The 236,930-nt window shown below is 48.9% G+C and overlaps 7 protein-coding genes across 10 annotated transcripts; 3 read left to right on the top strand and 4 right to left on the bottom strand.

The window, feature by feature from the left end:
• The first annotated feature begins 6,351 nt into the window (after positions 1–6,351).
• HCN2 (hyperpolarization activated cyclic nucleotide gated potassium and sodium channel 2) lies at positions 6,352–75,695 on the top strand. Its single transcript, XM_053292170.1, has 8 exons — positions 6,352–7,340; positions 44,815–45,238; positions 55,381–55,542; positions 57,666–57,884; positions 62,279–62,425; positions 63,402–63,642; positions 64,621–64,785; positions 66,405–75,695. The coding sequence occupies exons 1-8, from the start codon at positions 6,823–6,825 to the stop codon at positions 67,484–67,486; spliced, it is 2,958 nt and encodes a 985-aa protein (XP_053148145.1). The 5' UTR covers positions 6,352–6,822; the 3' UTR covers positions 67,487–75,695.
• A 5,746-nt stretch (positions 75,696–81,441) lies between these two features.
• On the bottom strand, positions 81,442–114,816 carry BSG (basigin (Ok blood group)). The gene is made up of 12 exons (XM_053293202.1): positions 114,665–114,816; positions 108,504–108,602; positions 107,887–108,125; positions 94,385–94,886; positions 92,997–93,070; positions 92,248–92,407; positions 89,336–89,424; positions 87,160–87,296; positions 85,862–86,135; positions 84,412–84,436; positions 83,569–83,632; positions 81,442–82,429 (listed from the first exon to the last, which is right to left on the bottom strand). Exons 1-11 carry the CDS (start codon positions 114,814–114,816, stop codon positions 83,581–83,583), a joined length of 1,803 nt encoding a protein of 600 aa, XP_053149177.1. The 3' UTR covers positions 81,442–82,429; positions 83,569–83,580.
• A 5,355-nt stretch (positions 114,817–120,171) lies between these two features.
• On the bottom strand, positions 120,172–140,247 carry CDC34 (cell division cycle 34, ubiqiutin conjugating enzyme). The gene is made up of 5 exons (XM_053301919.1): positions 139,858–140,247; positions 125,729–125,815; positions 124,167–124,264; positions 121,985–122,119; positions 120,172–120,624 (listed from the first exon to the last, which is right to left on the bottom strand). The coding sequence occupies exons 1-5, from the start codon at positions 140,032–140,034 to the stop codon at positions 120,414–120,416; spliced, it is 708 nt and encodes a 235-aa protein (XP_053157894.1). The 5' UTR covers positions 140,035–140,247; the 3' UTR covers positions 120,172–120,413.
• Positions 140,248–146,403: 6,156 nt separating this feature from the next.
• TPGS1 (tubulin polyglutamylase complex subunit 1) lies at positions 146,404–148,638 on the bottom strand. Its single transcript, XM_053303532.1, has 2 exons — positions 148,288–148,638; positions 146,404–147,389 (listed from the first exon to the last, which is right to left on the bottom strand). The coding sequence occupies exons 1-2, from the start codon at positions 148,620–148,622 to the stop codon at positions 146,855–146,857; spliced, it is 870 nt and encodes a 289-aa protein (XP_053159507.1). The 5' UTR covers positions 148,623–148,638; the 3' UTR covers positions 146,404–146,854.
• A 5,018-nt stretch (positions 148,639–153,656) lies between these two features.
• Positions 153,657–161,877, top strand: LOC128348090 (zinc finger protein 70-like). The gene is made up of 3 exons (XM_053303634.1): positions 153,657–153,727; positions 155,887–156,136; positions 159,901–161,877. Exons 2-3 carry the CDS (start codon positions 156,111–156,113, stop codon positions 160,592–160,594), a joined length of 720 nt encoding a protein of 239 aa, XP_053159609.1. The 5' UTR covers positions 153,657–153,727; positions 155,887–156,110; the 3' UTR covers positions 160,595–161,877.
• Positions 161,878–164,685: 2,808 nt separating this feature from the next.
• Positions 164,686–195,464, bottom strand: MADCAM1 (mucosal vascular addressin cell adhesion molecule 1). Of its 4 annotated transcripts, none has more exons than XM_053303630.1 (5): positions 195,349–195,464; positions 177,673–177,942; positions 175,291–175,608; positions 172,935–173,621; positions 164,686–166,243 (listed from the first exon to the last, which is right to left on the bottom strand). In XM_053303630.1, the coding sequence occupies exons 1-5, from the start codon at positions 195,380–195,382 to the stop codon at positions 166,137–166,139; spliced, it is 1,416 nt and encodes a 471-aa protein (XP_053159605.1). In that variant the 5' UTR covers positions 195,383–195,464; the 3' UTR covers positions 164,686–166,136. The 4 variants fall into 4 exon arrangements, with proteins under 4 accessions (XP_053159605.1, XP_053159604.1, XP_053159606.1 ...); XM_053303629.1 differs by lacking the exon at positions 195,349–195,464 and adding an exon at positions 183,587–183,768; XM_053303631.1 differs by lacking the exon at positions 195,349–195,464 and adding an exon at positions 181,914–182,048.
• Positions 195,465–214,781: 19,317 nt separating this feature from the next.
• ODF3L2 (outer dense fiber of sperm tails 3 like 2) lies at positions 214,782–226,895 on the top strand. Its single transcript, XM_053293203.1, has 4 exons — positions 214,782–214,833; positions 217,793–217,903; positions 223,639–223,752; positions 226,411–226,895. Exons 1-4 carry the CDS (start codon positions 214,782–214,784, stop codon positions 226,893–226,895), a joined length of 762 nt encoding a protein of 253 aa, XP_053149178.1.
• The last annotated feature ends 10,035 nt before the right edge of the window (positions 226,896–236,930 follow it).

Raw genomic sequence — 236,930 nt, forward strand, 5'->3', positions numbered from 1 at the left:
TGGGGTGTGTGTCCATTTCTAGGAGCAAAATATTAAGCCACGGGTTAATAAGAACAGCCCTGCTGGATCAGGCCCAAAGAAACCCATCTAGTCCAGCATCCTGTTTCACACAATGGCCCACCAGATGCCACTGGAAGCCTACAGGCAGGAGTTGAGGGCATGCCCTCCCTCCTGCTGTTACACCCCTGCAACTGGTACTCAGAAGCATCCTGCCTTGGGGCTGGGGGTGGCCTCTAGTCCTCTGACTAGTAGCCGTTGATCGACCTCTCCTCCATGAAATGATCCAAACCCCTCTTCAAGCCATCCAAGTTGTTAGCTGTCACCATATCTTGTGGCAGAGAGTTTCACAAGTGGACTATGCATTATGTGAAAAACTACCTCCGTGAGTTGGGATCTCAAACTTGGGTCCCAGATGCTGTTGACTACAGATCCCATCATTCCTAGCCCCAATGGGGTTGGGGTTGTTGGGGGCTGTAGACCAATCATCTGTTGGTCTACAGTTTGACCACCCCTTCATTAAATTAAATGGACATCTACATGTTGAAGAAAGATAGTAGAGCATTAAACCAGGATTCCTGACTCGCATGTGTAGCCTGTAAAATATTTCCCCCCTGGAGAAACACAAAAATTATCCACCTGTTGGGAGATAAGGCTGCTGCGAGAGGCATAACCGTTCTACGCTTCAACAGCTGCTAAAATTAGAAGGTGGTCAGTTAGGGGAAATGCCAATTAGTTATCTGCTCAAGGGAGTATATTGTTTGTGCTATAATTAGGTGCTTTTAATGCAGTTTTATTTTCTCCTCTGCTTTTGGGTCTGCATTTTGCTCTCTCGCTAAAGCAGCGGCTTACAGGAAATTCATACAAAGATGTGAATCCTCGACTTGACTTCGGCTTCTGAAGCTCGAAGTCTATATATTTGTCAATGTTGGGGTCGCATTTCAGCATAGGCAAGAAACAGAAGCTGGAGGAAGGGAGAACAGAAGGGAGGAATGTATTTATTAACACATTTCTGTTCCACCTTCCTCTCCTAAAATAGGCCCCTTGGTGCAGCTAATAACCGCTGTAGAAATGATAATTAATCAAACCACTGGAGCCATAAAAGCAAAGCTGCGGCAGAGACTGATAAAAGTGCAGAGATTATTAAATTGTTCAAAGTGCCCTAAACAGAATTGTTCTGAGAGGAAAGCTTAAAAGATGAAGGGAGACAAATGAATATCTTGTGGTTGGGAGTTCCACAGCATTGATGCCTCTATTGAAAAGGCCATGTCCTGAGGGCCCACCAACCATGCCGTGGGCAGCAGTGGTACACAGAGCCTCTGAAGAGCGCCATGTGTGGGTAAACAAACAGTATTAATTGTTTAATAGTTTTAAATTTATTGTAAATGGACTTGCAATTATTTTAGAAACCTAGGAAGCTGCCTTATACAAAGTCAGAGCATTGGTCCATCTAGCTGTGTATTGTCTACACAGATTGGCAGCAGCTTCTCCAAGGTTGCAGGTAGCAGTCTTTCCCAGCCTTATCCTGGAGATGCCAGGGAGGGAGCCTTCTGCATGCAGGTGCTCTTCCCAGATCCACCCCATCCCTAAGGCGGATGTCTGACAGTGCACACATGTAGCCTCCCATTCAAATGCAAAGCAGTGTGGACCCTGCTTAGTAAAGGGGAAAATTCATGCTTGCTATCACAAGACCAAGCCACCTAATGGCACAGCAGGGAAGTAACCTGCCTAGGGAGCAAGAGGTTGCTGGTTCGGATCCCTGCTGGTATGTTTCCCAGACTATGAGAAACACCTATATTGGGCAGCAGCGATATAGGAAGATGCTGAAAGGCATCATCTCATACTGTGTGGGAGATGGCAACGGTAAACCCCTCCTGTATTCTGCCAAAGAAAAACCACAGGGCTCTGTGGTCACCAGGAGTTGACACCGACTCGACGGCACACTTTACATAAATCTAATGAAAGTCATAGTAAAAGGAAATCCATGTACCTGGGTTCTCAAACCCTTATGGATGTAACAGTCAAAAGCAGATAGCAACAGGCTTAATATGACAGCAAGGTTAGGGATATCCAGAAGCCTCCATCCCTTGAGTTAAAGGAGGGTGGATTTTGGTTGGTGGTTGTTAGGAGGAGGAGAAACTTCTGAACAGTCAGTGGAGTTTGACCATGGAAGTGTATAGCTGGAAAATATTCATTGGGGAAAGAAGGCCTACAGGCCATTCTGAACATCTGATGCTTGGGGTCAAATCAAGAACAGGATGTTGGAAGAAGAAAGATAGAGTACAAATTTGCTTGTTTCCCGTTGGCTGAAATCAGAATGACTTGGCGTGAAGTCCACCAGCAGAGGCCCTACGAACTAGCATCTCCTTGGGAGCCGGTGTTCCAGCACAGAACAAGTAAAAGGATGGGACACTTGGTTCCTTGGCGTATCCTGAAAGATCTTTCAACGTAACATCACACAAGTATTAAAAAGAGAACACCCGGACTACTTGAGAGATTTGTTATTAACACTTTAAAAATGGAAGGTTGAACCGGATCTGTTTAAAGGATCCTCCTCAGTTAAGCAGCTAAGGAAAACAATTGATGGAGAGATTCTAGAAGTGGGTTTCTTCAAACCTGATTTAGAACGTAAACGTTACAAACACCGCACTTCACAGTACTTGTCGCAACCCGATCACCCTATCGCTCTCTTTAAGGAGAAAAAGGTCCCTTTCCATTTATGGGAAATGAAGTGGTGTTTATACCACCAAGTACTGCCGCTTAATGTAGCTAAGCCATGGCTCCCAGAGGACCAGCAAGAGTGCCCTAAAATCACCTGCAAACAGAAAGCTAGTGAGCTAGGCAAAACATTCAGGGAAACCCACTCACATTTCTTAAAAGAGTGTGTGGTAGCCAAAAGAGTGTGGCAGGGAGTAAGCAAGCTGTTAATAATGGCCTGATTTGGAAAAACAGACTTGGGAAGAACTAACCTCGGGTTTGAGCGACAGAACCTCTTTTCGAGGTCCCAGAAAGAAACCTTCAGGAAACGGGACGGAACGGGTGCCCTTATACTAGGGAACTGGAACATTCCCCTCCTCGTAATCAGGTTAGTAAACCTGTAAATCTCTTCTGGAAGTAAATCTCTTCTGGAAAAGTTTGTATGGTTATGTGCAAAAAGACAAGAGGATCTCTTCTAAACAGCAATGGGACAAATTGTGGAAATGGACGTTGGACGTAGACCCCCCCCCCCGATTACCTGATGTGCCTTGTAATTCCCTCCACCCCGAGTTACAGTACTGCCTGCATATACTTTATAACCCTGTGGGTCTCCAAGTCCTTGTGTGTAAATCTTTGTACATATATGATGTACAAACAACCACTTTGTATATAATTGTGCTTTGGCAACGTACTGTATGCTTTGGTAGTTTGTTGGTCCAATAAAAAAATCTTGTCCTATTAAAAAATAAAATAAAAATCTTGTCCTATCTTGGAGATGCTGCCAGGGAGGGAACTTGGGACCTTCTGCTCTTCCCAGAGTAGCTCCATCCCCTGAGGGGAATATTCACACTTCTAATCTCCCTTCCATATGCAACCAGGGTGGACCCTGCTTAGCTAAGGGAACAAGTCTTGCTTGCTACCACAAGACCAGCTCTCCTCTTGCTGTTGGGGAATGCACACGCAGAGTGTGAAGATAAAAGACCTTCCCTGTCCCCACCGTGTGAAAATCTGAGCTAGGCTGCCCCTGTGCAGGCAGGTTCTGTCAAGCTACTGTGGCAATTCACTGCCAACAGTGTATTGGTATAACATCATGATTGGCACAGCCCTTTACAGGATATGAGAAGCCAGGTCCCTGCCCCAAGAGGCTTACAAATTAATGCAAGAAAGGCAGGAATGATTGCACGAGAACAGCCCAGCAGGATCAGGACCAAGGTGCATCCCGTCCAGCATTTGGTGCCCACCAGATGCCTCTGAGAAGCCCACAGGCAAGAGGTAAGGGCATGCCCTTGCTGCTGCTGCTGCTGCTGCTTTCCTTCAGCTGGGACTGAGAGGCATTTTGCCTCTGAGGCTGCTGGCAGTGGCCTGTAGATACCAGACTAGTAGCCATTGATAGACCTGTCCTCCATCAATTGGTCTAAGCCTCTTTAAAAGCCATCACCACATCCTGTGGGAGAGAATTTCAGATATTGTGTGCGGTGTGAAAAAGTAATTCCTCTTGTTGGTCCTAAATGTCCTGGCCTTCAGTTTCATGGGGTGACCCCTGGTTCTAGTGTTGTGAGAGAGGGAGAAAAAATTCTCTGTCCACTCCCTCTACTCTACACATAATTTTAGACACCTTGATCATGTCTCCCCATAGACACTTATTTCCCAAGGTGTAAAGCCCCAGTTGCTGCATCCTTGCCGCATAAGGAAGGTGCTCCAGGCCCCTGATCATCTTCGTTACTCCAAATGTGGCCACACCATAGTTTTCTACAACGGCATTATGATATTAGCATTTTTATTTCCAGTCTCCTTCCTAATGATCCCTAGCTTGGAATTGGCCTTTTCCACAGCTGCCTTCCCTGAGCCTTGTGTGTGGAGGGAGCCAATTCATCCTTATTTTTGTTTAGACCACTTGGAGAGCTTCTTGTTGAAAAGTAGTGTATAAATAAAAGTATTAGAAATAATAATAATAATAGGAAAGAGAGGTGGGGTAAACATATGAGGTCTGGTGAGTGGACATTTTTCATAATTGCGCCCCCTCCCCCATTGCCACAGAATGATAGCAGTCACCATTGCTTTTAGTTTTTTAAAAAAATCTTTTTGAAAACAAGAATTGCTGTGTGTTATTTATTCTTGTATGGTTAGACCTGTGTGCTTTAATTGCTTGTCTTATTTGAATAGACTATCGTTAACCTTATATTGCTATGAAAGCTCTCTTAATAGAACAATCTAGAGATTTAACAAAGGTGTTGAGCAGATAACAAGGGTAGTTACTTATTGTGTATTTATTCACGTCTTAGCTGACTTGAATGCCATCTGTCAGGCAAGATAGGGAGCGATGAGATCAAATAAAGAGAATAACATGCATTCATTTCTGTGAAGCGTATTTTATGTTTAGCTACAGTGTGGTAGTTAAGGCCTTTCCTTAATGGATCAGTCTAAACCTTTAAAACACCACCACACCACCACCACCGTATCATGTGGCAGTGAGTTCCGCGAGCTAACGGCGGTGCTTCCTTTTCATCGGCTCAGGACCGGCTGCCAATCACTCTTGTGGACGCACCAGTGCTTCTGGCCCTGGCAAACGTCCCTGTCTCTTTCTGTAGTTTGCTGGTTTACGAATTGATTCTCTCTCTCTCACACATACAGTGTGGAGAGGCCTGCCCTTCTTCTGTACAGACCCAGAGGCCCCGGCAGCAGCAACCTGCCGGCTTTCCCCTCTCGCCGCCCGACTCCCCACCAGACGCGGCCAGCTTCCAGAGTCCACCAGGGCTCCTGCCCGCCGCCGCCGCCGCCGCCAGCACTCTGGAGACAGACGTCGAGCGCAGCGCAGGCAGGCCGACGTGCCTCGCAAGGCCAAGCGCGGCTGGTTTGTGGAGCAGCAGCAGCAGCAACAGCAGCTCCAGGCCTGGCGGCTGCTGCTCCACAAACCCGCCGAGAAGGTGCAGCCGCAAAGGGAGAACGGCGGCCAGGGCCGGGACGGCGCTGCTGGCGCAAGCCTGGGAGAGACCACCATGCCCGGCTAGCTTCTGGAATTCACGGCCACAGCAGGGCCAGAAGCTCCGGCGGTGACTTTCTGTGAAACACAACAGGCCCCGAGAGACTCCTTTGCGCAGCAGGGCCCGCTGCTTCTCCTCCTCCTGCCATTGATGGGGACGCAGCAGGTGGCCCTCCTGTGGAGATGTGCCCCGAGGGCTGGCCCGAGGCGGCAGCCCTGCCTTGGCCCTTCTCTTGTGCCGCCGCCGCCGCCGCCACTCCCATGAACTGGAAGGGGGTCCCGCACTGGCGGAATCGACCCCCTGCCAGGGCTCTCTGGACGGCGCAGCGCTGCGGCGCCTGCCTTGGCCATCCGCCCTCGTCCCACTCCCCTTCATCTCCTTCCCTCCTCCTCCTCCTCGCTGGCTCCCCTCCCTCCCCTTCAGCCACTGTCCCTCCTGGCATCAAGGCCCCCCCCCGCCCTTATCTCCTTCCCAGCCATCTCGTCGCTTAGCCTTTGGCCCCCCTCTCGCTTCCTCCTCTTTCTTCCTCCCCGCCGCTGCTGCTGCTTTGTCCTTGCTTTTCCTCCCTCCGCACCCCTCTTGCTTTCCCTGCGTCGTCGTCGTCGTCCTCCCTCTCGCCCGGCTTGTCCTTCATGCTCCTTTCGCACCTCCCCAGCCCTCTGGCAGGCTTAGCCGTGACCTCTTCCTCCCCTTCCATCCATCCCTGCCTCTCCCCCGCTTTCTTTGCCCTTCACTCCCACCCTCCCTCTTTCCTCCCCCCACCCTGGGCTCCGGTTTGGCCTTCCTCTCCCTCCCCCCGTCCTTTTCCTCTCCCTCCTCCCTCCCTTTTCTGTTTCCTTCCCATTCGTCCTGCTTTGCCTTTGCCCTTCCTCCTTCCGCGCCTCTCCTTCCTCCCCCCGCACCTTGCCCTTCATTTCGCTTCCTCCCCACCCTCCTGCTTGGCCAGCCCTTCCTTCTTCCTTCCTCGACCCCCCCTCGCTCCAGCCTCAGCCCCTCCCCGGGGCCTCTGGGCTCCTCCTCCTCCTCCTGAGCTGCTGCCGCTGCCGCCGCCGCCGCAGCAGCTGAGCTAGGCTAGGCGCGCGGGGACTGGCGTCTGGGCTGCTGCTGCTGCTGCCGCCGCCGCTGCTGCTGCGCCCGGGCGTCCAGCATGCGTCCAGGCAGCGGCGACGGGGTGGCGGGCACTGCAGCAGGGGCGGGCGGCTCGCGGGGCTCGGAGGACGGGTCGTCGGAGGCTTCGGCGTCGGCGGGCTCGCTGCAGCCGGGGCTGCGTCGGGGCTGCAGCATGGGCGGCCGGGCCGGCAAAGGGGGCTCGCCCAACGGCGAGTGCCGGCGCGGGGACGCCGCAGGCCAGGAGCCGCAGTCTCAGCAGCAGCCGCCGCCGCCCAAGGTCTCCTTCTCCTGCAGCGCCGAGGATGGCAGCGGCGGCGGCGGCGGCGGCTCCCCGAAGGCGGCCGAGGAAGGCGAGGGGGCCCCGGGCGGCGGCGGCGGTGAGGAGGCGTGCGGCAGCCAGGCCAGCTTCATGCAGCGCCAGTTCAGCTCCATGCTCCAGCCGGGCGTCAACAAGTTCTCGCTGCGGATGTTCGGCTCGCAGAAGGCGGTGGAGCGCGAGCAGGAGCGCGTCAAGTCGGCCGGCGCCTGGATCATCCACCCCTACAGCGACTTCAGGCAAGCCGGCGCCGCGCGGGGGGGCCCGAGCGAGCCCAAGGGCCCGGGGCGGTTGCCCCGGGGGAGGGAGGGGCGAGTGTCGCCTTGGCAGCGCCTTCGGGCAAGCTGGGGGTGCCTGGCCGTAAAGAGCGCGAGAGGGCCTTCGGGGGCAACTCTCCCGGAGTAAGTCCCTTGGGTGGGCATGAGAGGGCGAGCGGCTGAGGAGGAGAAATCACCTTGGCAGTGGTGGAGAGAGATCGATCCGGGGTAATTACCCCGGGGTAGAGACTTGTGGGAAGGATGAGCCGAGGGAGGGAGAGGCCAGCACTGCCCCATAGTGATTTGAGACAAGGCAGGGAGGGAGTGTGGACAAACTGAGTTAGTCTCCTTTGGGTAGTGATGGAGAGGGTGACGGGCTGGCCTCTATCCTAGCAGCTATTTCAGGGGGAGGAAAGTATCCAGGACCTCGCTCAGAGAGAGAAAACTCACCCGGCCCGGAATTTCCGGAAAGGCAGGAAGAAAAAGAAAGAGAGAGGCGGCAATCCAAGGTAGCATAATTGAAGGTAATAATGGATGGCTGTTCACTGCCTTTGTAGTGATTTCAGGTAACCCAGGAGGTGGGGAGGGCGGGAGAAATTGTGATCCAGGGTAACTACCTTGGGGTCGGGATGCAAAGAGAGGGTGAGCTGAGGTAGTGTCCTCAGGGTAGCAGTGGAGAAGGCTACCCTCGTGATTTCAGGCAGGATGGAGGGTGGGAGGAGAGGCACTCTGGGGAAGTTACCTTGGATAGTGATATGAAGAGGGGGAAACCTGAGGTAGCTACCCTGGATAGTGATATGAAGAGGGGGCAGTCCAGGGTAGCTACCTTGGATAGTGACACAAAGAGGTGGCAATCTGCGGTCGCCCCCTTGGGGTGGTGATGGAGGAGGAGATGGGTCACCTGCCACCCTCGCAGTGATTTCAAGCAAGGTGGAGATAGAGATCTGAAGTAAGTACCCTGGAAAGTGACTTAAAGAGAAAATGAGCCAAGGTAGCTTCAGGGGTAGCCACAGAGAGGGTTTTATTTATTTTTAGGTTTTTTACACCCTTTTCTGTAAAGAGAAAAAAATGTTACAAGTGGTGTGTAATACAAGTGAAAAACAGTCTTGAATCGGAAGAATGGAGTCGGAGAATGCTGCAGCTGATAGGGACCTCGGAGGGCTTCTAGTCCACCCCTTTCAGTGCAGGGAGGTGTGACAAAGCGATGGATTTGAATTCCCTGTTCCTGCCCTTCCCCCAAATCCTCTGTTTGAAAGCCTCTAGCAAAGGAGAACCCACCCCCAGCATCCTTCCCTGCAGCAGTTTTAGGCAAGGCAGGTGCAGAGTGGGGAGGAAAAGTCAGCAACTTGAGGCCAACTACCTGGGCGATGCTTTGTCCAATCAGCCACCCCATGGCAACTTTGGTCAAGGGGTAAAAAGAGCCTCCAGACTGAGATAACTATCTTCTTCTACTACTACTACTACTACATCATCATCGTTTATATCCCGCTCTTCCTCCAAGGAGCCCAGAGCGGTGTACTACATACTTGAGTTTCTCTTCCACAACAACCCTGTGAAGTAGGTTAGGCTGAGAGAGAAGTGACTGGCCCAGAGTCACCCAGCTAGTTTCATGGCTGAATGGGGATTTGAACTCGGGTCTCCCCGGTCCTAGTCTAGCACTCTAGCCACTACACCATGCTGGCTCCTATCTTGGGTGGGGGTAGTGGTGATGGAGAGCGTTTTGCCCTATCAGTGTGCCCCTACAGGGGTTTTGGGCCAGAGGAGACCTCCAGCTCTTGGAGGGGAGGAGGATGTGGGGATGTGAGGTAATGATCTCCTGGGGTAGTGGGTGAAAAAGGTCACCCTGGAGTGATCATCCACTCCTCCAGTGCTGAGCAGAGGGGATGGACTAGATAACCTCCAGGGTGCCCTTCCAGCTCTAATACTCTTAAGTCTGTGAAGGTTACTCTGGAGTGCTGGAGGGGGAATAGCAATCCTGGAGGTAGGTAGTGCTAGAAGGTGCTCAGAATAGTGTGGTGGGGAGGGGGGGGCTCCATGGACCGGGGTGGGGGATAGATAGTTTTTCCTTCCCCTGCATTAGGAACACCCCCATTGGGGGACCCCCACTGTAACGATTTGGGTCTTGAGAATCCGACCTCTGGGTTGGTGTGCTTGTGACCACCTGAAGTAACCTTGGGCTGGTGCATCAGGCGTATTGGAGTCGACGTTCTGACCTGTAATAATTTCAGGCCAGGAAATGTTGTGGGGTGGGGGGTGGGGGCTTTTGAGGGGGACGCAAGGTGACCTTTGAAATGCAGGGGGATGGGCTTCCCACCAAGTCATTTCAGGTGATTCAGGGGCTTTGTTTGGGGTGTGTGTTTGTGTGCTCTTAAAATGACTTTGCAGAAATGGAGATGTCCCCAGGAGGAGCAGAGGCTAAAGACGGTGCTTGCAACTCTAGGTACGATAGGAGGATAATGTGGCAGGTTGCAGTAGTCCAGTAGAACAGCCGGGGAGAGTGACCTGAGGTCATCCATCCTTCTCTACTGCAGTCTCAAGCAAAGGAGTCCCAGAGTAATCCTGGGGTAACAGGGAGTGGGAGAAGCAGGCTCATCCTCGCCTTCCAGCAAGTCCTAGTTATCCCAGGGTAGCGTGTCTGTTTATCCACTCATGTCCAGACATAGGAGCATAGGCAGCTGCCATATACTGAGTCAGGCCATTGGTCCATCTTGCTCAGTATTGTCTACCCAGACTGGCAGCAGCTTCTCTCCAAGGTTGCAGGCAGGAGTCTCTCTCAGCCTTGTCTTGGAGATGCCAGGGAGGGAACCTGGAACCTTTTTCATGCAAGCAGGCAGATGCTGTTCCCCGGAGCTATGGCCCTGAGGGGAATAGCTTACAATACTCATACATGTTGTCTCCCATCCAAATGCAAACCAGGCCAGACCCTGCTTAGCAAAGGGGACAATTCATGCTTGCTGCCACCAGACCAGCTCTCTTTCTTCCCCTCTTCTCCAATGGTTTCTGGTACAGTCTCTTAGAGAGGGTGTGTGTGTGTGTGCGTGTGTGTGCCCGTGCGTGCAAGAATTTTGGGGAATCCCATAAGGTAGGGCTTCTCCTGCTGGGGTGCCCAGATGATGTTGAACTCTAGCTCCATTGATATCTGGGCACCTGAGCTGTAGGAACCCTGCCACAGATAGTGGGGGATGGAAGATAATTATTTCTAACTTTTCAATGATTTCAGGTAACCCAGGGTTTTCTTTGGGATGGCCATCAGGATCCTACCCCCAGGGGGGTCTAATACCTCAGGTCAAGGGTGGTGTGTGTGTGTGTGTGTGTGTGTGTATACACACTTGTTTGCAACAACTCCAACTATCTCACATATTGTGTTAGGCTGCATCATACCTTGGAGGTACCAAATCCTTTCCATGTAGCTGGTAAGAAGGTGATGTTTGCAGCAATTGTAAGTGGCCTATGATAGGAGACTAGGTGTAGGGGTCACCCCATGGGGAATTGTAGATTGCAGGCCTTTGGGGCAGGAAACTATCTTGTCATTCCTTTGCTCTATGAACTGCTTTGGGAGTTTGGGTTTGTTGGGGGGAAAGCCAGAATATAAACACTCATCATCATCATCTATAGGGGCCCCAATGAGGACGTGTTATGCTTTATTATACTTGTAAGCTGATTTGGCAGGCAATGGAAGGAAAAGTGGAATGTGAACTTAGCAATTAAAAAAAAAGGAGCATCTATAGCAACTCCAGGTAATCCCAGCGGCTGTGGGTGTTCTAAAAGGACTGCATCCATTTGGGGCATCCTGGGGTTGTACGTTTTTCAGGGTGGGGTGCTGAGTCACCCCACCAGAGCCCTTTGGGGTCCCTAACCGCTCCCAGTAGCAATTTCAGATATGTGGTAAGTGGGCATTCATGAGAGAAGGGTGGCGTGGTGTCCTTACTTGGGTTTTTGCATTGTCGGTGAACACAGAGTGGGATTCAACGCAGAACTCGTCTCTTTGGTTTTCCATCCATGGAGGAACTTTGGGTCCAAATAACGGGGGATCACTTCTCGTTTAATTCGTATGTTGCAGGGTGGGATATTTGCAGTGGCAGGAAAAGAAGGGTCTGTTCTCAGTGACCAGCTATTTTGGGAGCCAGGGATGCTCTCCCAGTGCCTCTGATTTACCTGGCCGTTTGTGGTTGATGACTGGAAGATGCTGGAGCTTCTTCCCACTTGCCTGTGCCCATGTGCGGCAGCAAGGCAAGAGTTCAGAGAGGGTGCTGTTGATCCAGCAAAAGGCTGGTGCCTACTAAAGGTGTGTTCTAGCCAGCAGTAGCCCCACCCCTTCCTAGATCACCACACCCACCAGCCCTGCCTAAGAAGAGGTGCTTGAGCTGACCTCCTCCTGAGTAGGCCTATCCAGAGAGAAGCCAGGTATCTAGGCAAGCTCCTGAGAGCTCAGAGGTGATGGAGGGGTTCCTAAGGATGGGGCTGGAGCCTTGCTGGGGGCAGGGAGCAACAGGTTCCCAGAGCTCCAGGAATCCTTCAAAGGGGTGACTGGAAACTGAGTGTTGTCACTGAAATTGGGTATCCAGGCTGCCCACCCCCCAACCGGCAAAATAGAGTTTCTAGGTCAGAGTCCCGTGAACCCTGCCATTTCTGCTGCATTAGAGAAAAGCCATCAGAGTTTGGGGGCTTTGGAGAGAATGTGGGGTACATTTTTAAAAATTTCCTTCAACTTTGTAAGCTGCTTTTCCAAGGCAGTGATGCTCAAAGTTGTGTGCTCTCCAAATCATAAAGCAATTTTTAAATAAGTGACTCAATTAAGCAAATTAACACCACCGTAAAAAACCAACCAACCAGGCACAGTAGAGCTACAGAATCACTCAGAGGGAGAACAAAACAAGAGCTTTGACCAAGCAGTGGGAAACTGGTAGTGAGGGGACCATGCAGATTTCTAGGGGGAGGGAGTTCCGCAGGCTAGATGCCATTCCCGAGAAGGCCCGGCCCTGCCTTGATAAGGGAGGATTGACCTGAGAGGGTGGAAAGGTGGAAGGCACAGTTTTTCTGGAAACATTAAGGAATTCAGAGTGATGATTTGTGGGGGGGTGTGTGTGAATTTTGGCCGAATGACCCCCACATTGAGGTCATTGGGACTGGATTGTTCTGTGCTGGAGGCAGATATTTAACAGCTGAAGGTTGGATTATGTGCTTTTTTACAAGGGGAAGCTGGGCTGCAAGGTTCCCCCCAAATTAGTGTGCCTTCTCTGTCTGATTGCCTCCTGTCTTCCGGTGATTTGGAGGAAACAAGATAAAGGAGGCCTGGTCCGGAGGGCACCTTGAAATATGTGTAGGGAAGGGGAGATGCTGCTGAGAAATCAAGTAGCCTTTCCCCCCATTTTTTGGTTGCTTTGTGTATGTGCTTGTGGGGGGGGACAGCAAGAGATTAACCCCCCCATTTCTTGATTGTAGAGAATCCCCCCCCACTAGGATGGATCGGGGAGGCATGTGAACCCCCCCTTGCTGGGAGAAGTGGGGGGAAAAATTCCCTGCTGAGTTGGCCTTGAAGCAAGGACGTTGCTGCCGGTTCCTTTGCTGGCACAGCAGCGGAGGCGGGATAGGAGACGAATTAAAAAATAGAACTCATTCGGTTGCAAGGCGAATCGGAGCTAGCGGGAAGGAGGAATGTGTGGGGTGCGTGGGGAGGGAGGGAGGGAGGGAGAGGCGTCCCCTTCAGATTGTGCAGAGGTGCCTGAGAGGACGCTCCCCTCTCCTCTTGCCCTGCACCCTTGAATTTTGCTAAACTCTGCTTGTTGGAGGAAGCAGCCCCCATCTCCCCGTTTCGAGCTGCGACCCGGTGCGTGCTTCCTGGGAGTCATCTCTGCCGAATGCAGCAGGGTTTGCTTTCAGGCTCAACGCGCATCGGTTTGGGCTTGCATCACAGTCCATTGCATGCAGATGGTTTCACTCCTTTATGATTGGTGCAGGCCTATCCCACCATGTAACTCGCGTCCGGAGAACGCGAATGCACATATGTAAGTCCATCACAATGCGAGGGATGATGCCGATGCCGAAGGCGCAGAATAAAACCGATTCCATAGCAAATGCATGGAAATGGACCTCTCAGCATCAGTTTCACATAGGAAGCTGCCATATGCTGAGTCAGACCATTGGTCCATCTCGCTCAGTATTGTCTTCACAGACTGGCAGCAGCTCCTCCAAGGTTGCAGGCAGGACTCAGCCCTATCTTGGAGATGCTGCCTGGGCGGGAACTTGGAACCTTCTGCATGCAAGCAGGCAGGTGCTCTTCCCAGAGTGGCCCCATCCCCTCAGGGGAATTATCTTACAGTACTCCCATTGAATGGGAGTGGTCTCCCATTCAATTGCAAACTAGGCCAGATCCTGCTAAGTAAAGGGGACAATTCATGCTTGCTAGCACTAGATGGTCCACCCCTCCTGTATTCTACCAAAGACAACCACAGGGCTCTGTGGGCACCAGGAGTCGAAATTGGCTTGATGGCAGACTTTACTTTTATCACTAGACCAGTTTATCACTTTGTCACTTCTTTTGAACCAGTTTCTCTCTAGTGGCCTTACAGTTTGGTGGAGGGGACACCTTGCTGTCTTCACCCCCTCCACCTCACCTTATGCAGGTATGTGTACAGACTGCATCTGCATGGCTTGAATTTGGAAGTGGCCACATTCCTAGCATTGTTGCTGGGTTTTAAGAGGGGGGGGGAGAGAGAATGTTTCTGCTTGCCTGCTTAGAAACCTCGGATGATTCAAGGGAGGGATGGGTCTGTTTACAAAGTCCTATGATCCCAGTGCAGTTTAGTGGTTGGGGTAATCAGACTAGGACCAGAGGAACCCAGGTTCAAATCCCCGATCGGCCGTGAGACTCGCCGGGTGACCTTGGACCAGTTATTCTGTATCTTGACCTACCGTGCAGGGTTGTCGCGAAGCTAAAAAGGACGGCGTGTGTATGTGTATCCGTGTGTGCAGATAATCTTCTATTATTGTTCTCAGTGTCTTCGGTTTTAGGGTTGAAGCTCTGCCTCTAACCTCAGATATGCAGGGAGGTGGCTTGCACTCTGTGCGGGCTCAGGAACCTCTGTTCTTTGTCATGATTTCATGCACTCTGACACTGAGAGGGGAGAGTGTGGTGTTGGTGCTGGCAGGCTGCTTTGATGGAGAGATGAGCTGTATCCTCCAGGTACAAATGTTAGTCCATAGAGGATCAGAATGTTAGAGTGGGAACAGGTGTTGGAGGATTTTGGTAGCTGAGAATGTTGTCTCCAATGACTCGAGGTCTATGCTCAGTTTTTAGAAGTTGTGTATTTTAATTACTGGAATGGCACCTCCTGAAATCAGTGTGTGATTGTGGGCTTGGCTTCCTCAAAGATGTCTCGAATCGGTCTGCATTAGAATATTGAATTGGTGCAACCCTGACGCCTTGCTTCGGAAATCAACTTCCAGGTATTGTGAGAATAAGAGACAGGGCTTCTCAGATGTGGGTCCCCACTCCCAGATGACATAGGACAACAACTGCCACCATCCCTAGACACAGTGGCTGAAAGGGATGATGGGAGTTGTAGTCCAAGAGCAAGGGGGATGATGGGAGCTGTAGTCCAACAGCAGCTGAGGACCCGAATTTGAGAACTCCTGTCATAAGAGTTTTCCTGCTTGGTCCAACCAAAAACTCGTCTACTTCAACATTTGACCAGTTTCTCCCACTAAGCCCATAAGCTGAGCACGGAGGTAATACCCTTTCCCTGCTGTCCCCTCCTCAGATAGACTACCTTTGAACATGGAAGGGAATATTGTTAGACCTCTCCCCTCTGTCAGTTTGTCTGATGCATTCTGGAAGCCTCTTAAACTACTGGCTGTTGCTCGTCTTGTGGCAGTGAGTTTCACAGGCTAATTGCACCTTGGGTGATGATGATGAAGTATTCCCCCTCATTCACATCCTGAACCTGCTGCTCATCATCTTCCTTGCTTGGCTCCCAAGCTGTCAATTCAAAGAGAAGGTGGAAGTTGTAACCAACAAGGCATGGGCTCTTTGGCTTTGATTGTGAAAAAAGCCATGTTTTTGGCTGTTAAAAGTTTATTAGTAATCTGCTAGTAATCTGCAGTGACAGATACACACATTCTGGACAAGCTGACAGCTTCCACAGCACTCATGCAAAATACAATCTCCACTTAATTCATTTCCCTCTAAAAGAAAATCACAACAATTTGTATTTTGTAACATCTACATGAGAAGCTTTTAAAAATTTCCGACTGATGATTTAGAGAAGAGAGCCTTACCTTAAATTTGGGAAGAGAATGGCTCTTCAGCTGCTGTTGAACTACAACTCCCATCACCCCCAGCTATTGTGGATGGGATGATATCACAGTCTCCTTAGCCTTTCTGAAACCTCTGATTCAGAAGCCCCTTTGCCTGTCTGTATTTAAGAAGATAAGAACAGCCCTGCTGGATCAGGCCCAAGAAGGCCCATCTAGTCCAGCATCCTGTTTCACACAGTGGCCCACCAGATGCCTCTGGGGAGCCCACAGGCAAGAGGTGCGTGCATGTTGCTCCCTGCAACTGGTATTTCTCCTGCTGTTTCTCCTGCTGTTTTCCTGCTGTTGCTCCCCTGCAACGTATTGAGAGGCATCATGCCTCTGAAGCTGGAGGTGGCCCACGGCCACCAGACTAGTAGCCATTGATGGACCTGTCCACCATGAATCTGTCTAAGCCCCTTTTAAAGCCATCCAAGCTGGTGGCCATCACCACATCCCATGGCAAAGAATTCCATAGAATAACTATGCACTGTGTGAAAAAGTACTTCCTCTTGTCGGTCCTAAATTTCCCATTCTTCAGTGTCATCCTTATGTCTCTCTCTCTCTCAATTTTTTCCCCAGTGGCAAGTTTTGTGATTTTTTTAAAAACTAAAGATAAACTTCCTTGCATGTGGTTTTTCTCTTCTGGAATGAAGCGTGGTTTTTGAAGTATGATTTTAAAGTAATATCTTCCGCAGCCAATGATATGCATGTTCCAAAGGCAGCCGAGTTCGTGGTGATAGCGTTGCTTTGAATTTTGCTTGCATTACTAAGCAACACCACTTTTAGGACTTGATGTCAGAAAAACCCTTTCAGATCTTGTAGTAGAGGACAGAATGTCTTGGTATCTGAAGCCAGGAGTGGCGTCTGGGAATCGGCCAATCCTATCACTCTTGCGACAGGAATCCTCTGTCTTGCTTTTGGAATCCTCCATCTTCTGCATCCACAGAAATAAATGGAACGATGTTTGAAAAATACTCACAGGCCATTAGGAAATAAAACATAAGCACCTGAAATCGCTGAGTGGCTTAGTTTTCTGAAGTCTGTGGAGCTCCAGGTGAGAATTTGGAACTGGAAACTATAAATCTTTCAGACACTGATTGGCAGAAAAGCTCAAATTGTCCTGGAGTATTATCAAGGACATATAGATTACTGGGGTATAGCAAACCAGGGGTTCTGGATAGCTGATTTTCTATACTATGAGTGTAGTACTCTGTGACCTGTTCTCATCCAATGCTTTCTTTCCCTAGAGCGTTAGCTGTCATCTGCTGAGTCAGATCATTGGTCCGTCTGGCTCAGTATTGCCTGCTCTGATGGGCAGCAACTCTCTGGGGTTTCAGATGGAAGTCTCTCTCTGATTGGACCTGGGGCCATTTGCATGCTAAGCAGATGCTCTTCTGCAGTCCTTCCTATAAAAACAAGTTGGAAGCTGCTTTATACGAAGTCAGACCATCAGTCTGCGTAACTCACTATCATCTAACCTGGCTGGCAGCAGCGCTCCAGAGTTTCAGGCACAGAAAGGGCAGAAGAGCATAAAAGAAGCCCTGCTGGATCAGGCCCAAGGAAGTCTATCTAGTCCAGCATCCTGTTTCACCCAGTGGCCCACCAGATGCCTCTGAGGAGCCCACAGGCAAGAGGTATGTGCATGCCCTCTCTCCTGCTGTTGCTCCCCTGCAACTGGTACTCAGAGGCATCCTGCCTCTGAGGCTGGAGGTGGCCTATAGCCACCAGACTAGTATCCATTGATAGACCTGTCCTCCGTGAATTGGTCTAAGCCCCCTTTGAAGCCACACGTGAACCTCCCCCCTTATCCCATGACTGCTTACTCAAGGGCCTTTGGTGGGGAACTCTGTCAAGAGCTTTTTGGAAGTCCAAGTATGCTATGCCAACCAGATCCCCTTTATCCACATGCCTCTTGTTGACACTCTCAGAGAACTCCAAAAGGTTAGTAAGGCAAGACTTGCCCTTGCAGAAGCCATGCTGGTCTTCCTTCAGCAAGGCTTGTTCTTCTATATGTTTAACGATGTTGGCTTTATGCTTTCCATCAATTTACCCGGCACAGATGTTAAGTTAACTCGTGTGTAGCTTCCTGTTTTTCCTAATCCTCCGTGGAGATGCCAGAAATGGAATCTGGGACCTTCTGCCACTGAATATTCACCCCATCTTCAGCCCTGCCAAGTTCCCCGGGGTGGGGGATGGGGTGGGGTGGTAAACTCCCCAGTTCTTGCAGTCATGCATTTTCAAGCAGTTCTTCCCCTCATGAGGACCAGAAGCATGATGCATGCTGTTTTTTTAAAGCATGAAAAGGTATATTCCAATTTCTGAGATGTGGAGGAGCCATAGTCTAGTGATGGAGCATCTACTTTGAACCTGGGACCTTCTGCATGCAAACCCTGGCAACATCTCTAGGTAGGGCTGGGAAAGACACCTGTCCGGAGTTGGGGAGGGATGTTGCTAGTCCGTGCAGGCAATACTGAACTAGGTGGTCCAAGGATTTGAATCGACATAATGTTTAGGGGAATCTATATAGTGGCTGCAAACAAATGGATCAAAGAACAAATCAATCCAGAATTTTCACTTGAGGCACAAATGACCAGGCTCAAACTATCATACTTTGGAGACATTCTGTGAAGACCCAGCTCCCTTGAGAAGTCCATCATGCTGGGAAAAGTTGAAGGAAAGAGAAGAAGAGGACGACCAGCAGCAAGGTGGATGGACAGCAATGAATGCATCACGGAGAGACCTTAAAGGCCAAGTGGAAGACAGATCATCCTGGAGAGAATCTATCTCTGTGGTCGCTAAGAGTCGACACTGACTTGACGGCACTTAATCAAGCAATCAATCAATATAGTGGTAGAGCTTTCCATGCAAAAGTTCCCAGGGTCATTCTCCTCATCTCCCGGTAGGGCTGGGAAATATCCTTGTCCAAAACCTTGAAGAGCTGCTGCCAGTCAGTGTAGACAGTATTGAAAAAGAGGGACCCAAGGTTAGACCCTGTAAGTGGCAGCTTTGTGTATTTAGGGGGAACTCCATGCATGCCGAAAGTCCCAGGTTCAGCCCTTGGCAGAATCTCCAGTTGGGGCTAGGAAAGACTCCTGTCTGCAGCCTGGGAGGGATGCTGCCAGTCAGAGGAGACAATACTGAGCTCTGTGGATAAGTGACTGGACTCAGTAGGAAGCAGATTCATCTGTTCCTAGATGGACAGAATGAAATGGTTTGCTTTTAGGATAATGAAAACACAAGAACAACCTTCCAAGAGGTCCATCCAAGGAAAGACCTTACCAGTAGCTAGGCAATTTTGCCCCCATGGGAAATCTACAAGCAGGCAATGAAGGCGAAAGCCCTTTCTTCTTCCAAAATCAAATCTCTGTTTCCCAGGATTCCCAGGGATGGAGGAGGGCAAAGCAATTATCAGAGGGTGGAAATGCTTTCCATGCAAGAAAAAACTATTTGATGTGTGGATTTTTAGCCTAGGTAAAGGTCTATAAAACAATTGCGGGGTGGGGGTGGGGGAACAGAAAATTGTCTCCCACCCTCATCAAACCAATACTAGGTCCCCCCACCCCATGAAGCTGATTAGTGTTACATTCAGGACTGGTAAAAGGAAGCGTGTCTTCACACTGTGCCCAATTAACCTGAGGAACTCACTGCCACAAGATAATGGTGGTGGCCACTTGTTTTAGGTGGGTTTTGACTAAAAGAAGGCATGAAGGTCTGTATTTAGATGCATGGGCTGAATTCCTAGACCAGTTTGCAACTTGAAGGCACATGGTTGTGCAGAAGTCCAATGCTCGTGGTTAGCATTATAAGAACAGCCTTGCTGGATCAGGCCCAAGGCCCATCTAGTCCAGCATCCTGTTCCACACAGAGGCCCATCAGATGCTGGTCTTGTAGTAGCGAGCATGAATTGTCCCCTTTGCTAAGCAGGTTCTGCCCTGGTTGCATTTGGATGGGAGACCACACGTAGCACTGTAAGATATTCCCTTTAGCGATGGGGCCGCTCTGGGAAGAGCACCTGCCTGCTTGCATGCAGAAGGTCCCAGATTCCTTCCCTGGTGACATCTCCAAGATAGGGCCAAGAGAGACTCCCGCCTGCAACCTTGGAGAAGCCGCTGCCAGTCTGTGTAGACAATACTACTGAGCTAGATGGACCAATAGTCTGACTCAGTATCTGGCAGCTTCCTCTCTTCTTACGTTCCTGTGTTCCTGTCCTCCATGAATTTGTTTAAGTCCCTTTTAAAGCCACCCAACCTGGTGGCCATCACCACATCCCGTGGCAAATAAGCTTGGATACCTTGTACTCCCCTGCCAGCACTGCAAATATATCACAAATGTTTTGTTTTTCGTTTTGCTTTGTTTTGCTCTTGGAGGGGGGAACGAACTGATAGGGAGGATTATATTTCGCACTATTTATGCAGGATATATCAACTTTTTCAGGACGTGTGTGTTTGTAGTTGCTTTAAAGCCAATAAATATTTAATCATAACAACAGCACAAAAGGATTAGACAAATCCACAGGGGAGAACAGCTCCATCAGTGGCTCTGAAGCCCTGCTAGCCCCAGTGGAGCCTCCCTGCTGAGCAGCTGTCTACCTTTTGAGTACCAGATCCTGGGGCCGAAACGCAGAGGGAGGGCTGTTATTTGCTTGTAAATTTCCAGTGGCAAGACCAGCTGGAGAGGGACCCTTGTTCAATGGAAGGGCATTTGCTTTTCATGCAGAAAATCCAGGCTACAGTCCCTGGCACCCTCTCCAGGGAGTGCTGGGAAAGATTCCTGCCTGAAACCGTGCAGAACCGCCGCTGCCAGTCAGTGTAGACGATGCTGAGCTAGCTGGACCAAGGGTCTGACTCGGTAGGTGGCAGCTTCCTGTATTCCTATGACTTCTGGCTTGGTCCAGCAATGCATGATGGGTTCGGTGCCCTTAAACATCCTTCCTCTGACGCTTGGCAGCTCAGCACCGATTCCTGTTGCTTCCCTGGTGGCAGGATGTTATGAAAACACAGAGAGGATCTCAGCGAATTGTGGTGCTGGGCGTGGGGAGGAGGAACGCTCCATGGTGTGTCCTTAATTGATCGTACTCTTGCTGCCTCTACAGGGAATCATCTCTCTTTGCAGCTTGGGCTGCAGGTGGCTTTATCACACTCCCCTGCCCATGGAAACTGTGCCAACCTGCAATTCCCTGGCATTCACTTGACCCGGGAAGGTGGCAGAGAATGAGTGTGTGGCTATACCTTTGAGGAGGGGCTGTTACAGTCAGTGAAAGAGCACCTCCATTGCCTGCAGAAGGTCCCGGGTTCCAGTCTTGGCTTCTGCATTGTAAAGGTCTTGGGTGGCTGGTGATGGGAGTGGAACGGCTGTCCTCTGTCCAGAGACAGGAGAAGGGGGTGTGTAAGCACTGGCATAGAAAATATGTGTCAGTTAAGATCTTGATCCAGGGAGCTGCAACAAGTCCCCCAAATAAACCAATATAATGACCATTCTGTAACTGCCTGATGGTTATAATATTGGCTCTGTCTCTATCTGTTTGCATTTATATACTGTCCTATATAAAAACTCAGAATGATTTACAATCTAAAGAAACTGCAGCTAAAACCCCCAAATCTTATAAAACAGATTATAATTACTGTAAATAAAACTTTAAAACTCTTTATTTATTCTTAATGCACATTTTTATAGGCCCCCAGTGAAGGTGTTTATCAAACACATTGGGCGGAATGGAACTTGTTGGACCTTTTTGAGGCTCTCCTTCTTGGATAGGGAGAAATGTCATAGCTGAACGGCAGAACAGCCTCTGCTTTGGATGCCGAAGGTCCCCGGTTCAACCTTGGCAGCATCTCTAGGGAAGCCTGGGACAGACCCTGTCCCGTCCTGAAACCCTGGAGAGCTGCTGCCAGTCAGAGTGGATAGCACTGAATTAGGTGAACCAAGGGATCTGACTCCTAAGTGATATATTTTGGGGAGGGTGCAGAGCTGAGTGGTAGTGCTGCTGTTTTTGCATAGAGAAGATCCTGGGTTCGATCCATGGCAGCATCTCCAGCTAGGGCAGAGAAAAACCCTCTCTGTCTGGAAGCTTGGAAAGCTGCTGCCGGTCAGTGTAGGCAGCACTGAGCCAGAGGGACTAATGTTCTGACTCACTAGAAGGCAGCCTTCAGTGTTCATCGAGAAGAGCATTCAGGGCTCAGTGGAAGAGCCCCTGCTTTTGCATGCAGAAGGCCCCACGCTTGGTCCTTGACAGCATCTCCAGGTAGGCCTGGGAAAGACCTCATTCAGGAGATATGCTGCCAGTCAGTGTAGACAGTGCAGAGCTAGAGGGACCGAGCGTCTGACTCAGTAGGCGGCAATTTCATATGGACCTAGCTGTCAGTTACTATATGCCAATTGCTTGCTGCAGAAAGGATTTTTTCCTGAACTTGTTGATCAACCGCATTTCTTGGTTTACAACCAAGAGGAACTTTTTCTCCATGGGATGCTGTAATTTGTTATTTAATCTTTGGGGGCGGGGGGTGGGGAAGCAGCAGAGTAATAAACCAAAGTGTGTGTGTGTTAAGTGGCTGATGATGTGTGGTCGTGTTTTATCTTTTTTTATGTCCGCCTTGAACATTCTGTTTAGAGTGGAAAGGCAGAGAAGTTACATCTCAAGTGAGGGTTGATGTCTGAAGTGAACATAATGCCTGCTAATGTGCCTCCTGGATGATCCCTATCCCCATCCCCAGGTCCCTCCTCTCTTGTAGGCAGCTTTGTATATTTAGGGGAGACCCCACAGGTGTGTCTCTCCTAAGTATACAAAGCTGCCTACAAGAGAAAGGTGGTGGTGGGGGAACCACCTCATGGCACAGCGGGGAAATGACTTGACAAGCAAGCCAGAGGTTGCCGGTTCGAATCCCCGCTGGTGTGTTTCCCAGACTATGGGAAACTCCTATATCGGGCAGCAGTGATATAAGAAGATGCTGAAAAGCATCATCTCATATTGCGCGGGAGATGGCAATGGTCAACCCCTCCTGTATTCTGTCAACGACAACCACAGGGCTCTGCGCTTGCCAGGAGTCGACACTGACTCGGCGGCACACTTTGCCACAGGTGAAATTGTGCAAACAGGTGATTGCTTTGTATGCAGAAGGTTCCGGGTTCAGTTCCTGGCAACATCTCCAAGTAGCGTTGGGAAAGACCCCCAGTAGACTGACAATACGAAGATGGACCAAAAGTCTGACTCTGTCTAAGGGAGCTTCCTGTTGAACTGAGGCATGCAGAAGGTCCCAGGTAACAGTTCAGTTCCTGACATCTCCAGCCAGAGCTGAGAAAGACCCGGGGAGGGCTGCTGCCAGCCAGAGTAGGCAATGCTGAGATAGATGGACTAAAGACAAGGGAATTGGCCATTTTGAATCCTAGTTGCACTGCCCTCTCGGGGCAGAAGGACTTTCCTGCCTCTGTGGAAACAACTTTATAGGGCTGTTGTATGGGCTGGAGGGAGAAGCCTACTGAAACGGGCATATGCAGTGGTGAAGCATTATCTTGTAGTCATAAAGGATTAATGTCTGGCCCACACACTCACACTCACCCCCACCCTCACCCCTCTGCTTGATCCTTTTCCAAATATGATCAGCATAATGGAATCTGTAGCTGGTGGTTTTCTGCTCCTAAGATGATAAACCACAGAGCATCTGCGTCCTTGCAGTCGCTTTTCCAAACCTGTTGAATGGACAGCCGTCTTTTCCCAGCTCTTGTGTGTGTGTATATATATACCTCTATCTATCTATCTATCTATCTATCTATCTATCTATCTATCTATCTATCTATCTGAGGATGAACGAGAGAGCAGGGGATTATAATTATTTGTGCATGGTGATGTGGCAGGGGGGGAGAAAATGCCATGCTGTGGAAATTAAACTTCCTATTTAATATAAAATATTGAATTATTAGGAAGCTATTGGGATAAGTAATTGCATCTTGTTAGAAACTGCAAATCCAATTGGAAACAGAGAGAGAACACCATTTATTTACTTATTTACTTATTTACTTATTTACTTATTTACTTATTTACTTATTTACTTATTTACTTATTTACTTATTTACTTATTTACTTATTTACTTATTTACTTATTTATTTAACCTGTTGACCGCCCAAACTTTCGTCTCTGGGCGGTTAACAATGGCATAAAGCAAATATAAAAGGTTAAAACAGTTTAACAATTTAAAAATGGCGTAAAATTAAAACCTACAAATTTAAAAAGCTGAAAAAGCTTGGGTGAAGAGTTGGGTCTTCAGAGGTTTTTTAAAAATCTTTGCAGACCGTCCTGGAAATATAGATATCCAGACTTACCTCACTGCTCTAGAAATGTTCCATCTGTCTTCTCCCAGCTTCTGAGGTTGAGAAAATCAGTTTTGCAAGTGTCTGAATTGGAAAAGATGAGTGCACTCTGCCCCACAGGACACCTCTCCTGTTTAGATGTGTGTGGGGCAGGGGACCCGCTTCTTTCCTTATCCAGACACTGGTGAAGCTGTCTCTTCTGAATGCCTCAATAGGGATGGAGGTAGCAGTAGAGTTTGTGGAATGGTGGGATCAGGTTAAAAGCACCATTGCCACTTCCAAGTATCTCTCTTCCTTGGTTGAATTCTGAGGGAAACAAAACAGTCTCTGTACGCCTGCAGCTAAAATTTGCTGTCACGAACCCCTAGAGCTGTTGTTTTAAAAGTGCTTTGAACAAGGGACAGGATGAACCTATAAAGAAAATGCATATTATTTTTATTTATTTATTTACACAATCAGACGAGTGTTATTGGTTTGTTTTATCCAGACATCGAGTCCTTCCCAAGGACCTGGGATGGCTGAATTTTATTATCAATGTTGTTGCTGTTATAATAGATATCGTCGCAGAATATAGGCTGTTCCCAGTAAAGCTGCTTTTTGAATTGGCTGATGGTGATTTCTGTGGCCCCTATGGTGTTAAGGTGCTCTTCAAGATGTTTTGGAATTGCACCTAGGGTGCCAGTTACCACTGGGATTACTTTGGTCTTTTTCTGCCACAGCCTTTCAATTTGTAGATCTTTGTTTGTTGTTGTTGTTGTTGTTGTTGTTATTATAGTGTTGTTATTATTATGATAGTGTTTATTTTTATAGTGTTATTATTATAGTGTTGTTATATAATATATTATTATTATTATTATTATTATTGTATAATTATTATAGTATTATAATATTATTATTTAGTTATTTATTTGCACAGTCAGACAGGTGTTATTGACTGGTTTGTTTTATCCAGACATCGAGTCCTTCCCGATGATGATGATGATGATGATGATGATGATTTTACAAGAGATGGTCAGCTCAGTAAATAAAACAGTTAACTTATCTTTGGTTCCAAATATGCTTGCTGTCCTAAAGGAGTGGCTCTTTGGGATCCAAATTTCCTTCTCTTTTGCATGATTTTAGCTGCTAGAGTGTGTGAAGCCCTGGAAGTCTACAGACATCCTGCCTCTAATGGTTAATTAAATTATGGGAAATGGCTGTCTTGGATAAGATTACTTGGTATGTCTGTGAGAAACTTGAAAAGGTGGGTGCGAATGGGTCTGAGAGAAAATGGAAATGTCTTAGAGACTTCTCAGATTCACAAAAACATCAGGTTAGAGTGTTGCACTAGAACGTAGGAAATTGAGTTCAAATCCCCACTCAGCTATGAAAGTCACTGGGTGACGATGGATCAACTGTGCGCACTCTCTCTCCCCTCACCAACTACCTTACATGGTTTTTGTGAAGATGAAATGGGGATAACTCACCATGAGTTCCTTGCAAGAAGGGTCAGGTAAACATGAAAAAATGAATTAAAAGTGAAAAGAAGGAGAGCTGGTCTTGTGGTAGCAAGCATGACTTGTCCCCTTAGCTTAGCAGGGTCTGCCCTGGTTGCATCTGAATGGGAGACTTGATGTGTGAACACTGCAAGATACTCCCCTTTGGGGATGGAGCTGCTCTGGGAAGAGCATCTAGGTCCCAAGTCCCCTCCCTGGCAGCATCTCCAAGATAGGGCTGAGCCAGATTCCTGCCTGCAACCTTGGAGGTGCCGCTGCCAGTCTGTGTAGATAGTACTGAGCTAGATGCACCAAGGGTCTGACTCAGTTTATGGCAGCTTCCTATGTTCCTGAGGCAGGGGATAGCATTTGGAGAAGGGCTGAAGCTCAGTGGAAGAGCACCTGCTTTGGATGCAGAAAATTCCAGACTCAAACCCCAGCAGCATCTCAGGATAGGGCTGAGAGAGACCCTTGTTTGAGAGAGAGAGCGAGAGAGAGAGAGCTGCTGCCAGTCAGTGTAGACAGTTCTGAGCCAGATGGGCCAATGGCCTGATTCAGTATAAGGCAGCTTCCTACCGGTATGTTCCTGTGTTTGTTCCAGCCTCTTCCCAAGATACCCTCATAACTGTTTCCATGCCTTACATTTTCTGTGTTCATCCTTTCTGGATTATTTTAGGAGTCCATTCAGTGGGTCTTTGCATTGTTTTTGGATTTTGTAGTTGTACATTGTTGGATAATAGGGCATGGATAGCTCAGACTGACCGTGAAACAGGCGTTTGATTTGTTGGCATGTATGCCTGCTGGACAGCTTGTGAAACGTGAAGGAACCTGGGCCACAGCAGTGGGTGATCAGCCTTCTGTGACTTCTCTTGAAATGTTTCCTCCATCTCCACCCTCTGCCTGATGGCTTGTATTTGTCCAGGGTGAGTTTTAGATCAGGGGGCAAGTGAAAGGCAGGGATTGGAAAACTATTCACCCCCACCCCAGTTGGCCTTCTTTGGTGAGCGGCAGCAAGAATTTTAGTTTGGAATGCATGGGAAGGAAGCCGCCTTCTACTGAGTAAACCATTGCTCTGTCTTGCTTGGTATTGTCTACACAGACTGGCAGCGGCTTCTCCAAGGTTGCAGGCAGGAGTCTCTCTCAGCCTTATCTTGGAGATGCCGCCAGGGAGGGAACTTGGAACCTTCTGCTTGCAAATGTGCAGGTGCTCTTCCTAGAGTGGCCCCATCCCCCGAGGGGGATATCTTCCAGTGCTCACACATGCAGTCTCCCATTCAAATGCAAACCAGAGTGGGCCCTGCTTAGCAAAGGGGACAGCTCATGCTTGCTACCACAAGACCAGCTCTCCTCTCCTAATCTCCACAAACAATTTCCCTAGAGTACACTTTGCAGAGAGTGACTCACAACAGATTCATCATTTGATGGGTGATTATTATTAATTGTATTTATTTTTCCCATGGCAATTGAACAGTTGTTTTGAAGCCCACTAGCGGCATGCAGTTTGGGAATTCCAGGCCTGACAGAATAGCAGATTTGAGCCCTGGGAAGAATCTTTCCCCTCCCCTCTGGTTCAAAGATTAGCTATTGACTCAGTGTCCTTGTAACCTCCACCCCGTGGTTATAGTCGAACATGTTACGTCTGTGGATTTCCTCTCAGATCTCGTCAGAGCTTAGGATTTTTCAAAATATGACTTGAAAACTTGTCTTCCGAGCCTAGAGATAACCACACTGCTAAAGAGGCGATTGCTGTTATCTCTGGCAGAATTGATATGGGATTACCGTTGGAGCTGCCTAGCTTGATGGATGGCGGGGGGGGGGAGAGCTCGTTTTCTCATTGGCCAAGAAAATCAGATTGTGGTGTTTGGCGTACGAGCACCATGTTCTTTTAGAAATCCCAGCATCCAGCTTTGAGTGGTTTGCTTTTTCAGTCTTGGCAAGTGAGTTCCTGGCAGCAGATGCAAGATTTGAACCGTGCAAGTCCTGATTCGGAGTGTGGGCTCCGAGCCGATAGGCTCCAGCCATCAATTGGGGTTTTGTTATAAATGGGATGATGATGTTATACAGTCAGTTGAGTTCAAGCATAATGACTTAAGAAGAGCCTTGCTGGATCAGGCCCAAGGCCCATCTAGCCCAGCATCCTGTTTCCCAAAGTGGCTCACCAGATGCTTCCAGGAAGCCCACAAGCAAGAGCTGAGGGCAGGCCCTCTCTCCGGCTGTTATCCCCCAGCAACGGATATTTAGAAGCATCTTGCCTCTGAGGCTGGGGGTGCCCTCAGACTAGTCGCCATTGTCCTTCATGAATTTGTCTAAGAATTAGCGTTATGTTTGGATGATTGCATTGTGTTCTACCTGGGGCTGCCCTTGAGATGGTACAGAATGCAGAGGCCAGGTTGATCTCTGGGACTGCTTGCAGAGCACATAGTACTCCAGTCTTGAAGGCACTGCACTGACTGCCAGGCTGTCTCCAGGTGCAATTCAAGGTGCCGGTCATTACTTTTAAAGCCCTAAATCAAAACAGTGGTACATCTGCTGGTAACCTCTCGGCTGGATTGCTGCAATGCACTCTATGTGGGGCTGCCTTTGTACGTAGTCCGGAAACTGCGGTTGGTCCAGAACACGGTGGCCAGGTTGGTCATCTGGGACTGACCATATTACTCCTGTGTTGAAGGAATTGCGCTGGCTGTGGATGAGTTTCCGGGCAAAATACAAGGTGCTGGTTATTACCTGTAAAGCCCTAAACAGCTTAGGGTATTTAAGAGAACGTCTTCTTTGCCGTGAGCTCCACCACTTGTTAAGATCATCTGGAGAGTTTCGTCTGCAGTTGCCGCCAGCTTGGACTTTGGAATGCGCTCCCTCTTGAAATAAGAGCCTCCCCATCTCTGGCAACTTTTAAAAAGGCACTGAAGGCACATTTATTCTTTTAATTAGATGTATCATTTCAAATTTTAATATTGGGTTTTTAATGTTTTTAATCTTTTAAATGATTAGTTGTTAATTGATAGAATGTTTTAAATGATTTTAATTGTAAACGCAAGTTTCGGGCGGTATAGAAATATTTGAAATAAATAAATAAAGGCTTGGGCCCATTTTATCCAGGCTTTTGGTCAATGAGCTGTCTCTGTTCTTTTTAAACCTTCAGCTGTGTTTTGTTCCGTTTTTTTAAAAAATTGAGTTCCATTGTTTTATCTGGTGTGGATGTTTGTTTTATTGAGTTTTATTGTTTCATCTTGTTGTTTACTGCCCTGGGGTCTTAGGACGAAGGGTGGTATACAGAAATACATAGAGATGTATAAGAACATAAGAACAGCCCTGCTGGATCAGGCCCAAGGCCCATCTAATCCAGCATCCTGTTTCGCACAGTAGCCCACCAGATGCTGCTGGAAGCCACAGGCAGGAGTTGAGGGCATGCCCTCCCTCCTGCTGTTACTCCCCTGCAACTGGTACTCAGAGGCATCCTGCCTTTGAGGCTGGAGGTGGCTTATAGCCCTCTGGCTAGTACCCGATGATAGACCTCTCCTCCATGAAGTGATCCAAGCCCCTCTTATGTATTGTCCCATAATTTCCCCCAGAATTGCACAGTTTCTTCTTTATTTGGTGTTTCTAGGTTTCTTGCAGTTTCTCCTTCTATGCTTTGGTAGAAACGTCTCTGATTCGACTGGAATTGGAGATTCTGCCTGTGTTGTGTAATTCTGGCTTCATATCTGCTAATCTTCTTTGACACTGCTGTTATTTGCTGCTTTATTATTTCCAGGACTTCTCTAATTTTCCTTGAATCTAGGTGGTATTTTTGGATCAGATAATGTTTGGTGTTTTCATTCTTCAGCTTCTTGTCTTTCATAGCTTTCAGTTTACTAGCATCTGATCTAAGCCTGGAGATTTTATTTCTAATCTGATCTTCCATTTAGGTGATGTACTACTTTCTTTTTTTACAGGTCCATTGATCTTATATCCGAGCTCTTGTGTTGTTATTGTTGCTGCACTGTACATTAGTTGGTTTGTTTCTTGCAAATTATTAGTTGTTATTTCTGCAAGTGCAGCATTGACATCTTTTAATACCCAAGCAAGTTGTTTTTTGGCAACTGTTTTTAGAGCTGGAAGTCGAACCCTGGTGGTTATTTGGTTCATGTGCTCAGATATTTTTTGCTTTAGTTCTTGTTGCTTTTCTGTTAAACGGCATTTGGGTTTTTGAGGTGAAGGCAAAGGGGAGGTTGCCTGGTTTTGATTTTGAAACAGTTCAGCAACAGTGGCATCCTCTATTTCCAACACCTCCTCCACCTGCGCCTGAGCAACTGCTTCAGTTGGTGGTAATTCATCTTCCGTGTCTTGAGCCTGTGTTGCTCTTTGCAGTTCTTCCAGCTCAACTCCTGTGAATACTTTATTTCTTATTATGAATCTTCTCTGGTCTTCTAGCCTTTGTTCTGTTATTTCTGTATCTGGATGCTTCTCTTTCCAAATTTGGTACATTCTTTTTAAATAACCTCTTCTAGTTGGACTAGACTTGTAATAGCAGATCATTATTTCCTTGTTGGCATTTTTCGTATATTTTTTTCGGTGGTGGTTGTTGTTGTTGTTGTTATTATTATTATTATTATTATTATTATTATTATTATTATTATTATTAATTTGATTTCTATACCGCCCTTACAAAAATGGCTCAGGGCGGTTTACAAAGAGAAACAACAAACAAATAAGATGGCTCCCTGTCCCCAAAGGGCTCACAATCTAAAAAGAAACATAAGACATAAGACACACACCAGCAACAGTCACTGGAAGTACTGTGCTGGGAGTGGATAGGGCCACTTTCTATCCACTTTCTCCACACCATGCATGATTTTATAGACCTCTATAAGCCCTGTATAAGCCCTGCTTAATCCAAGCAAGTGGTCGTCACCACAGCCCATGGTAGAGAATTCCATAGATTAATTATGCGCTGGGTGGAAAAGTGCGTCCTTTTGTCAGACCTAAATTTCCTGGTAATATGTTTCATGGGATGACTGCCTGGATCTAGTGTTGTGAGAGAAGGAGAAAACTTTCTCCCTTTTTTCACTCTCTCTAAACCATGCATAATTATAGAGACCTCTACCATGTCTCTCCATAGTCACCTCTTTTCTCAACTGCATGATGGCAGAAATGTGGGTATTTTGGGGAAATCTTTGAATTGGAAAATTTTCCAGAAAAAAGTTCTGGAAAACTTTTCTGGAAAAACTTTTTTTTGGTGGGGGGGGGGATCCCATGCAGATTATCCTCATTTGCATATTTTCTTAACAAATTGTATCATGCAAATGTTTCAGGTGCCCTGAATAGATGATCATCTGATTGACCTATATATTTCATAAGAGAACCCTACCCTATTAATTTCCCAGCATGTATTGTGCGCACTGTAGGGAGGCAGCCCTTAGTACAGCAGCAGCTTTCCTCCAGTTGGCCCCTCTACCCACATAACTCTATGATAAAGATGTCCACCAGCTGCCTGGGAACAGTTTTCAGCGGCAATCTCCACACACAAGTGGCAAACCAAGGCACAGGGGTTTTCTCTTTCCCTCCAGCCTTGGTAAAGACCTGGGCAGAGGCTCCCCAGATCTGGATGGGTTGGTTTGGAGGCAGTTCTTTGGGTTCTCATGATCAGAAATAGCTGGGTTTACTGCCTCCGACCTCCCTTTTGATGATTGTGTGTATGGCTTCCAAGTATCCCCATCTTCAGAGCTTTGGCAGATGGTGGCTGGGGACAGGGTCTTCCCGGTCATGGCCCGTTTCCAGAGAGGCTCATCTGGTGTCTCATGTGTTGAATTTTCTGTGCCAAATCGTTTCCTTTTTCTTAGATCTTGCAGGGGTTCAGCTCAATTGTATAGATCCTGCCATTTGAGTCACTTTGTCTTTCGATTGGGTTGTGCTTTAATGTCAACACTGCATTTTCTTGCTCTGTTGGATTTTCAGGGCCACCGTCTGCTGTACAAAACGGTCAGCTTGTTGATAATCAACAGACATTGTTCTGCTGTCTCCGGGGAACGGTTAGCAGAACAGAGTCTCCTCTGTAGTGGTGCCTAGGTTGTGGAACTCACCCCCACTTGGAGTCTCCCCTGTCCCCAGACTGTAGGCCTTTCATTGGGCTGCTAAGATCCATTTGTTTGGTCAGACCATTGGATTTGGTGGAGTCATTCGGGGAAGGACTGTTTCCTGGCAGCATCTCCAGGTAGGGCTGGGAGAGACTCCTGCCTGTATCCTTGGAGAGCTGCTACCATTCAGTGTACACAGTACTGAGCTAGATAGACCAATGGTCTGACTTAATATAAGGCAGCTTCCTTTCTTCCTGTGGACATTAGCTGAATGGATGAGCACCTGCGTTGCATGCAAAAGGTCCCAGGTTCAATCCCTGGCTGAATCTCCAGGTGAGGTTGCATAAGACTCCTCTATCTTAAACCTTGGAGAAATGCTTCCAGTCAGAGTAAATGGACAAAGGACCTGACTAGAGGTGTGCATGAACTGAGCCGCTTTGAGTGGTTCGAATGTGAACCAGTTTGAGCCGGTTTGTTGATCCGACTGGCCCAGCTGGTGGGTTTGACCGAACCGGTTCAGGGACCCATGGTTCGGTTTGTATTCAAACCGAATTTGGACCGAACTGCCTCAACCAGTCTGTGCGCAACCCTAGGCCTGACTCAGTTGAAGGACATTTTATATGGAGGTGCCATCACTCAGTGGCAAAGGATCTGCCTGGCCTACAGAAAGTCCCACCTTCAATCTCTTGCATCTCCAGGTGGGGCTGGGAAAGATCCCTGGAGGCCCTTTGCCGGCTAGATAGACTCCTGTTTTGGTGTAAGGCAGTTTCCTGTATAATTTGACTCTTTGCTCTTTCTCTGGTTGTTTTTGCTGGTGTGTGTGTGTGTGTGTGTGTGTGTGTGTGTGTGTGTTACAAAAAAGTTTTAAATTTTTTTTGCTAGTTGGTGAGTTTACATTGCAGGCTATTTTTTAAAAAAATGCCCTTGAAAGCTTTTGAATATGATTCAAAATACATGGAGGGCAAGCCAGGGCAATGGAAATGAACTGGTGAATAGCCTCCTCTCCAAAGAATGTCCCCCCCACCGCCCCAGTTGAAAGGGGGGAACTGTGTTTGGGTGCTTACGAAGCAGAGAATCCAAGTTGTTTCTTCTTAGTTTGTGGGAGAGGTGGAACGTATCCCTGGGAGCTGTCTATGGTGCTGAAATTTGACTTCACTCTGGAGCGTAACATCAGGCACCCCAGCTTAGCTGGACAAGGACCCGATGTGGCTTCTGGGTGTGTTTTGCATCTGATTGATTGTAGTGGCTGCGAACAGACCCCCCCCCGCATAAATCACAATATATTATATAGGAACCTTTGCTGAGATTTCCTTTTCTTGGGCACCGTTTCTCCGGTCATAGATGAATGTAGTGTTGTTTAAAACATTTCTGTACTGCTTTTCAGCACCACCACATTGACCATAAATAAGAACAGCTCTGCTGGATCCGGCCCAAGGCCCATCCAGTCCAGCATCCTGTTTCACACAGTGGCCTATCAGAAGCCTCTGGGAAGCCCACAAGCAAGAGGTATGTGCATGCCCTCTCTCCTGCTGTTGCTCCCCTGCAACTGGGATTCAGAGGCATCTTGCCTCTGAGGCTGGAGGTGGCCTATAGCCCTCGGACTAGTAGCCATTGATACCAGTGGCGACTGAGCAATTCCTCACACATTGGGCATTTATATGGTTTCCCCCCCTTTACGTTGTTTTGCTGTGGTATGGTTTTTTTTGTCTTTTCAGTTGGACTTCCAACTGAAGCTCTGCTCACAGTAAGAGCATTTATAGGGTTTTGCTCCTGCTTGGGTTGGTTCATGCAGAAACAGTTTCAGTTGAAGCTCAGCCCACAGGAAGATAGGCGTTCCCCCCCGCCCCCCGCTCGTGTGCACCACATGCTGCACACACTGGTTGAAGATTTTTGGACACACGGAGCATTTGTGCAAGCTCTCTCAAGACTCAGCCCCCGGTGCTAGTTTTGCCATGGGAAGCACAACTGTGTAAGGAACCGTTCTCTGCACGCATTTTCTGCTCTCTTGTTATTTGGTCTGTACCACTAGGCCTTTTGTCATTCTCGACACATTGATATGGGGTCTCCTGACTGCCTCTGGAACGAGGCCTCTTGGACTTGGACTTGGGTGCCGGCATTTCATTCCAGCCGTTGGGGGATTTCAAGGACGCTCTTCTGGTTCTCCATGCAGGGAACCATGTAAACTGCCTAGGGCTATTGGACGGGGTCCATATAAAAGTGTAATGAATACAATAAATAAGAAAAATGACAAACCCGTTCTCAAAGGGGTTTGCGTAGCAAAAGAGTTTCCTTTCTGAAGGCTCACGGAAGAAGAGCACCCAAGAGACCAGCCACCGGTGGTGAGATGCTACTCTGGGTTGAATAGGGGTAGTTGCTCCCCTCTGCTGAATGTGAGGGCCACTACCACCGTTCCCTCCAACAGGGATTCCCAGATGTTGTTGACTACAACTCCCAGCATCCCTAGCTGCGATAGCCTTTGCTTGGGGGTTATGGGAGTTATAGTCAACAACATCCGGGAATCCCTGTTAGAGGGAACACTGACCACTACTTTAGAAAGTTCCTCTTGGCACAGTTAGCATGACAGTGCAGAGTTTGACCCTTGCTCCATTTATCTCCCCTGCTAACTGAGCAAAGAGGCACCTTTTTACAAGTGGTGATTCTCTTTATCGAGCAGCGGAAGAGCAACTAGCCCTCTCCATCCCCAGCACAGCATCCCTCCAGTGGCTGTTGCTGATGTCTGTCTTATGTTTCTTTTTTAGATGGTGAGCCCTTTGGGGACAGGGAGCCATTTTAGCCATTAAAAAAAATAAAATAGAAATTATTTATTTATTTATTTCTATGTAAACCACTTTTGGAAACTTTGGTTGAAAAGCGATATATAAATAACTATCATATATTGCCCGTTCTGACTGGCAGTGGCTCTCCAAAGTTTTAGGCAGGAGCCTTTCCCAGCCCTGCCAGTGGATTGAACCTGGGACCTTCTGCGTGCAAAGCAGGGGCTCAGTCGGGGAGCTGCAGCCTGTCCGTATAAGTTGCTGAGTCAGACCCTCTGTCCACCTAGCTCAGCATTGTCTGCACTGACTGGCAGCAGCGCTCCAAGGTTTCAGGTAGGAGTTTCCCCCAGCTCTGCTAGAGAGGCCAGGGATTGAACCTGCGACCTTCTGCCTGCAAAGCAAGGACTCGGCAGCCCTTCCCTTTAAAAAAAGAAAAAAGGAAGCTGTCTTCTGAGTCATAGGAACATAGGAAGCTGCCATATACGGAGTCAGACCATTGGTCTATCTAGCTCAGTATTGTGTCTTCACAGACTGGCAGCGGCTTCTCCAAGGTTGCAGGCAGGAAACTCTCTCAGCCCGATCTTGGAGATGCTGCCAGGGAGGGAACTGGGAACCTTCTGCTCTTCCCTGAGCTGTGGCTCCATCCCCTGAGAGGAATCTCTTCCAGTGCTTACACTTCTAGTCTCCCATCCATATGCAACCAGGGTGGACCCTGCTTAGCTAAGGGGACAAGTCATGCTTGCGACCACCAGACCAGCTCTCCTCTCTGAGAGTCAGATCTTTGGTCCATCTAGTTCAGTATGGTCTGCACTCACTGGCAGCATTTTTGAAAGGTTTCAGACTGGGTTCTGTTACAGCCCCACCTGGAGATGCTGCCAAGGATTGAACCTGGGACCTTCTGCATGCAAAGCAGATGCTCTACCACTGAGCTGCAGCATTTCGGCATAAGCTTCCTTTTGCCGAGTCAGACCCTCTGTTCCTCCAGCTTAGTGTTGCCTACACTGATCAGCAGCAGCACTCCAGGATTTCAAGCCAGGTCTCCCCCCGCCCTGTATCTGGAGATGTTGCTGGGGATTGAACCCAGGGCCTTTTGCATGCCAAGGAGGCAAGACTCTACCCTCTCTCCAGCCCCTCTTCCTGGCCTGCTGCCCACCCCGGAGTGCTCTCTTGCTGGCCTCCCACTTGGGCGGCCTCCTCTAGGGAAGAGTCAGAAGTGATGGGAAGAGAGGCGAAGAGCCGCCATTGAGGGCTTTGCTATGAATCATTTATAGCGCTATGGAGTTCAGCGTGTTCCATGGTTCTCCCCCACCGCTCCAGATCGCCCCACGATACTTTGGAGGCGGGTTGTTCCTCTTTGTGGTTTTCATCCCGCAAAGATAGGAGCCCGGAGCTTAATTGACACGACAAGCCTTTAAAGAGAGAAAAACTCTGGGAGCTGTAGTTTTGGGGGAGGAGAATTCACAGTTAGGCCAGCATCGCAGAGACCAGATTGCGGGAGGGACATGATTCTGTGTCTGGAAAAGGCGGTGTGGAGCCTTAGGTGGTGCCGCAGAGAGGAATAGTTTGGGCCCTGGATATCTGAAGGGCCGCCTGCTCCCAGGGGTTTCTGCCCACCCAACAAGATTGTCAGAGGAGCCTTTGCTCCGTGTGCCGACCTTGAGAGAGGCTAAATTGCCGTGCACACAGGACAGGGCCTTCTCTGTCGTTGCCCCCAGGCTCTGGAATGCTCTCCCAGTGAATGTCTGCGAGGGGTGTGCACTTTTAGGGGCCTCCGAACAGGTTCGAATGCAGGCTAGTTCGAAGGCTCGATGGCAGGGTGTGTGGGTCTGCCTTTAAGGGCAGGGGAGGGTGCCCTCCCCCCCTCCCCAAACGCACACGTTTCCCCCGCCAGTGCTCGGTTTCCTCAAACTCTGTCGGGGCGGCAGCGTGCCTCCCTGCTGCCCACTTGCCCCCTTTACTGGAAGTAACCGGAAGTACTCGACGCCCCTGTGTGCATCGGGCGCGCACACTGTGCACACGTACCAAGGTACAGATTCGCGAGCATGATGTGCATGTGTGCCCAACGCACACAGGTGTGTCGAGTACTTCAGGTTACTTCTGGTAAAAGAGGCAACGGGAGGTATGCTGCCGCCCCGATGAACTCTGAGGAAACTAGGAGCCGGTGGGGGGTGGGTAAGTGCGCCATCTCCTGCCCTTTAATTTACCGCCTCCCCACCCGGTCGAACCGGCCCTCGCCAGTTCCATGTGCATCCATTGACAACTGTGGCTGTTTTTGAAAAACTACTAAAGACCCTTTTATTTGTTCAGGCTTTTACCCCTCCAGGACTGTCGGGTCTCTCAGCTTCCTGTTGGTCTTTTTAATGGTGGTTTTTTGATTTTTACTATTTCACTGATTTTAAGGTTTTAGTTTTTATGGGATCTTATTGTGTATTAACTCTTGTGAACCGCCTTGAGCTTCATTATGAAAGGCGGTATACAAATTGGACAATAAATAAATATAAACTAGTTCCTGGGTTCCCAAGTGTTCCCAAGGTCTTCTCAGCCATGGAAGATTGTAAGCCTGTGGGACAGAGTGGGGTGTAAATCAAGCCAACATAAGAAGACCCCTGTTGCCTCTGCCCAAAGGGCCCCCGAGGCCTTTGTAGCTGCCATTCAAGGGTAGACTGCCCTTAGGAGTGGAGGTTCTATTCATCCCTCCAGGTTCGTAGTGGTTGGTGGATCGGGTCCTGCAGGGTTGGTCCAAGGTCCTAGCATCTAGGCCGATGTCTTGTTCCCTGCAGTAGCCAGGCAGCTGCCTACTGATAAGATTTAACCCTTTGCACTTGCCCCAAGTCCTGCTCTGGATCGGGGCCCTGTGGCTGCTCTTTGGGAAGGGGGCTGCCAATGTGCAAGGGCCTGCGGGGTTTGACAGCCTGTGTGTCTTGGCCCCGGGAGCACTTCTGTAGGGCCTGCACTTTGATCCAACTTGGCTTCCGACCGGCGGCCTCTTGAAAGAGAGCCAGAATTATTCTGTTCCTCTTCCAGCCTCCTATTTTTGTTTTCCGAAATCTATATTTTGAAGCATCGTGCTCTGCAGCCATCCACCCCCTGCCAGCACTGCCGCTCTCCTCTCCTCCCCCAGGCCCTGACGCCTGCTGGTAAGAGCCCAAATTGCAGAACTGATTAGCTGGCACCGCTTGCAATTGAAGCATCATTTCCGTCATCCAGGCCACCTTGCCAGCCAGCACTCCCCGGGTTTGAGTTCTTCCGCCCCCGCCTTCAAAGAGATGTGTGTCTCCCCACCCCTAAAATGGTGCTGAGGCTTAAGATCCAGTGTGGAAGCTCTTCTCTCCTCCTGGCTGGCTGTGCATGACACAGTGGCCAAGGAGATGACACTCTGCCCATGCTCTGGTTTATTCTGGGTTATCAGGGCTGGCATTTAAAAATAGGGCTGGGATGAAGCTCCTGTGAGGGTCCAGTCTGAATCCAAGCAGAGGTTTTGCTGCTGTTCTTGAAACCTTCCTCCTTCCCTTCCTTTCTAGCATATCTGTTTGCCTGCCTGCCTGCCTTCCCTGGATGTCTGCCTTTCTTCTTTCTTTCATTGCATATTTGTCTGTTGGTCTCTGTCTCTCCCCTGCGCCACTTTATTCCTTTCTCTCTACTTCTTCATTCCTTCCCTTTAGGTTTGTCCGTCCTTTCCCTACTTTGTTTCTCTACCTTCCTCACCACAGCTCATAATTGATCTATGGAACTCTCTGCCACAGGATGTGGCGACGGCCACCAGCTTGGATGGCTTTAAAAGGGCTTGGACAAATTCATGGAGGATAGCTCTATCAATGGCTACTAGTCTGGTGACTAGAGGCCACCTCCTGCCTCAGAGGCAAGATGCCTCTGAATCCCAGTTGCAGGGGAGCAACAGCAGGAGAGAGGGCGTGCCTTCGCCTAAGAACATAAGAACAGCCCTGCTGGATCAGGCCCATCTAGTCCAGCATCCTGTTTCACATAGAGGCCCACCAGATGCCGCTGGAAGCCACAGACAGGAGTTGAGGGCGTGCCCTCTCTCCTGCCATTACTCCCCTGCAACTGGTTCTCAGAGGCATCCTGCCTTTGAGGCTGGAGATGGCCCACAGCCCTCCGACTAGTAGCCATTGATAGACCTCTCCTCCATGAAGTCATCCAAACCCCTCTTAAAGCCGTCCAGGTTGTTGGCTGTCACCACATCCTGTGGCAGAGAGTTCCACAAGTGGATCACGCGTTGTGTGAAAAAGTACTTCCGTTTGTTGGTCCTAGATTTCCCGGCAATCAATTTCATGGAGTGACCCCTGGTTCTAGTGTTGTGTGAGAAGGAAAAGAATTTCTCTCTCTCCACTTTCTCCACCCCATGCATGATTTTATAGACCTCTATCATGTCTCCCCGCAGTCGTCTTTTTTCTAAACTAAAAAGCCCCAGGTGTTGTAGCTTTGCCTCATGAGGAAGGTGCTCCAGGCCCCTGATCATCTGGGTTGCCCTCTTCTGCACCTTTTCCAGTTCTACAATGTCCTTGTTAAGATGTGGTGACCAGAAGGCCTCCTGCCTGTGGGCTTCTCGGAAGCATCTGGTGGGCCACTGTGGGAAACAGGCTGCTGGACTAGATCGGCTTCCTTGGGCCTGATCCAGCAAGACTGTTCTTACGTTCCTTGCTTTCTCCGTATCTTTTCTTCCTCTTTCTTTCATAGGTCACACTTTGCCCCTCTTTCATCTGTTCCTTCCTTGCTTCCCTGCATGTCTGCCTGTCCCTTCTTTCCTCAATCCCTGTCTTATCTTATACATTTTTCCTCTCATTTTTTATCCGCTGATAGAGAATCCTTCCCTTGTGTGTGTGTTTTGTGTGTGTGTGTGTGTGTGTGGTTTATTTTTTGCTTCCAGATGCCCACAAGGACTCGCAGCCATCAAATTGGGGTCAGTTTACAAAGGAGACGGGGGGGGAGGTGGGGGGGGAGAGTAGAGGCTTGGCTGCCGCACTCCAAGGACAAAGCGTAGCCATTATGGGTGACCCCGTCAAATGCTGGCTGCTATTTTTTGCTCTGCCCTGCTATTTTTTGCGTTGCAGTGGGAGCTTATATTAAATAATGATGTCCTCCTAGGGTGCGTGTGCATGCGCGCATGTGTGTGTGTGTGTACTTTTCATTTTCAGAGAGAGGTGCAGCTATGTCAGCTGGCTTGAAAACGTCAGAGCTACTTACGTCCTTCGCAGTGCTTGTGCTGCATGGAGTTTGAATTCTCTGTGTGCCTCAGTTTTCCTCGTCTGTGAAATGGGATTCAGACTTGTCTCCCAATGTTTGGCTGGTGGCACAACTGTGTAGATTGTGAGGTGAGCTGAAAGTGGCCCACTGGCTGCAAACTTTAAAAAAGAAAAGAAAAAAACAAGGTTTGAGAGCTGGTCTTATGGTAGCAAGTATGACTTGTCCCCTTTTCAAAGGAGGGTCTGTGCGTTAGCACTGTATGATCTTCCCCTTAAGGGATAGAGCCGCTCTGGGAAGAACATCTGCCCGCTTGCATGCAGACAATTCCTAGTTCCCTGCCTGGCTTCTCCAGATAGGACAAGTTTTTTTTTTTTAATAGGACAGGATTTTTTAATTGAACCAACAACCTACCAAAGCATAGAGTATGTTGCCAAAGCACAATTATATACAAAGTGGTTGTTTGTACATGATATATCTACAAAGATTTACACACAAAGATTTGGAAACCCACAAGGTTATGAAGTATATGCAGGTAGTACTGTAATTCGGGGGTGGGGGATTTCAAGGCACATCAGGTAATCGGGGGGGGGGTTACATCCAAGGTCACTCCATGAAATTGATTGCCAGGAGGTCTAGGACCAACAAACGGAAGTACTTTTTCACACAACACGTGATCCACTTGTGGAACTCTCTGCCACAGGATGTGGTGACGGCCAACAACCTGGATGGCTTTAAGAGGGGTTTGGATGACTTCATGGAGGAGAGGTCTATCAACGGCTACTAGTCAGAGGGCTCTAGGCCACCTCCAGCCCTCAAGGGCAGGATGCCTCTGAGTACCAGTTGCAGGGGAGTAACGTCAGGAGAGAGGGCACGCCCTCAACTCCTGTGTCTGTGGCTTCCAGCGGCATCTGGTGGGCCACTGTGTGAAACAGGATGCTGGACTAGATGGGCCTTGGGCCTGATCCAGCAGGGCTGTTCTTATGTTCTTATGTCCATTTCCACAATTTGTCTGGGAGAGACTCCTGCCTGTAACCCTGGAGAAGCTGCTGCCAGTTTGTGTAGACAATACTGAGTTAGATGAGCCAAGGGTCTGACTCGGTATATAGCGGATTCTATTGTTCCTCTGCTCCTATAAGTTCTTGAAAAACCTTTCCTAAAATCTCCCATTTCTTTCTAGACTGTGAGCCCTTTGGGAACAAGGAACCATCTTAATTAACCCCCCCCCCAAAGTAAACCACTTTGGAAACTTCTGTTGAAAAGCAGTATATTAGTAGTAGATTCTGTGTGTGACTCTGTATTCCCCTCCAGTGTTCTCTCTGGATTTCCAGAAGTTGTTGACTACAACTCCCATAATCCCCAAGCTAAGGCTGTTGCAGCTGGGGATGCTGGGAGTTGTAGTCAACAGCATCTGGGAATCCCTGCTAGAGGGAACATTGCTCCCCTTCCAACAATTAGCAGAAGCAACAAGACTATACTAAATTATTTTGTTTCTGTGATTTTTTTTTTTAGAATCTTTTTTGTTTCAAAAACAAAAACAAAAAACCCACTATGGAAACATGTTGTTATAAAATTATGCATGGTGTGGAGAGAAAGAAGCTTTCCTCCCTTTCTAATACTGGGATTCATAAAATCATAGGAGGTCAGAGTTGGAAGGGCCTTCGGAGGTCATCTAATCCAACCCCCTGCTCAGTGCTGGAATTTGCTATGTGCTGGAATTTACCCCTGACATATGGGGTCATTTATGACATCAATTGATGGGAGAATCAGGACAGACAGGGGAAAGTCCTTTTTCACCCAATGTCTTCATCACCCAATTATGAAGCTCAGGAATAAAATGAGCTAGAATAAAATGAACATTTTTCCCCCATTTTAAAAATGAAAGTTGGGATGGAAGCTGGAATACCTTGCCCAATCGCATATTGTGTGTGTATTTTTACTCCTCTTTATTCCTCTGTGAAATGTAACATAATACATATTCGTAGTAGTAGTAATAATGTAACAGACGTCTTCCACTTACATGCGGAACTCACTGCCACAAAATATGAAGCTGGCTGCTGACCTTGTATGACTTTAAAAAAGGAATAGTAGTTTTGCTTTTAACCTGAAAGTTGAGATATAAATTTGATAAATAAATCTGTGCAGATATAAGGAGTAGAAGCGTGATTCTCTCTTTCTCTCTAAAAAGGAGGTGTGCTTCACAACTCTGTGCGCTACCAGATTTGGTGTTTGCTTCTTCTTCCTCTGTTCTCCGAGAGTTGTGCAGCATATGCGCCGTCTTAGTGATCATGGGTGGTGGCATTGGAGAGCCTCATTCCTTAGGAGGCAAGGCTACAGCATCTGGAGCTCTTTATCTTGGAAAAGAGGCGACTAAGGGGAGACATGATCGAAGTGTATAAAATTATGCATGGAGTGGAGAGGGTGGACAGAGAAATTTCTCTCCCTCTCTCACAACACCAGGGGTCACCCCACGAAATTTTGGGTCTGGAAATGTAGGACCGACAAGAGGAAGTACTTTTTCACACAGTGCACAATTAATCTATGGAATTCTTTGCCATGGGATGTGGTGGCGACCACGAGCTTGGATGGCTTTAAAAAGGGCTTAGACAGATTCATGGAGGACAGGTCTATCAATGGCTACTAGTCTCATGGCTGTGGGCCACCTCCAGCCTCAGAGGCATGATGCCTCTCAATACCAGCTGCAGGGGAGCAACAGCAGGGGAGAGGGCATGCACTTACCTCTTGCCTGTTGGCTCCCTAGAAGCATCTGGTGGGCCACTGTGCGAAACAGGATGCTGGACTAGATGGGCCTTGGGCCTGATCCAGCAGGGCTGTTCTTAGGATCTCATGAGATGAAACTGGTTCACACGTTGCCATCTTGGCAGGGATCCACTGTTCTCTCTAACGTTTTTAATCCATGTGCAAAATGAGTTTTGTTCTGGGTGGCAGCATCAAGGCAGTGTGCATGCACATATAATCAGAGTGGGACTTTCCAGATTCAATCTGAGTGGGATCTAAAATTAACTGAGTGGACATCAAAAAACTTGTGTGCATGCGCGCATATGCGCATGCCTTGAAGGGAACGCTGCAGGGAATCTTTGTTTTTCACAGAGAGGGCATCAGCTTAAAAACAAAATTTAGAAAGGCTGAGCTGTCTGTCTTCTCCAGAGTCAGGCCTGCTGGGATGCCACCACACCGCCCTATATTTGAGCAGCTTTTAATCCTGTCGGGCAGAACGTTGGAGAGATGCCGGAGCAAGGGCTGCTGGCGGTAGCAGAGCTGAACTGCCATCTGCATTGACTTTGCAGTCTCCCTTTCCTCCCAGGAAGGTCGTTGCTGCCTCTGGCGGCGTGGGGAAGGGTGCAGAGGTGGAAGCTGGGACTAAGGGAAGCAAATTCCCTTTCCCACCTCTTGTCTGAGAAGGTTTTGGGGGTGGTTTTTTGCAAGGCGAAGGTGCTGTTCAGTTTCCACATGCCGTACAGGAGCAGCTGCCACCCACTTACCCACCATATGGCACGTGCACGCTAGGATTCTTCAAACCACTGCAGAGTTGAGAGGGGGTAAGGTCGCGATGGAGGTGGTGCTGTGTAGATCAGGGCCTCTCAGCCTTGGGTCCCCATTTGTTCTTGGACTTCAACTCCCGTAATCCCCAACCAAAGGCCACTGGGGCTGGGGATTATGGGAGTTGAAGTCCAATAACATCGGAGGACCCCACGTGGAGAACTGCTTGTGTAGATGCCTCTGCTTTCCAGAGAAGTTGAGAGGTCAGGTCCCTGCCCTGAGGTGCTTACAGTTTGGAGAACGGAAACTCAGGAGACAAGAGGAAGCAAAGGGAGATAGAGGCGAGGGGAGATGGGAGAAGAAGGTACATATAAGTATAAAAGGACAGGTACCTGCCCCAAGACGGGGTGTGTGTGTGTTACAGTCTAGAAAATGATACAAGAGAGACAGTGGAGGAAACAGAGGAAGGGGATAAACAGGTAAATAGCAGGCATTTATTTTAGTTGCATGGACTCTGGTTTCATTACCGTGACACATGGGGATGCAGGGGTTGAGTTGAAGGCTTCACGGGAAATGTGTGTTTCGAGGAAGGATCAGGGAGGTGTTCGGGGGGGGCAGTTGCAGTCCTAAGGGGCAGTAAGGGCAAAGGGTGGAGTCAGTTAAAGAAACAGATCTATGGGCATAATGGGCAGCAAGGGAGAAGGGGAGAATCGTTTACAGGAGCAGGGGATCTGTGGGGCCCTGGGAAGAGGAGCTAGGCATAAGGGGCAGCAAGGGAGAGTGAGTGGAGTCAATCAAACTTGGAGTAGTTTAAGGAAGCCGGAGATCTATGAGGCTCTAGGAAGGGGTTCCAGGCATAAGAGGCAGCAAGAGAGAAGGGGCAGAGTCATTTAAGGAGGAATGAGTTCTGTGGGGAACTGAGAGAGGGTTCCAGGCATAAGGGGCATCAGGGGAGAAAGTGAAGGAATTGTTAAAGGGAGCGGAAGCCCATTGGATGGCTGAGGATGGTGGAGCTAGACAAATGATGGTTGCCATTTGGGATATAACAGCTCTTCCTTAAAAGGGTCTCATTGTCTTAAGTTTTGAGTTCCAGTTTTGCTTCTGCTGAGCGCTGACTAGGTAGGTAGTTAACAGCAATTACAGCTTGTATTTGACAGAGTAACATGAGAAGGGAAGAGACAGCCCTCCCGCCTGAATTTTGACAGCATGAGAGTCAAGAAGGGATGGGAGAACCCGGGGAACCCAATTAGCTGATCTATGACACTTCCTTAGGTTTCGAGGTGAGTTTTGTGGAGAAATATGAAAGAGAGTGATGCACGAGGGATGCACTCAATTCCCCCTCAAATATTGCCTGTATATTTGTAGGATTGCCACATGGTTAGCCACAGAATGTGGGGCCCTGAACCACTCTCTCTCAAAACAAAAGCATAAGCCCAAGTTTCTGATCCTCGGGGTTCTAGAGGCGAGCTTGAGATCCTTTGTGCAGCAGCTGTGGGATTCTCGAAAGTAAGAGCAGGTGGGATAACCAAGGAAGCCCTCCTAGGTAGGGATGTTCCCTCAATGCTCCTTGTCTGAGTTTGTCCCTGGATTTTGGAATTCCAGATTTCCTGGTCTTGTTCCCTAAGTGGAATTCTCCATGGCTCCGTTTTTAAAATAAACACATCTGAATGGCATTCAGGGTGCTCTGTGTGGGGGCAATTATGGGGAGAGGGCTGTTGGCTTTCCACCCTGCTTGTGGGTTACCCAGAGGCCTCTGATTGGCCACTGTGGGAATGGAATGTTCAACTCTGTAGATCTTTCGGCCTGATCCCCCTCACCTCCAGGGCTCCCCTTAATGTTCTCCCCTCCCCTTTCCAGGTTCTACTGGGACTTCACCATGCTCCTCTTCATGGTAGGCAATCTGATCATCATTCCTGTCGGCATCACCTTCTTCAAAGACGAGACCACTGCGCCCTGGATCGTTTTCAACGTGGTGTCCGACACCTTCTTCCTCATGGATCTGGTGATGAACTTCCGGACGGGCATCATCATTGAGGACAACACGGACATCATCCTGGATCCCGAGCGGATCAAGAAGAAGTACCTCAAGACTTGGTTTGTGGTGGACTTTGTCTCTTCCATCCCTGTGGATTATATCTTCCTCATTGTGGAGAAAGGCATCGATTCGGAGGTCTACAAGACCGCCCGGGCTTTGCGCATCGTCCGATTCACCAAGATCCTGAGTCTCCTGCGGTTGCTTCGCCTCTCCCGACTCATCCGCTACATCCATCAGTGGGAGGAGGTAAGCGGACTCCCTTTTGGTTTCTTTCCTCTCTTTCCTCCAGCATTCCACCCTTTTGAGCCCAAAGGAAAGAAGGGTTATAAGACTGCCATGTCTTGGGCTGTATGTGTGTTTGCGCATGCCTGTGTGTGTGTGTGTGTGTGTGTGTGTGTGTGTGTGTGCCCCTCTCTAACATTTGCATGTACTTTAAGATGCAAATCAAATTCATAGCACAAGGGAAGGAGCCCTTGAGAACCCTGCCTAGGATATTTATTTTTGCTGATCCACCATTTTGTTTCAAGATGGTGGCCACTCAAAGTATAGGCAAATGCCCCTTTGCAACTCTTGTGTTGAGAGTTGGATACTGTGTTCCCTCTAACCGAAAATCCCAAATCTGTTCTTGACTACAACTCCCAGCATCCTCAGCCAAAGTCCACTGCTGCTAAGGATTCTGGGAGCTGTGGTCAACAACATCTGGGATTCCCTCTTACAGGGAACACTGACTGGATACAAATCAAATCAAATCAAATCAAATACTATGAAATCAACTTCATAGTACATGGGAGGGGATCCAAGGGGACCCTGATGGGAAAATTCCCAACCCCGATACACCATCTTGTTTCACAATAGTTGCCACTCAAAGTATAAAACCCCTGCCAACTTGTCAAAGAGGCACCTTTTAAGGTGGTGGTTCTCTTTATTTAGATGGGGGAGAGTAACTGGCCCTCTCCACCCGCAGCACAGGACCTCCAGTGACTGTTGCTGGTGTCTATCTTACGTTTCTTTTTAGTTCGTGAGCCCTTTGGGGACAGGGAACCATCTTATTTATTTGTTATTTCTCTGTGTAAACCGCCATTTTTGGAAGGGCGGTATAGAAATTGAATGAATGAATGAAGTATAGATAACAACCCTTGGTGCCATGGGTTGTTAGTTGGATACAAACCGTACACAGCACATGAGAGAGGTCCCAAGTTAAAAGTCACCATGTTAGAAGAAGCAGAAAGTAGGTGCCATTAGCTCTTTCTGCTTAGAACTACTTGTCATCTTCACAACAATCCTGTGAGGATGAGTGTGTGTGTTTGATTGGTCCAAGATCACCCAGCAAGCAGCATACCCAAGTGGGAATTTAATGCTTGGTCTCCCCAGACCTGGTCCAGTACTCTAACCACTATACCCCACTACCTCTCAGTGCCTGCTGAGTGTATATCAGGTCCCATGAGCATAGGAAAGGGCTACCATAGAGTTCACTTGTGAAAAGTTAGGGTTAGAATTTTTTTTTTCCTCTGCAGCTTTGCTAAAAAACGTACCATGGTGTCAATGAGAACTTGATCTCTTGCATAATCGTAGCTGCGGGATTGCTTGATGCTAAGTGCCAGAGACTCTCCTGTTATTGCTGAGTAGGAAGCAACATTGTGTGAATGCACCATTACGGCAGAGCTGATGGATTGCGTCAGGCTGAAAGGAGCAAGAAAGAAGAAGCAGGGCCGATGGAATTTCTGTATTGATTTTTGGCACTATCGGGGCACCCTTATTGAACGATGCGGCGAGTCGGTTCGATCTTTGGCGTCGCTGGAGCGGGTTTTTGGCAGAATACTGTCCCGTCGACATGTGTTGCTGTTTCTTAAAGGACGTGAAATGACATTTGTGACTTAAGGAAGTCCGAGAGGAGAAAGACGGCTGTGCATGGTGTAGAATTCGAAGCAGATCACACTTTTGAAGGTTGGGGCCATAGGTGGGCCCTGCATCTAAAAAGGCTGAGACTGATTGATCGATTGGGTCATTTGGTGGGGCTGGACTGTTTGATGCGGACTGAGAATTCTGTTGTTTTTGTGCCACGTAGGTAGCTGCCTCTTACAGAGTCAGGCCATTGGTCCATCTAGTTCAGTACTGTATACTCTGACTGGCAGCAGCTCTCCAGAGTTTCAGAGTTTTCTCAGCCCAAACTGGAAACGACAGAGATCGAACTTGGGACCTTCTGCCCTACCACTGAGCTGTGGATGGTCCTGGTGGACACATGAAGCTTCTCCTACTACTACTAAGTCAGACCCTTGGTCCATCCAGTTCAGTATCATCTACCAGGCCTGCTCAGATTCGGTCCTCCTGCAGATTTTGGCCTACAACTCCCATAATCCCTAGCTATTGGCTACTGTGGCTGGGGATTATGGGGGTTGTAGTCCAGAAACAGCTGGGGGGCCTAAGTTGAGCAGGCCTGATTCACTGACTGCAAAAGTTCCCAGGTTCAATCCCTGGCAAGTCCTCCAGACAGGGGCTTTTACTCAGGATTCCTCAGTGGGACCTCCGTGCAGAGGGGCAGTCTACCTGTGACTGCTAAATCCTGGGGACAAGGCCCATGAGAGGGCTGTTGCCTTCCCGCCTCGTTTGTGGGCTTCCTGGAGACATCTGATTGGCTGTCGTGGGAAACAGGATGCTGGACTTCCGAGGCCTTTGGTCTCCTTTTTTGTAAGCTTACCCAGTTCTGTCTTTGGGTGACATAGCGGGTGCTGCTTCTGCTTGAAGTGGCAAACGGCTTCGGCACAGCACACGGCACATCGTCTCCCCGGACGATGCTGTTTCGCCCTACACTCTCTCTGAGCAGGCACAGGGGGGAAGGATGAAGCAGGACCTTCCCTGGCTTCTTGGTCTCCTCCAGTCACTATGCCCCCTGAAAGAGACTCTGCTGGTGGAGGGAGGGGGAGAGAGAGACTCGCTCCTGTCTTGCGGTAACTTTGTGGTCCTCTTGCCAGCTAGGCTGGCATCAGTTCGTATCGCTCGAACAGCCTTCTGCAATGCAGAAAGAAGACTTCAGCTCTGGAGGTCAAAGAGACAGGAGTTAAGGCCTCCCCCTTGAAGCTCCCGGCTTTTGGACTTCACCCCAACCATCCACCCTCAGTGGTTAACAAGGAACTGTTAACCTTACATTGCTTACATTGATCCTTTGCTAATTTCCCTTGTTGTTTTCCTTGTTGCCAATTGCGTATTGTAAGCTCCTTGAGGGCAGGGACCCGTCATGGTTTGCTTGTGAAATGTGAAGGCCATGAAAACAGGTGACACAGCATTATTATTATTGTCGTTGCGGTCATTATTGGTGGTGGTCATATTTCATATTATAAAATACATAGCAAAATATGGCTATAATGCTTTTTTCCAAACGTTCAAGGTGGTTTGCACTACAGAAGGGGACATGGAGATAGATCTAGATATAGATATAGATACACACACACACACACACACACAAGCTGTCAATATACAGGTCATTTTACAAAGAGAGGGTGCATTATAAGATAAGAACACAAAAACGTGCTGGATCAGGCCTAAGGAAGCCCATCTAGTCCAGCACCCTGTTTCACACAGTGGCCCACCAGATGCCGCTTGGTACCCCAGGCAAGAGCTGAGGGTCTGCCGTCTCTCCTGTTGTTACTCCCTTGCAACTGATAAGTCCCTTGGGACTCTGCCCCAAGGGGTTCACAATCTAGAAAACAAGACACTGGCAGAAGGAGAGGGAAATTCAAGTAGGCATGAACATGGGATTATTGTTACTGCTGCAATGGTGATCGATTATTTTTGAGGCACTGTGAAAAGAATGAAGGGGCAAGTCCCTACCCCAAAGGGATAGTTCACCGAAAACAGTTCATATCTACAGTTCACCACAGGGGAGACAACAGAGGGGGGTGAGAATGGAGACAAGCATGAACATTGGATGATTCTTTTTCTTGCTATGATTGTGCTATTATTATTTAAGAGGGATGATGCAAAGAACTATAAGGTGGGCCCCTGCCCCAAGGTGCTTACAGGTTTACAGTTCACCACAGGGCAGGCAACGGAGGAAGGGGGCAGAGATGGAACCAAGAGTACACAGGGAAATATCATGCAATTATTTCAGTTACACTGATTTAGGCTTACAGTAGGGGATGGGAATGAGGAGATTATGCCAAAGGCTTCACGGAGAAGGTGGATTTTGAAGATAATTTATATTGACTTTAATACCATTTTAAAAACAAGCCAACTGCATTGCACTATATGTTGCAGCATGGGTGAAACAGTTAAAGAGACACAGAGCGGTATGTTCTTAGCCAGAAGCCTGACAGAAGAGGCATGTCTTATAAATCCTCTCAAAAAACAACAAAAACAAAAACCCACCCTAACCAAGGGCTGGCTTCCCTTGATAAGTCAGGGAGGAGGACCAGGAAAAAAGCTGGAGTGGATAGTAATACCTAGTGGTTAGACCTCTGTTACTAACTGGGCTCATGTGGGGAGAGATGGCCCTTAAAATATGAGTGCCCCAGGCCATATAAGTCAAAATTGGCACCTTGCATTGGGCCCTAGAGCAATTTGGCAGCTGCCACAGATCTGGTTGAACGTGAAAACAGTTGGCATCTTCTCCCTGTGTGTCACTGTCTGTCTCCCTCCCCACCCCACCCCACCCCACTTGACTTTTGTTCAGAAATGTTGCATAGATTGCCTGTTGAGCACCAAACATCTGTGTAGATCTTTCAATCAGTTTCCTCCTTGTATCTTTCTTTTGGTGTGATGGCCAGGGAGTGGGATTTCCTTCTTTCCCTGTTAATGGAGCATGAAGAATCTCCTGTTTTGGGACACAGGGAGGGGGGAGAGATGCGGGTTGAGGGTGGGGACTGTCAAGAAGGTCAAGGACTCCTACAAAATGCTTAGGGCTGCAACTTCAGCACCATGGACAGCGTTTAAATTGGCTTGATGGGTCTCTGGGCAATTCAACCTCTGTCCATGGTCCTGAAATTGTATCCCTATGCGTCTTTGCGTTAGCTAGCTCCTGAGTCATCCTGCCCTTTCCTTCTGGAGGAAAGATCCTGGACCCTTATGCCCATATGCCAGGGACTAAAAGATCCTGCAAATTGTCAGAGCAACTGTTTCTGGGGGATGCTGCATTTAAAATCGGCCAGCCCCTGATGCCATCTGCAGCTCCTTCCTCTGGAGGGAAGAGCTCAGATTCTGATCTCAGTTGCCAGACACCAAAAGCCTGCAGATCAGGCTCCTTCAGCCCCCTCTTTTCTCAAGGGAAGAGCCTTGACCTATATGGTCAATGGCCCTGGGCCCAAACAGACTGCCTTCAGCATCGTAATTTTATTGTACCTCGGTGTCTCTTCAAATTGCATGCTTCCCTCGGAGCCAGACTTGGCAGAAAAGTGCAATATAAATCAGCCCAGTTCTGGGCACCACAGCATAAGGAGGACGCTGAGAAACTGGAATGGGTTCAGAGGAGGACAGCCAAGATGGTGAAGGGTCTGGAAACCCCAAGTTCTGTGATGAGCGGTTGAAGGAATTTGGCGAGTTTAGCCTGGAGAAGAGAAGAGATAGGGGAGATAGGATAGCCATCTTCAAATATCTGAAGGGCTGCTGCATAGGAGGAGGAACGGGCGTGTTCTCTTTTGCTCCTGAGAGCAGGACTTGAAATGACAAGGAAGCAGATTTAGGTTAGACATTAGGATGAATTTCCTAACTGCAAGAGCTGTTGTGGAACAGTCTGTCTTGTGCGGTGGTAGGCTCTGCTTTGCCGGATATTTTTAATCAGAGGCAGGGCATTGGTCAGCTGTGAACAGTGGGTTGGACTAGATGACCTCTGATGTCCCTTCCAACTCTATTGTTCTATTATTATTATCCTATTATTATTATTCTATTATTCTATGGAATGGTGTCTCTTTGCCCAGTCAGCAGGGGTGATTCCCAAACTGTGTGCCACAAGGACATTAAAATGGTTCCCTATCCGCAAGGAGCTTCCAGTTAAAAAAGAAGTTCAAGGGGGCCACCAGAAACAGCTGCTAGATAGGGATGTGCAGGAGCTGGCTCAGCAGCCGCGGGCGGGGCGGGGGTCGGTTCCTTTAAAAAGGAGGAATGCAGGTCCTTGCCACTGTTCCCTCTAAGGCGTGCACACACTCGCAAGTTTTTGGATGTCTGCTCAGTTCATTTTCGATCCCGCTCAGGTTGAGTCAGGAAGGCCCCACTCTGAATGCACACGGAGCGCGCGCACACCGCCTTGATGCTGCCGCCCGGAACAAAACTCATTCCGCACAGAGATGAAAAAGATTAGAGGGACCACCGTTCATCTGGGGCCAACGCTGGTGTGGAAAAGACTGCGTGTGGCTGCTTCCTGTTCCCAGACGCCTGTGTGCATGGGTATGCCGACACCACATGCAGGCTGTCTAGAACTGGGAAGCAGCCACTCGTGGTCTGCTGCACGCCAGTGCCGGCCCTGGATGAGCGGTGGGGCGGCGGTGTCCCTCCTTTTTAAAGGAACCGATCCGCACCTCACCGTGACCGACCCGCCTCGGGTGCCCCCAACCAAACCAGTTGGGTGGTTCCATCCTGAGGCGCCGAACCAGTTCGTGCGTGCCCCTACGGCTTGAGAGACTGTGCCCCTAATGAGAAAATGACCTAGTGGACATCGCATCTTGTTTGGAATGGAAGACCTTTCAGGTCCCTCCCAACTCTTACGGTTCGATGACTAAGCAAGCAAGCATGGTTTGTGGTTGCTGAAAAACATCAAAAGGGACGACGGCTAAACGGCTTCCTTCTCGCTCTCAGTTTGGAAGACTGTTAGAGTGTTCCCTCTGACAGGGATTCCCAGAGGTTGCTGACTACAACTCTCATAATCCCCAAGCAAAAGCCATTGCAGCTGGGGATTCTGGGAGTTGTAGTCAACAACATCTGGGAATCCCTGTCAGAGGGAACAAGGCTGGTCAGATAAGTGTGTGCTGCCTTGAAGTCAGGGCCTGTGCAAACATAGCCTGAAACGTGGGCAGCTGCGCGTATCATAGGAACATAGGAAGCTGCCATATACTGAGTCAGACAATAGGTCCATCTAGCTCGGTATTGTCTACACAGACTGGCAGCGGCTTCGCCAAGGTTGCAGGCAGGAGTCTCTCTCAGCCCTCTCTTGGAGATGCCGCCAGGGAGGGAACCTGGAACCTTCGGCATGCAAGCAGGCAGGGGCTCTTCCCAAAGCGGCCCCATTCCCTAAGGGGAAGGTCTTGCAGTGCTCACACATGAAGTCTCCCATTCCAATGTTAACCAGGGCAGACCCTGTTTAGCAAATGAGACAATTCATGCTTGCTACCACAAGACCAGCTCTCTTCCCCCCCAGTGTTGGGCATTTTATGTATTGGCTTTTAAAGATCTCTGCCCCACCCTCCATTCAAAGTCACGAAGCCAGGGCGGGCCACAAAATATTAAAACCATAACAAATGCGCTTTGCTGGTAATTGAAAAAAAAAGTGATTAAAACAAGCAGTCGCAACCCCACAATTTGCAGAATTAAAATAAACCCTTGCAAATTAATAAATGCTTTGTGTTGCTGGATGCTGCCAAAGAGCCTGCCAGTTGATTTCTCCCTCTTTCCAAATTGGCCTGGAAGCATTCCCATCCTGCTCCATTTGGGGTCATCCCAGAGAAAGCAAAGCGGTAGGTGAAACCAGGACTTCATGCCACAGCCTGTGCCACCTGTGCGTTCGGTGTGGGCTCTCTTATGTGCACCCAGATCACCGGCCTCTCTCCCACCTCCCCTCCGTTCTTTCCACACACAAGCTGCCGCCAAGAGGCCCTGCCCTCTTCTGTCCTCCGGTTGCAATTACCCGGCAGATTGAGAGACGGAACAATGAATATGTCCCTTTTAAAGATGAGCGGGCTGCAATTATCTAAACGTCCCTCTGTTCTGCTGGCTCTGTGTGGTGGGCTGCTCTGGAGAGAGGCTTCGAATCTCCTTGAAAGTTTCTTCAGCGGGGCGTGGCGAGCTCTGATGCTGTGGCTGCCAGTTCAAATCCTGCTGTTGGACAGTGGAACTTGTGAAGTGGCGGGCTCTCCTTTGCTGGAGGTTTCCAACAGAGGCTGAACACCCATCTAACAGAGATGCTGTGTGTCGTTTCCTGCACTGAGCAGCGGGTTGGTCTAGAAGACCTCCAGGGTCACCTTCCAACTCTTATCATTCTGTTGATTCTTAGCTTTCTGTTGATTACAAGGGAGCAGATTCAGGCTAGACATTGGTGGCTTTTGATAGCATCGACCATGGTATCCTTCTGGATCACTTTAGGGATTTGGAGACAGGAGGCTATGCTTTCAGGTGCAGAGGCCCTGCTCCTACCTCTTGTGTAGATGGTGGTGCTTGGTGATGGTTGTTTTTTGAAAGGGGAGCTGTTGTATGCATTGTATGTTGTATGTATGACCATTGCAGAAGCACTGGTCACCAATGCTTTTCCACATATGCATGAAATCGCTGGGTGAGGTCAGGGGATTTGGTGCTGGGCATTTTCAGTAGGCTGACGACACCCAAATCTATCTCTCCATGCTGTCATTATCAAGCAGTGGCATTATTTCTCTAGATGCCTGCCTACAGGCTGTAATGGGCTGGATGAGGGATAATAAACTGAAGCTGAATCCAAACAAGACAGAAGTGCTCATTGTTGGGGGTCATAATCTGGAGGATAGGATTGAATCTCCTGTCCTGGAGGGGGTTACACTCTTACAGAAAGAATAGGTATGCTAGTTAGGGAGTGCTTCTGGATCCTGGTCACCCTGATGTTTATGTGTCTGCAATCTTGAATTGGGGTAGATGACATCACAAACTACACTGCTGTGGTGTCCCTATGTGTCCCTACAACTGTACCCGATTGGTTCATATTGGTCCAGGCATTGTGAAGTTGATACCGAGGGGATGGGCACATGGATGGACACATACACACACACACACACGGAATGCCAGGTGGTTTCCGAAGCCCACAGGAAAGTAGACTAGAAAAGCAATACGGGAGACATCAGTATTGAACACTAGAGAGACACTATCCCTAACTAGAAGATGACCTGGTGAACATCAAAACTAGTTTGTGGTGGAGAGGGCACAGTTCTAGCTAGCTTAGTGGCTAAACCCTGACCTGTAACCTTCCATGTGCTTGATTCAGAACTGGAATTTTATTTTAATTTATTTTAATTTATTTATGTATTGTATTGTATTGTATTGTATTGCTACATTTCTATGCCACCTTTCGTTAAAACAATCTCAAGGCAGTCGAGATTCTGGCACGTCCGTCCTAGGCGCAAGCCTTTTCAGGGGAAACGGGTGAATTAAACCCTCTTTGGAAGGCAGGTCAAGCTCAGAATCTGGGGATGAAATTCGACCACGCCAGAATCAGCAGCTGCTCTGTTTTGGCTGCAGACCCGCGCAGTTGGGCAGCGGCGGGGAGGCTGGATCTGTGCGGACGGGTTTCTGTCCCGAGGAAACGCGCCAGTCTGCACAGCATAGTGATCAGACAGATGAATAATGCTCAGTGCTGAGACGAGCGTAAAAGTCGCTCAAGCTTTTGATGTGCTCCAGATTTCTGGGAGCCGCAGGGCAGGTAGCGGTTGGTTGAAACGTGCTACAAAGCATCTGTGTGGTGTGCTGTGAGAAGGAAGGGCAGGAGGCCAACCTTCTGGTATAAATGAAGGCTCTGGCGGAGTCTGATTGCCACATCTCTGGGTGATTCACTAGTTGGGCCTTTCTACCTTCCAGTCAAAAAATCATAGACTTTTAGAGTAGGAGATTTTCTTGTCCAACCCCCCCGTCAGTGCAAGAATCTGCAGCAGCAGCAGCCCTGCAACATTCAGCCTCTGCTGGAAAATCTCTAGCAATTGAGAGCCTGCCACTGCATGAGGCAGGCTGTTCCACTGACCTTGACAGTCAGGAAACTGTGAGCCCCTTGGGGACAGGGTCCATCTTATTTATTTATTATTTCTCTGTGTAAACCACCCTGAGCCATTTTTGGAAGGGGCAGTATAGAAATCAGTCAAACAAACAAACAAATAATGTCTAGCCTGAATCTACATCTTTGCCATTTCGATCCACTGGTGCTAGTTCTGTCCAGTCGTCTGTTTCTCTGAGTAACAGAAACCATTCTGCAAACATTCAGGAGAACTGCTTGCCTTGCAAAGGAGGGTGCTTGTCGCTTCTCTCCATGAGTCCCTGGGATTTTTTTTCCCCAATTGAAAAGTTATAAGTGACTCCTGCAGAAGCACAGAAGCATTCCTAACACACAGGCTCCTCCCCCTTCTGTTCAGCTGCTTTTCCTGGAAATTGTCACCCTTCTTGGTCTTAATGCTCTTCTTTATTTCTATTCTCTCTCTCTCTCTCTCTCTCTCTCTCTCTCTCTCTCTCCCTCTCCCCAGATCTTCCACATGACCTACGACCTGGCGAGTGCCGTGATGCGGATCATTAACCTCATTGGCATGATGCTTCTCCTGTGTCACTGGGACGGCTGCCTCCAGTTCCTCGTGCCGATGCTCCAGGATTTCCCGAGCGACTGCTGGGTCTCCATAAATGGCATGGTGGTGAGTCGGAGGGTGGAGCCATCCCAGTCACCAGTGCATTTGGGGTGAATCAAAGAAGACCTCAATGAGGACTAGCTGCTTTCTTTACCTTCCTATCTCAAAATTCTCCTCCTTTTTGTTTCTCCAGGTCTGCTCAATCTCCCTTGCTCTGAGATTCCATTCTGTGATCTTTTCGTGGCATGCCCTTTCTGCAGCCTCCAAATTCTTCCTCCTCCATAAAGCTGATGGTCTAACTTGAGGGTTCTCAACCAGTGGTACTCCAGATGTTGCCAAACATAATCCTCAGCTACAATTTATTGTATCTGGGGATTATGGGAGTTGTGGTTTAGCAACATCTGGAGTACTATAGGAACCCCTGGTTAGTGGAACTACATATCTGTTTGGAAGAGGGTTTTGGTACCCAGTTCCTTTCATGCAGAATAATATCAAACTCTCTGTGAACTGTTTAATTGAAAGAAATGAAATACCGGTACATATTATTTGTTAAACAGTTTGCATTTTGAAATTGAAAGACGTTTTTATGAACAGATATTTTATTTATATTTTATGTTTTTATCTATCTATCTATCTATCTATCTATCTATCTATCTATCTATCTATCTATCTATCTATCATATTTTTATACTGCCTGATATTTAAATCTCTAGGCAGTGTACAAACTTTGATATTAAAAGCACAGGTTAAAATACATAAAGCACGCTAAAAACAATATAACACAAATTATTAAAATTCTAACTAAAAGCTTGCGAGAACAGGAAAGTCTTGAGGGTCTTCCTGAAAACAAACAGAGAAGGAGAAGCTCTGATTTCAGCAGGAAGCATATTCCAAAGCCTTGGGGCAGCCACAGAGAAAGCCCGGTCCTGAGTTGCCACCAGACGAGCTGGTGGCAACCGCAACCGGACCTCTCCAGAAGATCGCAAAAGGCGGGCGGGTGCATGACAGAGGAGGAGCTCTCTTAAATAGCCTGGTCCAAAGTTGCTCTCCTCCAAGGAGCCCAGAGCAGTTTATCCTCACAACCACCCTGATAGGTTAGACTGAGAGAGAAATGGCTGCCCAGAGATGTTCCTGACTAAACAGGGTTTTGAACTCGGGACTTGCCCATCCTAGCCCAACACTCTCACCCCTGCACTTTCCTAGCTGGTGCACCACAGGGTAAAAAAAACAAGTGGAAGGGAATAAAACATGAATCCTACAGGTGGGATACCTGAGTTTTACTTCTTTGAAATTGGTTTCCGCTTAGAGCCCCTGGTGGCGCAGTGGTAAAACTGCCGCCCTGTAACCAGAAGGTTACAAGTTCGATCCTGACCAGGGGCTCAAGGTTGACTCAGCCTTCCATCCTTCCGAGGTCGGTAAAATGAGTACCCAGAATGTTGGGGGCAATATGCTAAATCATTGTAAACCACTTAGAGAGCTCTGGCTATAAAGCGGTATATAAATGTAAGTGCTATTGCTATTGCTATTGTGTTTGGGTTCAAGTTAAACGAGGGAGTGGGCAGGATTCTGACTGAGCTGGTCACAACTAAAGTCAAGTGTGCTGTCAAGTCGGTCTTGACTCCTGGTGCCCACAGAGCCCTGTGGTTGTCTTTGGTGGAATACAGGAGGAGTTTACCATTGCCATCTCCTGCGCAGTATGAGATGATGACTTTTGACATCTTCCTATATCACTGCTGCCTGATATAGGTGTTTCCCATATTCTGGGAAACATACCAGCGGGGATTCGAACCGGCAGCCTCTGGCTTGCTAGTCAAGTCATTTCCCCGCTGTCCATGAGATGTGTTAGTCACATCAGACTGAGGACAGCGTCTAGTTCTTAACTCGTGTGCAGAGATGTGGGCTGAAAGCTTTTGCAAAGCGGAATTTCCCCTATTCCTTTTTCCATGAAAAAAAAGCTGCGTTTCTAAAAATGTATTGGCTGACTTCCAGACGCAGTTACTAAGCAGTGCTCCTCAGTAATTACTCTAGAGGCGCCTTAATTTCAATAGGGCTACTCAGAAGTAACTTCGTCTGGATGCCTGCCACTGTTTCATAAAATGCACTAGTCAGCAGTTTCAAAGTTGTAATTGATGTGTGTCGAGTGATTATCCCTAAGCCATTTTTAGCAGTGGTCTCTCTTGCTGTTCTAGAATGACTCCTGGAGTGAGCTCTATTCCTTCGCCCTCTTCAAGTCCATGAGTCACATGCTGTGCATCGGGTATGGGCGCCAGGCACCTGAGAGCATGACGGACATCTGGTTGACCATGCTGAGCATGATCGTAGGGGCCACCTGCTATGCCATGTTCATCGGGCACGCCACGGCCCTCATCCAGTCTCTGGATTCCTCCCGGCGCCAATATCAGGAGAAGGTATGGAGCGGGGAAGCACTAACATTTAAAAGTAAATAAATAATGGGTGCACATGGTTGAGGAGAGCCGGTCTTGTGGTAGCAAGCGTGACTTGTCCCCTTACCTAAGCAGGGTCCGCCCTGGTTGCATTTGAATGGGAGACTAGAAGTGTGAGCACTGGAAGATATTCCCCTCAGGGGATGAAGCAGAAGGTTCCCAGTTCCCTCCCTGGCAGCATCTCCAAGATAGGGCTGAGAGAGACTCCTGCCTGCAACCTTGGAGAAGAAGTCACTGCCAGTCTGTGAAGACAGTACTGAGCTAGGTAGACCAATGATCTGACTCAGTATATGGCAGCTTCCTATGTGCGCACACACAGTGTTGGAATTTTTCTATTGCTAATTTCCCCCAGTATCCAGATTGTAACTATGGGTTTAGTAGGTCCTGACCAACTAGGACAGGGTTTCTTAATCTTGGGCCCCCAGATGTTGTTAGACGACAACTCCCAGAATCCCCAGACATGGCCTTTGTAGCTGAGGATTCTGGGAACTGTAGTCCAACAACATCTGGGGGCCCAAAGTTAAGAAACCCTGAGCTAGGAGACCTGCTGTGGATGTGGGTGCTGGATATAGGTACTAGCTGGATTCAGTTCCTTCTTCCTCCTTAAGAATACAACGGATATTTATACACCACTTTTCAACAGAAGTTCCCAAAGCGGTTGACAAAGATCTAAGTGAAATGGCTCCCTGTCCCCAAAGGGCTCACCGTCTAAAACAGAAACATAAGACAGACACCAGCAACAGCCACTGGAGGGATGTTGTGCTGGGGATGGATAGGGCCGGGTGCTCTCCTCCCGCTAAATGAATAAAGAGAATCACCACTTTTAAAAGGTGCCTTTTTGCTCAGTTAGCAGGGAATGACTGCGGACTGTCATAACTAAGCTTCTTGCAATCTAAAACGAAACACAAGGAAGAAGCCAGTAACAGCCCCGGGGAGGCTGTAATTGGGATGAACTGGGCTATGTGGGGCTGAACGGGGAAAGATGCTCTCCCCCTGTGAAATAGAAGGGAGCCCCCACTTGAAAAGGGGACTCTTGACCCACTGGTTAGGAGAGGGGGTTCCCAAATGATCAGGGGCCTGAAGATAGTTCCCTGCCCCAAAGGGCTTACAATCTAGAAAGGTACACAAGGAAGACTCCAACAATAGCAATTGTGAGGGATGCTATCCTGGGCTGCACAGAGACAGTTGCTCTCCTCTAATGGAAGAGATGCCACTGGAAATGGTGCCTCTTGGCCCTCTTAGGAGAGGAGGTTCCCAGATGTAAGGGACCTGAAGATGGTTCCCCGCCCCAAAGGGCTTGCAGTCCAAAAAAGAAATGGAAAGGAGACCCCAGCAACGATGCTGGGCTGAAAGCGGACAGTGGCTCTCCTCCTGTTAAATAGAAGAAATCCACCCCCTTTAAAGGTGCCTCTTGGCCCAGTCGGCAGGGTTTTCTGTGAGTTGTTGGGAGGTGAAGACCTGTCGTGGAGGTTGATGGCTGGACCCCGCGGGCAGCTTCCTCCCTTCCACCCCAAACCAAGCGCTTGGTTTTTGACACGTCGCCGCGGCCCTGTGGAGACCTGAAAGCGTCAAACTGGCAGGCCCTGGAAAAACCTGCCACAAGCCAAGCTTACAGCGCGTCTCCTGGGACTGTGAGCCATTTCTGCACGATGGGGAGCTCAAAGATGTTTTGACTTGGATATCTGCCTGAGTCCTTGTGCTTGCCTTCCGGAGCAGGTGAATCTGTAGAGGTTAGCACACACCTGTCAGGATCTCCAGACTAACAGCAAATGCACTTTTTGCTGTGTGTTAGCTGTTTTTCTCCTCTTCCTGTGCTGCTCAGAATCTGACAGGAAGAAATCATAATATCTAATAACCCGCCTTTAGTGCCTATCCATTCAAGGGTTTTTCCCAGAGCGGCTGACAGACTATAGGAATTTGTTTGTTTGTTTGACTAACCAGAGATCATCCCATGAAACTGATTGCTAGGAATTTTAGGATGAACAAAAGGAAGTGCTTTTTCACACAGTGCATCATTAAACTGTGGAACCTGCTGCCACAAGATGTAGTGATGGCCACTAGATTGGATGGCTTTAAAAGTGACTTAGTCAAATCCATGGAGGACAGGTCTGTCTGATGGCTGTAATAATAATAATGATGATGATGATGATGAACAGACAAACATCTGCCACACAATACACCAGATATAACTGTAGTCGAGAAGAAAGAAAAACAAGTGACAATAATCAACATAGCAAACCAGGGGATGATAGAATAGAAGAAAAAGAAATAGAAAAAACCACCAAATACAAAGATCTACAAATTGAAATGGAAAGGCTGTGGCAGAAAAAGACCAAAATAATCCCAGTGGTAATTGGCGCCCTGGGTGCAGTTCCAAAAGACCTTGAAGAACACCTCAACACCATAGGGGTCACAGAAATCACCATCAACCAATTCAAAAAGCAGCTTTACTGGGAACAGCCTATATTCTGCGACGATATCTATAACAACTGACAATAAAATTCAGCCATCCCAGGTCCTTGGGAAGGACTTGATGTCTGGATAAAACAAACCAGTCGATAACACCTGTCTGACTGTGTAAACAAGAAATAATAATAATAATTCGATTTCTATACCGCCCTTCCAAAAATGGCTCAGGGTGGTTTACAAAGAGAAATAACAAACAAATAAGATGGCTCCCTGTCCCCAAAGGGCTCACGGTCTAAAAATAAACATCAGATAGACACCAGCCACAGTCACTGGAGGGGTGCCGTGCTGGGGGTGGAGAGGGCCAGTTACTCTCCCCCTGCTAAATAAAGAGAATCACCACGGTAAAAGGTGCCTCTTTGCCCAGTTAGCAGGGGTAGGCAAGATGCCTCTAAATACAGAGGGCGTGCCTCTCACCTCTTGCCTGTGGGCTTCTCAGGGGCATCCGGCGGGCCACTATGTGAAGCAGGATGCTGGACTAGATGGGCTTCCTTGGACCTGATCCAGCAGGGTACTTCTTATGTAATCATTTGCCTTTTCATGAACTGGCAAATGAACTGAGTGAATTATTGAAAGGCTGCTTGTTAGTATTTATGATGCACGGTTCACAGAGTGCAAGAGACCAGTTCCCTGTCCCAAAGAGCTTACAGTCTAGGGATGTCCTCCCCCTGTTGTGTGTTCCCAGCACTTGGTATTCTGAGGTATACTCTCTCTGTCCATGGAAGTTCTTTTTAGCCATCAAGGAAGGGACCTTGGAGGTCTTCTGGGCCAGCCCACTGCTCCGAGCCAGAATCTTGAAAGATGGCTGAAAATCTCCAGTTAAGGGGAGCCCACTGCTGCATGAGGCAGACTGTTCCACTGCCCAACACCTCTTACAGTCAAGACATTTCTCCAGATTCTGGCCTGTACAGCTTTGGCCCTTCTGCAGATGTTGGACTATAATGCCCATAATCTCCGACTGCTGACCACCATGGCTGGGAATGATGGGGGCCGTAATACAAAAACAGTGGGAGGGCTAAAGTTGTGCAGCCCTGTCCTACGATCTAGCCTGAATGGTCTTGTGGTAGCAAGCATGGATTTTCCCCTTTGCTAAGCAGGGTCCAGCCTGGTATGCATTTGAATGGGAGACTACATGTGTGAGCACTGTAAGCTATTTCCCTTTGGGGATGGGGCTGCTCTGGGAAGAGCAGCTGCTGAGAGAGACTCCTGCCTGCGGCCTTGGAGAAGCCGCTGCCAATCTGTGTAGACAATACTGAGCTAGATGGACCAAGGGTCTGACTCAGTATATGGCAGCTTCCTGTGTTTACCCTAACAATTCTAGCCCTTGAGAACAAGGGAGAAATAGTCCCTCCTACGCGGCAGCCCTTCAGATATTTGAAGATGGCTTGGATATCTCCCTGGAGTCTCATCTCCTCTCCAGGCTCAACATACCCAGCCATTCCTCCCCGGACTTGGTTTGCAGACCCTTCCCTGTCTTGGGTACCCTCCTCTGAACCCATTCCAGTTTATCGACGGCCTCCTTAAAATTATACGGTGCCCAAGATTGGCCACAGCATTCCAAGTGAGATCTGAGCAGCGTTCAAGGGGACTGTTATTTCTCACTCTGCTCTGGTTAAAGCCTAAGATGGCATTAGCCTTTTTCGCTGCCACCACACCTTGCTGGCTCGTGGTCAGTTTGTGGTGCACGAGGACACCTCTCTCCTTTTCACATGTCCTACTGCCAAGCCGGCTCTCCTAGACCTCAGCATCTGTGGAGAGGAGGATGATTTTCTTGCCATAATGCCAGCTATCTTGCCGTGATGGGTCTCCACCAGACCATCTGCTCCCACCGGGCTTTGAGCATTGCAGCCGTCTCTGTTGCCTGACGACCCCCTTCTTTTCTCCCCCCACAGTACAAACAAGTGGAGCAGTACATGTCCTTTCACAAGCTGCCTGCCGACTTCAGACAGAAAATCCATGACTATTATGAACACCGTTACCAGGGCAAGATGTTCGATGAAGACAGCATCCTGGAGGAGCTCAACGAACCCCTGCGAGAGGTGAGCATCGCCCCGGATCACGTGGGTATGCGGCAAGGGAAAGGGGGGCGGGCACTCCTGCCACACTGGCCAATCCAGAGAGAGGCAGGTGCTGGGGGCGGAGACTAGGTGGAGAAGCCCTCTTGGTTTTTGGCAAGCATCTGACTTTCTGCTTACTATTGTTTTCTGTTTAAAAGAATCTTAGGAGATAAACCGTACAAGCCCTAGTCTGTTGTGTGAGTTGATTTAGCGGTGCTTAAATGGGCATGTGTGGTTAAACAATTAATAAATACGTTGGCTTTTAGAAGATGTCTGAATGAGTGGATTATACCACTTCAGGTTGCATGGGAGGAACACTGTTTTTTGAATGAGTGGGACTGTACCATTTCAGACTGCAGTGGGGAATACCATTTCCTAATGAGTGGGACTGTACCTCTTTACAACAGGGAATATCCGCCCCCCCCATTTTTTAATGAGTGGGTTGTACCACTTCAAGTTACAAGGTGAGTGGACTGTACCACTCCAGACTATAAGAAGGGACTATTATTTTTTTGAATGAGTGAACGATACCATTCCAGACAGCATGGGGGTGGGTGGGTTATGGTTCTAATGAATGGGCTGTACCACTTCAGATGGCAGGAGGCTGCCATTGAATGCTCCCCTGCCCATATTAAAACGTAGCAGGTTTTTCAAGAACAAAAACAACTCAACACCTCAAGGAGAAGATTGCCAACCTGGGCCCCTCTTGAGGTGCTAGATTTCTCCTTCTGGGGAGTTTTCCACAGAGAGGGGGTATTCCAAAATGTGCTGCATGCCCCACAGCCTGAAGTGGTCACGCCCACTACCACCTCCTCCTTCTGCAAGTGTTTAGGCCAGGTTTGACTCCAAGTATGGATTCTGCAGAACCGGCCTGGGGTCTGGGTCCATTCCGCCCCCCCGCCCTGCCGACCCCGTGGCCTTCACTCCTCCCATCGCCCCTCCCTTTTTTCCTCTCCAGGAGATCGTCAACTTCAACTGCCGCAAGCTGGTGGCCTCCATGCCTCTCTTCGCCAACGCCGACCCCAACTTCGTCACCGCCATGCTCACCAAGCTGAAATTCGAGGTCTTCCAGCCGGGCGACTACATCATCCGGGAAGGCACCATTGGCAAGAAGATGTACTTCATCCAGCACGGAGTCGTCAGCGTCCTCACCAAGGGGAACAAGGAGATGAAGCTCTCGGACGGCTCCTACTTCGGAGGTGAGCCTGGGCGCCAGAGTGACCCACGACTCCCGTCCCTCTGGTGGTTCCCGCGGTTCTTGCCGGGCGTTCGGGGTGGGGATCCGGGAGCAGAGGAGGGCTCGGAAGCTGGCTGTCCGTGTGCGCCGAGGACGGGCTGCTCGCGTGAAGCTGCTTCCTGCAGAGTCCGGCTGTTTCTCTGTCTAGCGCAGGGTTGTCGCTTCTGGTTGGCAGCGGTGGCGGCTGTCCGAAGTCGGAGGAGGGCGGCCGAGATGGGGAAAGGGGACCTAGGAGGAGCGGTGGAAGGAGTCAGAGAAGACCCGGGGGTGGGGGAGATAGGAGAGCCGTCTTCGGATATCTGAAGGGCTGTCGTGTAGGAGGCAGCGGGCTGGCTTTCTGTTGCTCTTGAGGACTAGAATCCGTCGGTCGAAGGTGACAAGGAGCAGATTTGGGCAGGACATTAGGAGGAACGTCTTGACTGTTAGGAATGCGGTTTTATAAACCTCTGTCGTTCCCCACCATACCCTGTTTTGTGAGCCTCCCAAAGGCATGTGGTTGTGGAGGTGGGTGGGGGGTGGAACAAGGGAGAGGGGGAGGTTGTGGTCCCCGTGCTCTGCCCCAGAGGGGGAGGGGGCAAGAGAGGGCTGTTTCCTTCATGCTCTGTGTGTGGGCTTCCTGGGGGGTCTCCAGTTGGTCATTGTGGGAAGCAGGAGGCCAGATTGGAAGTAAGGCTCTTCTTAATTATTGGTAAATGGAGCCTCCATGTACCGGGGAAGTCTACCTTGGTTGTTGAATGCCGGGGGCAAGGCATGGAGATTGCCTTAAGCCCTGCTTGAGGGCTTCCCGGGACCATTTGATGGTCCGCTATGGTGGACCAGATTCCCCTTTGGTCTGATTCAGAAAAACAGTTCTTGGATCCCTAAGTGGGAATCAAAATTGAACCGCCTCTCAATGTGTGTATGTGTGCTTGAGTGTTAAAGACTTTCCTCTCTCTTCCAGAGATTTGCCTGCTGACAAGGGGCCGACGAACCGCCAGTGTTCGAGCAGACACCTACTGTCGTCTGTATTCCCTCTCTGTGGACAACTTCAATGAGGTCCTGGAGGAATACCCCATGATGAGGCGGGCTTTTGAAACTGTCGCCATCGATCGTCTGGACCGCATAGGTACGTCTGGAGCTGTACTGGCAGGGGGAGCCGTAGCAGCTCCCTGCGCTGAGCAGGGGGTTGGACTAGAGGACCTTGAGGGTGCCCTTCCAACTCTATGGTTCTGTCAGCTGGGTATGTTTAGCCTGGAGGAGAGGAGTCTAATGGGAAATGCAGTTGTCCTCAAGGCTCTCGCGCAGGAAGAGCAGCAGCAGGGGTGTGATTTGCTGCTCCAGAGGGCAGGATGAGAACCAAAAGGCTGAAATGAGGAGGAAGCAGATTTAGGCTAGACCCGGGTTTCTTAACCTGGGCCCCCCAGATGTTGTTGGACTACAACTCATAAGAACAGAAGAACAGCCCTGCTGCATCGGACCCAAGGAAGCCATCTCGTCCAGCATCCTGTTTCACACAGTGGCCCACCAGATGCTGCTGGGAGCCTACAGGCAGGAGTTGAGGGCATGGCCTCTCTCCCGCTGTGACTCCCCTGCAACTGGTATTCGGAGGCATCCTGCCTCTGAGGCTGGAGGTGACCTATAGCCCTCCGACTAGTAGCCTAGTAGCTGTTGATAGACCTCCCCTCCATGAAGTGATCCAAACCCCTCTTCAAGCCATCCAGGTTGTTGGCTGTCACCACATCTTGTGGCAGAGAATTCCACAAGTTGATTGTGCATTGTATGAAGAAGTACTTGCATTTGCTGCTGGTCCTAAATTTCCTGGCAATCAATTTCATGGGATGAGCCCTGGTTCTAGTGTTGTGTGAGAACTCCCATCATCCTCAGCCACAAGGGCTGTGTCTGGGGATGATGGGAGTTGTAGTCTAACAACATCTGGGGGCCCAAGGTTAAGAAACCCTGGGCTAGACATTAAAATAAATAATTCCTTAACTGTAAGGACAGTGGAACAGTCTGCCTCATGAAGTAGTGGACTGTCCTTGAAGGCTCAATGGCCTTCTGTCAGGGATGCTGTAGCAGTGTCCTGCCCTGAGCAGGGGGTTGGACTAGGTGACCTCCAGGGTATGTTCCCACTTCAACATGCTTGTGATTCTATGAACTACAAGGAAGCAAGTTCAGGCTAGACTTTATTATTATTATTATTATTGTTATTATTATTAATAACACTTATATCCCGCTCTTCCTCCAAGGAGCCCAGAGCGGTGTACTACATACTTGAGTTTCTCTTTCACGACAACCCTGTGAAGTAGGTTAGGCTGAGAGAGAAGGGACTGGCCCAGAGTCACCCAGCAAGTCTTAGGGCTGAATGGGGATTTGAACTCGGGTCTCCCCGGTCCTAGTCCAGCACTCTAACCACTACACCACACTGGCTTTAGGAGGGCCTTCCTAACTGCAAGGCCTGCTAGACAATGGAACAGTCTGCCTTCCTCAGTGGTGGGCTCTCCTTTGCTGGACAGAAGCTGGACAGCTGTCTCGGCTTCCTGCACTGAGTGGTGGGGTCTGACTAGATGATCTCCAAGTCCCCTTCCAGTCCTGAAAGAAACAGTCCTCAGAGTCGCGGCTGCTGCTTGCCTCATAGAATCCCACGAGCGGCCGTCCCTGGGTGGGGAGCTGAGTGCCTCGGGGTCGGGTTGGCGTGAGTGGGGCCGAACCGCGCCTAACCCGGCTGCCCCTCCGCTCCCCCCGCAGGCAAGAAGAACTCCATCCTGCTGCACAAAGTCCAGCACGACCTCAACTCGGGCGTCTTCAACAACCAGGAGAACGAGATCATCCAGGAGATCGTCAAGTACGACCGGGAGATGGTCCAGCAGGCCGAGCTGCGCCAGCACGCCCCGCTCTACGCCCCGGCCGCCCAGCCCCAGGTCACCTCCGCCATCGCCACCCTCCAGCAGGCGGTGGCCATGAGCTTCTGCCCGCAGATGGCCAGCCCCCTGGTGGGCGGCGTGGGCCTGGGCTCCCCCCGGATGGTGCGCCGCCTCCAGTACCAGGGGGGCGTCCCGGGCCCCTTCGCCATCTCCCCGGCCCTGCTGCAGCAGCAGCACCACCACCAGCAGCAGCAGCAGCTGAGCGTGCAGCAGCAAGCCGGCCCGCCACTGCAGCATTCCGTCCAGCAGCAGCAGCCGCCGCCGCCGCGCACCACCCCGCCGCGGAACCCCACGCCGCCGCCACCACCGCAGCACCCGCCCCCAGCTGCCCAGCCGCCCCCGGCTCCCTCCGCCGGCCCCTACCCCTCGGTGGTGTCCAGCCCGCCCTCCCAAAGTCCCCACGCCACCCGGACGTTCCCCTACGGGGGCGCCAAGGGCCAGTCGGGCTCCCAGCTCTCGCTGACTCAGCCCAAGCCGCCCGCCTCGCCCCAGCGGCTGGCGGCCCACAAGAGCGCCCAGGCCCTCCACACCAGCAGCCTGAGCGAAGAGTCGCGGCCGCTGTCGGCCTCCCAGCCCTCCCTGCCGCACGGCGTCTCGCAGACCATGAGCCAGAGCCCCCCCTCTTCGGCGCACGAGTCCACCTCCTCGATCGCCGCGGCGGCGGGGCAGGCCGCGTCCTCGCCGTCCCCCTCGCTGCAGAGTTCCGGCAGCGCCACGCAAGCGGCGCCGCGGGCCGCCGCCCCGCCACCGCCCCGCGTGGGCCTGCCCCACCAGATGTCCACGGCCGCCGTCTACCCGGGGGCCCCCGGCGGCATCCCGCAGGACTCGGGCAGTGCCCGCAAGGATTCCATAGCGAGCGCCCCCGAGACGGACTCAGCGAAATCGCGGCTTCCTTCCAACTTGTGACCTTTGACCTGAGCGGCAGGGGAGGCTGTGGGCTGGCGCCGATCGCCCTCGTGCGCCGCGCGGTGCCGTGCAAACCCATTGTGGCTCTGTTTTTCTCATGCTCAGATTCCTTGCTCTGCCAAACCGGTGGCGGGAGGGGTTGCTCTGGATCCCCGTGGCCGTCTGCCGCTAAGCCAGGTGGGACCCCGGGGGGCGGCGGGGGGGAGGTTGAATCCTCCTTCGGGACAGTCGAGGGTACCGTACGTGGGACTCTCCGTCCTTCTCGCAGCCGGGAGGACGGAGGCGTCTGTTCCGCCGGGGGGTGAGGGGTTATGTGTGTACCCTGGGAGGGGAGCTGCCTGTACCGCGTAGCTTCTGACCAAAGTTTTGGCTCCAGTCTCCCGTGGCCCATCTCCATCCCACCTTGCCCTCCTCCTCCAACCGTACCACCGAAAGCCATATCTAGATTTCCGCGCAATTTATTCCAACGTGTGTAAAATATATACATATATACATATCTTTACAAGGGGGGGAGATATATATATATATAGAAATATATATATGTTCAAATGCGTGTGCAGCGCCTTATATGCTGTGCTGAACCCTCAAGGAAGGGCACTTTTTCAGGGAAGTGGGGTGATGGAGCAGTCCGGGAAGGGATGACCAGTTCTGCTTGCTATTTCTCTGCCCTGCTTGATCTGTGAAGACTAGGCTTCTGTCTCTGCATTCCCTGTAGAGGGTATATTTGGGGGCGGATAATTCACTTGGGAGGGCATCACTTAGGGGAGAGGGGGGTGTCTCTTTTCTTATGTTGTCTCCCTAGAGCCTTGCTTCATCTTTTTTTTTTCTTGCTCCCACTCCCCTCCAGTGCCTTCCATCATACAGCCTATCAGTAGTATTAGGTAACATATGGAACTCACTGCTACAAGATGTGGTGATTGCCACTAGCCCAAGATTTGATTTTTCTATTTCTCAGATAATCCTCTCGATATTTTACAGGCAAATATTGAGAGGATAGTTCTATTAGTGACTTTTGTGTTTGTTTATTTTACATGTACCTCTGTATCCTTAAATATAGACCCTAAAGGCTGCAAGATGAGGCCTTGGCCACGGAGTGGCTCTCAAAAGGGTTTTGACGCATTTGTAGAAGTTTAGGCCAATCAGTGGAGATTAGTCACTTGCCATGGAACCTCTGTGTCCAGAGGCAGTCTACCCTTGAGCTAAAGGCAAACCGGGGAAAGCTGTTATCTTTGCGTGTGAGTTTCCCGGCAGCACTGTGGGACACTGGATTAGATGAAACTTTGGTCCAGTCCAGCAGGGCCTCTTCTGGCAGTCTCGATGCTCATGGAAGTTTGGGCTGCTTAGCCACACTAATGGAGCCTCCCTGTTCAGAGTCAGTCTACCTCTGAGTGCCAGATTTTTCAGAGTAACAGCCCTTGCATTCATGCCCTGCTTGTCGGCATCCCAGGGACTTCTGTTCCAGAAAGGCAGTTCATAGGGTCTTCTGTACCTCTGTCAACTCCGCCTCATCGCACACCGCCTTGTGCCTGCCCCAGTTCCCCTCTGATCCTATCCCTCCAAATATCCTCTTACTGCTTTTTCACCACCACCACCACCCTGATATTCCTGGAGTATCAGTTTTGCAGTATCCATATTGCAGCACCTGGATATTCCAAGAGACAGTTTTGCAGTATGGAATCCGAACTCGAGTCTTTCAAAGATGAGATGTTGACATGGGCCTTAGAGGCCTTGATTCTCACTGTGGCTTTTGGCGTGATTCTTTAAAGCAGGGGTCCAGGGAGTTGGACTTCCGTGACATCCTTTGAGCCTACCCAGAAAATTGGCAGTGTTTTGAATTTTTTGTTTGTTTGTTGCAAACTTTGGGAAAGCTGAGATGGTCCTTAGAGCTTGGATCCTCCCCTTCCGGCCTTGCCTCTGAGATCCTGTTGTATTTTATTGCTTGCCTTCTCCACCCTGGATGGGTCCCCAAAATGTAACCTGGATTTGGTGGATGGGGCTATGCCATCTTTTTGCACTTCCATACCTCATTTCTCTTTCCCGCTGGCCGAATGATGTTCTCTTACGTTTCAAAGAGAGAGGCGAGATCAGCCCTTCGGAGGCTCAGGGACCCCGTTTCCCCCACCCCAGCTCTGAATAATAGGAAAGACAAAAGGATCTCTGCCCCCTTCCTCACCATCCCTCCACCCTGCCACTTTGCAGGGGGGAAGTTGCTTCACCTTTTTGTGCCTCAGTTTTCCCCATCTGTGAAATGGGGGGTAATAATACTTAACCGACCACATCAGCCTTTGGAAAGAGGCATTGTGGGCTAAGAGAATAGAGAAAGGCAAAGTATCATCATCATCATCATCATCATCATCATCATCATCATTATTATTATTTAATACTTCTATTGTTTGTTAATTTATTCGCATCCCATGGCTGCTCTTCAGTTAACCTTTGCCAGAAAAAAAAATAGCTGATGCTTCCCCAGACTTGCTCAACTTTGCAGAGTGTTTTGGGTTGCCTGTAGATAACCTGGTGAGGAACTGTTTTATCAACAGCGATTAGAGACAATGGCTGGATAGAGCCTCCATTTTCAAGAGTAGTTTACCTCCGGGTGACAGAAGAATAGCTGTCGCTTCCCAGAACTTGGTGTGGGGTCGGAAGGGGGTTAGGGCACAGCTTTTCTCAGTTGCTGTCTACGTTCCTCCCCTACCTGCTCCGTTTTGCAACTTGCTTCTAATTGCGTGTAGATAATCTGGGGAGAGATTTTTTTAAAAAAAGGTTTCATCAATGACAATTGGCTGTGATTGCTTGGTAGAGATTCCGTGTTAAGGGGGTGTCGGCTGCTGAATGCCTGGAAGGGCTGTCTCTCCTTTAATGGTCCTGCCCGTGTGCTTTACAACGGTGTCCAGAAGGTCAAAGTTGGAGTGAGAATATTGAACTAGATAGACTGCAGTCGGGACCAACTGGACTAAGCCAAAATCTCTGTATAGATTCTGCAGCACTTGCCTTCGGTTTAGTGGGTCAAACTCATTTTGCATAAGCAAGGGAGTGTTTGGATTTCAAATGCATTCTGGGACGCCAGAAGCCAAAGTTGGGTAGACCACTGTGTTAGGAGCGAGGGACATTTCAGGAAATGGTCCACAAGCTTTTGAGGTGTCCCGGACGGACATCAGGCAGAACCAAAGTTTGTTGTGTTGGGTGGAAACAAATCTAGGCGTGATGGGAAAGCCCCACCATGCCTAACAGTGGGGCTTTCTCTGTCATTATAATTATATAATGATTAGCCATCAGTATGTAATTATAATTTGCAAGATGAGAAAGCGAGGCGGGGTGTGTATGTACTGGCATGGTAATGTCTCTGCCACTGATTCTTAAGAGGAGTACGCGTCCTGGAAGGGGGGATGGATGGCGTTCCCCCACCCCGCCCCACCCCACCCTGTCTCTCTACCCTTTCAAATTTTGGGGAGAGTTTTTCCTTTGTTTTTTGCCTCTCAGGTGCAATCAAGCTCACCTGTGGGCCTCTGTTTTCCATGGCAATAAATAATTTTTCAAGCTGAAACATAGAAACATAGGCAGCTGCCATATACTGAGTCAGACCCTTGATCCATCTAGCTCAGTATTGTCTGCTCAGACTGGCAGACGCCTGTGGGGATCAAGCAGCCCTTTCGGGCCATGGCAGCTTTTGGGCTGGGATTAACCACTAATTAACCACTAATGCTGGCTTTTGTGGGTATTCTTGGCGGACTTTGAGGAGAGAGGGAAATGGCCCCAAAGAATTGTTCTTTCTGTGCTGCTGTACAAAGAATGAGAGGTCAAGTCCCTGCCCCAAGGTGATTGCCATCTAGATGTTGCCACAAGAGAGACTGCAGAGGAGAATGAAGACAGGGGTAAATAAAACATAATAATGTATGATTTCAGCACAAGAGATCCCTGCCTCAAGGAAATCGCAATTTAGGGACCATCACATGCGAGACAACAGGGGGAGGCCAGGGAGATGCGGTCATTACAGGCATGTGTATTAGAGTTTAGTTTCAATACGGGATCTGTACTGATTGTGACAGTGTGAGACTCCAATTCTTTTGTGAGGAGCAGTGCAAAATATTGATTAAGTGCCGTCAAGTTGGTGTCGACTCTTAGCCACCACCTAGATAGATTTTCTCCAGGATGATCTGTCTGTGCAGAAATGTGCAGGAATACTAATGAACCACTAATGCTGGATCTCAGCCCAGCATTTCCAAATAATGCTTCTTCCCCTTGTCTTAAACCGGTTCCCTAGTGAAGGAGGTTGTCCCATGAAACACAGTCGACACGCCAGTATTTTAAAGATGCTCCGTGTGTGTGTGTGTGTGTGTGTGTGTGTGTGTGTGTGTGTGTGTGTGTGTGTGGTATTTTTCGGTATAATGAACAGGATTTGGGAGTGGCTTCTTATTTATTCCTCTAGATAGGAGCCATTCGACTGTCTCTCTGCTTAGGGAGAAAGGTTTTTAATTCTCTGATTCTGCACAGCGTAGAACGGGAGTGAAATCGCTCTCTGGTGGCAGAGGCGGAGTGAAAGGAGGGGAAATTGGAGAAATGAGTCATACAGAGATGCGACAGCCTCCCTCCTTGAGGGCAGGGAACTGGGCTAGGGCATTGCCTTGGGGGCTGTTGCCTGCTCCAGATTCAGCAAGGCAGCCTGTAGAGGGTCTCTTTGTCTGAAAACCCACCTCCGTCCACCTAACACAACTCTGCTACCACCAAGCTCCAGTTCTCCTCGAATCACCCTCGAGTCTCGCCTCTCCTGTAGCAGGTGGCAATAAGGCATGGGCGGGGTTTCACTCGCTGGTGAAATGTAGGGCTTGAGTTTGTTCTAGAAAAAATATTCCTTAAATCCTCAGTATTTCAGTCGGGGTGGTGGTTAAAGAATGGAGGGGAAAGGGGGAAATAAATCATATTAGCTGGCCCGGCTGCAGAGCATCTGCACCTCTAGTTCTCCTTCGTTCTCGGCCCCCTCCCTCTTTCTCTCCCACCAAACTGGCCACTGGTTTGGCCGCACTTTCTCTGCCCCCACCCCCGCCAGCTGGCCTGGCCGCCACTTTCTCTCCCCGCCCGTCTGCCTGGCCATTTGCCTTATTTAATTTTTATTTGTTTGTTTGTTTATTTATTTATTTAACACACTTGTATACCGCCCCAAAATGCAAGCCTCTGGGCAGTTTACAACAAAACGATAAAAACATCAGATTAAAAAGATTAAAACATTGCAACAATTAAAATTTAAAATGTTAAAATACAATTAAAACAATATCTAATTAAAAGCCTGGGTGAACAAATACGTCTTGACTGCCTTTTTGAAAGTTGTAAGAGATGGGGAGGCGCTTATTTCAGCAGGGAGTGTGCTATCTTCTCCGTGGTCGACTTTCCTCTCCCCCTCCCCTTGCTTGCGAACTCTCGCGATGGCTGCCACGCATGGGATTAGCAATGGGTACGTCTAAGGGAATTATATAGGTAGATTCTCCTTTGCTGAAGACTAGGCCAAGGCCTGAGACTTCCTGAAGCCCTCTTGGATGGAGCCCCTGAAAGCAGGCCTCCTCAAATGGAGGTCCTCCTCAGCTGTTGCTGGACTACAGCTCCCATCATCCCCACCACAGTGGCCAAAGCCCATTGTGGCAGGGCCTGATGGGATCTGTAGTCCAACAACAGCTGGGGAGGACCCCCGTTTGAGGACCCCTGACTCAAAAGCCCCAGGCCTGCAGCCACTTTGATGGTCAAACGCAGCCATGCCCCCTCCCAAGAAAAATTGCGTTTGAAAAAGTCCTGTTATTAATCATGCCGCCCCTATAAAGGTGGCGGCAGCAGAGAACTTGGTGAGGCCGGGAGCTCTCTCCCCCTGCTCTGTGCAGGGGCTTCCTTTCTGGAGGAGGTCGTGGAGGGGGCAGGCAGCTGACCAGGCTCTGAGCCATTCTTTAGGGGTCCGTGCCCCATGGGCCAGCCTTGCTCATGCCGCCCTTCCTTTTCAGCGCAGGGTTGGGTGCGCCGCCCTCCCTCCTCCACTCCCTCCTCCATGCCCGCAGTAAGCCCGCCACCATCCCACTTCGAAGAGCTTCCATCAGCTGTGGCGAAACCCTGCGAGATCCCGCTGGGCTTGCCTGGCACAGCCGCCTCAATCGCCCTCCTGTAATCAGCTGAGTTCTTGTGCCTTGCGCGTGTGCTCGCTCTCTCTCTCTCTCTCTCTCGGAGCCTCTGTGTTTGCCTGTGTCCGGTGCCGCCGGTGAGTGTTTGCGCGCCTGTCTGTGACTGTGTCTCGCCGTCCGGCCCCCGCGTCTGTGAAACTGTGTGTGTGTGTTCGCATGTGCTGTGGAGTGCAGGCACCGCTGAGCGCATAGAAACCACCTGGGTGTGGCAGGAGCAGAAGTGGGCTGGCTGCTGGAACTGGGTCAAACCCACCCTCTCTTTCCCACCGTGCTGGCGTCTCCCTTCCTGCTGGCAACTGGGCATCAGATTGGAGAAATGAGAGGTGGGCGGGGCAAGAGGGTAGCTCCACCCGCTGGACCCCCACCACACTTGCTCAGAGCCACTCCGCCCTGGTCAGGCCCTTCCGGCGCCCGGGATTTTGCCCGGTTTGCTAACCTATGCTGTCATGAGAGCTAGAAACTTGAAATGAGAAACTAAGCTTCTAACCATGCTGTGTGTGAGTGCAATGGCAGAAGCACAAAATATAGCCCTCACTGTTACTCCCTTCCTTTCTAACTTCTGCTGATTCTGGTTGAGGGTTTTATGGTCGTTTGGATGTATCCGGAAGACATTTATAATGTGGCAGAGAAGGGGGGCACAAGAATTCTTGGGCTTTGGTCCCCGATTCACTGGCTGAAATAAATATGCAACTTGGGTGCATGTTTTTAATGATGTTCCCTGGAATTCCAGGGGTGTGTGGATTTTGGAGGTCTGGGTATAAAGGGTGCGTGCTGCTGTTTGAACAGAGTTTGGAATTGCTACGAGTTTGTCTGAGGGGCCGATGTGATGGAAGGTCAAGGAATACATCTTTGGCGTGGTGGGGAGGGAGTCCCATGACTGTGTGCCAGACACCCTTCCTCTCCACTATTTTGGTTGGAAAAAGACCCTCTCTACATTCTTCCAGGCAACCATGATGCCTAGAAACTTGAGGTTTAAAAGCAAGCGGAGATGCTGTTTTTGTGACTGTGTGTACTGCTTGTCTTACAGGGAAGACCTGAGTTTTTGCAAGGAGAAATCCAAAATGGGAGAGGGGTGTGTGTGTGTGTGTGTGTGTCTTTGTGTTCTAGCCTTAACCCCCACTCCCCATCAAGAGGGAATGCCTTCCACAAAATGAACATTTAAGCCCCCCCCCTGTCCAACCAGGCTTGGTCCCTAAGAACAAGGCATTTGTCCCAAAATCTAGCTTCGTGAAAAGGTTTTTTGCTGCTGGGTCCAGAGAGATTCCTGTTAGGTGCAAAGCCAAGTAGCCTAGTACAACCCCTTTTCCCTTCTGATTTTTGCAGTTTCCTAAGGTTTTGAGACCCATGATTTCCTGGCTGCCTCCAGCCCCCACTGAGAACTAATGACTTGAACTTTCAAGAAAAGCACGAGTCTACAAATGAAGAAAGGCTAGAGGCAAATGAAGGCACTGGAGTTCGGACCTTTTGGGGTGTGTGCGTGTGTTCTTGGACGCACGGAGGGTCACATTGCAAAAACAAGTGAATAGAATAAGCAGAGAGGGTCTCAGAGCATTGGCTGGGTTCTTCCTTTCCCCTTGCAGTAAGGAAGGCAGAAGGTTAAGCACCTCCTTTCTGCTGCTCCTTGGCTATGAATTGTTCCCTTGGGCACTGGGCACTGCTTTGCCCCAGGGCTTGTATGGCACCCACTGGCACACAACTTGGATTCCTAAGCTTGGAAGATTAACTTCTAGAGTCTGGCGGGGACAGGGCTGAACCCTGCCCAAGTCGAAAAATAGAGACCTCTTTTTGTGTGTGTGTGTGTGTGTGTTGGTGAGTGATCTGGTATCTTGATGGAAATGAGGTGCGTTTCAGAGGAACCCCTCGCAGTAGTATCCCTCGCCAACCTTGCGCCTTGGTGTTGAATGTAAAACCGGTTTCTGGCTAAATTGACCAAATGTTTGGGAAGGGGGAGACGGTTGGATTCTGCCCACTGAAACTGGCTGCTTTTTGTCCCTCGGACGAGCTCCACCTTTTCATCCGGAACCATCCTGTGTAATAAAACATGGCAGAACTGAGTTGTGGCTTCTGTGTTCTTTGTCTCCCCGGCCCGAGTGGTCAGACAGGGAGTGTGTTCGGTGGAGCAGCCAGGCCTGACTCCAGGGCCGGTCTGTGTATGCGTGTGTAAACGTTCAAATCCAAGGTCATCCAGCCTGGTTGCAGAGATAACATGTAGAAACTGTTCACACTTGCATGCTGTTCCTTGTTTTGCATCCTTAGTTTAATTTATAAAAATTAATTCCTCCTTCCTGTCAAGGAACTCAGGGGAGCTTACATGGTGGTGGTTCTCCTCCTCCTCCTTTGCAACAACCCTGTAGGGTAGGCTAGGCTGAGAGTGAGTACAGGCCCAAGGTCATTTAGTGAATTGCGTAGCTGAGCAAGGATTTCAACTAGAGTTGCCATGCCCCCTGGAAATCTGGGTTTCCCCCGGATTTCAAACATCTCACCTGGATTTGCCTGGATTTCAGCTTTCATTTGCATTTTTTTAAAGCTAAGCTCTAGCCCTTGTAGAAGTGGCGTTATGGTGCAAAACATGCAGTCACTATTCTGCTCAAAAAACATTTCCAGCCAATTTGCATAATTTGGAAAGCCAGGCTATGGCGACCCTAATTTCAACCCAGGTCTAGCCACGTCACCACCTGAGCCACCTTGTCTGATTGAAGAGAGAAGCAGGAGGTCACCGCAGCAGAGCCCTTTTTCTTTCAAAGTGTCTGCTTCTCATGCACAGCAAATCATTCGGACCTCCTAAGCATAAAGTCCGGTTTCACAGGGACAGCTGAGGCTTGGACAGAGACAACCTGTCAAAGATTTAGATAAGTGACTGACCATCGATCGGCCTGCAGTCTTTTTATTCCTGGTTGTTAAAGAATGGAGAAGCGGTGATCCTTGTCGATTTATGTAACATCACCCAAAGATAGGCCCACCTTTGCCCCAGCTCCCTGCCAGGATTCTCAGTTTTAATGGAGATAAATCGAGTGCAGATTCCCTCCTTCCAAGTCAGTTTCCCCCCCTCTGTCTCCATCCCTGGAAGGAAGAGGCGGAATCGCCAGCTGGTTTCTCTGGACATGTTGAAGCACAGTTGAGGAGATGCGCTTGGTCTGGTAGTTTTGAAAATGACAAAAATGCAGAGAGGAAGAGTTTGGAGAGGTGTGTGCCCCCCCCCCCACATAGCATAGGCCTATGGGGAAGCCCATGCGTGCCACAATTCACTCCTTGCTGCTTTCCTGTGTGCTGCTAGGTTCCCGACGTCCCCTATTTCTCCAGGGGTGACTGAGAACTCACGTGATCTTGCTATATTGGCTTGGGTATTTTGGATATCCAGCTTGCAAACAGAACCTCAGCTGGTCCCAATCGTCACTCCTCCTCGGGGATGGGAAGAAGCCCAGTCGTGGCTTTAAAATGCCCAAGCACCTATCAGGCACTTTTAAGCATTTGCCTTGCTGAGGCAAAGGCATCGCTTGCTTCTGAACAGCTGCCTCCTCAGAGAAATGAGTCAGCTGTGTATGGAGGCGCACCAGAGCACTGCAATCTCTGAGTCATGCAGCGTGGCAGGAAAAACTTTTTCTCTGACCCCTCTGCCCTAGGCATGACTTAATAAACCTCATGCCCCCCATAAGCATACATAGGAAGCTGCCATATACTGAGTCAGACCATTGGTCCATCTAGTCCAGTATTGTCTACACAGACTGGCAGCGTCTTCTCCCAAGTTTGCAGGCAGGAATCTCTCTCAGCCCTATCTTGGAGATGCAGCCAGGGAGGGAACACGGAACCTTCTGCATGCAGGTGCTCTTCCCAGAGCAGCCCCATCCCCTGAGAGTAACTTACAGCGCTTGCATGTCTTCCATTCAAATGCAAACCAGGGTAGACCCAGCTTAGCAAAGGGGACAATTCAGGCTTGCTGCCACAAGACCAGCTCTCCTCCCAAAGAGCCCCAAAATTTCACAGCCACAAAGATTGTGTCCCCATTACACAAATCCATGATTTAGGCAGCCATCCCTAGTCTTTGACTTTAAAATTTAAGAGATCAGTGTGCTTGGAAAGGGTGCCCTCTAGTGGATTGGGGGGGGGGTCACACTCCACTTCTCCATTTTAAAGTCTGTGCTGTTACTTTATTTTGGGCGGGGGTGAGGGGGTGGAGTACTTGGGTAAATCAGGATAGCCATCTTGGGACAGTCAAAATGTTGTTGTGAGAACTTTATGACAGAACTGGAACTAGTCAAGACAGAAAATGATTTCCTACATGCAGTGAACATAGGATGTTGTTGAGCTTAAACCGGGGTGTGTGCAATTGGTGAGATTGAAAATGGTGTTTGGAATCAAAACAGCTATCTATCTAGAAAGCAAAAATCAGGCGTGGGAACTCGGTTCCTGAGTTGTACTATCTCCAACTCAGAGGTTCCATGCAATACCTACCAAAAAATCAGATTAAAACAAACAGGCTGAAGCTCAAACCTGAAACCATTTTGGGCATTAGAACTCTTTGCACCCACCTGATCTTGATGTTGTGCCTTGCCTAAAGGTAGAAGAGTTTATACTTATTCCCATCTTTTAATTATTAAGAAGAAGAGTTTGCTTATTCTTAATTATTAAGAGAAACTTAAGAGTTTGCTTATTCTTAATTAATTATTAAGAAGAAGAGTTTGCTTATTCCCATCTTTTAATTATTAATTCTGATTCTGACATGTAGGAAACAGGTGTAAAGAGCTGAATAGCCCAATGTAGCCTCCCTCTCAGAGGTAGTGATTCTGAGCAAGGTGGTGGTAGTTTAGAACCAGCTCTATGGCTCTGAACTCTTTGACAGAAGTATAGCATCTTAATCATAAGGACTAGAACCTTTTTTTTAATTTATAAAAGCGGAGATTAATCAAGCTGACTTCCGCACCCCTTTACCCATTCAGTGGATTTTCTGTCCTGAAGTGGTGCAGTCTTAGCTAAAGCTGATAAAGGCAAGGCCCACCGCTTGTCTCCCTGAGCCAGCAGGAGGCAGCAGAAGCAAAGATTTCCCCCCCTTCGCCCACCTGACCTGCTTTCTCCTCCGGTTCTGCCCTCCCACGGAGATTTAATCTCATTAAGCAAACAAACACACACAAGCTGCTTTTGTACTTGTAAATGAGGAGAGGCCAGAGGCCATAAACTGTCCAAGGACATCAGCATGAATTATACAATTATACAGATGAGCTTAATTTGAATACTTTAAATGCAAGGTTACATTTTTCTTGGTGCAGTAAATTGGATTTGTGCTTTGGGCATGGTGAGCACACTGCTAGGCATCTACTTCTAAAGTAAATGCCTTTCTCTGAAGGGGAAGAGATCAAGCAGGGCGTAGCCCCATCTTTTACTCTCTGCAACCCCAAGCACCCCAGTAACTCCTATGTTCACCCATTGCCAGCTTGCTCTAAAAATGTTTTCATCTTAAATCTTGCACCAACACAGCTCAAATGCTTTCAGATCTGATCTGCAGCCTGATTGATTATACTACCCTAATAAGAACATCACAGCCCTGCTTGATCTTTTACACAATAACCCACCAGATGCCCCTTGGGAGCCCACAGGCAGGAGCTGAGGGCATGCCCTTTCTCTTGCTGCTGTTGCTCCCCTGCAACTGGGATGTAGAGGCCTCTTGCCTCTGAGGCTGGAGATGGTGTACAGCCACCAGACTAGTAGCCATTGATAGACATGGCCACCATGAATTTGTCTAAGCCCCCTTTAAAGCCATCCAAGCTAGTGGCCATCACCGCATCCCGTGGCAGAGAGTTCCATAGGTTAATTATGTGCTGTGTGAAAAAGGACTTTTGTCGGTCCTAAATTTCCAGATGTCCAGTTTCATAGGAAGAGCTCCGGTTCTAGGGTTGTGAGGGAGAAAAAAATTTCTCTGTCCATTCTCTCTACTCCATGCATAGTTTTATATACTTCTAGCATATCTCCACGTAATCGCATCTATGGGGGTGAGCCCCCCCCTTCTTTCATATTATATCTGAGCTCTCACTCCTCCTCGCCTGTATTTAAATTTTGTGGGTGGTTTTTTTTTATAGCATCATCTTACAGTCAGTCACCTATTTGGATAAAGACGGTATTGATAGGTTTGAATCAGAAGAAAATAGAGCCAAGCGCTGGAAGGTCACAACAAACTTCCCAATTTGGACCTAGACATTTAGCGCAGGAAGAGGCTCTCAGCAGACAATCTGCTGGCTAGAGGCTCTGAAAACTCAAAGGCCAGGACTTGGAGCAGTTCTCACGAGAGGCGGTGGGGGGAGGTTTTGTAGCCTGGCCAGGGAAACACCACCTCCTACTGCTACAGTTATGCACTTTAAGCGGCGCAGCGGGGAAATGCTTGACTAAACAAGCAGAAGGTTGCCGGTTCGAATCCCCGTTGCTACTCTATCGGGCAGCCGCGATATAGGAAGATGCTGAATGGCATCATCTCATACTGCGCAGGAGGTGGCCATGGTCAGCCCCTCCTGTATTCTGCCAGAGACAACCACAGGGCTCTGTGGGTGCCAGGAGTCGAAATCAACTTGTCGGCACACTTTACTCACTCCTACAGTTATCGTTTTCCAGCCTTGGAATGGCTCACTGGTAGCTCTGTCTTTGCCCTTGCTGCATACCCAGAGGGGAACGGCTGTCTGTTTCCAACAGCAAGGCGTTCTGACCTCTCCCCGCTTCCGGTGGCCTCCTCTGCCCCCCTCTCTGGCTCCAGCCATTTCTGCTCAAGTTCTCTTATTATTAAATTAAATTTATATCCCACCCAAACATATGTCTCTGATCACGACTACAGAGAGTCCCTCTGTTAGCTTCCCCCTCCCATCACAGCCACGCAGCTTTTAACATTTGCTCTTCTCTCCCCCACCCCGCTGGCCACCATTCACACAAATGCCTGTTAAGTTTCTCTCCCCTCTTTCTAGACAACTCCCATCAGACCCAACTGCAGATGACAGGGACAGAGGAAGCTGCCTGCCGAGTCAGAACACTGGTTGAACTAGCTCTGTATCGTCTACACAGATTGGCAGCAACCTCTCAGCCTGATCTGGAGATGCCAGGGAGGGAACCTGGAACCTTCGGCATGCAAGCAGGCCGGTGCACACCCCAGAGCCGCCCCATCCCCTCAGGGGAATAGCTCACAGTGCTCACTGGTGGGCTCCCATTCAAATGCAAACCAGGGTGGATGCTGCTTAGCAAAGGGGACAATTCATGCTTGCTGGACTAACGAGCAGAAGGTTGCCGGTTCAAATCCCCGCTGGTATGTTGCCCAGACTATGGGAAACACCTATATTGGGCAGCAATGATAGAGGAAGATGCTGAAAGGCCTCATCTCATACTGAGTGGGAGGAGGCAATGGCAAACTCCTCCTGTATTCTACCAGAAGAAAACCACAGGGCTCTGTGGGTGCCAGGAGTCGAAATCACCTCGACAGCACACTTTACCTTTACCCCAAGACCAGCTCTCCTCCCACAAGAGAGTTGTAGTCCAATCGTTGGCCAGCCTCAGCTTGACCACCCCCTCGACTAGATCATTCCTTGCTTTTCCTCAAGATACACGTCATTAAGAACACGGCCTTGCTCCCCTTCATCTTTCTCCCCCCCCCACTCCTGCCCATTGTAGACTGCAGGCCCTCTGGGGCAGAGCCCATGCCACTTTCTTCTTGCCTCCGCCATAAACACTGGCAGGGAGTTTAAATCTGAAAACTGGAGCAGAGGAACCTGAGACTTCACAACAGTGGCAACCAGGGAGGAGGCAAGCCAAAAAGAGAGGCGGGAGTCCGTTGAGTGGGGAGAAAGTAATCTTGTTTTCAACAAACAGGTGAACTATTCCAACAGTAACCCAGACAGAGGTGGCCACCAGCTCCCCCCCCCCGTCGTGACTGACCCACAGGGGGGCACAGCTGCGCGAGTGTTCTGCTCCCGGGGGCGCGAGGCCTCCTGCAGTGGCTGTGACGGCTGGCCCCGTGGCCACCCCCCCCCACCTCATAGCAGCAGATTAAGAGGCAACAGTGCACTGCAGCGATCCTGGCGTGGGCATGCACCGGCGTGAACCTTGATTCAGGGAGCGGGGGGAAGACAGACCAAAATGCGACGCTTGCGAAGTCTCGTTTCCCAATCGTTATGGCACTTGGTTCTCGGGGGTGAGGGGCGAGAGAAAGCGGGCGAGAGAATTCTGCCTACGGGGTCAGAGAGGGCGCGAGGGGCAGAGGCCTGGGGAGGGAACCCTGTCCAAGAGGCCTGTCCCCGAGGAAGGGCGGCTCTGTGGGGGAGGATGAGGCAGCAAGCGGCTCATTTTCAGCCCCAAAAGTGGCCCTAGAATGTCTTGGGTCTCTCTCCCCCCTCGTCCGAGGCAAAACCTTGCATCAAAGCCTGGGACTTTCAGGTCCAGCAGTTGGAGAGAAGTTTTAGAAACCGGGCCGTGTCTTCCCCTAACTGGGCTGCAAACGGCCCCACCAGTCTGCTCGCTGCCTCAAGGCCTGGCTGAGAGCAGGAGAGCCAAAAGGGACAGCTCTCCTTTCGGAGGCATCAACCTTTGCCAAGGAAGCGGGCAAGTGTGAAAACTGGTCGGTAGAAAAACAAATGCTTCTGAGTGCCTCCCTCTCCCCCCCCCCGCCCCCACTTAATAATAATAATAATAATTAAAAAAAGAAAATTAAAGTTAAACTGAAAATGAAGTTAAACTGATTCTGCAAGGCTGCACTAGTATATTCTTGGTGCTACAATGCAAGACAGCAGAAGAGACATCCGAGGAATTTGCTTAGCTGGCTTGTCACCTGGAAAAAAAACACACACACACAGACAATGAAGGATGGTGAATGTGCTTTTGAATCGCTCACTCACTGGGTTAGCTTCACAGAGGCTCTATGAACCACCCAGGGACTTCTCTATGGGGCAGTACTGAAATGTTCTTGATCATTAATATATACCTCAATACATTGTGCCTGAGAATGATGGGAGTTGTTGTTCAAGAGCTGGAGGGCCCAGTTTGCTCAGCCCTGCTCTACATAGACAGAACTTGGCCGTGGCTACGACGCTGGCATCTCAACATCCACGCCACAGTCAAGGATTGTTTCCAAACTGGGAGGTTACGGCTACCCTGAGCAAACCAGGGTGGACTTTTCCCCAGCCTTTCTGCTCGCAAGATGGCAGAGTCCCTCTGTACAGGCCTAGCCTCAGTAATCCAACAAGGGGCTGCTTCACGGCTGGGATGTTAAAGCAAGGGCCATTGCATAGAGTTGCTCTGTCCACACCGCTTAACTTGACCAAGCCTCTCTCTCTCTCCCCACTTCAGCTTCCTCATCTGTAAAATGGGAACAATGAATGAATCCTTCATTCCCAGGACTGTGGAGACCAGCAGAGAACTATCAGGACTGTACGAAGCCTCAGCCAGGTTCTCCAACATTTGCCCCCTTCACATCTCCCATCAATCCCATTGTGGCTCCAACTTTCAGAGGCAGAGGTTTGAGGACCCCAAATTTGGAGTATCTCTCTGCTTTTCAACATAGTTTACTTGGCAGAAGAAATCAGGAGATCTTTTGAGGATAGGAAATTCTGCCTTTAAAAAAAGGACCCCCAGCAACAGCCATGGGAAGGAAAGCGGTTCCAACATGGAGAGTGACTCTCTCCCTGCTAAACTCTCCCAGCCCCACTCTATAGTAGATAAATTGTGTGTGTGTGTGGGGGGGGGGTGTCTTCTGTATGGCTAAAGAAGTTAAGTACCCCTCTCCAAGGGGATGACCTCTAAGAGCAGGGTGGCTTTTTGTTCACAACAGCCCCGTGAGGCAGGGAAGGCCGACACCGCACGGCTTGCCCAAGTGAAGATTCAAACCACCTTCCTTTTGCAGCCAGAGGCCTGTGGCTCTGCAGGAGGCGCCTGGAAGGGGCAAGCAGGGAACCAGGCTGGCGTTCTCACCTTGCTGTCCATTTAATTTGCATTCCTCTGGCGCACATTCTTGTGATTCGTGGCATTACTTTTCCTGGAGGAGGAAAAAGCGGGGCGGGGGGGGGAAGGTGTGTCAAAACCTCATTGGCAAACGATCCACCAGAGCTGGGCCAAAATCAGTTTTTTACCTCCCTTCAAGGGCGTCAAACTGCAACTCTTTGAAGTAACTAACACAAAAACCAGCTATTTAATGCAACTAGCGCCCCTTCCTGCCCAAGCATATTACTATTTATACGCTGCTTTTGGACAAAAAGAATTCCCCAAGTGGTTTACATAGCCGAGAGAGAGAGAGCGCGAGAGAGATGGTCCCCTGCCCATGAAAGACTTGCAACCCAGTTATCCCCTTGCTCAGTACAGGAGAGTCACTCCTCCGATGCCCAAACCGTGTGCCCCAAGAGAGCCAGAAGATGGTTCCCTGTCTCAAAGCAATCCCAAGCCCAGGAAGCCATCTGCTGGAAAGGCTCTCTCTTCTGCCTGCCTTGTGGAAATGGAGAAGCGACACACGAGTGGGTTAAGAGCCGTTTCCGCTGCAGATCGAGGGTGGGAGCAGGCGACTCCTTCACCTACAGCTTGCCAGCAACCGGCTCCAGGCCTCCCCTGACAGTACCAGCCTCCCGACGGGCCCCTGGGGAGATGCATCTTCGTTATCTGTTCGGCCCTTGCCGATCATGCTCAGCAGTACTACGCATCTGTGCCAAGCCCCTGGAGGGGTTTCAGGATTGCTCACGGCTTGGCCATCGTTCTAGTTCTCTCCTGCCCACATGCCTGAGCAATGAACCTTCTGCAGGAGAAGGAAGACATTTTGGTACTCACAGTGGTGCAGACCCTCCATCATCATCTTCATGCACAGGGAGGCGGGGGAGAAAGAGAGAGAAAAGGCAGGGTTAGAAAGCAGGGGGCTGAGAGGCACCTACACATTTCCAACCCTCTCCCCCCGCCAAGTCACCTAGCACAATCTATTTGAGCCAAGGCCGCCTCGAATGCTCTGCAAAGAACTCACGAGCTATTTGCTTAAATTTTTTTGGGGGGGATGTAAGAGTTATTGGATTTGGTGGGGAGAATTGGGTACAATGGGGGGGGGGCCTCAAACGCGTTGGGGGTGGGAATCTGCATCTGGATCCCTTCTGTGTTTTCAGCCATGACACCCTAACTTTGTGCACCAGAAGCAGTGTTTTGCAAGGTCAACTGTTCGGGAACCTGCCACCTTTGCTGCTGAAAACAAAAGGCATTTGGGGAGCCGAGAAGCCCATCTCCCAGCCCATTCTGGGATCACAGGCACTCCCCCCCCCCCCCAATCGGGAGAGGTTTTACAGATATTTCTTGCATACAGATATTCCCGAGCTTGCAGGAACCTTTCGCTTGTAGGTGGCCCTGTTTCAGGATCCTGAGACTTTAAGGTCAAGCAGAGATAGGGACCAGATGATTAAGAGGATTCACATTTGGTTTGCTTTGCAAGCAGAACAAGTTCTCAAAAGCGGTTTGCCTAGCAAGGCGTATGAGAACATGGCTCCCTGCCCCAACCCTGCAGACACAGGCGAGCGAGCGAGCAAGCAGAGTGACTGGTCCAAAGCCGAAGCACAGAAATGGCGGCCAGGCTCTGACCCAGGAACAAGGGCACTGCCGAAGCACACCAAGACCTTTCAGCACAACGCTGCCGTTTCCGTTCCTCTGGATGAGCAAGGAAATCTCCCCCCGCGCTCGAGTGGAGTCCTACCCTGCTCCCGTGGGTTCTCCTGGTGCGCATTTCTCTCTCTCTCCACCCCCACCCCCATGTTCCTGCCTCCCTGCCAGCAGGAATCTGCACAAGGCTGCCCGGGACAGATCAGAGACAGCTCGCGAGCAGAACGGCAGCAGGCGACCTGGCTCTTTGACTTACCACAAGGAGTGAATGCAGAGCAGCAGAGGAAGGAAGAGAGTGCACAGATAATGCCAGCAAGAACACACCATGCCTTACATGCAACTACTCCTCTCCACTGAAGCTGCGGCTGCTCCCCTGCGTGAGGGGGCACACTTCAGCCGCCCGCCCCCACGCTCAAGGAGGAAAGGACTGCCAGGAGCTACCCAAAGAGGGAGACTTCCAAAGGTCTCCAGCAGTGGCCCACCTGCAGATATCGGACTACAACTCCCAGCATCCCTAGAAACTGGCCGCGGGGAGTGGTGGTGATCCAACCGCAGCCAGAGGGCGGAGTGCAGAGGACACCGGACACCAAGTGGAGAGGGTGAGCCGCCAATGGAAGGGCTCGCACTCCCAAAGGCGCCTTACCTTCGGCGACCTCGTCGGGCTTTCGCTTCTTCTCGTAGATGAAGATGATCGTGACGAGGACCAGCACCTCGGCCACAATGCCCAGGAACGGCCAGAGGGCGGCCAGGCGGCTGCGCACCCGCAAGCCCACCAGGGCACTGCTGTCTCCCATCTCATTGGTCCCGTTGCACCTGTACTCGCCCGGATCCTTCTCCATGTCGAGGCTGGAGATGCGCAGCTCTGTCCGGTTGCCCTCCTGCTTGATGAAGTACCGGTCGCTGCCGTTGATGATGGGCTGGAGGGAAGGAACGGGGAGCGTCGTCAGCCAGCCAAGGAACAGCACCCAGCACGCGGCTTCAGAAAAGCTGGAAGGCCAGGCCACCAGCATTCTCTCGACCCACTGACTCTTTCCCACACAAGCCCAGGGACACAGGAGAAGAGCCTCTTTTAAGAGACCCACCCCCAAGATCAGAATCCTCCTCTTGTGTGCTTCCAAGTGGGGGATCCCATTCTTGGGGTGGGAGCCACTCTCCCTGTTCAACCTAACATCACGCGTCTCTCTTTTTCATTTGTTTTTAGGCTGCCAGCCCTTTTTGGTATGCTTTTGAGATTTAGATCCCAAACATAATACACGCCTCAAAGCCCGAGTCATAGATTTTGGGGTGAAGGAGATGAGCATCTTGGCTGTGGACATTTTTTTGGACCACACACGCACTCTGAAGCTTTCTGACAAGTACTGGGGCAAGACAGGGCAGGATCAGAACAGAAATCTTTTCAGATATACTGAGAAGTATATATTCAGCATGGGAAGTGGTGAAAAATGACTAGGTGAAACCCGTGCGCGCCTTATAAACAGGCAGCCGCCGCCAGAAATATTTATACATCATTTTTAAAGAAAAGACGGTCAAGAGCAGTCCATGTAGAGCAAGGCTATACGAGCTCAGAAGTTTCACCCCATAGATCTAGCACTCCTTGAAGAGATCACCACTAGACTAAAAGCAAACACACCCAACCAAACGCATACTGCTACTGAAAAAATCCACATCCAAACAAGTGTTGCAATGGTGCCTGCCCGACAGGCAGCCTCAGACCCTGACACCCGACCTCCACTCAGTCTCCCCAACAGCCACTCAAACCTTGAATTTGTGAAGTGGGAGGAACAAGTCAAACTATACTGTCACGCAGGAGGGCCCCCTACTCCCGAGCCATGGGCCCCACCCCAAGGTTCTGCACAGAACCGATAAGCTTATCACTCGCCATGCAGGGGGACAGAGAGGGAGGGGAGGGCGGGGAACGGCGGCTTCCACCGATAAACTCACCTGGGCCACATCGCCAACCATCTTGTACCAAGTCCACTGGGTGACTGGAGGGTAAGAATTACACCTGCAGACCAGGATCGCCATGTCCCCCTCGTTCCCGTGCTCAGACTTCTTGTAGGCGTACACGTGCGGCACAACTGCAGAGGAGAAGCAAGGCCAGCAGGCGCCGGTCAGTCAGAGGATCCGGGGGAGCCTGAGGAACAGCGCGCGCAGCAACCTCGGGACTGATGGCTGCGGCTCCCCCTTGTAGGCTCCGAAGAGAGCAAGGAGAGTAAGCCAGGCTTGCAAAGAGCCACTCGCCAATGGCGAGTACGGATTCCCATCAGGTGACCAGGCAGGGATATTTCCCCGAACTGGACAAGAACTGGCAGCAAAGCCCGCTTCGCAAGCAGGTGGCCCCAGGTCCAAAGCTTGCCAGCAGCTGCGTGCAGGGCAGGGAAAGACGCCCCCAGCCCCACCCCAAACCCCAGAGAGCTGTTGCCAATCGGCACAGAACAGGGATTCCCAACAGGGGGCGCTAGTACCCCCAGGGGGCACTCGAAGAGCTCCGGGGGGTAATACTCAGGGCCCTTCAGCCTCCCCATGCTGCAGCCATGATCTTTGTTCCCTTCGGATGATCGCCAGCTTAACTGTAACACTTAAAGTGGTTAAAGTTTTTAAGTATGTGCACGTGCACACACCCGTACACTTAAGTGTTACAGGAGGCCCTCGTGGTCTGCTGTTTCGCAGATCACCATTTCATGTATCCGCAGATGGGTCTTAGAAGTCCCAGTTTCTTTATCCACAGCATCAAACATAGGCAATTTCTGCCTCTCCGCAGCTCCTGAGTGTCTGGAAGTGACTTCTGATGTCATTCCCGCTATTTTGAAGCACAAAGCCATTTTGTTGGTCATTTTTGTTAGAGGATTTGGAGGGCATTCCTGGGAGACCAAGGTACTATATGCCTTCCTACCCCTTTTCTGCCCCCTTCCAGCTTTTAAAGCAGTTGTAAAAACTTAAACCTTCAATCCTCATGAGGTCAAAAGTCTCTTTATTCGCAGTTTCGTTATCCATGGAAATTGGCGGGAACGGAACAACTGTGAATAATGAGGGCTACCTTTATAATAATGAGATGGGCTACTCCAGCTTACATCCAAAGTTATCCAAAGTGAGCAGTCTTACTAAAATTAATGGGAATACTTACAAGCCACCCAGTGTGAATGTGAGCCAGTGGTTGGAGAAGCCTGTCTCAGAACCATGACACCGACATAAGAACAGAAGAGAAAGCCCTGCTGGGTCAGGCCCAAGGCCCATCGAGTCCAGCATCCTACCTCAGAAGAGGGTCATAAGAACATCGGAAGCTGCCATTTACTGAGTTGGACCATTGGTCTATCCAGCTCAGTATTGTCTTCATGGACTGGCAGCAGCTTCTCCAAGGTTGCAGGCAGGAATCTCTCTCAGCCCTTTCTTGGAGATGCTGCCAGGGAGGGAACTTGGAACCTAGATGCTCTTCCCTGAGCTATGGCTCCATCCCTGAGGGGAATCTCTTACAGTGCTCACACTTCTAGTCTCCCATTCACATGCAACTAGGGCAGGCCCTGCTTAGCTAAGGGAGCAAGTCATGCTTGCTACCAGGTGCATCTGGGAAGCCCGCAAGAGGGGGAAAGAAGACGGCACCGACACCTTCCCGTTGGTGTTCCCTTGCACCTGGCGTTCATCATGGCACACACCGAAGGTTTGCGACAGAAGTGGTGCACTTGTTTTAAGAGGCTGGGAACCATTAACATCGACGACACTGAGCTGGAGGGACGAAGGGCCTGTCTTGGTATAAGGCAGCTTCATATGCGTTTCCTCCCCCCCCCCCGGGGCTCTTTATGCCATGACCAGTCATCCCTTTGCGATAAGGTCACCTTCAACACTACTACATCACTCCCCCCGCCCCCAAAGACTGGCATTCTCAGACTTGACTCCCCCGATGTGGGAATGCAACAGCCTTCACCCCAAGTTTGACAACGCCTGCTCTGAGCAGAACGCCTCCGTTCCTCCCCCACTAGGAGAGAGCAACTGGCCCAAGGCCACCCAGTGAACGCCACGGCTCTGTGGGGCTTTGAACCCAAGCCTCTCTGCCCCCAGCCCTATGCAACAGTGACCATCACATTGAGAAGTGCAAAGGGGCCCAAGCCCCCCGGAGAGTTACCTTTCACAAGCACAGTGGCTTTCGAGAGGGGAGTGGTGTCAAAGATGCAGTCGTACTCCCCCGAAGTTTCATGATCCACTTTGGGTATCCTGGAACGAAAAGCGAGCTGGTCAGGTGGGGGCTGCTGGAGCACCTGCAACGTTCTGGTGAGGCTCCCCAAACTATGAAAAGGACTTGCCCTTTGTAGGTGGGGTGGTGCTCAGCCACCCCCAAGAAGATCTCCTGGCTAGTCCTTTCCCTCCCAGGAGTGGAAATGGGGGGAAGCTTGAGAAGCAACTCATTTGAATTTGAGGTAGCATAGGAACATAAAAAGCTGCCATATACTGAGTCAGACCATTGGTCTATCTAGCTCAGTCTTGTCTACACAGACTGGCAGCGGCTTCTCCAAGGTTGCAGGCAGGAATCTCTCTCAGCCCTATCTTGGAGATGCTGCCAGGGAGGGAACTTAGAACCTAGATGCTTTCCCCAGAGCAGCTCTATCCTCTGAGGATATCCTGCTTAGCTAAGGAGACAAGTCATGCTTGCTACCACAAGACCAGCTCTCTTCCAGGGGGAGACATGGGTTATTCCAGGGGTCCTCCAGCTTGAGTCCAACTGCCATCATCCCCAGGCACAATGACCCAAGTTGAAGAACCCCTGGGATGTTAGGTTTGGCAAAGGGCAAACTCCTCAAATGCTTAGGGGGGAATCTGCATCCCTAGATTAGACCCATTTCCATCTGCAAAGGACAAACCAACAAGGAAGGGCTGAGTTCTGCTTGTGGCCTTCCTAGGGGGGCACCTGGTTTGAACTGTACACAGAACTGTACAATCCTCAGTTACACTGAAAGACCAACTGGAACGCTGCCAATCCAGATTGAGGAGGACCTGAACAAGGCGTGCTTGTGAGGGTTCAGCTAAGGCCCACGGGGAGCAGACCAGTCACCAGAGGCTGGATAGTGGGGGAAAGATCCAGGAAGCCAAGATGCCCCCAGTGGAAGATGGCAGTGGAGATTAACGAATACCCCAAAGATTGCTCTCTTGAATACCGAAGTAGCTCCTGAGACCACAGAGCTGAAGGGGGAGAACTAGAAAGGAGCCTACAGCAAACAGCTAGACAAATACTTAACACCCCCCACCCCAAAGACTCTTGCCGGCCTTCCCTCTGGGCTCGAGCCCACGGCTTTGTTAAAGGGGCCAGATTCCCAAGGTGAAAGGTGGCTGGACATACACCACCAAATGTTCACTTGCAAAGGGGGAAGAGAGCGTGAGAGAGAGAGACAGAGAGAGAGAGGATGGAGTGCAGGTCAACCCACTGCCATTCAGAATCCAATCCTAAATGAGGCTCGAGAGGAGTGGGAGGAGCTTTAAAGGATGCAGAAGAAGAAAAATCACATCAGGAGGGGGATCCCCCCCTCCGCCCGCAACATAATCCACCCTGATCCTAGAGGGAGCCCTGACACTGGCGTCTCCATTAGGAAGCTTGTTCTAACTGGATTTCATGGATTAGGCAGCCCTTCCGAAAGAGGGAAATGTGAATTTTGGAGGAGGGAGGGTTGCTCTGCTGCAGAAGAGGCTGCTGCTCTCTCTGCCCTGGTGGAGTGAGAAGCCAAGGCCCGGCTCCGGGGGGCAAGAAGGGGAGGATTTCAAAGCGCGCACACTCACACGCAGCTCAGCCCCAGAATTGAGGGCACAGGAGGGAGGCCGGGTATAAATACTTTAATCCTTCCTTAGTTCCCCGTTGCCATGGGAAGGGAGGCACGTCTGCTCCGACGCATGGGAGGGACGTGACGCCTCTCCAGCCGGCTGGGCCTGTGCCAGCGGGGAGAGATGGCCATGGAGATGGAGTCGAAAGCATCGCTCCCACTCTCAGTCCCTGGGAAAACAAAGGCTTGGGCAGTGGGCCATTGAGTGGCACTAGGGACAGAGGACATGCTCCAAACACCAGGGAAGTGAGCTCCCTGATTTAGGGTGAAGAATGCACACCTGTCATGGCATCCTTTAATCTCCCAAGTGAAGGCTCCAATGCCATTTGCAGAATATTTCAAAACATTCTTTTTGACACACGCACACACACACCCAACATGATGCTCAAAGACAAGGGGTTTTTTTTTTGCACGTAGTGCCAAGACCTGCTGAAGGAGGTGGCCAGATGACCAAGAAATGGATAGCCCAACTATGCTCTACCAGGGCAAAGAGTTCAGTAGGGGGGCGGGGTCCATTCAAGTGCAGAAGAACAAACATAAGGAAAGGCCAAGTTGTCCTGGTCTGCAAGGACCACACATCTGAGACCGCACCATTTGAGATCATCTGGAAACGCCCATCTGCAGTTGCCACCAGCTCGTCTGGTGGCCATACAGGGACCGATCTTCTCTGGAATGCCTTCCCTGTTGAGATAAGAGCCTCCCCATCTCTGACAACTTTTAAAAAGTCCCCAAAGAGTTCTCTTTTCACCCAAGCTTTTTAATTTAACTGTGTTTTAAGGTTTTTATTTCTGCTTTAAGTTCTGTTCAGACAGGCCTTCAGCTTCTGCCCAGCCCTCGCCAGACCCCCCAGGATGCCTGCTATCGTGCACTCTGGTGAGCAAACACAGAGCTCGGATCGCTCTCGATACACACAGCAAGCAACATTGCACTTAGCTACGCTGGTTCCAGGGTGCTGGCAGACCGCCCTGTCTGGTTCTGCTTTGCACAGTGACAACAGGACGGGCCACTGGATTTCTCAAATGTGTATAATGTGCCATTGTGAGGGGCGAGGCCTCGCACTACCCCAGACTGACCACAGTGCATCCAGCAAAACTGAACAGGACGTTCTCTTGAGCAGCACCAGAACATTTAGGGTCCTTCTGCAAGCCAAAGCCAGGATACTCATCAGCCCACACCACCCACCCTGGAATGCGGCATGCCGAAAACACCCCAACCCAGAGACACTTACGTGTACCAGGTGAAATCTGGTGCGCTCTCATTGGCCTCGAGCTTGACGCCCCCTTTCATCCAGTAGTGGCCTTTGATGGCCGTGGGTGGTTCTGTGATATTGCAGGAAATGATGACATTTGTGCCACTAGTGACCTCTGGAGTGGCCGAGATTTTGGCCCCTGGTTTGGGGGAGAGAGGAGGTTGGTGAGGGTCACGGGACCAAGGCGGCCTGCTTTTCGCAGCCTTCACGGAGGACAAGGACACACTCGCTCGCCGACATGCAAGGGTATAGGCAGTGGAAACACTTGTCTGCCATCCCGTGCCTCTCGTGAAGCTTCCGAGTCCCACACAACATTCCAGGAGCCACCCACAACTATCCCAGACCTGGCCAACTCCAAATATTGCTACTGGAATAAAGAAAACAAAAAGGTAGATTTATGAGATATCCATTCAGCTTGCATAATTTTATTCTGGGCACAATATTTTTTTGAAGGGGAGGCAAAAAAGGTACCCTGCTCATACACATACACCTCCCTGGGATCCTTTGTGCTCTAGAAGGCACTATCAAGTGGCATTTTTCACCTTAGCCATATCCACCCGCCCCCCGCTAAAATATTGGAAAATGGCCCCAAGTATCAGATCGGCAATTTTGTGCTGGTAGCAGTAACTCATCAAGATCCTTAAGCTAGTTCAGAGCAAAGGCTGAAGCAGGCAACTGGCAAGTCTTTGGGTCCAACCCAGGCCATAAGCACGTGTCAACTTTCTCACCTGTCCCCATGAAGGAACATTTAGGTGCAAGCTTCTCATAGTGGGGAGAAGGGGGGGAAGCAAACGAGGGGATACTGGAGATGTGAATGAAAGCCAGTCAAGAGGGACAGCAAGTTTGAACAATTCATTCCAAGTCGTCAGGTTTGTTAGAAGTGGCAGAGTTATGGCACCCCAGTTTTTAGTCACATGGGTATGTGGCCAGCCATTTTTTGACATTTGTTCCTCTTGGAGGACTTCGTTGCACCCAGTCATGTGAGCTGTTATTCACTGTACTGGATCAAAAACAGGCATTGGACATGAAACCCCACACAAGACCGGGGAACACACCTTCATAAATCCATCTCCCTCCCCTCGTCCAATAAGTCCCTGGAGCACTAGCCAGCTATCATATCTAAGCAGCGTTCCTGTTTCAAAATAAATTTGCTACACATGATCAAAAGAAATTTAAGACATACACCCCACCAAACCCCACCCCACCCCTTTTCCACAGAAAGGGAACCCAGCAGGGCTGAAAGACACCAAGGTCAATTTCCAACTCTATGGAAGGGTGTCCTTTTCCACACGGATTCGTCTGCCACGGAAACCCGGCACGTTGCAGAAGATTCTGGGATGTGTTTGATAGAACACACTGTTCACGTGGGGGCCTGTCCGCTGCCCTCCACAAACCAGCAATGCACCCTAAAATACACCCATTATCAATTCCTTCGAAAACCTCTACGATTTCCCAAGGAACCTCAAGGTTTCCCGAGCAGCCTTTGAAGACCACTAAGAGGGGATGCTGAGGCACAAGGAGTGAAAACATTCCTCTCGTACGAGTCGTGCCAAATTCCATTTCATTGCTCGTTCAGGGCTTCTGCCATGAAGGGAGGTTTTCGTTTTGCTGCTGCTCGAGAACCCGGACTTTCAGCTCTGCATGGGGGAAAAGGGCAACAAGGTAACTGGCCATTCCCAAGCACAGACAACTAGCCACACGGGCCACAGGGCACAGACACAAACACGGCCATTTCAAAAGAGGTTGCAATTGCCACAGAGAAAGACACAGGAGCGTTTTGCCCCGCCAGCTTCTACCCTCAGCAAGGTGGGAAAGCACGGATTTAAAAAGAGCAAAGCCTGTATGTGCAGGAAAGGAAGTCGGAAAGCATTGAAGGGCTGGAAGCAGGTCGATTTGCTAGTGGCTGCCAAGACACAGGCATGTTTGGATAGGAACACCGAGGAGGAGGAGGAGGAGGAGGAAGACATTTTATAGCTCTTCCGAGTTCCACGGGATCATGAAGGGGTGTTCTGATGGGGGTGGGGGGTAGGGGGTGGGGGGTTACAACCCTTTTTGAGCAGGGCCACAGCGGTGAGGGGGATCCACAGGAGGGTGGGGAGGTCTCCCCGCTTTCTACATAGTTGGGGCAGGAAGGTGCAGGTGAGTTTCCGGGAAGTCACAGGACACAGGTGAAGGTGGGGGGGGGGCAAAGGCGTGGCAAGGCCCGAGGCATTTCGACGCTGGGGCCGGGCTGCCAGCACCCGCGGGCGGCCACTCACGCTCAATGACAATCACGTTCGCCTGGGAACGGATCCACTTGACTTTGGGGCTCTTCGACAAGTGGTTGCGGTCGGGGTCGTTGCTGGCGCGGCACTCGTACGTGCCCGAGTCATTGAGCGTGAGGTTGGCGATGGAGATCGTGCTGGTGGAGTGCTGCTTGTAGGTGGCGTTGATTTTGACCCGGTCCTGCCAGGCGCCGTCCCATAGCTGGGTGGCCGTCTCGTTGGGCTCGGCCCCCTCGAACCACCACTGGATCTCTGGGATGGGGCTGCCGATGGCCTCGCAGTGCAGGTCCACACTGTCCTCGGTCAGGGTCTTTTGAGAGAGCGGCGACTTTATAAAGCCAGCTACAGGTCGAAGAGGCGTTAGTGCAAAGGGTTAGTGCGAAGACAAAACAAAAACAAAGAGGGTGCGTTCAGAGAGAGAGACCAGCAGCTCTTGGGAGGTTCTTAACCCAAAGATGACACACACACACCCCACTCCCACGGCTGGGGCCCCCTTGTGGGAGGAAAGTGGACGGCGCCAAAGCTCCCACCTGGACCACTCACACATGCTTCCGTCCATGTTCTCCAAGCACTGCCTACATGTGGGCTTAGCGGGTAAAAGCGGCAGACGGGAAGCAATGACAGAGCCAATTCAGCATCACAGAGGCTGCGGTCTTGTGCCAAGTCTGAACAAGCAGCAAGCATTTCGTACAGAGCAAATACACACCATGTTGAGCAGCTGTCTGGAAAAGCAGCACAGAAATCTAAATAAAGTGCACCCGCAAACAAACAAACACACACACACACACACACACACACACACACACCCATCTCCCACATCCACTATGGACACTCATCTGTCTTTTACTGGAAGATCAGGGGTTTCCAGCCTTGGGTGCCACAATGGTGGGGATGATGGGAGTTGTAGTCCAACACCACCTGGGGACCCCAGGTTGGGAGACTCTGCTCTAAGTTTAAGGAAGAGGCATTTACTCAATGCATTCACCCCTCGTCTCTGCCTTCCTCTCCCCTCTTTCCAGTGTAATACAGTGGTTCGATTGTTGGACTAGGGCTGGAGAGACCCAACCAAACTCACTGGGTGACTCTGGGCCAGTCACTTCTCTCGCAGCCTAACCTGCTTCACAGGGTTGTTGTGCGGAGAAGCAGCATGTGTGCCGCTGTGGGCTTCTTGGAGGAAGAGCGGGAGAGAAATGTAAGAACTAAAATACTGTGGATTTCAGAGCGCAAGTTCCCAGGGGGAGAGAGAAGAGGAGGAGACATCTCTCCGCAGGAGGCAGATCATTAGGAGGCAAGTGAAGGGAGAAGAGGCTCTCGGTTCTCGTTGCGTGCCGGCCGGCCGGTGCGGCACAGTCCAGCCATTGTCAAGAGCCTGAGAAACGCAGCCAGGGCCTCTGGCCGGGCATGCCAAGGCACGGGAACAAGGCCTTCCGGGCCACGGTGGGGAGAGAGAGCACGTCCCCATGTGCTCCACGCGAGCGGAACAAGGTGCCTGGCTGCCCCCCTCCCGCATGGCCCACGCAGCCAGCTGACTCCCATTGGATAACCCTTGGCACGAGGCCCAGCCCTAGTGACTGGGGAGCATTGTCCAGGGGGCTCCCATTAGCCGCCGCTGAGCAAGCTCTCTCCGCACCCATCAATCGTGCTCTGCGCGGTGAGCCTTTGGCATGCTCTCTCAGCAATGTGACTAGATACACGTGCCTGGGCTTTTAAAAATATATATCCATCTATAAAACCAGGCAGGGTTGGGCAATGTTCTACCAAGGCCAGGCATGCCTCCTTGGCTTCTCTGCCCGGGGCAAGGATTGTTAAGATCCAGAAGGCTGTGAAGTGGTCTGGGCTACCTGCAAACAGAAGGCGGCTGTCACTCACCGAGCAGAGTAACAGCTAGGTTTGGAACGGGTTTATCTTGTGCTGAAAGGAGCAGAGTCCAAATGTTCCTTTCTTAATTTTTTTTTTAAAGTGATGTCTCTGTAAGCAAACAGGTTTGCAGAAGCAGAGAGGAACATGGGAAGCTGCCTTCTACCGAGCCAGACTCTTGGTCCATCTAGCTCAGTACTGTCTACACAGACTGGCAGCGGCTTCTCCAAGGTTGCAGGCAGGAGTCTCTCTCAGCCCTATCTGGAGATGCTGCCAGGGAGGGAACTTGGGACCTTCTGGATGCAAGTAGGCAGGGGCTCTTCCCAGAGCAGGCCCACCCCTAAGGGGAAGATCTTCCAGTGCTCAGACATGTAGTCCCCCATTAAAATGCAAACCAGGGCAGACCCTGCTTAGCAAAGAGGACAATTCATGCTTGCTCTCGCAAGACCCGCTCCCCCACAAGGACCCTCCCCACCACCCTCAGGGTGTGCGCCAGACACAGCCTCGGCACCAGCTTATGAGCTTTGGTCCCGTTCAGAGGGAACATCTAGGATGGGGAAAGCAAAACCTCAGCCTGCCGCCTTCTGAACACAGCTTCACGAACAGAAAGGAGTGTCAGCGTTGGATGGAGGCGCTATGGCTGGACGGGCAAATTCCTGTACGCGCAGATTCGTGCAGGCGGAGCGGATTCTCTCCAAGAACTCCACGAAGCGTGCGGGAGCCCTTACCCTCTCCCCGCCACCCCGGGCCACGTCTCTCGGGCAGGCAGATGGAGAAAGTGTTAAGTTGTGCTTATGTGACTTGAAGCACGCACTCGGGAGTTTCTGCCAGCGTGACGCCAAAAAGTTCTCAACCCGGACGACGCCCTGCTCCGCTTCTTTCCCCGCTAGCTGCACCAAGGCGGGTGTGTGTGTGTGTGTGTGTGTGTTCTCACGCCAAAGTGCATCAGTGATGAGTCAAGTTCCTTGTGTCACATCCTGGATGGTAACGGGCAGCCGGGCTGGTCTAAGCCCCTGCTGACAGCTTCCCCAAACCCGGGAAGCTTCCCAGAAGAGAGTCGGCAGCCCCAGGCGGCTTGCCTGCCTGGGCCACACAGCTGACAAGTCACAAGGGGGGAACACCCGGGGATAGAAGCAAGAATCCCAGACTGAAGAGCAGCCCTCGGGCTTCAGAAACGTCCTGACGCAAGCGGACAAGGCCGGGCAGCCACCCCGCGGGCTGACCTTCTCTCATTTGGCTGGGAGGCCTGTTCACCCATCAGCACACATTCTGAAAGGAGGCCCTGGCTGCTGGCGGAGGCACTGGGAGAGGAGCCTGTGCCAGCAGCCAAGAAACCCGCTGTGCTCTGGGAGAAAGAGGGGGGGGGGTTCCTCCTCCCTCCCCCCGCACACAAACAGAGCTCCAAGTCATCCAGTAAATGGGCTGGCAGTCGGGAAGACAAGAGAAAGCCATTTCCTGCAGAATTCCCCGTCCCAGGATGAGGCAATGGGAAGGGGCTCAAGCGGCTTTGAAAGGGGTCTAGACACAGTGGGAGAGGACAGAGCAAAGAGGCACCTTTCTAAAGGGGCTATTCTCTTTATGGAGGAGGGGGAGAGCAACTGGCCGGGGGCTCTTGCTGGTGTCTGCCTTACGTTGCTTTTTTAGACCGCGAGCCCTTTGGGGACAGGGAGCCCCGGCTAACTGGGCAAAGAGGCACCTTTTTAACATGGTGATTCCCTTTATTGAGCAGGGGAGAGTCACTGGCCCTCCAGTGGTCACTGGAGCATCCCTCCAGTGGCTGCTGCTGGGGTCTATCATACTTCTTTTTAGATTGTGAGCCCTTTGGGGACAGGGAGCCATCTTATTTGTGTATTATTTCCTATGCAAAGCGCTTTGGAAACTTATATATAAATATTCGTCATCATCGACAGACCTTCTGTCAGCAACCATATGGAACAACTATATGGAACCTCCATGTTCAGAGGCAGTGCACCTTTAAACGCCAGTTGCTGGCGGGCAACAGTGGGGGAGGGCTACAGCCTGCTATTGTGGGCTTCCTGGACTCATCTCATTTGTCACTGTGGGACAGCCAGCGTGGTCTAGTGGTTAGAGGGCTGGACTAGGGTCGGGGAGACCCGAGTTCAAATCCCCATTCAGCCGTGAGACTTGCTGGGTGACTCTAGGCCAATCGCTTCTCTCTCAGCCTAACCTACTTCACAGGGTTGTTGTGAGGAGAAACCTAAGTATGTAGTACAGTGCTCTGGGCTCCTGGGAGGAAGAGCGGGATATAAATGTAAAAAAAAGAAGAAAGAAAAAATATGCTGGACCAGATGCCTCCTTGCTCGTCCTTTCTGGCAAGGGCTCTTGCTTTCAACCAATTAGCTTCGCCAGAGAAGCCAAGAACAAAGTCAACAAGGCAAGTGGCAGCATCTACCAGTACTTGCCCCCCAATTATTAAGAGCAGGTTCTCCAGATGGACTACAAACCCCATCATCTCCAGCCACAACAGCCACCTTTGGACACTGAGGCCAAGGATGAGATGGGAGTTCTAGTCCAACGTCTGGCCCCTTCATCCAAGGAAACGCAGGTGCTTGGAGCAAGTCGTGGCCTTCTGTTTTTTCCGCCCCCCCATGTGCCACACACCTCTTTGCCAGCCCAGAGACAGGCTTCGCAGGCTGTGGGGAATTCTAGGAGGCGTCTACCCTAGGACGCAGAACAGATTATAATATGTGGGGGTGGGGTGGGGATATGGGGGAGGCAGCATTCTGCAGCAGGGCTGGCGACATGTACCAGAACCCAGGCTATTTCGGGTCTGTTTTAGCAATGAGAATCCAGGAGTGTGACAGAAGATACCTTCCTCGGGTGCACTAGGTAGAACTCTATGAAGTACACGATCAAACGCCTCCAATTCATTCTGCAGTTCGGAAGAGCTCCTGGGAAGCCACAGCCACATTTTGACAGCAGCGTCCAGTTTTCCCAAGTCAAAATCCCTTCTGCTCATGACATAACCAAAGCATGGTACGGTTACCGAGTTCTAAAGGTTAAGGGGGGTGGCGGCCGGCATAGGTCAGACTGGCCAGACGACCCAGCTACCGTTCCCCACTCCCAATAAACCCTCAAAATTCACATGGGAGATGAGGGCTGAAAATAGCCCTCCTGTCTGCAACACAAGGAGAGATGAAACGAGGGCCAAGTCTGAGAGCGGCAGGGGTCCAAGGATGCCCAGAATGGATCGCTAGCCGTGAGGAGAGGAGCAAGGCCTGGCAAGGGTCTGGCAAAGCGGAGGAAGGCCAGATTAGAACCCCGCGGTCTCCGCTGCAGCTGGGGATGATGGGTGTTGTAGTTCGGCAGCATCTGGAGGAACCCAGGTTGGGAACCACTGCTCTAAGGGTTCCAGGCAGGAGTCCTGCCCAACCCTACCTGGAGATACTACCGGGGATTGAATCTGAGGCCTTCTCCGTGTTAGGCAGATGCTCCACCACTCAGCTGCAGTCCCACCCCCAGCGTTTGAGCCTATCCGCCTCGGTTCCAATACCAGGTTTCGAAAAACAAGGAGGTTTTCGTCGTTGTCACACACATGCAGCTGCCTCCCCATTCAACCCCAGGGCAGCTGCCCCACAGATGATTTCCACTCCTAGCTGCAGAGTCTACGCAGGGTTCGTTGGCACAGGCCCAAATGGGCCCCTGTCCTCGGCAGGCACTCCGCCTTGCAGCCCCTGCGAACTGGGAAACGCCGGCCTGTGTGGTTTCCAGCCAAGCCTGGATCTAGATGGGAGACATGCGCCCCAACAGGGGAGCACCCAAAGGCGAGAGGAGCACCCAGGTTCCTCGGCTGCGTGCGACACCCAGCTCATACATCCCCTGCCCCAAGGAAGAACACATGACCGGCTCATTCGCTCCAAAGGAAAGTCACCTTCAACTAAAAACAGACACTCCCCACTCTGGGCTGAGGGGAGGAGCTGCCCAGCTGACCGACAGCATCTACCGTAGTAGATAAAGCCCTTTTTTTTACTGCTGGTCTTGGCCACATGCCATGTCCTTTCACAGATGGAAGCAAGCAAACAAAGCACCAAACTATAGAAGCTGGTGGCTTGTTTCAGGAGTTCCAGTTCCCCAGCTGAGGCTCTTTGGGGGGCAATTCTCCCTGCACTCCCAGTTCAGGGATCCAGCCCTACCTAGCACCCACAGCAGCCCGCTATCAACAAGACTGCAAGTGGCTGGGTGTTTGGGGCAATTTGCGGGGTGTTTGTTTAATTCAGATCTCAGGAAATATGCATGCTAGTTAGGATCAGCCAAGCTCTTTCCCCCCGCACTCTGACTTGGAGGTGGCAGAACTGAGGCAACATCCGAAAGGCACGTTAAGAAAAAAATCAGGCAAATGACTTGTTAACCTCATCCCTACACACCCAGCTTGGTACAAGGCAGCGGCAGGGGAAGGAATGTGTGTTCTTTCCGCCCCATGGGGAGGATTTCTCCTGCGGCAACAGGGATGGTCAGAGCTGGCCAGAGATATTTTGAAGACCAAGGCAAATCATCTAAGCAGCACTCCACACCTTGAGCTCCAACAAGCAATGCAGGCAAACCTCCCTAGCCGCAGACCCAGCATCCACGGTTTTGTGTATCCGCAGTCAGGTAATTGCCACCTGACCCCAGTATACGCGTGAAAAATTGGCAACTAAAGGGTTAAGACTCGCATCTGCCCACCATTTTAAGCCAGGGAGCCATTTTCGGGCTTTTTAAAAAATAAAAAGCAAACACAAAAACCGTGATTTTTTGCTGGGGGGGGGGGGGGATGAAAATTTCAGTGTTTGGGGGACATTGCTAGACAGCTGGGGACAGAGAGCGCAGCAGGACACTCCCTGCCCCAATTCCCACCACTTTCTGCCCCCCGCCTTTGCTCTGTTTGCTGGCTAGGGAACCTAACCCCCAATTCACATTGCCCTAATGCCCTGCTCTCTGCAGTATCGCTATCCGTCCACCCCTGCACAGATAATGGGGTTCTCCTGTACGAGAGTAACTGACAATGACACTAGCCATCTGCCTCACTGCCCAGGCTGGCATTGGGGTGGTCCACAAGGGGCGAGCAATTCCACACAAAGTAGTTGCCCAGACACCCAGACTGAGGCAGTCATTGTGCAAGTGGGAAAACCTGCTCATTCCACCAGCAACCAGTATTCAGAGCAGGGGTCAAGGAACGTTGGCTCAGCTCACTAGCCAGAGAAAATATATCTTACTCGTCAGTGGTTTCCTCGAGCTATGTTGATATATTACTTCCCAGCTCGCTCTCTCCCCCGCCCCCACCTCATCATTGTTCACTAGTTGCAGACTAGTAGACTAGTGGATTTCCTGAGCCCTGTTTAAGAGCACGTTTGCAGAGATGGAGGTGAGGAAATGTCGAGCATTCAAGGTCTCACCAGACTCTCCCTTTCCATTTTGCAATTCTATCTTCCCAACGTTTCGTCCCGGTCAGCGCCGGCAGGCAACAACAAAGCTTCGTCATGTGCACATTTCTGAGAGTTCGGAGCGCAGCGCAGCTCAGCTAATGATCTGCTGGAAAGACGGGCCTGGTCAAACATTAATCTGCTAGTTTGTTCAGAGGTCAGCGCCCGCAGCAGAGCCACTCAGCAGCTACGCCTTGATGTTCTGCAGGATGGAGGCACTGCAATTCAAGGGGCCTGGCCTCGGATGTGCGTAAACAAACCTTGTGTGTCGAGGACTAGAACTGCCACCCGCTTCAGAACAATTGTCTCCCTCGCAAGGTTACTGCAAGGAAGAGGTAGATCAGCGGCAAGCACTTTGACCTTAGGAATGCTGCTTCAGTTCTTTCCACCTTTCAGGAAAAGACACCTAGAGCACAGACTGGATTACTAGGTATACAACATCTTCTGCCAACTCAGTCAAGATGGCGAAAAGCAGATTAATGCAGGAACACATACCACTGGACTAGCCACATGCCCATCTAGCCTGGCATCCTATTGTTAACAGTGGAGAACCAGACGCCTTCAGGAAGTCCACCTTCTGGGCACAAAGAGGACTGTATTTCTCCAGGCATTTAGAGGTAAACCGCCTCTGAGCATGGAGGCTCCAGAAGTCATCTACTAGCCCTGAGAGCTAACCATTCTTAAAGAGCCTAAACAGTAGCCGTTGCTACATTTTACAGGCAAAAAGGGAGTTGTGTCCTGAGCAAGAGCATTTTTGAAGTTGATGTCAGTTTCACTGGGTGATGCAGAGTGTTAGGAGGCAAACTGTTGCTCTATACCAGTTGGTTAGGAAGCCTGTAGAGGACCACTAACATGTCTTTGACAAAAACACACCAGCTTATTCTGCAGATTAAGCATGGCATGGACCTAAGCACAGAGAAGCAGCATTTGGAGACACTGGTATCTACAATTTCACTAGGGCGCCCTTCATTTCTCACGTTGCTTCCACCTTCTGCAGGAGGCTTTTTAAAAATACTGCTGTATGGCATCAAATGCCATCCAGAGTCTAGGGAACAGGGCGGAATATACTTTTATTTATTTAGATGCAACACTCAACAGGTGCAAGTCAGCATCAGGGTGTCCCAAATGCCTGACAAGAGGCCTAGAAATGCCAGCCAACAACCACGTCAGGATCTTCTGAGAAACCTGTCACAGAACAAAGTACTGACAGGGACCAGCAGAAGGCAGCGCAGGAAGTAGCCAGCGTAAGAAAAGGTCTAAGCGCCTCACAAGAACGATCTTTAAATATGAGCTGATTAAGCACCAGACTGCATTCAGAGACTCTTAATCTTGAAGGGCTTCCTTGGGTATTAGAGCTTAGCATGCTAAATTAATAGGCAGTAACAAAAATTAGGCATTGCAAGCAGAAGATTATCGGCCTAGGGGGCAACTGTTTGCAACTGAGTTTTGGGGACAAAACTTTATTCCTTGAAAATGAAAGGCTGGGCAAGTTGAGCACAGCCATCCAGATCTCTTCGGCAAGCAGAGACTTTGGATTGAAGGTTCTCCAAAATGGAAGCTTCTCAACTTCTAAATGTCTTTCCACACAAAGCTTTGAATCTCTCCCCCCACACCACACCCCTTTTAATGTGGTTCAGGTGCCTTTACTGATTTCCCCTGGCTATCAAATATTTCGGTTCAACTACCTGAAATAAGACACAGGAGAATTTTGTTGAAGAGCGGTAAATAAATATTCGTAGCAGTTAGGAGTAGTGAACTGCATCCCCAATTTTTTATTTTCAACCCGAGAGCGTGTGTGGCCGAAACACAAGACTGACATGCAGATCCTGCCATCGTACCACCCCAAGTAAAGGCAGATAATACAATTCTTGTATCCCTGCTAGCATTCCCTGCTGCTTTTAGACGCAGGAAAATAAGACTGCTGGAAACTGGAGTTTATTTGTACTGAAAGACCCCTTCAGACTCCTACTGCTGCAAAGCAAGCTGAAGAGAATCAAAATGAGATACAGAATGTGGTTCATTTAGTCAAAAGGAGTGGCAGTTTCTAGTTTTTCCCCACACGTGGGAGATTACCACATTAATAATTATGGGGAGGCACTGAAAGGGCTTTAGAGACAGAAGATCTATTTCATTTTTACAACTGGTCAAGTTCTCTGCAAGCTGCTGAGTTCCTCCAGATGAGCTTATAGGAGGAAAACAACAAAGGTTTCACCATTTAGAAGCCAGCAAGGTGGGCTGGGTACAGAGAAACCCTGAATAAGCAGGGAGGAGGGGAAAGAACAGGATCAAACCAGCTTTGCCTTAAAAACAGAAAATAATTACAGTTCAACCTTTAAAGGGAGAGTTTCCATCAATGAGCAGTCTCACAGCCCCAGGAGAAGCCTATAGGCAGGGGAGGTGGGGAGATATATTTTCAAGAACTCACTCTCTTCTCTTCAGAGTCAGATTTTGGGGGGAGGGAAGATTAAAACAACTCAATCACTTAGGAGCATCTTGGGCTAGCCCCTGACCCACAACAGTGTCTTTATTGTGCAAGATTAAGACACAGAATATCAACAACAATGGTCATAAATACCACTGCAGTGTGGGAATGCCCTCAAACCTACACAAACCCTCCCTTGAGACCCCTCTTCACCCCTCCCCACACAAAAGCCAGACTGCTCCCTCCCCCCATAAAACCAGCAAGAGCTTCCTTGCACTTCCTGTAAACAAAGGGGTATTTCTTCACACACCCCACACAAGTGGGGCTCTTCACCAACCTCCCCCATTATATCAGGGAGAATTTCCTTCCTTTCCCTCTCTATCACCATCAAAAAATATAAATGCACTTCCACCCCCACCATACAAGTGAAGATTGCTGCTTTCCCCTCCCTGCAGACCCCTCCTCAATAAGTGGGAGTTTCTTCATAAGTAGTATTATGAATAAGGCATTTGTTCACAGCTCCTTCTCCAGAAAGGTGGGGCAAGCCTCCCCTTTTATCCACAGGGAGTTGCCCCCCCCATACACACCCTCTTAATAATATGAAGCATTTCTCCCCAGACAAACTGCTCTCCCCCACATCAGCAGGATTTCTCTCATACCTCCCCTTCTGTTAACAATAAAGTCAAGACTTCCCTCTACCCAGGTGGAATTCTCCCTTTCAGTTTCCCAGTGGAAATATTCCCACACTACCCCACATCATCATTACTAGTGGATAATCATAAATTAGGTATTTCCTCCTCACATCGTTCCCCCCGCCCCCATCATCTTCATTCATACTTTATATATTATTCTTTCCAACCTCAGCCCAGCATCCCTGCAGTGGGCATTGCTGGTGTCCGATTTGTGAGCCTTTGGGGGACAGGGAACCCTACTTAAGGAAACCGCATCAAGACTCTTTGTTGAGAAGCAGCATATAAATATCTGTCCTTGCAATTCTAGTGGTGGACAGGCGTTCTTCCCTTCCCACTCCCCAGGCCACACCTTACAAATGAGACTGCTCCCACCTTCCTCTAGCCCCTAAAAATCAGTGGTTAGTTCCTCATGGACAGGCTCAGCTCCAAAAGGGGGCATAGGTTTGTTGAGAGTGTTTGTGTGGAACACACCATCACTGCTGTTCCAGAAATCTAATGTGTAGGATTCTAGCGGCTTGCCCACCCAGAAATGCACATGGCCCCTTCTGTAGCCCCCTGGTGCCACCACTGCTCATATAACCCTACCCATAACAGTCAAGCCAGAATTCCATTTCCTCACTTCCTCCCCCACCAGGCCCCCATTATACTAAGGGAGCAATGCCACCCCATTCCTCCCCCCCCCTCTTATCATGACTGTTATCAGTAATGTGTGTGCATGCACACATGTGGGGTGATCTCGTGTGTTTTAGGAGTTTGTCCTCAAAGTTTTAATAATGTTGTGAGCCACCCAGAGGACAATTTGTTATGAGGTGGCTAACAAATAAAGAGGAGGAGGATCAAGAATAGTAAGTTGGAGTCAGGCACTTCTCTTCATTCCCATGGGGGACTCTTGCCCTCCCCCCAATAACACTACCAGGAACTTCCTCACCATTTCCCCATTATTACCATCAATATAACACTTAACACAGGAATCTCCCAGCAGCGGTCAACCATTTAAAGCACAGTAAAGTTTAATTAAATAAAGAAAGCTTGATTTTTTTAAATTGCTTCTACCAATTGATTTATTTGACATTTTATATCCCACTCTTCCTCCAAGGAGCCCAGAGCAGTGTACTACATACTTAGGATTCTCCTCACAACAACCCTGAGGTAGATTGGGCTGAGATTATGAAGCAGGCATTTCTTGTCACCTCATTCTCTTCCATCCACGTGGGACTTTTTCTTCCTCACCCCACCCATACCAGCGGGAATCTCCTCAGTTACAGTTTTATTTACCCCTGCTAACTGGGCAAAGAGGCGTTTTTAACATGGTAACTCTCTTTATTTAGCAGGGGGGCATAACTGGCCCTATCCACCTCCAGCAACTGTTGCTGGTGTCTATCTAATGTTTCTTTTAGATTGTGAGCCCTTTGGGGACAGAGCTATCTTACTTATTTCTCCATGTAAACCGCTTTGGAAACTTTTGTAGAAAAGTGCTATATAGGAACATAAAAAACAGCCATGCTGGATCAGGCCCACAGCCTATCTAGTCCAGCATCCTGTTTCACCCAGTGGCCCCCCAGATGCCTCTGGAGAGCCCACAGGCAAGAGTAGAGGGCATGCCCTCTCGCCTGCTGTTACTGCCCTGCAGCTAGTATTGAGAGGCACCGTGCCTCTGAGGCTGGAGATGGCCTAGAGCCACCAGACTAGCAACCATTGATGGACCGGTCCTCCATAAATCTGTCTAAGCCCCTTTTAAAGCCATCCAAGCTGGTGGTCATCACCACATCCCGTGGCAAAGAATTGCATAGATTAATTATGCACTGTGTGAAAAGGTACTTCCGCTTGTCGGTCCTAAACTTCCCAACCTTCAGTTTCATGGGCTGACCCCTGGTTCTAGTGTTGTGAGAGAGGGAGAAAGATTTCTCTCTGTCCACCATCTCCACTCCATCCATCATCTGATACAACTTGATCACGTGTCCCCTTAGTCACCTCTTTTCCAGGTTAAAGAGACACAGATGCTGTAGCCCAGCCTCAAAAGGAAGGTGCTGCAGGCCCCCATTCACCTTAGTTGCCCTCTTCTGTACCTTTCCCAGTTCTACAATGTCCTGCCTAAGATACGGTGAATAAAGCTGTACGCAGGTACTCCAGATGTGGCTACACTACAGATTTGTACAAGGGCATTATAATATTAGTGTGTTTATTTTCCATCCCCTTCCAACCAATAAATATTGGTGGTCATAACTTATTTAAATGTATTTCTACTCCACCCAATTACTACTCAACTACTGCTGGAGCAGCTCGCAACACGGATCAAGGAGATAACAAGGTGAAGTAGAAGATGAACAAAATCAAACAAGAGTTAGAAGACCAGGCTAAGGCCACCTTTAAGGTTCATCTTTAGAACCACAGATTTATTTATTTTTAGTTTCAACTTAAGAGTTTAGTTTTAACTTATTAATAAGTTAATTTTAGTTTCAACTTATTAATAAGGAGGCCAGAAATGATTGACTGATTCCTCCATATACCATGGGTGGTGTAGTGGTTAGAGTGCTGGACTAGGGCTGGGGACACCCGAGTTCAAATTCCCATTCAGCCATGAGACTTGCTGGGTGATTCTCGGCCAGTCACGTCTCTCTCAGCCTAACCTACTTCACAGGGTTGTTGTGTGAGGAGAAGCTTAAGTATGTAGCACACCGTTCTGGGCTCCTTGGAGGAAGAGCAGGATAGAAAATGTTAATAAATAAATAAATAAATAAATAAATATAAGGGGTTGACCCATTTCCTAACACAGGACTCTGCAGGCAGGGCACAAAACCACTGGAGAGGCAGCACAAATGAAGCAGCTGAAATAAGAACAGGACAATTCGACCATTATTAAAATAGGTTTTCTGATTCTCTTCCTCCACCTTGAAATGTTGCTAAGAAGCCGGGAGCGGGCTTTGCTCCACTTCTCTCCCCGCCACGGCCACGCCACGCCTTACCTGCCCCAGAGGCGCCCCGGCAGGCGCAGAGGACGAGGAGAAGGCCGCCCAGCACCGCCGCCGCGCACCCAGCGCCCATGATGTCGCCGCGCCGCTCGACTCTTCTTCTGCCCGCTCGCTCGGCGCCACGGGCGCTCCTCGGGCCGTTCCGGAGCTGCGGCGCCAGCCAATCGCTACCCTCGGGCGGCGCGCGCTCAAGCACACAGCCCGCCCCCCGCCTCTCATTGGGCGAAGCGGGCCTGAAGGGCGCGCGGGCGGGGCAATCAGGGAGGAGGGAGAGGAAGGTGGGCCTGGCCGCAGGCTCGCCGGCGACTGGGCGGGGAGACGTGAGATCCAGGAGGGGGGACCAATGGGAGGAGGCTGGGTGGGGAGGGGAGGGGCGCGGTTCGACGACGACGAGCGAGCGAACGTTGAGGAGAGAAAGGAGGGCGTTTGACGGACAGAGCGGGACACCAATCGGGGGAGGGACTCAGAGGCGAGGAGGGCGGGCTGTGAGGTCACCCGGTCTCCCTTTTTCAAACCGGGCAATCGCTACGTCTCCGCTCTTCTTGAAGGGGCCGCCAGCAAAATGGGTGGGCCTTTGAACCATCAGAGGCTGCGGCCTACGGGCCAATCACAATCCAAAGTGCTCCCCGCGGAGCCCGGCCTTCTCGGCCCTGGCTTCCCTTTGCGCTGGGCCACGCCCCCGGCCGCTGACGTAGTTGGCGCCACGGAAGCTGCGGAGGGACACGCGACCTTCAAAGGCATTACGGTGACCTCTTAGGGTTAGGAGGTAGCTGCAGGCCATTCACTTGCGCGGGGGGGGGGGCCCCCGAGGGGCACACCCTCAAGGAGGACTTGAACAGAATGATGAAGAAACAACAAGCTATATTGCTCCAGTTCAGTGGAAAGGCGCTTCAGAAACTAAACACACACAAAACACCCCACAAAAAGGGTTGCACTAGATATAGGTTACCATTCTCTGCCCCTTACAGGCAGAGATGCTCCTAGGTAATTTTGTAGCCTGGACCAAAAGGCCTTTGGGGGTCCCCCGCCCGCTGCAAATTTAGCACCAACCCCCCCCCCCCCACAGACCAGGGCAGGGCTGCACAACTCAGATGCCCTACTGGGCCGGAATCATCCCCAACGGCACTCAGGGGCCAAGGTCAATTTTTAGCACATTACCTTGAAATTTAAAACATTAGTTACTTGAGGACCCATCGTTTCAACCAAGGATAGTAGCCAGAAAAGAGGTCCTGTCCCTCCTCAAAGGGTGGGTCCCCTGCAGTGCATGCCAGCCCCAAACACATGCCAAGTCCTCTCCCTAAATTGTTGCTTTCAGGCTGCAATCCTAGGCAGGCATACATGGGAGTAAGCCTCACTGGGAACACCATGGGACATATTTATGACAAAACATGCATAGGATGGTGCTATAAGGCAGTTTCCAGCACCTGTGTTGCTGCAGGATACCTGGGGGTCAGTAAGGCCCTCAGGCCTTATGTTGTGCTGGCCTGCCCTATACACATACACACACACACACACACTGACACATGCAGTATTGTTAACACGTGGATTCTTGATAGCACAAACAGCAACTGAACGCGCAAGAATTTAAGAATGTAAGAAAGGTATATTTATGCAAATATGCATTAGCAGACAAATTCCGGCACACAACAACATATTCCCATCCCACACATTTCTTTCCCCCCTCCCCCCTCTGTCTCTGAAGCAGAGGTCATGCTCGGCCAGCCGGCACAAGTCACAGTCATGCTTGGCCGCCTGGTGCAGAGTGGGCCTGGGGCAACCACACCCAGGATAGACTAAAGAGGATTTAGCTCCCACACCGGAGGGGGCAAAATCCCAAGGTAAGAGCATCGCTGCTTACAAGACACCGCTTGTCCCTTCTTTTCAGCTGTTTATTTTATTTATTCGATTTCTATACTGCCCTTCCAAAAAAGGCTTAGGGCAGTTTACACAGAGAAAGGTGCCTCTTGGCCAAGTTAGCAGGGGCTAATGGGAAGAACCTAAGGCTCGGATCAAACCCCTTGTTTTCACTAACAAGGAAATAATTAATGGACTCCAACCAGTATTCCCTGTAATGGGATGAGAACGGAATGAGTTTTGTTCTGGGCGGCAGTATCAAGGCAGTGTGTGCACCTGTGCATTATTATGTGACACTAAAGATACTCCCCACCCCCACATACACTATAAATATGGAAGGAAAGAAGTGTATTTTACAATTTTACAATTCTATTCTATTTATTCCTTCACTTCACATTTACATATAACAACACACTTATTTAACATATTTTTATACCGTCCAAAACTTAAGTCTCTGGGCAGTTTACAGGAAGATTAAAACAAAAGTAAAACGTTAGTTAAAAACAAAAACGAAACAAGAAATTCAAAACACAACAATTTAAAATTTTAAAACAATATTCTAAAAACAACATTAAAACAATTAAAACAATATCAATTAAAAGCCTGGGTGAACAGATGAGTCTTTAAAGACTGTTTAAAAGCTGTCAGAGATGGGGAGGCTCTTATTTCGCCAGGGAGCACATTCCAAAGCCTCAGGGCAGCAACGGAGAAGGCCTGCCCCTGAGTAGCCACCAGATGAGCCAGTGGCAATTGCAGATGGACCTTTCCTGATGACCTCAATGGGCGGTGGGGTTCATGACGAAGAAGACGTTTTCTTAAATACCCAGGGCCCAAGCTGTTTAGGGCTTTATAGGTTATGCCCAACACCTTGTATTTTGCCCGGAAACATATCGGCAGCCAGTGTAACTCCTTCAATACGAGAGTAATATGGTCTCTCCTAGATGACCAAGAGACCAACCTGGCTACCGCATTCTGGACCAATGGTAGTTTCAAGACTACATACAAATAGCTGACATATCAGCAGAAGCTGATAAAAAACACTCCTGGCCACCACCATGGAAGATTAGAAACAGGTCTGTAATTAGCTAACTCTGAAGGATCCAGTGTAGTTCTCTTCAAAAGTGGTCTAATAATAGTCTCCTTAAGACAAGGAGGCATCCTGCCCTTCCTCAGAGAAGCATTTATTATATTTACCAGACCCTCTGATAATATGATTATCAGATGAGATAAGCCATGTTGGACAAGGGTCAAAAGAACAGGTCATAGGGTGCACAGTCCGAAGCAGTTTGTCCACTTCCTGAGGAGTCACAAACTGAAAATGATCCAATCCAAATCCATGAGAGGAGTTGCTGGACACCTCCACAGTAGACTCTGCAGTAACTGTAGAATGCCGCTCAGCCCGAATCTCAGAGATTTTATCTGCAAAAGAGTCATTAAAAATATTACAGCGAGTGACCGATGGTTCCAAATTTAAATTCAAGGGGGAGGGAGTTCATACTGTTGGAGATAAAGTTCCAGTGCATCGACCTTTTGCACCAACTATCCTAATGACTGCTAGGGGCATGGGGAGTAGAGACAGTGAGTAAGGGTCTCCCTTACTGTTCTACCTGTCTCTGCTCTATGACCCCTGATCTTCCACACTTCCTGTGCTGATTCACAATCCTTCATTTCCTCGTAGAGAACAGATGGAAACATAAGCCTCCTCCCTCCTTACCTATTCATTATGCAGTCCTTTAGATTAGGATTAGGTCTTTCCTATCCAAGTGTACTTCACCAATAAATACTTAGTATTCAGATCTACAAGAATCTCCATGTGTTTTCTCTAACTAGCAGCAACTACTAAACCATCCTCTACTACCTACTCTGTAACTGGAGTGTGTGCTCATTCCTCAGTGCTCTGCTGTTTTACCTACTGGGGGTAAAAATTAACAAACCCCAACACATACGAGCTCCCTCACAACCCTAGACTACTCAGCTGGACGTGAATTTGCAGAAGCAATGTGGGCATAGGAAGCTGCCATATACAGTACTGAGTCAGACCATCTAGCTCACTATTGTCTTCACAGACTGGCAGCGGCTTCTCCAAGGTTGCAGGCAGGAAACTCTCTCAGCCCTATCTTGGAGAAGCCAGGGAGGGAACTTGAAACCTTCTGCTCTTCCCAGAGCGACTTCATCCCCTGAGGTGAATATCTTGCAGTGCTCACACATCAAGTCTCCCATTCAGATGCAGCCAGGTCAGACCCTGCTTAGCTATGGGGACAAGTCATGCTTGCTACCACAAGACCAGCTCTCCTCCCATAACCACTTTCTTTGCTGCCTGCACTGCCAGAGTATAAGTATTCAAATGCGCTCTGTGTTGTGCCTGATCAGACTCGCACCAAGTTTTCCTCCACTTGCGCTCTAATCGTCTACCTTGCCACTTCAGCTCCCGTAACTCATCCGAATACCATGGGGCTGTCTTTAAGGCAGGTTGGAGAGGAAGCTTAGGAGTGATTGTGTCTACTGCTCTAGTAAGTTAATTATTCCATCTTTGTATCAGAGCATCAACAGAATCATTAGCAGAGCCAACCCTAAACCTTTCCAAGTCTTCTTGGAATCCTATTGGATCCAATAACCTCCTTGAGTGGGCCAATCTAATAGGCCCTTCACCCCTACAGAGGTGAGTCCTGGCTGTAAGTTCAACCTTAACCAGATGGTGATCCATCCATGACAGTGGGGAGATGACAGGGGTCCCCACCCACAGAACACCACCCTGAGCAGAGCAAAAGATCAAATCAAGTGTGTGATCAGCATCATGTGTGGGACCATCATGTGAGTCATTTACACACTCTTCAGAACCAAGTCAAATCCAAGTCATTTACACACACCTCAGAACCATAGAAGTGACAAGAGTTTATGTTCTAAATCAGAGTTTCTTAACCTTGGGCCCCCAGATGATGATGGACTACAACTCCCATCATCCTCAGCCACAAAGGCCATGTCTGGGGATGATGGGAGTTGTAGTCCAACAACATCTGGGGGCCCAAGGTTAAGAAACCCTGTTCTAAACTGTCTGGAACAATTGAAGACTAGCAAATCGCCAGGGCCAGACGACATCCATCCAAAAGTCCTTAAAGAACTCAAATGTGAAATTGCTGACCTTGCAAAAATATATAACTTATCCCTGCAATCAGGCTCTGTATCCGAGGACTGGAAAGTAGCCAATGTAATACCGATTTTCAAAAAGGGATCCATGGGCGATCCGGGAAATTAAACGCCGGTTAGCTTAACATCCATTCCAGGCAAATTGATGGAAAGCATCCTCAAGGATAAAATTGTAAAGCACATTGAAGAACAGGCCCTGCTGGAAGAGAACCAGCGTGGCTTCCGCAAAGGTAAATCTTGCCTCACAAACCTTTTGGAGTTCTTTGAGAGTGTAAACAAGTGTGTGGATCAAGGTGATCCAGTGGACATAGTATACCTGGACTTCCAAAAAAACATTCAACAAAGTTCCTCAGCAAAGACTCTTGAGGAAACAGCAGTCATGGGATAAGGGGACAAGTACATGTATGGATTGCTAACTGGTTGAAGAACAGGAAACAGAGGGTAGGTATAAATGGAGAGTTTTCACAATGGAGGGAAGTAAGAAGTGGGGTCCCTCAGGGATCTGTACTGGGGCCAGTGCTTTTTAATTTATTCATAAATGATCTAGAAGCAGGGGTAAGCCGTGAGGTGGCCAAATTTGCTGTTGATACCAAACTCTTTTGGGTAGTTAAATCCAAAACAGATTGTGAGGAGCTCCAAAAGGAGATCTCCAAACTGGGGGAGTGGTCAACAAAATGGCCAATGCAGTTCAGTGTTGGCAAGTGCAAAGTGATGCACATTGGGACGAAAAAACCCAACTTCAAGTATACGCTGATGGAATCTGAGCTGTTGGTGACTGACCAGGAAAGGGATCTTGGGGTCATGGTGGACAGCTCGTTGAAAGTATCGACTCAATGTGCGGCAGCTGTGAAAAAGGCCAATTCCATGCTAGGGATCATTAGGAAGGGGATTGAAAATAAAATGCTAATATTATAATGCCCTTATACAAAACGTTAGTGCGATCACACTTGGAGTACTGTGTACAATTCTGGTCACCACATCTAAAAAAGGACATTGTAGAACTGTAAAAGGTGCAGAAGAGGGCAACCAAGATGCTCAGGGGCCTAGAGCACCTTTCTTATGAGGCAAGGCTACAACACCTGGGGCTTTTTAGTTTAGAAAAAAATATGACGGCGGGGAGACACTATACAGGTCTATAAAATAATGCATGGAGTGGAGAAAATGGATAGAGAGAAATTCTTCTCCCTCTCACATCATACTAGAACTGGAGGTCATCATATGAAATTGATTGCCAGGAAATCTAGGACCAACAAACGGAAGTACTTTTTCACACAATACGTAATCAACTTGTGGAATTCTCTGCCACAAGATGTGGTGACAGCCAACAATCTGGATGGCTTTAAGAGGGGTTTGGATCACTTCATGAAGGAGAGGTCTATCATCAGCTACTAGTCCTAGGGCTATAGGCCACCTCCAGCCTCAAAGGCAGGATGCCATTGAGTACCAGTTGCAGGGGAGTAACAGCAGGAGAGAGGGCATGCCCTCAACTCCTGTCTGAGGCTTCCAGCGGCATCTGGTGGGCCACTGTGCGAAACAGGATGCTGGACTAGATGGGCCTTGTTGGGCCTGATCCAGCAGGGCTGTTCTTATGCTCACGGCAGCTTTATTGCAGTATTTCATACTAGTTGACCTAGCACAGATCATCTGCACCCCTCATTATCCACCCCCAGCCCCATTTCGTTTTCCCCGCTGCTTCTCCTGGCTGCCAGGCCATCTTTCCTTTTGGCCGGCCGGTGGGCCGGAGAGGGAGAACTCTACCCTCTCTGCCACCCACCTGCTGGCCGCCTTCTTCCACCTGGTGGGCTGGGCCATCTCCTTTTGGCCGGCAGGCGGGCTGGACAGAGAGGCTGCGCTGCCCTCCCTGCTTCCATAGTTTTTTTGCCCACCCTCTGCTTTCTCTGCCTGGCGGCGGCTGTTCACCACCATTCTTTCCTCGCCAGCTGGCCAACTGCTGCCACCACTTTCTTGCCCATACCCGTGGCTATCTGCCAGCTGCCTGCAAACTCCCGCAAGAGCTGTCATGCACATTCTTATGTTCTTATCATAACTTAGCATTATCCAGGTGTCAGGGTTGTGAAAATCATGCAAGCAATGACCACTAGCAAGGACCCCCAATGCGTGAAACCAAGCCAGCGTGGTGTAGTGGTTAGAATGCTGGACTAGGACCGGGGTGACCTGAGTTCAAATCCCCATTCAGCCATGAAGCCGCTGGGAGAGATCATCAGGGGATTTGGAGCTGGGTGTTACCAGTATGCTGATGACACCCAGATCTACTTCTCCATGTCAACTTCTTCAGGAGTTGGCATATCCTCCCTAAATGCCTGCCTGGAAGCAGTAATGGGTGGATGAGGGAGAATAAATTGAAGCTGAATCCAGATAAGACGGAGGTACTTATTGTGCGGGGTCGGAACTCTAGAGACGATTCTGATCTGCCTGTTCAAGACGGGGTCACACTTCCCCAAAAGGAACAGGTTCACAGTCTGGGAGTACTTCTGGATCAACATCTCTCCTTGGTTTCTCAGGTTGAGGCGGTGGCCAGGGGTGCTTTCTATCAGCTCCGGCTGATACGCCAGCTGCACCCGTTTCTCGAGATAAATGACCTCAAAACAGTGGTACATTTGCTGGTAACCTCCAGACTGGACTTCTGTAATGCGCTCTACGTGGGGCTGCCTTTGTACGTAGTCCGGAAACTTCAGTTGGTCCAGAATGCGGCAGCCAGGCTGGTCTCTGGGTCATCTCAGAGAGACCACATTACTCCTTTGTTGATGGAGTTACACTGGCTGCCAATAGGTTTCCGGGCAAAAGCTGAGTTATAACTTATAAAGCCCTAAACAGCTTAGGCCCTGGGTATTTAAGAGAGCATATTCTTCACTATGAGCCCCACCGGCTGTTGAGGTCACTTGAGGAGGTCCGTCTCCAGTTGCCACCAACTCGTTTGGTGGCTACACAGAGACGGGCCTTCTCGGCTGCTGCCCCGAGATTGTGGAATGCACTCCCTCTAGAGATACGATCCTCCCCATCTCTAGCAATTTTCAGAAAACACGTCTCTTCAGCTAGGCTTCCTCAGCTTTTTAAAACTTGTTTTTAATTTGTTCTGATTATTTAATTGTTGTTTTATGATGATTTTAATTATTAATCATTGTTTTATGCTTTAAAATTTTTAATTATTAACTGATTTTAATGGTGTTTTAATGTAAACCGTCCTGAGCCTTTTGGAAGGGCAGTATAAAAGTTTTAATAAATAAATAAATAATAAATAAATAAACGAGCTGGGTGACTCTGGGCCAGTCACTTCTCTCTCAGCCTAACCTACTTCACAGGGTTGTTGTGAAAGAGAAACTCAAGTATGTATTACACCGCTCTGGGCTCCTTGGAGGAAGAGCGGGATATAGATGTATGTATAGATGTATGTATGTATGCATGCATGCATATTAAATAAATAAATAAATACATACATACATACATACATACATAAAGTTTACAGGCTAACCAGTTAACTGTTGATCGCTTTTAGCAGTTTTAACATTGTGTTAAACTTTAAATTGTTATAATTCCATTTTAATGTGTACTGTTTTTATTGTAAACCACCGAGAGACAGAAGTTTGAGGAGGTATATAAATCTGCTAAATGAATAAAAACACGCGAACACAACACTTCCCCTTCTAGAAAATAAAATGACATCACATCCAGTTTGGCTAACCATGGCTATTTCAATATGCAACATAAGGGAGCTGCCATATACTGAGTCAGACCCTTGGTCCATTGAGCCCAGTATTATGTATTTAACATTAACATTATTGCCTACACAGGCTGGCAGCGGCTTCTCCAAGGTTGCAGGCAGGAGTCTTTCTCAGCCCTGTCTTGGAGATGCTGCCAGGGAGGGAACTGGGAACCTAGATGCTCTTCCCAGAGCAGCCCCATCCCCTTAGGGGGAATATCTTTGTGCTCACATGTAGCCTCCCATTCAAATGCAAACCAGGCCAGACCCTGCTTAGCTAAGGGGACAATTCATGCTTGCTACCACAAGAGCAGCAATCCAAGTTGTAACGTTGTAAGTTTAAGTTGGACGTGGTAAAAAAAAAACTCAGGCTCCCAATTACTCCTACATCCTCCCCTGCTTGTGTCCCTTATTCGGACAGTGTGATGTTGGCAACCCTAACTAGGTACATTTGTCTATCTCATCCAGTCATCTAGAATTTGTCCTTCTAGGGGGTTCTTGGCGGCAACACCACACATGCTCCAAAGAAGGCAGCTCATCCACCAGCAAGAAGTGAAGAAGGGAGAGCATCTGGTCAGTTCATGGTACAGGAACGCTCGCAAGCTGAAAGCCCATTTTACTAGTAAAAATATAATTCTAACATTTGTGCGTGGGGTTAGACAGCCCAGCGACATAGGTGAAAACTATAGCATACAGCTGGTCACGTGGGACAGGGCCTTCTTGGTTATTGCCCCCAGGCTTTGGAATGCTCTCCGGCACGCTTTCCGGTTTACACACTAGACAGGGGTACAATGCTTCGACTTGGCTGGATCGTATTGAAAAACGATCCCTAGAATCTCAAATGGGAAAAATACAGGTATTTTACTGCAACGGACTCGCAACACTCTAGTGCTAACACACAAAGATAAAATCCGATGGAAGGCATCGGAAATGTGAACACCTTGCTGTCAGCGCAGGCGCTGTGGTGTCACAACCTAGGAAGGAAGTGCAGATCCGTAGTGACACTGGTAGAGCTTAATCTGGAAAACACCCTGGTGGGTCTCTGATCCTGTCTCCAGCACAGATTTTAGCAAGCAACGCCAATATGGGCTTTTTACCCAGGCTTTTATATGAGTGTGTTTGTTGCTGCTGCTCTGTATTTTAGGTTCTTATTGTTTTTTAAAACTTAAGAGTTGTATTTTTATATCCCAATCTATTTTTTTTTAAATGATGTACCTGTTTTTATAGTCTTATATTGTTTTAAAATGTTTTGTAAACCACCTTGAGATTGTTTTCATGAAAGGTGGTATAAAAACCGAACGATGAAATAAAGAACTAAACAAGGCCACAGAGATTACTTCTTGCATTTCAATAGTTTTCTGGGCCTGGAGCTTCCACTTCTGGTTTCTTTCTTTATACCCAACCTACCTGTGCTGTATGCAGAGAGGCAGACACGCTGCTATTAAGGACAACCCTTTACACATTTGATCGGGAGCTGATGCAAGGTAATGGATCCGCTACATATTCAGGAGTACATGCAAACTTTGCAAATCAAGCTGGCAGTTTGAGATGAGCCCCCTGTGGTCTCTCCTCCAGAGGAAAACAAGCAAGCTGTTTGGTGGACCAGGGAGCAACAGGGTAAAAGAGGGCAAACCCATTCATACCCTAATTTTGGGAGCTGCTTCCCGGGGAATTCAGTGAGCCGCAGGTGGAAAGGGAACATTAAACCAAAAGGAAGCTTTTTTTCATTCATTTTTAAAAAGTGTTTGCAAACTTTTAAAAATGTCCATTGCGGTCGTCTCTGGAGGTCCATCTCCAGTTGCCACCAGTTTGTCTGGTGGCCACACGGAGACGGGCCTTCTCGGTTGTTGCCCCGAGACTATGGAATGCGCTCCCTGGTGAGATACGATCCTCCCCATCTCTGACAATTTTTTAAAAAATATTTTAAAACCCATCTTTTTACTCAGGCTTTTTCAGCTTCTTAATAATGTATAGGTTTTTAATTCTGTGATTGATTTTTAAATGGTTAGTTTTTAATTGCTTTTAGGTGTTTTTAACTGTTTTATCATTGTGAAACGCCAAGAGACATGAGTGTGGGGCGGTATAAAAGCGAAATAAATAAATAAATAAAACCTGACCCACCTTAAATGTCATGAAGGGGTCAGAAAGACAGAGTTCCCCAGAACGCCTTGTCATGCACAACAATGGAGCAGAAACAAAGTGTCCTGTTGAAGAAACCCCAGGGTCTGCCATGCGTCTTGTCCACCACTGCGGATTTTAACAGGGTTCCAACGTGCCCAAGTCGGTTTTCCTTTTGTTTCGCCAGACAGTCCATCTGAAGCAGAGTCCCGAAGAACTCAGAAGCTTGCTACCCATCCCAATTGCAGATCCCGGTCTGAGTTCAATCTTTGCTTACACGTCTCTCTGAAAAGCCTCTGCTTGGTCAACCCAAGAACAAGGCAAAGTATCTGCTGATGGAGACAAGGGCTTACGGGAGGGGCAGGGAACCTTGGCTCTCCAGCTGTTGTTGAACTACAACTCCCATCATTCCCAGCCACAATAAGTTACAGTCTCTCTGTTCACCCTCCTTTGAAATTCTTTCCAGCCTGATTTAGAACTGAGGAATTGGGAGTGGGGCAACAGATGAATTTGAAAAGGGGGCGTGCCCGAGGGAGGTAATGTCACTCCCCAAAATCGCAATGGAGAATCCTAAAACAAGCAGACTTCCTAGGAATATTTTTTCTCAGAAATCCAGGGGTCAGGTAGGCGTCTGCACGGCACTTCCTTTCCAAAATCCTTTATTAAATAAATTCAAAACTAGGAGGAGAAAAAAAAAACAGAGCAAACACAAATCAACCCCCCACCCCATTGATTAAAGACCCCCCCCAAATTCATTTGTGTTTCAATCTGTGAACTCCCATCTTTTTTGACAGCCCCTCTGCACCCAGTTTCTACACACACAACCCAAGGGCTAACAAGCCACACTCCTGAAAAAAGAGGGACCTGCGGTCCCACAGCAGAAAACAGAGTTGGACCAATGGCAACACTGCCCTCTTGTGGCGACAAGGGGCAGTGCAACATTCAACCAAATCCGAGCACCGCTCAGATTCTGTTCTGGGGGAAGCGACTGCCAAAAGAACGGCTGAGTTAAGACCGATGCGTTGTATTATTCCCTATAAAGCCCTTCCTAAGAGTTCTCCCGAAGAAATTTCATCTTTTTAAAAAAGCGCGCAAAACACACACGCATGACACCGTGCCGTTTGCTTCCTTGAGCGACTGGCGGCATCCTTAATGCAAAGAGAAATACCTGCTAGACTGGAGTGCCCAACCTTGGGGGCCCAGGTGATTCTGGAGCGGCTCCCATCATCCCATGATGGGGGATGATGGGAGTTATAGTCCACCCACCTCTGGGAACCCAAGGTCAGGAGCCCCTGTGCTAGCTAGCCAGCAGTGATTCGATTTAGGTCTGCTGAGACCACCACTTTTCCTTCCTGCTCGATTCCAACCCTGCCACAAACACAAAAAATAACCTCACACAGCATTTTAAGTCAAATTGTAGACCCCCCCACCCCGTATCTCCCACCCCCGCCCCACCCACTTCAAGCAGAAGCCGAGTCTCCCTTTTGAGGTAGAGAGTTTTGTCTCAGGGCCAAACCGGGGTTCTAAGTCTCAGCTGGTTGCGTCCTGGGTTCAAGTAAGAGAGTCAACACAGTTTATTGCTACCATCAGGAGCAGCAGCAGGAGGCGGCAGCAGCGGTGGAGGGAAGGCGGACGAGGGCGTGGAAAGGGGAGAGAACGGGGCGAGAGAGGGGCCGGGGATCCCTCGTCAAGACTCCTCGTTGCCGGAATCGTCCTCGTCGCCGTAGCAGCTGTCCACCTCCTCGTCCATCTCGTCGTCCTCGTAGTAGTCGTCGTAGAAGAGGTCTGAGCCCTCGTCCGGCGCGGGCGTCTTGGTCTTGACACAGTACTCCGCCAGCGTGGTGGGGACTTTGACGCCGTCTCGCTCGGCGTCCACCTTCGTCCCCAGGACTTGCTTCCTGGAAAAGGGAAAGGGCAAAACCTCCGTTACAAAAGGAGATCTGTGAAGTCTGTTGAAAGCATCCCTGACCCAAGGGGGTGGGGGGCAGAAGAGTTCCACTTTGAACAACTTGTAAAGATAGAACATGACTAGGGCTTCTCTGGGCCATTTAAAGCTGTAATGATTACCCGTAATTGGGGTATTGGTGGTGCACAGTCCTTCCAAAGTTGACCATCAAGAGTTACAAAACCTTCAGCCAGAAGTGCCTCAGCAGTCAAACTGATGTTTTATTTATTTTTATTTAATTTATTTATTCGATTTCTATACCGCCTTTCCAAAAATGAATCAGGGTGGTTTACACAGAGAAATAACAAATAAATAAGATGGATATCCATTCCTTGGTTTTGCAATTCAGTAGCCACCCAATGGCGCAGCGAGGAAATGACTTCCCTAGCGAGCAAGAGGTTTTTGGTTCCAATCCCACCCTGGTATGTTTCCCCAGAATATGGGAAACTCCTATATCAGGCAGCAGCGATATAGGAAGGTGCTGAAAGGCATCATCTCACACTGGAGGCAATGGTAAACCCCTCTTGTATTCTACCAAAGAAAACCACAGGTGCCAGGAGTCGATACCGACTCGAGGGCACAACTTTACTTTGTATATTTTATCTGCTCTTTTCCTACATGGATGATGTTTCCCTCGCATAAAGAACAACAGATGCTGCCGACAGAATCAAACAAGAATGTCCTGTAACTCCGGACGTTGCTCTCTTGAGAGGTGGGTGCAGAAAAGGGGGAGCAGCCGTTCTTCAGGTCACTAGGCAGTTTCTCCTGCCATTGAAGCATCTGGCAGATGCCCTCAGCACAGTGGAGGAAGAGCCTTGCAAATGGGGCTATGCGAGTTACTAGCGCTCATTGATTTTTACAGGCTTGCTAGCCCATGAATAATAATCACCCTTCGCATTTATGGCTTTCAAGTATTTAAAATGTTTCACGGAAGTTATTTACGTGGTCATCCTACCAGCCCTGTAAAGGAGGTCAAGAGGATTATGCCCATATTTATCCTCCAGTTTGTCAACAGTGAAGCCAAATCAACAAAAAACCAGGGCGCCCTTGGATGACCTGCAGGATCCAGGGGGTGGACCTCCTGGCCTCAGGCTGATTCAGGGGTTCTCAGTCTCAGGTCCCCAGATGCTGTTGGGCCACAACAGCCTTTGGATGATGGGAGTTGTAGTCACACATCAGTTGGGGGCCCAAGCTGGAGAAGCCTTGTATTAACTGCCTCCTGAGTTGAGTGGAGGCTAGGGCAGAGGACTCCTGGGAAGAACTGGGAAGTAGAACCCACCCATTTGTGCCCGAGCTCCGAGCTCCACACCCACCTGATAATGTCTGTGTATTCCTGATCCTTCCCTTTGCTCTCCTTCCATTTCCTGTACATCACAGACGCATCCACATTTGCCGGAGAAAACGTGTTTGGCTCGTTGAGCAATGAGATCACGCTAAGGAGGATTGTCCTGGTTGGGAAAAACGAGAGGGGGGGTTGTTGTTATTATTTACATTTATAAACCGCCCCATCCGGAGGCTCTGGGCGGTGTACAGCAACTTTTAAACGACATAAAAACACACAATTGAAAACACAGTACTAAAAACAATATAAAAACCATTCAAACACAATTAAAACCATTTAAAACCAATTAAAATACTTTTAGAAAACAACAACGCTTGACAAGCCTTGGAAGGCCAGGCCAAACAAGTAAGTTTTTAGGGCTCTCTTAAATGCCGACAGGAAGCCTAAACTGTGGATATCTGCCGGGAGTGCATTCCATAGGCCAGGAGCAGCTACAGAGAAGGCCCAGTTCCGAGTTGCCACCAAACGTACCGGTGGCAACTGGAGATGGACCTCTCCAGATGACCTCAGCGAGTGATGGGGATCATACCGAACTCTGCAGTTAAAGAGTTCTCCAACTGCAGCACTGGGACAAGCATGAGGTGCCACTGAAGCAAGCTATGGGGCACCGCCAAGGGAAAACAGCCAAGGCTTACTGGAATCACAGGGTCATTTCAAGGGAACCCGACGAGCTGAACTGCGGAAAGAAAAATCCACACCTTGCCCCGAGAAACGTCACGTTGTGGAGGCTGGAGAGAGCCATCCCTTCCGTGCTGCGTTGGAGATTGACCAGGGGCACCTGGCTGGCCACTGCGGCAAGCGAAAACAGCGGCCCAGATCAAGGGTTCCCAAATACCGGTCCCCAAATCTTGGACTACAACTCCCATCACCCCCCAGACTCTAGATCAGGGCTGCTCAACTTCGGCCCTCCTGCAGATGTTGGCCGACCACAATCCCTGGCTAGGGGCCACTGTGGCTGGGGATTGTGGGAGTTGTAGTCCAAAAAACAGCTGGGTTGGGGGCCTGAGTTGAGCAGGCCTGCATGATGGGAGCTGTAGTCCACCATCATCCGAGAACCCATGTTTGATGAGAACCCCCGGGCGAATGGCCTAACCTAGTTTTATTTTATTTTTTTATCGTTAAATTTATATACCGCCTTTCATTAAAAACCACCCCAAGGCAGTTTTAAAAAGTTAAAACACATACGATAAAAACAACAATAGTCAAGTTAAGCGCAAGGGGTAGGCACGAGACTTCTGGGGAGGGTGGGGAGTGAATGCACCCTCCAGACTGTTGTTGGAATACTCTGGCCGTTGAGGAGGAGGATGGAAGCTTTAGTCCAACAGCACTTGGGCATTCAAGACTGAGAGTCCCAGGATAAGACGGACCTTGGGTCTAAACCAGGAAGGCACTTCCTATGCCTTCCTGTCCTTCACTCAAACCTACCTTTTCTCCACCCAAGGAAATCCAACTAGTGGCTCGGGGCACCGCTCCAGCCCCAGAGGCTTCCCATAGAACCTCCTTAGCAAGGTCCCACCGCTGTGGTACATAGGAACACATAAAAAGCTGCCATATACTGAGTCAGACCATCGGTACATCTAGCTCAGTGTTGTCTACCCAGACTGGCAGCGGCTTCTCCAAGGTTGCAGGCAGGAGTCGCTCCCAGCCCTATCTTGGAGATGCTGCCAGGGAGGGAACTTGGAACATCCTGCTCTTCCCAGAGCGGCTCCATCCCCAGAGGGGAATATCTTGCAGTGCTCACACATCAAGTCTCCCATTCATATGCAACCAGGGTGGACCCTGCTTAGCTAAAGGGGCAATTCCTGCTTGCTACCACCAGACCAGCTCTCCTCTCCTGCCGTGTACCGAGTCAGACCGTGGGCCCATCGGGCTCAGGACTGTCTACAGCAGGGATTCTCAACGCTGGGTCCCCAGATGTTCCTGGACTTCAACTCCCACAATCCCCAACCCCAGTGGCCTTTGGTTGGGGATTATGGGCATTGAAGTCCCAACGTTGAGAATCCCTGGTCTACATTGACTGGCAGCTGCTCTCCAGGGTCTCGAGCAGGAGTCTTTCCCGGCCCTACCTGGAGATGCTGCCGGGGACGGAACCTGGGACCTTCTGCTCCACCAGTGAGCAGGGGCCCCATACGGAGAGAAGGGAACAGCCTCACCTCACATTCTGGGTAGGATTCCACCTTTCCGAAGGCAGCTCTCCACTCTGTGGGTCGTCCACGGGAGGATGGAGGATGGAGATGCAAACGTCCCCAGTCTGAAGAGGGAGAAGACGCGGCAAAGCAACCAAGATCAGCTCCTCCACTGGCACCCAGAGTCTGTCTTTCCCCGCTACCCTGAGCAAAGAGGCACCTTTTCAAGCGGTGCTTTCTGACCTTTCGCAGAGAGCGAGAAGCGGGCCCTTTGCTGCAGCCCTCCCGCCGGCTGTCCCTGGCGCTTCCCGCACGGTTTAAGACTGTGAGCCCCTTTGGGACAAGGACCCAATTCCTCAGCCCTTTTGCTAGCCAAGCAATAAGAACAGCCCTGATGGGTCAGCAGGCCCATTGAGTCTGGCATCCTGCTTTGCACAGTGCCTCTGGGAAGCCCACAGGCATGAGGGGAGGGCCTGCCCTCTCTCCCGTCGAGAACTTAGGAACATAGGAAGCTGCCATATACTGAGTCAGACCACTGGTCTATCTAGCTCAGTATTGTCTTCACAGACTGGCAGTGGCTTCTCCAAGGTTGCAGTCAGGAGTCTCTCTCAGCCCTCTCTTGGAGAAGCCAGAGAGGGGACTTGGAACCTTCTGCTCTTCCCGGAGAGGCTTCATCCCCTGACGGGAATATCTTGCAGTGCTCACACATCAAGTCTCCCATTCATATGCAACCAGGGCAGACCCTGCTTAGCTATGGGGACAAGTCATGCTTGCTACCACAAGACCAGCTCTCCTCACCTTGTCTCTTGCCAGCATGGTGTAGTGGTTAGAGTGCTGGACTAGGACCGGGGAGACCCGAGTTCAAATCCCCATTCAGCCATGAAACTAGCTGGGTGACTCTGGGCCAGTCACTTCTCTCTCAGCCTAACCTACTTCACAGGGTTGTCGTGAGGAGAAAACTAAGCATTTAGTACACTGCTCTGGGCTCCTTGGAGGAAGAGCAGAATACAAAAGTATTTATTTGTATATATACAAAAGTATTTATTTGTTATTTCTCTGTATAAACCGCCCTGAGCCAATTTTGGAAGGGCAGTATAGAAATCGAATTAATAATTAAAATAAATTAAAATAAAATAGTAATTATTATTACTGTAAAACAACAACAAAACCATCATGGCTGAAGCCAACTCTGGGTCACCTGTGGGGGGCCAGGGGGATGGTTCTGGACAAAACTGGTTTCCTACCATAGTACACAATGCTTTCCAGACGAGCAGAAGAACAGAGGGACAAGTCTCTGCCCCCAAGGAGCTTACAGCAAAAGGAAGGAGGTGGCAAAAAAGAAAAAGGGTGTATATCAGCAAAGGCAACAATACTTCAGAATGGGTTTGCATGGGGATGAGGCCAATGAGAGGTGAAGCTAAAAGGGCTTTGAGAAGAGGGGGTCTTTAAGAGAGACCTGAAGGCAGAGAGGATGGCCCCGCTTGGCATTCTCAGGCACAAGGACTGGCGAGGGAGAGCAGGTGGGGCCCCATCTCCACTGCCAAGGTGCCAGCGTAGGGCAGGATGAATCCCCGCACATGGTTACATACCTCATAAATGTTTGGGTGCCACATTTTGGTCAGGAACCTGAAGGCAGGTGGCGAATAGGGGTAGTCGATGGGGAACCGGAGGCGAGCCTAGCGAAGGGAAAGAGAGAGGGCGGGGGGAAAGGGTGAGAACATCAGAACAGCCCTGCTGGATCAGGCCCGAGGAGGCCCATCTAGTCCAGCATCCTGTTTGGCACAGTGGCCCACCAGATGCCGCTGGAAGCCACAGGCAGGAGATGAGGGCATGCCCTCCCTCCTGCTGTTACACCCCTGCAATTGGGACTCAGAGGCATCCTTAAGAAGGGAGAAGGCACACACCCCAGCACCCAGCTGCCTTGGCCTACTTGAGTGTACTTCCCCTCCACAGAGCTCCCTGGGCTAGCAGAAACTGACCCTTAGGAACATAGGAGCTGCCATATACTGAGTCAGACCCTTGGTCCATCCAGCTCAGTATTGTCTTCACAGACTGGCAGCGGCTTCTCCAAGGATGCAGGCAGGAATCTCTCTCAGCCCTACCTTGGAGATGCTGCCAAGGAAGGAACTTGGAACCTAGATGCTCTTCCCAGAACGGCTTCATCCCCTGAGGGGAAGATCTTCCAGTGCTCACACATCAAGTCTCCCATTCAAATGAAAACCAGGGCAGACCCTGCTTAGCTATGGGGACAAGTCATGCTTGCTACCACAAGACCAGCTCTCCTCTCCTTCACCTCCCCAAGGGGGGGCCCCACTCCGGTGGCTCAGGAAGGACGCCTGCTCGAAAATGGCATCAGAAAGGAGACCTCTGGGGAAGAGAGCTGGGGGGTGCCTGGGGGTTGTGCTCACCAGAGGGCCAGAGGCAGTCGCTACTGGCGAGCCGGCAAGTGGATCTGCAGGGGCCAAGAAATAAGCCACGCTAGAGCACGGGCAGGCAACTCCAGCTCTTTGGCACACGGTAATGAGCCAGCATGGTGTAGTGGTTAGAATGCAGGACTAGGACCTGGGAGACCCGAGTTCAAATCCCCCTTCAGCCATGAAACTTGCTGGGTGACTCTGGGCCAGTCCCGTCTCTCTCAGCCTAACCTACTTCACAGGGTTGTTGTGAAAGAGAAACTTAAAAGTATGTAGTACACTGCTCTGGGCTCCTTGGAGGAAGAGCGGGATATAAATGTAACAACAACAACAACAACAACATGGTGGCTGTGGATGATGGGAATTGTAGTTCTGCAACAGCTGGGAGTGCCAAGGCTGCCTCCCCCGTGCTAGACCCTCTTTAAAAGGAGCTGAAAGTTGGCCCCAAATTTTGACGGCATAAGTTGCCATACCGGCTCAGCACACTGCCCATTGAAGCCAGCACCTCAAGGACTGACGCCAGCCAGGAAAACGGGACACTTTGCCTGTGTTTGTGTCTCTCCCCCACCCCCATTTACAGCCCTTAAAGAACACCAGAACAGCCCTGCTGGATCAGGCCCAAGGAGGCCCATCTAGTCCAGCATCCTGTTTCGCACAGTGGCCCACCAGATGCCTTTGGGGAGCCCACAGGCAAGAGATATGTGCATGCCCTCCCTCCTGCTGTTGCTCCCCTGCAACTGGTACTCAGAGGCATCTTGCCTTTCTGGCTGGAGGTGGCTTACAGCCCTCCAACTAGTAGCCGATGATAGACTACTTCTCCTCCATGAAGTGATCCAAGCCCCTCTTCAAGCCATCCAGGTGGTTGGCTGTCACCACATCTTGTGGCAGAGAATTCCATAGGCTGATTATGCAATATATCTGAAGTACTTTTTCATACATTCTTCCAACAATCCTTACACATCCCAGTTCAGAAAACCTTCCTGTTTCATAGAGGAAGGCTTCCTAGCAACATCATAGTAGAGGTGGGATCTGAACCCAAGACTCCCCCATTCACAGGTCCCAAGCTATACCAGTTCTCCAGGGACTGTGCTTGCTTTGCTGGGGATTTCTGCTGTCCCTCAACATCCTGAGCATCTTTGCAGTAGAGTGAGAAATCCAAGTATAAAAATATCACCGGCAGTGACTATGCACAGTGCCGTTCCAACTATCATGGCTAGCAGCCAGTAACAGCCAACACATCCTTTATTCTCCTAGGGTTGGTTTGTTTTGAGAACCATTAATTGACAAAGACACAATTCTACCCAAGAAAGTCATAAGGTGGTGAGCCAACCTAATTTTTTGCACAAAGCTATTTACTTTAAATACCATGGTGTGAGTCCCATGGGGTTAATTATATATATGGCAAGACGACAGATTTCCGTTTGTCCTAAAGCAGGCTGCCTAGCAGATTGTTTTTGGCTTCAAGGGTGAAGAACCTCGCCCGGTTACTCACTCCACATCTCTTATGACTTTGTATACCTCTATCCTGTCATCTCCCCACCTTCTGAGCCGGTCTCCCACAGCTCCGTAAGAAGCCCCACAGCCACCCCCTGCCTGCAGGTATCTCAAAAGCTGGCCTGGCACACCGCCTCCTGCCGTGGGAGTCGAGCCTCACCTTCCCAGCTCAATACCCAGATGTACTCCTAAAAGCCAGAGACGCTCTCCAATACAGCAGTGAGAGCCTCTTATTTAAGGGGAGCAAACAACTCAAGCAGGGGGCAGAGCAGGGCCTTCTTGTTGGTGGCCCCAGCAATTCAGAACAATCTTCTTAAGCAGCCCTGTCTAAGCCCCAAAGTGCTCGAAAATGAAGGGCATTTGGGGGAAGGTCTGGCAGTGGGTGGGAGGGGAAAATTGTTCTTGATTTAATGGATGGGTTAGCGGCCACCCAAACCCCACTGCCTCCCCTTATCTGAATCATAGGGATCCCCCTAGGCTGGCAGGATAGAGAATCAGGTCCCAGGCTGGCTCAAGGTTTCAACCAGTGACACACTTTATTGTCTGTCTGGCCAGAGCCAAGTACTTTTCAGGTCAGGCGAGTCACCGTCACCTGCCTGCCCCACCAGCTAGAGGCTTCTTCCAAGACAAATATGCTTCTTCCCCGGAGGCTGTTTCCCACCCTGCCTCGGCCCGCCGAGCTGGTTGAACTCTGCCTGCCCTGGTTGTTAGTCATGCTAGGCAGGGAAAATTTCTGAGGCAGGCAGATACAGCTCTGATCGGGCTGGTCCAACAGCCGAGGACTCCATGGTGGCCCGCCAACTTCCTTGTCCGGTGTGGAGGTCAGGAGAGCTCTGGGAGCAACAGAGACAAGCAGTGTGGGGTGCAGCAGGTACGACCAAGGGGGGCAACCAGCTGAGGCAAGTGGCTCAGATGTCAGGCTGTGTCTGTAGCCCACAATTCCAAGGAAATCCACTCAGATCCATATGAAACCCAGGCCTGTGTGTGCCCTTTGGGGGCGGAGCAGACTGTCCTTCAAACCCACCAGAAATGTGGAGTTGAAGATTTTCCTCGGGGAAACAATCCCAAAACAGAAAGTACTTCCAGGCTTTATTTTCTCATAGAGAGTTCTCCATTTCTAGATTTCTGTTCACAAAAGGTTCTGAATGTGTTTCAGTCTAACACGTAGAGCACATGAAGTGTCTATTGATTTCTCTCTCCCTGCTTTCAGTTCCACGACCTGAAAAAAAATGTGAAATACAGCACGGGAAGTTTAAAAAAAAATATTTAAGATTTTAATTTGTGGATGGTATTTAAATTGTTACATTGTTTTAAGTTTCTGTATATATTTTAATTTGTTTTATGCTATTGTTAACCGCCCAGAGACGAAAGTTTGGGGCAGTGCACAAATGTGAAAAAAATATATATATATTTTTAAAAAAGGTTTCTTACTAATTATATAAGTCTAACAGCTTTAATAGCCCCCCCCACCTCTCTGTTTTGCTCATTCGAGATATATAAATGGTTTAATTTTTTTTTAAGCCAACTCTTTCTTCTAATTAACAAGCATTTGGTCCCCTTGAGAGGGTTCCCGATCGCCACAGGTAACCCAGCAAGAGGCTACAGCCCGCAGGGAATGAGGTAAAACCGGATGACGTGCAAAACTTATAAACACTGGGAAAGCGTGGGTGGAGGTTGGGAAGGGAAGGGCTGTGACGACATCAGGTGTATGTGACTCAGTGTGTGTATGGTACAAACCCAAATTTAGCTGCCAACCGGCAAGATCAGCTCACAAACTATTTAGAGCATTCTGAGGAATAATGTTTTGCCCATTTTATGCACATAAAAATGCATTTTTATTTTAGGAACATAGGAAGCTGCTTTATCCGGCCACTGGTTCACCCAGCTCAGTATCGTCTTCACAGACTGGCAGCGGCTTCTCCAAGGTTGCAGGCAGGAGTCTCTCTCAGACCGACCTTGGAGATGCTGCCAGGGAAGGGACTTGGGACCTCAGATGCTCTTCCTAAGATAGGGCCCCATCCCCTACCTTGCAGTGCTCACACATGTAGTCTCCCATTCAGATGCAAACCAGGGCAGACACTGCTTAGCAAAGGGGACAATTCATGCTCACTATCACAAGACCAGCTCTCCTCCCTTTCTACAAGATGTGCACAAAGTTTTCCCTCCGAATATTTTACTCTGCATCCCACCCCCACAAGTTCTCCAATTCCCAATTTTGTGGGAGACATACACCCTCTAACGCTCCTGCACCTGTCCACCTACCTTCATGCCAACCTCACACAACCTGTGAATAAGGTAACATTACTGAATGCCCAAAGCATTCTCACTTGCAGGTGAGCTGCACTGTTAGGTCAGCACACCTGCCAGGATTCCGTGACCTCACAGCAGCTTGACCAATGGCTGAGGAGGGCGCCCTGAGATAAAACAGCTCATTCATTGCCATATGCCCAAATTACAGGTTTCCTCTGACATAACCCATTTGGGGTTTGTAGTATATACACAGTGAGTCACACACAGTGTCATCGTAGCCACTCCCTTCTACCCACACTTTCCTAGTGTTTAAGTGTCGAGCCTCACCCAGTTCTACCTCGTTCCCTACAGGCTGCAGTCAGTCCAAGCTTGCCCGGAGCCGCCCACTTGGCTACCTGTGGCGATCAGGAATGCCCTCCAGGCAATCACGCTTTGTTAACTGGAAGAAAGAGTTGGGGATTTTTCATCTAAGCTATTTACATACCCTAAATGAGCAACATGGGAAGGTGGGGAGGCTGTGGAGAACTAGTCACTATCATGGAATTATTTCCATAGTTGTTAGCAGCCTGAGGCAAGTAAGAATAATCTCTGGACACACAAGGAAGGAAAACATTTGTGAAATAAAACAATGACTTTTCCTCATACCTAGGGAGACAGCTGGCCACAAATGATCAAGACCTGCAACAAAATGTTGCAATATACCCCTGGTGAGCATGTGTCTGAGCATGGGGGAAATTTTAGGCACCTTTCCCCCTCAGAAGCAGAAGGGATTGTGACTATCTTGTAACCCCTGCTAACTGGGCAAAGAGGCACCTTTTTAACATGGTGATTCTCTTTATTGAGCAGGGGGAAAGTAACTGGCCCTCTCCACCCCCAGCACAGTACCTCCAGTGACTGGTGCTGGTGTCTATCTTATATTTCTTTTTAGATTGTGAGACCTTTGGGGACAGGGATCCATTTTATTATTTCTCTGTGTAAACAGCTTTGGAAACTTTTGCTGAAAAGTGGTATGTAGAAGTTGTTGTCTTGAGGGAGTATTTTTCAGGCTGAGAGATTTCCTACTCTTTAAGCCTTCCTCCCTGCTCGTCACTGCATTCCATTAGCTCCGCCCACCAGGTTGTCTGTTAACTTTTCTGAGCCCACAAACATTCTACTCCACTGAGTTACACTGGATCAGTTTTGGGGAAGGGGTGGGCCCTTTAGCATATGTCCTTCCAAAACTGACATGTCGGCGGGTTACACTGAGTCAGCTGGTATTTCACTCTCGTCTACAGGTGCTTCATAAAGATAATCATAATATGGGTGATGGATGCAGAAGGTTATGCATCCATAAGGATTAGTGGGAGGAGAGCCAGTCTAGGGGAAATGAGACTGAATTGTCCCCTTTGGCAAACAGGGTCTGTTCTGGTTTGCATCTGGATGGGTGTCTACATGTGAGCGCTGTAAGCTGAGGCCATAGCTCAGTGGAAGAGCATCTGCATGAAGAAGGTCCCAGGTTCACTCCCTGACATCTCCAAGAAGGGCTGGGAGAGACTCCTGTCTGACATCTTGGAGAGCTGCTGTCAGTCAGTGTAGACAATACAGAGCTAGACGGGGTCTGACTCAGTAAAAGGCAGCTTCCAATGCTAGGATGATGTTTCCAGCTCTTTCAAAAACAGGGAGCCTGATGGGAGAAACCTGCTCTTTGACCTCTCTAGCAATCCATGTGCCAGTCAGCAGGCCCAGTGTTTTAAGGTGCTGATGGGAGACCCAAAATTTCCAGAAAAGTGTTCACTGCAGAGAGAACCCCGGGAACACAATTTAAAAAGCCACACACACACACAAGACAAACAGGGGGTGGGGGGGAGATTGCAGAATGCAGCCTTTTGTGGCTGAAGAGGCATCAGGAAAGAGAGAAAGAGACACAACCCACATGCCCTTTCTGAACACAACTGGATTAGCTGCCTCCCTCCCTCGAGGGAAAGCTCTAGGGGAAGCCTCTTTCTTGATCGGGTCACTTTGCTCATATACGGGCTCTACCAGCTCTCCACAGCAATCAAACTGTGCAACCCAGGCCGAATTCTCCACTGCTGCCCCAAGGCTTTGGAATGCACTCCCTGCTGATATAAGAGCCTCCCCATCTCTGGCAACTTTTAAAAAGTCAATCAAGACACATCTGTTCACCCAGGCTTTTAATTAGATGTACTGTTTCAGTACTTTTAACTTGTTTTAGGTTGTTTTCACGTTTAGATTTTGGTTTTTTGGGCAGTATAAAAATTTGTTAAATAAAATAAAACTGGCCCAGGCGCAGACCATTATCCCCCCTCCTTGCCCCCCCCGGCTCTCCCCTGCCCCCACGTCCTCCCCCGCCTGCCACCATTTTCTACCCCCCACCCCTGGCCGGCCGCACACCTGTCCTCCACTGCTTTCCTCTCCCACTCCTGGCAGCTTGCTCATGAACTCTCATGAAAGCTGCCACGCATGGGATTAGTGACAGGTACGTCTTAGAGAATGATATAGATATAGATATAGATAAATGTGAGGTAGGGTGAGAGCAGACATGCAGCAGACTGGATTACACCAAAGGTCCATCTAGATTATCTTAGAATATTAGAGCTGGATAGGCCAGGGGCTCTCGGGGCTTCAGCCAGTGCGGCTGGGGATGATGGGAGTTGTAGTCCAACATCATCGGAGGACTCCTGGGTGCCATAGGCAATGGTGCTGTAGTTCAGTGGTAGAGCTAGGGAAGAAGGGCCCAGGTTCAATCTCTGGCAGTATCTTCAGGAAGGACTGGGAAAGACCCCTGCCTGAAACCGTGGTCTGATTAGCAATGTGCAAAATGTTTCAACATCAAAACGTTTCAACTTGAAGCCGGCTGTTTTCGAGTGTCTCAAGTTCGAAACAAAATGCCCCGTAAATAAATATGTTGAGCTTGGAACAAAACAACCCTGTTTTGAGTCAAGAAGTTGCAAGTGCCGTTTTGGAGGCCTGTTTCTCCCTTGATTTGGCTTCCTGGCACTGGCTTCTGATTGGCTTGCGATCGCCTTGGCTGGCTTCTTATCACACAATTCAAGTGTTGTCGTGGGCAGCTGTGCCCCCATTGGCTGAAGGAAGGGAGTTGCTCTAGTTGAGCTTATGGCTATGGTTGCTGCTCAGGATGCTGCTGTGGCAGTTGTTGCCATGCTACAAAGGAAGGAGTCATAACTGTGTGTGAGAGCGCGACTTGTGCCAGTGGTGTTACTGCAGCGCAGGTACTGTGGCTGGCAGTGGGTTCGGGGTCAGTGATTCTTTTTTGGCCATTTTTGGACAGAAATGTGGGTTCTGTGTTGGGAAGGGAGAGATTCCCTTTTACTGCATGCTTCTGCAATGTTTTTCAAGGCAAGTTTGCAAAATGCAGTGCAAAACCTGTGTGTGCACTCGGAGTGCTGGTTGTTCTGGCCAGAGGCAACAATGGGGAAACTCAAAACACCCCATTGTTCCCCACGGGTAGTTCCTAGGGACACCAAAGTGGGCTGGGTGGTAGGGCATCATGGGTGCCACCTAACACCTATCCCACAAAAGAAATGGGCAAGTGGGCAATTTTTAACAAATTTTTAACCTTCCCCCCTAACCCCCATGGGATCCATAGGGGTAGAAAAGGTTAAAGTGTATATTTATTTATCTTTCTATATTTGTAAACCGCCTGATATATACATCTCTAGGCGGTGACCCTGCCTCCTATTTTTAGACTCCTGGGATGTCCCAGCCTGCCTCTAAGGGCACAGATCTACAACGCTTGAGCAGGATCCGGACTCAGCTAGTCATGACAAAACCCCACTGAAATTCATGGGACTTCAGTTACTCATGACTAACTCATCTCATTGATTTCAGTAGTGCTTAGTCATGACCACCTGCTCCTTGACTCCGTCACTGGGCTGAGACTCAACACTTGGGGAAAGAGTAACCATCTTCAAACTTGCTCCCCTAGTCCCCAGTTCGAATTCCACCTCCCCCAGAAATTTACTAGGGTGGGGGGGTTCTCAGGCTGGGTTTCCAGATGTGGGACTACAACTCCCACTACTCCCTGCCACAATGGCCAAATGGGATGATGGGATTTGTGGTCCAACATTTACTGACGACATCTGAGAAACCCTGACCTAGGTGGGCCTGGCAGGTTACAGTCTCTCCGCAATACCCGGAACATACGGGAATAATGAGTGGCCAGCCTTCCAGGGCGGCTGTTAGGGTTACCACAAATGTATCTAATGTGCTTCAAGCTCTAGACATTTCATGAAAATGTGAAGGGTGGGCACAGCAAGCAATTGCAGCGGGAATGTTTTCCTCGAACGGCAGAATATAAACATGCAAGTAAAGAAACTGGACAGAAAAAATAAGTGCCGTATTTCCCTGAATCCAAGACTAAGTTCTTTCCAGGTTCTTTGATGTTACGAAATTGGCAGGTGGCCTTAAATTCAGAGTTCTGTTCCATCTGGGTAAATCTGACCTCTGTTTTGGAAGGAGGTCATCTTAAATTCAGAGTCGTCTTCTATTTGGGTAAATATGGTATTGGTCTTTACCCAACCCATTAAAAGCAATGATTATGCCAGCAGATGACACTAGATTGTACACCCAGCCCAAGGCCTATGAGGTGACCTCCTTGACGAAGAGGCTGCCTGATCTCACCAGGTAGAGCTGACTCAGACAGGTGAGGGCTCCACCTAGTCTCACAAGGAAGAGGAAGAAGAGAGTTGGCAAGAAGCCTGGCTTGCAAAACAGGCTCAAACCTATTGAGCGTAACGTTCTGGGCCAAAGCTGGCCCAGAGGATGCAGCCCTCGGCTCCCTTCTCTAATCCCATATGACCTACTACCTGCTTGCCCAGAAAACAAAGCCTCTGTCATCTTGTTTTCTCCAACTCTGACCATCCGTTTTGTACTGAGAAGCCAATTATGGACTTGAAAGAGCTGGACAAAGGCACCACGCCACAGCAATGCAGATGGGAGGAAGTTGTAGCTCAGTAGGAGAGCCTTTGCTTTGCAGGCAGAGGGCCCCGGATGCAGCCTGTGGCAGCATCTCCAGGAAGGGCTGGGAAAGACACCCCTCAGAAACAATGGAGAGCTGCTGCCAGCTAGTGTAGACAATACTGGGTTTGAAGGACCATAAGAACACATAAGGACAGCTCTGCTGGATCAGGCCCAAGGAAGCCCATCTAATCGAGCATCCTGTTTCCCACAGTGGCCCACTAGATGCCGCTGGGGAACCCACAGGCATGAGGTATGTGCATGCCCTCTCTCCTGCTGTTGCTCCCCTGCAACTGGTATTGAGAGGCATCTTTCGTCTGAGGCGGCCTATAGCCACCAGACTAGTAGCCATTGATAGACCTGTCCTCCATGATTGTGTCTGGCTCAGAACTGTTTTATCTGCACTGACTGGCAGCAGCTCTCCAAGGTTTCAGGCAGGAGTCATTCCCAGTCATTCTCAGATGCACAGGGGTCTTTTGCTGAAACTCATTACTGAGATAAGAACATAACAACGTAAGGACAGCTCTACTGGATCAGGCCCAAGGCCTATCTAGTCTAGCATCCTGTTTCACACAGTGGTCCACCAGATGCCTCTTGGAAGCTCCCAAGCAGGAGATGAAGGCACACCCTCTCTCCTGCTCTGAGGCGGGAGGTGGCCTATAGCCACCAGACTAGTAGCCGTTGATAGGCCTGTCCTCCACGAATCTGTCTAAGCCCCTTTTAAAGCCATCCAAGCCACACCCCCATGGCAAAGAATTCCACAGATTAATTATGCACTGTGTGAAAAAGTACTTCCTCTTGCAGGCCTAAATTTCCCAACATTCAGTTTCATGGGATGACTCCTGGTTCTAGTGCTTTGTGTGTAAGATAAATATTTCTCTCTGTCCACCCCAGGCCTGTTCAACTTAGGCCCCCCCAGATGTTTCTGGACGACAACTCCCATAATCCTCAGCCACAGTAGCCACTAGCCAGGGGTTATGGGAGTTGTAGGCCAACACCTGCAGGAGGGCCGAAGTTGAGCAGGCCTGGTCCACCCCCTCCACTCCATAAATAATTTTATACACTTCGATCATGTCTCCCCTTAGTCGCCTCCTTTTCCAAGGTAAAGAGTTCCAGTTGCTGTAGACTAGCCTCATATGGAATTTGCCAGGCTAAGAGCCCTGTGTGAGCCAAAAACCTACGCATCCTCTGTTGGAAGACCCAGCTGGTGTATCGGCCCACAGGGAAGGACCACGTTCAGTGCAAGAGCATCTGCTTTGTGTACAGAAGGTTCCAGGCTCAAACCAAGGCATGTCCAAGGAGGGCTGAGAAAGTCTTGTCTAAAAAGCTAGAAAGCTGCTGCTAGTCAGTACTAATAAGCGAGATGGAAAAAAGGTCTTCTTCAGTAGCAGGCAGCTTCCTAGGTACCTATGTACGTTCATCATCAGTGAAGGGCCGCATCTCAGTGGGAGAGATACAAAAGGTCCCAGGCTCAATTCCTGGCATCTCTAGAGAGGATGGGGGAAATACCCGACCAGTGGAGACAGTTCTGAGCTAGACAGACCAAGTGTCTGACTCACTAGAAGGCAGCTTCCTATGTAACTTCCTCTCTCTTCTCTGGCCACTACTTGCTTTTGGGAAGCTTCCTGCAGAAATGAAGGACAGACGGACAGAGTGGATGCAGAAAGACAGACAGTCCCCTCCAATAAATGGCAAGTCTCAAGCCAGCACAGTCACCAGCTCCCAAAAACTCTCCTTGGGCACCAACAGGGGAGACCCCTCCACCTTCACCCAGCATTGCCAAGAAGCCCAACAAAGCCCTGCCAAGTCTCTGCCGCTCAGCGTTATGCATCACAACAGTGGCCTAGAAGAATCAAGTCAAAAACTGCCCTAGAACTGCTCACTAAGGAGATGTTTTCTTCATGCAGGCAACCAGCTATTTGCAAGCATGCCATTCCTCCCTTCCCGGGGAGGAGCAAGAGAGAAAGGAAAATCATTATTCCACTTCCTGTTATGATTGTGTGACAGTGTGCATCTTCCCCTCCACCCTCCGCTGCACTCAAAAGGGAAAGGAAGAATGATTCCAATCCCTTATCAGCATTTTGGGACAAGACCAAAGAATTACCCATCATTTTGAGAAAGGAGCCTTAGTCCACACATCCATTATTAAGGAGAGATATATGGTTTCAGTTCATCCATTACTAAGAGGCAAGAAAGAATTGCATAACTATTATTACTTGGAAGCATGAACAGTTTACACAAGTCCTATTTATTGAAAACTGTTCCTATTTAAAATCAAGTTTCTGAAGAAAGAAGAAGGGGAAGTTTACCCACATTCCTATTAGTACTACTACTTATATACTGCTCTTATGTAGAAAAATAATTAAGATGGGTTCCTGTCCCCAAAGGGCTCACAGTCTAAAAAATGCTCATTGAAAACTGTGTCCAGAAGAACAATTCCAGCTATTTAAAGTTACTCACAAGGAAATTGGGGAAAACATTTTGCTCTAACTTTGAAGGAGAGCATGGGTAAGCCCCACTGTATTCAGTGAGACTTACTCCCAGGAAAGCATCCATACACTGCAGCGTGAGATTTTAAGGGAACTGGAGAGAAAAGCATATTTAAATGCCTATATCTAGCTGGCAAGATGCAAGGGAAATAAGAAAAACATTTACTATTCCTAGCATTACTGTGAAGAACAATACCAACCGTTTTAGAGGAAGCAAGGAGAGAGCTTATTAAGTCACAGGAAACACGGACTAAATTCCAGGTATTATTTGGAACTACAGTAATTACCGGGATGAATTATTCCCATAATGTATGTCACGGAGGAAGAAGGGAAAACAAGGGATTAGCTTCACGTTCCAAAGCATGTTTACTCAGAAGTAACTCAGCTCTCGGAATAAGAATTACTGGAATTGGAATTACTTAAATAGGAATTGGCTCACAGAGCTCAAAAGAAATGACCTTGCAGGAAGCATGTTTTGACTGCAGTCTTGAATATTTCCACTCCAAAATGCATGCACTTACTTTGACACTGTTACACTTAGTATCTATATAGCTACATCTTTAAGGTTTAGATATCTACCTGATATTTTTCTCTGCTTGATGTGTTCTTTTTTTCTTATCTCCGTCTATTAGACTGTAAGGTGTCTTTCTTTTAAATCTACATACAGCATTAAGGAAACTTTTTTTTGCTTAACAGCCACTAGTATAATTTTAGATGAGCTTTATTTCCCATCTGTTGTGTTTAGAACAGATAAAGTACTTTATAAACAAGAGTAGTAAAAACAATAGTGAGAATATTTACTTTTCCCATCTGTGTATACACACATCTATTTATATCTTTAAAGCGTGTGTGTATGTGTGAGAGAGAGAAATATACTTCCTTTCTCATGAATATAACACATTCCAACATACATGTATGCATGCTAACATTCACGCTTAGAGTGTATAAACTCTAACCCCTATTAAATGAACAAAGAGGCATCTTTCAAAGCGGTGATTCTCTTATATTTATCGGGGGAGAGCAACTGGCCCCATCCAACCCCAGCACAGCATCCCTCCAGGGGCTGTTACTTTTTTTTAACCTAATATTTCTTTTTCAGATTGTGAGCCTTTGGGAGACAGGGAGCCATCTTATTTAATTTATTATTTTCCTCTGTAAACCGCTTTGGAAACTGTTGAAAAGCAGTATATAAATAGTAGTATTAGCATTACGTATTTTAAAATTAAGAATATATACTGTTCTCAAAGCGGTTTACACTGCACAAGGTAGCTGTGCGTATATTATGGAATGGAAGTATAGTAAATACTTAAGTGTTAAAGATGTAAGTGTACAGATATGTGAATGAACATGCATATATGCTAATTCATCCATGTATTTAAGCTTAGAAAATAACTGGGTGCATTTATGTTACTAATTGGATATTTCCACTTCACATTTATGTATTGAATATAGACATATATTCAGCCTAACCTCCTTCACAGGGTTGTTGTGAGGAGAAACCTAAGTATGTAATACACCGCTCTGGGCTCCTTGGAGGAAGAGCAGGATATAAAATGTAAAAATAAAATAAATAAAATATATCAGAGTATTACTGATCTACTCCAAGTATTACTGGAGTATTACTAACATTATTATTATTGTCAGCTTCAGACACTCAAGGGACATCCAACCATGTATTATGCCTTGTTGACATCTGGATTAAGTTAGTGCGAGCCATGCTACTGAAATCCATGGACAAGTCTGTGTTGGCTGCCTTTCTCCCTTCACCTTCGCGGACTACTCGAAACTCGGTCTGGATGCCAGCTATTCTGTTTACTACAGACACTGCTGTTTACACTTCTGGATTTCCCCATACTCGGATACTTCCTTGACGCCTGGGTCTACAACAGTCCCGCTTTTGCTTAGAAGGCACACACGCACTAGTTTTATTTAAGTCCTTGGAGAGGAGAGAGAAAAGCGATTCTCTTCTTGTTGTTGTTTTGGGGAGAGAATTAGGATCTCTCTCTCGCCTTCCTGCCTAGGGATCCTGCCTAGGGATCCCGCAACGCTCCCTTCCCATATCCCAGGGAAGCAGCCCTTCCTCCAACCCCCTACCTTGAAGTAGCCACCCTCGTAGTGGGTGTTGGGGGGCCCGAAGATGGCCACCTCCCAGTTGTAGAGATCCCCTTCGTCCACCAGGCTGACTCGGAACCCCTCCACGGGCTCTTCCTGCAGTCCCTTTAGCTCCAGCAGTAGCGCCTTCTGCGAGCTGGGCACGGACGGCCGAGCCATGTCGTCGGCCGAAGGAGCAGGCCTCGGTTAAAGCCGGGGGATCGCGTAAGCGCGGAGGCCGGCGGAGAGGAGACAGAGCCGAGCAGGGAACGAGAACGCTTGCGCGACGACCAAGCTGCTACTGCTGCGGACCCGAAAGAGCGCCGCTGCCAGAGCCCCGATATTCGACGACGTCAACGGCAGTTGCGCGATGCAGCCTGGGACGTGTAGTTCCTCCGGAGGACGGGCCGCAGGCCACGCCCCTACGAAGAACGGCCGCCACTGAGAAGAGGCCCTGAGGACGAGGGCGTGGCTCAAAGGGACGGGAGCCGGAAAGTGATGGAACGGGGACTACAGCTCCCGGCAGCCTTTACGATACGCGCGCGGAAATGTGCCTCCCGAGGCCAGGCAATGTATGTATTATGTACACCCCACGTGTTGTAAATAATAGAGACCCCATATGGGTCTAATATGTAAATAATAGAGACCTATATAATAGCTTAAATAGAAGAATTAGAAATATGTTATTGGTGATATTAATATTAGTGATAATATAATAAAATATCTTGCTCTTTTAATATTGGCATAATAAAATGATATCTTGTTGATCACATTAAGAACTTTAATACTGGTATTATAACAAAAATGTGGTGATCATACTAAGGTGATATTAAAACTGGAGATAAAATAAAATATGTTGATAATACTGATATTGGTGTAAGCAGGAATGATAATAATGATATTAATAAGAATGAAGACCAGTGTTCCCTGAAAAAGGATTTCCAAATGTTGTTAACTACAGCTCCCAGAACCCACAGCTGCAATGGCCTTTGGCCAGGGGTTCTGGAGAGTGTAGTCTAGGGATTCTCAGGAGAGGGTCCCCAGATGTTATTGGACTTCAACTCTCATAATCCCCAGCCCCAGAGGCCTTTGGTTGGGGATTATGGGAGTTGAAGTCTAATAACATCTGGGGACCCCACGTTGAGAATCCCTGGTGTAGTCAAGAACATCTGGGAATCCCTGTTAGAGGGAAATTACAGGGAAGTACTGATGAAGACCCATGACAAAAATGATTCATCAGAACTGAAATTCCATGTGTTGTATATTGGTGAGAAAGAAAGTGGCAGCATAGGGCACTCGTAGGCAGAAAGGTGAAATGTAGGGTTGGGAGGGTCTTGTCAAAATGGTTTTCTTTTTGGCATAGTATATTTTGTTGCTTTCATGACGTTTTCCTTTTCTTTTTAAGGCTTGTTTTTACAACATTTTCTCTCTGTTTTTGTGTTTCCTCAGTTTTTCTTCTTCTGCAAAGGTAAATCTTGCCTCACAAACCTTTTAGAGTTTTTTGAGAGTGTCAAAAAGTGTGTGGATCAAGGTGATCCAGTTGACATCGTAGACCTGGACTTCCAAAAAGCTTTCGACAATGTTCCTCATCAAAGACTCCTGAAGAAACTTAGTAGTCATGGGATAAGGAGACAAGTACATATATGGATCGCTAACTGGTTGAAGGACAGGAAACAGAGGGGAGAGAAAAATGGAGAGTTTTCGCAATGGAGGGAAGTAAGAAGTGGGGTCCCTCAGAGATCTGTACTGGGGCCGGTGCTTTTTAATTTATTCATAAATGATCTAGAACTAGGGGTAAGCAGCGAGGTGGCCAAATTTGCAATGATTCCAAATGCTTCCAGGTAGCGAAATCCAAAACGGATTGTGAGGAGCTCCAAACGGATCTCTCCAAACTGGGGGAGTGGGCTACAAAATGGCAAATACACTTCAATGTTGGCAAGTGTAAAGTGATGCACATTGGGATGAAAACCCCCAACTTCAAGTATACGCTGATGGGATCTGTGCTGTCGATGACTGACCAGGAGAGGGATCTGGGGTCATGGTGGACAGCTCGTTGAAAGTGTTGACTCAATGTGCGGCAGCTGTGAAAAAGGCCAATTCCATGCTAGGGATCATTGGAAGGGGATTGAAAATAAAACTGCTAATATTATAATGTCCTTAAACAAAACTATGGTGCGACCACAGTTGGAGCACTGCGTACAATTCTGGTCACCACATCTAAAAAAGGACATTGTAGAACTGGAAAAGCTGCAGAAGAGGGAAGGTGCAGAAGAGGGCAACCAAGATGATCAGGGGCCTAGAGCACCTTCCTTATTTATTTATTATTTATTTATATATCTTATGAGGCAAGACTACAATACCTGGGCCTTTTTAGTTTAGAAAAAAGATGATTGCGGGGAGACATGATAGAGGTTTATAAAATCATGCATTGTGTGGAGAAAATGGATGGAGAGAAATTCTTCTCCCTCTCACATAACACTAGGTTCAAGAGTCACCCCATGAAATAGATTGCCAGGAAATTATAGCAACAACAAACAATAGTATTTTTGCACACAATGCATAATCGACTTGTGGAATTCTCTGCCACGAGATGTGGTGACAGCCAACAACCTGGATGGCTTTAAGAGGGGCTTGGATAACTTCATGGAGGAGAGGTCTATCAACGGCTACTAGTCAGAGGGCTATAGGCCACCTCCAGCCTCAAAGGCAGGATGCTTCTGTGTACCAGTTGCAGGGGAGTAACAGCAGGAGGGAGGGCATGCCCTCAACTCCTGCCTGTATGCTTCTAGCAGGTGGTGGGCTACTGTGTGAAACAGGATGCTAGACTAGATGGGCCTTGGGCCTGATCTAGCAGGGCTGTTCTTATGTTCTTTATATAGCCTGTGTTTTCTGTAACAACATCACCTACTGTCAATAGTTTTCCTTGCTCATTCCCTGCTCCCGGTTCTCTCTCTTCCCCTTCCCCGCCACTTTCAGTATTGTTGGCTGTACCCTGTTGATTGACAGGAGGAGAACCACCTCAATTCCAAACATTCAGTTGAGCATTCCATGGATGCAATAAGCATATGTGCTCTCTACTTCAAGGGTAGTTTTCGGTTTTGGGGAAGAATGTCTAGGCTTTCCCCCCAAACAGTTTTGGACATGCTCAGTCTCTCTCCCCACTCCTGCAATGCCTTTCCACCTTTAAAAACCTAGTCTAATGGTTAGAGACTTGGGTTTAGTTATGGACAAACCCAGGGGCACTGTTTCAAAGTCTGAAGCTAAGCAGGTTTACATATGGCCAGTGCCTGCACGGGAGACCACCGGAGAACTTCCTTGAATTCTACTAGGGAGGGAAAGTGGCATATAAATGCAACAAGAGTGTGTGGGTACATATATAGTGTGTATAATACACTTTACACAGAGGAATTAAGGACTACAGATCCCAGCAGCAAAACTGCTTAAATATTTCAGCTCAAGGTTAAGGACTGACTGAGCAAATAGGTAAAATGCACCTTCTAGGAACTTTGAGTGGCTAAACCACAGAAGAAGTCATCCACGAAGAAAGCCGGGCTTATGACATCAAGTGTGAATTGTCCCCTTTGCTGAGGCCACCCTGGTTTGCATTAGAATGAGATACTATATGTGTGAGAACTGTTAAGATATTCCCCTTAGGGGGATGGTGCCGCTCTGGAATGAGCACCTGCCTGCTTGCATGCACAAGGTTCCAAGTTCCCTCCCTGGCAGCATCTCCAAGATAGGGTTGAGAGAGACTCCAATCTTGGAGAAGCTGCTGCCAGTCTGTGAAGACAATACTGAGCTAGATGAAATGATGGTCTGACTCAGTAGAAGGCAGCATCCTATGTTCCATGTTGCACAATGACTCATCCACAGTTATTCCAGCCAGCTTTTAAAATGTGTATATAAAATGATGTAGCCTGTTTAAACAAGGCACCAGAGGTTTGCATTTAGCTCAAGTATGTACCTGCCAGTTAGGTGGATTCCTTGTCCACTGCTGTGGTGACTCGAACTCATTTCCAATAAGTTTTCTCTAAGTAGGTGCCTTGTGCTCTACTGAATCAGCTCAGTATTGTTTACACTGATGGACCGCAGCCCTCTAGGGTTTCAGACAGTGATCCTTTCCCAGGTGCATGTGGAGATGTCGCCAGGGATTGAACCCGTGCTCTACCACTGAGCCATGGCCTTTCAGTATAAGCTGCCTTTTAATCAGCCCCATGTCCATCTAGCTCAGGATTGTCTGCTCTGATTGGTAGTAGCTCTCCAGAGCTTCAGACAGGAATCTGTCTCAGCCCTACCTGGAGATACTGCCAGGAACTGAACCTGGGATTTCTGTATGCAAAATGCTGCTATTCCACTGAGCTACATTCACTGGAGTACCAAAACTGTACTCCAACATGTTCTAAACATAACAACCCTGCTGGATTAGGCCCAAGGAGGCCTATCTAATCCAGCATCCTGTTTCTCACAGTGGCCCACCAGATGCCTCTGGGAAGCCCCTAGGCAAGAGCTGAGGGCATGCCCTTTCTCCTGCTGTTGTTCCCCTGCAACTGGTATTGAGGCATCTTGCTAGGGATGTGCGAACCGGTTCGAATTCAAACCAGGGTGGTTCGAAGGTTTGAATTCGAACCGAACCAGCCATCAGGTTCGAGCTGCAGGTTCAAATTCGAACCGAACCAGGGGGAGGTTCGAGCAAAACCAAAACCAAACCACCCCCTCCTGGTTCGAATTCGAACCGGGCAAACCGGTTTTGTGCACATCCCTACATCTTGCCTCCGAGGCCGGGCTGTAGCCCTCAGACTAGTAGCCACTGATAGACTGGTCTTCCATGAATTTATCTAAGCTGGATAAAAAGGGCTGGAATGTGGGATACATGGAGTTCCAAAACACCCTGATTGCTTACAAAACCTTGTATATCTCCACATCCAGACACCAAAGTAGTTATGGTGCTTCACCACCAACACTACAATGTGATTTTGCAGTGATGGTGATTTTAATGGTGTTTTAATCTAAACCGCCCCGAGCCTTTTGGAAGGGCAGTATAACATCCTCTCTAATAAAACGCTTGGTGTCCGTCCGTGGACGGACAACAAGCGTGTGTCCGTGCCTCCCTGCCCTGTTCTGCGCCTGCGCGGAGCGCATGCGCAGAACAGGGCAAGGGAGACATGACGGCCGGCACCCGGTGGCCATCTTGGGCAGCCAGAAGCGGCCGCCCCGAAGAAGCCAGGAATGCGGGGAAGGAGGAGACTGGCCGAGGCGGCGGCGAAGCCGCCGCCTCGGCCAGAGGACGCAGCGCGGCCAAGGCGGCGGTGGAGCCGCGCCGCCGAAGCCGGGCGGGGGGAGGAGGCGACGGGGTAAGCCGGCCGAGGTGGTGGCAGAGCCGCCGCCGAGGCCTGGCGCCGCCGCCGCAGCCAGGCGGGTGCGAGTCCTTGGGGCCCTTGCCCGTCCGGGGAGACCGGCCGGGAATGTGAGGCGGGGGCGGACCGGACCAGCAGCGGCGCCCCCAGAGTCTGCCCGGCCGCCGCCACCGCCCACTCTCCCGCCCTCCCAGCTGCCCAAATACTCCTTCCCCGCTCCCCCCCGCAAATGATTAAGGGCCAAAACGGCCCAGAAGAATGCCTTTGCGGCCGCCGCCATGGCCGCCAACTGCCCTCCCAGCTGGCCGAGACTTCCTTACCCAAAGCAGCCCGCGACAGTCGGGCGATCAAAAATCCATTTTTTGCGAAGAAGAGAGGAGCTCCCAAACAGAGCTCCTCTCTGTGCTAAGCCAATGCCCAAACTGCTGCTATGGACACAAAGGACGCCTATTGCGTCCTTTGCGTCCATAGCAGCAGTTTGGGCATTGGCTTAGCACAGAGAGAAGCTCTGTTCGGGAGCTCCTCTCTTCTTCGCAAAAAATGGATTTTTGATCGCCCGACTGTCGCGGGCTGCTTTGGGTAAGGAAGTCTCGGCCAGCTGGGAGGGCGTCGGGGGGGGGGAGGCCAGAGGAAGTGGGGCGGGGGGGGGAAACTCTCCCCTACTAGCGCCCGTTATCACAACGGGCCTGAAAACACTAGTTTTTAATAATAAAATAAAATAAATATGCATGCATCCTGAGATACCAGGATTCCTGAAAGAGTCTGGAAAGGAGACATGACTACATGTACAGGCAAGGATTGAGGAATTAGGTTGACCTTATGACAAAAAGGACACCAGCACAGAGCAAGCCCAGGCAGCAGGGAATGTTGGCTTGTGGGAACACCAAAATCCACAATGGATCAGGGATAGCTGGGGCTGCTGTGGAAGCTGCCACCATGCAGATGAAAATGGGTCAAGCCAGGGGTTCTTAGCAGTGTTCCCTCTAACATTCCCATATATTGTTGACTACAACTCCCCAAATCCACAGCACCAATGGCTTTTGCTTGGGGATTCTGGGAGTTGTCCATAACATCTGGGAATCCCTGTTAGAGGGAACACTGTTTCTCAGTCTTGAATCCTCAGACGTTGATGGACAGCAACTCCCCAACCTGAACAACCCAAGGCTGGAAACCTCTGGGCTAAGGCACAGAATAATGACTTCTTCACACCCTTTAATAATACAAGGACTACAAGTAGTGATTTCCAGCGAAAGGGAGATTTTAGTGCACAAGTGAGAGGGGTGTGCGTACTTTGCCCGCTGTTTAAAAAAAAGAGAGAGAATTCACAGTAAGAGTTATCAGATTTAAATAGCTCAGGATCATCAAAACCTACCCAGAATTGGTCATAAAATCTGCTTAACAAGACTCAGTCTAGTCAGCTTCATAACAAGATTCAGTCCAGTCAGCTTCAGTAGTGCAACATCATTTACATCAGAGGAATCCTATAGAATACAACAGAGAATGTGGACCCTGTGTTGCTCCATCTGTACTCCTCTCCCGGCTCCTCATTGCGGAAACACAAGGAAGTGTCCTCTTCTTCTGTATCCAGATAAAACCAGTTGCCAGTCAGGGACACGGATAAAGCAAGTACAAATCCCTATGGAAACTCAGCCAATGGATTTCACCTTTGCCGCAAAGATGGCCGAAGCTCTCTTGAGGAACTCGTCTTTCTTCATGGCCATGCTGACCTTCCTCTCGGTCAATGCTTTGTCCATGGCCAACGCCAAGCAGTCCGGCCCGAGCTTGGATCCGGCTTCCAAATAACGGATGGGGACGGAGACATCACTGGCACGGAGCGCTTCCTCCAGGGTGCTAAGGACCGCCATGCACACCCTTTTGTCTGCCGCACCGGATCCATCATCCAGCGTGTCGTACAAGGCGTCCGCCTTGGTCAAGAACTCTAGGAGGACCAGGCAGGTAAGTGCCCCATAGCGGAAGACCTCGAAGGGCACTGCCTCATGGTCTCGGCACATGATCTTCCGTAGGAACGGCAGGACGGTCTCTTCCGAGGCACCTCTGTCTTGGCACATCATCCTCAGCACCTCACTATACAGCTTCCCATTGACACCAGGCTTCTTCCTCCGCCCTCCGATACTCAGCGATTCGTATGCCAAGCTGACATTGTTGTTGAAGGCCATCCGACTGGAAGAGAACACACTCATTAAGCTTTAGAATAAGGTTGTGATATCGCGTTGATTCATTGGTTATGCGAGTAGATTCAAAACCTTTTTTTAAGCTACTCAGAATGTGTGTGTGTTTTTAATCTGCTGTCTGATTAATCAAAGAATAATTTCTAGGACTTAAAAGAACTGCAGACTGCAAGTGTCATTTCATGGTGGCTACTTGGGGACGGGCCTTCTCCACTGCTGCCCCGAAGCTTTGGAACGTGCTCCCTGCTGAAATCAGAGCCTCCCCATCTCTGACAACTTTTGAAAAGTCTTTAAAGACGCACCTATTCACCCAGGCCTTTAATTAAATAATTTTAAAAAACAGTTTTAACATTGTTTTAAAATGTTTCTTTTTGAAATTAAATTGTGATGTTTTAACTTTTACGATGTCATTTATTTTGTTTTAACTACTGTTTTAAGTTTTTTTGTTGTGATTTATCTTAACTAATGTTTTATTTTTTTGTTGGCTTGTTGTAAACCACCCAGAGACGTGAGTTTTGGGCAGCACAGAAGTGTGTTAAAGAAATAAAATAAAAATAAATAAATCACCCCAAATTCAATTGAAGTTAGAGCTCATTTTTAACAATTGCTTCTCAGTTAGCTTAACTGAGCTAACTGAGAAACAAGTTTAAATAAGCTTAATAATAGCCAGCTTAAATAATAGCCGGAGCCACCTTTTCCAGTTAGCCAATAGACAATCTCTGCCAGTTTCCTCAATAAGCCGATTCCACTGCTCACCCCCACCTAACCCTGACGGACTACATTTCCCAGAAGGCCGCGCGCACCCAGGAGCAGACAGCGGCCCGCCCCGGTGCATCTTGGGGAATGTGGTCCCGGTGTCCGAGAAGCCAGCTGGCCTCCTTTCCCTTCACCTGTGGGACTGATGGGCCAGGCGCAAGTACCACAGTGCCTGGTCGAGCCGGAGCTGGTGCTGCCGCTGGGGGTCCCCGTTGTCCTCCGCGGCCGTCGGCGCCGCCGCCTCAGGGCTGCCCTGCATCAGCTTTTCGAAGTAGCCGGCGAGGAAGTCGACGGGCTGCTCAGGCCGGGCCTCGAGCACCTTCAGAATGGCCTCGCGGACCATGTCGTTCACGCCCGCCTGCAGCAGGAACTCCGCCTCGTTCTCGGGGACGCCGTTCGTCGACGGAGCCGCCCGGCCCGCTTCGCCGCCCGCCGCGGGGGCCGCGCGTCGCTTTTCCGCGGCCGCCATCTTGACTGAGGGCACAGCTCATCACTGCTGCCATCTTCGCTGAGGGCCATCCAGCCTCCATCTTGGATAAGGGCTCTGCCTCCCCCCTCTTGCCCCATCTTGCTTATGGGTAGCCAATGAGGCCTCGAAGGGGAGAATGTCGGACATTCCTTAAAAGATGGCTGCCCCCTTCATAGTTCTTATTGATACTTCCGTTCCGGTCTGAAACGGAAGTGACGATGCCTGGTTTAATCTTTTTAGAGGGTTTTCACCAAAGAGTTCCATATTCCTAGAGGGGCGCGATAACGGCCTTTGGTGGCTTTCAGACCTGTTGGCATTCTAGGCTTTTACATTTCGATAGTTAATTTTGGACCCCGCTTAGGTCCGTAGACGTAGAAAGCCTAGACTCATTTTCTCAGCTTCCATGGGGTACAAGAAGGACTACGTGGGAATAATGGATTATGCTGGTCTTCATTGCACGGTTTTTACATGATTATTCAGCAACTCTTATCCGCCCCCACCACCTGCCAACAATCTACCTGGACTACACTGCAGCGTTGTGGTGCATCTAATGCTTCTTCCGTAAATATGGGAATAACGGTTATGGTCTTCCTTGCTTCCTCCTCATTCGGATACAATCGCAATGGCCCACACTGTAGGGTTGTTGTACATAAGCCTCTCAGGTAATGTTCTTGAGTGCACTGGAGGGCTGCTGTACTAGACTTTATCAGAACCCCACAGTATGGTTTTGTGATAGGAAGCATGAAATCTCCCCTTTGCTAAGCAGGATCTGCCCTGGTTTGCATTTTAATGGGAGACTACATGTGTGAGCACTGTATAATATTCCCCTGAAGGGATGAGGCCACTCTGGGAAGAGCATTTTCATGCAAAAATTTAAGAATATAAGAACAGCCCTGCTGGATCAGGCCCAAGGCCTATCCAGCATCCAGTGTTCTCTCTAATTTTTTTTCCGTCTCTGTGCAGAATGAGTTTTGTTATGGGTGGCAGTATCAAGGCAGTGTGTGCACACATGCATTCAGTGTGGGACCTTCCTGATTCAACCTGAGTGGGTTCTAAAATTAATGAGTGGACATCCAAAAACGTGTGAACGTGCTCACGTGTGCACGCCTTAGAAGGAACACTGCCAGCATCCTGTTTCAAACAATGACCTACCAGATGCCCCCGAGAAGCCCACAGGCAAGAGCTGAGGGTATGCCCCTTCTCCTGCTGTTACTCCCCTGCAACTCGTATTGAGACTGAGCTGGAGCTGAAGGTGGCCTATAGCCACCAGTCTAAAGGTAAAGTTGTGTTGACTCCTGGTGCCCACAGAGCCCTGTGGTTGTCTTTGGTAGAATACAGGAGGGGTTTACCATTGCCTCCTCCCACGCAGTATGAGATGATGCCTTTCAGCATCTCCCTATATAGTTGCTGCCCGATAGAGATGTTTCTCGTAGTCTGGGAAACATACCAGTGCGGATTTGAACCAGCAACCTCTTGCTCCCTAGGCAAGTTACTTGACTGACCAGGAGAGGGATCTGGGGTCATGGTGGACAGCTCGTTGAAAGTGTCTACTCAATGTGCGGCAGCTGTGAAAAAGGCCAATTCCATGCTAGGGATCATTAGGAAGGGGATTGGAAATAAAATGGCTAATATTATAATGCCCTTATACAAAACGATGGTGCGGCCACATCTGGAGTACTGCGTACAATTCTGGTCACCACATCTTAAAAAGGACATAGCAGAAGTGGAAAAGGTACAGAAGAGGGCAACCAAGATGATCAGGGGCCTGGAGCACCTTCCTGGGGCTTTTTAGTTTAGTAAAAAAAAGGACTGCGGGGAGACATGATAGAGGTCTATAAAATCATGCATGGTGAGGAGAAAATGGAGAGAGAGAAATTCTTTTCCCTCTCACACAACACTAGAAAAAGGGGTCACTCCATGAAATTGATTGCCAGGAAATTTAGGACCAACAAACGGAAGTACTTTTTCACACAATGCGTGATCCACTTGTGATCCGCCGCCGCCTCGCCCGGCTTCCCCCGCCACCTCCTGGCCTTGCCCGGCCAGGCCCGCCGCCTCGTCTCCACAGCCAACATGGCCGCCCACAGCCTGGCCCGTTCGCCCCCTGCAGCCCAGCCAAGAAGCGCGCGCCACACATGCGCAGAACACCCGGCAGAGACACGGACGCAGGTACCCATGCATGTGCAGAACACCCGGCAGAGACACGGACGCAGGTACCCACGCATGCGCAGAACACCCGGCAGAGACACGGATGCAGGTACCCTAGGGTTTTATTATATAGGATAAGTGCTTAGGTAAGCTAGCCATATTATGTTAGATAGGTGCTTGACATGAGTGATGAGTCCATGTGTTTGACATAAGATCAGGCTTTGACATGAGCTCATGGTCAAAAACTGGTCATATAGGTGCGTTCCCATTCTTCCACACTATGTCCAAATTAGATGTCCCTTTTCCGGTTGAGTACACAAACACCTCATTTTGCCAGTGAGTAATTTTCCGCTTTACTCTTTGAAATAGCCCCCACCTTCTCGTTTGTTCAGTCTTGAAAATTCAGCCTGTTAACCCAGGCAAAACTTCCTCATTTTTGATGAAAACAGGGTCTAAAAACAGATATGATGCCAACCGCAAGTCGTTCCGCTTGAAGGCTCGCCGCCCATATTTGTACCCTTTTCATTTTTCACTTGCATCTGTCATATTTCTGGCCAATGATATTAAATGTCAAGGGTAACAGCAAATTGGGAAGTAGGTTAATTGGTCAAGACCCCTTTTGGCCAATTATCATCAAGGAAATACGGGAAAATTGATGTGTGGGTAATTTGTAGAAAAGTACAAAAACCCCATATTGGAACTAAAGGGGTTCGAAGGGACCCACTCTCACATATCACAGACACGCTCATTCCACAGGAGAGGGGGAGAGAGGAGAAAAGAGGAAACACAAGGCTTTGGTAAGATACAAAAGAAACCATGACCATAGGTTTTGACAATCTTTTAAAGCTGTTAGTTTAATTGCCTGATCTAGGGGTGTGCACCGGACCGCGGACCTGCGGTTCGGCACTGGGGTGGGGGGTTCCATTAAGGGCGGGGGCGGGCTTTACTCACCCCTCCCGCGCTTTGCTGCTTTGGCGCCATAATTAGTTTAAAAAATGCGCCGCAGAATTGCTCGCCGCCCGCCGCTCCGGGGCTCCTTCTTGTCTTCAAAATCGGGCGGCAGGATACTTCCCTGCCGCCCCCGAAGCCCCCTCAAGCCATTTTAGCTCTTTAAATCTCGCCCCGGACCTAAAGTGCTATAGCGCTTGGGCGGGCGGCGGGGAGATGTCCGTCCGTCCGCCCGCCCCCTTCCCTGCCTTCTGCGAAGTGCAGGGAGCCTTCTGCGCACGCGTGCGCAGAAGCAGGGAGCCTTCTGCGCACGCGCGCGCAGAAGGCTCCCTGCACTTCGCAGAAGGCAGGGAAGGGGGCGGGCGGACGGACGGACATCTCCCCGCCGCCCGCCCGAGCGCTATAGCACTCGGTCCGGGGCGAGATTTAAAGAGCTAAAATGGCTTGAGGGGGCTTCGGGGGCGGCAGGGAAGTATCCTGCCGCCCGATTTTGAAGACAAGAAGGAGCCCCGGAGCGGCGGGCGGGCGGCGAGCGATTCTGCGGCGCATTTTTTAAACTAATTATGGCGCCAAAGCAGCAAAGCACGGGAGGGGTGAGTAAAGCCCCCCCCGCCCTTAATGGAACCCCCCACCCTAACCCTCCCGAACCAAAACCACCCCTTGTCCGGACCGGTTCGGAGGCCAGTAGAATGGCCTCCGAACCGATCCGTGCACACTACTAGCCTGATCGCTTTAGAGAAGGGAGAATTGTTTTCTGTATGCTGAGATTCATTTGAAAAGCCTTTTGATTAACTTTTACCCCTTCATTTTCCTTGTGTTTTCTTGGATCTTGAGAGTCTTGACGGCCAAGACCATTGAAAAGAACCCATAGTTCTCTTTATTGTGTGGGTTTTGAGATCTCTATCTCTCCCTAATAGCAGGGGAGTTTGGGGCATCTCAAATCTCTTACATGTGAACATAAAACTTTAAAACAATATGCATAATTGGCATAAAAACTATACCTAACAGCATCTACCAATACTGTGCAGAGTTAGTTTAACTTTACTAGCAATCAGACAGAACTTAGTGGCATTTAAGGAAATCTCATCTTTCTGGTTGAACAGCAAGATACTTATATAAAATAAATCTGTGTGGCCTGGAAAATTAATTAAATTCCCAGGCTTTGGAATGCTCTCCCAGCTGGCACCTGCTCCTCTGTCTCCTTGACAGTTTTTAGGGAAAATGTAAAGACGTGGCTCTTCACCCAGGCTTTTAAATGAAAGTATTGTTTTTACTGCTGCTGCTGCTTTGTGTTTTATGTATTATTGTTTTTAGTGGGTTATTAAATAGAGATTTTTTAAATATTTATATTATCTGTACTTTTGTATTTTAATTATGTATTGTTTTAACAGTAAACTGCTTGGAGATCATCTGTACTTTTGTATTTTAATTATGCATTGTTTAAATTATATTGCAAACTGCCTTGAGATTATTTTAATGAAAAGCAGTATATAAATTGAACAATAAATAAATGAGAACACTGTTCTACCTTGCAGGGCTGTTGTGAGCCTCTTTCACCCCCTGCCCTCCCTCCTTGACCTGCAATACAGAGTCCCTAATTATGTGCTGTATTTTCATTTCTGTTGGCAAGAAAATTGTTTGATACAACACACACACACTTTTTTTTTTTTACAGAAATGAAATCGTGTGGTCAAAAGCTTATGGACTCTTGCCTTTTGCCATAACATACTTAATCGCTCCCTTGATTCTGGTGGGAGCTATTAATGTCATGTCCCTCCTGGCCAATTTTTTTTTTTTTTTAAAGAACTCCCAGAGAACCATGAAGGCTCGCCTGCAGCCCAGGAGATGGTCAGTCTATTTTTTGTAGTAGGTCTACAGCTAGGAAGCAACTTGGGGGGAGGGGCGCTGTTTCCGCCCCCGAACATCTCACACGTGGGGGCTTGCCTCTGACGTCTGACCTGAGCTCCCATTTCCGGTGCTGCTTTAGCCTTTTCTCTTTATACTGCTAAGTAAGTTAATTTGCGGGAAAAGGAGATGGATGTGGGGGATCAGAAAGGGAGGGGGTTCTGCTCCTGGCATATGGGGGATTAGCAGTCTGCAATAGGGGTGACTTTTCTGGACGGAGGTGGTGAAAGTTGATCTCCAGAAAATTGGGGTTGCCACACTCAGAAACTCATTTTCCAGCTCCTACTAGAATGCCATCTTCTTGGCTAACTGCCTAGGGTTGCCAGCTCAGACTTTATATTTCTGGAGGGTTCCTCCCCCCTGCAATATTTTTCAAGTGTCTCTTTGTATTGTTTTGCACAATACCTTGTACAAGATGTACAAGGAGAGGAGAGCTGGTCTTGTGGTAGCAAGCATGACTTGTCCCCGTAGCTAAGCAGGGGCCGCCCTGGTTGCATATGAATGGGAGACTTGATGTGTGAGCACTGCAAGATATTCTCCTTAAGGGATGGAGGCGTTCTGGGAAGAGCAGAAGGTTCCCAGTTCAATCCCTGGCAGCATCTCCAAGAGAGGGCTGAGAGAGATTCCTGCCTGCAACCTTGGAGAAGCCTCTGCCAGTCTGTGAAGACAATTCTGAGCTAGATAGACCAATGGTCTGACTCAGTATATGGCAGCTTGCTATGTTCCTATGTTCCTAAGACCAAGCCATTAAAATCTCCAGACTGTCTTCTTCGGTCACCTGTAGATAGGCACCGATTCCTGGCAACTCTGGGCCTATTGTGGTGACCCTATAAATGGCCAGATCTGGAAAATGCAGAACCAGAAGCGGAGTCAAGGCAATGAAAACCCAAGCCTGTGCATTTGAGCTGTTAGGGTCCCAGTGTGAGCCCATAGCTTTCCGCAGAGATATCGGAATAAAGGATGATGGATATTTATATACCACTTTCCAACAAAAGTTCCCAAAGCAGTTTACATAGATAAATAAAACAAAACAAAACAGCTCCCTGTCCCCAGAGGGTTCACAATCTAAAAAGGAAACATAAGAGAGGCACAAGCAACAGCCACTGGAGGGATGCTGTGCTGGGGATGGATAGGGCCAGTTGCTCTCCCCCTGCTCAATAAAAGATTCGCCACTTTTAAAAGGGGCCTCTTTGCTCAGTTAGCAGGATTGTGTGCATCTTTGCACTTGTGATATTTTCTTTGATTTCCAAACATTGTCACAAGGAACAATGTGGGCCACTGGTGCCTCTGGTGGGCCACTGTGCGAAACAGGATGCTGGACTAGATGGGCCTCCTTGGGCCTGATCCAGCAGGGCTGTTCTTATGTTCTTATGAACACTGAGATGGCACTAGAAGACATTAAGAAACCGCCCGGTAAAATAAACTGAATTTAAGCTTCCAAATCTAATGATCTCTGGATCTTAGTTAGCTTCCAGAAGTCCCTGGAAACAGGCCATTGCAACGGAGCACCTGGAAAAGTCGCGTGTTGCTAAAGCAAACATACTACTACCAGTATTCCCTTGTAAAAGAGATTTGCACATGTTGTTGACTACAACTCCCAGAATCCCCAGCTGCAATGGCCTTTGGCTGGGGATTATGGGAGTTGTAGTCAACAAAATCTGCGAATCCCTCTTACAGGGAACACAGGTCCCTACACTTATTTCATAAATAACATTAAAAAAAAAAATACCTGCCCTCCAAATTGCTTAGGCTCTGTGCAGGTCTGTTCTCTGCTCCTCTGTTTTATCCTCACACCGACCCTGTGATGCAGGTTAGGCTGAGGGGTAGGTTAGAGCAAGGAATGTGCCCAGCCTCCTTCTCATTGGTTCCATTCAACAAGAAACATGGAACGGTATCCATGAGACTGATACTACGTAATATGATCATTATATGCCCTATATGCTTTTTTTAAAAGCGGATTGATGATTAATTGTTTAACCATTCGGTTATTACAAGATGATCTGTTTTAAGAACTGAGTGGACTTCACGCTGAGTCTACTTAGTTATTTTGCAGAACATCAGTATAGAAATATGTTTATTATTATTATTATTATTATTATTATTATTATTATTATTATTATTAATATAATGTCACATTTAACCTGCTCTTCTTCCAAGGAGATCGGGACAGTGTAGATGGTTCCTGCCTCTGTCCCTTTATCCTCACGATGGTCCTGTGCTGGTCTTGTGGTAACAAGCGTGACTTGTCCCCTTTGCTAAACAGGGTCCACCCTGGTTGCATTTGAATGGGAGACTACAGATGTGAGCACTGGAAGAGATTCGCTTGAGGGGATGGAGCCGCTCTGGGAAGAGCAGAAGGTTCCAAGTTCCTTCCCTGGCATCTCCAAGATAGGGCTGGGAGAGACTCCTGCCTGTAACCTTGGAGAAGCTGCTGCCAGTCTGGGTTGACAATACTGAGCTAGATGGACCAATGATCTGACTCAGTATATGGCAGCTTCCTATGTTGCTATGAGGTAGGTCAGGCTGAGAGAGACTTTTTAATCTTGTATGAACCGTGTAACAAGATCCTTGAACACAAGCCCAAGCCCCAGTGTCCTTCACTATTTTTCAAGCCCCCCACCCTCCACCCTTGGCCAAAACCCCTGCAAAGCGAGAGCTAGTGGCTTATCTAGCGTAGGGCAGGCAGGGCACGTGCCCTGGGCGCCACTTGAAGGGGGACGCCATTTCTAAAATTTAAAAAAATGGCTGCTGAAAACAAAATGGCCACTGCACATGCTCAAATGGCCTCTGTGAGGACCTAGGTCTTGCAGAGGCCATTTGAGCATGCACAGCAGCCATTTTGTTTTCAGCAGCTATTTTAAAAATATATATATTTTAAAATGGCCACCGCACATGCTCAAATGGTCCCTGAGAGGCCCTAGAGGCCAGCGGGGGGGAGGGGGAACCTTTGCAGACCTCCCCACCCACGGCCTTTAGGAAGCCCCCAGAAGGGGCTACAGGTTGTTTTTTAAAATTAATATAATATAAGTCACTGTACACATATTTAGTTTGGCACTATGTACAGAGAATCAGGGCTTGTGAATACTGAGCTGAAGCTTATGAGCTAGAATTGTATTCATTTGCTCTTACTTTGCTTCTTGTGATAAGTGAGTTAAATGTGATGTCTTAATAATATGGCTATTAATGGTGAGTTTGTCTTTGAATCAGTGTGAAATCCTTAGAATTAAGGCCCACTGGGAGTTTCTTGCTCTCTTTCTCTCATTTTAACTGTCTTTCTGAAATTCTAGAATATATTCCAAGCAGTGACACAGTTTACTCTGCATATCCTTTAATTATTTTCAGAGTATCTGGGAAAAGTCAAATTCTCCATTGATTTTTAAAACTTATGTAATGGTGATGCTACAATGCATAGTAGAGGTTTAGACAGGCACTTTTGTTTAGTTTTCCAAGTATACCTCCACATAGTATTTGGGTACTTCATGAGCCCCAGCATATTGAAATTTGTAGTTTTCCTGCATTTTTTGGTCTGGCTACATCCACTGCTAAATGTTTTTGAAATATTAAAAGATTAACAAGCTTGACTTGTATTTTTCAGCTGATATTATGGTAAAGTTATCTGAAAGATGGGTGTCAGATGTTTGGACAGTGGGCGCGATTTCAGTGCTTGCCCTAGGCGCTATTTTCCCTAGATACGCCTCTGTTCCCACTGTGCTGATCTCCGCACCATCTTGTGCTTTTCTTGGTGCTGCGAGGGCCCTTTAAGAGAGTCAGGGCCCTCTCTTAAAAGCTGTGGAACGAAAGCCCTGGGAAAGACTACACTTCCCAGCACTCTATGCACGCCTTCCAAGATGGTGCCGGGACTCAAGAGGACTCTGCTTCCTTCAAAAGAAACACTCCCCCCTCCACCCACTCCTGGCATTGGGCAAAGCGCAGCACCGCACCATGGGAACGGTCGTCTTCGCATGATAGTAGGGGGGATTGTGTGCAGAGTACTCAGCTCTGGCCCAGTAAACGGTTAATCAAGAAGTCTGCACTGAGGCTTGCTGGGGGCTGCTGCTGCCCACTTCAGGGAAGAGCACTGCTTTTGCTTCTGTGGTTTGCAACTTGCCTGTGTGGAGCCAAGAGAGAGAAATTCTTCTCCCTCTCCCATCACACTAGAACCAGGGGTCATCCCATGAAATTGATGGCCAGGAAATTTAGGACCAGCAAATGCAAGTACTTTTTCACACAACGCGTGATCCACTTGTGGAATTCTCTGCCCCAAGATGTGGTGACAGCCAACAACCTGGATGGCTTGAAGAGGGGTTTGGATCACTTCATGGAGGCGAGGTCTATCAACGGCTACTAGCTGGAGGGCTATAGGCCACTTCCAGCCTCCAAGGCAGGATGCCTCTGAATACCAGTTGCAGGGGAGTCACAGCAGGAGAGAGGGCACGCCCTAAACTCCAGCTTGTAGGCTTCCAGCAGCATCTGGTGGGCCACTGTGCAAAACAGGATGCTGGACTAGATGGGCCTCCTTGGGCCTGATCCAGCAGGGCTGTTCTTATGTTCTTAAGAGTTGCAGTTATAACCCTGGGTGCCCTGCAGATTAGGGGCAGCTTTGCAGGGACTGGCTGGGCCTTGCCCCCAGGAAGGCCTGCTGGGTCCCAGGGGAAGTCGAACTGAGGAGGAGGAGGAGGAGGAGTCCATCTTCCTGGGTGCTTTCCAGATTAGATCCTGCAATGGGGTCATGGCGGATCTTGGAAGTGTGCTTCCACCCTTCCTGTGTTGTGACACTGCAGTCCCTACACGGACAGCAGGCTGCCGTTCACATTGCCAATGCCTTGTCTCTAATTTAATCGCTGCGATATAGAGCTAGAACATCGTATATCCGGCGTAAGGAAGTTGCTGTTTTTTCGGCTGGTTAGTTTCCGCGAGACGGCTCCCCCTGCCTGTTTACATTTCGAATGCGACTTGCCAGAATGGAGGCATTTTGCTGCTGTTGAGCAGCAAGTCTGGAAAGTGCCCTGGTGGATCTTGGAGACGCAACATGCAATCTCACTGGACTCCTGGGTTGGGCCACAAGGATCTGCTAGTTGAGGCCTGCGAACTTTTTTATTATCTTGGGTCGAATGTGTGGTGTATGTTGTAACTTCTCCTCCCCACCCCCACTCCCACCCCTTTTGAAAGCCAGACCCTTTGGTGAAATAAACCATCTTTTGATTCTGCAACTGCTGGTCTGCATTTGCTGTGTCTCATCCCCAAATCCCCCATGGCTTAACTCTTTGGGGCATGTTGGCATGTTGGAGGGCCGTTACAAACCACTCGGGTAGGCTTGGGCCCCAAAGGCAGCACACAAATGGGATGAGTGAATAAACAGACATAGTCCAAGATCACCCACTGAATTTCATGCATGAGGGAGGATTTGGACCCAGCTCTTCCCAGCATGGATGGAGCTTATGGCTCAGTGATAGAGCATCTGATTTGCATGCAGAAGGTCCCAGGTTCAATCTCTGGCAGCATCTCTGGGTAGGGCTGGGAAAGACCCCTGTCTGAAATCATGGAGAGATGCTGCCAGTCAGACAATGCTGAGCTTGATAGACCAAGGGTCTGACTCAGTAAGAGGCAGCTTCCCATGTTCCTATGAGGAGAGGTGGTCATAGGAACATAGGAAGTCGCCATATACTGAGTCAGACCATTGGTCTATCTAGCTCAGTATTGTCTTCACAGACTGGCAGCAGCTTCTGCAAGGCTGCAGGCGGGAATCTCTCTCAGCCCGATCTTGGAGATGCTGCCAGGGAGGGAACTTGGAACCTTTTGCTCTTCCCAGAGCTTCTCCATCCCCTAGGGGGAATATCTTACAGTGCTCACACATCAAGTCTCCCATTCATCTGCAACCAGGGTGGACCCTGCTTAGCTAAGGGGACAAGTCATGCTTGCTACCACAAGACCAGCAATCCTCAAGCATGAATTGTCCTCTTTGCTAAGCAGGCTCCACCCGGGTTTGCATTTGTGTGGGAGACTACATGTGTGATCACTGTAAGATATTCCGCTCAGGGGATGGAGCCGCTCTGGGAAGAGCATCTAGGTTCCAGGTTCCCTCCAAGAGAGGGCTGAGAGAGACTCCTGCCTGCAGCCTTGGAGAAGTTGCTGCCAGTCTGTGTAGACAATCCTGAAATCGATGGACCAAGGGTCGCTAATGAGTCACTTGGAGGAAATACAGACTCCCCGTAGGTGACTAGGCGAGAGATGTCTGGACCAGCATATACATGAGGTTCAAAGCCTTACATCTTTGCAGGCGCTTCATGGACACTGCACCAAGCCCCGCCAAGCCCCGGAAGAGGAAGAAGAAGGCCGTCCGGCGGTCGAAGCGGAAGCAGCCGCCGGTCTCCTCCACAGACCCGGATCTCCGCCACTGCGACGTGTGCGGGAAAGACATCAAGTACCAGTCCAGCTTCCGGGAGCACCAGCGCATCCACACGGGGGAGCGGCCTTACCAGTGCAAGCGCTGCGGGAAGACCTTCACCCGCTGCGCGGACCTCATCAAGCACCGCCTGGTGCACTCCGCCCGCCGGCCCCACCGCTGCGCGGTGTGCGGGAAGCGCTTCAAGCTGCGGGCCGACCTGGACAAGCACGGGAAAGTGCACTCGGACGAGGCCCCCTTCCCCTGCCACCTCTGCCCCCGGCGTTTCAAGCGCACCTCCTGCCTGGTCAAACACTTGCGCATCCACACCCAGGAGAAGCCCTTCGCCTGCGCGCACTGCGGCCGGCGGTTCAAGTGGGAAGCGTCGGTCAAGGAGCACGAGCGGGTCCACACGGGGGAGCGGCCGCACCGGTGTGATCAGTGCCCCAAGGCCTTCGCCCACCGCTCCACCTTCTTGCAGCACCAGCGCACCCACCAAAAGGAGCCGGCTTTCGGCTGCAAACTGTGCCCCAAGGCTTTTAACCACAAGTCCAACCTCCTCAAGCACGTGCGGACTGTGCACAGCTAGGGGGAGGACATCCGGACGGCAGCCGAGGCCTCTGGCGGGCTGTAGGGGGACGGGCTGTTGCTGGGAGACGGGGGGAATGGGCCCTGTGGTACGGGCCCGACAGGGAGGGTGGATCGGGTTTGTCCGATAACGGAATACTCCCGCCTTCCATTTTGCGAGCTGTCGAGTCAAGAAATGGCTCTAAAGTTACAGCCTTCCAGCTGTTTGTTTATTTTTGTGAGGAGGAGAGCTGGTCTTGTGGTAGCAAGCATGACTTGTCCCCTTAGCTAAGCAGGGTCTGCCCTGGTTGCACATGAATGGGAGACTTGATGTGTGAGCACTGCAAGAGATTCCCCTCAGGGGATGGAGCCGCTCTGGGAAGAGCAGAAGGTTCTAAGTTCCCTCCCTGGCAGCATCTCCAAGATAGGGCTGAGAGAGACTCCTGCCTGCAACCTTGGAGAAGCCGCTGCCAGTCTGTGAAGACAATACTGAGCAAGTTGGACCAATGGTCTGACTCAGTATTTGACAGCTTCCTATGTTCCTATTTATTTATTCAATTTCCATACCGCCCTTCCAAAAATGGCTCAGGGCGGTTTACACAGAGAAACAATAAATAAATAAGATGAATCCCTGTCCCCAAAGTGCTCACAGTCTAAAAAGAAACACAAGACAGACACCAGCAACAGTCACTGGAGCTACTGTGCTGAGGGTGGATAGGGCCGGTTACTGTCCCCCTGGTAAATAAAAAGAGAATCACCACGTTAAAAGGTGCCTCTTTGCCCAGTTAACAGGGGTTACCTGTTGGACTACGACTCCCATCATCCCTTGCCACAGTGACCAGTGGTGAGGGATCATGGGAGTTGTAGTCTAGTAACAGCTGGCAAGCCGAGTTGTGCAGGCCTTTCACAATTTGCACAGCAGGGAAGTGGGCCTTGAAACAAGATGAAAGGAAGGCAGGTCTTAGACTAGAATTCAAGTGTTAATGTGTAAGAGGGTCAAGGGTTTGCTGTTACGATTGTATTAGTTGTTTCTTGACATTTTGTGCAGCAGGGGTTCTTGGTGTGTGTCCAGGAAGAGCCCTTGGAAGCTTCTCAGGGTGCCTTCTGGAAGAAGTCAAGAATGAGAGAGAAGCTTCCTTAGAAAACTGTTTTGTCTATCACTGCCTTTCCTGTGAAAGCAGTAACTGGGAATTCTGCTGAGGATTCTGGCAAGAAAGTACCTCTTCCAGGCAGTCTAGTGAAAATATTAATTGGGAACAATATTAATTAAAATGCATTGGAATAAATCCTCTATTCTTTTCTGCAGCTGCTTTGTATTTTGTATTTACCTAAATGCAGGACTAGGTTTTTCCCCAAGTTTTTAAATATTAGAAATCCGGTAAAGTAAAGTTGTGCCTTCGAGTCGGTGTCGACTCCTAGCGACCACAGAGCCCTGTGGTTTTCTTTGGTAGAATACAGGAGGGGATTACCATTGCCTCCTCCCACGCAATCTGAGATAATGCCTTTCAGCATCTTCCTATATCACTGCTGCCTGATAGAGGTGTTTCCCATAGTCTGGGAAACATAGTCTTTCCCATAGTCTGGGAAACATAGTCTTTCCCATAGTCTGGGAAACATAGTCTTTCCCATAGTCTGGGAAACATACCAGCAGGGATTCGAACCAGCAGCTTCTTGCTCCCTAGGCAAGTTTCTTCCCCGCTGTGCCATTAGGACATAATCTTAAATTCAGAGTCCTGTTCTTTCCAAGTAAATGCAGGTATAATCTGTATTTCATCTCTACTTTTTAAAGGGGCTGTCTTAAATTCAGAGTGGTCTTTGATTTTGGTAAATACGGTAGACCTGGCCAGCCCCCTGTGTGAACCGCGCATGTCCGCGCTCTACAGTGTTCCCCCGGAATTCTTTACAACGCACAGGAGTTCCACAGCGGACAAATTGCTGTGGAAAGGACTCACTTAAAGAGAGAAGCTTCAACAACCACCATTGGAGAAGCAACAACGTTAAAGATAACCAGTGGGGAGACGGGGATAATTTGGCTTCTGCAAATATCTGGGATGTTCCATGAGGCGAGGGTGTCACATCACCCACACCAAAAATGCCTTTGAAATATCCTGGCACGGTGGCATCCCATCGTCCTGAAAGTTTATTTTAAGGTTCAGTGGTCGATTGGGTAGCAGTGTGGCAATATGACCACCTGCATGTGGTGGTTTCCTCCTTTGATCAGGGAGTCTTGACAAAAGGTATCAGGCCAGTTCTCATGATCAAAACAGTGTTGGTTAGATGGGAATCTGTGCGTTCCCACGGCATGCGCACTCCTGATTTCTGGCCGCGAGAACTCTGAGATTTTGGGTGATGTCAGGTTGGCCATGTGCCGACCCAATCTTTACCCAAGATTAACGACTGGAGTTCAAAAATTAGATTAACCCTCTCGAGTAAATGGCTGGTTGACACTTCTGAAAATTTCCAGGTTCTCACAACCAGAAATCAGTAGTGCGCACATTGCAGGAATGCATAGATTCCCATCTGCTGGATATTGTTTTGATTGTGAGAACTGGCTCTTAGAGTAGCCCTACTGAAATAACCCAGTAACCCAAATAATGCCTGTAAGCCAATAACCCAAATAATGCCTGCTTGGAGCAGAAATGCACAAGCCGTGTGAATGTCCATTTTCTTGTGCTGCACTAGATGAGACTCGAGAGAGACACCTTCCTCCCCAGTGTGAATAGCAACAGAGATCTGTCCGAGCCCTTTTGTAAAAGCCCCTGGGCCGCTCACTTCCATGACCCTGGTTTTTTGGCTTCTCCATGGGAGCAAGAAACTGAGAAGTCATCAGGGCAAAGGGGTCCTCCAGAGCCCCTCTTGCTAATCACACTGCAGGAGGGTGTCTGGATCTCAGCTTCAAGGAGACTGAGGTGTATAATAATTGGTGTGGTGGGGTCTTTGGGATCAGGAGTTTGTTGCGAGACATGTGAGAAGCTGAGGGGCCAGGCTGCAGGCAGAAGGAAAGCTCAAGGAGCACTCCCCAGTTACATTTTTTTCAGGGAAGTGGAAAGACACTTTTGGAAGGGGAGATAAATATGTTTGGGGGATTAAAAATTCAGTGATTCGGATTGGTGGAGGGGAGTTGAGTGAAATGAGCGGGGGTCTCTTCCAATGCTTAAGGGGGGATCTGCACCCTTGCTGGGGGTGGGGCTGGGGACATGTTAAATTTGTCTTTCCCGGATGGTCACCTATCCCTGGTTTAGAACTCCTTACTAAAAATGGCAAAATGAACATACTGTAGGCAGTTCAGAGCCACTGATCCCCACCCCCCTCACCCCACAACTCAGTTCCTTTTATTGCAGGCTGCTCAATTTCGACCCTCCTGGAGATGTTGGCCTACAACTCCCATAATCCCTGACAATTGCCCACGGTGGCTGGGGATTGTAGTCCAAAAACAGCTGGGGGGGGGGCAAAGTTAAGCAGGCCTGCTTTATTGTTTTGGAATTCTCCACTACATTCCACTCCTGTTGAGAATCTCTGAAATTAGTTCTGGAAGTTGGAGTGGGGGTCATTTGTTGCACCATTTCATTCCTTTGCATTCCCCCCCTCCACTCTCCCCCGCCCTGTTTCCAATATATGCATTGATAACATGCTGTATGCATTGATAACGGGGCAAGGGAGAGTGGGAGAAGAGGCAAAGGAACTGAATGCTGGACTGTTGATTCTGCATGGCAAAAAGGGCACTTTGGATTTGTAGGTATTTATAATTGCATCAAGATCCTTTTGTGTGATGTTTTTACTGATGCCCATTTATGCTCCTGGGCATCAGGAGAAAACTACATCCAAATAGTCTTGCTGTAACTATACGGATGGTCACATTAATGTTACCATTTGGGTATGTTTTTATCCACATGCATCATTAAGTGAAAAATATGTGTGTGAACTGAAGGAACTCAGAGTTGCAGTAATGTACACACTGCGCTCTGTACAATATCCAGAAATTAAACAATTGTATTTTTAAATATTCCACCAGTTTGCTCTGGAGATAAGATCAGGTAATCTAGAACACCAGAATCCAGGAGGAAATTAGTACAAGGAGAATTTCGGAAACACCCCTAGTTTAGAGGTGGGAGGGGGGAGTTAAATTCAGTTTTATTTTTGAGAGGACTATATAGAAAAAGTGGTGTACTCCAAAGACAATATTAAAGATCTTCTGTATGATCAAACCATATGTATATTATATATATTTGAGATTTTTCAGTGAAACACAAATAGAAACAAATTCTACCTTTGCTATTTTGTTACATAAAAGGGGAAACTTGGACTAGACAACAATCCTAATTGTATTCAAACACATCCAATAAACAATATTGTTGGAATAACCTGGCTGTTGCCTGTTACTCATGAGGCTTCGAAGCCATTGGTTGGGTTTCTGTGATGTCACAGAATGTCTGTGAATGTTCTGACTGCTGGGAGTGAAGATATCATTTCTCTGTGATCATGCTTCCTGTGCGGGCTTTTGTCTTTATGAAGACCCAGGAATTTGAAAGTTCAAACACAGATTAGAAAGTTCAAGATGTCTAGATTAGGCTGGTTAGAATCCAATCACATAGAACTGAGCAACTACGTGGAGGGCCGAGGGCACAGTTTTACAATAAGAGCCATAATTTATGTAGGGCAACGACACAATATGTACAGCAGAACTTTATGGAAGGTCCATACTGAAAAAAATAAAAATAAAGAGCTTGTGTACAAGCAACCCATGTAGAGACATCTCCATGGCTGGGAAGCATTATGCTCTTGAGAGACACAATACCAGACTATAGGATAGCACTCTAGAAGATAGACAGCCTCTGCAAGTGGAGGCTCCATTCTCAGATAGCACACTTAATAGTCATGGATAGGCTTTCCATGAACACATCTTGATTTTTTCTGAAGGGGAAAAAAAGGAAATATTGTGACTAATGGCCATTGCCACACCTTGTGGGTGATCAAGTCCACATGTTTCCTTCTGGGCTGCATGAGAACTTCCCCTGCTAGTACTCTGCTTACATGCAACCAGTTTTATTTTGACAGCCCTGAGTCCTGCTGTTTAGAAAAAGATGGGACGTGGAGAGAGAGAGAGAGAGAGAGAGAGAGAGAGAGAGAGAGAGAGAGAGAGAGAGAGAGAGAGAGAGAGCTGTCTCTGGACCATGGAGGGCTATGAAGGCAGGGGCCGTAGCTCATGGCAAGAGCACCTGCTTTGCCTAAATAAGACCACAGTTCAATCTTTGGAATCCCCAGATGGGGGGGGGGCGGGGAACGGTCTGAAACTCTGGAGAGCTGCTGCCAGTCAGTGCAGACAATACTGAGCAAGGCAGACCAAGGGTCTGACTCAGTAGAAGGCAGTAGGTTTCTCAGGAGCACCCGTAGCTCAGTGCAGCCAGTCCCAGGGGGTCACTCCGAAGCGTCTCCAAGCCGGGCTCTATCTGAAATCCCGAAAAGCTGCTGCCAGTCAGAGCAGACAATCCCGAGGGAGATGGACTGCCCACAAAGGGCCCTGCCAAGCCGCAGAGAGAGACACATCTCGGCAGAACGGTGGACTCCTAACTCCTGTTCTGCCTCATTCGACGGGACACGTAGCCAGTGATGATCAGTCCCAAGAGAGAGCCGGCAGTCCCCACAGCGATGATGGAGTCTGTGCTGAATGTTGCTGGGGAGAGAATTAGAACCAAGTTAGAGGAATCCCGCAGGGCCGTACATAAGAAGAACATCAGAACAGCCCGGCCAGATCAGGCCCGAGGAAGCCCATCCAGTTCAGAATCCTGTTTCACGCAGGGGCCCACCAGATGCCTCTGAGAAGCCCACCACAGGCAGGAGCTGGAAGGGGCATGCCCTCTCTCCTAATATTACTCCCCTGCAACTGGGATTCAGAGGCATCTTGCCTCTTAGCTTGGAGGTGGCTCATAGCCACCAGGCTAGCAGCCATTGAGAGACTTCTCCTCCATGAATTTGTCCAAGCCCCTTTTAAAGCCAACCAAGCTGGTGGCCATCGCCACATCCTGTGGCAGAGAGTTCCGCAAGTTGATTATGTATTGTGTGAAAAAGTGCTCAAATTGTCAGTTCTAAATTCCCCAGCCTTCAGTTTCAGGGGATAATCCCTGGCTCTAGTGAAGTGAGGGAGGAGGAACCATTTCACTTTCTCCACACTGTGCATGATTTTATAGACCTCTATATCATGTCTCCTGGAGCACCTTCCTTGCAAGGCAAGGCTACAGCATCTCGGGCTTTTTAGTTTGGAAAAGAGGTGACTATCACCTCTTTTCCAAACTAAAAAGCCCCAGATGCTGTAGCCTTGCCTTGTAAGGAAGGTGCTGCAGTCCAACCTGGCCGCCTTCCAGACTAGCTGCTCAACAGAAGCAAAATGCCTCCGTTCGGGCAAGTCGCATTCAAAACGTAAACAGCAGGGGGAGCAGTCTCGTGGAAACAAACAACTAGAAAAACCAGCAACTTTCATATGCCAAATACATGACTTCCTAGCTCTATATCGCAGCAATTAAATTCGAAACAAGGCATCGGAAATGTGAACGGCACCCTGCTGTCTGCGTAGGGGACTGCGGTGTCACAACAAAGGAAGTGTGGAAGCCCACTTCCGAGATCGGACATGACCCCATTGCAGAGTCTAATCTGAAAAGTGCCCTGATCCTCCGGATTGCCTGCACCTTTTCCAGTTCTACAATGCCCTTCTTAAGATATGGTGATATGTAAAAGCATCTGCCTTGCATGCAGAAGATCCCAGGTTCAATCCTTGTCAAGATTCCCAGGGCTGGGAAAGACTCCTGCTTGAAGTTTTTCCCATGGGGCTTTTAAAGCCCTTTAACTCGCATCTGCTCTGGAATGGAGGGGGTGCATTAACATATCAGCCAGATTGACCCTAAAGCCCCTGCAACAGGGAGCAGTTCACACAAATTTTGGTGCACATTAGAGTGTAGTTTGATTTTTATCCGGGGGTGAAAAAAAATCCACTATTTGTGTTGGTTTTTTGAGACAACTTTGAGTTCACAGTAAAGGCTCCCCATAAACTCGCAGTAAAGCCTGATGTGTAAAAGACCCCGGAGAGCTGCTGCCAGTCAGTGCTGACAACATGGAGCGAAATGGACCAAGGGTCTGACTCAGTATATGGCAGCCCACTATGCTCCTATGATATCAGAGTTCCCCACCCTCTGCACAGACTCCAGCGCAATATCGAACCAGCGGGTCTCACAGCAATAAACCAAGCACAGAAAATGAGTTTCCAGACCCTCTGGGACAGGGATGTGCTTGCTGGACAATCAGTACTTTACTGTTCTGGGATCTGAAAAGGCAGGAAACGCAAGTCTTGATTCTGCCTTGCTCTACCCATAACCCAATGGATCCTGCACTAGTGCTGCCCCCTCCAAATTCCATCCTGTCTCCTGCTCAAATCCTATGACTACCTTGGCATCTATTTATATACCCCTTTTCAGTGGTGCTCTTAGCCCTGGACTTTGGGGCCAAAGGCCCCTTGCCCCTTCCCCCAATCTTCTTTAGTCTGTCCTGTGTGGTGTGGTCACCAGGGGTGGATTAATGGATAGGCAAAGTAGGCAGTTGCCTATGGTGGCAAAATTTGAGGGGCGGCAAATTTTGCCACACCTCTGTGGGGGTGGCGGCAGCAGTGCAGCAGCTGTGGGAAAGGGGAAAGTTCCCCCTTTTGCCTGTTAAAAAATGCGACTGCGCCTGGGATGGGGGCGGTGAGAACTCCTTCCTGCCTCCCAAATGACTGCATGGGGCCTTTTTCTGCATGCATGCGGGTGCAGAGAGGCCCCAAATGGGCTGCAGACTGGCCCATGCAGTCATTTGGGAGGCAGGAGGGGAGCTGGAAGAGGCTCTTGCTGCTCTCGTCACCCCCATCCCGCCATGCAGCAAGGTTTTTTTTAAAGGTAATAGGGGGGACGTTCCCCTCGCCCCCTCTGGCCAGCACTGCGCCAGGTGGCCGGGTGTGATTATGACCTGTTCTGGGTGCTTTAGAGATGGGGTGGGGGGATTGAGGCAAGAAATATGTGGGATGGGAATATATTTGCATAAATAGACCTGTTCTATATGCTTACATTCTTGTGAGTTCAGTTGCTGTTTGTGCCCTCAAGAACCCACGTGTTAAAAATACTGTGTGTGTCATGGTGTGTGTGTGTGTGTGTGTGTGTGTGTGTGTATAGGCGGATGATGCTTAACTTGTGGGGGGGGGTGGCGGGGTGGCAGAGAGGCTTCCAAAGGCCTTTAGGTTCAGGCTCCAAAATTACCTCCGTGCACCTCCTCTCCCCGTTTTCAACAAAAGTTCTCAAAGCAGTTTACACAGAACAACAAACGACTCACAAAGTCACGACCAAATCTGTCACTACCAGTCTGTGTAGACAACACTGAGCTAGATGGACCAATGGACTGACCGGGTATATGGCAGCTTCCTATGTTCCTAAGTTGGTCCCCCGTCCCAAAAGGCTGACATCTGAAAAGAAACATCAGGCAGATACTAACAACCACCACTAGAGGGATGCTGTGCTGGGGATGGAGACGGCCCGTTGCTCTCCTGCTGTGGGCAAGTAAATATAGGCGAATCGCACTACTTTAATGGCAGTCCTGGAAGGGAGGTATAATGAAAGACCTTATGCTGAGAGGTTTTGTTCCTGTTACCGTGGGAGTATAGAAACAACAGCACATGTACTGCTGTATTGTAATTTTTATAGGGACATTTGGGATGGTTATTGGTTACCCCTCATAAAAGAATTCCCAGGGCATTCAGGTACTTTTTATCTTAATTTGTTTTTAGCTGATAAATCTGATGAAAATTTATTTAAATGTAGCCAAGTTTTGCTCAATAGCTGGGAAAGTTTGTTGGAAGCTGGTAGCTTCTGCAGCTTAATATAATAGTGGCGTTATTATTGGTTACAACTTTAATTGAATTGTGGATTTAAAGTGATTTTTTGCCCCTTTTGTTTTTCTTTACTGGGATTTTGTATAATTTTGTTTTAGTTCTGATTTTCTGTATTCTGGACAATGATTGAAATAAACGCTTCATTCATTCACAACTTGGAAATGTGCCTCTTTGTTCGCTCCTCCAGTTTCTGCCCAAATCCTGGCTGTGCTTGCTCTGCTGCTGACTCACCCAAGGGCCCAGTTATCTTTGCGACCCAAAGGCTCATAATTCTACACAGACACAGAGAATTGTAGCACTGAAAGGGACCTTAGAGGTCTTCCAGTCCACCCCCCTGGAGCCTTCCCAGACAGCGGGCTGTGCCATGGGTTTTCTGCGAGGCTTTACTGCAAGTTCAAAGTCCCGCCCGCTGCCCACCCCCCGCAAAAAAAAGAAAAAGATGCAATAAGTGGATTTATTTTTTTTTAAAAAAAAAATCCGGATTAAATTGGGCAACACTCCAATGCAGGATAAAACCCCCAAATTGTGTGTGAAGTGCTCCCTGATAGTTTGCAGGGCCCTTGGGGTAAATCTGGCCGAAATGTGAATACACCCCCTTCATTTTGGAGGAGATGTGAGCTAAATGCTGAGTGTGAAAAACTTCCTGCTCAGTGCAGGGAACCACGGGAAGGATACTAGAGCACTGAGGAAAGCATGCAAGACACTAAATATTAAGGCGGAATGACTTAGGAGCATTGTGCCTAATTTGGTGTTCTGGGAGGAGAGCTGGTCTGGTGGTAGCAAGCATGACTTGTCCCCTTAGCTAAGCAGGGTCCACCCTGGTTGCATATGAATGAGCACTGTAAGATATTCCCCTTTGGGGATGGAGTCGCTCTGGGGAGAGCATCTAGGTTCCAAGTTCTCTCCCTGGCAGCATCTCCAGAGATTCCTGCCCGCAACCTTGGAGAAGCCACTGCCAGTCTGTGAAGACAATATTGAGCTAAATAGACCAATGGTCTGACTCAGTATTTGGCAGCTTCCTATGTTCCTATGAGGACATTTGGCTGCACAGATTTTTATACACTACTTTTTTGTTATTAACAGTTTATTCCAATGAAATGGCATAAACAAGCAATGTATGCATTAATTTTGGCCTCACTTAACACATTCCCTGTTTCAAACCCAGAATCCACAACCACCCTCCCTGCCATATAAAAACAGCTGTATCCAGAGCATTGATGGAAACAGACATCATTACAGTGTTTTATAAGTATCTGTCTGTCTCCTTCAAACATGGTCTGCGGACAGCACTACAGAATCTAGGTTCAGTAATCAAACCCTGGAAGGGGAAGGAGGAGAGCCCTAACTGAGCAAAGAGGCACCTTTTAAAAGTGGCGATTCTCTTCATTGAGCAGCGGGAGAGCAATTGGCCCTATCCATCCCCAGCACAACATCCCTCCAGTGGCTGTTGCTGGTGTCTGTCTTATCTCTCCTTTTTAGATTGTGAGCCCTTTGGGGACAGGCACCCATTTTATTTATATCTGTGTAAACCACTTTGGGAACTTTTGTTGAAAAGCGGTATATAAATATTAATTGTATTCATATATCTGCTTACTGTATCTCAGAAAAAGATATCATAGAACTGGAAAGGTGCAGAAGAAGGCAACCAAGGTTATCAAGGGGGTCTAGGGCACCTTCCTTATAAGACAAAGCTACAAGATGTGGGCATTTCAAAAAAGCGACGAAGGGAAGACAAGATAGCAGTCTATAAATTCGTGCATGGTGTGGAGAGAGTGGAGAGAGAGAATATCTTCTTCTTCTCTCACAACTTGAGAACCAGGAGTCATCCCATGAAACTGATTGCCAGACAAAAGGACTGACCAAAAGGAAGCCCTTTTTCACACAGTGCATAATTATTCTATGGAATTCTCTGCCACGGGATGTGGTGATGGCCACTAGCTTGGATAGCTTTAAGAACATAAGAACATAACAACAGCCCTGCTGGATCAGGCCCAAGGTCCATCTAGTCCAGCATCCTGTGGCCCACCAGATGCCACTGGAAGCCACAGGCAGGAGTTGAAAGGGGCATGCCTTCTCTCCTGCTGTGACTCCCCTGCAACTGGTACTCAGAGGCATCCTGCCTTTGAGGCTGGAGGTGGCCTGTAGCCCTCTGACTAGTAGCCGATGATAGATGTGTCTTCCGTGAATTTGTCTTAAGTCCCTTTTAAAGCCATCCAAGCTGGTGGCCATCATCACATCCTGCGGCAGAGAATTCCATAGATTAATTATGTGCTGTGTCAAAAAGTAAACGGGGCTTAGATAAATTCATGGAGGACAGGTCTATTGATGGCAACTAGCCAGTGTGGTGTAGTGGTTAGAGTGCTGGACTAGGACCGGGCAGACCCAAGTTCAAATCCCCATTCAGCCATGAGACTTGCTGGGTGACTCTGGGCCAGTCACTTCTCTCTCAGCCTAACCTACTTCACAGGGTTGTTGTAAGGAAAAACTTACGCATGTACACTGCTCTGGGCTCCTTGGAGGAAGAGCGGGATATAAAATGTAAATTAATAATAATAATAATAATTGACATAGCAATACCAGGGGATAGCAGAATAGAAGAAAAAGAAATAGAAAAAATCACCAAATACAAAGATCTACAAATTGAAATTGAAAGGCTGTGGCAGAAAAAGACCAAAATAATCCCAGTGGTAATTGGCGCCCTGGGTGCAGTTCCCAAAGACCTTGAAGAGCACCTCAACACTATAGGGGCCACAGAAATCACCAGCAGCCAATTACAAAAAGCAGCTTTACTGGGAATAGCCTATATTCTGCGACGATATCTACAACCATTAACAATAAAATTCTGGCATCCCAGGTCCTTGGGAAGGACTCGATGTCTGGATAAAACAAACCAGTCAATAACACCTGTCTGACTGTGTAAACAAGAAATAATAATAATAATAGTCTTGATGGCTATAGACTACTTCCAGGCTTAGAGGCAGGATGCCTCTGAATTACCAGGAAGTTTTATGCACAGCAGTTTTACCGTGAGGTTTTTGCTTTTAGCTCGCATCTCCTCCGGAATGGAAGGTGCAAGTACACATATCAGCCAGATTTCCCCCTGAAGTCCCTGCGAGTTATCGGGGAGAGGACCACGCATGCAATTCGGGTTCCCCACTGTGCCTGAGTGTGGTCCGATCCATCTCTGGAGTAAAAAACTCCACTATTTCCAGCGGTTTTTTGAGACAGCTTTGAGTTTGCAGTAAAGCCTCCCGGTAAACCCGCGGTAAAATCTGCCGTGCCTAAAACCTCCAGTTGCAGGGGAGAAACCGTGGGAGAAGGGGCATACCCTCAGCTCTTGCCTGCGGGCTTCACAGAGGCATCTGGTGGGCCCGGACGGAAGAGAGGATGCTGTAGCAGAGGGACCTGATCCAGCAGGGCTCTGCTTATGCATTTATAACCACGGAAACTCCCAATTTACCAGCAGACACGGCGACACGTAAACTCGCCATCCGGGTCTGGCCGCCCACGGTGACACACCGGTAGTCTCCCTGGTGTTCCAAGCTGACGCTCTCCACCGCCAATGTGGATTGGCCCTTGGCTTCCTCCTGACGGTACTGCGACTGATCCACGGGGGTCTGCACCCACCGGATCCGGACGTCGCCGCCACACTCTGCCACGTGGCACGTGATGCGGAGGGGCCCCCCCGTCACCCCTTGCCGAGGGACAGGGGTGATCACCGGGCGGCAGGGGTCTCCTTCCGTGGCGGAAGGGAAGCCCTCCGTAGGAACGGGATCTGTGTCAGGTTGCTGGCTTGTCAAGAGAGAGGCGGGCCAAGTGGCCGTGAGTGTGGCGGCAGCCTCTGTGGCCGGAGGCAACGTGGCCGTGGCCGTGGTGGTGGCCAGCTTGGTGGTGGCAGATTCCTGAGATATCGTCACCACGTCTCCGACAACCGTTGGGGAAGGGGATGAGGCAGCTGTATTCGTAACTGCTGGGGCCACGACTGTGGGGTTCTGGGTGGAACGGAGAGGCTGGAAGCTACTGGTGGTTGCCGCATTTGGAGATTCCGAGACCATGGTGGTGGGTAGTTCTGGAGTAGCCCCGGGGCTTGTTCTGGTTGCCACTAGGGTAGAAGCCGTCTCTGTAGTCCTGGCCGCCGTCGGTGCTGCTGTGAACAAAACGTTTTGTCCCGTCATTTAAAAGTTTTCTCCGGAGAGCCTCAAGCTTTCTCCAGTAGGTTAATCAACTTTAGTTTAGTTGATTAACCAGTATGCATCTAGTTTTTTCGCTGAGCAATTTAAGGGTGGCATCTCTATGCTTTAACAGCCTAAGAGGCAATGAGGTGTCCGAGCAAGGCCTTCTCTCAAGCTCTGCTCCTGAGGCCGAGGCCCTGACTTTGGTGCCTCTAGGATCGGGGCCTCCATTGATGTACCAGAAAGGGTGGACCTGAAAGGGCCAGGCATAAGAAGCCTCGGTCACTGCCCAACTTCTTCACCCCTTGCCTCACCTGCCTTGTGAGGGGGCTGTAGCAGAGATTTTGCTTTGCATTCAGGAGGCCTGAAGTTCAATCCCTGCCAGCCCTTCTAAGCAGGGCTGGGAGAGACTCCCGCCTGCAAGCCCCAGAGAGCTGCTGCCAGTCAGGGTAGGCAATACTGAGCTAGACGGACCGAGGGTCTGACTCAGTAGAAGGCAGCTTCCTATGGATCTAGTTTGCCATTTACTACGTCAATTTCTTGCTTTTTTGAACTTTTAAAATAAACTGCACTTGCTTTGTAACAAACAGGAACGATTTCTCCATGTGATGCCATATACTGAGTCAGACCATTGGTCCATCTAGCGCAGTATTGTTTTCACAGACTGGCAGCGGCTTTTCCAAGGTTGCAGGCAGGAGTCTCTGTCCCCCATTTCTTGGAGATGCTGCCAGGGAGGGAACTTGGAACCTTCTGCTCTTCCCAGAATGGCTCCATCCCCTGAGGGGAATATCTTACAGTGCTCACACTTTTAGTCTCCCACACAAATGCAAACCAGGGTGGACCCTGATTAGCAAAGAGGACAATTCATGCTTGCTACCACAAGACCAGCTCTCCTCTCCTAAAACATAGGAAGCTGCCATATACTGAGTCAGACCATTGGTCCATCTAGCCCAGTATTGCCTACCCAGACTGGCAGCAGCTTCTCCAAGGTCGCAGGCAGGCATCTCTCTCAGCCCGATCTTGGAGATGCTGCCAGGGAGGGAACTTGAAACCTAGATGCTCTTCCCAGAGTAGCTCCATCCCCTGAGGGGCATCTCTTACAGTGCTCACACATCAAGTCTCCCATTCATATTCAGAAGGTCCCAGGTTCAATCCCCAACATTTCCAGATAGGGTAGGGAAAGACCCATGCCTAAGACCCCGGCGGGGAGCGGCTGCCGGTCAGTGTAGGCAATACTGAGCTCAATGATCCGAGGGTCTGCCTCAGTAGCAGACAGTGCCCCTTGTTCTTCAGTGCTTTGTCTGCAGAAGGTCCCAGGTCCAGCCCCCAGCATCTCCAGGTAGGTTGGCAAAAGAGCCCCGAAGAGCGGCTGCCAGTCCGAGTAGACAACACTGAGCCAGGGTCTGACTCAGCAGGCAGCCGTTCCCTACGCCCCTCAGGAGCACCCAGAGCTCAATGGTTTGAGTGCAGAAGTCCCCAGATTCAAACCCAGGCATCTCCAGTTAAAATCCTCTCAGGCCGCAGGGCTGGGACAACCTGCTCTGGGCGAGACCCGAAGAAGCTGCTGCCAGTCAGAGCAGACACTGCTGGGCTCGAGGGGACACTGGAGGCCACTTAACATGTCGGCTGCTGTCCTGAGCTTACCTGGGGCGCTCACCACGGCCTGGCTGGTTAGGGAGATCATCTTTGGTCCGAGTTCTAGTTCCGCCTCACACCTGTAGGCGGCACCTGGCTCAGCCGCCGGGACCTCCAGTTCAGAGCGATAATTGAACAGCCACCAGTCGGGTCCCTCGACGTCGTCCACCTTCGTCTCGGAGCCCTGCAGCCTCTCGTCTCCCCGGAACCAGCTCAGTGTGAGGGAGCCGGACGGATACACGTCGCTCAGCGAACAGGAGAGACGGGCCCGCTGCCCGGCCACCAGGACCTTGGGCTTGGACTCCACGTGCAGAGTGTCTGGGAGAGCTGAGAAAAGAGGCCGGGTAAGGATTTCGGAAGAGCCCCCCAGGATCAGGCTAAAGGCCTACCGCAGGGCTTGGCCACTTCGGCCCTCCACCTGTTCGGGGACCCCGGCTTCCATCATCCCTGACTATTGGCCACTGCGTCTGGAAGTAACGGAAGCCGTAACTCAACAGCATCCTTGCTTCCCACAGTGGCCAATCGGATGCCTCCAGGAAGTCCACAAGTGGGGCAGAGAGAAAACCGCCCTCCCTTGCTTTTGCCCTCTCCCAGAAATCGGTGTCCAGAGGTACACTGCATCGGAATATGGAGGCTCTGTTTTGCAAATAAGAATTGAGAACCGCCCTGCTTAGGGTTGCCATATTCAACCCTAATAGGGCAACCCTAAGCAACTCTAAACCTAATAATGATAATAATAATAATAATATCCCAAATCTGGGTGGCCTAATTTGCATATTATGCAAATGGCGTGACAACTAGTTTGCATTTTTTTAATTTGACAGATCTGTATACTTCCCCCTCCTTCTCTGCCCTCCCATGTGATCGGATCTGGAGTAAAATCCAGGCAATCTGGGCAGAGCATTTGAAATCCTTGCAAATCCGGGTGGAGTTTAGCAGCCGTGTGAAGGAGACAAAATCTGGCGGGGGTACCCTTAATTCCGGGGGGCATGGCAAGGCTAGCTCTGCTGGTTGTGACAAAAAAAGTCCATTTTGTACAGCCCCCTACCCTTGTACATGGAGGTTCAACAGATGCTTTCAAAAGATGCTTTCAGGAAGCTACAGCCAGAGCCGTGCGTTTGGGGTGGTAGACAAACACGATAAACATAAAACATACAAACAGATAGATAAATTTTTAAATAAGGTCCGGCAAAGTCCTTACACCAGTGGTTCCCAAACTGGGTTCCTCCAGATGTTGCTCAACAACAACTTCCCAACCACAATACATTGTAGCTGGGGATGCTGGCAGTTGTAGTTCAGCAACATCTGGAGGCACCCAGGTTGGGAAACATCGCTTTACACTGTATTAAAAAGGGTTAATGAATTTGTTATTTAATCGGGCAATGCAGAAGACAGGCAGCATTTCGAAACCTTAAACGCACGAGCACCAGTATTAACAATCTTAATGCTATCCACCTTAAGTGGAGCAGCAGGGAAATGCTTGACTAACAAGCAAAAGGTTGCCGGTTCGAATCCCCACTGGTACTATATCGGGCAACAGCAATATATTTTATTTTTATTTATTCTACATGTTTTTATACATATTTTTATATAGGCATCATCAAATACTGTGCGGGAGGAGCCAATGGCAAACCCCTCCTGCATTCCACCAAAGAAAACTACAGGGCTCTGTGGGTGCCAGGAGTCAAAGTCGACTCAATGACACACTTTAGCTTTAACAGTGATGATAAGAAAATACCTTTTAAACTCCTTTAACTGGCAAAGTTTTAGTTGTTTTATTCCATTCCAAGAGTGTGCATCGACTCAGGAGTAAGGCCCACTATGTTCAGTGGGCCTTACTCTCAGGTAAGTATGCACAGGATCACAGCCTAAGTCACCTTTCAAAGGAACCTGTCCTCAAGGTGGCTTCTCAAAAAGCAGAAATAGTTCCTTATGAAGGATAATAGGACTTTTCCTCCTCCCGAAGGCGAGGACGGAATCTGGACAGGGTGGGCTCCTCCTATCCAGATGGGACTTGACAGATGGGCATACTCCCAGCCATCGGACACATGGTCAAGTATCGGGAGTGTGCCCAGCTCCTGAATAAGGCAAGAGAAGCCTTCTACTCTTATAAGGATGATGAGGACAGCCCTCTGGTCTGTATCTTTTTCACCTGGTCTGTATCTTTTTCAATGGCCTCCAGCCATTGGCAGAGCTGCTGTGATGTCACGGAATGTTATTTGCCACCATTCTAACCACTTGGCCGAGGAAGCCGTCAGCCATAGAACGTGCACAAGCAGTGCTGCTTCCACGAGAACAGCAAATGGGCTGATTCTTAAATTGCAGAAGGCACATGCAAGCGCGCATGCGTAAGCGCGCGCGCACACACACACATTTTGTCACTCAACTTACAATAGACTTTTAATTCAACTTTCTTTTGGATAATCTTTGAATGGCATTGACCAATGCACAATTTCATGCCTTCCATGCTCGGTAGTGCATTGGTCACAGTCAGGATGCTGTACGTCCCCTCGGAAATCATATTCCCCAAGTCGGTGTCAAGGCCCTGCCATTCTACCTTCCCCCCCGGGCAGTCCATGGAGCAGTTCAGCTGGATAGAGCCTCCGTGTTCCACCACCGGCTCCTGAGGGTGGATGGTCAGCATGGATTTTCTGGGCAGACCTGCTTGGAGAAGAAAAGAGATCTTAAGCATGTGGGATTGTTTGCTGGGTAAAGGGAATCAGATGGGGCCCGCTTGAAACTAAGCCTGAACAGTTTGGGTCCAGGGTACTTAGGGGCGCCCCTCCATTGTCATGAACCCTGCCACCTATTACAATCATCTAGGGAGGTCTGGTTAGGGTTGCCACCGGCTTGTCTGGTGGCAACTCAGGGCTGGGCCTTCTCTGTGGCTGCCCCAGGGCTCGCTGTCGAAACAAGAGCTTCTCCATCTCCGGACACACCAGGGGCATAGCAAGGTTGGAGTGGGTCCAGAGACAAGATTTTAGACAAGATGGTGGTAACAAAAAGCATAGTAATATATCTATATCTCTATATATCTCCTATGTGCCACAATAGAACATCATCCTAAATTATTTTTTAAAAGGTTTTGTAAATTGTGGACGATGCAAGTCATTGAATGGTACTAGAGAAAGACGTGCTGTTCTGGTAGCTCCAGGTCTTAACACTCACATCAGTTCCTGAGGATGAACACAACTGAAGGAAGCCCGGGCAGGTGAGCTGCTGGGGGAGTCAGTCATGTGACTTGCCTCGGGGTGGGCTCTCAGACAACTGTCTCCCCTTGCCCTATTATACCTACGCCCCTGAGACACACCTATTTTCTCAGGCTTTTAATTAAAACTAATAAAAAACTAATTTCAAACTTTTTAATTATTTTACACTGTGAAATTGTTTTTATTGTTTTATTCTGTGAATTGTTATTAATCATTTTTATTCTGTGAAAGTTGTTTATTTAATTTAATATTGTAACGGATTATGTACACCGCCTCTATATCTATATCTATATCTATATCTATATCTATATCTATATCTATATCTATATCTATATCTATATCTATATCTATATCTATATCTATATCTATCTAACAGGCGGTATATAAATGTGGTAGATAGATAGATAGATAGATAGATAGATAGATAGATAGATAGACAGACATTGAGTTAAATTCATTCTACAGAGGAAAATAGGGAGCTGCTTCCTACTGAGTCAAACTCTCAGTCTTTCTAGCTTGGTATTGTATACTCTGACCGGCAGCAGCTCTCCAGGGTTTCAGACAAGGATCTTGCTCAGCCTTACCCTGAGACCTTCTGCTCACAAAGTAAGCACTTTTCCCACTAAGCTATCGATGTTAGTGAACATGTGAAGCTGCCTTCTACTCTGACTGGCAGCAGCTCCCCAGCCCCGCCCCCCAGCCTACCTGGTGATGCAACCAGGGAGTGAACCTGCTATCTTCTGCATGCAAAGCAGATGCTCTACCACTCAGCTATGGAGTTGCCTCTAAATATATGAAGCTGCCACTTGAGCAGTCAGTCCCTCTAGCTCCATATTGCCTGCACTGACTGGCAGCAGCTTCACAGAGTTTCAGGCAGGGTCTTTCCCAGCCCTACTGGAGAGGCTGCCTGGGATTGAACCTGGGACCTCCTGCATGCTAAGCAGGCGTTCTACCACTGAGCTACTGCCCAATTAAAAAATGAATGTGGCACAAAAAGGTAGGGAATGAACGGCCATAAAGGCGTGGAGGCATCCATTTTCAGAGCCCCTGATCACAGCATGGGGATTTATTTTGGGGGGTCAAATCTCATTCCCTTTACACAACTGAAAATACTGATCTCATGAACTCCAATTACAATGCACCAGCCTCAAGGGCTATTATGGAGGAGAGCTGGTCTTGTGGTAGCAAGCATGACTTGTCCCCTTAGCTAAGCAGGGTCTGCCCTGGTTGCACATTAATGGGAGACTTGATGTGTGAGCACTGGAAGAGATTCCCCTCAGGGGATGAAGCCACTCTGGGAAGAGCAGAAGGTCCCAAGTTCCCTCCCTGGCAGCATCTCCAAGATAGGGCTGAGAGAGATTCCTGCCTGCAGCCTTGGAGAAGCCGCTGCCAGTTTGGGTAGACAATACTGAGCTAGATGGACCAAGAGTCTAACTCAGTATATGGCAGCTTCCTATGTTTCTATCACCTTGCAAATCTTCAGAACCAAAGTTTGGAACATTCTACTATTCTACTGCTGAGTATTCTACTGCTGTAATTTCTGCTTGCTGTCCAGAGATCTCCCAGAAGCAGAACCTCATCCTGGCAAGATGCTCATCCCCACCCAGAGGCGTAACTAGGGAAAAAGGCACCCAGGGCAAGCACTGAAATTGTGCCCCCCCCCATACATCTGACTGTCACGTAATCTACTCTTCCACCAGTGTCTGCCTATGCTCACATTCTGCCTGGTACAGAAAGTGATCCTCTATAAACACAAACTCAGCTATCTGGCCTCAAGCCACACCCCTGTGATTAGGGTATTACAAAATATCTGTGTATTCAGGAGGCCATGCAATTTTGAAGGTACACCATAAATTCAAATATTAATTTATCTGAAAGTTATGCTTGTTAATCTGTTTGAGCAACAATTAGAAGCCACTGTTGCTAAAAGAGATTTGAATGTGTTTTTATTTTAACTTTTTATATTATTCATTAGATAGCACTCTACGTGTAGGTATTTCTTCATAGTAGTCACTTAGTGCTTCCTCCATTTGTATGCCTTTCACTAAGTGACAGTGTAATGAGAAAAGCTACAGTAAGTGAAAGTAGGAGGCAGGTATAGGAGTAGTATTGGGAGTCATTGTAAATTCTTCTTGGAGAAGGCGCTGCCAGTCTGTGAAGACAATAGTGAGCTAGATAGACCAATGGTCTGACTCAGTATATGGCAGCTTCCTATGTTCCTATGTTCTTTTTAAGTAGCCAGATATCTGGATGACAGCAGTATTCCATTAAATTTCATGGCAATTACTGTCTTTAATAAACACAGTGTTGGTAGCACTAAATCCCCACTCACTGCCATACAATCACTCCAAAGAGTAACCCTGTACTCTTTATGAATACTTCAGCCTGTGTTTAAAGCAACAAAATCACTTTCTGGGAAAATGCACCTAGCAGCAATCAGTACACATCATATTAAAACCAAGATATACTGAGCAGCACCTTCATAATTTTTAGTGACACATTTTGGGTTATAGTGGATAGATTGCAGGTTTGTATGCGTATTAACTTGTGCCAGTTATGGCTAAAGAACAATCTTAAAGCCCCACAATAACTAAACCACAAAGAGACATTTGTTAATACAGGTCACATACCACTTTGTTTCCATATGTAGTTGCTTGAATATATCAATGACAAGGACACTGATATAGTAAAATAATATGAAGCCTTATAGTAAAATGATATATTTAGCTCTTATTAACTATAGTTAATGGTGGGCTATGAACTGAAGCCCTCATAAACATTGCCGCCCACCCCCCTTACTTCACAGTCTTACCACACTCAGCTAAGCCGGTGGAATAAACTTCTATCTTCTGCCCACAGAAAGCAAGACAAATGTTATTTTTTTAATGCTTTCCAAGCATTTAAGTTCCAGAACATGCAAGCCAGTAAAGTTTGGAGTGCTCCCTCTAGATTTATTCGAGTTTCTAAGTGCTTTTACAAATCACTGGCTGAGCTTATTTTAACCATTGCTCATGAGGTCTTAGCCCTGGTGCCTGTTTTTCATGGCAAAGCTCAGCCAAGAACAAATGAAATTAAACAGAATGCCTTGGAGCATACACAGAGTGCATTTGATCTGGAACTCAAAAATGTGCAATGCTCCCTTCCTTCTGTCCTTTACGAAGCTTCTGAAAACGTATCTATTTTGCCAGGCTTTTTATTTTTTGTGTGGGGGTGGGTGGGTTGTGTTGGGTTTTTTGGTTTGTTTATGGCTGCTCCAACAAATGCAAACACGGTTCTGCAGCAGGCAGGCTCCCTGCTTCTGCCCCCTTTCCCGCCTTTTCGCAGAAGATTTGGGAATCTAGACAGCGGGGAGTGGGTAGGTTGCTCCCTCCGCCAGCCCCTTTGCGGAATACATAGGGGCGCCGCCAGGGCTCCCTTACTTACTGCTCCTGGACTGGGCTTTGCCTCCGAGCGAGCAGCTTCTCTCTCCTGCCTCCAGCTGGAGGGCTCTCAGCGTTCCCGCCGCCTTGTCTTGTCTCCCGACGTGCCCAGGCAACCCTCACTTCCGGCTTCCATGCGACTTCCCCCCCACATACAGAGTGGCTGCATTCTGCCACTCTGTATGCAGGGGGGAGTCGCATGGAAGCCGGAAGTGATGCAATAATCACTTCCGGCTTCCATGCGACTTTCCCCCACATACAGAGTGGCTGCATTCTGCCACTCTGTATGCGGGGGGGGGGGAAGTCGCATGGAAGCCGGAAGTGAGGGTTGCCTGGGCACCGCGGCGCGTTTTTTGCATTTTTAAAAATTTGGGATCGGCAGGGGTCATGGCAGCGCCCCCCACGTGACCAGCAAAGATGGCGCCGGGGGCACGTGCCCCCCCTGCCCCCCCATCGTTACACCTTTGCCCCCACCCCTACCCCTCCAAGGCCAATCATAGGGGCCAGAAGAATTAGAGCATCTGCTGAAACCTGGGCGACTTGAAAACCTTAACTGTGACAGCCAGAGAACTGGGCAGTGTGTGGCTAGGAGCATAAGCTGTGAGCCAAGAGTCGCCAACAGTGAGATCCTATTCATGCCTACTTCAAAGTAAGCCCTATGGCGTTCAATGGGGCTTACTCTCAGGTAATCACGCCTGGAATTGAAGCCTAAATCTCAGCTCATTCATAAACCTATCAAGAGGCTTTATCTGAGTCTTTCTCTCTTTTGCTCATCCTCCGCCTACAAATTCACACTTCAATATTAAATTAACATTTCCAAATGTGTTACAGTTTTCATCTGTGAAATGCCAGGAAGTGTGTCAGTCATTATGATAAGAACCCTGTAAGGTGGCATTAGCCTCATATTGCAGGGAAGGCTGAAGCAATGGGAACTGTAGCTTTCCTAAGGCTACCTAAGAAGGAGCAGTGGGGAACTGCAAGTTGCCCAAGGACACCCACAGAACAATCTTAAAGCAGGTTTACTTGAACATAAGCATTCCTGTGTTTGTCTCCAGCATCGGGCATTCAGAAGTAGACTGCCTCTGAACATGGAGGTTCTGCTTAGCTGTCACTAGGCTTCCCCCGCCCGTCAAAATGTCCACTCCTTTTATGAACATGCAAACAATACTAATACCCCGTGCTTTTCATCAGATTCAGGTGATTGGGAGAGTTTCAGTTCTGCTATATGGGAATGCCGTTACAAATACAGTTAAACATCAAGCATTGAAAATGACGTCTTTTATGTCAAAACGTTTGCTTTTAACAGAATCCTGTTGGATTACCCCCCCCACACACACACACTTTTATACACAATAAATTAGGTCTATAAAGGAGAACTATTTTGAGTTGTCATCATGCGTATTCCATTGCCACTTTACCAGCTAACACTAATACTAATGGCCGACAAGACATCTTGTCGGAATGCATCCCGCAAGTTAATCACATATCATGTAGATGTCCCACAGATGGGTCTCTGCCCCCACCCCAATTCCAGTTCCACAGCGGTGGTTGACTCTGGGGTGAAAGACAGGGAGGTGCCGTTCACAAAGGAAAAGGAGCAAACCCAATCCTTTTCTGGGGTGATATGATTTTTTTTTTTTTTAAGAACATTTTGCTCATGGAGATGGCTTAACTTACCGCAGCTGTTCCAGACCAGACTGAGCAGAAGCCCCAGACAAATGGCCACCATCCTTTTCACTGCAGGTTATCACACTGGCACAGATTTGTCCTTCTGGCTACTGGTCCTGTCACCCTTGAAATGAAAACAGCACTTTCCTTCCTTCCTTCCAGACGCCTCCAGACAGTCCCTGCTGGTGCTGATTTGTCTTCTGGCCCTCAAAAGCTGTTGCCGACACATCTTAAACCTAACCTGGGAGACACCGCCCACACCATCCACGCCCCCCCCCCGCCCCCACTCTAACCCCAGTGATAGCAAGATCACAGTCCTGGTTTTCCTCCCAAAGAGGGTGTTTTTTTTTTAAATTGGATGAAAACAAAACTTAGGAAAGGCATGTAACTCTTGAACGACCTCAGCGGAGAGGAAATCTGTTCTTTGGCAGATGTGTTATTGAAGAGAGAGAGAGAGAGATTAAACTGGGAGAGAGAGGGGCAGAGGAAGATCTAATATGGACAGGAAACTACACACACACACTTTGAATCCCTGACATCTCTAGATATGGTTGAGAAAGACACCCCTTCCAAAACCCTGGAGAACTGCTGCCAGTCAGTGTAGGCAGTCCTGATGATGAAACAAACGTCTGACTCCGTAAGTTGCAGCTCCGTATATTTAGGGGAAACTCCCTAGCTCAGTGGTAGAGCATTTGCTTGGCATGCAGAGAGTCCCTAGAGTTCAGCCCCTAAGCAACATCTCCCGATCTTGCTGGGACAGCCTCTTGCCTGAAACCCTGGAGTGCCGCTGCCAGCCAGAGCACAGTACTAAGCTAGGTGGATCTACTAGGATCTGACTTGGAAGGCAGCTTCCTATGTTTAGAGGAGATTCCACAGATGCAGAAGGCTCAATCCCCCAACATTTCAAGGTAAGGCTGGGAAAGTCCTGAGTCTGAGCCCTGATGCCTGTCAGTGCAGATAATACTGAGCTACATTAACTGGTCTGACTCAGTATTCAGGCAACTGCATATCTTTATGAAGCTGGAACTCTTTTCTTGGACAATCTGGAGACTTTCGGAGTGTCAAGTGAATATATCTTCTCTTGCTGCCCTGGGTACATGTAGATCCTTCCCAGAACTCACAGCGCTGTGCAACCTCTTCTTTCTCTAAATCTCTTGACGAAACCCTCCTGGTTCAAGAATACTTTTCAGCTTAAGCTCCTAGTCGTCGTCATCATCCCCATCCAAAGGAAATCCAAGCGTCAAACTACCTGCACACTGCACACGGATATCTGCCACCCACCAGGAACATAGGAAGCTGCTTGAATACTGAGTTAGGCCCTTGGTCCATCTAGTTCAGTATTGTCTATACTGACTGGCAGCAACTTTCCAGGGTTTCAGGCTGGAGTCTTTCTTTCCCGGGCCTACCTTGAGATCCTACCAGGGCTTGAGCCTGGGACCTTCTGCACGAAAAGTGGGGGTTCTGCAATGAGAGGGGTTTATTCACACCCCCTTGACCAATTTTCTCCCAAAACGTTGCTCCTTGACATGTCTATTCGAGGACATCACTGGCTTTACATGTAGGAGGTCTCGGTTTCCGTCCCCCCAGTTTGAAAGGGTTCTGGGGGGCAGAGCTGGGGAAGCTCTCTCTCTGTCTGGACCCACTGCGACAGAGGCTGGATAGGCACCTGGTTCCCCCCACTGGGACTAGGAGACCTCCAAAGTACCTTCCCGCACTTAACATTCTGTGATTCTGTGAATTCCAAGTGTGGAACAGCTAGCAAAGGAGATTTTTTAAAAAAAGTATTAATAGAACATAGTTTCAGTATTAATAGAGAAGTAATAATAGCATATAGGCAAGGTGTGACCTCTAACAGAGTTCCAACTGGTGGGGACTAAAGACAGGGCCTTTTCGGTTGTGGCTCCTCCACTTTGGAATGCCCTCCCGGAAGAGCTTCAACATGCTCCCTCCCCTGCTGAGCAAAGAGGCACCTTTTAGAAGTGGTGATTCTCTTTATTGAGCATGGGGAGAGCAACTGGCCCTATCCACCCCCAGCACAGCATCTCTCCAGTGGCTGTTGCTGGTTTCTGTCTTCCTTTTTTTTTTTTTTTTAGATTGTGAGCCCTTTGGGTACAGGGAGCCAGTTTATGTATTTATTTTTATTTCTCTATGTAAACCACTTTGGAACTTTTGTTGAAAAGCGGTATATAAATATTCTTCTCTGTCGTCGTCGTCGTAGTCGTAGTGTTTTAAAGAAACAACTGAAGATGCACCTTTTTAGAGAAGCTTATTTTTTAAAATATTTATTTATTTATTTATTGTTGGATTTATATACTGCCTTTCATTAAAAAAAATCCCAAGGCGGTTTACAAAAGTTAAAACACATATAATAAAAATGAGTTAAAAGTATTTAGCTAAAAATATAAAAACAAATCTGATATTAAAAAATATAATATACAAACACATAAAACTATACATGGATATGTATAGACATGTATAAACATGTATGTTTTTAATATCTCATCCTCTGCTTTTATCTAGTAGGTTTCTTAATGTTTAGCTTTTTACTGATAACTTTTAATTCCAGTTTTAAATTTGTTATTTTAACTGTGGTTTTAACCTGGTCTTAACTTTTTAACTACTCAGCTGTATGCGAAAAGGTCAGATAGTCCTATTTTCTGTATAATATCAAGGTTTGTGAGTTCTGCTCTTAGCAAAGGGCCTAAGTTCACACATTTCAGCTCAAACCTGCCCCTTCAATAAAAACAAGGTAAGGTGTGTCCAGGAAGCACATAGCCCACCACAGAAACTACATACATCTACATCAAAAGATGTTCTCCACTCAGGTACAGAAAACAAAAAACCACAATGACGTACCGTGCTGAGAAAAGGTTTGTCAACCCTCCCTAGGATGGTCTATGTTAGCACAATTCTTATTCGAAAGAAGATTCGATTCTAAGCTAAACCCTGATGAGAGAGAAAGGCAACCCCAATTAATAAGCAAGGTCATCCTCACGGCCATTTTCCATAGAGCTGGGGGGAGGCAGGACACAACCTACCTTCCCCCACATGACAGCCTCATGTGGCCAAACCACTAGCATTCCCACACAATGGCTACTATGGTGAGTGGCGTGGCAATCTGGAGGCTGGGGGAGTGAAGCCCAGACTCCAGGAATCCCAAAATGCACTGTGCGAGCAGCATGGTACATTGTGGAAACTCTAAAGGCTGGGTAGGTCCTTCTCCTGCCCTCTATTGTTAAAATGGCTGCCGGCAGCCTGGTCGTCCACACAGTCGGGGAGGAGTAGGGTAGGAGGGCACACGGATGCCCTCCTACCTCTCTTTTAGCCCAGGATGAAACCTGGATTTTGAGCCCGGAACAAAACCTTAGCCTGGTACAAAACCTGGACTACCTAACAGAGGAGCGCCTGGATTGGGAGCGATCCCAGTGGTTTTCATGACCAGCCCTATCCTGGATACTACTGCCCTACTAGGAGGAGAGCTGGTCTTGTGGTAGCAAGCATGACTTGTCCCCTTAGCTAAGCATGGTCCGCCCTGGTTACATATGAATGGGAGACTTGATGTGTGAGCACTGCAAGATATTCCCCTTCTTAGGGGATTGAGCCGCTCTGGGGAGAGCAGAAGGTTCCAAGTTCCCTCCCTGGCAGCATCTCCAAGATAGGATTGAGAGAGATTCCTGCCTGCAACCTTGGAGAAGCTGCTGCCAGTCTGTGTGGACAATACTGAGCTAGATGGACCAATGGTCTGACTCAGTATTTGGCAGCTTCCTATGTTCCTATTGTTCCCTACTGGGGTAGGGCTGTTTGTGAGAACAATCTCAGTAACTCAGGCAAAAAGGATATATGCTCAATATGCACTCAACAGAAAGATTCAACAATAAACATCCCTGTGTGGAAATGTATGTGACCCCCCCTTCCTCCAGTAACTGGTGGCACCTCCTTGAGCAGCAATAACTGCAACTCAACATTTCCTGTAACGGGTGATCAGTCTCTTCCAGCGGCTTGGAGGAATCTTGGCCCCTTCTTCCATCCAAAACTGTTTCAGCTTTGTGACATTTGAGGGCTGCCTTGCATGAACAGCTCGCTTCGAGTCTTGCTGCAACATTTCAACAGGGCTGAGGTCGGGACTTTGACTTGGCCACCCCCAAACACGAAATCCCTTCTTCTTCAGCTAATCTGTGGCAGACTGACCTGAATGTTGAGGGTCGTTGTCTCGCTGCATGACCTACTTCCGCCTTGGCTTCAGCTCACTGACAGATCGCCTGACTTTGTCCCCTAGCATTTTCTGCTATGCAGCTGAATTCATGGTTCCATCAAGGATGGCAAGCCATCCAGGTCCTGCAGCAGCAAAGCAGCCCAAACCAGTATTGTCTTCACAGACTGGCAGCAGTTTCTCCAAGGTTGCAGGCAGGAATCTCTCTCAGCCCAATCTTGGAGATGCTGCCAGGGAGGGAACTTGAAACCTAGATGCTCTTCCCAGAGCAGCTCCATCCCTTAAGGGGAATATCTTGCAGTGCTCACACATCAAGTCTCCCATTCATATGCAACCAGGGCAGACCCTGCTTAGCTAAGGGGACAAGTCATGCTTGCTACCACAAGACCAGCTCTCCTCTCTCAGACCAGACCAGACTACAACTCCCAGCATCCCCAGCCAAAGACCATTGCAGCTGAGGATGCTGGGAGTTGCAGTCAACAACATCTGGGATTCTCTGTTACAGGGAACACTGGTCAGGATCAGGCTCTAACTTTGGAAGGCAGTGTTTGGGCTTTAAATATCTCTAATACATAAAACCCAATTAAGCTAAGCACCAGGGCATTTTTCACACCCGTTTTTTTAGTTTGCATCTCCTCCGAAATGGAGGTGTCTGCTTTCAGATATCGGCCAGATTTACCCCGAAGTCCCTGCAAGCTATCGGGGAGCACTTCTCACACATGATTCAGGTTTTTCATTGCGTTTTAGAGTATAACATAAAGGTAAAGTGTGCTGTCAAGTCGATTTTGACTCCTGGTGCCCACAGAGTCCTGTGGTTTCCTTTTGGTAGAATACAGGAGGGGTTTGCCATTGCCTCCTCACGCGCAATGTGAGATGATGCCTTTCAGCATCTTCCTATATCACTGCTGCCCGATTTAGGTCTGGGGAACATACCATCAGGGATTTGAACCGGCAACCTTCTGCTTGTTAGTCAAGCATTTCCCCTCTGCGCCACTTAAGGTGTAGCCCAATTTATATTGGCATTTAAAAAAAAATCAACTTTTTGTGTAGCTTTTTTGGGGCAACTTCAAACTTACAGTAAATAGGGTTGCCATGTTCTGGGTAAATAGGGTTGCCAAATCCAGGTGCCTAAGTTGCATATTATGTAAATTGGCTGGAAAATAATTGTGAGGCAAGGAAGGGAACACCATTGCCAGATTATTGGAGCACCAGCAGGGCGGCAGACTAGCACTTGGTAGGGTTGCAATGAAGGCCTTGCAACCTTCATTGCCGTGACGTGTCTACACCTACTAAGATTAGTATCGTTCGGACCTTGGTTTTCCCCGTGACACTCTATGGATGTGAAAGCTGGACTTTGAAGAAGCAAGATAGAAAAGGTATTGACGCTTTTGAACTTTGGTGCTGGAGAAGACTTTAGAGGAGACCATGGACAGCCAGGAAAACAAACAAATGGATCCTAGAACAAATCAATCCAGAATTTTCACTCGAGGCACAAATGACCAGGCTCAACCTATCATACTTCGGACACGTTATGTGAAGACCCAGCTCCCTTGAGAAGTCCATCATGCTGGGGAAAGTTGAAGGAAAGAGAAGAAGAGGACGACCAGCAGCAAGGTGGATGGACTCAATTAGGACAGCAATGAATGCACCACGGAGAGACCTTCAAGGCCAAGTTGGAGACAGATCATCCTGGAGAGAATCTATCTATGTGGCTGCTAAGAGTAAACACTGACTTGACGGCATTTAATCAATCAATCAATCAATCAATCAATCGCTAAGAGTTGATAGATTCAACTGCCCTGAGCCTTTTGGAAAGGTGGTATAAAATTTGTTTAATAATAATAATTTAAAAAAAGAGTCGACTCTGACTTGGCAGCATTTAATCAATCAATCAATCAATCAATCAATCAATCAGCAGGGCAGCAAGATCCCCCCCCCCGCTGTTGCCATCGTTACAGCTCTTAGGGACCGGTCTGATTCTTGCAAGCTTTGCAGGGAAAACCTCTCCTCACAGTCTTTTCAGAAAGCAAGAGGAGGCTGCCGGCCAGCTGCCCCCCTCCCTCACTTTCAATTATTGTGGCGGGGGGGGGTCATTTTGAGAGAGGGCTGGACCTCACCGGAGGCATGGGGTAAGGCAACATTTTGAGCCTAGCCTCAGGTGCCACAATCCTGTGGAGGGCCCACCCCGATGATGTTACCTTCTTAATTTTGTTCCCACTTTGGGCGGTGTTCACCTGAAGCACAGAAACGGTTGAGAGAAAAGAGAGAGTTAAGAGTTGTCCGGCCCAAAGCCATCCTCCTCGGGTTTCCCTTCCCCGTGCCAAATTTGCTCCGTACCACCTTGTCCCAGGCAACGTGCAAGCAACAAGCAGCTCCAAAAATGCTTGCTCAAGAAGGTTCAGAAACCAAGGCATTCCCTCAGACAAATTGCAGAGGGATATCTTCCTCCCCCTGCACCCCCCGCCGCCAACAGACATTGCAAAAGCATTTTGGAGCATGTTAATGATCACTCTAGGCAACAACAACCAGAGATTGAAAACAAGTTTTGAAACAACGGCGTAAGGGGAAATGCAATCGAGGAAAGTCTTGTCAGTTTCACCAAGCTTTATTTATTCACAGTTCCAGCAATGAAATTGACCAAGCCAGGGGAAGTGTATTTTGCTATACAAACCAACCAGAGACTTTATTTATTTATTTATTTATTTACTTTATTTATTTATTTATTTATTTATTTATTTGATTTATATACCGCCCTTCCAAAATGGCTCAGGGCTGTTTACAATTAACGCCTCTCTCACACAAACTGTCTTCAGATCTATGGTCTGTCTCCAGCATGGGATGGAGCCGCTCTGGGAAGAGCAGAAGGTTCCAAGTTCCCTCCCTGGCAGCTTCTCCAAGATAGGACAAGATTTATTTTTTTAAAAATTGAACCAACAAACTACCAAAGCATACAGTACGTCGCCAAAGCACAATTATATACAAAGTGGTTGTTTGTACATCATATATCTACAAAGATTTACACACAAGGATTTGGAAACCCACAAGGTTATGAAGTATATGCAGGTAGTACTGTAACTCGGGGGTGGGGGATTTCAAGGCACATCAGGTAATGGTGTGTGTGTGTGTTATGTCTGACGTCCATTTCCACAATTTGTCCCATTGCTGTTTAGAAGAGATACTCTTGTCTTTTTGCACATAACCATACAAACTTTTCCAGAAGAGATTTACTGTCTCATCTGCGTGAACCTCTTGGTCGCGTCTTCCCTCTCTATTCCTATGCAGGAGCATTGCATAAATGACATACAGGTTTACTAACCTGATTACGAGAAGGGGGACATTCCAGTTCCCTAGTATGAGGGCACCCGTTCCTTCCCGTTTCCTTGAAGATTTCTTTCTGGGACCTCGAAAGGAGGTTCTATTGCTCAAACCCGAGGTTAGTTCTTCCCAAGTCTGTTTTTCCAAATCAGGCCATTATTAACAGCTTGCTTACTCCCTGCCACACTCTTTTGGCTACCACACACACTTTTAAGAAATGTGAGTGGGTTTCCCTGAATGTTTCGCCTAGCTCACTAGCTTTCTGTTTGCAAGTGATTTTAGGGCACTCTTGCTGGTCCTCTGGGAGCCATGGCTTAGCCGCATTAAGTGGTAGTACTTGATGGTATAAGCGCCACCTTGTTTCCCATAAATGGAAAGGGACTTTTTTCTCCTTAAAGAGAGCGATAGGGTGATCGGGTTGCAACAAGTACTGTGAAGTGTGGTGTTTGTAGCGTTTACATTCTAAATCAGGCTTTAAGAAACCCACTTCTAGAATCTCTCCATAAATTGTTTTCCTTAGCTGCTTAACTGAGGAGGATCCTTTAAATAGATCCAGTCAGGCTCGGGCTGGCCCATAGGTCAACAGGGCATATTCCCAGTGTGCCCTACCCATGCGGTGCCCCTGCGCCCCAACTCTCACCCTTAATTACCTATTCTGCTCAAAACCTGGCGCCCTCCCCATATACATTCTGGTGCCCTCCCCACATACATTCCGGCGCCCTCTCAGTGCCCCCAGTCCGGCCCTGGATCCGGTTCAGCCTTCCATTTTTTAAGTGTGAATAACAATCTCCAAGATAGGGCTGAGAGAGACTCCTGCCTGCAACCTTGGAGAAGTCGCTGCCAGTCTGTGAAGACAATACTGAGGCAGATAGACCAATGGTCTGACTCGGTATATGGCAGCTGCCTATGTTCCTATGCAGAGGCCTAACAAGTGTGATGCTCTAAGAGAGCCACACAGATTTCTGATACCTCGGTCTCATGCAATGCAGGCTCCGGCTAACTCTGGCACAACTCTGGTATTTCCCACTGCGGCCTTCCTGTGCGCACCTTACCCTTTTGACCTCTATTTCAACAGACTTCCCTTTCATTTCGGAGTCCTTGGGGAATCCACGTTTACTTCCAGCAAAGCGTCTTGAAGCTGCGACACAGAAGCGGACTGGTAGATAATCTTTCAGCCCTCTCAAAAGTTTCCTCTCCATTGTCTAAGCAGCTATCGGACACATCTTTGGATAGAAAATCCCCGAGCTTGGAGACCGTCCTTCTGGCCATACTGGCAGATGGACGGACCTCCACCCTAAACCTTGGTCTTCATTTGCTGGAAACAGCTGGAATCGCACATCTCCCTATTCCAGAAAGTAGGCTGGATATTAACTTAGGCAGCAAGTTTTATCAGCAGAGTAATCAACAAAACAATTAGAATCTGTTGAGAGGCAGGTCAAGAGACACACTTATTTCGGGGGTTTTTGGAAGCTTTTTTTAATGTATTCCTGTAACAGGGAATGGAAAAGAAAAGTGGCGAAGGCATTTCGGGTCATTGAAGGCATTTCGGGTCATACAACTTGGCAAAGAGGCACCTTTTAATGTGGTGGTTCTCTTTTATTTAGCAGGGGGAGAGTAACTGGCCCTATCCACCCCCCAGTGACTGTTGCTGGTGTCTGGCCCTGTCCACCCTCAGCACAGTAGCTCCAGTGACTGTTGCTGGTGTCTGTCTTGTGTTTCTTTTTAGAATGTGAGCCCTTTGGGGACAGGGATCCATCTTATCTTATTTATTATTTCTATGTGTAAACCTCCCTGAGCCATTTTTGGAAGGGTGGTATAGAAATCAATCAAACAAACAAATAAACAAACAAACCATAGGCTGCCCATCAGGGAGAACTGGGCATACCCACCTCAGAACAAGACATACACCCCATGGGGAAACATGTAGGCAGCTGAGATGACTCAGAAAGGCCCATCATTTAGGTCAGCTGGAATTTAGAGGGCCATTACAGAGCAGGAAGCTAGGCATGACTGACCCATACACTAGGCAGACCTGGGCCATCACCTCGGGCACCAGTTCTTGGGGGGTGCATTAACAGTGCCAGAATAGAGCACTGCCAATTATTCTTTCTCTCCCTGCAGTCCTGCACCGTGGTGTTGAGAGTACAACATGCCATACCACACCCTGCTCCTCAAAAGACACGGTGGTCTTTGCTCATTGCATCTCAGCCTCCAACAAACAGCTAAGCTCATAAGCTGCACTCCCGCTCTGGAAAGAGCTGCACCGGCTGCCAGTTGGTTTCCGGATCCAGTTCAAGGTACTGGTTATTACCTTCAAAGCCCTTAATGGTTTGGGCCCTGGATACCTGAACGACCCCCTGATCTAGTGTTGCCAACATTCCATTGCCTTAATACGGGACACAAGTGATATGTGTGTGTGTGTGTGTGGGTCATCTGTGGGTGGGGTCATCCTAGAAGCCTGAGTAGCAATGCATTTGTAACAACAACAACAACAACAACAAAACAAGCATTTCACAAAGCTTCTTGTTCACACAGACCCTCCCACGTAGACATAGAGCAAGTGTCAGGTGAAAAATTAAGAGAATCCCCAGGTTTATATACACACACACGACCAGAGGCGCACTAACCCCCGGACCTTGGGGACCGACTCTGGTCCTCCAAATGGCTGGGCCTAGGGGCCTCCGGCAGCCGCCCCGCACCTGCCAAAGCTCTGCTTTTTAAAAAAATGCTTACTGCAACTGAGGGGAGTCCTTCCCCCCTCCCCCGGTGGCGGCGGTAACCAGGAGAGATGCTGGACCCATCCATTCGGGCCAGCGTCTTTAAGAAACTGTGAGGCGCGCCTGCGCAGAGGAGATTGTCACAAGCCCGTGGGCAGGCATGCCTTGTAGTTCCTTAAAGATGCTGGCCCAAACGGATGGGTCCAGCATCTCTCCTGGTTGCCGCCACCATTGCTGGGGGAGGGAGAAGAACTGCTCCCCTTGGCCGCTGTGAGCATTTTTTTAAAAAGTAGAGCTTTGGCAGGGAGAGCCCCACAAAGGAGATTTTGGGGGGCCTCGTGTGGGGCAGGGGGGGCCTCGCGGCTGGGCGGTCCAGGTGCCTGGATTACTTTGGTGTGCCCCTGCACACTACATCCCCACACCTTCCCCACTGAAAGCCTCACTGAAAGGCCTTTTTTCTGTCTGCTAGAAGTGGTGAGTCGGTTAGCAGGAGTCTGTAGGTCTATTTACATTTGATAAGTCAGGCATTCGCAACTTGCAGGCTTTTACATTATAATATGGGCTTCACCCAGACTTCAAAGGCCTCAATGCATTGAGAGATGAGGGAAAGTCCCAGGCTCTGCCAATAATATGGGGAAAACAGCATCCGGTTCGGGACAAGAGATTTTTGCCTCCGATACGGGACTTCCTGTATAATACGAGACTGTTGGGAATGCTAGCCTGCTCCCGAGGATTTCTGCCCACCTAACCAAGTCATCAGAGGGGGCTTTGCTCTGCTTGTCGACACTGAGAGAGGCTCGATTGTTACGAACATGGGATAGCAGAGGCGTATCTAGGGAAAATAGCGCCTAGGGCAAGCACTGAAATCGCGCCCCCTGTCCAAACATCTGACACCCATCTTTAAGATTACTTTACCATAATATCAGCTGAAAAATACAAGTCAAGCTTGTTAATCTTTTAATATTTCAAAAACTATTTAGCAGTAGACATAGCCGGACCAAAAAATGCTGGGAAACTGCAAATTTCAGTATGCTGGGGCTCATGAAATACCCAAATACCATGTGGAGGTTTACTTGGAAAACTAAACAGAAGTGCCCGTCTAATTCTCTACTATGCATTGTAGCATCACTATTACATAAGTTTTAAAAATAAATGGAGAATTTGACTTTTCCCAGATACTCTGAAAATAATTAAAGGATATGCAGAGTAAACTGTGTCACTGCTTGGAATATATTCTAGAATTTCAGAAAGACAGTTAAAATGAGAGAAAGAGAGCAAGAAACTCCCAGTGGGCCTTAATACTAAGGATTTCACACTGATTCAAAGACAAACTCACCATTAATAGCCATATTATTAAGACATCACATTTAACTCACTTATCACAAGAAGCAAAGTAAGAGCAAATGAATACAATCCTGGCTCATAAGCTTCAGCTCAGTATTCACAAGCCCTGATTCTCTGTACATAGTGCCAAACTGAATATGTGTACAGTGATTTATATTATATTAAATTTAAAAAAATTGTTTTACCTGTAGCCCCTTTGGGGCGCTTCCTATAGGCCATGGAGGGGGGATCTGCGAAGGTTACGTCTCCCCCTGCGGGCCTCTAGGGCCTCGCAGGGACCATTTGAGCATGTGCGGTGGCCATTTTTAAAATAACTGTTTTTTTTAAAAAATGGCCGCTGAAAACAAAATGGCCACCGCACATGCTCAAATGGCCTTTGTGAGGTCTGGCATGGCCTAGGGCCTCACAGAGGCCATTTGAGCATGTGTGGTGGCCATTTTGTTTTTGGCAGCCATTAAAATTTTTTTTTAATTTTAAAAAATTGCGCCCCCTTCAAATGGCGCCCAGGGCACGTGCCCTGCCTGCCCTACCCTAGATACGCCTCTGTGGGACAGGGCCTTCTCGGTTGTTGCCCCAGGCTCTGGAATGCTCTCCCACCATTGAGTGTTTGCTCCTTGACATTTGTGGCTGCTTTTAAAAAACAAGTTCATCTGGTGGCAACCTGGGATCAGGCTTTCGCAGGGTGGAATGCGTTCCCCGTGGAAGTGAGAGGGTTATCTTCCTTGGAGCCTTCAAGAGAGCCTTCAAGACCTATCTTGTTAGCCTGGCTTTTAATGATATCTAGTTTTAATTTTAATCTGGTTTAAATGTTTTGTTTTTTAAATTATGTGTTTTTTAATTTTAATGTAAATCGCTCTGAACCATTTTAGGAAGGGCGGTATATAAAGTGAACAAACAAACAAATAAAATAAAAAAGGTCTTTGTTTTATTTTATCAGTTTATTCACTTTATATACTGCCCTTCCTAAAGTGGCTCAGGGTGGTTTCACACATCATAAAACAATTCAAATTAAAACAATCATTTAAACCGGATTAAAATTAAAACTAAATATCTTTAAAAGATATATCTAAAAGCCAGGATGGATCTTTAAGGCTCAAAGAAAAAGTTTTGTTAAGGCTTCTGCTCCTTAGAGGCTGCCAGGTTTCTCAGCAATTATGCTTCTGTTGGTCTTTTGTATGGTTGTTGTTTTTTGGTGTTTTATGGTATTTATTATTATAACTGACGTTAATGGTTTAAATGTGATTTTTATGGAGTTTTATTGTATTTTAATTTTTGTAAACTGCTTTGGGATACATTTTATGAAAGGCAGTATAGAAATTGAACTATAAATAAATACATAAGAACATGAATTCCCTGCCTCAGCATTCATTTCCAAATAGAAATGCCCTGACTGCATGGGATTTCCAAATTCACAGCAGTATCTTTTCATCTCTGTAGTGTTAGAGGGGAGCTACCTTAAGTGGCACAGCGGGGAAATGCTTGACGAACAAGCAGAAGGTTGCCGGTTCGAATCCCCACTGGCACTATATTAGGCAGAAGCGATATAGGAAGATGCAGAAAGGCATCATCTCAGACTGCGCGGGAGGAGGCAATGGTCAACCGCTCCTGTACTCTACCAAAGACGACCACAGGGCTCTGTGGTCGCCGGGAGTCGAAATCGACTTGACGGCACACTTTACTTTTAGTGTTCGAGTGATAACACTTCGCAGTGGCAGAGAGTTCCCTATGATCAACTGCATCCTCACACCAGCACAGGCCCGTCATTCGTTGGACATCCATGTGGGCTGGTCATTCAAACTTGCGGATCAGCAGTCTGTGCAGCTTAAGTTCAAGCCGGGGTTCTGTACTTCTAGGGTGGGGGGTGCCAATATCAAACTTTGCCTAAGGCACTTGATTGGAGGGCACAATGCAGAGGGGCCCCCCAGCCTTCTTATGGGTCCCCTCCATTGTTTTTAAGATTCTGTTTTAGTAATGTATTTTATTTGTGTGAATGGGAATCTTCCTCATGCTCACATTTCTTTTTAAACTGTATGGATTTTTGTGAAGTCATGTACATCTAAAAGTTGCCTAAAGGCCTACAAAACTTACAGAAATTGTTCTAGAAAATATAGAATTTATAAGTAAGGCCTCAAAAGCCAGTACAACACACACATATGCATACAAAACACAGATCTGAAAACTCTGTGGCATAGATCTTTCCTAGACGTTTTGAAACAAGTTAAGAATACAAGCTTATAATTTTCAAATGTCCTCCAATCAGTACGTACAAAGGATGCAAATTTCCTCCTATCAACACGTACTCTAATCACACAGGAATTCACAACCTTCCCTAAAGCTCGGTTGGGTGTCTCACTCCAAAGCACAGAGAGATTCCCAGCTTCATCCTAACTATGAGCTCCCATCATCTGACCACTCTGGGCTACTGAACAGCACTATTCCTGACAAAGGAACCACTGGCCAACAGTGTAGCAACATTAGAGTGTTCATTATCTCTGTGCATTATATCAGTAATCTGTACAACAGCCCTATAAGGTAGGCTAGGATTTATTATCCCTGTATTTATTTATTTATTTATTTATTTATTTATTTATTTATTTATTATTAAAACTTTTATACCGCCCTTCCAAAAGGCTCAGGGCGGTTTACATTAAAACACCATTAAAATCAATTAATAATTAAACAAAAATTATAAAGCATAAAACAACAACTAACAATTAAAAACATCATAAAACAACAATTAAATAATCAAAACAATTTAAAAACAAGTTTTAAAAAGCTGAGAAAGCCTGGTTGAAGAGATGTGTTTTCAGGTGTTTTCTGAAAATTGCCAGAGATGGGGAAGATCGTATCTCAGATGAAAGGGCTGCCTTTTCATTGCAGATGAAAGGGCTGCCTCAGGCACACAAAACAAGATAGGTGGTTCTTTCAATCCTGGCTATAGTTCACATAATTATTCAAAACTAGGTTATAATGTGGGTTGCTGGCATTAGTGCAACTGTGTGAATTCACACCAAGGTGGGAATGTCAGATTAATCCTGGGCCACAAAACACTTTGGCATGGGTTCACACAATCACACGAATGACAGTAATCCACGTTAAACCTAGATTGTGTGAAGCAGGCCAGTAAGTTGGAAGGACGAGGGGTGGAGAGCTTTCTCACGAGGACCAGAAACTTGACAGTAACATCAGTCACTACTCTTGGCCCAGCCTACCTCACAGGGCTGTTGTGAGGATAAAATGGAAGGCAGGGAGAGAACTGTGCACACCTTCCAAAGCTCTGTAGAGGAAGAGTGAAATATAAAATGAACAAATTAGTAAAAATAATAATGCAGATCTAGTTAATACAGAGCAACCTAATGGCGCAGTGGGGAAATGACTTGATTAGCAAACCAGAGGTTGCCGGTTCAAATCCCCACTGGTATGTTTCTCAGACTATGGGAAACATCTGTATCGAGCAGCAGTGATATAGGAAGATGCTGAAAGGCATCATCTCATATTGCACGAGAGAGGGCAATGGTCAACCCCTCCTCGATTCTACTAAAGACAACCACAGGGCTCTGTGGTCACCACAAGAGTCAACACAGACTCGACAGCACACTTTCGCTTTAGTTAAAAGGGATGTAGAAGCTAGAAGGGAACTCTCACCTCTTCAGATTTCAGATCTTCGAGTGAACAGGAGAAAGGTCAAGAGATGTTCTCTGGGCCAACATATCGCCATAAAGGTTTGCAAGGGAGTAAGCACTTTTTGCCCAGAAAGTGCTGAAGAGGCAGAGACAGAGCCGTCCCCAGGCCGGAAGGGAAGGCGTCCCATCTCTAACAGGACCCCTGTCCCGCTTATAGAAGAACATAAGGACACTTGTGGAAACAATGAGATTTATGCTAGCTTGGCAAAACTGAAAGGTAAAGGTCTCTGAGGCCAAGCTCAGCACGACGGGAGTCCTCGAGAGACCCAAGGCCGGGGTTTTTTACCCGCCTCATGCAGGAAATCCACAACCCCAGTTTGCTCCAGCAGAGAATATTCCGATGCGGAGAAGATATTCAGATGTGAAAAGGGCGGGCTGGAGTTCCCACCCTCCAGTGTCAACATCCACTTTGCCATCAAGGACAGGCCATGCTTATAGCGGCGGAGACGGGACCTCGGGACAAAAGGGACATTGGCCGGAACGTGGAGTGAATGTTGGTTGGGATGCTTCCAACCAGAATGTCTTCTCTCTCCCCGAAAACCGGAGGGATCCGAGGAGAGCTGGTCTTGTGGTAGCCTGCATGATTTGTCCCCTTTGCTAAGCAGGGTCCACCCTGTTTTGCATTTGAAGGGGAGACTACATGTGTGAGCACTGGAAGATACGGCCCATTTCTGGCCTTCCTCTACATGGAAGAACCAGAGAGGCGTGAGGCTCTTGAAGTCACTTGGGAGGAAGGAGGGGAGCTGGAAGGAGTTCGCTGCCACCCATCCCAGTAAAAGGGGGAACTCTCCCCTCCTTGCCCCCCTCCCACCCCCCAAAAAGGGGGCAGAAGGCATTTCTTGCTTTCAGTGAAAAAGCCCAGCCAAGGAGAAGTGCTGAAAACAGGCTAAAGCTGGAGGGTGGGAAGAGACTTTTCTTTCAGAAAATTTTTAAAGGGGGGGCCTCACGATGGTATCAGGGGGGGCCCTCTGAAACTCTTTAGGCCCGGGCTCCAAAATTACCTAGGTGCGCCACTGCACCCCAGAATGTGCAGCCAAAACTGGTGCAGCCAGCTTCGAATAAAAAAACCCCCTACAATGGGAAAAGACAGCAACCTTTCTGCAGCGCACCTTCAACGTTATAGCACTATATCGCAGCGATTCCACCCGAAACAAGACATCCGAAATGCGAACGGCACCCTGCTGACAGCATAGGGGGGACTGTGGTGTCCCAACACAGGAAGTACGGAAGTACACTTAGCAGATACGCTGTGACCCCCGTTGTAGGGTCTAATCTGGGAAGCGCCCAGCAAAAGGAGAAGAGGAGAAGGCAAAATTATATGATGAAATGGGATCACGCCATCTGCTTTGCATTCTCACTTCTGTGGATTCTGCACGGCTTCTACAAAAACCACCATTTCTACCAGAGTTCTCGTGCCTGAGAGAAGTTCCCAAGAGATTGCCGGAATCAGATGATAACTTTCGCCCCAAGTCCCCTTCCCAGAGAAAATATGTATTACAAAATCCCCCGCAGAGTGGGAAATGGTAGCAAAAGGTCTTTCGCGTTTTCCTTTGGATAACAAGATGATGAATGAATACTTAACACTGGAATGCCTTCCTAACGGGAGCGGAAGGCTAAAGTAAACAGAATTAGATATAGGGCTTGGGCCAAGTTTATTAGGTAAAAGAAAAGAATGATAAATGGGCCACGGAATTTTTTTTTTTTTTTTTTATGCTCCCATCTCTAAAATAAAACATCCATTTTCCTGTTTCTTGGCCCTTTTGGCCAGCAACACAGCAACCATTTCCTTCTCTCTCTCTTTAAATAAGATTTGGTGCAACCTGTTAAATAATTTTCCCATGGTGCCTTGTTTCTCGTACAGGAAAATCATCTTGTTCTCTTTATAATCTGGTAGTTTTTGCAGGAAATTAGCTCATTCTCCACATCGGTGCCCCCTCGCCCTACTTGGAACGGGTTCTAAGCATTGCTCTTTAGCTGTGGAGGAGGCACATTTTAGAATATGGTTTCCAGAAAAATGCAGGAGTTTAGGCACATTGGATAGCATAGTCAAGGAAAATATGGTAAGGTCTAATTTTATTTAACAGCCATCCCACATGCATGGGAGGCTGATTGTCTGCCTTCTCCCATGGCCTTGGCCAGGAGTAGTAGTATCAGATGGATCAGAGACAGGAGACAGGCAGGGCTATTCTTTTGTTCTTATGATGTACAAAGCAAGGATGTACTGGTGCAGCAAAAGAGCAGCCTAACAGTACCTCCTAATAAGTTCACCACTGTAGCAAGGAAGCAATTATTTAATGCTCCCCTCTTCTCCAGGAAGCCCTTGGTGCTATCCCAAAATATGTCCCTGAGGTGAGGTGGGTGGCCACTAGGGAGAGGGCCTTTTTGGTGCTGGCACCATGCTGTCTGATGGAATAGCCTCCCCAGTGAGTCTCGCCTGGCACCATCACTAGGCTCCTTTAGGCACCAGGTGAAGAACTTGCTATTCACCCAGGCTTTTAAAATGCTTTGAAAATGTTTTTAAGTGCTTTTGCCTTTTTAGTTGTATATGTTGGTTTGTTTGTGTTTTTAAAAAATGTTTCTTTTAATGTGTTTTTATAGTGTATTTTATTTTACTGTTTTGTGAGCTACACAGAGAACAATTTGTTATGGCAGCCATATTATCATTATCATTATCATTATTATTATTATTATTAATTATTTATTACATTTATAAACTGCACTATCCAGAGGCTCTGGGCGGTGCACAACTCCTCAAAAAGACATAAAACCCACAATTAACACAATGCTAAAAACAATATAAAAACAATTTAAAAATGATTAAAACTATTTAAAACCAATTAAAATACTTTTAAAAAGAACAACACTTTACAAGCCTTAGAAGGCCAGGCCAAATAAATAGGTTTTTAGGGCTCTCTTAAAGGCTGACAGCGAGCCTAAACTGCAGATATCTGCCGGGAGTGCATTCCATAGGCCAGGAGCAGCTACAGAAAAGGCCCAGTTCTGAGTTGCCACCAGACGTATTGGCGGCAACTGGAGATGGACCTCTCCAGATGACCTCATATGAATGAAGTATTATTATATATTATCATTATTGCGCCGTCATGGTGGACATACTTTCAGGGGGCACAGAGGGCTTCCTAGGGAAGGGGAGGGCATAAGAAATGGCCGGTTGCACCCATGCAGTTATTAGCAGCAGCAGAGTGAGCGCGGGAGGCATTCCAAGGCTCTGCAATCACCTCTCTCCCTCCCTCTCTCCCTCACCAGCACCTGTAAAGAGCGGGCATATATAGGCCAGTGCCAGGGAAGCCACACACCGCCTGCCTCTACAGCTGCCCGCCTGCCTCTCTCCCTCCACCCTCATGTGTGGGCTAATGATGTCACTGCCAGGCCACTGCCATAGCAAGGTTGGAATGGGCCCAGAGACGAGATTTTAAAATGCCCCCCCCCTCCAAAATCCAGGGCCTCTGCACACCCCAGGCCCCCAAGGATTTAAGTCTAGTATTTCAAAATAAGTATGCTGCCTGGAAATACATTTCACTGAATACACACATGCACACTTCACAATATATAGTGATATACATTGAATACTATATATTTGTGCTACTTTTAATGCCTAGAACATGCTAGAAACACTAATGATTAAAATGGGCCCCTCACTGCAGATTAGCAAAGGAGACTTTCAACCATGCAATGTGAGCCTGTGTTTGTTTTCTCAGAATTCTGAACAAATTCAGTAAAGTTTGATTCCAGGAGGTTTTTCACACGGGGCTTTACACACATCTCCTCTGGAATGGAGGTGCTGCATTCACATGTACGCCAGATTTACCCTGAAGTCCCTGTGAGTTATTGGGGAGCAGTTCACACACAATTCAGGTTTTTCACTGCTCGTTAGAGTGTAGCCTGATTTATATCCGGAGTAAAAAAAAACAAACCCACTATTTTGTGTTGGTTCTTTGGGGCAACTTTAATTTCGCAGTAAAGCCTCCCAGTAAACTTGCAGTGAAGCCTGCTGTGTGTAAAAGTCCCAGGTAAGTGTGTGGCGAATTGCAGCCTCAGGCAGCAAATCTAACCACATTTATCTGGAAGTACATTTCATTGAAACCTAAAGGACTTACTAGCAAGGGAAGCATGTCTACTTAAAAATAAACTCCATTGCATTCAACCATCTGAGATCCTTCCCTGGTAAATGTATATAGGATTGCACATGCTCGGGGATGTAAACCAAACCAAACTAATTTGTGCTCCCAGCATATTTTGCTCCCTAGAGGAGACCAGTAAGTCCCACTGGAGCAAGGAAGAGAGGTGGGGAGAAATAGAGAAAAGAGCAAGAATTAGCACCATTCCTCAGGAGAAAAAAAAAAGGGGGGGGGGGGGAGAATGAGGAATCTGTCTCTTCTGGGTAAAATGTTAAGATAGATGAGACATGCCAGAGTTCAAGGAGCTCCTGAAGTTACGCCCTGGTTTGTCCTAAAAGTCATTCTCCCTGCTCCCCAGTGTGGAAGTAGGGCTGGTTGTGGTCTCTCACTCTACTGAGATAAAAACCACTCTCTGCAGGTGCTCAGAAGCAGGGTCATCCCTGATGGGGTATGGGGCTGGGGGCAAATCAGCATGTGCAGAGCCTCCTTAACATTTCATATCATTACAGAACCATAATGACTGATGACATGTGAGTGGGGTTTTTGGACAGGTCCAACCAGCTTGGCATTTCTAAAGAAAAATAAAATAAAATAAAAGCGCAACACATGCTCTAGAGCTTGCAAGAGTTTCCAGCATTGAAGCGGAGAGAAATAATGGCGGCTGCCAGGAGGCAGAGGTGGAGGGCCAGTGGGCAAAGCCCCTCCGGCCAGAAGAGGCGGGTGGACGGTGGGCGAAACCCCTCCGGCCAGGAAGAGGAGGCGGTGGCGGGGAGAAATAATGGCGGCGGTGAGGAGGTGGGCAGATGGCAGGCAAAGTCCTACCATCCAGGAGGAGGAGGTGGGAGGTGGCGGCAGGATGGCCTGGCCCTGGCCCACACAATGGGGAGAACTGCGGGGGAGAGAGAGAGCTGCAGGGGGGCGGGCGGGCGAAGGCGCAGTGTGGGGGGAGAGCGAGCGAGAGAGCTGCGGGGGGATACCTGAGGCTCAGTGCACAACTGCACAGATGCTCTGTGCAGGGTCAGCTAGTATAATATAATATTGTTAGTTCCAGAAGTTTTTGTAATTTTCTGCCATGAAACACACCACTTATAGAAGCAAGCCAGCAACTTTTCCAATCTGTTTCAAATTAAGTATTCAGAGACTTCTCAGTCTCCCCCCGCCCATATCAAAGCCCAACAGCAAGCAAGCAGATCCCTATATATTGGGGGGGGGGGGTTAACCACAAAAAGGAATTCATGTTCTACCTCCATTACTGGCAAAGGCTGGGCTGGCTGGGCTGGGCTGGGCAGAGGGTCTGTGGGGGGTAAGGGCAGCCAGTGCTGGCCACTCTGTCTGCCTGCCTTCTTCCTTCCTTCCTTCCTTCCTTCCTTCCTTCAGCACTCGAGTTCAGGCTTCAAGGAGGCCTGCACGGAGGCCTCTCTGGAAGCCCCACCCACCCGCCGACCAGCTGAGAGGCGGAGAGAGACGTTGCTCTAGCAGCTTGCAGGCTGCTTAGATTACAGGCCAGGAGGGCAAGCAGGAGAGAGGGCAAACAGGGCAAGTGGCTGCCGGGCCTTGGGGCTGGGCGGGCGGGCAATGGGGAGTCATGTGACATGTCTCGGTGGGGGGCTCAAGGCAGTGGGGCCCCCAGACAACTGTCTCCCCTTGCCCGATCCTAGTGATGCCCATGGTCGCTGCTTGGTACATGTTGCCAGGCGGTAGTCTTATTTGCCTGTGTGCAAGGGTGGAGAGAGAGAAGCAGAAAAGTGGCCCCCTGGCCCTGGCCCCAGCCCCACGTGTGCTAGCTTTTTGCCAATGTCGACATGGGAGAGAGGAAGGGAGGGAGGAGGTGGGAGCCTGTGGAGGGAGGCAGTGAGCCACCCCAGTTCCAATCCCATTGAGCGGCCTCAGGGGCATAGCTAGGGAGAGGGGGCCCGTGTCCGCCCCCTCCCAGGTGGAACCTCACAGTGATGGAGATAATGAAGAAAATAAGAGGGGTGGAGCTGGGCAGGGGTGGAGCCACCATTAAGTGAATGGGTTCGAAGAACATGGGCTGCCACCAATCGGGGCCGCGCCTGGCACACCAGCCACGCCCCCTGCCGCTGACATCAGACGCAGGGAGCGTCGCTTTGCTTGCAAACTGGGTCACGCGGCCCCATTTGCAGGCAAAATCCCCGGCCAGTGCCGGGTTCGTGGCGCGGCCGGAGTGGCTCTTTCTGCCTAAAAAGCAGGAAGAGTTGCTCCCGGCCATGCAGCGAATGTGGCGCTGGCTGGGGCTTCTGCTCACAAACGGGGCCGCGGGGCCCCATTTGCGAGTGAAACCAGTGCCACGTTTGCAGCAGTAGCCGTATTGCAAGTGCGGCGCTGCCCGGAGGGGGGGGGGGGGTTTGCTTGCAAACAGGGCCCCATTTGCAAGCAAGCCCCGCACCCTGCATCTGATGTCAGACACAGGGGGTGGAGCTTAGCATCTGATGCCAAATGCAGGGGGTGGGGCTAGGGGGGCCATGGTGGTGGGCTGGATCTGGGCCGCTGCTGGCCTCCCTCTGCCCCTGTCGCTGGCGGTGGGGCTCAGGAGCTGGGAGTCCCAGGTTCTTTGAACTCAACCTCCCAATTACAGCAGTCAATTATAGTGTGCACATTCACTGCACATGGTCACCCCACGGTAGCTTCACCCCTGGTTATTAGGAAGTCCTGCTGGGCTGGGATTTCCAAGCTGTGGATGCCAGCCCACCTTTCCAGCACAGAAGAAACGCAACACGGTCATTGCAAAGAGACGGAGGTTTCCTGGCAGCAATAAGGCGCTGGGAGCCAGATTCCTCACACCAGCACGCGCACACACACACACTCACACACACCCTGTCGCCATCCCAGTCTCTGTTCAAACACACCAGAGGAAACTCTCGCCTGCCTAGCCTCAAGCCCTCCAATTAGCTAAATTGGCAGCCAGTTCGAAGCCACAGTCAACGGTAGGGGGAGAAAAAACACTTGAGCAAGAGATTTAAAAACTTTTAATGAACAGAAAGGGTGAAAGGAAACGGAGAAGGGCTTGATGTGATATTTCCTCTGCACTCTGGGATTTTTGTGACAAGGACTAATTGGAAGATTTCTCTAGCCGGGGTAGGTTTGCCAGGTACCACACTGGCAATGATTTTCCTGCACCGCCAGCACTTGGGTGATGAGCAGAAATTCAACTGGTAGCGTTTTCTCCAAGCATGGCAGGGATGCAGAAGAGGCACACCTGCTGGATTTCTGTCCATCACTCTGGGTTTGAGTTCCTGATTGCCATATGCACATTTACTAGAGGGAGCAACACCAAGCAGGAACTTGTACCTGGGCAAAAAGCAGCAAACGTCCAACAGGTGCAGCTTCAGTGATCTTCCGGGAGGAGTTCAGAGGTGAGCAACCAAGGTGGTGAGGGGTCTGGAAACCAAGTCTCATGAGGAACGCTAGAAGGAGCTGGGTATGTTTAGCCTGGAGAACGTAAGACAAAGGGGAGATATTATTTTATGATTTACATTTTATATCCCGCTCTTCCTCCAAGGAGCCCAGAGTGGTGTACTACATACTTCGGTTTCTCCTCACAACCACCCTGTGAAGTAGGTTAGGCTGAGAGAGACGTGACTGGCTCAGAGTCACCCAGCTAGTATCATGGCTGAATGGGGATTTGAATTCAGGTCTCCCCGGTCCTAGTCTAGCCCTCTAACCACTACACCACGCGATAGCCACCTTCAAAGATCTGAAGAGGTGACACATAGAAGGAGAAGCAGACATTCTCTGTTGCTTTTGAGGGACTGAAATTGAAGGAAGCCGATTTAGGCTAGACATTAGGAGGAATTTTCTGACTGTAAGAGCCATTGGACTGTGGAACAGTCTTTCTCATGGGGAAGAGTCATGGCTCAGTAGTAGAACATCTGCTTTGCATGCAGAAGGTCCCAGATTCAGGGCCTGGCAGCAGTTCCAGGGAGGGCTGGGAAAGACTCCTGCCTGAAACCCTGGAGAATCTGAGTCCTGCCTGAAACCTTGGAGAGCAATACTGAGCTAGTTAGACCAATGGTCTGACCTAGTACAAGGCAACTTTTTCTGTTCTGTGCAGTGACAGGCTCTCCTTTGCTGGAGGTTTTCAAACAGAGTCTAGGTGGATGTCTGCCAGGGATACTATAGAATGTTCCTGCACTAAGCAGGGGGTTGGACTAGAAGATGTCTAGGGTCCCTTCCAACTAACATTCTATGCACCTATTTCCTTCCTTCCTTAAAAATTAAAGAACCTACCAGCAGACAAAACATTAACATATTAAAATTTCGTGCCCCCCACCCCGCCAAATTGATCAGCCACCAAAATGCAAGGGGCTGAAACTCCTCCTTGCTAACACCAAGGGCAGAGGAGCAACTGCCTACTTGCCCCAAAGAGCTCTCCTCCCAACGCCATGGGGCTGGAGAAGTCAGGGAGGTAGGGAAGCACACATTTGCCTCTACTGACTGAGGTAAAGGGATTTCTGCATAGTTTTTGGCCTTGGTATAAATGCCCTCAGAGAGCATCTGACCCAAAGGCAGGGCCAAACTAGGAGCATAGCAGGCTGCTATATACTGAGTCAGAACATTGGATCCTCTAGCTCAGTATTGTCTTCACAGACTGGCAGCGACTTCTCCAAGGTTGCAGGCAGGAATCTCTCTCCGCCCTATCTTGGAGATGCTGCCAGGGAGGGAACTTGGAACCTTCTGCTCTTCCCAGAGCGGCTCCATCCCCTAAGGGGAATATCTTACAGTGCTCACACATCTAGTCTCCCATTCATATGCAACCAGGATGGACCCTGCTTAGCTAAGGGGTCAAGTCATGCCTGCTACCACAAGACCAGCTCTTCTCTCTCTCCTCTTTACAATAAGTGCACAGAAAGGTTTATCTGAAATTTCCCCAAAAGGTCAGTTATGAGCGGGGCTGCACTGACACGGCCCAAAAGCGGTGAGGAATTCTGGACCATGGGGGAACTCCGACGGAAGTAATGGCAGCAGCTGTATCCTGCAGTGATACAGGGTGCATTGATTGATGAATTAAAACCCTTTCGGGTTCAAAAAACCAAACAAAACCCCAAGCTGATAATGCAAAAAGAAATCCCCTCCCAAATAAAAACCCAAATATGCAAATCTTAAATGGTTCAATATCTTGTTTAATCAAACCCAACACAACAAAGCCATTCTCACAACCAGCCCTACCTGGGTAGGGCAGTGCTACCCTGGGTAAGGCTGGTTGTGAGAACTTCAGGGATCACTCCCAATCCCAGTGCTCCTTTGTTGAGTAGCTCAGGTTTGAAACCGGGGCTAAAAGTGAGGTACGAGGGCGCTGCCCTCACTGTGTGTGTGTGTGTGTGTGTGTGTGTGTGTGTGTGTGTGTGTGTGAGAGAGAGAGAGAGAGAGAGAGAGAGAGAGAGAGAGAGAGACAGTCGTGTGCACTGTCAAGGTTCTAATGATCTGTCTCCAACTTGGCCTTGAAGGCCTCTCAGTGGTGCATTCATTGCTGTCGTCATCAAGTCCGCCCACCTTGCTGCTGGTCATCCTCTTCTTCTCTTTCCTTCAATTTTCCCAACATTATGGACTCCTCAAGGGAGCTGGGTCTTGGCATAATGTGTCCAAAGTATGATAGTTTGAGCCTGGTCATTTGTGCCTTGAGTGAAAATTCTGGATTGATTGGTTCTATGATCCATTTGTTTGTTTTCCTGGCTGTCCGTGGTCTCCTCAAAAGTCTTCTCCAGCACCAAAGTTAAAAAATGTCAATGCTTGTTCTATTTTGTTTCTTCAAAGTCCAGCTTTCGCATCTGCAGACCAAATGCTAGTCTGTGGCATATTTCTTGACTGCTGGATCCTTGACTGCTGACAGTCGATCCTTATGCATTATTGTAAACAGGGGTGTAGCAAGGTTGGAGTGGGCCCAGAGACAAGATTTTAAAATGGCCCCCCCGCACTGAAGCTCAGCTCATGAAGTAAAGAATTCTTAAATGAGGCTGAATAGTGGTAACAAAAAGCATAGTGAAATGTGTGTGTGTGTGTGTGTGTGTGTGTATGTGTGTGTGTGACCTATGTGCCACAATAGAGCATCATCCTAAATTATTTTTTAAAAGGTTTTGTAAATTGTGGACGATGCAAGTCATTGAATGGCAGTAGAGAAAGACATGCTGTTCTGGTAGCTCCAGGTCTTAACACTCACATCAATTTCGGAGGATGAATACAACTGAAGGAAGCCTGGGCGGGTGCGCGGCTGGGGGAGTCAGTCATGTGACTTGCTTCTGGGCGGGCCCCCCAAGGCAGTGGGCCCCTAGACAACGGTTTCCCCTTGCCCTGTTATAGTTACGCCCTTAATTGTAAATATTTTAATAGTGCAGGGATTAAATGATTACAATTTATGGGTGAGACTGATGTATAAGAACGGATGCTTAATAACTTACTGTATAGGTTTGATTAAGCAAGATATTAATTTAGCCATTTAGGAGTTGCATGTTAAGGTTTTTATTTTATTGTGGTAGCAAGTATCCTGCTTTGCAGAGTCTATTTTGCCTGCACTAAACAAGAGGGGAGGAGCAAAGAGCTGCACAGGAAACTAAGGCGTGCAGATTATTTTTTGCTTAGCAGTCTAGGACAATGTTCCAGAAGGCCCCTCCCAAGGCCTCATGCTGCATGGAGGACAGTTTGTCCCAGCCCTGCCTAGGCACGAGCCCTAGAAGGCACCTGATTGGTCAGGGCCTTAGCTGGGGTCGGGGTTTAGTCAGCAGCTACAGCTGCTCCCCACCCCAGTCTTACATTCGGTGTCGAGATTTTCCCTCCCTCCCATCCCTAGGCTCAGTACGGGCTTTGCTGGTCATCCTTTTGGGGCCGAGTAGGAATTTTTGGCTTCCAACGCATTGGCCTTGTTGGGGTTCCCCCCCCCCACCTACCCCGTTCTGAGACCCTGGTAGTTAGTAGTGAGTTGGTTGCAACTTCTCAGGGACAGTGTGAGCTGGGGGGCTAGCTAAAGGGATTTAACATCGGTGAGCACCCTTGGGCAGTTAAGTAGGTTTGGTGGTCAGTCACTCCCTTGTGGTTTGTGCGGCCCAGGAAGGCTGGTTGGCCATGGAACCGGATCCAGGACTTCGCAGATCCTAGGGCTCAGCGGTCCGGGAGGTGTGAAGTCCTAGAAATGCCCAGACCCCTCGGGGTTGACTGTGAAGGGACAGAAGTGGGTGTCAGCAATCTGGCCACCCAGAAGGGAAGTCCAGGAAGATAGTCCACAATACAAACTGGGCTGCAGAAACGAAACACGGCTCGGGAATAGTTCTTTATATCAGGCTCGGGCTGAAAGCTGTCGACACGAGGGCTGACAAATGTTGTCTTCCAGCAGCTAACAGAAAGCTGCTGACGTGCTTTATAGTCCAAGCTGATAATTCTCAGCTGGCAGGGATTCAAGGCTGATCAGCCCTCTGCAAGAGGCGTTTACTCCTCCTGAGAGTTTCCAGATGTGCTCTCCGCCTTGTGACATGCCGTTGCTGTGGAGTCAGTGGGGGTTGCCTGCACAGCTCATCTTCTAGTCTGTCCATTGCTGTCTCTGCTGCCTCAGACTGCTGTGCCTGCTCTGAAACATCAGCCGGGTCTGCCTCAGCCGTCTCTTGGGAACTGACAGGCGGGCTCTGCCCCTCAGGCACCCCTGCATTGGCTGAAAGACTGTCAGCTTCCCCTTCCTCCTTGGTATCTGAGATCGAGGGCGTGACAGTGGATTCCCACCTGCTTCTTTCTGGAGTCAGGGTGTGTTGCCCATTCAGGGCGTGGGCTAGGACTGTGGAGTCTGAACCCTGCCTTGATAGGCCTGCACTGTCGTGGGTGTTGGAGTGTTCCCCTCCTATTGTCTGCTGCTCAAATCAATCAAATAATTGGTTAATAAAGTTGTGGCCCTTTTTATACCCAACACTTGGTGTCTGTGTCTTCTTGGGCTAGGGCCTGGTGACAAAAGCATTTATTTAAGAATCTAGGAGCATTTTTGGTGCAAAGTTAATAGACCCCCCCTCTCCATTTGAAGGTGTTGAATTAAAAGATGCTGCTTAGCAAGCTGGTCTTGTGGTGGCAAGTGTGAATTGTCCCATTTGCTAAGCAGGGTTCACCCTAATTTGCATTTGAATGGGAGACTACAACAAATACTTATACACCACTTTTTAACAAAAGTTTCCAAAGCGGTTCATAAAGAGAAGTAATAAATAAATAAAATGAAATAAAATGAAGTCAATTCCTTGCAGAGCCTACGCGTGTAGAGCATTGTAAGATATTCCCCCTCAGCGGCTGGGACTGGTCTGGGAAGAGCACCTGCATGTTTGCATGCAGAAGGTTCCAAGTTCCCTCTTTGGCAGCATCTAGAAACACTCCTGCCTACAACCTTGGAAAGCCGTTGCCAGCCTGTGTAGACAATACTGAGCTAGGTAGACCAAGGGTCTGACCCAGTATATGGCAGCTTCCTATGTCCCTATGGCTGAGAGGGATTCCTGCCTGCAACCTTGGAGAAGCCACTGCCAGTCTGTGAAGACAATACTGAGCTAGATAGACCAAGAGTCTGACTCAGTATATGGCAGCTTCTTATGTTCCTATGGCTGAGAGAGATTCCTGCATGCAATCTTGGAGAAGCCATTGCCAGCCTGTGTAGACAATACTGAGCTAGATAGACCAAGAGTCTGACCCAGTATGTGGCAGCTTCCTATGTTCCTAAGTTCCTAAGCTAGATTTTGCCTTTTTTTGGGGGGGTACTAAATCAAAAAGCAAGATGGAAAGGGAAACAAATGAACTCGGTTCCTTGCAGAGTTGCATGAGCTGCCTGATTAATGGACAACATTTTTACACCACGGCACCCCAAAAAATACCATATATTTTGTACCCTCCAGACCGAGGAGACTGCCAGAAATGCACAGTATATGAATACAGAGCTGGTGCTGCATACCCCCAAATAAACCATCTCAACCCACAGGCCCCCCAGCCCCCCATGACCAGAAGTCAGAGATCACTTTCATGAAAAGAGCCATTTTGGTGGCTTTTTAAAATGAAAAGTTGGTAAGCTCGCTGACTGGGATTGGGGCGGGAGAGAGGTGGGGGGGGGCAATCTGCAGATGCTGGCCACCTCCCTGTATCGATGTGCTGATGCCAGTGCAAGCAGCATGACTGGTATCAAAACGTGACTCTCCCAGCTGGTGAGATGTCCATTCAGGGAGTTCCCTGGGAGAGGCCAGGTGGCCCTGAGACCCTGGCGGTCCAGGGACATTTGTCCTTGCACTGCTTTATGATGACTATGCCATTCATAGAGGAAGTTCACAAGTTTGTAGTCTCCTGTTCAGTATATTGGTTGGGCCACTGAGGAAGACCAGGAGAGGTTGAAATGCCTGATCAATGGTTTATTTCTGGCCAGCAGTCTACCTGTGACTTCAATTGGAATTTGCTGCGAAAACAGGACTTTGAAGAAGCAAGATAGAAAACGCATTGACGCTTTTGAACATTGATGCTGGAGAAGACTTTTGAGGAGACCATGGACAGCCAGGAAAACAAACAAATGGAGCATAGAACAAATCAATCCAGAATTTTCACTCGAGGCACAAATGACCAGGCTCAAACTATCATACTTCGGACACATTATGCGAAGACCCAGCTCCTTTGAGAAGTCCATCATGCTGGGAAAAGTTGAAGGAAAGAGAAGAGGACGACCAGCAGCAAGGTGGATGGACTTGATTACAGCAGCAATGAATGCACCACTGAGAGACCTGAAAGGCCAAGTGGAAGACAGATCATCCTGGAGAGAATCTATGTGGTAGAGATGTGCACAGAACCGGCTGGCCCGGTTCACTTTGAGGCTGGCCTGGCCTTGAACCCAACTGGGCAGGTTTGGTACCCCCTCAAACCCCCCTGGTTCAGTTTGGTCTGGGGGGTTCGCGATCTTGATTTTGTAAGAAATAAAATAAGATGTTAAACTTTTTTTTACCTTTTACTCTCCTCAGGGAGTTCCTGGAGGCGGCAGGGTGTGTCCGTGTGTCCACGGAGGTTCCCCCTCCCGCTGCCGGCCTTTGAAATGACCCCCTTGGCCAGTTCAGCTGCTCTATGGCCAGTTTTCAGCCTTCACCCGGTGGCCTGGTGGCCATTATGGAGGTGTGCACATGGCCTCTGCATGGCCCGGGCTACGCAGAGGCCATGTGCACAGGTGCGCAGTCTCCATAATAGCCACTGGGCGAAGGCCGAAAACTGGCTGAAGAGCGGCCGAACTGGCCAAGGGGGTCATTTCGAAGGCCGGCAGGGGGAGGGAGAATCTCTGCGGACCCTCCCCCGCCACCTCCAGGAACTCCCCCGAGGGGAGTAAAAAGAAAAGTTAATTTTAAAAAACCAAACCGGTTCAACGTCAAACATGTTTGACGTCTAACCTGTTTGCACACCTCTACTATGTGGTCACTAAGAGTCGACACCGACTTGATGGCACTTAAGTAATCAGTCAATCAGTATCAAATGTCAGTTGCCTGGAATTATGTGCCCATTGAAGATTTTGCATTATATATTTAAAAAAAATTCTTTTTGGTAAACTTGGGGAGATTTTGTTTTATTGCTTGTTGACATTTTCAGATCATTGCATGAATAAATATAATTGTCTATGTATTTCTGTTCTGGTTTGAAGTATTTTGCTTATTGTACTGTGCCAGGCTACTATTGAGGTTGTTTGTGTATGGGCATGTGCAAAAAATTCAACTGAATTGATTCAAATTTGAATTGAATTTGAATCAATTCAAATTTGAATCCATTCATTTGATCGATTTGAATTTGGGCGAATTCAGATCAAATTCACATTGAATTTGAGTGAATTCGAGTCATAGGCAAATTCAAATCAGTTTGAACATTCTGCGCAAGCTGATTCGAGTCGAATCCATTTGAATTTGATTCAAATTTGAATCGATTCAGTCAGATTTCTTGCACATCTCTAGTTGTGTGTTGTTCTTTAGAGGAAGCATAAGACAGAGTTCACAAGATCTGCATTAAGGTAGGAGAAGCCTCCTGCCCTAATTCGGGAGCTGAGCCCTGCACACTCCTGATTTTTGATCGTATGTCAGTTAAAAACATCGTCTACAAATCAAATAAATAAATAAATAAATAAAAACAAGGTCGGAGGCAGGGAGCTTGATCATGAGCTAAGCCCCAGCTGGATAGGACAAGGATGCCCTACTCAAATCCGTCCCCAGCTTCGGCAGGAAGAAAACCATCCTCCTCAGTGGGGGCTGAGCTCACAATCAAGCTCTCCGCCTCTGATCTTGTTTTTCACTGACACACAACTGGAAATGGGGAGCGCCCAGAGCTCGATTGTGTGAACAGCCCCAGGGTGTGTCTGTCAGCTAGTGTGAAACATTCACGAATGCAACATCTAACTTCATGGGGACTGACTGCAGCCCTCCCCTTGGGAGTGCCATGCACCCACAGAGCAGCTGTTTCCACTGTGGGCCTCCTTGCCACACTGTTCTTGGGAAGGAAGGGGCAGATAGATTTACAAATACAAAGCCTCCCCAGCCACCTGCTGCGTATCTGCTTTCAGCTCATCCTTTTTATCTCTAGGATCACCGAGGCTGAGTTATGTTTCAGAGCACCAGGGGTCCAGGCGCATTCATTGCTTCTCTGGCATGTCCTCTCGGGAAGGAGCAAAGGCGTCTTCTTTCACCTTAGGCCTGTAATGAGGTCCATTGGGGCAGAAACTATTTCCCCCCATCGCAACGTTCGTTGCCTCTTTTGGAGGACAGGATAGGAGGATTGTGCCCTTCAGCGACAGCCACTTGGAAACTAGGAATCCATGCTTTTGCGATGGAGGAGCCAGGACCGAAAAGAGGGCCCGCGATTGCTGCTCACCAGACGGGTACGGAGGCCACCGAGCTCCCTCTGCCGCTGCAGGAGCGTTGCAAAATAGGGTGGAGGTTTGCAAATTGGGGGAGGCTGGGATTTCTTGCCCTGAGAAGGAGTTGGACTAGAGGATCTCCAAAGTCCCTCCCAACTTTAAAAGTCTTATGATTCTTTAGAAGCATCTGGGATCTCCATCATGGTGGAGAACCTCTGAAAAATAGCTTGGCGACCACCACCAACTATCCGCCTCAGGGAAGTGTTGGTTTGGTGCTTGGATAGTCTATGTGAGGTGATGGAGAGATCCAATACCTACCTACCTACCTACCTACCTACCTACCTACCTACCTACCTACCTACCTCTATCTATCTATCTATCTATCTATCTATCTATCTATCTATCTATCTATCTATCTTCCTATCTATCACCTGATGTATACGCCTCCAGGCAGTCTACACAATCCAAATTACAAATATAAAAACAAAAACAATTAAAACACTTCCGCAGAATAAAAACCATCAAAAACAATTCACAGAGTGAAACAATTAAAATAATTCCAGAGGATCAAAACAGTTTAGCCGTTTAAAATGGATTTTAATTAAAAGCCTGAGAAAACAGGTGTGTCCCGAGGGTCTTTTTAAAAGCAATCTTTTAAAGGTTACTATTTTAAAGGCCATTGATTCAGGGCAACTATGGACTGAATTGGGCTTCATTATGGGTCCCAAATCTGGCAGAGAGCATAGGAAGCTGCTTGTAACTGAGTCAGACCATTGGTCCCTCTGTCTTGATGCTGTCTACCTTGCCTGGCAGCAGCTCTCCAAAATTTCAGGCAGGGGTCTGTTGCAACCCTACCTGGCGATGCTGCCAGGGATGAAACTGGGACTTTCTTCATGCGAAGTCGATGTTTTCCCACTAAGTCATAGTCCTTCCCATAAAAACATATAGGAAGCTACCTTATACTGACTCAGAGCTTTGGTTCCTTTGGCTCAGTATTGCCTACCCTGCCTGGCAGCCGCTCTTCAGGGTTTTGGACAGGGAGGTGTCTTTCCCAGCCCTACCTGGAGATGCCAGAGATTGAACCTAGGATACTCTGCTTGCAGTATGGACTCTGTATGTATGGACTCTGCCACTGAGTTATAGCCCTATCAACCATCCTTTACAACATGGAGTAGATCTTCAGCGAGCAAAGCCATTAGGGATGTACCAGAAGTCAAACCGATTTAAAAGCAAAATAAACAAGCATGCCCTTAACTTCCAGCCCTGATTAAGGTTAAAGTGTCGCAGGGGAGGGGGGAGTTTAGAAAAATAAAAAGCAGGGCGTGGTAGAGGTTTAGAAAATTGTGCCTGGCATGGAGAGAGGGAATACAGAACTCAGAGTCATCCAGTAAGATTGATGGGCAGTTGATACAGGACAGGGACTTCTTCATACAACGCAAAAAACTGGCTTCTGGAACTCATCCCGACAGGAACCAAAAGTGGCTTAGTTCGCTTTTAGAGGGGAGATTTTATTTTATTTTATTTTATTTTATTTTATTTTATTTTATTTTATTTTATTTTATTTTATTTTATTTCTATACCGCCCTTCCAAAAATGGCTCAGGGCGGTTTACACAGAGAAATAATGAATAAATAAGATAAGATGGATCCCTGTCCCCAAAGGGCTCACAATCTGAAAAGAAACATAAGATAGACACCAGCCACAGTCACTGGAGGTCCTGTGCTGGGGGTGGGTAGGGCCAATTACTCTCCCCCTGCTAAATAAAAACAATTGCCATGTTGTTGTTGTTGTTGTTGTTGTTGTTGTTGTTGTTGTTACATTTATATCCCGCTTTTCCTCCAAGGAGCCCAGAGCGGTGTACTACATACTTGAGTTTGTTAAAAGGTGCCTCTTTGCCAAGTTAACAGGGATGTACATCCCCTCTAAAACAAGATGCCACCGTATATCTCTGGTATGCATGCATTACCCGAGCTGAGCATGCCTGAGCTCAGTAAAAATACTGTGGCTGAGCATGGGGAAAGGACAAATGTTAGCCACAAAGACAGGAGTACTGCCCTAACTTGGGGCTGACTTCCTATGCAGCTTTATTTTTTCGGGTGCCTGGGTGCTTTTGTGGTGGTGGAAAGACGGTTGCTTAGTCCCAGCTCCTTTTCAAAGCCCTCCCTGCTCAGAACCCCAAAGGAATGAAATGGCCCCCTCAGAAGAAGAGTTTGTGTTGCAGGCCTGCTCAACTTAGGCCCCTCAGCTGTTTTTGAACTACAACTCCTATAATCCCTTGCCACAGTGGCCAATAGCCAGGGATCATGGGAACTGTAGGCCAACATCTGCAGGAGGGCCAAAGTTGAGCAGCCCTGAGGGGATGTTATTCAAGCTAAGAAACGTCCTCATCTTTTCGTTCAGGCTCTCCTTCCCCATCCTTGCCACTAAGTTCCATTAGCTCCACCTGGCTGCTTGCCTGTTAAATTGTGCTCTGAGCCCATGAACATTCCATCCCATTGACTAACATGGGGCAGATTTTAGAGGGTGGTGGTATTTTTTTTAACCTCTTTAGTTTTTCCTTCGGGTTTTTTGAATGGCATATCTGGGGGTCACCCCGGGTCTGCTGGTATCTCCCACTCATCCACAGGCACTCTGGTTATCCCTCCATAAGGATAACAAGGATTCCAGCTCTTTAAAAATAGACACGTGATTTAAAAAAAAAAATTCATGGAGGAGGATAGACAGAACTATCAATGGGTAGAATTGTTGCTAAATAGAACCTCCTGGTTTAGAGGAAGTCTACCTTTGAATACCACCTGCTGAGAAGCAACTGAAGGGGAGGACTATTGCCTTTATGCCCTACTTGTGGGTGTCCTAGAGGCCTCTGACTGGCCATTGTGGGAAGCAGAAGGCTGGGCTTAGATAGACGCTTGGCTCTTCTAATGTCTTTTATCACAGAATCTGTTTTCTAAGAGATGGTTTCGTTCCCACCTCTTACCAGGCCCAGGACCTGGATGCTACAGTTTGCCTCCGACGGTCGGATTTGTCAACCATGACTATACCCGTTTCACCAGTCCAGCGTATTCCTTCCACCAGAGACTCAACAACAGCAGTGAGTATGGAAAAGCGGAGTATGTGGCTGCCGGTGGTTAGGGCCACATGACCACATTGTGGCAAAACCTTCACTGGGAAAGCCATGCTTAGATTCCCTTTAGGACATTGCATCTGCACGGGGCCTGTTGTGGATTCTGACTGCATAAGAACATAAGAACAGCCCTGCTGGATCAGGCCCAAGAAGGCCCATCTAGTCCAGCATCCTGTTTCACACAGTGGCCCACCAGATGCCTCTGGAAGCCACAGGCAGGAGTTGAAAGGGGCATGCCCTCTTGGTTGCCCTCTTCTGCACCTTTTCCAGTTCTACAATGTCCTTTTTAAGATGTGGTGACCAGAACTGTACGCAGTACTCCAAGTGTGGTCGCACCATAGTTTTGTATAAGGGCATTATAATGTTAGCCATTTTATTTTCAATCCCCTTTCTAATGATCCCTAGCATGGAATTTGCCTTTTTCACAGCTGCCGCACATGAGATACTTGAGATACGATGACCAGAATTGTATGCAATACTCCAAATGTGGCCGCACCACAAATTTATATAAGGGCATGATAATATTATTTTCAATCCCCTTCCTAACGATCCCTAGCATGGAATTGGCCTTTTTCACAGCTGCCGCACATTGAGTCAACACTTTCAAGGAGCTGTCCACCACGACCCCAAGATCCCTCTCCTGCTCAGTCACCGACAGCTCAGATCCCATCAGCATAATAGCAATTACATATGACAGTGATCTTCACTGTTTTTCAAGTGGGGGCCGCCTTGGCAAAACAGCAACAACAACAAACCTTCAGTGTGAAAAGCATCATTTCCCACTGTAGAGCACTTTTCTCAGAGTTGAGACTGAGGGCCCTTTCCGACAGATGGAGCCTCTGTTTAGAGCTCTAGGAGGAAATCACTGGGAAGGGCTACACGTCCCAGCACTCTACAACACATTTCCGCACGGCGCATGAATTCCAAAATGGTGCAGGGGCTCAAGAGAGCTCCCTTTCCCTTAAAGGAGCCCCCCCCCCCGCCCAGCCGTCGGCAAAGCACAGCACTGCATGGGGTAGGCACACAGTGTTCGTGTTCGCCCCTCTCCCTGGTGGCCCCTCGCACATGCCAGTCACTCCCCCTGTGTGTGATGTCACGTGCAGTGGGCGTGGCCAGCACCCAGAAGGGCCCGTGCGCGACCCTCCTGGGTTCATTTCCCAGCCGGCTTTGCTGCCGGCTGGGTGTTTTTCTTCATTCTCTCCCTCGCTCAGAGCAAAAGTGCAAAAGAGTTCATTGGCAAGCACGTAACAACATTGAAGAGCACTAGGACGCAGTTTCTTCAGTTATCAGATTCCTAGGTTAACTCATCTGCCTATAGGCAATCAGGAGGGGCGAGGCAGGCGGCTCTCAGGGGCTGGGCAGCTCAGGTTCTTTGAACCTGTCCGCCCAGTGATAGCTCCACCCCTGGCATGTTGGGTACAGGAGCTTCTGCCCCATGCCAGGAGTCAATGTGGGGGCAGTGAGGCTCCCACTGCAAAAGGCTTTTGTCCTACTCTGCAGTTACATCCAGCTCTTTGATAAGGTGGGAGTGGAAGCCCTCCGCCCCAGCGGCAGCCTCTTAGACTGTGATTTCCCACGCCTCCCCCTTGCTTTTTGGTCGTACACAATCGCAAGATGGGAGCACACACAGAGCTCCCGAACAGGGGTAGGAGGGTGCTTGTCCTACTTGAGTCTTGGTTGTGAGAACCAGCCTAGAATGTTGCTTACAGGCAGCAGAGTTGACCTAGGAATCGGATAACTGAAGAAATCGAGTCCTGATGCTCTTCAAGGCAGTTGCGCGCTCGCCAATGAACTCTTTTGCACTTTTGAGGAGAAACATGCCGGCGTCAGGGAGATGTAGGTATCTGAGGTAGCAGAGGCAGAAAATGTGGGTGCAGCTAACAAGAACTGCCCTCTCTCCTGCTGTGACTCCCCTGCAACTGGTACTCAGAGACATCCTGCCTTGGAGGCTGAAGGTGGCCTGTAGCCCTCCGACTAGTAGCCATTGATAGACCTCTCCTCCATGAAGTGATCCAAGCCCCTCTTAAAGCCATCCAGGTGGTTGGCAGTATGAGGGCGGAAAGGAGGCGCCAACTCTGATGCCGCTGTGGCCTCAATCGCTCTCGTCCTCGTGGCTGTTTACAAACGAAACGTTAAGTGTGTCATTCCTGATAGCCCCAACTTTGTCTCAAGAGCTGCACAAGGGAAAGGCTGCCTTCTGGCAAAACCGCCAACCCTACCAATCAGGCTATAGCCTCTGGGGCTCTTTAGTTTGCAAAAGAGGCGACTAAGGGAGACATGATTGAGGGGTATAAAATTATGCATGGAGTACAGAGTGGACAGAGAGAATTTCTCTCTCCCTCTCTCACAACGCTAGAGCCAGAGGGCATCCCATGAAACTGAAGGCCAGGAAATTTCGGACCGACAAGAGGAAGAGGAAGTACTTTTTCACACAGCGCTTAATTAACCTATGGAATTCTCTGCCACATGATGCGGTGATGGCCACTAGCTTGGATGACTTTAAAAAAGGGGCTTAGACAAATTCACGGAGGACAGGTCTATCAGTGGCTACGAGTTTGGTGGCTATAGGCCACCTCCGGGAGCCTCAGAGCCATGATGCCTCTCAATACCAGTTGCAGGAAAGCAACATCAGGAAAGAGAGCCTGCCCTCACCTCCTGCCTGTGGGCTTCTCAGAGGCATCTGTTGGGCCACTGTGTGAAACAGGATGCTGGACTAGATAGGCCCTGGGCCTGATCCAGAAGAGCTGTTCTTTTGTACCCAGTTCTTGTTAGCACCCACATTTTCTGCCTCTGCTACCTCAGATACCTACATCTCCCTGACGCCGGCATGTTTCTCCTCAAAAGTGCAAAAGAGTTCATTGGCGAGCGCGCAACTGCCTTGAAGAGCATCAGGACTCGATTTCTTCAGTTATCCGATTCCTAGGTCAACTCTGCTGCCTGTAAGCAACATTCTAGGCTGGTTCTCACAACCAAGACTCAAGTAGGACAAGCACCCTCCTACCCCTGTTCGGGAGCTCTGTGTGTGCTCCCATCTTGCGATTGTGTACGACCAAAAAGCAAGGGAGGAGGCGTGGGAAATCACAGTCTAAGAGGCTGCCGCTGGGGCGGAGGGCTTCCACTCCCACCTTATCAAAGAGCTGGATGTAACTGCAGAGTAGGACAAAAGCCTTTTGCAGTGGGAGCCTCACTGCCCCCACATTGACTCCTGGCATGGGGCAGAAGCTACTGTACCCAACATGCCAGGGGTGGAGCTATCACTGGGTGGATGGGTTCAAAGAACCTGAGCTGCCCAGCCCCTGAGAGCCGCCTGCCTCGCCCCTCCTGATTGCCTATAGGCAGATGAGTTAACCTAGGAATCTGATAACTGAAGAAACTGCGTCCTAGTGCTCTTCAATGTTGTTACGTGCTTGCCAATGAACTCTTTTGCACTTTTGCTCTGAGCGAGGGAGAGAATGAAGAAAAACACCCAGCCGGCAGCAAAGCCGGCTGGGAAATGAACCCAGGAGGGTCGCGCACGGGCCCTTCTGGGTGCTGGCCACGCCCACTGCACGTGACATCACACACAGGGGGAGTGACTGGCATGTGCGAGGGGCCACCAGGGAGAGGGGCGAACGCGAACCCCCTCTCCCTTCGCTGTGTGCCTCCCCCATGCAGTGCCGTGCTTTGCCGATGGCTGGGGGGGGCTCCTTTAAGGGAAAGGGAGCTCTCTTGAGCCCCTGCACCATTTTGGAATTCATGCGCCATGCGGAAATGTGTTGTAGAGTGCTGGGACGTGTAGCCCTTCCCAGTGATTTCCTCCTAGAGCTCTAAACAGAGGCTCCATCTGTCGGAAAGGGCCCTCAGTCTCAACTCTGAGAAAAGTGCTCTAAAGTGGGAAACGATGCTTTTCACACTGAAGGTTTGTTGTTGTTGCTGTTGTTTTGCCAAGGCGGCCCCCACTTGAAAAACAGTGAAGATCACTGTCATATGTAATTGCTATTATGCTGATGGGATCTGAGCTGTCGGTGACGGAGCAGGAGAGGGATCTTGGGGTCATGGTGGACGGCTCCTTGAAAGTGTCGACTCAGTGTGCGGCAGCTGTGAAAAAGGCCCATTCCATGCTAGGGATCGTTAGGAAGGGGATTGAAAATAATATTATCATGCCCTTATATAAATTTGTGGTGCGGCCACATTTGGAGTATTGCATACAATTCTGGTCATCGTATCTCAAGTATCTCATGTGCGGCAGCTGTGAAAAAGGCCAATTCCATGCTAGGGATCATTAGAAAGGGGATTGAAAATAAAACGGCTAACATTATAATGCCCTTATACAAAACGATGGTGCGACCACACTTGGAGTACTGCGTACAATTCTGGCCACCACATCTTAAAAAGGACATTGTTGAACTGGAGAGGGTACAGAAGAGGGCAACCAAGATGATCAGGGGCCTAGAGCACCTTTCTTATGAGGCAAGGCTACAACACCTGGGGCTTTTTAGTTTAGAAAAAAGATGACCATGGGGAGACATGATAGAGGTCTATAAAATCATGCATGGCATGGAGAAAGTGGAGAGAGAGAGATTTTTTCCCCTCTCACACAACACTAGAACCAGGGGTCACTCCATGAAATTGATGGCCAGGAGGTCTAGGCCCAACAAACGGAAGTACTTTTTCACACAACGCATGATCCACTTATGGAACTCTCTGCCACAGGATGTGGTGACAGCCAACAACCTGGATGGCTTTAAGAGGGGTTTGGATGACTTCATGGAGGAGAGGTCTATCATCGGCTACTAGTCAGAGGGCTGTGGGCCACCTCCAGCCTCAAGGGCAGGCTGCCTCTGAGTAACGGCAGGAGGGAGGGCATGCCCTCAACTCCTGCCTGTGGGCTTCCAGAGGCATCTGGTGGGCCACTGTGTGAAACAGGATGCTGGACTAGATGGGTCTCCTTGGGCCTGATCCAGCAGGGCTGTTCTTATGTTCTTATGACATTGTAGAACTGGAGAAGTTGCAGAAGAGGGCAAACCAGATGACCAGGGGCCTGGAGCACCTTCCTTATGAGGCAAGGCTACAGCATCTGGGGCTTTTTAGTTTGGAAAAGAGGTGACTAAGGGGAGACATGGCAGAGGTGTATGAAATTATGCTTGGAGTAGAGAGAACAGAGAGAGAGAGAGATTTTTCTCCCTCTCCCACAACACTAGAACCAGGGGTCATCCCATGAAACTGAAGGCCTGGAAATTTAGGCCTGCAGAAGGCCTAACTTTTTCACAACTTTTTTACCCAGTGCATAATTAACCTATGGAATTCTCTGCCACAGGATGTGGTGATGGCCACTGGCTTGGATGGTTTTAAAAGGGGATTGGATAAATTCATGGAGGACAGGTCTATCAGTGGCTACTAGTCTGGTGGCTGTGGGCCATCTCCAGACTCAGAGGCGTGATGCTTCTAAATACCAGTTGCAGGGGAGCAACAGCAGGAGAGAGGGCGTGCCCTCACCTCTTGCCTGTGGACTTCTCAGGGGCATTTGGTGGGCCACTGTGTGAAACAGGATGCTGGACTATACAGGCCTTGGGTCTGATCCAGCAGGGATGTTCTTATGAGTGCGCACAGCTCCCAAATTTGGGTAGGATGCTTGTCCTCCCCTTTGGAGGATCATGCAAACCTGTCTTCTAGCTGCAGGAATGGCCGTAAGCACACTTTCTGAAGGCTCTGTTTACTTGCAGTTCACGTGAAAGATCCAAGTCCCGGCCCCTGTTACTACGTGGAACCCGAGATCACCCGCTTTGGCAGGGCCAGGGGTCCTTCCTATTCCATGCTAGCACGAGCAAAACCTCCAGGTAAGTTGGGAGAAGCTGGGAGAGGCAAGGCATTAAATGGTTGTGGAAAGGAACACCAAGAGTATATTTACAGGTGCATTTTTTCCTCATTGGTGAAAATGAACAGCTATGGTCAGGAGCAGACTACCAGCAAAATATCCACCTGTGGCAGAAAAGTGTCCACTCAATAGCTACTCACTTTTGTCCGCCTTCTTGCCCTTTTATCTTCACAACAACCCTGTGAGGTCTGTTAGCCTTAGGGGGAATGACTGTCCGAAGGTCATCAAATGAGTGCCATGGCCAAGGAAAGATTTCAACTCAGGCCTCCCCACTCCACGTCTGACACTCTAACCACAGCACCACAAAGGCAGAAAGGAAGGAAGAAGAAAGACACAGGTGGGAGGGGGCGGTGCTAAATGTGTGTGGTCAAAAGAGGAGGGGCGGAGTTACACGGCCAAGAGCACTTTCAGATATACCTACCTTGTTGTGAGGATAAAATGAGGCAGATCACCCCCCACCAGTGGAAAATGCATTTCTGGGGTATTTGCCCCATGTTAGATTTCCAAAAGAGGAATAATGGTGCACTACACATTAATGTTCCCATCTTAAACATATTTTGCCTGAAGCAACAACAACAATTTATATACTACTTTACAAAAAAAGTTTCCAAAGTGGTTTACACAGATAGACAGATAGATAGATAGATAGATAGATAGATAGATAGATAGATAGATAGATAGGAAGGAGGAGAGCTGGTCTTATGTTAGGAAGCATGACTTGCCCTCTTACTTAAACAGGGTCCACCCTGGTTGCATATGAATGGGAGACTTGATGTGTGAGCACTGTAAGATCTTCCCCTTCGGGGATGGAGCCGCTCTGGGAAGAGCATCTAGGTTCCAAATTCCCTCTCTGCCATCTCCAAGATAGGGCTGAGAGAGATTCTTGCTTGCAACATTGGAGATGCCGCTGCCAGTCTGTGTAGACAATACTGAGCTAGATGGACCAATGGTCTGACTCAGTATATGGCAGCTTCCTATGTTCCTATGTTCCTATGATAGATAGATAGATAGATAATGAATACATAAAATGGCTCCCTGTCCCCAAAGGGCTCACCATCTAAAATGAAACGTAAGATAGACACCAGCAACAGCCACTGGAGGGATGCTGTGCTGGGGCTGGATAGGGCTAGGGACGTACAAACATGTTCGGTTCGACGGTTCGAATTCAAACCGAACCATGCATTGGGTTCGACCTGCTGGTTCAAATTCGAACTAAACTCAGCCTGGTTTGACTCGAACCAATTTGAACCGGTTTGAACCAGTTCGAACCTCCAAAACTGGCAGGGCACCCCAAAGTGGGAAGTATTTTGCAGTCTGCATGCAGACTATTACTTTCCATGCAAGGGAACACAATGTGCACTGATAACCTTTATTGCTTAATGACTGACCTGAGGTCAGCAATTATGTCAATGAAAGTTTTTCTGCAAAATCTGCAACCTGCAAAATGGAAGGAAAATATAAACACCTTAAAAATGCATATCTTTAGAACTAAAAATCCCAGGGACTTGGGGGTGCCTGAGATGGCTTGAGGCCATCCCTGCCATGCCCCCAGACCCACTTTGGGGTGCCCTGCCACCCCCAAAGGGGGGTTTGGGGCTGCCCCACACCCCCATTATTTCCTATGGGGAAAATAATAATTTAAAAATTCACCATTAATAGTACGAACACCCATTTGCCTTGGGGTTTTGTGGGTGGTAGGCACCCCTAGGTGCCTATCACCCACCCCACTTTTGCACCCCTAGGTACTCCACATAGGGAATAATTGGCAATAATAAAAAATTTCAAATATTCATACAAAATCGCAGGAATGTCCGATTGCTTTGGGATTTGGGTGGTAGTTGGCACCCATGGGTGCCTACCACCCAAACCAGTTTGGGAGGCTCAAATTCGAACCAAACCGAGGGGTTTTTTTCCGAGCAAAACCAAAACCGAACCACCCCACCCCAGTTCCAACCCGGTTCAAATTTGAACTGAACCAGGCAAACTGGTTTTGTGCACATCCCTAGATAGGGCCAGTTACTGTCCCCCTGCTAAATAAAGAGAATAATCACTCTTTATAACAGGTGCCTCTTTGCCCTGTTAGCAGGGGTATCTTTTGAAGCAAGTGTATTGGTTTTGATAAGTAAGCCTATTCAGGGATGCAGTCTTATTTTAATTTCCTGCTTAAAATTAACCATAGACCCATAGAATTTTAGAGTTGGAAGGGACCCTGGAGGTCCTCTAGTCCAACCCCCTGCTCAATGCAGTGCCAGAAAAAATTATCAGTTACAAGACCCTACCTGCATTTATGAGTGTAGTGACACCCCAGATTTCCAATTGGAAAAGCCTCTTATTTTACCTGGCATTATATATCTAGAAGCTGCTTTTATAGATAAGAATCATTTCAACTTGCAGCATAGACCCCCCCCCCTAATTTTATGGTCACAGCAACCCTATAAGGTAGGCTAAGCTCAGAGAGAATGTGACGTGCCAATGCTCATCCAATGAGCTTCAAAGCTCAGCTAAGATTTGGACCTGGCCCAGTTTGAGTTCAACACCCTAACCATTACACTACACTGCTCCTGAACAAGACCGCCTTCCATCTCAGAGTTTAGACCCAATGGTGTGCATTTCCTCCTAGAGCTAACTCCGACCCCTGGACCGGGCATGTACAGTCCTGAGAGAGTCCCACCTCCATCCCAGCAGAGACCACCATCTTTCTCAATGGGTGCCCGCACCAAATACCGCCTAGTGGACTCCGTTCCAGCTCCCAATAGTTACACGCTCCCCTCACTACTTGGCCCACGGGTCCCGAGCAAACCTTCCAGCCCCTGTTTCTCCATCTCCGGCCGGAACAAGAGAGGCAGCTATTCTGAAGATCTGTCTCAAACGCCTGGCCCGGGATGCTACAAGACCACGGACCCCAATGTTTTCTTGTGCCGCCCTCCGGCTTTCTCTATGCTGGGGAGGCTTAGGGGACCGACCAGGAAGTTCCACACGCCGGGACCGGGGACACACAGTCCGGAAAAGGTAACCATCCACAGGGAGAGGGCCCCTTCGTACTCCCTGGGGGTCCGTCACTCCGAATACCTCATGCCACTGATTGTGGATGTGCCTGAATGGTAGACTGGCAGAAGAGGGATTCCGGAGCACACTTCTTGCTTCTCGGCCTGCACAACCGGTGTCCCAATCTGTGCCAACGCCAAGGCCCAGAAGGATCAGGATGGGATGGGAATCGGGATCTAGTTTTTATGCAGGCAGATGAGAATCATCTGGTTCTTACCTTGCAGGGCTTGGCACCTCTTTACCTATAGAGCTGCCTCTCCCATCCAGTTACATCCCGTCCTGTTAGATGATTTCAGATGGCCCTTTTGTCAGTCCCTGATTTCCGAGAGGTTCGGAGTTCTAGGACCGGCGAAAGGGATTTTCCGGTTGCTGCCCCACATCTTTGGAATTCTCTTTCCCTTCAGATTCGTCTAGCCCCCTCTTTACCGGTCTTTAAATCCTTACTGAAGACCTTTCTTTTCTGTCAGGCATTTGTCCTGTAGTTTACTTTGTTTCCTTTCCATGGTCTATTTGAGTTTGCAATTTTTAATGGAATTTTTGATTGTAGTTTTTAATGTGACCTTCTTTCCATGTCATTGTACACTGTCTTTGGAGTGGGCGGTATATTAAATGCTACAAACAAACAAACAAACAAACAAACAAACCAAAACCAAGGAGCTGGAGGTGGAAGCTATAATCGAAAACAGGTTCACGGCCAGACAAAAATCAGAGTCAGAGAAATGGTTACAGAGACGCTGATGGTCAGGGGGTGGGCAGATTTAGGCAAATTTTTGCTGTCACCCAGCAAACCTCCATTTGTCTGGTTTTTGCCTCCGATTTTGATCCCTGGCTGGCATTGGCTATGCATTTGCCTCAAGCTTCTCTGATCCTTGTTTGCTGCTTCGGCCTGGACTCTGGCCTGTTTTCGACCCCACATCTGCTTCTGGCCCAGCTGAAGTGACACTCAGCTTTTGTAGATCCCATAGCCTGATGGCGTTTGATTGTTAATGGGGCCTGACAGGTTCAAAATACCCAACCACCTCTCTTTCATAATATTAGAATCTGCGATCACCAAATAACATTGAATAGCATTTAGGATCAGGACAAGTGAGAGGAAATGCTTCATCCTACGATGCATTGTTGACTTACGGAACTCACTGCCAGCAGATGTGGCAAAGCCCCCTGGCCAAGATGGCTACCACTGAGTGGAATGTTTCTGTTTCTCCCTTTTTTACATCACTTCATTCCTTTATTGTTAATGTGTATTAACATTTATTAACAATACATTCATTTTACAATTCCTTTATTGTTAATGTGCTGTCTAACTTGGGAATTTTTAAATCAAAAGCCGGAATAGGAAATGTTTGAAATAAATAAACAGACAGATGGATGAATAGGACTGGACATATTTCTGGAGGACTGAGTTGAGAACAGCGGTTATCCATGAGAACTAAATTAAACCTCCATGTACAAGAATAGTATATCTTTGACTACCAGATGTGGGGCCAGGTAACTTGGGTAGAGCTGGGACCAGTCAAAATTTTCAGCAGAATGTGGGGGGTGGGGTTAGTGGCAAAAGTGGGGGAAGAATATCCACACTTCTTTGCTGCAAATAGCTGTGTTTAGATGTGGTATCAGTGGGCAGGTGGCATTGTGGCTGCCATTTTCTGTCCAGAATGCCAACTGGAACACCGTTAGGTGCTTGCTCAGTTACATGCTGGGGGCAGGGGAAATGGCATCCTCTACACACTTGAAGGAGTTCTGAGTTGCCAGGAGTAAATTCCCCCTTGACATTTGACCCCCTGCCACTGGGGGAAAAAAAGATAAGACCCCCCCAAACACCCCTCTTTTGCCACCCACAAACTGAACCGCTCAGAATGTAAAAATAACAGCTGGGGAATTTGTTTTAGTATTGAAACGAAAGGATTACTATGGTGATGAAAATAAGGACTAGGACATAACAACTAGATATATAAATATGAAGAAAATATTTATATGAGAGCAAACATGGATGTCTTAGTATAACTATGTTGAAAGATGAACTGGAAGTCACATTGGTACATAGAAAACTAATAAAAAATAAAGTAAAAAAAACCAAAACACTTTGTCTCTGTGGAATTATTCTCCTTCCATTTTTTCTAATCATGGGAGCTTCATAAGATGCCAAATCACCATGTGCTGGGTCCTTCCCACCATGTCTCAGTCCTTCCCACCCACTGGTGCCCCATTCCCATTAACCCTGCCATGTTGCCTTAGAGTCCCCATCTTCCCAGCAAGGCCAGGGAGCTGTGTAGTGGGTCTTTCCCAGTCCTACCTGGAGGCATCAGGGATTGGACCTGGAACCTTCTGCACGTGAAGCATGAAATTTATTTTGCCAAAATGCCTAGGGATGGAGTGCTTGCTGGATAGGGATGTGCACGGAACTGTTCTGGGTGGTTCGGTTCGAATTCACATGGAATTCGAACCAAACCGCTGGTCCGCGAACTGGTTCATTGAACCGGCTGGCGGTTCGGTTTCTGCAGTTGAACTGGGTTAAACCAGTTTGGCCCGGTTTGGCCAATGTGAGTGGCTATGCTAGTAAAGGGTAATTGGGTAAGGATTCCTCTCTACAAGCAAAGAGGATCCCTAGCTCTAAAAAGGGGTTGAAAGAGAGGGCAGGGAGGGCGGGGTGTATGGATGGGTGAGAGGGCACCTTACTGGCGGCAGCCTGGCGGTGGTGTGTCAGCAGGGTGGTGGTGGCAGCTGCTCCAAGGCCCCCCCCAGCACTCGCCCCACAGCAGCTGGCAGAGGCCTGGCCTGCACTGCTGGGGGGGTGGGCGGAGCACCAGGGGCTCTGGGGAGCAGCTGCCATAGACCTGCTGCCGTGGCCATGCTGGTGGCATTAAGGTGCTCTCTCACCCACTGGGTTTGATTCAAACTGGTTCTGCACAGCCCTATTGCTGGATTCTCTTGAGCTCGGGTCTGTGATTGTTTTGCAAACCTGTGTTATCTTAAAATGTTATGACATTTCAGCTAGACTGAGGAATAACCCAAGCCAGTTGGAAAACATCTTGTTCCAGACAAGGTTGTTGGCTGAGGCAGTATTCTAGCCAGAGCAGGCATCTGGAAAGAGGCAAGAGTCCTGGCAGGAAAGCAGGACCTCAGACAGCTCCAAGGAGAGGCAGGAATTCAGGACCTTGGAGAGCACTGAGAGGAGGCAGGGAGAATCTGGCTGGCTTCTAGCACCAGTGGAGGTTCAGATGTTGCTCCAGCAAAGGTCTGGAGTGCACTGAGGATAGATATAGGCTTCCATTTTCTGTTCCTTAAAGGGCTTGATTTTATAGCACTGGAGGACTTGGCCCCCTTTGCAGGGTCCTCCAAGTAATCGTCGGAGGAAAGGGATAGAGCTGTATCTTCTGACTGTGAAGGGGGTGTTGGATCTGATTTTTTGGGTTCCCCTTGTGCAGGGGGTTTGGCAGAGTGGGGGCATATGGGTCTCTGCTGAGCGAACTCTTCAATCTGTTTCCTCCTGAGAGTATCTCATCTCCAGATTGCAGGGGTTCTGATCCCGGGAACATGACAGAAGGGAGACGACGGAGCAGCTGGCAGTGAGCGCTGAAGCATTTCCAAGTTCTTACTCAGATCCCCCTTAATGAACTCTTTCACTGCGCTGAAGCTAGCAGGTGGTTTTAGGAGCCAAATTGGAGCCAGGCGGCCCTCCGACTAATTATGCCTTTCTGCTGGCAAACAAAGGCAAAAACAGAAACTGGATCTAGCCTCCAAAGCCGGGAGCTTAGAAGTAATTCACAGTTACCCTCTTAATAGGAGAAGCACATCTTGGTTAGGAAGGTGTCCCCTCCCTGGACCCAAGTTGGACACTGACCCAGAAAAGGCTAAAGAGTTACCACGGGTGGGGGGAAGGACTATATAGAGACATGATACAGATTTAGAAAATCATTTACAGCATGGAGGACATGGAAAGAGAGCAGACATGTAGCTATAATGGAACATGGGGGATGTACAAACAAACAAAAACAAAACCCTATAATATGTATTCAACAATATATGCGAGCATTAACAGAGAATCCAAGTATCATATACTGATATTTTAATATAATCATAATAAAGCCATGTGTTTAAAAGACTGTGCAATTGCATAAGTTGCAAGAATACTGGATCAATAAAAATAGATCTGTATGTTTCAATACAATTTATACAAAACAATCATTAAAATTGCCTCTATATCCAACTGATTCCCAAAATGAAGTCTCATGTGATAATTTTGCCAACATCTGATGAGTGCTATATTCTCGCCATATGAGTTTCGACTCTGTCGAGTCTTCTTCAGTGGCAGTTTCCTGGAGAATCTCTTTCCACAAGTGGTATCTACCCACCCTGAAGGTTGAGCTGTGAGCTTCTAGGGGATTGTTCCCACTAGTATCTAGTAGATACATATGAGACTTCATCTTGGGAATATCCACTTCTCCCATTTCCCAGCAATAAGATATCTTCTTATTGCAAAGAGACACCTTTTAAAGTGGTGATTCTCTTATATTTAGCAGGGGGGGAGCAACTGGCCCTATCCATCCCCAGTACAGCATCCCTCCAGTAGCTGTTGCTGGTGTCTACCTTATGTTTCTTTTTTTAGATTGTGAGCCCTTTGGGGACAGGGGACCTTTTTATTTATGTATTATTCATTTTTCTATGTAAACCGCTTTGATATTTTTGTTGAAGAGTGGTATATAAATATTTGTAGTAGTAGTAGTAGAGAGTATTTTAATGATTATTTTGAATAGATTTTATTGAAACACACAGATCTATTTGTATCGACCCAGTATTGTTGCATCTTATGCAATTGCACAGTCTTTTAAACACTTTGTTATGAATATATTAAAACATCAGTATATGACACACGGAAGGATAAGAAACATAAGAAACATAAGAACAGCCCTGCTGGATCAGGCCCAAGGCCCATCTAGTCCAGCATCCTGTTTCGCACAGTGGCCCACCAGATGCCGCTGGAAGCCACAGACAGGAGTTGAGGGCGTGCCCTCTCTCCTGCCATTACTCCCCTGCAACTGGTACTCAGAGGCACCCTGCCCTTGATGCTGGAGGTGGCCCACAGCCCTCCGACTAGTAGCCATTGATAGACCTCTCCTCCATGAAGTGATCCAAACCCCTCTTAAAGCCATCTAGGTTGTTGGCTGTCACCACATCCTGTGGCAGAGAGTTCCACAAGTGGATCACGCGTTGTGTGAAAAAGTATTTCCGTTTGTTGGTCCTAGACCTCCTGGCAATCAATTTCATTGACAACCCCTGGTTCTAGTGTTGTGTGAGAGGGAAAAGAATTTCTCTCTGTCCACTTTCTCCACACCATGCATGATTTTATAGACCTCTATCATGTCTCCCCACAGTCATCTTTTTTCTAAACTAAAAAGCCCCAGGTGTTGTAGTCTTGTCTCATAAGAAAGGTGCTCTAGGCCCCTGATCATCTTGGTTGCCTTCTTCTGTACCTTCTCCAGTTCAACAATGTCCTTTTTAAGATGTAGTGAGCAGAACTGTACGCAGTACTCCAAGTGTGATCGCACCATAGTTTTGTATAAGGGCATTATAATGTTAGCCGTTTTATTGTCAATCCCCTTTCTAATGATCCCTAGCATTGAATTTGCCTTTTTCACAGCTGCCGCACATTGAGTTGACACTTTCAATGAGCTGTCCACCATAACTCCAAGATCCCTCTCCTGGTCTGTCACCGACAGCTCGGATCCCATCAGCATATACTTGAAGTTGGTGTTCTTCATCCCAATGTGCATCACTTTACACTTGCTAACGTTGAACCGCATTTGCCATTTTGTCACCCACTCCCCCAGTTTGGAGAGATCCTTTTGGAGCTGCTCACAATCTGTTTTGGATTTCACTACCCGGAAGAGTTTGGTATCATCTGCAAATTTGGCCACATTGCTGCTTACCCCTGCTTCTAGATCATTTATGAATAAATTAAAAAGCACCAGTCCCAGTACAGATCCCTGGGGGACCCTACTTCTTACTTCCCTCCATTGTGGAAACTCTCCATTTATGCCTACCCTCTGTTTCCTGTCTTTCAACCAGTTAGCAATCCACACATGTACTTGTCCCCTTATCCCATGACCGCTAAGTTTCCTCAGGAGTCTTTGATGAGGAACTTTGTCAAAAGCTTTTTGGAAGTCCAGGTATACTATGTCAACTGGATCACCTTGATCCACACACTCGTTGACACTCTCAAAGAAGTCCAAAAGGTTGGTGAGGCAAGATTTACCTTTGCAGAAGCCATGCTGGTTCACTCCCAGCAGGGCCTGTTCTTCTAGGTGCTTTACCATTTTATCCTTGAGGATGCTTTCCATCAATTTGCCTGGAACAGACGTTAGGCTAACCGGCCTGTAATTTCTCGGATCGCCCCTGGATCCCTTCTTGAAAATCGGTGTTACATTTTCTACTCTCCAGTCCTCTGGTACAGAGCCCGATTTCAGGGATAAGTTAAATATTTTAGCAAGGAGGTCGGCAATTTCACATTTGAGTTCTTTGAGGACTCTTGGATGGATGCCATCCGGCCCTGGTGATTTGTTAGCTTTCAGTTTTTCCAGACAGTTTAGAACATCATCCCTTGTCACTTCTATCTGACTCAGCTCTCTAGCCTCCATCCCTAAAAGCCTGGTTCAGGAACAGGTATATGCTCAGTATCCTCTGCCGTGAAGACAGATGCAAAGAACTCATTCAGTTTCTCTGCAACCTCCATATCCTCCTTAATAATCCCTTTCACTCCCTCATTGTCTAATGGCCCAACTGCCTCCCTGGCAGGTTTCCTGCTTCTGATGTACTTAAAGAAGTTTTTGTTATTCCCCTTGATGCTTTTGGCTAAATGTTCCTCAAACTCTCTTTTTGCCTCCTTTATTGTCACCTTGCATTTCTTTTGCCAGAGTTTGTGTTCCTTTCTGTTCTCTTCATTTGGACAGGCTTTCCAATTTTGGAAGGAAGTCTTCTTCCCTTTTATGGCTTCCTTTACGGTACCCGTTAGCCATGCTGGCATCCTCCTGAACTTAGTGGTACCTTTCCTCCTTTTGGGTATACAATCTAACTGGGCTTCTAGTATTGTGGTTTTGAGTAAACTCCATGCACTCTGGAGCGAAGTGACTCTCCTGATTTTCCCCCTCAGCTTTCTTTTCACCATACTCCTCATTTTGGAGAAGTTTCCTCTTCTGAAATTCAAAATGTCTGTGTTAGACATCCTTGGTGATTCTCTCCCCACATGTATGCTGAATTTGATGGCACTGTGGTCACTGTTCCCTAAAGGGTCGATGACACTGACGTCACGCACCAGGTCCTGGGTGTCACTCAGAATTAGATCCAAAGTCGCCTTTTCTCTGGTTGGTTCCATGACCAACTGTTCTAGGGCACAGTCATTTAGCGTATCTAGAAATCTGACCTCTTTGTCCTGACTTGAATGTGAATTTACACAGTCTATGTGTGGGTAGTTGAAGTCACCCATAATTACAGCCCTGCCTCTCCTTGATGCCTCCCTGATTTCCTCCTGCAATTCCCAGTCACTGTCAGCATTTTGATCCGGAGGGCGATAGCATGTCCCCAGTGGCACGTTCCCTTTCCGGCCTTGTATAGTCACCCACAGGGTTTCTGTGGAGGACTCCAGTCCACCTAGGTTTTCTAGCTTGTTAGATTCTATCCCTTCTTTAACATACAGTGCTACCCCTCCTCCAAGGCGCCCCTCCCTGTCCTTTCTATAGAGTTTATACCCAGGGATAACAGTGTCCCACCGGTTCTCACTGTTCCACCATGTTTCTGTTACGCCCACTATATCTATTTCTGCGTTAGCAACCAAGCACTCCAGCTCACCCATCTTGGCTCGGAGGCTTCTGGCACTGGCATATAAGCACCTATACACTGAATCTCTCCCCTGATGTATGCTATTCTTCTGACTCTTTGACCTGTTGGCACAGGCTCCCGTCTGCTCTTTATGCGGTTCTGCTCTGTCTCCTTCTGTTTTATCTGAATTCATTGCACCCTCGCACTTTAAGGGATGGCTTTTGCCAAACGGGATACTGGCCAGCTCCCGTCGGCTGTTCCCCAGGTGTCCTTTTAAAAGCTGCTCTGCAACCTTTTTGATTTTAAGCGCCAGCAGTCTGGTTCCATCTTGGTTCAAGTGCAGCCCGTCCCTTTTGTACAGGCCTTGCTTGCCCCAAAATGTGTCCCACTGCCTAACAAATCTAAACCCCTCCTCCCGGCACCAACGTCTCATCCACGCATTGAAACCCCTCAGCTCTGCCTGTCTCACTGTACTTGCGCGTGGAACAGGTAGCATTTCTGAGCATGCTACCTTGGGGGTCCTGGACTTCAATACGCTACCTATCAACCTAAATTTGGCTTCCGGGACCTCCCGACTGCATTTCCCCACATCGTTGGTGCTGACGTGCACCACGACAGCTGTCTCCTCCCCAGCACTGCCTAGGAGCCTGTCTAGACACTGCGTAATGTCCGCAACCTTCGCACCAGGCAGGCAAGTCACCGTGCAGTCAACACGCGGGCCACAAACCCATCTCTCTATCCCCCTAATGATTGAATCACCCACTACAAGGAGGCCCCCACCCCCCAGAGGAGTATCCCCTGTGCGAGAGGATATGGGCTCATCATCCACGGAAGGGGTCCCTTCTAAAGGAGCATTTCCCTCTTCCTCAGACTGATGTCCTCCTCGCCCAAGACCGTCATTCTCCCTGACAGCAGAGGAGCTACCAGCCCTGGAGTGGGATGCCTCTATCACATCCCTGAAGGTCTCGTCCACATGCCTCTCTGTCTCTCTGAGCTTCTCCAGATCCGCCACCTTGGTCTCGAGGGAACGAATTTGTTCCCTGAGAGCCAGGAGCTCCTTGCACCGAGCACACACCCATGACTTCTGCTCATGGGGCAAATAGTCATACATGTGGCACTCTGTGCAATACATTGGGAAGTGCCCCTTCCCCTGCTGACCTTCTATCTTCATACTGTTTTTGTTGGCTCTTTACAGTATTTAGGGAGCTTATTGTCCGTTTATTAGATAGTTTATTAGGATAGGTCTCAGCTGTAATGGTCAACTATTTAACTGTCCAAACAGCCTTTCCCAAGAATATGAGGGAAACGAGGGAGGGATATGTACTTATGTTCTCTCATAGGCGGAACTGGCGGGGGGGCAGGCAGGGCACGTGCCCTAGGCGCCACTGAGGGGGGGGCGCCATTAGTGGTGAGTCCGAACCGGTCCGGCGGCCATTCTAAGGAATGGCCGAACTGCCGGACCGGTTCGGCTCTTGGTGGTTCGGGTCCGGGTGGGGGGTATGACTTTAAGGGCGGGAGGGCTTGCTTACCCCTCCCGCCTCTTCGGCCCCCTCCAGCGCCCGTATTTAACTAAAAAGCGGGGCGCTGGAAACCAGCCGCCCCCGCCGCCGCTACCGCCGCCCCCCCGAGCAGATTAACGATTAAGGGTGCCCCTGCTGTCACCCGCCCGCCTGCCAGCCAGCCAGCCCTCCCTCCCAGCTGCCCGCCTGCCCGAGTGTTTCCTTACCCAATGCTTGAAGTAAACGAGAGGAGCTACCGAACGGAGCTCCTCTCGTTAGCAAGGCCTCCAGAAGACTGAAGGCGCTTTGTGCGCGCGTGCATGCGCGCGCCACAAAGGACGCCGGAGGCCCGGTCTACCCGCCGGGAAAAGGCCGGGTAGACCGGGCCTCCGATCGCCGGAGGCCCGGTCTACCCTGCCGGGCCGGGTAGACCGGGCCTCCGGCGATCGGAGGCCAGGTCTACCCAGCCTTTTCCCGGCGGGTAGACCAGGCCTCCGGCGTCCTTTGTGGCGCGCGCATGCACGCGCGCACAAAGCGCCTTCAGTCTTCTGGAGGCCTTGCTAACGAGAGGAGCTCCGTTCGGTAGCTCCTCTCGTTTACTTCAAGCATTGGGTAAGGACACACTCGGGCGGGTGGGCAGCTGGGAGGGAGGGCTGGCTGGCGGGCAGGCGGGCGGGCGACGGCAGGGGCACCCTTAATCGTTAATCTGCTCGGGGGGGCGGCGGTAGCGGCGGCGGGGGCGGCTGGTTTCCAGCGCCCCGCTTTTTAGTTAAATACGGGCGCT

This window comes from Hemicordylus capensis, chromosome 2, assembly GCF_027244095.1.
Source record: "Hemicordylus capensis ecotype Gifberg chromosome 2, rHemCap1.1.pri, whole genome shotgun sequence".
In the NCBI taxonomy this organism is placed as follows: Eukaryota; Metazoa; Chordata; class Lepidosauria; order Squamata; family Cordylidae; genus Hemicordylus; species Hemicordylus capensis.

Coding starts and splice junctions, on each gene's coding strand:
- HCN2 (XM_053292170.1), top strand. CDS start 6,823: ATGCGTCCAGGCAGCGGCGACGGGGTGGCGGGCACTGCAGCAGGGGCG. Junction 7,341..44,814: donor CACCCCTACAGCGACTTCAG/GCAAGCCGGCGC, acceptor TCCCCTTTCCAG/GTTCTACTGGGACTTCACCA. Junction 45,239..55,380: donor ACATCCATCAGTGGGAGGAG/GTAAGCGGACTC, acceptor CCCTCTCCCCAG/ATCTTCCACATGACCTACGA.
- BSG (XM_053293202.1), bottom strand. CDS start 114,816: ATGGTGGTGAACAGCCGCCGCCAGGCAGAGAAAGCAGAGGGTGGGCAA. Junction 89,425..92,247: donor CCAGATTTCACCTGGTACAC/GTAAGTGTCTCT, acceptor TTTTCGTTCCAG/GATACCCAAAGTGGATCATG. Junction 83,633..84,411: donor GATGGAGGGTCTGCACCACT/GTGAGTACCAAA, acceptor TTCCTCCTCCAG/GAAAAGTAATGCCACGAATC.
- CDC34 (XM_053301919.1), bottom strand. CDS start 140,034: ATGGCTCGGCCGTCCGTGCCCAGCTCGCAGAAGGCGCTACTGCTGGAG. Junction 124,265..125,728: donor GGCACCCAAACATTTATGAG/GTATGTAACCAT, acceptor CTCCCTCTTCAG/ACTGGGGACGTTTGCATCTC. Junction 122,120..124,166: donor AATCCTACCCAGAATGTGAG/GTGAGGCTGTTC, acceptor TTTCCCAACCAG/GACAATCCTCCTTAGCGTGA.
- TPGS1 (XM_053303532.1), bottom strand. CDS start 148,622: ATGGCGGCCGCGGAAAAGCGACGCGCGGCCCCCGCGGCGGGCGGCGAA. Junction 147,390..148,287: donor CTGGCCCATCAGTCCCACAG/GTGAAGGGAAAG, acceptor GTTCTCTTCCAG/TCGGATGGCCTTCAACAACA.
- LOC128348090 (XM_053303634.1), top strand. CDS start 156,111: ATGGCAGCTTCCTATGTTGCTATGAG. Junction 156,137..159,900: donor GCTTCCTATGTTGCTATGAG/GTAGGTCAGGCT, acceptor ACATCTTTGCAG/GCGCTTCATGGACACTGCAC.
- MADCAM1 (XM_053303629.1), bottom strand. CDS start 183,638: ATGGTGGCCATTTGTCTGGGGCTTCTGCTCAGTCTGGTCTGGAACAGC. Junction 177,943..183,586: donor TCTGGTCTGGAACAGCTGCG/GTAAGTTAAGCC, acceptor TTCTCCAAGCAG/GTCTGCCCAGAAAATCCATG. Junction 173,622..175,290: donor GGCCGTGGTGAGCGCCCCAG/GTAAGCTCAGGA, acceptor TTTTGTTCACAG/CAGCACCGACGGCGGCCAGG.
- ODF3L2 (XM_053293203.1), top strand. CDS start 214,782: ATGGAGGAGCCAGGACCGAAAAGAGGGCCCGCGATTGCTGCTCACCAG. Junction 217,904..223,638: donor CCAGAGACTCAACAACAGCA/GTGAGTATGGAA, acceptor GTTTACTTGCAG/TTCACGTGAAAGATCCAAGT. Junction 223,753..226,410: donor AGCACGAGCAAAACCTCCAG/GTAAGTTGGGAG, acceptor ATTTCCTCCTAG/AGCTAACTCCGACCCCTGGA.